Genomic DNA, 288,358 nt, shown 5'->3' on the forward strand with positions numbered 1-288,358 from the left:
ATTGCCCTTTGGAAGGTACTGTAGCCAAAAGTTATTTAAATAATCTGTTCTTTAAATAAAGAACAAATTGATGGCACCAAAGAGGCAGAAGGGATGACTATACTTCTGGCACTGAAGACTGTTCCATCAAGGGGCCCATATGTGAATACCACGATCCAGAATGGGGCTGGCTGGAAGCTTGGGAGCTAGTGCCAGAGCCATACATGGTCAACTGGCATCACAGTGGAAGCTGCTGATGCTGAAGTTCCTGACACCAGGGCACAAGAGATACCCTGAAGGTATCAACCATCGCATACTTAACCCCTTCCATGCTAATGACAAGGTCAGCTTGTTGGAAAGGCGACCCCAGGGGAGACAGAAGGTGTCTGACTGTACGCCCCGAGGCCCACCTCCCTTTTTGGAACAGGCCGAGCGCCGTAGGGAGGCCTCCTTGGCGAGGCTGCTCTCCTACAATCGTAACAGCAGAGCAATCACACTACTTACAGATAGACGCCACACAGGAAGGATATTCACAAGAATCTTTATATAAGTAATCAAAGCAAGTTCTTGGCAGGATAGCGGGCAAGGATCGAGGGATCCGTGAAGTCGTGGTCTCGGGGAAAGGGGGTAGCGGGACAGTCTTGGCACCCACTGGTGCGGGGATAGTTCAAGGGGTCAGGCCGCGACAGCGTCAGCAGGGCCTCGAAGGTGGTTCAGCTTGGTCAGGCCGCGACAGCGTCAGCAGGGCCTCGAAGATAGTTCAGCTTGGTCAGGCCGCGACAGCGTCAGCAGGGCCTCGAAGATAGTTCAGCGTGGTCAGGCCGCGACAGCGTCAGCAGGGCCTCGAAGGTGGTTCAGCTTGGTCAGGCCGCGACAGTGTCAGCAGGGCCTCGAAGGTGGTTCAGCTTGGTCAGGCCGCGACAGCGTCAGCAGGGCCTCGAAGGTTCCAGGTGCAAGAGTTCGGATCAGGATCAGCCGCTACGAGGTCAGCAGGGCTTCGACTCCAGATACAACTGCCGTCCTAATCCAGGGCTGGCCCAGATATAGGACTGGAGGGCTTTGATGTCCGGACCCTCGCGCCTGGGGGTCAGAGGGGCCGGGATGAAGGTGTCCAGACACCCAGCAGGGGGGTGGAGCCAGCACCCAGGGAGGCTGGAGGGCGATTGATACCAGGCGTCCGGGGGCGGCTGGAGGCCCATCGAAACTCTCCTCCTCCGGGATCTTGTCGAGTGGCCACTTTACCACCTAGGAGGATCTTGGTGCCTCAATGTCGGGGCTTTGCTGGGGCCGGGGCCTGGGATGGCCCCGAGATGGAGTCGGCCGGAAAGGGTGGCCTGGTCAGGTTGCCAGGCTGGCAGCGTTGGCGAGCAGGCTCCGCCGGGGTACCAGGGAGGGGTTGTAGGTGGCCGGGGAGGCTGCTCTCGCCGATGGTTTCGTGAATGTGCGTGTCAGGGGGGTCGATAGTAGGTACAGGGAGGGCCGATGTCGTCCTGGGCCCTCCATGCGGAAGGGGTCGGACCACGCCACGAGGCCGTGTCCAACACACGTCCCCTCCAGCTGAAGGCGGGGAGAGTCACCCATCTTCCTGGGGGCTCTCTTCGTCGAGGCGGAAAAACCGGGACAGGCCATCAGCGTTGGCGTGGTCGCTGCCAGGGTGATGCTCCACAGTGAAATCCATGCCTTGGAGGGAGATGGACCATCGCAACAGTTTCGGATTTTCGCCACGCATCTGCATCAGCCACCTTAAGGGCCGGTGGTCAGTCTGCACCCGGAAGTGGGTGCCGAAGAGGTAGGGCCTGAGTTTCTTGAGGGCCCACACGACAGCGAAGGCCTCTCTCTCGATGGTGCTCCATCGCTGTTCTCGGGCCAGCAGCCGCCGGCTGATGAAAGCCACAGGATGGTCAGTTCCCTCGGAGTCAATTTGCGACAGGACCGCCCCGATGCCGTGTTCTGAGGCGTCGGTCTGGACCACAAACTCGGCTGTAGTCGGGGGCCTGGCGCACAGGGGCGGTACACATGGCTGCTTTCAAGGTCTCGAAGGCCTCCTGACACCCGGGTGTCCACTGCACTTTCTGGGGCCGGTTCTTCGAGGTCAGTTCCGTGAGGGGCCCCACAATGCTCCCATAGTTCTTGATAAAACGCCGATAGTACCCAGTGAGCCCCAGGAAGGCTCGGACAGCGGTCTGGTTGACCGGGGGCTCCCAGGCTACGATGGCGTCGATCTTGGGTTGGAGGGGAGCCACTTGGCCGCTCCCCACTTGGTGTCCCAGATAGGTCACGGACCCTTGGCCTATCTGGCATTTGCTGGCCTTCACAGTTAGCCCGGCCCGGCGGAGGGCTGTCAGGACTTCCCAGAGGTGTTTCAGGTGCTCGGCCCAGTGGAGGCTGTAGACCGCAATGTCGTCGAGGTAGGCGGCACTGAAGTCTTCTAGCCCCGCCAGTACTTTGTTTACTAGTCTCTGGAAGGTGGCCGGGGCGTTTTTCATGCCGAAGGGCATCACTTTGATCTGAAAGTGGCCGTCGGGTGTGGAGAAGGCTGATCGCTCCTGGGCGCCAGGGGTGAGGCCGATCTGCCAATACCCGGCGGTGAGGTCGAAGGTACTGAGGTACTTGGCGACCCCCAGGCGGTCGATCAGTTCATCGGCCCGGGGGATGTGATGTGCGTCGGTTCTTGTAACAGCATTCAGTCCCCGGTAGTCGACGCAAAACCGGAGTTCTTGCGGGGTGCCAGGTGCGGCGGCCTTGGGGACCAGGACAACTGGGCTGGCCCAGGGACTGTCGGAGGGTTCGACCACCCCCAGGGCCAGCATCTTGGTAACTTCCGTCTGGATGCAGGCCCGAACTCGGTCGGGGACCCGGTAGGCCCGGTGTCGTACTGGCTGATTGTCCCCGGTGTCGACATCGTGGACACACCATGGTGTAACCCCGGGGGTGAGGGAGAACAGATCTGTGAATTGTCCCAACAGTTCTTGGCAGTCTCGGCGCTGTGCGGGGGTCAGGTCGGGAGAGAGAGAGATCCCTTCGACGGAGCCGTCCTTCTCAGTGCACTTTAGGAGGTCGGGCAAGGGCTCGGAGTCGTCTTCGGTCCCATCGTCGGTAGCTAGCAGCAGGCTCAGTTCTGTGCGGGCGAAATGAGGTTTGAGCCGGTTGGCGTGCAGAACCCGGAGGGGGTTCCGAGGAGACTCCATGTCCACGAGGTAAGTGACGGGGCTCTTGCGCTCGATCACCTTGAAGGGCCCCGACCATTTGTCCTGGAGGGCACAGGGTACGACCGGGGACATGACCCAGACCCGCTGGCCCGGCTCGAACTCGATGGAGGAGGAGTTCTGGTCATACCAGCGTTTCATGTCCTCCTGACTGGCCTCCAGGTTGGCCTCCGCAAGGGCCCGGAACTTCCGAGTCTGGTTTCGGAGGGTCAGGAGGTACCGGTAGACATCAGGTGGTGCGTCTTGGACTGTATTTTCCCAGCCTTCCTTGACCAGGCTGAGCGGACCTCGGACAGGGTGTCCGTACAAGAGTTCAAAGGGGCTGAACCCCAGGGATTTCTGGGGTACCTCCCGATAGGCAAACAGGAGGCAGGGCAGCAGGACATCCCATTTGCGTCGTAGTGGCTCTTCTAGGCCCTGGATCATCCCCTTGAGAGTCCGGTTGAACCGCTCCACAAGTCCATTCCCTTGGGGATGATACGGGGTGGTGAACTTATATGTGACCCCGCACTGTTGCCACAGGGACCGCATATACTTCGATATAAAGTTGGTGCCCCGATCGCTCACGACCTCTCGGGGGAATCCTACTCGGGAGAAGATCCCCATCAGGGCTCGCCCCACCACGGGAGCGGTGATGGTTCTGAGGGGGATGGCCTCAGGATAGCGGGTGGCGTGGTCCACCAGGACAAGTATGAAACGATGCCCTTGCGAGGTTTGAGGGTCCAGGGGCCCCACAATGTCTATTCCCACTCGCTCGAAGGGGGTGGTCACTACTGGAAAAGGTTGGAGCGGGGCCTTCACCTTCCCCCCGCTCTTTCCGCTGGCTTGGCATGTCGGGCAGGTGCGGCAGTGGTTGTGTACATCGTTGCGCATTTTGGGGCAGTAAAAATGGGTCACCAGGCGGCTGTAAGTTTTGTCCTGCCCCAGGTGCCCGGCGAGGGGCACATCGTGCGCAAGGTTCAAAAGGAAGTCTCTGAATCGTAGGGGAACCACTAGCACTCGGCTGGCCCCCAGCTCGGCAATTTTCTGTTCACTGTATAGGAGGTCATGGTCCCAGTAGACCCAGTGGGACCCTGAGGTGTCCCCGGTAGCTTGGGCAGCGGCTTGTTGGCGGGTCCCCTCGAGGGAAGGGCAGGTCTTCTGTTCCTGCCGAAACTGTTCTCGGGTGGGACCACCCTCTTGGCGCCATTGGGCGAGTTCGGGGATGTCGCTGAGCTCATGGTGGTCTCCGGGCTCCGAGGGCCTGGTCTCGGAGTCGCATTCTTCTTGGATGGCAGGGGGTGGTGGCTCGGGCCACTCCGGCTCTTCGGTCGGGGAGGCCTCGGTCGCTGCCGGGGCTCGGGCCGCCATAGATCGGGTCGTCGCACAGACCCACTCGGGTAGTCCCATCATTCCTAGGTGCTCTCTCCGCTCGACTTGGGCCCAGGGAGAGCTCTCGAGGTCGTTCCCAAGGAGGCAGTCCACGGGGGCGTCGTCCCGGACGGTCACCTTGAGGGTGCCCGACACTCCCCCCCCATTCGAAGGGAATTCGGGCCATCTGGCATAGAGTTTCAGAGTTGTCGGCGGCCCTCACGGGGCATCGTACGTTCGGGATGATCTGTTCGGGGGTCACCAAGTGGCAGCGGACGGCCGTCACACTGGCTCCCGTGTCTCGGAGGGCTTCGGTCCGTCGTCCATTGATGTGTACCCACTGACGGTATTTTCGAGTGTTGCTCGGTAGCGGGGTCTGGGGGACCAGGTCTCTATTGCCCAGGCAGGCTAGGGCCATGGCGGCCGGTTCATACTCGGTTTGATCTTCCTCATAGACCTCTACGTCTTCTTCTCCCTCCTCTCCCAGGGCTGCAGCAGCGAACTGGCGGGTCGGAGGCCCAGTGGGGCCGGGGCGCTGGTTCATGGGGCAGAGGGAGTCATTGGCATAGTGACCGGTCCGCTGGCATCTGTGGCAAGTAATGTTCGGGTGGGGCCCCGGCCGTGCTGGGGGGGTCCCTCCTCTGATCAGGGACGGCGAAGTGTTATTCGGGGGGGACCCCTGAGGGGGGCCCCGGCGGGAAGCTTCGGCTCTGGTTCTGTCCTCCTCCGCCTCCATGCTGGCGGGGGTGCCCCCGGCCGCCCGGTCCTGTTTCTCCTATCGGTGTTCGGGGGACCCGGGTGCTTACCCATCGATCCGCCTCGACGGCGAGTTTCCGGGGCTCGGTTAGCTTGCTGTCGAGTAGATGCTGTCTGAGCTCGACAAAGCAGTTGTTGGAGAGGTGCTCCCAAACGATGAGGTCGAACAGCTGCTCGTAGGTGGACACTTTGCTGCCCTTTATCCATCCTTCCAGGGCCCTGCTATAAAAGTTCACGTACTCGACCCACGTGGTACCGGGGATTTTCTTGCAGTCTCTGAATCTCTGCCGGTACATCTCGGGGGTGAGGCCATACCGGACGAGCAGGGCGTCCTTCATGTGGTCATAGGAGGACATTACGTCGTCGGCCAGCTCCAGCAGGGTGTCTCTTCCTTCGCTGACGAATCTCCCCCATAAGCCGGCACCCCAGTCTTTTCGCGGAATGCGGTGCGCGGTCATGGCAACTTCGTACGCCTTGAACCATTGCTGGATATCGTCATTCTTGTAGTACTCCTTGACGATATCCTTCGGGATGTGGACCTTTGGGTCAGTAGGAGGTGGAGGGTTCCGGGCTACCGCGGCGCCAGCCTCTTCGAGTTTGGCTTTGATCTCTAGTTCTTTGAGGCCACGCTCGTGTTCGTATGCGAGTTTTTTTTCTTCCAATTCTCTTTGCCGCCGCCTTTCTTCCAGATCTCCCTCTAATCGCAGTTGTTCAAGGGCCATTTTCTTTTCTGCTAATTGGAGTTCTCCGTCCAGCCGGAGTCGGGCGAGCTCTAGTTCATGGAGCAGACTCCTCTCTCGCTCCCGGGCGTCTTCTTGGGAGAGGCCCGGGTCCCTGTTGGCGGTTCTTTCCTCTATAGGGGCTATGACGGTACTCACGGGTACTTCTCGGACAGTGTCATCGTTCGTTTGGGGTGGGGTCTCTCTGGTCTCCACCCAGGTTTGCAGCGCTTCTTTGAAATCGTCCTTTGTGCTTAGTCCGGTGGTAGCGATACCCAAGTCTTTGCAAAATTGTTTAAGTTCTTTATGGGTATACTCCTCTAACAGGTCTTTCTGGAATTCTGCAGTGGTTCCGGCTTCTTTAGTAGTCATCGTGGCTGTGGGTCTCTGTCAGTAGTGACGTGTTACTCGCTGTACGATTTGCGCGGGCTCGGATCCCACCGCTGCCACCAATGTTGGAAAGGCGACCCCAGGGGAGACAGAAGGTGTCTGACTGTCCGCCCTGAGGCCCACCTCCCTTTTTGGAACAGGCCGAGCGCCGTAGGGAGGCCTCCTTGGCGAGGCTGCTCTCCTACAATCGTAACAGCAGAGCAATCACACTACTTACAGATAGACGCCACACAGGAAGGATATTCACAACAATCTTTATATAAGTAATCAAAGCAAGTTCTTGGCAGGATAGCGGGCAAGGATCGAGGGATCCGTGAAGTCGTGGTCTCGGGGAAAGGGGGTAGCGGGACAGTCTTGGCACCCACTGGTGCGGGGATAGTTCAAGGGGTCAGGCCGCGACAGCGTCAGCAGGGCCTCGAAGGTGGTTCAGCTTGGTCAGGCCGCGACAGCGTCAGTAGGGCCTCGAAGATAGTTCAGCTTGGTCAGGCCGCGACAGCGTCAGCAGGGCCTCGAAGATAGTTCAGCGTGGTCAGGTCGCGACAGCGTCAGCAGGGCCTCGAAGGTGGTTCAGCTTGGTCAGGCCGCGACAGCGTCAGCAGGGCCTCGAAGGTGGTTCAGCTTGGTCAGGCCGCGACAGCGTCAGCAGGGCCTCGAAGGTTCCAGGTGCAAGAGTTCGGATCAGGATCAGCCGCTACGAGGTCAGCAGGGCTTCCACTCCAGATACAACTGCCGTCCTAATCCAGGGCTGGCCCAGATATAGGACTGGAGGGCTTTGATGTCCGGACCCTCGCGCCTGGGGGTCAGAGGGGCCGGGATGAAGGTGTCCAGACACCCAGCAGGGGGGTGGAGCCAGCGCCCAGGGAGGCTGGAGGGCGATTGATACCAGGCGTCCGGGGGCGGCTGGAGGCCCATCGAAACTCTCCTCCTCCGGGATCTTGTTGAGTGGCCACTTTACCACCTAGGAGGATCTTGGTGCCTCAATGTTGGGGGCTTTGCTGGGGCCGGGGCCTGGGATGGCTGCGGCCACGTGTTCGGGTCGTGATGGCCCCGAGATGGAGTCGGCCGGAAAGGGTGGCCTGGTCAGGTTGCCAGGCTGGCAGCGTTGGCGAGCAGGCTCCGCCGGGGTACCAGGGAGGGGTTGTAGGTGGCCGGGGAGGCTGCTCTCGCCGATGGTTTCGTGAATGTGCGTGTCAGGGGGGTCGATAGTAGGTACAGGGAGGGCCGATGTCGTCCTGGGCCCTCCATGCGGAAGGGGTCGGACCACGCCACGAGGCCGTGTCCAACACAGCTCGTCATGGGTGTTACCTGCGCTGTGCTTATGACGAGCTGACCTTGTCATGAACAATGGGAAATGAATAACTCCAGCACCCAGCGGGAATTGCCTTAGCATTGAAGGTGTTAAAGACTGAAATCTGCGAGGCATTGGTGAACAACTCCAGGAATTCCCGATGCAGACTCTCAACAACTGGTTCCAAAACTAAAGTAGATTCCTGACTCGAGGTACGATGTCCCAGACCATCCGCTCTTTCCTGATAACTGGAACGCTTTTCAGATTAAGAGGAAGATCTGTCCTTTCAATACTTGTTACATTTTGTGTGGCAGGAGAAACTCTCAAGAAAGCACACCCAATTAGAAGACTTACCTATGGTCGATAAAGAAAGGCAGCAAAGTGCATCCCGGTGGGCCTTGGACACAACCTGCTTGGCCTTCTGCTGACTAAGTGCCATGAAGTACAATTATTACAAGACGTAGGGTCACGTTTGACCCCACAAACTAATGTCTTACAGAATTTCAACTCTGACACCCAGGGAGAGGATATAATAGCAACAACGATACACTGCTAAAAGAAGAATTTGGTTAGCAGGTCATCAAAACAAAGAAAAGCTCCAGATTCAGATCACACAGGTGCTTTAGTAGAAGAACTGATTGATGGCAATGTGCCATCTTATTAGGGCATTGGTTTATCAGTATAAGCAAGTTTTTCGGAGCCAGGGCACAGACTGCATGTCCCCACCTGGTGGTACTCAAGAGCATTAATGTGAAGTTTTTAGGTCGAGCCTAGCGCAGCGTGCATGCGCTTCTCTAGGAGAGGGCCTCTTGGAATCACTCCAGACTTTCAGTAAGCTTGTGTGTGTGGCTTAAGATTGTCCACACATTGTATTTGCCTCAGCGTGTGGCTTCCAAAAATGAAAGCACGCAATTGCCCAAATGCGGGTGCATGCCCCACCTTTTTCAGTAAATGTTTACTCCCACGGACTCCAGCTGGCGGGAACGAGCAGCGGCGCGCAGGGTGCCATCTGTTGTGGATCATGTTTACATTCAGTGCGGTTGCTTTCACTTTCACGGCCGTGCTGGTTTTAAAAGACTTCTCCTGCTTGCCGTTACAGGCAGGACATGCTCTCCCAATCGATGGTGCCAGTAACGTACAGAACGGCAAATCAAACGCAACCTTTCCCTCCATGCGCAAAAACATGAGAACAATCGCAGTCCGCTACTGAGTCGAGTTTGTAGGCTCCGGAAGCTTCCCGCCGTCCTCATTGCTCACTCGTGAACTTGATATTGGGGTGTCGATATTCTGCGTGTTAGCTGACAGTATCTTAATCAAAACATCAAGCAATTACTGTCAATATTCGGACTGTTTCTGTAATTGGCAACAATTCTGGGGGTTTGCTCTGTGGTGCGCCTTCTCTGTTATCAGCTTCTAGCCGCATCTAATCTACTTACTAACCAAAGAGGACGTCTTAAAGTGATGCACTTAGATTTCTGAAGTGCGAATTAGTGGAGCGGGGGCAGGAGCTAAAGTGGTTTGCCATTACCAAGACTTTTTTTTCCTTTAATTAAAAAGCGTTTAACAATATCCTAATTCAAAACACGCCCCCTGTGTCTTTCACAACCCCCTCACCCCTCCCACAACACTCGCGCCAGCCCCTCCCTCATCCTAAGTGAATGCGTCCAGCTGCTTTGTGTCAACATCTTGTTCTTTTAGATCCCTAGAGTAAATGGTTCGCGCGGAGCTAACTGTGCTCCACACAGCACAAAATACTTTCCTCCTGACTGGCTCTGCCGCAATACTTAAAAAAAAAATTTATTAAACCAGCACGCAGAAACCGCTCGGCACGCCTCCGCTTGATTAAAGTTTGCTTAATGAGTCTTTATTTATTGAGTAAGCTGATGCATATTTATAGACTGCGTCCCTTTCTGTACGGGGGTTCGTTGGGTCAGTGCCCGTGAGTGTGATATGTATATTGAGGTGGGTCAGCTCTGCGTTTCATCCTTTGAAGGTGAATACAAGTGAATTTGATTTAGTTGGGTAGGAAGACAAAAGACAAATCACCTTGTGTCGTACAGTATATAAATATTCATGTTACTATTTGAGTTTTTATTGGTGCAGCATTTTTGCTTATTCCCTTTAGAAAAATATCTTTCATCCCTACACCTTCTTCGGCCTACAGTGCAGAGGTGCCCTCGGTGACAGAGACGCGTTGGAGCACTTCGGTCCATGTGCATTTCCATCAAGACTTGGGGCCAGATGTAGGTAAATATAATTTATCGATTCTAAAATACCGAATTTTACCGATTCAGTATTTTAGAATCTGTAAATGATATGTAGCTAATGATTCGGTTAATTTTACTGAATTCGGTAAAAAACGATTCGGTATTTACCGATTCGGTATTCCCCGTTCAATCCTATGGTCCTGGAGGCCCATAGGAATGAATGAGAATTACCGATTTGGTAAATACCGAATCGGTAAAAGGGGATAGACTTAAAAGGGGGTAGACTTACAAGGGTGGCAGGGTGTCACATTGACACCTTGTTGCACCCCTATATGTGCATGGGTGCACATGTGGCACACATACATGCCCTAACGGCATGTATGTCTGCCACATGGCACAGTTGAAACAAGCACAAAATTGCTTTTTTTAGGGTTTTTGATATTTACCACCAACTTGTAGGTGGTAAATAACGAATCCTTACAAGTGAAAAGCACCCACTTGAGTGCTTCCTACATAAAGGATTCGGTAATTTACCGAATCGGTATTTAAGAATTTGGTAATTCCTTAAATTACCGATTCTGTAAATTACCGAATCCTTAAATTAGGCCCCTACATCTGAAAAGCCTAATACCGGTCGGTAACGGCCGAAATTCGGTAATTTCCTCTGTTACCGACCGGTATTAGGCTTCCTACATCTGGCACATGGTCTGAAAACTTCTGGATAGATCAGGCACGTGATGGCCTTTGAACCCCAAACGACCTTCTCGAACATACGTTAATATAATTACTTAATTGGGCGTTGCTTTGCAGTGATGTATTTGCGGAAAGTCTAATTGCAGGGTGATGCAAATGCGACCATCAATCTTGTTGAAAAATTCTTTAGTCCTTAAGTCGTTGCATCAGGAGGATGCTGAGAAGTTTGAGGTTAGACACCCGTGCATGGATTCTTGAAAACAAGTATTTAAGATCATATTGTGTTTATTCATTTTATTTATTTAAATAACTATGCCTTTAATTTGTCTCATAAGGTCCCAAAAGGCGAGACCTATTGGCTATGCCAATGCTTGTTTAGATTCAGGCTGCCATCTGAAGATAGTCAAAACAGGGGTGGACTGGGGGAAGAAGAAGCCATCAGAAGGCAGACAACTTTCTGCTTCCATCTAGCTCCAGAATCCCTGCAGTGCACTACTCCACATAAGGGCTGACCAGGCACCAGGGGTACGCGGAGGGTCCGGAACATACTGCTGCTTTTCAAAGAAAGTACTACAGACCCACAGGACAGCATCAGCTTTACGATTCTACGTGCAGAAAAAAGAGAGATTGGCCAACAAAGGATTACATGGGGGGAAGGGGATTTGATTTCGCTGCTGCTTCGAACAAGTAATTTCCATTCCAACACAATAATGTGTTGATTTGCATAAAACAAGATCACAGCAAAATGCTTACAGCAATGTGTCGTGAAGCAGGATGCACTGCTACTAGCTATTTAATTTAAGCATCTGACCTACAGCAAGTTTCTGCCAAGCGTTCCTAAAGAGGGTCTCTTACACATACAGTGGAAGTGGGAAAACTCCCCAAATACTCAAAGGGCAGGGTGCTGGTCAGCTCATCCACAAATCAAACAGTCCGAAATGGAATAACTAAAAACATTCAGAGAAGGGTCTGCCCTGAAAAGTGCACACATACAGTCACAAGGTTTTTGGGTAGAAAAGCTAAGCACAATCATACAGGGTTCGGGGGTGGGAGAACTAAGTCACACAGGTAGTTGAGGTGGAAGGGCTACTCACAATCACAGGGTCTGAGTTGGGAAAGCAAATAACAAAAGGTTAGAGGTGAAGAGGTTTCCTGCTTAATCGGACAGTTTGAGGAGGGGGAGCACTGCACTGAACCACATCGGTGCCTTAGGCAGGAAAGCTCTTTGAACAATCAGATGAGGCTGAGATGCAGTAGCCCTCTAAACCATCACTCTAAACCATCACTCATTGTTATAGATGTGAGAACTCTCCATGCAACCGCAATGGGATCAGTCAATGGTGAGAAGAACTGCCAGGTGTGTTACAGCATCTCCCTTTTGGGCAACAAAGCATAAAATCACAACATATGAAAAATAATATTTATTCACAATAAAATTGTACATAAATATATACAGAATTGCCAGACCTCTGCTCTCGTGGCATTAAAATGTCTGATCCCACAGCAGTGTCTCCTTGGTTTTAACTTTGGGAGTCAGGGTCTTTTCATCCACCTACTCACAGGAGATCGGAGCCCTTTTGAAGAATTCAGGGTAGGTGCTGGAACACTTTGTCTACCATCCTCAGAGTAGCGTGTCCTTCCCCGTGCACAATGGGGGTACCTATGGTATAATTACATTCCATGAAGTTTGCAATACAAGGTATGAGAGGCTCCTCACACATACTCGCCACAATCGGAGATGATCACTTTTTGCTTCGGTTTACCATCCTTGCTTCCTAGTGCCTAAAAAGTGGGAAAAGGCTCATCAATCTTTTTGGATTGGAAGAAAAACAACCCAAACTCTGCTAACAGGAGAAAATTAACACAAACTTCTTAGATGGGATAAAACAACGTCAAGTTATCCAATGGGAGAAAACGAACCAAGCATTGTAGATTGTAAAGTAGGACCCCACGTTCTAGAGAAGGTAGAAGACCAATATAAGATATGCGGGTAAAAGAATAGGAACCATATCCACTGACTGCTGAAAAGTAAAGTAGGCTTTGGGGTCCTTCACATTAACCAGACTGCGTGTGAGCACCTTTTTCTACAGGGACAATTCGTAAGAGTGACAATTTCTAAGATCAGTGTGCCACGTCTCAAAAGTGGTTGCTTTAAGCTCAATAGACAAACTACACTGAAAAGCAGTGTGTTACAACTGCATAGAAGAACATTACAATCAGGCAGAAGTGTGCTACGACGAGGAATAAGTTATGCTTTTATCTATATGTAAGCTGCTGCAGTGACGCAAGAGTGGTGCTTGAACTAAAGAGCACTGTTCAGATCGACGGTCGAATTTACTCTAAAATTACCTCCATCTGCTTCACAATGTCCATTCCCTCCATGACCTCTCCGAAGACCACATGTTTGCCATCCAGCCAGTCTGTTTTATCACAGGTAATGAAGAATTGGGAACCATTGGTGTTTGGTCCGGAATTTGCCATTGAAAGCTCCCCTAGGGGAATGGAAACACAATATATTAGAATCTTTCACAACAAAGCAGTGCCATTTAACATAGAAACTAAGGCTCAACTTGCTTCACGTTAGTGAGCTCGCAACAATCAATCATGCCCCAAACCCAGGGCTTACGAGTTGTACAACCCTATGGATGATCTCTTCATACTGGGAAAGACAGATAATCACAGATAATCATGTGTGAGTGTTGGAAAAGACCTCTGTTTTGTGTTATCGCCCCACCGCCCCTCATGTTTTTGACTGATTCTGAAGTTTCTTGCCAACTACAGCACACTGGACCCTGCTGTCCAGGCTCCACTGCATGTTAAGTTAGTAGATTTGTATAGCACGGATTATCAACCGTGAGGGTATCCAGACGCTGTCACAGAGAGATTAGGTGATTTGCCCAGAATCACAGGATGGTGCTCCGACGCCGAGACTTGAACCCAGATCCCCAGCCCCCCGAGTCGGCAGCTCTACCCGCTGCACCACATCCTCTCCCTGCTCTGACCTCCCAAGTACATGTACAAATGGCTGATACTGGATTGGCTAATTTAAGTTAATTTAGGTCCTTAGAATAGAATATGGTACCAGAGGTACCCATGTCTCATAAGTTAAATGTCACCAGTGGACAGCAGCACTTAATTGTGCCACCACTACTGTAACACGATGAAAATGTGACTCAAGGCCTGCCACTGCAGCCTCGTTTGGCAGCCTTAAACCTGCCAACTCGACCTGGTAACATACACCCAGTTGCCAGGTGGAAATCTTCCTTCTTAATTTAATTTAGTATCCACCCATAGGGAAGGCCTCTACAGCCCACCAGGCAGTGTGCTTAATATTAACAAGAAGGGCAGGCTCCCTTTCTGTTTAACATGCAATGATCATGAGAATACAAAGTTGCCATTTTCAAAGCAGCAAGGCTTGTGGAACCATGGGCTAACCTGGAGTTTCACTAGCAACTGTGCTAAATTCCATTTGGGTCCACCGAAGTTACACTCCACTGTATCAAATTAATCGTTAGTTTAAAACAACTTCATTTCTAAGACGAGATTTAAAAAGTCCCCACTTTGTTGCCCAAACCTCTGGGAGCCTTTCCAGACAATATACAGCAGTTGTCATCAGATACATCATGCTGCCTCACCCCCGTTAGGAAGTGTAAAGCACTCCAAGGGAAGGGAGAGGTGTGACCTCCTCCTGCAGGATGACTACGGGTGTAGGCCAAGCTTCAAAGAGGCTATTGCCTCAGAGATGGAAATGGCGATCAAACCTTTGCCTGCCACAGGCCTGTTCAGGCTTGCGCCATCTTGGTTTAGAGTAGAGTAGAGAGGGGTATCGTGGGACTGTTTGGTGGCCAAACTCCCAGGAAATTATGGACAGGGATGCCGTAAGGGAACCACTGTCCCACTGTCTAGCGAGTCCTCTTCTACCACAAAAGAGAAGATGGCTTAAAAGTGACACCCCAGACCCATTGACCTCAGATCACTACTGGACTAGAAGAAACAGAAGCAGGACCGCCCTGCTACTCCCTGGGATGAACAAAGAGATGCTGCACCCAAGGGGCCTGCAAAGACTGCGCCTACTCGATACAAGAGTTCCACTTGTGCCAGGATAGAAGAAGTGGACTACCAAGTCTGGACCTCCCAGAGATGTCCCCTAGCTTGTGGGATCTATAGCCAAAGTGGACACTGGTCCCCCAAAGACAAAGAATTTGCTTACCTATAAGCGATCGCTGAACTTGCTCCAACTGGAAGACCGGCTGACCAGAGGCAACTGAGCATGCACTGGACTCCCATGCTGCAACCTGGACATCGAGTCCTGAGGCCGGAGATGACCCCCCCTAGACTTCGTGGACAGCAGGGTGGCCCCAAGAAAACTCACTGTCTCTTCAGCTATTTTGGCACCTCAGGATCCTTCATCCCCAGCATCAGGACCACTTCTTGGTTGGCCCGCTTTAAAGTAGAAGACTGCTGACTATGACTGTTAAACTGTCCACCTGAACCTGAATGGTCCCTGTAGCTGGCCCCTACCTGCAGTGGCTAGTCCAAGAGGATGAGATAGTCGTTTTAGCCCTTTGGCCATTATCTGCATGCAATCATTTAATGCATCCAATAGATTAAAGTTCAAGTAATTTATTTACCTTTGAAAAACCATTTTGCCGGTTCCCCTCAATAGATTTTTGTAATTTTTTGTGTCTAATTTAAAATAAAAATACACTTTCTATGACGTAGGTTCCAAACAGCACATTGGCTTTAACTAGTGTCCAGATTCCTGGAATCTTATTTATCAAAAGAGCGAAACTCACAGAATGACGAGAGTGGGAGGGACGGTGATGAATCTGTGGTTAGGTAGAGTCTCTATCAGAAAGAGAAATTACCAAAGGTACGTAACTTGTTCTTTCAATAGTGACTTCTAAATGCAGATTCCTCACCTTTTGAACAAATAACTGAGCAGCATCTATTAGGATGGGTCTGGGAATTAGCTCAATCCAAAAAGTCCTATAGGATCGTGCGGGGGCGAAATGCCCCTCTTGGAGAATCTAGCTGTTTAGACAGTCGCAATTCATGAATATATGGAGTGACGCCCATGTAGCTTCCTGTCTGATGTCATGGGCAGGAACTCCATGTGATAGCGCAGTGGTGGCAGACTTGGCTCTGGTGGAATAAGATCACAGTCCTTCTGGAATCCACTTTTTTTGCCAATGCTGAGCAGATCTTGATGCAGAACACGATCTAGACAGGAGATGGTCTGTTTCTGTACAGCCTTGCTTTTTTTTTACTCCAATTGCAGCAAATGTCATAAAGAGTTGATCGTCCACTCAGGTTTTTTTCCCCCCCGGAGTTTTACATCGCGCAAACTCGACCCGAAGGTATCAGAACGCTTTACATGCGCACCAGTTGCGTTAGACAGACACATTAATTTTTGTAAGGCACAGGGAGATTAAGTGATTTGCCCAGAATCACAGGATGTTGAGAGTCGTTGCCGAGACTTGAACCTGGTTCCCAGATTTGAGGTTGACCGCCCTAGCCGTTAGGCCACATCCTCTCCCTGGTTCTCTGGTTTGATCGATGTAAAAGCTCTGCACTGTTATGGGTCCAAGCGATGGAGTCTCTCCTCCTTCTTAGAGGAATGACCAAACAAAACAGATAACGTGGCCTGGAGGGAGTCAATCAGACGTGCTGCACCAAACTACAATTTGTCCTAACAGGCATATACAGTTTTTGTCGAGGGACACATGCCTGCCAAAATGACATCAACCTCCTCCACAAAAAGGTAAAAGATGTTCCGCTATCGCCACTCAATCTCCATGCATGAAGGTGGAGACTGCAAAGGCCTAGGTGAGGACCCTGCCCTATTGCTGTAAGCTTAAGCTATAAGCTTCAATAATATTATTGCTGCAACAACAGGTCCTCCCAGGGGTGCAGCCTGAACGGAGGACAGATGCTCAAGCCCATGAGCTCTGGATACCATACTCTCGGTGCCCAACCCGGGACCACCAGGATGACTTGGGCCCAGCCATTCCTGATCTTTTTCAGAACTCAGGGCAGAAGAGGTATTGATGGAAATGCATACACAAGCCCAGAGTTCCACTCTAGGTGAAAAGGGTCTCCTAGCAAGAGAGACCCTGGAAACTCTAATATGCAGAACTGCTGACATTGTGCATTCTCAGTGTTGGCGAATAGATTGACCCACGGTTTTTGTCAATTCCGAAAGAGACCTTCCACCACACCTCAGGGTTTAACTGCCACTTGTGATTCGTTAGGAGTCACAGGCTCAGTTTGTCTGCCCTGGCATTCAAAGATCCTGACAGATGGTTCACCACCAGGAAAATCCCATGATGGTCAAGACATTTCAGAGGTGCAATGCCTCATGGCACAGGGCCCATAACCCCACTTCACTCTGTTGGATGCAGTCCCACATGGCAGTAGTGTTGTCTGTGAGCACCTGTACCAGCTTCTCCTTAATGGGAAGAAGAAAGGTTTTCAACGCCAAGAGTTCTAGAAAGCCCAGAGCTCTAGAAAGTTTCTATGGTCCTCTGATGTCCACCTCTCCCAGGTGACCACCTCAACCCAGAAGTGAAGCATCGGTCCTCACTATAATCCCTGAGTCAGGTAGGGAGACGGATCCACTGCTGACCCAATTGCGGTCCAATAGCCACTACTGGAGCTCTTTCGCAGTCTCCAACATTAGAGTGTGGTCAGAGAGGCCTACTTGATGTTAGACCCACTGAGGCTTCCCATTACAAAGTCCACATATGACACATGGTGTGCTGGACCAGCAGGATTCAGGAGGCCTTCATTCTCAGACGTCTCAAAGTCGACTAGACTGAGATCCAGGACATTGACTGAAAGAGCTCTTCAAAACCTAAATGTCCTGGACTCTCCTTTCCAAGGGAAAGGCATGAAACAAAACTGTGCTCACTGGGATGGTGCAGTGAGCTAAAAAACGGTGATGGATCAAGCCCTGATCTTTTGACTGGGTATGAGTGTTCTGTTTAACTCAGATGCTCTGTCCATCACCACCCCCTTTTCTGAATCGTTTTGGCCACTATAGGAGTGGCAGGGTATGGGATGCGAGTCCCTTGCTCACTGCACCATCAGGATTCAAGTAAGCCGGGCCGAAGACGGCTGTAATGCCAGAAACCGGTCCCCGGAAGCTTGTTTCCTTTCCAGTAAAGAATTGGCTTGGTAGTTTGGTCTGCCCTGTTCCCATGATGCACTGGGCCAGGGTCAGACTAATTTGCATATAGCCAGGTTCTGAGCTGGGATGGTGCAGTGAGCTAAAAAACGGTGATGGTGATGGATCAAGCCCTGATCTTTTGACTGGGTATGAGTGTTCTGTTTAACTCAGATGCTCTGTCCATCACCACCCCCTTTTCTGAATCCTTTCCAAGGGAAAGGCATGAAACAAAACTGTGCTCAGAAGAGCTCCGATGAAGGGGTGCGTCTGAGAAGGAGTCAGGTGTGACTTTAGCACGTTGATAGTAAACACCAAAAATGACAGTTTTTTTTGTAGTCTGAAAGTGGTTGACAACTATAGCAAAAAGAGAGGAGTTTCACAGCCAAAGGGACAGGAGACCTCAATAGTCTGAAAAGTCAATACATTGCCCCTTGGAGACTTGATATTACACACTACCAAATGCACAAAAAGCAATCATACATCACTAACAGCCAGGACACTGGTATCGTGCCTAGTCAAATATAATGCGGTACTCCAGAAGTATTAGATTGCGAAGAGCTTTAATGTAACATAAAAAAATACATAGAATTCTGTAAGACCATAAGGTTACGTTGCATAACTCATTTTTGTATCCCATTGGTAAATTTAACAATGTTATCAAACACAATTAAAAACATCAGCAGCAAATTTCGGTGCAGGCACTTCAAAACATTTGCTTTAAAAAAATCATGCAAGTTGGTCTTAAAAGAAGTACATAAATGAATCAAACCAAAACAAGGGAGAAACACATAAGACAACCACATATGTGTTTCCTTGCTACTAATCTGTTCATCACATTTAGTTTGTACTATACGTCGACGCATTTCGGTAGATTACAGAAGTTATGACCACCTTCCTCAGGACAAAACAATATCGCCCACCTTTGCATACATGTTAAAACCTGCATAGGAAAAAACCCCAATTACTACAGTGATACTAAAGTATTCCAATAATCAATTAGAGTTTTCAAGACCAACTTAAAGGTCTGTGCAACCCCACACATCAGTGGTATCACGACAACGTTTGTGTCACTCGTCCAATATTTATTCTACACTCCATACTAGCCAAACACAGTCCGTTTTCATGCATTGATTCCTTGGTACAATGCTGGCCCTTGCTCGTCCACCACTAAAGAACCACTTACACATACTTATTCCAAATTCACAGCCACCTTTTCTACTGTGTGCAAACACAAAGAAAACGAGGTATGAAAAAAGCATCTAAGTTCCATATAATTTAATGATTATCAGGAGGATCTTTTTTGAGTGAGGGGTTATTTGTATTGCGAAGAGCTTTAATGTAACATAAAAAAATACATAGAATTCTGTAAGACCATAAGGTTACGTTGCATAACTCATTTTTGTATCCCATTGGTAAATTTAACAATGTTATCAAACACAATTAAAAACATCAGCAGCAAATTTCGGTGCAGGCACTTCAAAACATTTGCTTTAAAAAAATCATGCAAGTTGGTCTTAAAAGAAACACATAAATGAATCAAACCAAAACAAGGGAGAAACACATAAGACAACCACATATGTGTTTCCTTGCTACTAATCTGTTCATCACATTTAGTTTGTACTATACGTCGACGCATTTCGGTAGATAACAGAAGTTATGACCACCTTCCTCAGGACAAAAAAATATCGCCCACCTTTGCATACATGTTAAAACCTGCATAGGAAAAAACCCCAATTACTACAGTGATACTAAAGTTTATTCCAATAATCAATTAGAGTTTTCAAGACCAACTTAAAGGTCTGTGCAACCCCACACATCAGTGGTATCACGACAACGTTTGTGTCACTCGTCCAATATTTATTCTACACTCCATACTAGCCAAACACAGTCCGTTTTCATGCATTGATTCCTTGGTACAATGCTGGCCCTTGCTCGTCCACCACTAAAGAACCACTTACACATACTTATTCCAAATTCACAGCCACCTTTTCTACTGTGTGCAAACACAAAGAAAACGAGGTATGAAAAAAGCATCTAAGTTCCATATAATTTAATGATTATCAGGAGGATCTTTTTTGAGTGAGGGGTTATTTGTAAGTTAATAACTTTTCAGAGTTTCTTCTTTAATAGACAGACAAAGGGGCACTCATTTTTAATTAGTCCAATTTTATGGTTTGCGCCAGAAAAGGGCAATCCGATGGACATATCAAAATATATTCTGAGAACATGTATTTATGAAAAAGTTCAACCTCTTGAAAATACAGATAACATCTTACCAAATACAATATAGAGAACCTTTCTTTGCATTCAGAAATAGTGCATGAAGATAGTCGCTCCCTCTCAAACCAACAACCTCCTATATAATCTGAGCATAGAATAAAAGCAGAGGAAAGATAGAAAAGTAGTGTAAAATAAGATATGCTAGACAAAAAAAGGAGAACTATTCATAATTGTACCTCATACCAAAAACAATTGCTGAGTTTGAGTGTACTATCATGAAAAACATACCTTGTATGCTTTTGCGGATTTACAGTAATTAAGGTACTCCCTATAAATTCAGGATCAAACGTATATTGTCTATCCCTGTAAGGCTCTTAGTGTTGGCCTATCACAATCTGTAATCAAAAGAGAATCTTTTCAGACCACACATTTCCTGAGATTGTCCTTTTATAGCAAAACTTAACTCATATCATGGGAAATATATTTCAACAAAGCTTGGAACTTAAAAGAAAAGAAATAATGGTGATGAGTTAACCTCATATTGGAAAAAACACAGAAAAAGGAAATAGACCAACACCTTTAAGAATTATACACTGGTTAATGGCAATATGTGTTGGGCTGGCCCCTTAACATAACACAGAGCTGTCACAAGAGCCAGATGTCTAGTGCTGAGATGTCTCTTACACAATATTGGATTGGAAAGAGTAATGTAAATTAATTAACCACCAGACTCGTGTTCAGGACAGGTATTAAAGTCTGTGATAAAAAAACACTCAAAAGAGTGTTCAGCCCCCCTATGCGGTCAGTTTGACTAGCATGTCTCACTCCAAACTTACTTGTGTTTAGCATGAAAGTTCTCCCATTGTGCGGTCCATTAGATTTATTTTTGCTGTCAAGCCTCAGCCTTTAAATAGCCCGCATTAGTGAACACATGCATTAAATTATCGCGTAAAGCACGTAATGTGTGCCGTAATTATTGCCGCCATCTTGGAGTGACCGGAATAGCCAATTCCGCACTCCACAATGTAAAGAGAGAGTACGTTGTTTTTATTAAAAACACAATGGAATCAAAATTAAAAGCTGAAAAACCGGTGTTCATATGCATGTAATGGCACTAGGTGTAAAAGTGTTTAAAAACGAGAAAGAAATTACTGTAAGAGAATCCGAACATTTTAAAGAGTATCCAGTCCGTTTTATATGTCCTGTTTTTATGCGTGCTCTTGGAGTGGATTTAGTAAATAATTCCAAGCTACGCAACATATGGAAGGAATATGCTACTTACCAGTATGCATCTGTTCTTGGCATGTAGAGCTGCAGAGTTGTACACTTAGCAATAGATCACCACCTGGTGTTGGGCTCGGATGATTGCAGGTTGTTGTCTTCTTGGAAGAAGTCTTTGTAGTCACGAGATAGGTGACTCCTCCCTTGGACAATACTGCGCATGGTCATCGACTCCGTCCTCAGATTGTTTTTCGCCATGATGGGAAATGATGGAGTTAGTAGAAGTAAAGAGAAAGGATGTCCATGCGTGTGTATCTAAGTAAGATGAGTACTGGAACGGATACGGGGAGGCGGGAGGGCGTGTACAACTTTGCAGCTCTACATGCCAAGAACAGATGCATGCTGGTAAGTAGCATATACCGTTCGAGGCAAATGAGCTGCAGATTGTACACTTATCAACGATTGTGCAGCAGTGTCTCCCCTAGCGGTGCTCGCTTGTATCCGTTGCAGCATACTGAAATAGTGTTTTAAGGACAGCTTGGCCTACTGCAGCTTGCTGCTTGGCTTGCACATCAACACAATAGTGTTTAGTGAAGGTGTGTATTGTAGACCATGTTGCTGCCTTGCATATGTCCTCTAGTGGTAGGTTTCCTAAGAAAGCCATAGAGGCTCCTAGTTTGCGAGTGGAGTGCGCTCTAGGAGGAACCGTTAGTGTACGTTTAGCTTTTTGATAGCATATCTGAATACACTTTACAATCCATCTGGCTATTCCTTCTTTAGAGATGGAATTGTCTTTGTGTGGGGGAGAGAAAGATACAAATAGTTGTTTTGTCTTTCTGAAGGATTTAGTCCTGTCTGTGTAGTATAATAGAGCTCTTCTAACATCTAAGGTGTGTAAATCCCTTTCTGCAACAGAGTCCGGTTTTTGAAAAAACACTGGTAACTCTACTGATTGGTTAAGGTGAAAAGGAGTAATAACTTTAGGCAGGAATTTTGGATTGGGTCTAAGAACCACTTTGTTAGGGTGTATTTGAAAAAATGGTTCTTCTATTGTGAATGCTTGTATTTCACTAACTCCTCTGAGAGAGGTGATGGCAACAAGGAAGGCAGTTTTCCATGTTAAGAATTGCAGTTCACACTTATGTAACGGCTCAAAAGGGGGACCCATAAGTCTTGTAAGGACCACGTTTAGGTTCCATACTGGCGCGGGTGGTAACCTAGGTGGGATTATTTGTTTTAATCCTTCCATAAATGCTTTTATTGCAGGTACTCTAAAGAGAGATAGATGCTGTCTATTTTGTAAATAGGCTACAATTGCTGCTAGATGAAGGCGTATGGAAGAATAAGCCAGATTGGACCTTTGTAGGTTTAGAAGGTAGCAAATAATATTTTGGATGGAAACATCCAGTGGATCAATGTGATTGTTGTTACAGTATATTGCAAATCTTTTCCACTTAGCAGCATAGCATGCTCTGGTAGTGGGTCTTCTAGCTTCTTTAATTATGTTCATACAGTCTGGTGGTAAGTTTAAGTAGCCAAACTCTAAGACCTCAGGAGCCAGATCGCCAAATTCAGTTGGTTTGGTTCTGGGTGCCTTAGTATTAGTTTGAGAGACTGTTGTCTGAGCTTGCGTACTACTAGTGGAATGAGTGGGAGAGGCGGAAAAGCGTACGCAAATCTGCCTGACCAGTTCATCCATATCACATTTCCCTCCGACCGTGGGTGTGGAAACCTGGCGGCGAAGGTTGGGCATTTTGCATTTTCGTGGGTGGCAAACAGATCTATTTGTGGATGCCCCCACTTTTGGAAGAATGGTTGTAGAACTTGTGGATGCAGCTCCCATTCGTGAATCTGTTGTGACTGACGACTCAACAGATCTGCTATCTGATTGTGAATTCCTGGAAGGTGTATGTTTTGAGGGATGGCCCATCTCCAAATGTTCTGTGCAAGCTGGGACAGTTGCAAAGAGTGTGTCCCCCCCTGTTTTTGTATATAATACATGGCTGTCATATTGTCGGTCCGGATTAGAACAGCTTTGTTTTGTACTTGTACTTGAAAAGTTTTGAGTGCTAGGAAAATTGCTAGCAACTCCAAATGGTTGATGTGGAACTGTTTCTGTTGATTGTTCCATTGGCCTTGTGTGGTATAATGCAAGAGATGGGCTCCCCATCCTGTGAGGGATGCATCTGTCGTGAGCACTATTTGTGGAACAGGGTCTAGGAACGGCCGTCCCTTTGTCAAGTTTTTTGTGTTCCACCATTGCAGAGAGCGATATGTACGGCTGTCTACCAACACCAGGTCTGTGAGCTGACCCTGAGTCTGATTCCACTGTTGTGCTAGACATTCTTGTAGTGGGCGCATTTGCAGTCTTGCGTGTGGAACTATGAAGATGCAAGACGCCATCATGCCTATTAGTTTCATGAACACTCTGGCTTGAAGAGAGTGCTGGCATTGAAAAAGGGAGACTAAGTTCTGAATACTTTGAATCCTGGCTTGACTGGGATACGCTAGAGCTGCCGATGTGTCTATGGTAGATCCTAGATATTGATGAGCGTGCGAAGGCTCTAGGTGCGACTTGGTGTAGTTTATTGTAAACCCTAAGTCGTGCAATGTTTCAATTGTTTGTTTTGTGTGTTGTACACACTGGTTGAACGATCTTGCTTTTATGAGCTAGTCGTCGAGGTAAGGGAAGACATGTATCTGTTATCTTCTGAGATGTGCTGCTACTACTGCTAAGCACTTTGTAAACACTCGTGGTGCTGTTGTGACCCTGAATGGAAGGACTTTGAATTGATAGTGTTGTCCTTGTATAACAAACCTTAGATACTTCCTGTGCGCAGGATGTATAGGAACATGAAAATAGGCGTTCTTTAGGTCTAGTGTCGAAAGAAAATCTCCCTGTTGTAGTAATGGGAGTACTTGTTGTAAAGTGATCATGTGAAAATGATCCGATTGTATGTAGTGGTTGAGGGGCCTGAGGTCAAGAATTGGTCTTAATGTCCCGTCCTTTTTGGGGATTAGGAAGTACAGGGAGTAAACTCCTGTCCCATGTTCCTGTAAAGGGACTACATGAATAGCATCTTTTTCTAGAAGTGCTAGAACTTCCTGTTGAAGCAGAGTTATGTGTTCTGCGGACATTGGACGCTGTCTGGGTGGTAAGTTTGGGGGGGTTGCTGTGAGTTCTAGGCAGTAGCCATGTTGGATAATCTGTCTTACCCACCTGTCTGTTGTGATAGAATTCCAGACCGGTAGGAACTGTGATAGTCTGCCCCCCCACAGGAGTGGAATGCTGTAGGGGAGGCAGAGGGAAGTCACTGTTTGGGAGTGGAAGAGGAGCGGTTGTTGTTATTACCTCTACCTCTTCCCTTATTGTTGTTGCCTCTGTATCCTCCTCTAAAGTAGCCTTTATTAGAGGAGGTTTGTGTGTGTGTCTTAAAAGATGATGTGGTATCTGTGCCGGTCTGCTTGGAGCCTCCTCTATAAAAGGAGCGGCGAAAAGAACTTCTAGTCTGGGTGGATTGTAATCCATCCATAGACTTAGCAGTGTCCGTGTCTTTCTTCATCTTCTCTAGTGTGCTGTCTACTTCCGGCCCGAACAAATGGTTCTGATTGAAGGGCTGGTTCAGGATGGTGGTCTGTACTTCTGGTTTGAAACCTGAAATGCGTAACCATGCATGACGTCTGAGAATAACACTAGTATTAACTGCTCTGGATGCTGTGTCAGCTACATCTAGTGCGCATTTAATTGAGGCATTAGATATTAATTTGCCTTCTTGTAAGAGCTCTGCTGCCTGATCCTTGTATTGATCTGGTAGGTGTTCCATTAATTTTTAGGTCTCACCTGTCAATGCGCATGCGCATTGAGCTTGCGAGACTATGGGGGCTTAAACAGACTTTAACCAACTTGCAAGTCGATGGCGATTCCTTGCAGTGCCCGTGAAATTCAAGCTCAATGCGCAAGCGCATTGACATTAAAAGCGCGTGCACATGCCACCAGCCGCCTGCCTTGCACTACACATCAAAGGCAGCCCAGCCTCCCTCCCGCAGCCCCTGCTGCTTCACACCCACATCGCAGCCTGAAATCGCCGCCTGTTCCCTCAGCCGCACTCCTCCCACACCCCCGCTCCCCCCCCTCCCCTGCCTGCCGTGTCGCATTTCTCCTCCCCCCTCCCCACAGCAATGCCCTCCGTCTTGGCTCACTAAACTACTCGCTGTCTCCTCCCGCTCTCCTTAATCCGCTCTCCCTCCTCCCACACCCCCGCTCCGCCCCCTCCCCTGCCCGCCGTGTCGCATTTCTCCTCCCCCCTCCCCTTCTCTGTCTTCCCTCCGTCTTTTTACATAGTTATTCAATCATGCATCAAAGCTGATTTTTACAAAAAAATAACTGAACACGCATGTGCTCTTGGAGTGTCTGTTCTCTTTCAAATCCCAACTTTTAAGTAAAATTATGCTCCCTGTGATGTTTTAATTTAATGAAGGTGAATATTTTTATGTCATTAATTTGCTGAACTCATTCAGAATTGGCGTGACCACGATGTCCTCGATCCGATACAATTACTTATGTGTCTCCTTCCATTGTGACCGGGGTGGCTCTAATAAAATCACCCGTCTGTCTGACCACAGTAACTAGATCAGTGCTGGCCTGCCTTCCCTCCGTCTTGTTTTTTTTACCCGATCCGCCCCCTCCCCTGCCCTAGGTATGGAAAACCAGTGACAGTCACCCGCTCATAAGTAGGGAAGTGAGGGACGCAGCAGGGAGAGCAGCTCGTCCATCCCTCTCGGTCTCAAGGGGTCTGTTAAAAACTTTGTAATGAGCCCTTAATGGTACGAATTTTAGCAATAATTAAAAGCTGCGGGGGGACACCAAGATTCGAGCCAGAGTCTTGCAGGTTGCACACAGACCTTAGAAGCAATGCCCATATATGAAAGCACGTGTGAAGTAGCGTAAATCTAGCTGTAAAGCAAAACAACTCCCTACACAAGCCGCATCAAGTGGATCTGCAATGTCCTCAAATGTCCTGCATTAATGCCGTAATTGCTCCCATTTACAATGATATTAAAAATTCTGACCCGCTCTGAAGTCGCGGTTGATCTATCCCATCTGCTTTTTATTCTCTTTAACTGATGAATATATGAAAGTATTTGATATTAATTTGACTGATTATATTGTTTTACAGACCTTTTGCTCTAACATCGATGATTTGTAAGAGGAGCGCTCGCTGCTCTTATTTGTGCATGACTTGCGCGCCACGACTTTAAATCTTAACAGGACCGACCCAGCCTCTCATCTTTCCGAGGTCTACTAATCGATAATAAGTAACAAGTGCGATTTTCAGCTCTTGGGAACAGCAAAACTGCGGGCACCCCCCCCTTCCACACACCCCACCCCCCCTTCCCCCACCCCCCCTCCCCTCCGCGCACACAAAAGCAGACACACTCTCTCTATACACGCCCAGGCACACAACACACACAATTCCTTGCTCCTTCGTATACCTCAGCTATGTGCCTTTCTTGCACCCCACAGACCCATTCACTACTGTTTTGCATGCCTGTGTTCTATTTGGATGCAATGTAAGGCGCTTCCAACTTCCCCTGAGGGAAGTAAGCGCTATACAGATGCAATTACAATCACAATAGAATCAGCAAGAACCCTTTGTCCCGCCCTCTCTACAGCCAAGGTGGCAACACAGCAAGCAGTCCAAGGGCAACTGCTTGCGTGCTCACAACAGAGGTGAATCCTTCACATGTTAATGGTGCTGTTTTACCATAAGAAAGCCAGGCCCGGGCTAATCTTACCTCTCCTAAGAGGCTTGTAAAGCAATTTAAGAGAGAGGAAATGATACAAGTACTGTTCGATCTTGAGAAAGGGGACATTCATGTTTAAGCTCGTTAGGAATTGCAGAATTGGCTGATATTCCACATTGTCACCAACATGTGGAATAATAAAGCTCATTCGGGTGTAATTTACATTCATCGTGACTGTGACTGCAATTTAGAGGAAAAAAAGCAGGGGGTTGAAACAGAATGCTCTCGTATTCCTGTATATTTTATTCAGAAGCGGTTTCATAGCAGCAAAGTGGCATCATCATATTGTCATTCTTGTCACCTTTAGACAGTTTTCGTTTTTTTAGGCCACAGAAGGCTGCACGTGTAGTAAAAACATTTTAACATTGAAAACGCCAATCTTTCAAGGAGCTGCTAACTAAAAATACAGGGACTAGTTAATGGCAGTTTTCAGTCAAAACGGATTAAACGTTTTGCAGGAACACAAGAAGACATTTTCACTAGGTAAATCATGAAAAAAATGTGTGCGTGGAAAAGCAGCCACGTATTTATGGAACACACTGTGGAAAGTTGTGTGCAGCATCACCGATTGTCGTTCATATCTCAATTGCGAACATTACAAGAAAAAGCGCCTCACCGGTAAATCTTGGCAGATCAAATCTGCCAATAATTTTCGGGTAGAAACTTCCGTTTAAATACAGGGGCATGCGGATTTTGGAGTGGTCAGTGCCAAAAGCTGCATGTTATTTCCAATTTTCAGTGAAACATTTTAATTGGGTGCTATTTATTGCTCCTGATAAATTCCCACTTTGCAGAGTCAGATTGTGTCTGCTGCTATAAAGATCACGCCTTTGCCTCCACGTTCTTCTTCCTGGCTCTAGTCCTTATTACAAGATGTTAGATTTTTACGTTGCTGCACTCTCCTGCTCTCTAGAGATGTGGCCTAACGACCAGAGCTGCCATCTAAGTCACGTAAATACAAAACATGTTGCATTCCAAATGCTATAGGTGTCACATTCACGAAAGTTATAACTATTGCCATTGTAAATGACAAAGCTATCAATTTAGCTATTTTAAAAACCAGCAAATAAATAAAATATTTGTCATTTACAAGACCAATAGCTCCAACTTTTCTAATGCGAGACCTATTGCATTTCCAATGCTTGTTCTAGTTGGTCGTAGTGAGCCCTGTCGTAGCGTGAAAGTAAGGCTTGTGTGTTTGCTATGCGCCATATGTTTCTTGCTTGCGCAGCAATCCGTTTCCCTGACGCATCAATAATTTTAGATTCTTTGTCAGGCGGGGGTGTGTCACCAGAACTTTGGGAATTGACTCTTTTACGTGCATTTGACACTACTAAAGAGTCTAGTGGCAGATGTCCCTTAATGTAAACTGGATCAGCTGGTGCTGGTCTATACTTTTTTTCTATTCTGGGATTTAGCACCCTACATCGTACTGGATCTTTAAAAATGTCTGGAGCATGTTTAATGACTCCTTTGATCATGGGTAATATTTGAGTAGACCTTTGTGACTGCTCAAATGTGTCTAATAAGAAATCCTCCTCAATGGCATCAGAGTGCATTGAAACTCCATAGTAAAGGGCAGCTCTGTTTAATAGATGATTAAACCCAATACTATCCTCTGGAGGGGAAGGTTTTGTTGGGTAGTACTGAGGATCAGGGATGTCTGGCACATTGTTTGGTGGAAAATTATATGCATCGTCATCCTTGGGATATTCTGGATTGACATCCTCATCTAAGGGGTATGTATGTGGCTCTGGTACGTCATCCCCCCCACCTAAATCATACTCCTCGTCAGTGTGGTGTGATGATGCAGGAGATTGAACAGGAGAAGTTATAGGTTCAATGCAAGGAGGGATAGGAGAGGAAGAAGGTGAAGGAGAGGAAGGGTGCATTGGAGAAGTTGCGCAATCCTTCTTTTTGGCAGGAACCACAGGTGGAAGTGGTGTGTCTGCTGGTCTTTTCTTATAAGGAATTGCTTCCACATGTCCAGTTTTTGGATTAATATGCACTTTTTTCTGTCTAGGATCTGGTCTAAAGAGTTCTTCCTCTTCTATAATCTTCTTCGGCGTCGATTTTTTCAGTGCCGATAGGGGTTGCTTACTGTTCTTTGCCTTAGGAGGAGTGATTGAGTCCTGTGGCAATTTTCTCGGTGCCGAAGGTAGTTTAGGCTTGGTAGGCTTGTCAGAGGGTTTAGGCGTGTCTGTATCAGGCCTTGGAGTCTTTGGTACCGATATTGGAGATTTTGGCGTGGAGACAGGTTTCGTTGGGCCTGCAGTGCCGGAATCTAGCTTCCCTTCCTTATTTTTGGAACCGGAGGGTTTCGGAGTCGAAGCTTTCGGGTCCGGTACGGTTCTTGGCTTCGGCACCGATGTGTCTTTTGGTTCGGGTGCCGAAGGGTCTTTGGGCACCGAAGGGCGTTTAGGCTTCGGTGTCAAAGAGTCCTTCGGCGTCGAAGGATGTTTCGGTGCCAATGGAGGAGGTGGAATTGGCAAATGTGTTTTTTTCGGCGCCGAGGCACCGGAAGGTGTAGTCTTTTTCCTCGGAGCCGAGCCCTAAGGCGGGGCGTCGGAGGGTAAATTTCAGTCTCGACTGGGCCCCATGGGCAGAGTGCTGACTGCTGTCTTTGGCTTACTGTATGTTGTGCAGGGGCAGTGGTACTCACGGGCTGCCGAGACGGCATCGAGTCGTCGGAGTCCTCTCCCCCTGATATAATCTGGAGGTCAGGCAAGTCTTCCTCAGCGACAAATGGAGCCTCGTCCTCGGAGATATCTTCGAGTGGATGTTCGTCTTCGGAGACGTCCTCTCCGACGATCTCCTCCTCAAAGATGGCCTCCGGTGCTGGCGCTGATCTCCTCATCTCGTGTCGACTGGCCCTCCGATCCCGAATGGTCTTCTTCGATCGGAAGGAGGCACAGGCTGTGCAGGTCGACTCGTCGTGTTCTGGCGAGAGACAGAGGTTGCAAACCTCGTGATGGTCGCTATGAGGGAATTTTGCTCGACATACCGGGCATCTCTTGAATGGAGTTCTGTCCATGAGGCGTAGGCCGTACGGCGCCGATAGGCTCAACGGCCCGGGTCGACGCACCGGAATGTAGCTGGTGATGTCGAAAAAGTCTATTCGATGTCGAAAAAAGTTTATCTAAAGTTTCACGCTTCGAAAATGCAGAAAAAGTATTTTCTAGCCGGAGCGGAAAACTTTCATCCGAACCCAGTGGCGGAAAAAAACAATCTGAGGATGGAGTCGATGACAATGCGCAGGATTGTCCAAGGGAGGAGTCACCTATCTCGTGACTACAAAGACTTCTTCCAAGAAGACAACAACCTGCAATCATCCGAGCCCAACACCAGGTGGCGATCTATTGTTAAGTGTACAATCTGCAGCTCATTTGCCTCGAACATATGGATTTGAATCCAACAAATGTCAATATAAAAAATTTGAAGAAAACGATACTGGTATTCTTACATAAACATTCTGTATAGAATGAGAAAAAAACTGAAAAATTGTTTAAATAACTAACGGGGATCCCGGAATATCTTTGGCTACATAAAAGTTTCAATTTCAATTTAATACATTTCTAATTCCTATGTTTGCTAATTAACTATGATAAATTAAAAGTACAAAATGGCGTAAATATAATTGTTAGTTTAGAATCAAAGACGAGGTATTATTATTGTGACCTCCCTCTTGGTAAAGGCACTGAAGTATCGTACATCAGCTAAGGTATAGGTATAAATCCAGCCTTCGCTATGTTGAAACAGTCAATCTGCAGTATTTGCGAAGACAATCGAACATTATCACATATTTAAAACATAGACTTCTTATGTAAGACTTTCATGCTTAGAAGGAGCAAGCTACTATAAACATAATCCAAACAATAATCCATAGGATAAACATATTCAATCTTGCTCTTCCATGGAATATTAGTTTCTCAATGGGGATATTAGTACTAGTATAACGGCCGCCATGTTGGAGTGGTTATCTATTCATGGTGAATAGTACTCATCATAAATAGTACTCGTCATAAGACTTGTCAATAACGGGCATGGAATTAATGGTCTGAAAAGTTCTCATTTATAAAAAGTCATTAAATCTAATGTGTATAATCTAAAAAGGATTCCAATTATAGTTTAGACATCTATAGGTCTCATATTTCCATATGTTGCGTAGCATGGAATTATTTACTAAAGCCGCTCCAAGATGGTGCACAAAAACAGGACATATAAAACGGGCTGAGATAGCCTTAAAAATGTTCAGCTTCTCTTACGGTAATTTCTTTCTCATTTTTAAACACTTTTACATCTAGTGCCATTGCATGCATATGAACACCGGTTTTCAGCTTTTAATTTTGATTCCAGTCTGTTTTTAAATTTAAAAAAAACATACTCTTTCTTTGCATTGTCGAGTGCGGAGTTGGATATTCCAGTCACTCCAAGATGGCGGCAATAATGATGGCACGCATTACGTGCTTTACGCAATAATTTAATGAAGGTTTTCACTAACGCAGGCTATTTAAATGCTTGACAGCAAAAATAAATCGAATGGACCGCACAATGGGAGGACTTTCATGCTAAACACAAGTACGTTTGGAGTAAGACATGCTAGTCAAACTGACTGCATAGGGGGGCTGAGCACTTGTTAGGGCGTTTTTTTCATCACCGGACTTTAATACCTGTCCTGAACACGAGTCTGGTGGCTAATTCATTTAAATTGCTCTCTCCAATACAATATTGTGTAAGAGGCATCTCAGCACTAGACATCTGGCTCTTGTGACAGTTCTGTGTTATGTTAAGGGGCAAGCCCAACACATATTGCCATCAACCAGTGTATAATTCTGAAAGGTGCTGGTCTATTTCCTTTTTCTGTGTTTTTTCCAATATGAGGGCAACTCATCACCATTATTTGTTTTCTTTTATCTTCCAAGCTTTGTTAAAATACAGTTACCATGATATGTGTTAAGTTTTGCTATAAAAGGACAATCTCGGGAAATTTGTGGTCTGAAAAGATTCTTTTTTGATTACAGATTGCGAAAGGCCAACACTAAGAGCCTAAAAGGTATAGACAATATACGTTTGATCCTAAACTTATAGGGAGTACATTCATTACTGTAAATTCAAAAAAGCATACAAGGTATGTTTTTCATGATAGTACACTCAAACTCAACAATTGTTTTTGGTATAACATACAATTATCAATAGTTCTTTTTTGCCTAGCATATCTTATTTTACACTACTTTTCTATCATTCCTCTGCTCTTATTCTATGCTCAGATTATACAGGAAGTTGTTCTGAGAGGGAGCGACTATCTTCAAGCACTAATTCTGATGAATACAAAGAAAGGTTCTTTATATTGCATTTGGTAAGATGTTTATCTGTATTTCCAAGAGGGTGACCTTTTTCATAAGGAAAATGCTACTTACCAGTATGCATCTGTTCTTGGCATGTAGAGCTGCTGAGTTACACACTGTGCATAGATCGCTGCCTAGTGTTGGGCCCGTATGTTTACAGTTTGTTGTTGTTCCTGAAAAGTTCTTTGGAAGTCACGAGATAGGGGACTCCTCCTTTGGACCACATTGCGCATGAGCATCGGCTCCATCCTCAGATTGTTTTTCGCCATTAGAGAAATGATGGAGCTTTGCAAGAAAATGAAGGATGTCCATGTAAGCTGTATCTAATTAAGATAATACTGGAACAGACAAGGGTAGCCGGGGAGGCGTGTGTAACTCTGCAGCTCTACATGCCAAGAACAGATGCATACTGGTAAGTAGTATTTTCCGTTCGAGGCATATGAGCTGCAGATTACAAACTGTACATAGATTGTATAGCAGTACCCACTCCTAGCAGCGACCACCCCTATCTGTTGCAGTAGTTTGACATAATGTTTTGAGAACAGCCTGGCCCACATTAGCTTGTTGCTTAGTTTGCACATCTACACAGTAGTGTTTTGTGAATGTGTGGGGTGTAGACCATGTAGCTGCTCTGCAGACGTCATCTAGGGGAATGTTCCCTAAAAATGCCATTGAAGCCCCTAATTTCCTTGCAGAGTGGGCTTTAGGGGGGAACAGATAACGTACGTGTAGCTTTGTGGTAACAAATCTGTATGCATCTAATAATCCATCTAGCTATCCCAGATTTCGAAATGGGATTACCCTTATGTGGTGGTGAGAAAGACACAACAAGTTGTTTGGTCTTATGAAAGGGTTGTGATCTCTTGATGTAGTATAGCAATGTTCTTTTGACATCTAGGGTATGAAGAGCACTTTCTGCTACTGTCTGTGGCTCCGGGAAGAAAACGGGCAGTTCCACAGATTGATTGAGGTAGAAGGGAGAAATGACTTTGGGCAGGAATTTTGGATTAGTACAACCTTATTTTGATGCATTTGCAAGAAGGGTTCTTGAATGGTTAGTGCTTGTAGTTCACTAACTCTCCACAGAGAAGTAATAGCTATAAGAAACGCAACCTTCCATGTTAAAAATTGTAGTTCACATTTATGTAAGGGTTTGAAGGGAGGTCCCATTAGCCGTGTGAGAACAATGTTTAAATTCCACATAGGTGAAGGTGGTACTCTGGGAGGAATTATTCTCTTAAGGCCTTCCATAAAGGCTTTAATAGCAGGCACTCTGAACAGAGATAGATGCTGTCTGTTTTGCAGATATGCTGCTATTGCAGCAAGGTGCAATCTAATAGATGTGTAGGCTAAGTTACATCTTTGGAGGTGCAGTAAGTATCCTATGATGTGTTGAATAGACACGTCTAGAGGATTGATATTGTTGCTGTGACAATATATTACAAAGCGTTTCCACTTAGCTGCATAACATGCTCTAGTGGTTGGACATCTACCTTCTTTTATGACATTCATGCAGTCTGGAGGAAGGTTAAGATATCCAAATTCTAGTATTTCAGGAGCCAGATCGCAAGGTTGAGCTGAGCTGGGTCCGGGTGTCTGATCTCTCCACGGTTCTGTGTTAAAAGGCATGGAACAGGTATAGTTTTTGGTGTGGTACTACAGACAGTTGTAGCAGTGTGGTGTACCACGGTTGTCTGGCCCACGTTTGAGCAACTAGAATGAGGGTCAGAGAATGCTGCTGTAGTTTGCATACAACTAGTGGTATGAGTGGTAGAGGTGGAAAAGAGAACGCAAATTTGTTTAACCAGTTCATCCATATCGCATTGCCTTTGGACAGTGGGTGTGGATATCTGGCAGCAAAGCTTGGGCATTTGGCGTTTTCGTGGGTGGCAAAGAGGTCTATCTGAGATTGTCCCCACATCTGAAAGAATGGTTTAAGAACTTGCGGATGAAGTTCCCACTCGTGGATCTGTTGTGTCTGCCGACTTAACAGATCTGGTATGGTATTTTGTACCCCTGGGACATGCTGGGGTAAGAGGAATATGTTTTGAGGTATAGCCCACCTCCATATGTTTTGTGCTAGATGAGAGAGTTGCAGGGAGTGTGTTCCGCCCTGTTTCTGTGTGTAATACATGGTTGTCATGTTGTCCATGCGGACTAACACAGCTTTGTTTGATACTTGTTGTTGGAAAGCTTTCAGTGCTAGGAATATAGCTAGTAACTCCAGATGATTGATGTGGAGTAACTTTTGTTGCGGTGTCCACCTGCCTTGCATGGTGTGTTGCAGTAGGTGGGCCCCCTAACCGGAGATCGATGCATCTGTTGTCAAGATTATCTGAGGAACTGGCTCTAGGAACGGTTGCCCCTTGGAAAGGTTTTTGGTGTTCTACCACTGCAGAGAGCAATGAGTTTGACCGTCTAACAACACTAGGTCTGTTCATTGACCTTGAGCCTGGTTCCATTGACGTGATAGGCACTCTTGTAGAGGACGCATTTGAAGTCTTGCATGGGGGGGGGGGACTATGAAAATGCAAGACGCCATCATCCCTATGAGCTGCATGAACACTCGTGCTGGAAGGGAGTGTTGTGCAGAAACTTTGTGAGTTTGCATGCTGGCTATCCTTGCTGGAGTTGGATAAGCTAGCGCTGATGAGGTGTTTATTGTAGCACCGAGGTTTTGTACTTTGGATGGTTGCAGATGAGACTTGGCGTGGTTTATTGTGAACCCCAAGTTGTGGAGTAGTTGGATCGTGGTATGAGTGTGTTCTACACACTGGTTGTCTGAGCTGGCTTTTATGAGCCAGTCGTCGAGGTACGGGAAGACGTGGATGTGCTGTCTTCGTAAATGTGCTGCTGCTACTGCTAGGCACTTGGTGAATACTCTTGGTGCTGTTGTGACTCCGAAGGGAAGTACTTTGAATTGATAGTGCTGCCCGTCTATTACAAATCGGAGATACTTCCTGTGAGCTTTGTGAATGGGAATGTGGAAGTATGCGTCCTTGAGATCTAGAGTAGCAAGGAAGTCGTTTTGTAACAGGAGAGGAAGGACTTGTTGCAGTGTGACCACGTGAAAATGCTCTGACTGTATATATATATTTAGCGGTCTGAGGTCTAGAATAGGCCTTAGAGAGCCATCGTTCTTTGGGATAAGAAAGTATAGGGAGTAAACCCCCTTGTTTTGTTGGTGCAGAGGAACTCGTTCTATTGCACTTTTTCTAGCAAAGATATTACTTCTTGCTTTAACAGTGATAGATGCTCTAGTGACATTGAACGCTGTTTGGTTGGTATGTTTGGGGGGTAGATGTTAGTTCTAGACAGTAACCTGACTGAATAATTTGTCGCACCCACCTGTCTAATGTGATGTTGGTCCAGGCAGGAAGGAATTGTTGCAGTCTTCCCCCCACAGGAGTGGAATGTTGGGGGGGAAGGGGAGGAAAGTCATTGGGTAGGGGTGGAGGCAGAGCGGGAGTTGTTGGTTTTGCCTTTGCCTTTGTTGTTATTACCCCTGTAACCCCCTCTCTGGTAGCCCCTAGTGAATGTGGATTGGCTAGGGGTCTTGTAGAAGTGGAAGGGCTTTCGGAGGAGTAGCCTCTTGCGTTGCCTCTATATGATGAGCGATGTTAAGAACGTCTGGGAGCTTGCAGCTGCAAGGCTCCCATAGATTTTGCTGTGTCGGTGTCTTTTTTTTCATTTTCTCTAAACCACCGACATAAGGGCAAATAAATGTTTTTCGTCAACTGTCTGATTAAGGATGGAATTTTGTACCTCAGGTTTAAAAGCTGAAATACGTAGCCATGCATGTCTACGCAAAAGGGTACTGGTATTGATTGCCCTTGAGGCAGTGTCTGCAGCATCTAGGGCACAACAAATTGAAGTATTAGTAATATTTTTACCTTCTTGTATGAGTTCATTGGCCCTATTTTTATACTTGTCTGGTAGATGCTGCATTATGGACTCTTGTTCATCATAATGTGCCCTGTTTTATCTTGCCAACAATGCTTGGGTATTGGCAATGCGCGATATCTTAGCTGCCTGTGACACCGTGCGCTTACCAGAGTAGTCAAGGAGTTTAGATTCCTTATCTGGTGGTGAGGCCTCACCTGATGTCTGTGAAGTAGCACATTTACATGCATTGGATACTACTAAAGAATCTAATGGTGCTGGACCTCTAATGTAAACTGGGTCTGTAGGGGCAGCTTTGTATTTTTTCTCAATGCGAGGGATGAGGACCCGAGCCCTGACAGGATCTTTAAATACCTCTGTTGCGTGCTTAATGACCCCTTTAAGCATTGGCAAAATGGCAGTGGACCTTTGTGTATTATCAAAAGTGTCAAATAGGAATCTTCCTCCACAGTATCGGTGTGCAAGTTAACTCCATGGTACTGGGCAACTCTTTGGACAAGTAGGTTAAAACCTAAAGTGTCCTCTGGTGGGGAAGTCCTGGAAGGATATACATCGTCTTGGGGATGTAAGGCACATCAGGGGTGTTATAATCATCCCATGGGTTAGGTGACTGAGGGGGGCTATTGGTCCCTGCTGGGTCATGTGCACCCCCACCTGTGTCATCAGTCTGTATCTACATCATCATCTGGGTTAGTGGATGGTGTAGGCGAATGATGTGGTGTAGGAGGAGGAACAGTATGGGGAGGTGGTGGAGAGGGGACCCTTAATAGAGAGGTTGCAATGTCTCTCTTCTTTGGGGGAGGAGGAGGTGCAGGCACCTCTAGTGGTCTCTTCTTGGAGCTAAGAGCTAGTTGTCCAGTCTTAGGATCCTTTACATGAGTCTTTTGAGTAGGATCTGGTGTAAAAAGTTCTGGAGTTTTCTTCGGCACCGACTCGGTAGCTGGTCTGGAGTTTTTTGGCTTAGAAGTATGTCCTTTTGAAATGTCTTTTACCGGAACGTGTTTTTTCGGTTCCGGCTGTGTTTTTCGGCTCCGAAGCGTGAGAGTCGGGACCTTTAGGTGTTTTTTTACTCGGCTCTGAGTGCGGTTTCGGCATCGATGAGCCGGTGCCAGTCTTCGGCGCCGAGTGCTTAGGTGTCGGATCAGTGGTCTGCGTGGTTGAGGAAGATGGCTTCTTTTTCGGTGTCGGTATGGGATCGGCAACAGGAATAGGCTGACTTGAGCCCGAGCCACCTGAAGGCTTAATAGGCTTCTTTGCCGAGCCCGAAGGCAGGGCGTGGGAAGCAGTCTCTCGGTGTGCACCCTGGCTAGAAGGTGAGAGTGTGACCGAAGCCTTTTTTGAGGGTCTCGAGGAAGGGTTGGGGTCGACGGTCTTACTTACGACCCATTGAGCTGGAGTGATGTCCTCGATGTCTGAGTCTGCGGCATCAGAGGAGCTGGCACTTTCTACGGCCTGCTGGTGTTCTGGCACGTCAACACCTTCTTCGAATATGTCGTCGGGAATCGACGCTGACGAGCGAGCCATTGTTCTTCGAGCTCGTCGGTACCGAATCGTCTTTTTGGAGCAGAAAGAGGCACAAGCGGAACAGTCTTTGGCCTCGTGCATCGGTGAGAGGAAAAGATTACACACCTCATGTAGATCTGTGTGGGGAAACTTCGACTCACATTGAGGACACTTCTTGAATGGCGCCCTTTCAATGAGCCAGAGAGTAAGGCCTCGGTAGGCCCGAAGGCAGTCGTCAACTACCGGAATTGAAGACTTCGAAGTGGTGAAGAATCGCGTTGATGTGGAGCGGGATCAAAACAATACCGTCGAACTGGGTGAGGATTGCGCGCCGAAGGAAATTCAGTTCCAAACCGGAGCGCAGGAAACACATCTGAGCCCGATGGCGGAAAAAAACAATCTGAGGATGGAGCTGATGCCCATGCGCAATGTGGACCAAAGGAGGAGTCACCTATTTCGTGACTTCCAAAGAACTTTTCAGGACAACAACAAACTGCAAACATACGGGCTCAACACTAGGTGGCGATCTATGCACAGTGTGTAATCTGCAGCTCATATGCCTCGAACATACATGTACTCAGAATATATTTTGATATATGTCTAGCAGATTGCCATTTTCTTGCGCAAACCATAAAATTGGACTTCTTAAAAATGATTGCCCCTTTGTCTGCCTATTAAAGAAGGAACTCTGAAATGTTATTAACTTACGAATAACCCCTCACTCAAAAAGCTCCTCATGATAATCATTAAATTATATGGAACTTAGAAGCTTTTTTCAGCAGGTTTAAATGAAATGGTGTGTGTCTTTCAAACTATTTGATTGTCCATATAACATGGAAGTTTATGGATTCTATATATTTGCTTAAAGAGAGCAATGTACACAGTAGTTTTTATATTGATTTTAGCTTAATCACATTGTGTTTTTTGTGTGGTGTTATCAGAACAATTGTATGTATATTGTTTTAACTGTAAATATTATTGTAAATAGAATGTATGTTATGTACACTTATTTGGAACCCTGCAGAAGTCCTTAGGGACGAAACAAGTTGGCTACTTAAGAAGCCTTAAGAAGAAATTAAATAAAGAAAACTGAAACAAGACCTGCTGAATGGACTTGAAACTTCTTTTCACTTAATATTATATTTGATGGACATTGGTTGGAGTGCTGGATCATAGTGTTTTACCTTTTCTACTGTACTAATAATCTTGAATGTCTGCATCAGTACATCTTATTGTATTGTAATTGCATTTATATAGCGCTTACTACCCATGATGAAGCGTCGAAGCGCTTTTTCGGCGAGTAGCACGCTACTCCGGGACCCATAGGGGATTAGTGTTGAATTTGTATAGTGAAACATGCAAGTACATTTTAAGTGGTGGATAGGTTAGTCAGTTATTTGGAATTGGAATGATAGCAGGAGGATAGAGGAGGAAAAAGGTTTGTATTTATATAGCGCTAGTTACCCCTGATTGGGTGTTGACGCACGCTATTCAGTAAGCTCATAAAGGATTAGTGGTGAATTAATATGGTGAAATATAAAGTAATTTCAGTGGCAGATATTATTCAGTTATTTGGAGTGAGAAGGATAGCGGAGGGATAAAAGGGGAAGAAAGCTTTGTATTCATATAGCACTTGTTACCCCTAATGGGTGTTGAAGCGCTTTTCTGGCGAGTAGCAGGCCACTCTGGAACCCATAAAGGATTAGTGTTGAAAATTAGTATAGTAAAATATGAAGTAATTTGAGTAGTAGATATGTTATTCAGTTATTTGGGTAGTGAAGGGTAGGTGGCAGGATAGAAGAGGGAAAGAGGTTTGTATTTATATAGCACTTGCTACCCTTGATGGGGTTTTCAAGCGCAAGTAGCACGATACTCTGGAACCCATCAGGATTAGTGTTGAATTAGTATGGTGATTGCAAAAACAACAAGTGATGGACTGAATGTGGATCAATGTCACACACTCCCCCAGTCAAAAGATCTGGGCCCAAATCCATCGTTTTTTTGCACTCCACACCACCCTGGGTTAGACAATGGCGATATGCAAATCAGCTCTGACCCTGTTGCCCCATGGGAACAGTCCAGTCCGAACTACAAAAGCCATGTCCTTCCCAGAACGGAATCAAGCATCCGAGGCCCGGACCGGTTTCGAGGTAACACCTCTCTTCAGCCCGGCTAGCTTGACTCCAAGTGGTGTGGAGTGCCTGGGACCCACGTCTGGGCATCCCCAGCGCACTTAGGGCGGCAATTGCAAAAACAACAAGTGATGGACTGAATGTGGATCAATGTCACACACTCCCCCAGTCAAAAGATCTGGGCCCAAATCCATCGTTTTTTTGCACTCCACACCACCCTGGGTTAGACAATGGCGATATGCAAATCAGCTCTGACCCTGTTGCCCCATGGGAACAGTCCAGTCCGAACTACAAAAGCCATGTCCTTCCCAGAACGGAATCAAGCATCCGAGGACCGGACCGGTTTCGAGGTAACACCTCTCTTCAGCCCGGCTAGCTTGACTCCAAGTGGTGTGGAGTGCCTGGGACCCACGTCTGGGCATCCCCAGCGCACTTAGGGCGGCAATTGCAAAAACAACAAGTGATGGACTGAATGTGGATCAATGTCACACACTCCCCCAGTCAAAAGATCTGGGCCCAAATCCATCGTTTTTTTGCACTCCACACCACCCTGGGTTAGACAATGGCGATATGCAAATCAGCTCTGACCCTGTTGCCCCATGGGAACAGTCCAGTCCGAACTACAAAAGCCATGTCCTTCCCAGAACGGAATCAAGCATCCGAGGACCGGACCGGTTTCGAGGTAACACCTCTCTTCAGCCCGGCTAGCTTGACTCCAAGTGGTGTGGAGTGCCTGGGACCCACGTCTGGGCATCCCCAGCGCACTTAGGGCGGCAATTGCAAAAACAACAAGTGATGGACTGAATGTGGATCAATGTCACACACTCCCCCAGTCAAAAGATCTGGGCCCAAATCCATCGTTTTTTTGCACTCCACACCACCCTGGGTTAGACAATGGCGATATGCAAATCAGCTCTGACCCTGTTGCCCCATGGGAACAGTCCAGTCCGAACTACAAAAGCCATGTCCTTCCCAGAACGGAATCAAGCATCCGAGGACCGGACCGGTTTCGAGGTAACACCTCTCTTCAGCCCGGCTAGCTTGACTCCAAGTGGTGTGGAGTGCCTGGGACCCACGTCTGGGCATCCCCAGCGCACTTAGGGCGGCAATTGCAAAAACAACAAGTGATGGACTGAATGTGGATCAATGTCACACACTCCCCCAGTCAAAAGATCTGGGCCCAAATCCATCGTTTTTTTGCACTCCACACCACCCTGGGTTAGACAATGGCGATATGCAAATCAGCTCTGACCCTGTTGCCCCATGGGAACAGTCCAGTCCGAACTACAAAAGCCATGTCCTTCCCAGAACGGAATCAAGCATCCGAGGACCGGACCGGTTTCGAGGTAACACCTCTCTTCAGCCCGGCTAGCTTGACTCCAAGTGGTGTGGAGTGCCTGGGACCCACGTCTGGGCATCCCCAGCGCACTTAGGGCGGCAATTGCAAAAACAACAAGTGATGGACTGAATGTGGATCAATGTCACACACTCCCCCAGTCAAAAGATCTGGGCCCAAATCCATCGTTTTTTTGCACTCCACACCACCCTGGGTTAGACAATGGCGATATGCAAATCAGCTCTGACCCTGTTGCCCCATGGGAACAGTCCAGTCCGAACTACAAAAGCCATGTCCTTCCCAGAACGGAATCAAGCATCCGAGGACCGGACCGGTTTCGAGGTAACACCTCTCTTCAGCCCGGCTAGCTTGACTCCAAGTGGTGTGGAGTGCCTGGGACCCACGTCTGGGCATCCCCAGCGCACTTAGGGCGGCAATTGCAAAAACAACAAGTGATGGACTGAATGTGGATCAATGTCACACACTCCCCCAGTCAAAAGATCTGGGCCCAAATCCATCGTTTTTTTGCACTCCACACCACCCTGGGTTAGACAATGGCGATATGCAAATCAGCTCTGACCCTGTTGCCCCATGGGAACAGTCCAGTCCGAACTACAAAAGCCATGTCCTTCCCAGAACGGAATCAAGCATCCGAGGACCGGACCGGTTTCGAGGTAACACCTCTCTTCAGCCCGGCTAGCTTGACTCCAAGTGGTGTGGAGTGCCTGGGACCCACGTCTGGGCATCCCCAGCGCACTTAGGGCGGCAATTGCAAAAACAACAAGTGATGGACTGAATGTGGATCAATGTCACACACTCCCCCAGTCAAAAGATCTGGGCCCAAATCCATCGTTTTTTTGCACTCCACACCACCCTGGGTTAGACAATGGCGATATGCAAATCAGCTCTGACCCTGTTGCCCCATGGGAACAGTCCAGTCCGAACTACAAAAGCCATGTCCTTCCCAGAACGGAATCAAGCATCCGAGGACCGGACCGGTTTCGAGGTAACACCTCTCTTCAGCCCGGCTAGCTTGACTCCAAGTGGTGTGGAGTGCCTGGGACCCACGTCTGGGCATCCCCAGCGCACTTAGGGCGGCAATTGCAAAAACAACAAGTGATGGACTGAATGTGGATCAATGTCACACACTCCCCCAGTCAAAAGATCTGGGCCCAAATCCATCGTTTTTTTGCACTCCACACCACCCTGGGTTAGACAATGGCGATATGCAAATCAGCTCTGACCCTGTTGCCCCATGGGAACAGTCCAGTCCGAACTACAAAAGCCATGTCCTTCCCAGAACGGAATCAAGCATCCGAGGACCGGACCGGATTCGAGGTAACACCTCTCTTCAGCCCGGCTAGCTTGACTCCAAGTGGTGTGGGCCCAGATCTTTTGACTGGGGGAGTGTGTGACATTGATCCACATTCAGTCCATCACTTGTTGTTTTTGCAATTGCCGCCCTAAGTGCGCTGGGGATGCCCAGACGTGGGTCCCAGGCACTCCGGTCCTCGGATGCTTGATTCCGTTCTGGGAAGGACATGGCTTTTGTAGTTCGGACTGGACTGTTCCCATGGGGCAACAGGGTCAGAGCTGATTTGCATATCGCCATTGTCTAACCCAGGGTGGTGTGGAGTGCAAAAAAACGATGGATTTGGGCCCAGATCTTTTGACTGGGGGAGTGTGTGACATTGATCCACATTCAGTCCATCACTTGTTGTTTTTGCGAATTAGTATGGTGAAACATGAAAGTAATTTTAGTGGTGGATATTTTAGTCAGTTATTTGGATTGAGAAGGGTTGGGAAGGGTAGAAAAGAAGGAAGAGTTTAGAAAGGTTTGTTTTATGGGATCGGTATAGTAAAAGAGGTGTCAGTTGATGCAAGGAGGGGTAGAGTAGGAGAGAGTCTTGAAAGGGTTATTTTGGGCATCATAGTAGTGGTATGGAGTTTGGGATAAACGAGAGAGTGGATATAGAGGATATATTGATAGAGGTATATGATGAGAGATACTGTAGTGCATTGATTGATTGTCGTTTTTTAATAGCTCTTGATTTGCAGTCACCCCTTCCAGTTCCACTGCGTAGATCGGGTGCTATTAAACCCCTCTCCCATGAATTAATACATAGAATTCTGTAATCCCTGTATAAATGCCAGTCAATCATTTCTTTATAATCAGCAACTTGTGATGTACCAAGTCACCAATTATAAAGAAACAAGGTCGGCACTTGACTATTATAAGGGTATTACAGTCATGTTCTTATGTCACAAGGCCTTCTGTCAGAGCCAAAACAACAAGGCGATGGATGGAATGCTTGAATTAATTTCAGTCACTGTCAAATCAGTCGGGCCACATCCCACTCCATCGTTTTTCACCCAACATGCCACCTCTGTTTGGACCCAGCCATATGCAAATCAGTCTTGATCCTATTCCTCATGGAAAAGTCCATCCCCCAATTGTCAGACCAGGTCCTCCCAGAACACAAGCAACCCAGGACCGGTTTCGCCCTAGTTATATGCTCTTCAGCCGGATATAGCTTGGTTTCAGTGGCATAGTGGGCTCAGGGCCACATATGGGTATACATGGCGCAACTTGTTGTTTAGGTCTCGCTGAGCCAGCGCATGCGCTGTTCTGCGAAACATTTAGTAAGCGGCTTTTGAAAGTGCCACCACAGGCTTTTGGTGGCCTCAAGCTTGCGGGCATGCGAGCGTGCACGCGCGCAGCCGCCATTCGATTGCGATCACTTTCACTTTCGCAGCCAATGCTTGTTGTTACTTTCTCCTACTTTTGTCTCTCCAGCTCTCTCCTTTCTCTGTCTGCGTTCATTAACTCCTTTCTGCTTTCCCTTGCTCTGTTATCGTCTATACCTGGCTTTCCTATTCTTTCCAACACTCCTACCTCTACCATGTTTCTTTCATTCTCTCTGTTGCATTTGCTTATTCTCTCTACTTTGTCCGCCCCTTGCCTTTTCTATGTTCTCTCACTATCTCTATGTTTCTGTCTTTCACTGTCTCCTCATGTCTCTGCCTTCCTGATCCTATCTGTCCAATTGACGCTGTCTCCCACTTTCTTCCCCTTTCTTCTTTCCTCCCAAGACTTCTGCTGCCTGCTCCCTCTTTCCCTCGTGCCCCCTTCTCCCACCCACAGCCCCTCTTCTCCCACTCGGCGCACAGTCTGCTTGCAGCCTCCTGAGCAGACCTCACAAGGCCTAGGACGAATGAATCACGCATTGTTTCCAGTATATTTTAATACTTTAAACAGTCAGTTATTTCCTTCCTCACCGTCAACACTTCGCTGACCCAACAGTTTCATCCTTCATCTGAGACTATATATAGAGCGCATATGGTAGCGATCAATGTTCTCTCTGCACCTTAGCACCTCCCTGGCGTTCTCTCTCACGTGTTCGTAGCTCTGAGCCGATTGCCCAATCGCATCTCCTTACCTGCTCACCCCCATCACTTGTGCCAAGCACTTTTCCTCCATCCAGGAGTCCTCATGTTTTTATCTGCCTTCTTTCCTCCCGTCTCTTCCACTTTCTGCCCCTCATTTCTTCCTTTCCCTACATTTTCAACCCCACATGTGTGCTTTTATTTTCTTTCCACCTACTTTCTTCCCGACCTCAGCTCCTCCTTTGCTAACTCGATAAATAAATAGTTTTTCTCGCATGCTTCCCATTCCCTCCTTTCTTTCTGTGGTTTCCCATTTTTCCTGTTTCTTATTTTAATTTTCTGACATTCTGTCTGCCCTTTAACCTTGTTTTCTGTTTCCGATTCTTCGCCCTTTTGTCTCCGACTTCTATTCTCATTCTCTCTCAGTCTCCTGTTCTTGTTTTCTCCCTGTATTCTATGTTCATTTTCTCGGTTATGTTGTGATTTTCTCTATCTCGTGTTGTCATGTTCTCCCCACTTCTATTAGCATAAATGAGATTTCAGTTTTTGTTTGTAGATTTTGGCTAAAAGTCTCACAAGGGCAAGATGTATTGAATTCTAGAAAGGAGAGGGTTGGAGCTTATCCCCAGTTGGCAATAGTGTTCCTATTCTAGTGCATCGCACTGCAGTGCTCACAAGAGAAAGCGTGGTGCAGTGATTCTGTTTTAGGCAAGCCAGTGTTCCATCGTTCTGGAATTGCAACCACCTATTCCCAGGCAAGTGGAGCTGTTGGAATTTTGCAAACTAAGCTTTTTCTGTGTCAAGCTTTAGTTGGAGCTTAGAGAAAATAGGCAGGAGCGGTGTTTTCAGGACCATTGAGAGCATCATTCAGACAAATCGTGTTCGGCTGGACCACCTTTAAAAATCCATGAGGCAGTTTAAGACTTTCCTCCTTTTGAAAGTATGATCCAAATTGACGTGGGATTGAGATATCCTGGGTTCTGGCTCCTGAGTAATCTCAGCTGGAGGAATTGAAGAGAGTTGATGACCGTGCATCACTCTGTGGACCTCTGCAAGAGATGATGGCCAAGCGCATCAGTAGAAATATAGTCTGGCTTGATGAGACCAGTTGGCCAGGAAGGAGGCAAACCATTGGAGGGCATGTACTCTTACACCACAGGCCATTGAGTGACATTGGAGGAGCATAGTATGGTCAGCTTTATTGTTATCTATCAAGAGATAAAGTAAGATGAAGTGCATAGGTGACCGTGACCTAGTGAGCAGAGCAGTTTTTCTATTACATTAATCAGAGCAGTCTCTGTTCTCTGTCGAGGGTGAAATGCTGATTGGAAGTCACTGGAGGAGTTCTGTTTAAGGTGGGCATTTATCACACATGGTATCACCTTCATGGCACAGCAGACCCAGGAGACTGGCACATAGTCGGCAAACATCTCAGGGTCTATATATGGAGTCTGGACTGGATCAGCGGATTCCAGAGTCACTGTCTGATGGATTCAAGGATACATCCAGTGGAAACACTAGGAGGGGAGAGCAAAGAGAATGTTTACTACCATGACATAGTTCTCTAAGGTCTCACACAGTACTACGATTCACTAAATTCATACCTTCTTTATATAGCTAATTCTCCAGGGGATCCATATAATTCCCCAGATATATGCACTGTCACCTACAGTTCATATAAATCCCCCGTAATAGAGGATTTATAATACTAATGAAGCCCCATATGAGGTACGTATGTAAATTGATTTCCTTCATCCTTCTTGTGGTGCTCACAGCACAGCCTAATTCTTATCTCTTGTTCGAGGTTGTAATGGGTGGATCAACTTAGTTAATAAAAAAATCCAGTAGGTTCCTTGTACCCCGTATTTAAGGTTGTGGTTGATTGTGAGTGGGCGTTGGCCTGTATGATAGGTTTGGCAGACTACAGAGTTCATTGTCCCTGCAAAAATTAAGTTCACTGGATAGTCTATTAGTATATCATAGTAGAGATCATCATCCAATACATGTAGAACAACAGATAGGTTCTAAACCCATCTTAACATTACTATCGAAATTAGGAAACAGCTACCATCAATATTAAAGACCAAACCTCATATTTTCCGAGTTCCCACCTATCAGAGATTCTTACATTCAGAGACACAGCAAACTGAGTTTACCCAAGTGCCCTCTTATCCAATAAACCTTTTTTTTTTTTTTTTAAAGGAATGCCTAAGCGCTATTGGAGCGCATTTGGTTTGAGATTAAGAATAGCTTACTTTTCTCAGCTCCCCTAGTCAATAAACAAGTATCCAACATGGGATAGAAGTGGGTATCTCTAAAAAACCTAGCTGACCGTGCAGCTATTTTAACATATTGGTATGACGCAATATATGGCGAGGGAGACGACATGTGCGCCTAACAGCTATATTGTCATATGCCTCCATTAGTTTAACAATAAACCCCATTTAAACTTCAATGTGGCGAATTGCACACACAATATACAGTGCACACCTCATGTTGCCATATGGGTAGGGCATAATATCTACGATATGTCCCAAGCTGTTCAAAATCACAAACAATATCTCCCTACATTCTCACCTTTTTCATTCAGGAACGGTGTGGTTGCCTTGGTCTGAAATTTCAATTAGGTCCGCAAACTACTGTTGGAGGTCCTTAAATACTTCGCATGTGTGTGTTGCCTGCATGCGTATAGACCGCGCTCTAGACCAGTTACTCGCGTTTGTTGAGTTCCGCCATGTTTAGCAGCATCACAATGCAGGGGGTGCAATTAGATGTAATTCTTCAATTTGTTATCGCCCATACATGTTTATCCGAAACCTAACCATCCATCTATGGTGCTAATATCTTATCATAGATGGAACTAGAATGTGAATAATAAATTATAAAAATGATTTCATGTGCCCATGTATAAATTGTTATAAGAACTGCCTGATAACATGGGCGCCATCTTGGAGTGTATTATGTACAGCCATTACCATGGGCTGTATCACATAGCAGACTTCTTACTTCGGTGTCTAACAAAATAAACCCAGGGCTATTGTCTTAACTTTAATGACTCCTTACCGGTTTTCTTAACATGATGGGACCTATATTGATCACTAAGACAACTACGATGACACCTATCTAAGCCAGTAAGTATTCCTTAATCTACTTTGTTGTTTGACCCATCTACCAATCTGAAGGTCATGGGGCCTGAAGTATCTTGTAAAGGGACTGTCTTGCCAATGATGTTATCTAATACATTTCTCCCAGTCTTCTCTGGTATTTAATCCTTTTTAAACTGTGTTCAGTTTGGAGATAAACCACTGTTCTCTATGTTTTCTTTTTAATTCTAGATAACCTCCTCTCCTACTGCTTGTTATTTTTTCAAAGATAAAGCACAGCAAATCCGTGGGGCAGTGCTGTTTTATCATGTAGTTTTCAACAAGGGGAGCATTACTCTTGAGGGTTTTAATGGCTGATTTGTGTTCTTGTATACGTACCCGGAATTCCCGACCAGTTGCCCCAACATACCCCAATCCGCATGGGCATAATAGGAGGCACACTACTACTGCAATTGTTGAGGGTGTTTGTAGTAAGCCTGACCACGTGATATTCAATAGTTTTGCTCACTGGACATTGGTCACAAATGCTGCAATTGCCACATTTATTGTTACCTACAGCCTTGATCATGTTTAGGTTTGCCTGTGCGTCTGGTTTCTCCTCTCACTGTACGTTAGGACCAGAGAGTTTCTTAAATTCCTTTTCTGCCGAAAATCGAAAAATACCCTCCCAAGTTGTAACTCCATTATCGTTGAGTATTTTCCAGTTCCTGTTAATGATGTTTTTTATGCGTTTACTAATCCCGGACAATTGAATAACAAAGACAATTCTATCTGGGTTTTTTTTCATCCTGAGCTGATTTGTTAAACATGCTGTCCTTGTTGTGGAAATCGGGCCATCTTAAAAGAATGGTTAATCAGTTTTTTGGGGTAGCCCCTTGTAGGAAGTTGGCTTTGTACATACTATACCAAAGTGAGGTACAGTGTGCACTGAGTCCAGTGGATCCCCAAAGGTAGGTGTAGGAAGCTGGCTCTGTATATACTATTCCAAAGTGAGGTGTAGTGTCCACAGAGTCCAGTGGAACCCAAAAGGTAGGCAGAGGTAAAGTAGTTAGCACCTCACTCTCTATTTGTGGTTGTATGGTCGATCAGTAAGGCTTTATCAGAGGACAGTGTTAAGCATTTGTTGTACACACTCAGTTAGCAAATGAATTCACACACTCAAAGACTGAACTTCAGACCAATTGTTTTTGTATATAAATATTCCTATAGGTATTTTATTTCCTAGAACTAAGCAAGACTGGCACAGGTAAGTGATTAATACTTGGCAGTAAATATACAGGTGTAACACAGTTTGTATCGTAATTGTATATGCACTTTGTTTTGATTTGCAGTACTGAGACATGCAAAGCTTTCAAATGGGCTTTTTAGTAAAATTACCAGTACATTATTTTCAGATTACTTTTCTTACACAGTGTAGTACACCTGGATACTACATTGGGACATTTCATGTAAACAGGTAAGTAAAAGCGTTTTAATTATTTAGTTACAGTTTTAAAGGATTTCTTTCTTACACAGTGTAGTACACCTGGATACTACATTGGGACATTTCATGTAAACAGGTAAGTAAAAGCGTTTTAATTATTTAGTTACAGTTTTAAAGGATTTCTTAGATTTTCCAACTCCACACTTTGAAACTTTCATAGAAAAACAGTCAATGTTATCCTATGGAGGACAATAGTGTTATCGGTTCAAAGGTAAGTACTTTGTTGTGGGAGTTGGTATTCGGAGGTTAGACTCAGGGGTCCCCTCCGCCCCGGGTCAAGGATGCACTCTTGTTACACCCTCAGCGGCACTAGGGCGGCCGGGTGCAGAGTGCTGAGGCCCAATGTTATCCAAGGGGGGATAGGGGGCCTCCGGTTGGTGGCTCCTGACGAGCAGGACACTGGGTTGTGGAAGAAAAGCTCCTGGACTTAAGCTCAGGGCAAATTGGGGTTTAGGCCAGCACAAAAAATGCACCCTCAGCGGCACTGGGGCGGCTATGGTGTAGAGTGCTGTTTTGGTGTTGGGTGCCCTGTAGCTTTCAATGGGGAGTCTGGGGGTTTGCTAACACACTGCAGGTTAGGGGACGAAGGTCTTCTGAGTGCGACCACCACTTGGAGAGGTAAGTTGAGATGTTGGGGCTTGGTTATGCACAGTCGGTTGGGCCACCCAAGGCCGCAGGGCGTCGAGTGCAGGGGTGCCCTTTAAGATCGGATCTTCTTACTAGCCCCTGGACGCGGTTGGTTGGACCTTTCAATTTGAGGCTGCAGGCGTCAGCTGGAGGCTTGAGGCAGGTCAGGGGGTCACCGGATCTCGGGTCAGGATCGCCAGGGAGACCTCCTCTTGGTGTTGGGCCACTCAAACTTGGGCCGTGGGCGTTGGATGCAGAGTGGTGCAAACCTGCAGAGCCTTGCGGAGCTGGAGTCTATTGTTAAACAAATCCTGTGTTCACAGGAGACAGAGTCTTTGGGATGGAAGACCGGCATGTCCTCCGGGTTTCTCGAGGTTGCTGGCTGCAGGACACACCAGGATATCGCTGGAGCAGGTTCGAGGTGGGGACAGGCCCGTAGGGCTGTGGCCAAGTCAGTGGGCGTCCTCCTCTTTTTAGCTTCGGCATGGCTCTTCGGTCCTTCTTCTTTTCTTCTTCTGGTTTCTTGTCTGAGTTCTAAGTTCAGGGCTGCCCCCTAAATACTGTATTTAGTGGACTTTTTAGGGGTCTCGAGGTCAGGACCCAATGGGCTACTGACCTTAGGGTGACTACACCCTTGGTGGGCTCACCCCACGTGGAGGAGTGAACACAATCCCTAATCCTGATTGGGTAGTGCCTGCCATCTGCAAGATGACGGGCACTGAAGACTGGGCTTCCCCCCGCCTCCCCACATTAGAGGTGGGGTTGGCAGAGGTGGGCACACCTTCTGGGCTGGCTAATTTTTCCCGCCTGTCTTCCTGTCGAAAAGGAGGGGAGACAGGAAGGGGGCCTGCTCCTAATAGCAGGAGAGGCTCGGGGTGGCATTACAAAGGCTTTGAAGCTCTCCTGCCACAGATGGCTCTTCCTGGCCTGGGGGAGGTGTGACCACCTCCTCCCAGGGAAGGCTTTGTTTCTGGGTTCGGGGAGCAAAGGCTCCCACCCCAGGGGTCCAGAAACATGTCTCATGGAGGCAGGCCGGTGAGTACCAGTCAGGGAACCCACCAGAGGCTTGTCGTTTTTCAGGGGGCATTTCCAAGATGCCCTCTGAAGGCATTTTCATTATCTCACACTGGCAGTGGGGGTTTAATGTGCTGAGAAGTTGATACCAAACTTCCCAGTTTTCAGTTAAGCCATTATGGTGCTGTGGAGTTCGTAATGACAACCTCCCAGCACCATATACTCTTAAAGACATTACTGCACTTACAATGTCTAGGAATTGATCTAAGAAAGTAAAACAAGTCCCTAGCCAAAAGTTTGGATCATGTGTTGCTCTGTAGTCATATACAATATCAATAGGGTTAAACCGTATGCGTAAATTTAAAAATGCAATAATTATAAGGTATCACTTTGACATATAGTGATTACAGAAAGATCACAATGACATAAATGTAGTAGAGACATTAAAGCAAAAAAACAAGGTTTTTCTTAAAAAAGTACAAATCAGTTTTTATTAATTATATTTACAATAAACATACATTTAAAAACATATTAAAAACCAATCCATTGTTACAACACACTTGTGTTGATCATAGAAACAAGAAAACTACACAAAAGGCTTATAATTATAGCATTTTTTGAATTTATGCATACAGTTTAACCCCATTGATATTGTATATGACTACAGAGCAACACATGATCCAAACTTTTGGCTAGGGACTTGTTTTACTTTCTTGACTTAATTACCACGTCCATATCTTGAAGAATAGGGTTTCTCCTTTTTTTAGTTCTAGGAATTGATCTAGACACTGTAGGGGTACAGGGCTCATGCACCTGTACCCTCACCACTGGTATAGTGCACCCAACTAGAGGGGTGGCTGACCTATGCAAGTGCAGTGGGTTGTAGGCATGGCACACAGGGATGTGTGCCATGTCGACTCTTCACTTTGCTCTGCACCAAAACACGCAGCCTGCAGTGGCAGTGTGTGTGTGTGTGTTTGTAGAGGTACAGGGCCTCTAAGGGTATCACAATAAATGCTGCAGCCCTTAGAGACCTTCCCTGGCCACAGTACACATGGTACCTTTCAGAAGGGAATGACATGTGGCCAGAGAGGTGCCAATTGGGAGTACAAGGTACAGTTTTGGGGTAAGGACACAGGCCCTGGGAACCTGATTGGCAGGGACCCAGGACACATCAAGTCAAAGTGCATCAGTAGTCGGGCAAAAAGCGTAGGGGGGGAGGGGGTTTACTGCAACATAACCCCAGCTTCCTACAGTAGGCAGAAGTAAAAGTAGATAATACCTTACTCTCTATTTGTGGTAGTGTGGGCGAGCAGAAAGGCTTTATCAGAGGGTGGTGTTAAGCATTTATTGTACACACTCAGACAAGAAATGATATCACACACTCAGACTGAACTCGAACCAATTGTTTGTATCAAAAATATTTCTTTGTTTTAATTTATTTTTAGTACCGAGCCAAACATGGTGCAGGTAAGTAGAAATAGTACTTTTCTGATAATACAGTTAGTTGAATGTAGATACAGGTAGGTCAAATGTTCAGAAACAGTTGAAATTACTTTTCAGTTAGTTTGCAAATCCTATGTGATTAATTTTTTTAATTACTTTCCAGATTACTTTTTCTACTCAGTGTGATATGCGTACATATCACACTGGGACATTTACTGGATAATAGGGGAGTAAAACAGGTTGTGTCAAAACACAGTTTCTTAGGTTTCCATTCAAAACAGAATGTGTGAAAGTGAAAAGAATAAAGTAATAAAAAAAGTGTTTGGGTGTACAATGAATGCCTCTGGAGACACTCTCCACCGACTCCCCGCTACAGTAAAGCGGTTGGATGGGCCTGTGGACCGTACGCTATTAAGCCAGGGACAGATGAGGCATGGAACCTGACTTTTGTAGGTCCTACCGGTGAATCCGTTGGACTGCTAGATCACTGGTTTAGTATCTTTCATTGTACACACCAATGCCTTTTTATCACTTTATTCATTTCACTCACACAAAGAAGAAGCTGTATTAGGAGATCCTGATGAAAGCCATGACACTTTTTTAGGTCTTGAGGCTGAAACATGTTGATCACTATCTAGTTCAACTGCCTCTAATGTCAGCTGCAGCACTATCCGCAATTTATTTTTAATCCTAACATGAGTAGCAATAATAAACTGTCTGGCTAACCTTGTAGCTATTTTTAACCACTTTTCCGATAGCACTGCACTTTTCCCACCACAAGCTTCGCTCACATTGGGATTTATGAATACCCTGCTTACCTGAAAACATCCCGAGCTCCTCCCTCGCAGCGAGGGGATTGTAGCCCGCATCACGGCCAGGTTTGGGATGTGAGGAGGAGTCCTGATGATAAAGCATGACACCTGTGGTGTGTGAGGGAAACCGTCCTTAAAAGGGAAACCCCCCTCTCCAGCATAGTTGTTCCCACTTCTGCACTCTACCAACGCGACCCCGGACCCGAGGGCTCTTTGTGTGATATACTGTTTCTATTATTAACAGCATCCAGTCTCTACTACACTGGTTTGTTATTTGTGCCCAAGTTTCAACTCAATTTTGTGTTCTCAATGATACAACTTGAGAGGCCGCTTTCCGCGGATTAGGAACTTAAGAAACCTGCTGCTTCAAACGTACAGCGAGGAGAAACCAAACACACAGGCAACCCTAAACATTACCAAGGCTGTAGGCAACAATTAATGTGGCAATTAGAGCATTTGTGACCAATGTCTAGTGAGCAAAACTATTGAATATCAAGGGGTTAGGCTTACCACAAACATCCTCAACAATTGCAGGAGTGGTGTACCTCCTAATATGTCCATGTGGATTTGGGTATGTTGGAGAAACTGGTAGGGAGTTGTGATTACATATTCAAGAACCCAAATCAGCCTTTAAACATTTAGTTTCTTACCTTTCGATGTAGTTTTGCAGCTTGAAGACTTTCTGGATTCACTAGAATGTGCATTATTCCGCCATCTAGTGGTTGGATCCGAAATTGTAGTATTTCTTCTCTTCTTTTTTTTTTCGTGGCCCAGGTGGGCATTGACATACCACCATTTAGTGTCCTTCGTGACGTCAACACGCTTCCTCCGGAAGCTCCCACCTTTAGTCGCCATCTACGGATTCTTTTTTAGGTCTTGCCTGTCAATGCGCTTGCGCATTGAGCTTGCGAGAATATAGGGGCTTATCCAGAGTTTAACTATCGGGCGATTCCATGCAGTGCCCATGAAAAGCAAGCTCAATGCGCAAGCGCATTGACCGCAAAGCGCGTGCACATCAAAGCCATCTGCCTCCTCAAAGCCATTTCTCCTCCCCTAATTATTCGGGGAGGAGAAATGGCCGGCCGTACTTTCACTTTCACGGGGCGACCGTATCTCTCGTTTCTTCTCCCCCCTTCCCCCCTCCCCACAGCAATGCATTTCTCCTCCCCTAATTATTCAAGGCCGGCCAGCCGTACTTTCACTTTCCCGGCCGCCAGGCCGTGTCTCTCGTTTCTCCTCCCCCTTCCCACAGCAATGCATTTCTCCTCTCCTAATTATTCACGGTCGGCCGTCCGTACTTTCACTTTCACGGCCGCCAGGCCGTGTCTCTCGTTTCTCCTCCCCCCTTCGCCCCCTCCCCACAGCAATGCCAAGAGCTTGTTTTGTTTATTAATGTAAACAACTACTTTTTAAAATGAAGGTGTACTTACTTGCTAGGTGGTAGCAAGACACATTTGACACCAAGAGCATTTTTCGCGCTCAGGGAATATGCATTGCAACGTGCTTTAGCTTTTATAACACGTTGCAAGCATTGAATGCAGATGCAGGATTATTTTGCGATTACACCGATTAGCAGCAGTTCAGCGGAGAAAGTTTTGTAACTGGAGCAACGTTTTCATCCTTTTAAAAGGAAGATTAGTGTAAATGAAGGCGGGAGGGTCCAGTGAGCAGTCATTATGTTAACCCCGCCAACTCCCGAGACGCTCCTGCTGCGCGCCACTCTCTACTTAGTTTCTCGAGACACAGAGGCACTTCCGGGAGGCTGTTCCCGCCTGCAGCTGCCGACAGGAAAAGTAGTCCGTCTTTCACGGAACACTGACGCACGCCATCACGTGTGCCCGCGACTCTCCCGCCCCCTCTAGTACTTGTTCTAAATGCTGATGACAGAATGAGGCTTTTTAGCGTCATTGAACTTTCGAAAGTAGGTTTTATAGTTACGCAGATATTGCTCATGTTGTCTGTCTGCAAAGTTCACAATAACAGGTCGTACGCTTTGTGCAAAAAAACTGCTCACCGGTATAGATTATCATTTACCTTAGTGTCCAAAATGCTGACTTTGTTATCAGGAACTTAAACGGGGATTCTTAATGGATTTCGGCTATTAGCTTTGGCAATGAATTTAACAATGGTGTATGGCAGCGTAGCTGCTGTGCATCATAACATTTGCTAACTTTATAACTATTGGCTTTTCTAATAACAAAATTAATACTTTTATAATTTGCAAAACAAACAAAAATTAAAAAATATTTACATTTACCACACCTAAGCTCAAACTTTTCTATTGCGAGACCTATTGCATTTTCAATGCTTGTTCTTGCTTGGTGTTACTATTGGCTCTTTCAACCTTGTCAAGTCTTTCTTCCTCTTTTCATCCATTTTTTCCCCTCCTGTCTCATCTTTCTGGCAGAGGAGGGTGGGTTCGCTAGTGAATCCAGAAAGTCTTCTGCAAAATTACACCGATAGGTAAGAAACTATACGTTTTGCAGCGTGAATCTTTCTGGATTCACTACGCTGTGCATAGACTTTGTAGCATTTTTGTCCTTATTGTGGTGGTTGGGTGGAAGACGAGCACTGGTAACTGAAAATGTGTAGCAAGACCATCTGTCCTACTTGCGCTTCTTTGTTCATTTGGATATCCACACAGTATTGCTTAGTGAACATGTGCACTGAAGACCATGTAGCCACTTGGCAAATGTTTTGAATTGGTGTGTTGGCTAGAAACGCAATTGGAGCTCCTTTCTTCAATCAATCAATCAAGAAATTTATATAGCGCGCTACTCACCCGGAGGGTCTCAAGGCGCTTGGGGGAGGGGGGTCTGCTACTGTTCGAACAGCCAGGTCTTGAGTTTCTTCCTGAAGGAGAGGTGGTCTTGGGTCTGACAGAGGTGGATGGGGAGGGAGTTCCATGTCTTGGCTGCCAGGTAGGAGAAGGATCTTCCTCCCATGGTGGCTCTTCGGATGCGTGGAACGGCGGCGAGGGCGTGGCTGGTTGAACGAAGTTGGCGGGCCGGAGTGTAGAAGGTCAGGCAGTTGAGGTACCTGGGGCCCAGGTCGTGGAGGGCCTTGTGTGCGTGGGTGAGGAGTCGGAACGTGATTCTCTTGTTGACGGGGAGCCAGAGCAGGTCTCTCAGGTGTCCGGAGATGTGGCTGTGACGGGGGAAGTCCAGGATGAGTCTTGCGGAGGCGTTCTGGATGCGTTGGAGTCTCTTCTGTAGTTTGGCTGTGGTTCCGGTGTAGAGGGCGTTTCCGTAGTCCAGTCGGCTGGTGACGAGTGCCTGTGTGATCGTCTTGCTGGTTTCGGTGGGGATCCATCGGAAGATCTTCCAGAGCATGCGTAGGATGTTGAAGCACGAGGACGAGACGGCGTTGACTTGTCTGGTCATCGAGAGGAAGGAGTCCAGGATGAAGCCCAGGTTGCGTGCGTGGTCCGTTGGTTTGGGTGCACTGCCCAGGGCAGGGGGCCACCAGGAGTCGTCCCAGGCGGAGGAAGATGGTCCCAGGATGAGGACTTCCGTCTTGTCTGAGTTGAGTTTCAAACGGCTGTTCTTCATCCACTCGGCTACTTCTTTCATCCCTTCGTGAAGGTTGGTTCTGGCGGTGGCTGGGTCGTTGGTGAGGGAGAGGATCAGCTGAGTGTCGTCGGTGTAGGAGATGATGTTGAGGTTGTGTTGGCGTGCGATGGCCGCGAGGGGGCTCATGTAGATGTTGAAGAGGGTGGGGCTGAGTGATGATCCTTGTGGTACGCCGCAGATGACTTCGGTGGCCTCGGATCTGAACGGGGGCAGGCGGACTCTCTGGGTTCTTCCGGCGAGGAACGAGATGATCCACTCCAGTGCCTTCTCTTGGATTCCGATGTTGCTGAGGCGTTGTGCTAGGGTGCGGTGGCAGACAGTGTCGAACGCTGCGGAGAGGTCCAGGAGGATGATGGCCGCTGTTTCCCCGTTGTCGAGCAGGGCTCGGATGTCGTCAGTGGCTGCGATGAGGGCGGTCTCGGTGCTGTGGTTGGCTCGGAAGCCGGACTGCGAGGGGTCGAGGGATCCGTTCGTCTCGTGGAAGGCGGCAAGCTGTCGGTTGACGGTCTTCTCGATGACTTTGGCAGGAAACGGGAGGAGCGAGATGGGGCGGTAGTTCTTGAGGTCGGTGGGGTCTGCTGATGGTTTCTTCAGGAGGGCGCTGAGTTTGGCATGCTTCCAGCTCTCCGGGAAGGTGGCGGTGTTGAAGGAGCAGTTGATGACGTCTCGGAGTTGGGGTGCGATGACGGAGGCGGCCTTGTTGAAGACGTGGTGGGGGCATGGGTCTGTTGGTGATCCGGCGTGGATGGTGCTCATTGTGTGGATGGTGTCTTCGGTGCTGACCGGGGTCCAGGCGCGGAGGGTGGTGGTGGGGGGCGTCGGTTCGGTGGTTGGGTGCGTGGGCTGTGTACCGAAGCTGTTGTGTATGTCGGCGATCTTGCTGTGGAAGAACGAGGCGAGTGAGTCGCAGAGTTCTTGCGAGGGGGTGATGTCGTTGGTTCCGGCGCTGGTGTTCGAGAGCACTTTGACGATGCTGAAGAGTTCTTTGCTGTTGTGTGCGTTGTAGTCTAGTCGCTCCTTGAATGCTGTCTTCTTGGTGGCGTGGATCAGCTGGTGGTGTTTGTGGGTGGCGTGCTTGAGAGCAGTCATGTCGTCTGTAGTCGGGTCTTTGCGCCAGGCTTTCTCGAGGGTGCGGCAGTTCTTCTTGGAGTTCATGAGATCGTAGTTGAACCAGGAAGCCTTCTTGCTGCCGGGTCTGCTGGGATGGTTTTTCAGGGGTGCGAGGTCGTCAGCGCAGTTGGTGATCCACTGTGTGAGGTTGTTGGCTGCCTGGTTGGGGTCCGTTGAGCTGGCGGGAGGATTCAGGTTCTTCCTTGTTGAGTGAGCATGAGCTGCTCCTTGTAATGGTTGAGCTGCTTGTTTGTGGCAGAGTAGTATGGTTTGTGCAATCCATCGTGCAATGGTATTTTTGGTAACTGGTTGTCCCAAAAAACTGCTAGCGAAGGATACAAAGAATTGCTTTGTTTTCCTGCACTCTTTTGTCCTTTCTATATAGTGCATCACTGCCCTCCTGGCGTCCAGTGTGTGTAAGGCCCTTTCTGTGCTAGTGGATGGTTTTTGGAAAAAGCTCGGTATTGGAAATGTCTGATTGATGTGGAACTTCGACACCACCTTTGGCATGAAATGTGGGTCCGTCCTCATGACAATCCTATCACTGCGTATTTGCAGGTAGGGTTTTTGGTGTGTTAGCGCTTGTAATTCACTCACTCTTCGCATTGATGCGATAGCTACTAAGAATGCTGTCTTTAGGGTGAGCATATGAAGTGTAGCTTAGTGAATAGGCTCAAATGGTGCCTTCATCAATTGTGTTAGCACTACATTGAGGTTCCATGCTGGTGCTGGCATTCTGCCTGGAGGTGCTATTCTTCTTGCTCCTTCTAGGAATCTTTTTACTACTTTTGAGGTGAAGAAACTTTTCCCTGTTTCTCCTCTTGTGTAAGCCACAATTGCTGCTAAGTGTACCCTAGAGGATGTGTAGCTTAGCTTATTCTATAGTAGATGCTTTAAGTATTTTAGTACTGTTGATTCCCTAGTAACCCTTCTCTCCCTAATGCACCATTTAGAGAATCTCTTCCACTTTGCTACATAGCACTTTCTTGTGGTAGGTCTTCTTGCCTCTCTGAGTAACACCATTGTGCTCGCCGGTAGTTTGAGGTGTGCAAACTCTAGGTCCTCAGGAGCCATGCTGCTAGGCTGAGGCTTTCTGGCTCTGGGTGTAGTACTCTTCCGTTTTGCATTGTTAACAGGTCCTTTCTTGCGGGGGACCTGTGTGCGTGCGTTCGTGCCATCTCCATGATCTGTGAGTACCAGGTTTGTCTGGCCCACTGAGGTGCTATCAGGATTAGCATCATGTTGCTGAATCTGCATTTGTTCAGTACCCTGTGTAGCAGCGGTATTGACGGAAAAGCGCAGGCAAATGTCCCTGATCAGCTTATACATAACGCATTCCAGAGGGACTGTTTGCACGGTACCCTGGATGCGAAGTTTTGGCATTTTGGTTTGTTGCAAATAGGTCTATTTGCGGAGTCCCCCATTTGTGGAATATTTTCTGGATTTCTTGGCTGGTTGATCTCCCATTTGTGGGATGCGGACGTCTGTCTGCTGAGCCTGTCTGCTTCCACATTGTCCTTCCCTGGTAGATGTATCGCTAACAGGTCTATTTGTCTGGGGATTGCCCATCTCCATATTTCCTGAGCTAGCAGAGATAGTGTCGATGACTGTGTCCCTCCTTGCTTGTTGATGTAGAACATGGTAGTTGTATTGTCTGTTTGTATCAGTACCCTGTGTTCGTACAGCTGTTTCTGAAAGTCTTTTAAGGCTAGGAACACTGTCTTGAGTCCTAGGTAGTTGATGTGCTTTATCGCATCCTGATGTGCCCACAACCCCCTTACTTTGAGGTTGTTTGTGTGCGCTCCCCACCCCATCTGGGAGGCGTCTGTTGTAATGGTTACTGATGGAGTTGGTTGTGTGAATGATCTCCCTTGTGCTATGTTCTTCTTGTTCCACCACGCTATTTCTTGCTGTACTGCCTGCGTGACAACCACTAGATCCTCCCAACTCCCTGTCGCTTGTGACCATTGCTGTTGGATCCATTCTTGGAATGGTCTCATGTGTAGGGCAGATATTTGGTACCAAATTTAAGCATGAGGCCATCAGTCCCATCAGCTTGCTCACAATCCTCACTGTCAGAGCTTGCCCCTTGTGGTAAAGAAGTGTCTCCTTGCATATTGCCAGAGTTCTCTTTGCACTTGGAATCACCTTGCTTTGTATGGTGTTGATCTCCGCCCCCAAGAATATCTTCACTTGTTCTGGTTCTATTGATGATGTCTCCCAAAGGATTGAAAACCTCAGTTAGGCTAGTGTCTGTATCACTATTGCTATGTGCTCCTTGCACTTGCTGTACGAGTTCGCTTTTACCAGCCAGTCGTCGAGGTACGGGTGTACATGTATCCCCTGCCTCCTTAAGTGTGCTGCTACTTCTGCCAGACATTTTGTGAAGACCCTTGGTGCCGATTTGCGTCTGAATGCCAGTACTGTGAACTGGTAGTGAGTTTTGTTGATCATAAACCTGAGGAGGTGTTTGTGTCTGCTGTTGATGGGGATGGGCCTGCTGTTGATGGGGATGTGCAAGTAGATGTCCTTTAAGTCGATAGTTGCCATGTAATCTCCCTCTTGTAGCTGAGGTATGACCTCTTGGAGTGATGTCATCTTGAACCTTTGAGTTTTTATGAACCCGTTTAAGAATATTAGTTCCAGAGTTGGACGTAATGTTCCGTCTACCTTTGGTATGAGAAAGAAGGTGGAGTATACCCCCTTGTTCCGTTGTTTGTGTGGTACTCTTTCTATTGCTTCTTTCTTTAGCAGTTCTCTTGCTTCCTGCACCAAGTGTGCACACTCCTTTGCTGAGAGTACTTGGACCCTAGGCTTTCTGTTTGGAGGTGGCTTTTCCAGGTCTATACGGTACCCGTATTGTATGAGGTTTAATATCCATTTGTTTGATGTTATTTCCCTCCACTCTTGGAGGAAGTGCTTTAATCTGCCTCCTACTGGTGTTGTATGTTGGAGGAACTGTTGAAAGTCTAGATTTGTTTTTGGTCCTTGCCATGAATCTTTCCGCACCCCCCGAGGTCTTGGCCAGGTGTGCGTTGGTTTTACTGGTGAGTCACTTTGATGAGGGAGGCTGACTCCCCCTCTGGCCATTACCCCTTCCTCGGCCGCGCCCTCGAAAGGATTGTCCTCTGGGCTTTTGAGACAGTGGCCTGAGGCGATCACGGTGTGGGGGATAAGATAAGTTTATTGCACAGTTAATTAAAACTTACAATTTAAAGTGCACGTCTTTAAAAGAGATACATGTCAAAGGTAAAAATTAATTATCAGGGGTTAAAATTATGAAGTTCACATTAACAGTTTACATTTTTACTATTGTTCGTTTGTTCGGACTCAGAGTTGTGCTCGGCGGCAGTAACTAAATGTTACTCCGTTTCCTCATTTTGTGTCTCTTTAATTCTCTCCGTCACTGCGTCAAAGTATTTTGTAAGTCTGCAATTTAATTGGGTCTCCTGCCGATTAAAACATATTTTGACTGCTTGTCTGCAGGTTCTAATGCCCTTCTGGTTCCATATTGTGCGTAACAAGGATCTCCTTTTGTCCGTTAAGGTTGGACAGATACATATTATGTGGATAAGATCTTCAGGTCCTGCACTGCAGAGACGGCAAGTTTTGTCTTCCTGGTTCCTTTTCCATGGGGCCAGATGGGGGAGAATTGGTAGTATACCGAATCGTAGCTTTAAAAATTTCTCTTTAGTCTTCTGTTTGAATCCATGATCCATATACACTGGAGTCTTTAGTGTTTTGTAATCGTTTAAGACTGTCCATCCATGTGCCCTTTTTGCTAGTTTCCTTATCCTCTAAAAGCGATGTTATTTTTGTAACCTTTGTTACTAGCTTTTTGAAACTTTTGTGATCTACTGAGGTGTTCCAGAGGTCAGACAGTTCGAGTATTTCTAACGATTCCGTCAGATACTTCCTTGCGTATGAGGATTCTCGTCGCTGCAGCTCAGACCAAAGACAGGCGTTTAGGGTGCCTTGCTCTGCGTTTCTAATCTTGTGCCAGCATTTTATAAAGCTGCCCCTTCTTTCCACTGTCTGTTTTTGGATCCCGAACTCCAGACGGATTTGGGCAGGGGATACATAACTGGGTAGCCAAAAGATTGTTCTGAAGGTTTTGCTGATCACTCTATCGAGGGTAAGAGCATCTTTTCCGAGAGTTGATTCGCTCCCATATGTTAGCATCGGTTGAAGGCGAGCTCTCAATACTTGTAGAAGCGGGTCAAGCGTATAATCTGGCAGTATTTTCTTCAAGGGGATCATCGCAAAGCTGCTCATGGTGCCTTTTCGATGCAGCGTCTCTAGTTGCGGTTTGGGCGAGACTTTGCAGTCTACTAGGACCCCCAGATTTTTGTAGCATGCTACATGGTCCAATTTGTGTCCGTCCAGATACCAGGAATTTTTCCTGGCCTTCTTATAATTCACAGCCATGGTTTTTGTTTTCTTTAGGTTGATTTTTAACCCATTACGCTGTGAAAATGTGCAGGTAGTGTTTAGAAGTTGCTGAAGGCCAATTGGAGTTCGACTAATTAGAACCAGGTCGTCAGCGTAGAGGAGGTTAGACAGCGTGGTGTCCCCCAACCGTGGGGCGTGCGATTTGGTGTTGTCCAGTTCCCCTGGTAGGTCTGCCAGGAAAAGATTAAACAAAGTAGGGGCTAGGACGCACCCTTGTTGGTATTGATTCTCCTGGAGAGGTGCGTCCCGTCTCCCAGCTTAATCTTAACCCAGGTGTTAGTGTGGAGTAAGATTAATTGCTTCAGGAGGGGTTGCGGTATCCCCCATTTGTCAAGCTTTCGCCATAGTTTGCCCCCGGTCCACATGGTCGAAGGCTGAGCTGTAGTCGATAAAACATAAAAACAGGGAGTTCTTTCCTACTTTGGCCGCGTCTGTCAGCAGAGTTAATGCCATGACATTGGAAGTAGTTCCTTGTCCTCTGCAGAACCCTGTTTGATTTGCCGGGATTATGTGTTTTGACGCTGCCCAAGATATCAATTCATCCAATAAGATGGCCGCATAATACTTTGCTTCTATGTCGAGTAGAGCGATCAACCGATAATTGCAAGGGTCACTCCTATCTCCTTGCTTGTAAATTGGGCTTATTATTGATCCTTGCCGGGATTCGGGGCAGGTTTCTAATTCTTGTATGCCCGCAAAGAGAGACGTAGTAGTGTATTGCTCCAGAATTCGACGTCGTGTTTAAATATTATCGGTGGTATTCCGTTTGGGCCTGGTGCTCCTTCCGTTTTCCCCTTTTTTAGTTGAGTTTTTATCCGATCCGCTGTTAAGTTGATTTTGTTCTTTGTGGAACTTAATAGTATGCTGTTGTTCTTTACCCCATCAGTTTTCTTTTTGTCGTATTTTCCCGTTATGCTATCCTTGGGGTTTCTGGACCCACTTTCGGTCTTTCCTGTTTCGTTGTCCTTGTCCTTCTGATTGTTGTCTGTTTCTTGCTTTGTCGAGGTTGTGGAGTTACCATCATTGGTTTGATTAAAATGATTATGCAGGAAGTCGGCCCAAGCTGCCTCTGATATGTATGAGTTTATTCCTTGATGACTTGGCCGCTGCAAGCTGTGAATTGTTTGCCAAAATTTAGCACTGTTTTTTTGTTTCGAATCGTACTTTATTTTTGCCCAGAGCTCGTCGTTCGCCTGTCTTTTGATTTCCCAAGTTGCCTTTCTTAGGCTTGTTTTTAGGCCGCTAAGAGCATCTTGCAAAGGCCCTTTTCCAGGCTGTGTGCGGAGTTGGTTCAGAATTTGCTTTATATTCCGTTTAATTTTTTTTATCTCCAGCATGTTTGTCTTGTTCAATACAGGCTTGGGAGTTTTGCCTTTGACAGGCCTTAGTTTTGTAGCGTATTTGGTCCCCAGAGTCTTTGTGTACCGCTCCCAGGCCTCTATTGGGTTTTTAGCCAAATTGCACTGATGAATAAGCTCCTTTGCGTTTGAAGACAGTTCTTCGATGTTATGTTGTTTGTATCTTATGCTTTTGAAGTCTGATGTATATTCAGATTTGGCGCATACCCTAACTTCTTACGTTACGGTGTGGGGGGGAACTTCAACACATATCTGGATCCATAGTTAGATAAATCAAACCCACTAACCACACGCACACCCAACGTAGCGCGTAGTATTAACCAAGCGAAGGTGGAATTTGGACTGCTGGATGTTTGGAGACAGTGAAAGAGGGAACACATGCTACACCTGCACACAACAGCTGGTCTAAGTTGGATTATTGGCTCTTGAGTGAGGATGCATTGGAATGGATATCCAAAGTGGCTAATTACCTGCGAACACTATTGGATGATAATCCAGTGGTTTTGGACTTGCACCCCCCACTGCGCAGGCCGTTTACATGGCGTTTCCGCTCAGAGGAGCTGTTAGACCCATTGTACACTGAAACAATCCGCACTGCCATAGAGAATTACCTCTCCGAGAACAAGGGCTCGGTGGACAGTGCTGGTACTTTATGGGAGGCATCTAAAGTGACAATCAGGGGAGTATGTATAGGCACTACGGACGGCATTCTGAAGGATCTTAGAACACAGCTTACCAGAATAGAATCTGAGCTCCACATCCTTGAGAGGGAGTATGACAGGGACCCCACCACTGAGACACTGTTGCGCATTCACACACTATTGTAGGATTATGGCGAGGCAGCTGAGAGTGAACTGCGCTATATTTCCCACAGGCATGTGGCCCGGAGTTTTGGTGAGGGAGGCAGACCGAGCCGTAGGCTGGCTGAAAAAATCAAGACTAGAGAAGAACACACACATATTGATAAAATAACAGACGCAGCCGGTGTGGAGCATTATGCCCCTTTGGAAATAGTGGAACAGTTCAAGGCTTTTTATGCAGGCTTATATGCGTCACGTGGGGTGGGCTCCACAGCAGAGATTGAAAAATACCTGGAGGATATCGCATGTGCGTGGATTTCAGATGGTCAACGGCAGTATTTAAGTCTACCCATCAACGAAACGGATATTAAAGCTGCGATCAGTACTCTTTCCAATGCAAAAGCGCCAGGTCCGGACGGATCGACAGTGGAATTCTATAATGCATATGCAGACCTCGTCACTCCACATTTATTGGAAATGTATGCCGAGGCTCACAAAGAGGGCATCCTGCCTCCAACCCTTAGACAAGCTTTAATAATTACCCTCCTAAAAAAAGACAAAGACCCCGAGATGTGTAACTCTTATAGACCGCTGTCTCTGATTAATATAGACGCAAAGATACTCTCTAAGATCCTGGCCACTAGGTTACAGCCACTCATGCCGGCATTGGTATTGCCAGATCAGTCTGGGTTTATCCCAGACCGATCCACATCTCATTATTTACGTACCATCTTTGCGATGATGCACATTCTTGACCCCAATCTCCATGCAGCGCCGGTCATGTTGTACGTGGCACAGGCATTCGACTCTATTGAATGGAAATATATGTTTAATATTTTGAGGCGTATGGGGTTTCCACCACTCTTCATTGGGTGGGTAGGAGCACTGAATGCTGATCCATCGGCCAGAATTCAGGTAGGAGGGCTGACATCTGAGGGTTTTTCTGTACAGCAGGGTACAAGACAGGGATGTCCCTTATCGCCTCTGCTGTTTGCCATTGCTATTGAGCCCCTGGCATGTGTAATACGGCAGAGAAATAGAGAAACCGCTTTAAACTTTAATCATAGGCCTGTGGGCATATCGCTTTATGCTGACGACATGTTGCTCTTTGTGTGTGAACCTGATTGTTACCTCTCACAGTTATTGAGGGAGTATATATTCGATTTGGACTTGTTTCTGGTCTGAATATTAATTGGGTTAAATCGATTATAGTTCCCCTGACAGAAAGAAATCCTGCGTCGCCTCTGGAATATCCGATAATATGGACTACTGACCCTGTAAAATATCTAGGAATAAGGGTTCACTGTGATCCGGAAGTGGTTGTGCACGAAAATTATGGAAGGGCGTGTATGAAGTTAGACCGGCAGGTGGACACCTGGATGGCATTGCCTCTGTCTCCTGCAGATCGCATTGCACTTGTTAAAATAGTGGTATTGCCCAGTTTCCTTTACTTGTTCACTAATATTTCGCTTAAGCTGACGCAGGTTTTTTATGCCACATTGCGGTTTTCACTGAGAAAACTAATTTAGGCAGGTAAGCAGCCGAGAGTAGCATGGGCGACTTTCACTCTGGATAATGACAGAGGGGCTTTGGCGCACCAGATCTGTTGACAACTATCTGAGCGTTCATGCACAGTATGCATATTACTGGTTTCACAGCCATGATTTCATACCGCACTTAGCGGTTGAGGGTGGTGACGCGTCCCCGGTCCCTTAACACGCCGTTCTAACCCATACAAAGCGGAACACTCCTAAAACGGAAATCAACACGATAGATATCACCATCTCAGCGTGGCAGGAGATAGGCAGAATCACTGCTAGACTAACGCTTTATGCAACGGCGTTGCCACTAGAACATCATATTGTGTTCTCTGTAACTCAGGAAGCTATGTATATGCGTCTGCTTAAGGAGGCGGGGTTGAGCACAATGCAGGATATTTACCCTGGCGGTACATTCCTCACACAAGAAGACTTGCAGTATGTTGACAATCCCACGTTATTATTTTAATTTCCCTATTCATAGATTGAGGCAGGCCATTAAGTCACACTATAACACATATCCGGCTGAACCCCCTGTTCTGCGGTCTCTCCAACTTCTGCTTACAATGCCTACGCGCAAAAACTTAATTACAAGACTATACAAGGCTATTCGAGCGGATATATCGAACGTAGAGGAGATGAGTTTGAACAGATGGAACAAGGTGCTTGACCCCCCTATGACCATATAAGAGTGGGAATGTGGACTGACGGGTAAGCCTACCCCTAATGGGAACCTCCGCATTATTCATTTCAAATACCTACATCAGGTTTACCACACCAATGGGCCTATACAGATATGGGTTGAGAGATACTAGTAGATGTAAGAGGTGTGGTCATGTGGAAGCTGATTTTATGCATCTTGCATGGGAATGTGCGGAAGTGGCTAATTACTGGGAGCAGGTGCTGAGAAGCTTTCGGGACATGTCGGGGTGAAGCTACAGGTATTGCCCCAGGTGTGTCTTTTGTGTTATGTACCTCATGTCAGAGGGGTCCTAGGGAAATTTGTACGTATTGCACTTTTGTTAGCAAAACGCAGTCGCTCTGACATGTGAAGCCACACGAACGCCAAAGGTGCTACATTGGCTCAGAGATATGGTGTATTGTAAGGAGAGACTGGAGCTATGTACAGAGGAACTACCAAACTCATCTGAGCCCAGAGACATTTGGGAGCCTTTGCAACAGTTCCTGCAGAGACGAGAATTGTCTGAATCACAGGACTAAAAGTGTCTGAACTCTAAGTAAGAGGTGGCTATTCCCACATGCTCATACAGTGTGCCCTACTATTTCATTTGTTATGCAAATGGTCTAACGATGTTTATTGATCACAGACCGTTGGTGTCTAGCTGTTGCAGCACGTAGATTATGTAACGGAGATGTTGTTTCTTGTTTTTCTTTTTGAAATGCAATAAAAAAAAAAAGATACATTTAAAAGGATTGTCCTCGGGGCTGGTACTGCCAGCTCTGCTGTTGCTGTGCCTGCTGCTGTCCCCGGTTAACCTCCGTGATAACCTTGTTGGAAGGTTTGGTGTGGTGCCACAGGTTGGTGGTTTCCTCTGCCTGTTGGCCTCCTTAATGGTATCCCCCTTCTCATACCTCGGAACTGCAGTGCCCCCATGGACCTTGCTGTTTCGTTATCTTTTTTCAGTTGGTTCAATTTGTCATCAACTGGTGTTCCGAACAGTTGTTCCCCATTGAAGGGTGTGTTGAGGATGTTGTTTTGAACTTCATTCTTGAAGCCTGATATCCTTAGCCAGGCATGCCTCCTTTCCATGATCCCCAGCATCATCTGTCTGCTAGACGTTTCTGCTGCGTCTAGGGCAGACTTCAAACATGTATTTGCCATGTTTTTCCCCTCTTCTACCAGGTGGCTTGCCCTTCTCTGGTTTTGCTCTGGTACGTGCTTGAGGAGTTCACCCACTTCTTACCAGTGCTGGTATGCATGCCTGTTGATGAGTGCATTGGAATTGGCGATGCACCATTGTATAGCCTCACTCCTTTCCATCTTCCTACCCATCAGGTCCATCCGCTTGCTCTCTTTGTCTGGTGGTGGACTAGAGTTTGTGGGTATATTTGTTCTCTTTCGAGCCGTGGACGTGATGATTGAGTCGGCTGGGAATGATCCCCTGATGTACATGTGGTCTTTTGATGAATGTTTATATTTCTTCTCTGCTCGTGGAGTTACTGCTCTACACACAGAAGGCTCCATGAATGCCTCCTCCCCCTGGTCCAGAACACTTGGGAGCATGGGCAGGAACTGGCTTCTAGTCTGGGTTGGTAACAAAGTCTCCAAGAGGAAGCAACACTGGGTTTTTTCTTCTTCTAGCTGCACTCCATATATGTCTGTAGCTCTTTTGATAACTTGGTTGTAGATCCCTATGTCGTCCGGCGGTGAAGGCCTAGACGGATATGATTCTACACCCTCTTCCGGGGATTCGGCGTCGAGATCTTGCCACTGCAAGTCCTGAGCCTCCGAGGATGTCGAAGCCTGGTAAGTTTGCTCGTCTTCCTCCCCTTCGGCGTCGCCGTAGTACAGGTCTTACTCTTCCTGTTGCTCTCCGGGTTCAGGTGTGGTCGGCAGTGGGAAATCCTCGACGCACCTTTCTGATTCGGCCGTGGCTTTCGACGGAATGCTGTAGAAGTCTTTCTTGCGTTGCAAGATGTTTGCCATTTCGGCCTAGAGCCTTTTCTTTTTCTTTTTCATCTCGGCCGCTTGTTCGGCCTCGAGGGTTTCGGCTATCCTTTTCGTGGTTGTCGACGTCGAAACCGCTTTCGGGCCTTCGCTTTTCAACGTCGAGGCCTCTTTTTTGCGGCTGCTATTCGGCGCCTTTCCCTTGTCTTGAGATTTTGTCATCTGGGAGTCCTTCTCAGAGGAACCAATGGTTTGCTTGTCCCTGGATGCAGTAGTCGACGTCGAGTGCTTGGACGGCCCTGCTCCTTTCGAGGACTTTGACTCGCCCCCTGAGAGTAATCAGTGGAGTGTTTAGGGTTCGACCACTCTCTTACCTCCTTTTCTTTTCGACCTCAACGACCATGGAGTCCTCTGGTCCCTCGGCTATGTTGTCATCCTCTCCGCTGGAGAGTCCTAAATCTCAGAGCAATGGGGGTGTCCCCTGCACCTGCATGTAGTATTTTGCTCTTCTCTGTGTCTACCTTACTCTGAGGGTCTTCGGTTGAATGCTGCACAGGCGTTGCAGTCCTCGCTTCAATGTTCTAGCGGCAGGGAGAGATTGCAAACTGGGTGTTGATTCTTTTGCACGTACTTGTGGTTGCAGTTTGAGCAGAAATTAAACAGAGTTTGTACATCACCGTGCCCAGGAAGCCCCCTGTATGCGCATTCTCCATAGGACATCGAAATCTTCAATGTTCTCTCTTCTGCCGTCGACTTCTGTCCTTACTTGATCTCCGGTGCCTTCTCCGGTGATATTTTCTGATGCTTCTTCGATTTTCGTTGATTCTGCTCTCCAAAGTTTTGGAGCTCCTTTACTGTTGATCCAGACCCAACAGCGGAAAAAAGAATCTGAAGATGGCGACCAAAGGTGGTAGCTTCAGGAGGTAGCGCGTCAACGTCATGAAGGACACCAAATGGTAGTTTGTCGACGCCCACCTGGGCCATGAAAAAATAAAAAAGAGAGAAGAAATACTACAATTCCGGACCCAACCACTAGATGGTGGAATAATGCACAGCATAGTGAATCCAGAAAGATTCATGCTGCAAAACCCTCAAGAGTAATGCTACCCTTGTTGAACACTTCATGATAAAACAGCACTGCCCGGTGGATTTGCAGTGGTTTATCCTTGAAAAAATAACATGCAGTAGGAGATGAGGTAATCTAGAAGAAAAAAGAAAACTTAGAGAACAATGGTTTATCTCCAAACTAAACACAGTACTAAAGGTTCCTAGAGAAGACTGGGAGAAATGTATTAAATAACATCATTGGCAAGGCAGTCAGTTTAGAAGGTACATCAGGCCCCATGACTATGAGATTGGTAGACGGGTCAGACAACAAAGTAGATTAAGGGATACTTAACTGAGTCAGATAGATGCCATCGTACTTATCTTAGTGGTTAATATAGGTCCCATCATATTGAGAACTATAGGTAAACCGGTATGGGGTAATTAAAGTCAATACAATAGCCCTGGGTTTATTTTGGATACTAGACACCGACGCAAGAAGTCTGCTATGAGATTCAGCCCACGATAATCGTTATCTATATAATACACTCCTATATGGCGCCCATGTAATCATGCAGTTCTTATAACAATTTATACATGGGCACATGAATCATTTTTATAATTATTTTTTCACAATCTAGCCCTATCTATGAGAAGATATTAACACCATACATGGATGGTTAGGTTTTGGATAAAGATATATGGGCAATAACAATTTTAAAGATTTACATCTAAATGCATCCCCCACATTGCGACCCAGACAAACATGGCGGAAAAAAACCGGACGTGAGTAACTGGTCTTGTGCGCGGTCTAAACGAGTGCGGGCCACGCACACATGGGAAGTATCTAAGCACTTCCGGTAGTAAGGTGCGGACCTAACAGAAATTTGAGACCGAGGCGACTAAATTGTTAAAGATTAAAAAAGGGGAGAATGTAGGGAGATATTATTTATTTGTGATTTTAAATGGCTTGGGACATATCGGAGATATTGTGCACTACCCTTATGGCAACATAGGGGTGGGCACTGTATTTTATGTGTGCAACGCGCCATATTGAAGTTACAATGGGGTTTATTGTTAGTTAACCTAATGGAGTATATAACAAAGCGGCTAGACACGTGTCGCCTCCCTCTCCATATACTGCGTCGTATCAATATGTTAAAATTCGCCACGTTCAGCTAGATTTACAGAGAGACCCACTCCTATCCCATGTTGTATTTTTGGTTATCAAAGAGGGCAGCTTAGAAGAGTAAACTATTCTTAATCTCAAATCAAATGCACTCCAATAGCGCAGAGGCATTCCTTTGAAAAATCTTGTTTATTGGATAAGAGGGCACTTGGGTAAACTCACATTTTGCCCTATTCCTGAATGTGAGACTCTTCGACAGGTGGGAACTCGGAACATATGTGGTTTGGTCTTTAATAGCGATGGTAGCTGTTGCCTCATTTCAATAGTAATGTTGGGATGGGTTTAGAACCTATATATTGTTCTAGAAATATTGGGCGAAGATCACCACTATGATATACTAATAGAACATCCTATTAACATAATTCTTGCAGGGACAAGGAACCCTCAAGCCTGCCAAACCTATCATACAGGCCGATCCCCAGTAACAATCAACCGCAACCTAAAATACAGGGTTACAAGGAGCCAACAGGATTTTTTGATTAACTAAACTGATCCACCCACTACAACTTTGAATAAGGGGTAAGAATTAGGGTCTGCTATAAACACCACAAGAAGGATGAAAGAATCGATTTGCATACATACCCAATATGGGGCTTCATTGATATTCAACGTATAACTTCCCTACATTATAGGGGGTTTATATTAACTGTAGGTGATAGTACATATATTGAAGCACAGAGATCTGGTGAATTATATGGATCCCTTGGAGAATTAACTGTATAAAGAAGGTATGAATTTAGTGAATCATAGCATGGGTACAACTGAGTGAGACCTTAAAGCACTACATCATGGTAGAAAACATTCTCTTTCCTCTCTCATCCTAGTATTTCCACTGGATGAATCCTGGAAATCGTCAGACAGTGACTCTGGGATCAGCTGTTACAGCCCAGAGCCCATCTACTGAGGCGGACATTAAAGATTAATAGCACAGTAGAAAAGGTGGGAGTGAATTTGCAATAAGTGTGTATAAGTGGTTCATAAGTGGTGGCCGAACAATGGCCAAGGAATGATGTATGAGGTTGCGCAGGCCTTTCTGGTTTGGCCTGAAAACTCTAATTGATTATTGGAACGAACTTTTCTATCACTGTAGTAATTATGAGTTTTTCTTATGCAGGTTTTTAATTGGTCTATGTATGTAAAGGTGGGAGATATCATTTTGTCCTGAGGAAGTTGGTCATATCTTCGGTTATCCATCGAAATGTGTTAATGTACAGTACAAACTAAAGCTGATGAACTTTGGGATGCATTAGAGAAATAAGAAAAATCATGCATCGTAACCAATGATTCAAACAGATTAGTAGCAAGAAAAGATATATGGTTGTCTTATGAGTTTCTCCCTTGTTATTGTCCAATTCATTTGTGTGTTTCTTTTCAAACCAACCTGCATGATTTTTAGAAACAAACATTTAAGTGGCCGCACGGAAACTTGCTGCTGGAGATTTTAATTTTGTTAGATAACATTGTTAAATTTACCAACTGGTATAAAGAGGACTTATGCTACGTAACCTTATGGTCTTGCAGAATTATCTGTATTTGTATGCAGCATTATAGCACTTCGTAATCTAATATTTCTGGGGTACCACATTTTCTTTGACCAGGGACAATATCAGTGTGCTGGCTGTAAGCAGTGTATGATTGCTATTTGTGCATCCAGTAGTGTGTAATAAGAAGTTTCCAAAGGGACATTTTTGACTTTTACGGTGGTTGACAACCACCAGGTAGAGGCAGGGGAAGATGGGGACCCCCGAACTCCGAAGATGTGTTGCTACCATCACCATCACTTTCGTGAAACCAGAGGTGCGCTGGTGAGACCAAGTGAGCATAGCAGAATTAAAATCCTCGTGTCCCACCAAGGACTGCAGGTAGCATCGATGGGCTTGCAAGCCGAGGATATGGAAAAAGGCGTCATGCAAGTCTAAAGTCCCCATCCAGTCTCCAAAGTCGACGGCAGACCAGACCTGGGCCAGATGAGCATTTTGGATTTCCCCTTCTGGAGGAAGGAAATGAGGGCACAGGTCTAAAAACATGAAAAGACCCCCTTCCTTCTTTGGCACCAGAAAGTAGCAGGAATAACAACCGTGGCCTACTTCTGGCACAGGCACCATCGCAATAGCCGTTCCGGCCAAAAGGCGAACTTGAGCCTCATCCTTCGGTCATTCTGGGGATGGTGGAAGGTGTAGCAGAAAGGCAATGAAGAGGAAGGTGTACCCCTTTTGGACTATCTGCAGGACCCACTTGTCGGATGTTTTCTGCCAACCTGGCAAGATCGGTTGGATCCAACCTCTAACTAGGTGGCTGTGCTCCACTAAGGTTACACTAAAGGGGTTTGGAAGGTAGTGCCACAGGGGTGGTGTGGGGGTCAGTGAACTGAGTGGCTCCCTGACCTTGACCTGTGGAAGCCGCAAAATTATTGTAGGGCTGATGCGGCTGGTGAGGTGTGGCAGATAAGTCCTGTGAGCGTGCTACGGCTCTGCTCTCTTTGAACCGCTCCAGAACGGAATCGGTCTTGTCACTAAACAGGAGAGTTCCATCAAAGGACATGACCACTAGGGAAATAAAAAAGTGGAGTGCATTATATTGGGTGGTTGGGAGATTAACCGTCTAATACACAATCAACCATTCTAGGACCAGTAAAGTTTTGTTTGTTAAACCTTGGCTCAACCCTGGATAGCTGTGGCTTCGAGTGGCCCGGCTTGAACAAAGGAACAGGTGTAAAGCATTTAAGACAACACAAAAACAACTGAAGAAGAAACACAACTCTCAAGAAATCGGACACCAATTTATAAAACTAGCTTAGATTTTAATGAGTTTACGGATAACAAAATGAAAAAGATCCACCAAAGGGTTCTGGAGATCTAGATTTTACGCAGAACAATATGGCCAGACTTTTCACTCAATCGTGAACAAGCAAAGGGAACTAATTTGACACTTGGAAACCTTTTCAAGAAAACTTTGGTCAAAGTGGAATGCACTTTTTTTTTTTGCAGAGTTTTATATAGCGCGAACTGGAACCGAACCGAATCAGTTATCAGAGCGCTTTACATAGCACCAGTTACGTTACATGAGGACACACTTTCATTTTAGGCACGGGGAGATTAAGTGATTTGCCCAGAATCACAGGGGGTTTTTGGCGTCGTTACCGAGACTCGAACCCAGATCCCCAGGTCCGAGGTCGAGCGCCTTAGCCGTTAGGCCAACCCCTCTCCCCTCAGATTTACATTGGATGACCAACTCTGGCAGGGAACCAGTCAAGGGACCAGCAAGGTCCAAAAAAAGTTACCCCAGCAACAAAAGCAGTCTTCAGTCAAGTTCCAGTGTCAGTGGGCCATTGCCATTGACTTCTATTGAGTGGTCCTGATGCAAGCGATAGAAGATGCTGAAGATGCTCAAAGATGCTGAAGATGCTCATGGATGCTGAAGATTCTGTGCGTTCAATGAGGATCTTCCTAGGGCTACTCCTTGGTCCAGGTGATGAGATTTTGGCCACAGGGGTCGACGTCCCTTGAAGTAATCTTCGGTCAAGCATAAGTCCATTCCCCACTGGACCACTCTGGGACCAGTGTTTTCCTTCTTCTGGTGAGAACTCTCATTCTGGGTGACGCAACTGCATTCTGGCAACTCTCCCAGGCCCAGCACACTCAGCTACAACTTCTGGCAGTCAGGTCTCAGTCTCTCGGGCTGCACTGTGATAAAGAGTGATGATCTGGGCTACCAACTTGCTCAGCTCAGCACTTTTGAGGCCCTGTGCTGCGAACAGGAAGTTACCCAACTGACTCTTGGAGCTCTGCTTCTAGATGGGTTCAATGGGCGACTTCTCCATGAGCAAGGCACAGCAGGCGCAGTCCTTACCTTCGATAGCAGTTGCAGTCCAACTTTAGTGCAGCCTCTTTGTTGCTAGTTCCAGGGTCAGCAGGGCAGTCCTTCTTCGGTCCTCTTCTCTAGTCAAGTTAGATCTGAGTTCTGGGTGCCAGGGTGTAGGCAGCTGGCTCTGTGTATACTATATCAAAATGAGATATAGTGTGCACAGAGTCAGTACGTCCCCAAAGCTATAGCAGAGGTTAAAGTAAATAATACCTTACTCTCAATTTAGTGGTAGCTGGGTAGAGCAATTAGGCTTATCAGAGGGTAGTGTGAATGCATTCGTTGTACACACGCATACAAGGTAGGAACACACACTCAAGGACTAACTTCAGGTCAAAGTTTATAAAAAATATTACTTTAGTTACTTTTATTTTAGGAACCCAGGAGAACTCAGTTACAGGTAAGCAGACTTTTCAGTTATACAATACTTTAAATATACAGTTAACAAATGTTTGCAGAAGCATTAGAAATACTTTATAGGGGTAAGAAATACTTATCGATATCAAGAAGATACTTTGTACTGTTCTCAATATCAACACTTAATGCAAATACAGTGAAAGCCAATATAATGCAATGCAATCCTATGGGAGAAAAGATAGGCCAGTAACTATAGTACACAACTTTCAGGTTCAGTCTCTGGGTTTTAGAACCAACACACGGCACAGTTCAGAAAGACACCAAAGGTGCACCCTCAGCGGCATAGGGGCAGCCAGGTGCAGAGGTCAAGGGAGGTGTTGGTGGTCAAATGCCGGCCTATGGAGACGGGGGAACTCAGCAGAGCACCAGTTGCAGGTAAGGACCCGTGGATTCAGGGCAAGGGCCCTGGGCTCAAATAACAACACAAAAGGGGCCACAATGTGACACCAGGAGTTCACCTTCAGTGTCACACAGACAACTAGGTCCATGGTTCAACCAGGCAACCAAAGTCAATGAGGATCTTTGGTTGAGGAAAAAGGCTTCAGGCTTGGACCAGAAGACTAGCCGAAGTGAACCACTGACTGGAGAGGTAAGTTGGATAGTTGCTGGACACCAGGACAGTGTCGGTCGGGCACCCCAAGGCCTAGTGGCTACGGGTGCAGGGGTGTCTTTCAGCATCTGGTTTCTTTCACCAGATCCAGTTGCAGTCAGGGGGACCTTTCAAGATGAGGTGGCAGGCGTCGTGGGGAAGCTGAGGAAAGGTCGTCCAATGCTGGATTGCAGGTCAGGATCACCAGGGAGACCTAGCTGGCTAGTTGGGCAACTCTGACTCGGCCTGTGGGTGGAGGGTGCAGAGTGGTGAGGACTTGTGGTTCTGGAAAACACAGGAGTCCCTGTTAGAGGTTGCTTTTGCTGGACAAATCAGGTGTCCATGGGAGACAGAGTCTTTATTGAAGGCAACTCAGGTCTCTGGAGTTTCTGAAGAGTTGTTGGCCACGGGACACAACAATTTCTTTTAGCAGTGTCGCTGGAGGAGACAGGCCAGTACGGCTAGGGCCAAGTGAGTCGTCGTAGTCTTCTCAACTGCTGCACAGCTCTTCTGGTCTTTTTTCGTCTTAGGTCGTCAAATCTGAGGAACATGGTTCAGGGGAGCCCTTAACAACTTAATTTAAGGATGTTACTGAGGTTGGAGGGCAGTAGCCAATGGCTACTGTCCCCTAGGTTGACTACACCCTTTAGGTGCCCACTCCCTTTGATGAGAGGGGCACCTCCTTATTCCCATTGTTCCTAATACTCCAAACCAAGATGGAGAATTCTGAAGAGAGGGATTTACCACAGCACCTGGCCACTCTAGGGGTGTGCCAAGCCAAGGTGGCCAATCCTACACTACGTACTAAAGTTCCCGTCTGAACTGGTGCCAAAAAGTGGAGCTAGGGCAGGGGAGGTGGGTGGATCTCCACTTGTTGGAGCTGCTCAAATCAGCATACCACAAGGTGATAGCCTCTAAGGCTATCGGGCTGGACTGTTCCCATGAGGAACAGGGTCAAGACTGATTTGCATATAGCTGGGTCTGAACTGAGGTGGCAAAGTGAGCTAAAGAATGATGATGGAGTCAACCCACATCTGTGTCGGGGGGTGAGTGTCTGAAAAGTTCAGCGCTCCATCCATCATCTCCTTGTGTTTGCTTTGTTTGCCCTACGCTGGCAGGGTTTGCCCAGACGTGGGTCCCTTGCTCACTTTGCCACTGGATCCAAGCTAGCCTGGCTGATGAAGGGTGCTACCCAGAAACCGGTCCCAGGATGCTTGTTTCCGGTTCAGGGAAGACATGGCTTGGCAGTTCGGGCTGGACTGTTACCATGAGGCACAGGGTCATGACTGATTTGCATATACCTGGGTCTGAACATAGGTGGCGAAGTGAGCTAAAGAATGATGATGGATTCAACCCAGATCTGTGACTGGGGGTGAGAGTCTGAAAAGTTTTAGCGCTCCGTCTATCATCTCCTTGCGTTTTCTTCCTAGGTTAGGATAAGTCAGAGATCTTCCAGGACACCTAAGCGGAACTGAGCCACCAAAACCCAAAGAGCATGCGAAAAGCAGCCCAGCAGGCAACTAGCATTCATGGACTGAGGGCAAAGGTGATAGAAGAAAACACCCTCTTCCCAAAGGTCTCCACTCGTTTTGACTCTTTATCAGGGAGAGTAGTCGGAAAGATATTTGGGTTCATCCAAATGGTAGATGCCTGCACTGTCAAACTTTATGCAGAAGGCTGCTGAGACAAAAGTGCAGGATTGCCCAGGACAGGACAGTGGTGTTTTGCAATTTGGCGACTGACTCAGAAGTGGGAGGGCATGAGCAAGGTTTGGCCCAGGCACCTCCTGGGAGGAGGAGCTCTGTAGAGGTGTGTCCTGGATGACGCACTTTACATCAAGACATTGGTTTTGACTTCTAAGGAGGGCAGCTGGTGGTCAAGAAGTTAATATACCTTACGCATGACCTTTGCATAGAAAGCACTCGACTGAGTTGCAGGGCCTTGGGGGGGAACAGAAGTCCCCACTCAGGGGAAGTTTCATGGCCATTGACTTCTTGAAGGTCATCACACCAATTTTCTTCATGGTATTGTTGTCCTATCTCATCACCCGTATCATAATCTTTGTCCAAATCTGTACCAAATAAGAATGCAACATATGTGGTAAGTGGCACTTTAACAGAAAGTGAGCACTGCCTCGGTCGAAGTCGTAGCGGCGCTGAGAGGGCACAATGCACATTTGGAGCTCGAGAACCGGCGTGGAGCTTGGCGCTGGAGACGGAATCTGTGCAGGACCCACAGGAGTCCCAGTGGTGGATTCAGATGGCCCAACTTCTGCTGAGGGTGAGTCCGCTGGCGGTATCCCAGATAAGGGGGCCTCTCAGCTACTTGGGGGCCTGTAGTCATGCCAGATGGAGTGGGGAAGAATCAGAAGAGTCTAAGCATGGCCTTGTGAAACCATTTGATCGGCCTAGGTTTTGCAAAAGGCCCAGGAAACTTTTGTTGTGTTGGGATACGTTGGGAGATGGACTCTGAGGTCAACCAACTTCGGGAGCGAGATTAGGAGGCATGGCCACGCCCTCGCACCTTCTCAGGAGAATTTAAGGGAGTTTTGCTTGGATTTTTTATGTTTTTCTTCAACTCACCTGAAGACTTGGAGCACCACCACGATAGACCTCAGGAACAATTTTTGCAACTTCTGGACTGGGACTGACCCTTTGAAGTTGACTCGTATTGTTGCGATCTTTCGGTGCTTAGCAACAGAGTTTCACTTCACAGTCCCATATGGCCTTCATTCAGGTTCATGGACGTGCAGTCACTGAAGGCCTTAGTCGTGCTTGGCCTCAGGCACCACAGACAAACCTGATGAGGATCTGTCACAGACATTTGTTTGCGGCAATCCTTATATGGCTTAAGCTGTTGTTTTGGGATGTGGCATTTCCCTAGAACAGTGGTTCCCAATCTGTGCGCCGGGGTACCCCATTGCACCCTCAAAACTAGTGTTTCTGATTTTCGATTTTAAATGAAAATCACAGAAATGTGACTTTTTCAGGAAAGTCATACCTTGTTTTCCACTAGATGGCAGCAGAGAATTCTTCAACGATAAAGCGATGGAAACTGCACAGGCATGGTAACCTTGCTGAAGCTTCCAGAGCAGGACTCGGATACTGACTCTCTGGGGGCTCCGTAGGAAAACGTCAGGGAGCACAGAGTGTAGATATGCTTGGGGGAAATATGAGGGGAAAGGGGGTAGAAGTGGAGACAGTGGGAGTAGGGGGACAGCCCAGATATTAATGGAGACATGCCCAACCTAGCACAACGCTGATGATTGGTTATCCTTGCTTAGATTACAAGGAGCACACCGGTGGAGGGGTTTGGGGTTAGGGGGAGGGAGGGATAAGGGTATGCGGGGGGCATCGAGCTTGGAGAACACTATGTTGAGGGGTGGTATCATCTGTATATGCTGAAACTGAAATCGATGGGTGGAGGGGAAGATTAGAACCTAAATGTAGTACTGATTCAGACACAAATGCTAGCCCGAAAGCGGACAGTGACAATTCCAGCAATACAACAAGAAATGTGCCCCCCCTTGAAAATGTGTCATATAAGAGGGGATTTGTTTGGGTGTGTTGAAAACCAATAAAAATACTTTTAAAAAAATGGCAGCAGAGATATTCTTAATTAAGTGTGCAAAAGTGAATGTTACTGTAAGTCTCTCGTGCTGCAGCAGCAGTTCCTGCTCTGACCTGCAATTATGTGTTTCCACATCTGGAATTCGCTACCACAAACCCTGCTAAAGAACGAACTAAAGACACCTCTATAAACAGCAGTACATCACAATGTAGTAACAGTTCACTTCTCCGAGAACCCTCTGTCCCACCAATAAGTCAATGACACAACATGGGGCTCCGCAGTGGATAGGATAGGATGACATCTATGATTATAATACCTTTTTCAGCTTCATTCCAATTACTTTCAGGGAGAAAAATGGAAGTACTTCGGAGACCGGCTTACATCCTTCCACCCGCAAAATAAATGTTACATAATGAGGAACCGCGGCCAATGGCCAATAAGCCAAGGGAGCTGTGGGTTGAAAAAGTTAGGGAACCACTGCCCTAGCACACAGATAACTTTTTTGAGATAAAGTGTCTCAAAGAGCCGAGAGGTAGCTCCCGATCCACATCTGGTGGTGCAGAAAGAAAGAAAGAAACTGACAGTGCGAGGACGTGTCACTTCAGGCTTCGTGCGTCATTTCAGGATCAAAAAGGCATCAGTGCAGAGCCGCAAGGTGCCACATACCCAGAGCCACATGGTGCCACCTACCTAGAACAGAGATTCTGCTGAAAAAACTTTCCTGATACAGTGACATCTGGGGAATATTATAAAAGGTGAGGAATTTGCGGTTATAAGTCTGTATCACAACAGCTGTTACTTGAGGCTGTGCAGTGTCCAGTTCACCTGATATCCAACAGGGAGGTATCTTCACATCACAAGGACCCTGGCTTCTCCAGTCCAGGGCTGTCTTTTTAGGAAGAAACACACCAGACAGAGACGCTGTCTGGTTTGCTAAACTCATCTTGGGAGCATTCAGAATGTTTCCCTGGGAATGCATTCCACCCATTGCCCATCATTGGCTTTGTGGTCTGTAACTCACATTTGCTTGCTTTCTATCTGCTGCCTTTATCTATTTTAGGCTCTTCAGTTTGTGTAAGTCCATTCCTGCCTGTTTACAAGAGCTCCTTGTATTCTTCCACAAAAGCATCCAGGAGTGCTCGGTTTCTGTAAGCAGGCCTTTAAATTTGTTTTATCTTGTCACATTTAATGTGCATTCAGATACAGAGGACAAATGTCAGGCTCTATCTTCTTTCTCTGACTTCAAAGTGAGAAGGTTTATGTGATAATCCTGCTGGCTACCCATGTGAGAGAAAAGCTGTAGGATGTTATTTTTTGCTAGCACACAGCAAAATGTAAATGTCTATAAATGAATTGTGCAAATATTTCAGAATATATCAAAATTACAAAAGAACAAATGAAGCATTTTTTGTAAATTCTGGAGTGTAGTGGAAAGAAATATATTAATACGATCAAAACAAATCAATACAATTGGCGATGCAATGTCCACTAATTTTTTGTGTGCTGTATAGTATTATCAGTAAAACTATATGTCTGTGCAAATGTAATAGTCATTTCAATTTAAAATGTGTTGACTGTAATGGCAGTGCGCAACCAGACCATGCATACTCTGCTCTATACTAGTCGGCTCTACAATACTTTACTTTATGACACTCCACTCACCTGTGCGCCACTCCTCGCCACAACATTATACTCCACTCACTGTAGGCCACTCTAGGACACTCCACGCTGACACACTACGCTGTTCCACGACACTATGACCCTCTAACTCCATGACACTCCAAGACACTGTACTCAACTCTACACCACTCCACTTTATGACACTCTACTCCACTCTGCCACTTTACTCAACAACACTATGACACTTTGCTCCATATTACTCTACACAATCCACCCTACGGCACTCCACTTAACTTCACTCTATGCTACTCCTCTCCACTCTATCCTCCTCCACTCTATGCCATTCAACTAAACGGCAACACTCCACTCTACAACATTATTCTCCACTCCACTGTAGGCCACTCTGTGACACTTCACTGTAGGACACTCTACTCTATTCCACTCCACGATATTCCATGCTGACACACTATGCCACTTTGCGACACTATGACCCTCTAACTCCATGACACTCCACAACACTGTACTCCACTCCATTTTATGAAACGCTACTCCACAACACTCTATGACACACTACTCCACTCTATGCCACTTTACTCAACTACACTCTATGACAATTTGATCCATACTACGCAACTCCACTCTACGGCACTCCACTTTACTCTATTCTACGCCCCTCCACTATATCCTCCTCCATTCTATGCCATTCCACTAAACAACAACACTCCACTCTACTTTGCAACACTCCACTCTACACCATAAACTTTCAGTCATGCTGAACACAGCTAAAACACATTGCAAAAGCTCTTGCATAAGCGAGATATACTTACTTTGCCAGTGCTTGCTTATAATTTACTGCATAGTACTCTGTAGGAAATGCTTTTAATTTTACAGCTTTGATTCCAACAAGATGGATTCAGGTGTATCACTCTTTTGTCATGATTACAGAATGGTAGATAGTTGTTCATTAAAACACTATGGGAGACTACAGTTGATAACTAGGGAGTTAATTCACAGACTCCTGCTTGTGTTGGAAGTACACATTTCACTCTGCATGTCACTAAAACGGATGAGGAAGATATTTGAGAACTCTTAGAAAATGTGTCCACGTTTTAGCTTTCTGGAGCACCAACCATAATTTATGTGACAAAACGAACCACCTAATTTTGGTAATTTCTAAAGTAAATGCTTCAAATATTACAATTTTGATCGCATCACAATGGCTTCAGGTGTGCCACAGTTTTGCCTTGAATATAGAATGCTAGCGCTCTAGTTGTTGATTAGCACACTCGCACACTGTAGGAAGCTGAACTCTTGGGAATCAACTGACAAGTTGCTGCTGCGGTTAGTACATTTTACTCAGAATATCAGACTTTATTCTCACATGGCTGAGAAAGATATTATGAACTTAAAGAAAATGTGCTCTCATTTTAGCTTCTGGAGGACCTTCCATACTAAATAGTCAAATCCCAGCAGAGGGTCAGCATTTTTCACATGCTAAAGTGACCTTAGAACACACCACAAACCCTAAAATTATTAATATAACAACAACAAATGAAGACATGATTTATTTTGTGTGTAAAATCGGTTATCACCGTTTTTGCCCCTTTTTGCAACCCTCAAAACCTGGCATTTACTAAAATGCATTTCAATCGGGAACCAATGTCCCGGAGTCCTGTAAAGGCTTCCACAGCATGTTGCCCATGTTGTGGCCAGCTAATCAAGGAGGGTCCATTTCGGATCTTCCCCCCACATGCCCCTTGTGTACTCACCTTGCCCCCTTTTTTTTTTAAATCCATTTTCATGACGCAGTGACCATGTCCATGAGTCCTGTAATGGCTACCACAACATATTGTTCAGGTTGTGGCCAGCCAATTTGGATTTACTAACCCCCAGTCAGTTGTTAATCCGAGCATATCTGAACACCAACAGTTGGAATATCACTATCTTTTTAACCCCTTCATGACCGCTATGGCACCTCTTTAAAAGCACATTTCTTGAAAATGGTTGAACGGATTTATACTAAGTATCAAACATTACGCTTTCTGATTAAAGTTCTAATCTTTTGCCAAATGACTTAACTCAGTTTAGTCATTTTTTCTGGATCGCTTCACAATATTTCCTACCGTAATTAACAGGGAAAATCAATGTTTGGGAACCACACCCCCCTTTGCTTGGCCCCGACTGATTACCCCAAATCTTTCCAGGAATTTGCAGAGGTAGGTGAAATTAAGATTTGTGAACAAATATATCTATATATATCTCTCTCTCTATATATATATATATATATATATATATATATATATATATATATATATATATCTCTCTCTATATATATATATATATATATATATATATATATATATAGAGAGAGAGAGATATATATAGATATATATATAGATTTATATATATAGATATATATATATATATATATATATATCCAAACGAAAAGGTTGCCCTTGAGGAAACGCCAAGCAGCGGAGCCCACTTGGTTAACGAACGGACTACTACAACCAGCATGCAGCTGGGGTAACGCCCACCAGGGCGGGACTCTAATTTGTAATAAAATATTTGTTCTTGAAAGCCCGCTGTTTTTCCTCATTTGCCGCCAGTGATCAAGAGCTGCAAGAGCTCGAAACGCGTATGGCACCTGGAACGCGAGCAGCCCGCCGACCTAACTGCTGCCTGAGGATTTGTGTGCAAGTACCCCGATGCGTGTAGCATCTCCAAGAGGGCAACTCTGTGGTTCGAAATATATATATATATATATATATATATATATATATATATATATATATATATATATATATATATTCACTGAAAAAACCATAGGTTTTAGTATCAGTATGAGTGTCTGTATGGTTTGGTGGGGGTGTTACTTAGCACATAGATGCATCAATGACCGACTCACTGTTTGTATGTGTTTTGAAGACAGCATATGTGCAGGACTGTATGGGTGGATGAGTGTGTATATGTGTGTGTTAGTGAGTGAATGACTGTCTCACTAGTGTCTTTATCAGTAACTACATATGTTTTAATCTAGTATATGTGAGTATTGATGTATATAAGTGAGTATATGTGAGAGTTAGAGATTGAAAGAGTTCTTGTTTAAATAAGTATGTGTTTCTATAAGTGATTGTTTAAGAGAGTAAGTATGTGTAAGTTTCCTTAGAAGTAAGGTGGTAGTGTGTGTATAGCTGTATATGCAAATAAATGGATGTTCCATAGTTTATTTGCATGTGTGATTATGACTGTCGGTGTGTAACAGGATGTATAGGTGTTTCACTACATATGATGAGTGAATATATGTAGGAGTGACTATATAGAACTGTTGGTGAATGAGTGGATGTTTATATAGATGGTGGTATTACTGAATTGGTTGTTGTAACTGGTATGGGTATCTCTATTTTTTTGAACATTTTAGTTTCTATTTTTGAATATGTGTTTCAAGGGTTACATTACACTGAAAGGAGGTCTGTCACAATGATGGTGTCATCAGTGATGTCATGAGTGATGTCACTGACCATGTCATGAGTGATGTAATATGTGACGTCATCAGCAGTGCATTGCTGGCGCGCAAGTTATAGTGAGTCCAACTAACTATAACGTGGGAATTTCAATGGTTTTATGTCAGTAAAATTTCGAGCTAACTATAACTGGTGTCAAACCTATGTTTTTTTCAGTGAATTTAATAGGTTTTTTAAATGCTAATTCCCAACTATAACTGGTGTGAAACCTATGGTTTTTTAAGTGAATATATATATATATATATATATATATATATATAAAATTTCTATGGCAAACTGAAACCCCTCATTTTGTTCCTTTTCAAATTAAATGTATTAAGTGTTACCACTTTATTCCAATCAAGATGACTTCAGGTGTGCCATACTTTTGTCATAAGTAAGACTGTTACCACTCTAGTTGTTCTTTAGAACACTCTGGGACATTCTGTCATTGGGCTATAGTTGGGCTACATCTGGCTGATATTTGGGCTACATTTGGTTTTTTTTGTTTCTGGTGGCCATCTTTGGGCTACATTGGGCTACATTTGAGCTCTAACATATATATAGCCCAATGCAGCCCAATATATATTTTTTCAAAGTTAATTTTCGTAAAAACCACTGGAGCATATATCTTGAGACATAGCAAAGGCACATCGGGGTACCAGTCCCTACAATTTTGCCAAGTTTGGTGGAAATCCATTCAGCAGTTCGGGCTAAAAGTGAGTCCAACCGCCCTATGGAAATTAACATGGGGAAAACACGTTTTGGGACCCCCCTTTTATCTCGGCCCCCGCTTGACGGATTCCCCCGAAACTTTCAGGGAAGGAGCGGAGCGCAGCGAGGCAAAATTAAGGAAAATTACAGGCAGACCCCTCATTCGGCGCTAAAGTTATTCCCAATAGAATGTTGCGGATTTCCTATAGAAAACGATCCTAACTATAACTACCTACTGGCGACCGCCAGTAGGTAATATATATATATATGTAATATATATATATATATATATATATATATGTAATATATATATATATATATATATATATATATATATATATATATATATATATATATATATATATATATATATATATATATATATATATATATATATGTATATATATATATATATATATATATATATATATATATATAAAAACCAAAGAGTTGCCCCACTGAAGCAGTCACACACGAGGGGGGTAAGCACACAGCTGCCACAGGCGGTTGCAACACAGCGCTCCTGCTGCGCTTCCACTTGTAAAGCCAAACGCGTTTCGAGTTAAAAAACCCTTGATCACTGGCAGGCAATTCAAAACAATAGTGCACGGACTCAGCAGATCGTTTTCAGGAAGTGATTTATTGTAATTGCAAGCCCCGCCCATGTGGGCATTCACAGTTCGCATGGCATTCTGGTTATGATAGTCCTTCCATGTTATGCCGGGCTTGAGTCCCATTAAAAAAAAAAACAGTGGGTCACTGCATTGTCAGTAATGTTCAAGGCACCATTGTTACAATAGTTCAACTAAAATAGGGGTTTGCAATTACAATAAATCACTTCCTGAAAACGATCTGCTGAGTCCGTGCACTATTGTTTTTAACTCGAAACGCGTTTGGCTTTACAAGTGGAAGTGCAGCAGGAGCGCTGTGTTGCAACCGCCTGTGGCAGCTGTGTGCTTACCCCCCTCGTGTGTGACTGCTTCAGTGGGGCAACTCTTTGGTTTTTTGTATAGCGGCTTGTCCAGCCGCGAAGCAGTCCCGCCGCCGTGGATGGCGGATTCTTGAGTCCCGCACTGGTGGACTTGTCAGGAAACGAGAGGGACCGGAGCCACAGGTAGATATTGGCCGCACTGCAGCAAACCTGCCTACCACTTCCTTTACTATTTTTGTTGAACTATTGTAACAATGGTGCCTTGAACATTACGGACAAAGCAGTGACCCACTCATAAGGTGGACAACCTTGGATCGTGAATCTATATGCGGCAGTCCAGCCGCAGAGTATGCACCACCCCGTTAACGTGGGGGTCACGGCAGTGAAGTAGCAGCCGTACATGGGATCGAGGACGGGCCCACTCGTGGAGTCCATACAGGACTTGATTGTGTGCTTTCCGCACTACACTTCCCAGAAGTCTCATTGGAGCCTCCCATTGGCGGGTGAGTTATATGAAATTGGAGAAGTGTAACGGGTGCGCACACCGCTTCCGTTAAAGCCCCTGAAGAGAAGCAGATGGAGCTTCGAAACGCGTCGGGCAGATCCATTACGGAGCGGCGTCTACGAGCGGATCCCCGTCCTCACCTACACATAAATAAAGCTGCTGCTCGCGTGCTACTCATAAGGTGGACAACCTTGGAGCGTGAAAAAAAAAAAAATATATATATATATATATATATATCTCAATTGAAACCCTACCCTAACTCATGAACAGTACTGTCACATGTAATCTGAAATTCACCCATCCTTTGACTACCTTTGGCCCTTTTCTTTAACCTGTGGCTGGAGGTTCGGTGGCCTGTCATCTCCTCTTATGTTTATGGATTACTTTTGGTCTCCTTTTTGGTCAGGTAGTGGACTCCATGTAGGATTTCAATTGTTTTTGCGGACTTGTATGCACCATGCAGCCCCTTACCTGCTTTGGTGTGCTTCAGTATAAAGTTCTCATCGTCAAACTTCCTGCCATAGATGGATTTACCACCAGAGCCATTGTGGTTAGTGAAGTCGCCACCCTGACACATAAACTGAGGAATGATCCGGTGGAAGCTGCTGCCCTTGAAGCCAAACCCCTTTTCATGGGTGCAGAGACAGCGGAAATTCTCTGTACAGAAAACAAGATGGAAACAGGATAAGCACACATTAAATAAAAATAAAAAAACTTCTGAATAATTGCAACCTCTTTAACCAGGGGGAGTGGACAATAAGGGAAGCTTGCCACCGAGTTAGAAATTTGAAAAGTACAGAAGGACATGACAATACCCAGTCACACCAATGATGCACAACCCAAAAGATTTTCCCACTACCAGTCCCACCAAAAGTTATATTGTACAGTCACTGATAAGAAGATACGTGATAGTGAAATTGCTGGCAGTAGGCTTAGAGAGCTGTTCCGTCCAACATACCCTTTCTCTAAGACACAGACTAGAGAAGATCCAGTGACCAGTCTCCAAATATTTCTGCACAGGCATTTCACTCTTGCTCAAACCATAAGAAATTAAAAGACTCATCTGGATAGAATGTTAGTAATAAACTAAGACTATGCACCATTACCATTCCTCATTGAAATGATTTATAAAGCTCAGGAGAGTAAACCACAAATATGTGAACACAAACACAGTGTGATGCTAAAGGATCTTAGGAGCTTATTTTATTAAAAACTTGCTTCCGAATAACTGAATGCAGTTACCAGGGGTGATGAAGTTTCCATGTAGAGCCAATGTAGATCCAGAGCAGGTAAAGAATCAATGGATTTGAAGAGGAGTTACAAGGAGGAGAGGCCTTCAGGGAGAATCATGAACGATCCAGGCCTGGTAAACCCTAAGGAGAGAGTTGCTGCAAATCAAGGAAGCCAGTCTTGGAAGCTACCCAGAAAAAAAAGCATCCAGATTAAGTAAAGAGTTATCGCCTATACCAGGGAGAGTCATTGCCTATACCAAGACTGGAGAAGCAAAGGCAAGCAGAGTGTTGGTAAAGCCTCCAGAGAAAGCCATGACGGATGTAGCATTAAGAAAACATCATGGTAGACCTACATCCTGGGAACTCCAGGAAGAAATTAGGCCCTTATGTATCAACGCATTTCTCCAAAGCCACAGAATTGTCAAAACCCTCTGCTAGATCACATTCTTAGTTACTTACTTGCAAGCCAAATTCGCCAATGTTGATATCTTTCATAGATTCACATGCTCGAATCATAACCCGTCGTAAGGCTGGGAATCACCTACGTTTGTTCCCAAGTTTTTGACTCCTGAGGACCCCCATTGAGTCACTAATGAAACCCCAAGCAATTTGCGCGATTTAAATTGCAAACATTAAAACAGTAATTAAACACACATGTGTGCACACTAAACAAATACTCTATTATAATAATATTTTAGTATTTTATAATCAAAAAAATTGCTAAATCTAAATATTTTAATGGGAAGGTTGGTGCTGCATCTCGGCGACTAACTTTCAATGTTAGGTTTTATTTTGCAGTACGAGGCTCCTGCGAGGGATTGACTGAAAACCCAAAGTCACCCTAAGGTCAGTAGCCAAATGGCTACTGACATTGAGAACCCTAAAAAGCCCCCTAAGTACAGTATTTAGGGGGCAGCTTGACCCCAGAAAGCAGATTCCTGCAACCTATGAAGAAGAGAGGCAGAAGAAGTCGCACAGCAGAGGAGACTGGAGAGAAGAACTGACTTGGCCCCAGCCCTACCAGCCCATCTGCAGTTTCCAGAGACCATGCGTCAAAAGTTGTCTTGTCGTGCAGCCAGCGACCTCCAGAACCCCTGGGAGGACTGACTGTCTTCAACAAAGACCAGATCTCATGTGAAGAGCATCTTTGTTCAAAGGAAACTCCAAAGAAAGACTCTGAGCCTGCTGAGGACGAAGAAACTAGAAGCCTGGAACTACACCCATTACCCAAGGGCCCTAGTCCAAGTGGCCCACCCGTCCCAGCGAGGTTCCCTAGTGCTCCAGAGTCAGGGACCAACGTGGATTGACCCTTCCAGGACTCCCCAGCATCATCTGAAGGCTCTGCATGGAGACCTGTAGTAGAAGACAGAGCATTGAGACGGCAGGTAGATTCAGAGTCCTTTATTGTAAGCGCAGGAGGAGAGACAAGAGTGGACTATTCCAGGCAGGAGCTAACATGTAACTGCCTTAGAACAGAATGCACAGTTAAGTACAAACATGGAACTAGGGTTAGTGGACATTCTAGAGGAATCATAGCATGCAGATAACATTCTGTGAAGAACTAGAACAATAACTTAACACATGTACTACACATCTTTTTCCTTTCCATTAGCAAAAAGAAGGAAAAGAAATGAAGAGAAAAAAACCAAAACAGAAACATGAAGAAAGAAAAAAAAACAGAGTAACTAGCAAACTAAGTCCTGAAGATACTCTGCTGGCCTGCGGCACCTTCGGGAACAAGAGAAACCCGGCCGATCAGGACCAGGGTCTATCGGGTCCAAGGAGGGGCTCTCAGACACAAGGGAGTCACCCCGACCAAGAGCCACAGCAGGTGATGTTGAGGTAGATGCCACCACGGGATTCTGAGCTAAGTTAAAGCCACTACTGCTCAGAGAACTGATGGGTACATTCTGTTTTGAGTTTGCGATGTTTTTTTGGTAAAGAGAAACACGCCTGAAATTCCAACACTCACCATTGTTCAGGATGACACAATGGTCAAGAACCTTTTTTCCAGTTAAGGGCCCCTTGAATTTCGACACACCTCTCCCCACTCTGCCACTCTTGATCTTGACATGGTCACCCACCTTGAAGCGACAGGGAAAGTCTTTTGTTTCCAGTTGGATGAGACACCCCCCTTGCAAACTGACTAGCTGCTTCATCCAAGAAGGGACGAGTTTCGAGCCTGTGGCATGGCCCCTCATCAGCTCGAAAGGGGAGGATTGACCATCAACAGGGGGACTCGTCCGGTAATCCCAGAGTATTTCATTGACCATTTTGCGTACCACTGACCCATTGGCGGAGGCAATTTGGATGATCCCCTTAACCACTTTGTTGGCCCTTTCACATAGGCCATTCCCTTGAGGGTTATAGAGAGAGGTGCGGTGGTGTGAGATCCCGCAAACCTTCAAGAAAGCATAAACATATGAACCTGACAGTGGAGCCTTCTGACTACTAGCACCTAACCTGTTATCTCCTCTAAACTAGCTGGGGTCTGCGTGCACACTGAATTGCACCCACCGTCACCATGCTTGTTCCCTCAGGAACCTAACAATTCAAAACACAAGCACAGGTGCACCACACAACAGAGCTTAAACAAGAAGAACAGTTATAAAGTCCATATTCAGTAAAGATATTCTTCAGTTTCTTTCTTTTTATTCCATTTGCAGTAGATAAAAAGTGGAGTCAAACTTATATGACCCTACACACAGTACAATCGACGTGTTTCGTCTTCTTCAGGGCACTAAATGTTGGGTGGGTCTAACACATCCAAAAGCTGATGAATCATAGGCTTCCTTGCTTAAAGGCTGTTCCCAGTCTGGTGATTATATTGTATCCAAAGTTAAAGACGTCTGTATCTAGACCACGATCAGAATGCTGGCTACAAGGCGTATCCCACAGTAAGCATGTCAAGCACCACCACGTTGTATTGCGGAGAGGTTCAGACACAGGTTCAGACTCAAATCTTGCAAAAGTTAATCTATAATATGTCCGAACAGAGGGAACGTCCCATAATAGATATCTGTCATCTGTCATGGTTCCAAACTTGCATTTAATAGACATTTCCCTAAGCCTGGAGATAAATTCATCAATGGACTCGCCAGTCTTTGAATTTATTCATAACGAAGTTTGCCTCTTTTGCATACCTCCCATCAAGTCTGCAGATGGCCTCCTTATATTCATCAGGTAATGCTTGGCCGTTGGCTTGAAGTGCCTGAGGGAAGTAGTGAATTACACGCTGACCCTCCTTGCCTAGCGTGCTTAGGAGAAGAGCTTTCTCTCTCTTTGCCGAAAACTCCTGGCCGGCTAATGTCTCCAAGTAGTTCTCAAACATGAGGATCCAATCCTCCCAGGGAATGCTTGGTTGGCCAGGTTCTGCTAAAAAATTTGGTGGTGGAACAACAGACACATGAGAGGAGGCCATGCTGTGACGAGCGAAGAGTGGTAAAAAGTTGTGGCAAAACAAAATAGGACGGTATTGCAGCAAAAAGAACCATATAATGCTGTGAGTAAAACAAGGGAAAAGTGGTAGGTACAGTACGATATACACAGCGTGTATATCGCCGAAGTGAAGAACGAGAAGCAAGGACAGTGCTGAGACGTATATATCGCTGGGGAAAATGAAGAGGTGGAACCAGCTGAGCAAAGCGATATACAGGAGTGTATCTCGCCGTGGCAAGATTAAGATAAAAAAATTGCTTAAAAGTACCTGAGACAGGGGTGGGTGCAAATACATGGTGGGCGTGTGTATCGCCGAGAAGATCCTCTGTTCTACGAACCTTGCAGCCTCCAAATTGATTCTGCCGCGATGGGTTACCGCGGTAACCGAGAGAAGCTCAGAAAAATGGCCGCCGACGTGGGGACGCTTGCATGATGCATGCTGACGATTTAGGTGAAAGGCGTCAATGAAGTGGCGTCTTTAGGTTGCCAGGAAACAGCTCGATGACGTTGCTGAAGAAGACGTGGAGCACTGACGTTTCACGTCACAGTGAAGTACGTCAGTGAAGCTGCGTCCTGGCATTGCTGGGAAACAGCCCGTGGTGATGACGTGGCTAGGGAGGTGTGTCACTGGCAACAGTTGGGCCAGTACGTCATTGATGTGCCGATATGCCCAAACTGAGGTCCTCCTGGATGTGGGCCCAGCGCGGTCTAGGAAAGAGGCTGGGATGCTGAAGAGACCATCCGCTCGTTACCAAGCTAGATGAATTGCTCTGACTCCTCTGCTCTATGCAGGTTCGCTCTGGAGTGAGGAAGAAAATCATCAAAAAGGACAGCAGGAAGCTGCTCTGCACACGGTGTTAGTCTTAGATCGTCGCCAAGTTGTATTAGAAGATTGAGCATAGAGACGGCAGGTAAGTTCAGAGTCCTTTATTGTAAGCGCAGGAGGAGAGACAAAAGTGGACACTTCCAGGCAGGAGCTAACAAGTAACTGCCTTAGAACGGAACGCACAGTTAAGTACAAACATGGAACTAGGGTAAGTGGACATTTTAGAGGAATCATAGCATGCAGATGACATTATAAGAAGAACTAGAACAATAACTTAAGTAACACATGTACTGCAAGACCCTCCCCAAACGCAAGTGGCCCAGTAAGGTGAAACATGACCTCAAAAGGCACCCCTGCATCCAACCGCCCTCTGCCCTGGAGGAGAGGACCCGAGCCCTCCAACTTACTGCCCAACTGCTGGTGCCTCCCGGAAGACTTCATGGACTGAGCCTGCAGCCAAATCCAAAACCAGCAACCTCTATAGGATCATATTGGGCTCTCAACACTTCCTAAGCACCCTGCACCTGGCCGCCCTTGCACCGCTGGTGGTATGGACTTGGTGCTAACCTTGGACCCCCATTTGCCCTGACCGTAACCCTAGGAGCTAGGCTCCCAAGACCAAGTGGCCTGCCCGTGAGCAGCTCCCCACCGAGGTGCCCCTGCTTACTAATGTCCTGGATTGCTTATACTGTATTAGGAGTCTGTTTCATGCTAAACTAGAGAAGTAATCGCAAAGGAACCCATAAGTAATCTAACAGTAATTTCAAGTGCTTTTTAACAGTTAGTCAATGGTTTTCTCAATAGTAATGGTAATCTAAATGTTCCTGCCAAACAAGAGTACACTGTATTCTGAACAGCAGCATTGTATCAGAAGTATCACTTACCTGCTATTAAGTATACCTTGGTTGTAGAAATAAAATAACGATATAACAACTTTTTATACACCTAATTACCAATGACATCGAGGGATCTGTGCTTAGCAAGCACAGGAACCTGGAAAAACATAGGTAATTACTAGAGCGTCACTATGCATGTGTCTACATGCTTACATATTGTGGTCCACAGCATCCCACTACATAGAAAGGTATCCAACAAATACACACACACACACTGCATACATGTGCATGTTTCAGTATCAAGAATATATTAACATACTGTGGTGTCCTGCACACAGTTACATAAAATACTTGCATGTACTCACCAACAGTCATAGGCACGATGTCCGAGCGCAGAAGAAAACGAATCCTGCCTGCAGGTTTGTTCCCAATCTTAATGTCCATATAGACCTGTGGGTTTGCCCGCGCCTTCTTAGCAGGAGGTTCCCCCTATGAGAGATAAGAGCAGGCTTCACCAATAGACAAGTGCCAAAGTCAGCAGCCTATGAAATGGCACCAATTAACTTACTACAGGGACACCAGTTATCCCACTCCTTGGTACCCTTCTTTCGGATTCCTGCATGCAACATGAAAGGCACCACATTACTTTTGCACAGAAAAAAAAGGTTCAAAAGGGAAGCCTTTGGACATTCATGGTTCCCTCTGGGTATTACGCTCTGCACTTCAAGTACTGTATTCTTTTTCTCTGTATCTATACCCTATGAATAGTGTACTTGGTTGGTGGATGGATCATCTCGAGGCATTTGGACCTAGAAATGAACAACATACTTGTGCTATTTTTGGTAAATACAATACCCAACTGCAGATTCTTCACCTTTTGAATATTCCCGGGTCCCAGATTGGATAAGGAAATCTAGTACAGCAGTGCTTTGCATGCCAGCAGGTGGCATTGTGTGGCTCCACGTTTACCCTGTACGGCCCCAGCAGGGACGGTGCAGAGCTGCATATAATAACCACCCCTGTGCCCCAACTTCAGTTTCTTGCCTCTTTCCCTTTCCACACCTTCGGACACATAGTACAGCACAACTGTTGCAAAACTGTGGTGATCTCTAACTTGGGACCTTTTTTAGATGTTTAAGAAGCCACTCCATAAAATGGGAAGATAGGTCGGTAGTGAGGAATTAGCAGCTAGATAGATTATCCACCAGATAGAGTATTACTAAAAGTAACTTGTTCTTCCCAATACTTAATTTTTTGATAAGTGCTCGGTACCGGCACTTATTTGTAAACACTGACATGTTCTTATGAGAGTCCACCACATTGTGAATATTTTTAAGCATAGTCCATTAATGGAGAATTTATCTACTTAACATATCTTAAACAATTATAAAACTCTGACTTAAACCTGCAGCTTAAAGTGACATGTGGGCTAAAGGGCTGTGCCACCTGCAGTGGACCAGTGTAAAATACGGGTTGCTCTGGCATTTTTTTTTTGTTACAGATTAAGCCCAGGTTTTCCAATGAATCCTTCTAACAGCAGATTACTCAATTTTAGTATACATACCATAACAGTACCCACCAAATGTGGAGGGTCTGTGGAGTGGACTCAAATCAAAAAGTCCTGCAGAATCAAGGGAGCAAAGCATTCTTCCTGCTAGAACGGGCTGGCAAGGGAGAAGTGCCCTGTAAACTTATATAATAATGATAATGATAATTACGCACTTGTATAGCGCACGACTACCCGTAGGCATCTCAGCGCTTGTACGAATACCGCTGAGGAACCCTTCCTGGCTTTTCCCTGTGAGGTGACCCACTTCTGGGCACCCCCAAGGTGAAGTCAGGCATCCTCAGCGTTGTTGGGGACGTTGTGATGCCCACATCACAGCTGTCAAGAACAGGCACCACTTCTATCAACAGCATTGATGGAATGAGCTCTCAGAAATCCAGGAGGGTGGCCAGTGCACCAGATCTTGATGCAAAGGACTATCCACTTCTTGACAGGTTCCTCTTTTGCAGCGCCTTGCCTTTCTTTGAGCCTAAAAACGCAATGAAGTACTGAGTGTCTATAAGATTGTCTTTCACGCAGTTGATAGAATAGCTTAATTCCCTTTTTAGATCAAGGCGATGGATCCTCTTTCGATGGGTTGGGAGAGCTAAAATGGTGGCAAAGTGATCAATTGGCCTACATAGAAGGATATCATGACTATAGGCAGCAAGTGTTTTCTATTTCTTAGCACCAACTAGTCTAGAAATGTGGTAGGGTAATTAAATTTACAGCGTCTGCCTTTAGTTCGCTCATGCAGTGTGCCGACATGATGGCAATAAGGAACATTGTTTTCAATGAAGAACGGAGTGTCTATCCGGTAGTCTTTCAAGCAGTCGATTGAATCGCTTAATTCCTTTTCTGGATCAAGAAGATGGAATTTCTTTCTATGATTAAGCTGGAGCAAAAAATACTGGCAAAGTAATTGAGTGGCCTGCACAGAAGAATAGCCTGAGCTTAGGCAAGGATGGCAGCCCTAGTTCTGATCATCAACTTTTCTGGAAAGGCAGTGGTGTAGGGTATTTGAATTGACAGCACCTATCTGCAGTTCACTCATGCGGTGAGCTGACAAGATGGCAATAAGGAACATTGTTTTCTCTCGCATGGAGTGTAGGTTGTGGAAATATGGGTGCAGGATGCAGCCCAGTTGCTGATATAGGTGCCACACTCTTCTGGTCAAGTCTGTTGAAATCAAGATGACTTGGCTCTGGTCCTACCTGATCTTCTTCAGTACCCAAGGCAGTAGAGGTGGGAATGTGTAGGAGTCCTTCATCCCATTCCAGCTGATATGCATTTCATAGGAAACTCCAGTGCTGAAAACTGCTGACGTGTGTTCTAAGCAGTGGGGAATAGCTCTAGCTAAGCATCTGCCTGCTGACCAAAGACACTCTGCATCTCCTCTGGGTTGATGCTCCATTTGTCATCTGGCAGATGAAGCTTGCGCAGTTTGTCAGCTCTAGCATTCAGAGACCCTGCGAGGTGGTTGATGACCAGAAAAATGGCCTGTTGTTCCAGCCACTTTAAGAGGTGAAGAGCCTCCTAGCACAGGGCCCAGGACCTCCACAATGCAGGACCGGGGGCGTGGCCTACCATCATGCCCCAGCTGTTGCAGCACCACATGGCACAGTGTTGTTGATGAGCACTTGTATCAGCTTTTATGGGCAAGCGGATCACCCCCAGATGCAGCAGGTAGATATGGAGTTCGCTTCCCAGGGAGACCAGAGGTCAAAGATCTAAAATTCCATTAGGTGTCTCCACAATCCAATAGTGATGCATTTGTCACTACCATGAGCTCTGATAGAGGGAGGAAAAAGAGCGATAGAGGGAGGGAGGAGAGAGAGAGAGAGAGAAAGAGAGAGGGAGAGAAAGTGAGAGAGGGAAAGAGATATAGGGAGAGAGAGAGAGAGAGCGAGAGCGAGAGAGAGAGCGAGAGCGAGAGCGAACGATAGAGTGTGTGTGTCTGCCTGTCTGTCTGAAGGAGTTCAGTGATCTTCAGTAGGTCATCCACCACTGAAGATCTTCAGTCATCTCCTGTGGGATCAATGTGGTGTCAGAGCTTCAACCCTGATGTTAAGCCCACTGACACCAGAGGTTCCTTGTACACAACCATTTCTAGTACTGTCCCAATTAATGGAATCCTCTGAGAGGGGTTCTACTGTAATGGATCTCCAGCTGGGACGAAATATTGAATCCTGCTACCCACCGGACTGGCATGAGGATAAACGTGAGCAGCCTGGTAGTCACTGTAGCAGGAGAAAACTGTTATCCCTGCTACCCGTGCTGTGTCTGCATGTGCCATGTTCTTGGCCTAAAAGGACTAGACGGACAGCTGTACCTCTGATTGGGAAGGCTGACATCACCCAAAGGCTAGCACCCTGCAATAGCCTCTGAATTTTCAGGATTGATGAGGAAATTGTTTTGGTGGCATTAATAACCCCAAAGAGCATGCAGTTCCACGGTTGTCTTTAAATCTTTCCAGTCCAGAGTTTTACTTGTCCCCAAAGAGTTTGGACTGATCAAAGAGCATATCCATTAAGGATACATGTACATCGCCAGCCAAATCTCGCCAACCTTATGCATACGTGCCTTCTAAGCACAAACTGACGCCAATGGTAGGAGCCCCAAATTTGTTGTCAGGATTATTAAAAGATAAATTCCTATTCGCAATCTGAGATCGGCCCACTTGCATCTCCTGACTCCTCCATCATTCAGGTTGAAGCGTACCGGCGGAACTAGGTTCGCCGTGTTAGGCCCTAGATATTGGCACTCCTTGCCCTTAGAAATTAGCTCCTGCTCCTGAGATTTAAGAGACTCTTAAAAACATGGCTGTTCAGACAGGCATATGACTAATGTTCAGGATTATGGCATCTTAAAAGCAGCGCCATGAAACCAACCTGGTGTACGTGCGCTTTATAAGTGATATATAACATAACATAACAAACGTCCTGCCATATCCAGGCCTGAATGGATTACCCACTTCATGGCATCCAATCTATCACGTATATGCGAGTCAGAGAAGCTCTGGGGTCCTCAAGAGAACACCGGCAACACCTCACTGGCCATGTCCTACAACTCATGTGTAATGAACAGTAAACAAACTGCATTTATGGACCTTACGCCAAATTACAGAAGAATACATTCTTTTAACAAATGATTTAATCCTCTTGGAGTCCTTTTCTGCAGGAATGTTTGAGAACGAATAAGGATTGACCTTGATAGTGGAGGCTTGCCGAATGAGCCTCTAAGATGTAGGCTGCTTGGTTAGGAAGTACGGATCACTAGGCGCAGGTCTATGTTGCCATGCTACTGCTGGCTGACTTTTGGGCAAGAACAAGGCATGGATCATAAGTCCATGAAAGAATCAGTGAGGGCATCTTTAAATGGTAGTCAGGGCTCGAATGACATTGATTCTGGTAGAAGAATTTCTGTCAGAATTTTTTTGCCTCAATGGAGGGCAACTGCAGATCTAGCACTTTAGCTACTCTCTAGACCACTCCTGCAAATACGCCACTTGTTTCCATTGGTGGCCCAGGTGGTGAGTCAAGCTCCATTTCAGGGAGGCCTCTAGCCCATTGGCATTTTATGAATCCTAGTATCGTGCATCAATAGAGTATTGGGGGGTAAAAGCCCATGACTCTTCAGAGGGAGCCTGTAAGGGGCTGGCTTCTCGTTGCAGTACCCCCTCCCCCACTTTTTATATGGTAACTTTAACTGAGGAGTACCGAGTTCCTGCTAATCAGGTCACCAGTACCAGTGTTCTTTCCCCAAAGTGTACAATTGTATCCCCCAATTGGCAAAACTTTTAGCACCCTCTTCAAGTCCCTATTAATGGTACCCCCTGGCACACCAGTGAAACCGAGTTCCCCAGCCACATGGTGGCCTGACTGAAAATAATGAAGTTTGGTATGATAAACCCACACTGATTCCAGTCTTGTATTTACCAATACATGCACCTAGAGAGCACCGTAAAGGTGCCCCATGAAAACCTACCAGCCTCTGGTGTGCTCGCTGACTGGTTTTTGCCAGCCTGCCACCAAGACACTGTTCTAACCTCCTAATGTGAGACCCTTTTGCTCTTAGGAGACCCAGAACAAAAACCTGTCTGAGAAGAGGGTGTCACACTCCCTCCCACAGGATGACCTGCTGATTAGCCTTCCTAGGCTGACAAGTTTCAAAGAGCTTGGACGCCGGGTGCAGAGACTTTCCGCCCCAAGGCTTACACACCGATAAAATAGATATTCTTCCATAGAAACACGGACACATTGGACTATAGAGAGACAAATACATTTTACTCCCATGGCCATGTAAGGGGGTGAAACACGTGTTGGCTATCACTTTGGGCTAGTCTCCTAAATAGGAGTTCTGGTAACTGTACATAAAAGAACACTGCATAAAAAATTGCTTCTGGAAATTATTCCCACTATTGGACTACCAAACTTTTAATTTGTCCTGATAAACCTTGGATATTCTCAGTTCACTAGTGGGATGGGGGTCACCCACTGTCCAGGACAAATTACTCATGCATATTGCACTCAATAATATGGCTAGTACGGGATTGGGACCATTTTATTCCCCCTTCTCACTTTGAAAGTTTCAAAGAGCTGCCACCTCGAAATGGCATCTGGCTCCCCTCACAGGAGAGTAAGCTGATCTCCTTTGTTCAGAGCCCTCTTGGCACCTGGACAGGCGGGAAATTTAGCTAGTCAGGTAGGCGTGCCACCCTCAGGCTAGCACCACCCCTAAGGTGGGCTAAACAGAGGTGGACACGATTTTTCAGAAGCAGCCATCTTTGCGATGGTATACTTAAGAATTCTGGGACAGTGTTATGCCTACTTCCAAAAGGAAGTAGTCAAGTAGGGGGTGTAGTGACCCCAAAAGTCAGTAGCCCAGTGGCTGCTACCCTACACTCCCCCAAAGCCCCTAAATTAAGTATTTAGGTGAGTCGCTGGCACCAGAAGAGCAGATCCTGATGACCTGAAGAAAGAACATGGATAAGAAGAGTCACACAGCAAGAAAAGAAGACCCAGCGACTAACTTGGCGCCAACCCAGCCGGCTTGCCTGCAGACTTCACCCATTGCACCAAAAGTTGACTTGTCCTGCAGCTGTGGAGTCCCCCAAACCCAGAAAAACAATACCTCCCGCGGGACAGTGGAACTGTCCCCTGCATCCACCAGACAGCAAATGAAGGACCACGAGGACTCCAGATCCCCAAAATATGATGTCACCAAGTACCACTGCATCTGAGCCCCCCAGCATGTGTCATAGTGGGGCAATTGTGTCAGCGTGGTTCCCTCCCAAGCCCTGCAAGGTACTGAGTCCATTGTGGAGGGACTCCTTGTGAACGACCAGACGGTGCCTGCAGAGTCTGTTGGCCCCCCTCAACCACAAGAGTTGTCAGACGGAGAAATCAGACACCCTAAGGGCCCTCTGCACCCGGACGCCCGTCCCATGGAGAAGAGGACCAAAGGTGTCCCCATGTCCTCCATTGCAAGAATCGAAGCCACTCGTTGGTTTCATTAGACAGGCCTCTCAGTCCCCTCCTGCAGCCTCTTTGTGAATGGACCGATCCCTATTGGTTTGTATTGAGCACCCAACGCTACTAGCACGACTGCACCCGGCTGCCCTAGAGGCTTTGGGAGTGACCTGTTGGTGCTGCCTTCGACCTTGCTCTGTACTCCCCTTTTTACCCAAGAGAATGAAGTAAGTCGTAAGTCGCTGACGAGCTGGTTAACCGCATATGATTTTCCTTCCATAGGTTAACATTGCATAACTGTGCACTGTGTCGACTTTTTGAGATGAAATGTATTTCTCTTTAAAACATACTTACCTGAATGATTTCCTTTTGATGCCTAAACATATGTAAAGATACTTGCTATTTTTATAAATTGGTGTGGATCTCCTGGAGTTGTGTATCTCATTTATTGACCATTGTGTGCATTTTCAGATGTCTTGCACTCTTCTGTGATAAGCACAAGGCTGCTGGACCACACTACCCCCTAGCATAGCACCTTGGGATTCCAATAATAAGCCCTCTGTCTGCTTACAAGGGAACTCCTGGACGCTTTGCATGATATATCTCATTTTGATATATCCTGGAAAGAGCCAGCTTCCTACAGAGCCTATGTGCCTCTTGTATGAGGTCAGAATCTGAGCCAAAAAAAGAATGGAGCCTCTCATTATAATTGTGTCGTTGTAAAGGCGTGAGGTGCGAGTCGGGCGCTATGACAATCATTTGCCATTTTGTGTTTTCATAGCACGACATCAGTAAAGCTTGGGCTAAGACTGATTTGGGGTCTGAAATGAGCACAGTTTTGTATCAGCGCCGAAAGGGTCAAGATCAGCATCAGTGCAACAGGAACTAGCATTGATCTTGGGGCCAGTGTGTGCGTGTGTACTGGGGCAGTATGGACCTGGTAAAGGGTCCCAAGGAGACAGGGGGGGAGGACCCAACAGCAGTAATCTGGCTTGAGGCCCCTGTAGCTTTTAAGGCACACCAGAGAGAGTCTGATTCGCATCAAAGCTTTGCAGCATGGCCTCCTTGAAAATCACTATTCGCTCCAAGATGGATGACGGCCTGGGGAACTGGAGACATTCAGGGACTAGGTGAGGAATCTTTTCTGGAACCTGGTATTTCGAAGGGATGGGATGTTCACCTTCAAACCCTTGCTTCTCTTTTGAGCTAGAGTTGCTGAATAGTATCGTGTTCTGCTTCGTCTTTTTGTATTTATGCTTTGACTTCGATTTACCTGAAGATTCCAAGCCGTAAGTAGATCATTCTTAGTAACGCATTGTGACCAAGACAGAGATCGAGACTGTGCCCACAACTTGGAGCGAGACATGTGCTTCTACTACAACCTGTGTTGGTGTTTGACCATGTAAAGCTTTGCCTCCTAGTCCTGGATTGCTTTTGGGTGCATGAAGGTACACGTTTCACTGTTTTCAAGAGTTGTGACTGAATCTCAGGTATCAGAGACACCCCTTGTGTGGGTTCGGCTTCCTGCAGTTTTTGCAGCCTGTAGGATTTAGACGGACATTATTCCCAGCACACTGTCCAACCCTCGTGGAAAGCTTACTAGATCAACTAAAGCGGAGTACGGAGCTTTAGATTCTCGCCAAGCAGAGAAAAAGGAACTGACATCAGAGCTCAGGGATGGAGATTAACTGCAAAACGCCACATGCCAGATTAAACAGCAAATTGCCACATTCCAGATCGAATTTGGTGCCTGGGGGATATTCAAAGGTGAAGCATCTGCAGTTAGAAACAAGAAATTAGAATATTAAGTAACTTTATTTAATTGCTAGATCCAGATTCTGATTATTCAGAGTTATAGCAAGATTTCAAGGCATTTGAAAATCCTGTATGCTAGGCCACTGACCAAACACTTAAAATCTGACAAACTGCTTAGCCAAAAGGAGCATCTGATCAGGAACGGATAACTGAAAGTAGTCTTTAAGATCCATACAGAGAGTAACTTAATTGGCTGCAACCACCTAGCCATTAGGTAATGAAGGCACTTCACTCCAAATTAAAGCCTGAATGTGAAGGACTTCCGGAAGAATGCTTCCACATACGGCATAACAACCCAAAGTACAGCAGTCTACCCAGCATTAGGTGGGGGCTTTAGTTGCCCTTTTTCTCACAAAAGGCGAGGGCTAATGAACTGTGCACAATACAGGAAGATGATGCAATCTCTCCTAAAGTGTAGGTTGTTGAAATTCTTTGATCCTCTGAGGAACAATCTGGGAAAAGAAAAGGGATAGGGGAAATATCCTGCATAAGCCCTCTTTGTAGGACTAACAGGAACTGAATCAAAGGAACCATCTTGAAAGATTATTTGAGGACGAACCATGAAAGTCAATACGGGCTCATCGATCTTTGAGGTAGTGAACACCTGAAATGGTTTAGAAGGAGGCAAAGATTTGGCTGGTAGAGAGCTGTACTTGATCAAATGATCATTAATAAACCCTGTAGAAAGCTCATTCCTGTTACTGGAAGATCCTGCACTTTCTTCTGTGCCTTAGTGTAACAATAAGAGTAGAGTTACCAGGCTCTCTACCACCAGTAATGGGTAAATTCCCCTAATGTCTATGCAAATATGACGGAGTGCTGAACTTACCAAGAACAAGGAATATTGTTTTGCCTCGGTAAGATAAAGAGAGGTTGCTGGGACTGTAGTACTCTGTATTGCTTTGGTTAAGCTGTGCTATCCCGCGTGCGTGTGGTTATAGGTAACCCGGTGTAGTTTGCCCTTGATGAGCTTGACAATCATACAGGCCCAGAAGAGATTCTTCCCTTCATCAACATTCATTTTTATCTGCGTCAGAGCAGGTCTAATGCCAGAGAGCACCTAAATTGAATGCTTTCTGTGTGGGAGTAGTTACTGCTCTCTTACTCGGGTTGGCAAGGTGACTGCTGGAAAGGAAGTATGTTTATAATTAGCAGAATAGGCCTTTTTACCCCTACCTCTCTGCGCAGACTGCCTACCTGTTCTCCCTGGGGAAAGCCTCTGCCCATGACTAGAGGTGGGCTGGGGCTTTTAAAACTGCAGCCACTCTAATTGGTTCTGGAAGTGCATGCTTAGCCATCAGAGTGATATAGGTAAGAGTTTTCCCAGGCTGTTCTTGGTTCATCTTTATCGACTGGACCCAGAAGAGTCTTATTCAGGGAAGGATGAAAGTTAGACCAGAACTGGAACATCTGTGTAGTTACTGATCTCTCTGCAACTGGGCCAGAGACGATGGACTTGCCTTGCTGACTGTTATGAAAGAGAAGAAGATGTACATGCCTGTACCAGCAGCTGGACTGCACTGGTCAGGAGAGACCAAATTATGGAACATAGCGAACGGCCCAGCCGACTGGAGAGACACTGTGAGAGCAGTTCACGGAGCAGACATCCCAGGAAGCACAACATCGAACAGCCCAGCTTCCCAGCAGAGGTCTACAGAGTGACCAGAGGGCCAACATCATTCCTTTCATGATCCAGAAGTGGGAGCCTGCCCTACACACTGGCACTCCCCATACACCTGGGAGGCCTGTACTTAATTCTTTTGCAAGCACAGTGGAACCAAGGGGCAGTCCGTTATCATTCAATAGTATGGGTTCCATTCCATCACTAAGAGGAAGACGTCCAGAATGCAGGACCGGGGGCGTGGCCTACCATCATGGCTGTGTGGATGCGTTCCAGGTAGGCTCAGTGTATAACCCTGCGAATTGGAGCTTTTCCGCACACATCCACCGATCAAGTTTACTAAAATGTAGAGCGGTGGGCGAGCAGAATAGAATAGTAACCTTTCCGCCACTCCTCGACCACTGGGGAGAGCAGAGAGACCGAGAAACAGTGTGGAGAGCGGTGCGACCCAACAGGGAAAATGGCCGCCGCAACTTGAGCCCTGAGCCCAACCCAGACGGGGACAGCTGCCTGGAGCTGCAGTGGAGGCCGCAGTGCTCCAGCGCAACAAGACGCACTGACCTGGACCTGCTCTCGGTCAGGAGCTCTGCGGAGTGCGCCAACGCCCCCGACTTATTCGCGGTTCCATTGAGGTAAACGGCACACATAATGGCAGTGGGAGGATGCGTCATCCTGGGACTCTTTGGCAGGGATTGAGGTAATATGCACGACATGCGCGGGTCTGAACCTACAACTATGAAGGAGAGATACGTTTTTTTCCCTTTTGTATGGAAAGCTTTGGATTTGAATGCCTGACCCCTTGATGGCATATAAGTAGCCGGGAGCTGTGATATGTGGGACAATCGACATATGAGCAACGAATTGGAGGGACATGGGAGGAGATTAATAATTGAGTGCTCCTTTCTCAAGATTGTTGCCTTTGGGCCCTGCACGTTGAATTTGGACGATTCTGGGAGCTATACGATTGATCGTGCCCCCTGGGAGCAGTAGTCCTCCACAATGCCTCTGCAACATCTCTACTCATTACTCGACTGCGGAGTGAAGAGGACTCCACACCCACGAAAGGTGAATGTTCTGAGGTTGCCGTGGGAGAAATTTTCAGGAAGATTTGAGGAGATTATTGGAAAGTCCCCAGGGGTATACTTGGCAGTCTTCGATTGGACCTTGCTATATGAACTCAGATTAATACGGTCTACCCAGTGAGCGTTTTTGAGCTGGATGTGAGATATTATTGCCCTGGAATCCATGGTATACATCCAGCAGCGATACGCCGACCTACCCCCAAGCTTCTATGAAACCGAAAAGAGTGCAGGTCAATAAAGGTTCGAGCTATTTCACCCTGACGGAGCCCAGAGCAGGGGAAATAATGCCACCTCTGGAAGTAAACATAGCACTAACTAGAGGCGACCTCCTAGCCTTATTTCGAGACTTTAAGAAAGAGCTAAGAGAGGAAATTAAAACAGACATTAATGCTTCCTTTGAAACGTTTAAGGCACCTGGTCTCCCTCCAGTCTACTGCAGGCTCTGTGGGTACCCGTACCCTGAATCTAGAAAAAAATATCAAGAAACTGAACAACGTCTGGCTTCGGTAGAGGAGTGGGCAGCCGCTTTAAGGGCCCAACTGCAATCTACCCTACTCAAATGGGAAGGTTTAGAGAACCGCTCCCACTGGGGCAACATCAGAGTGCGGGGCCTAGAGGAAGACAGCGAAGACCTGGAGGCCTTCATGGTGGGTCTCTTTTCGAACCAACTAGGAGATGACCACCTGGCGGTGAGGTTGGAGTATGTTCATAGAGTGGGTTACCGGCTTCCTGGAGAGGGCAGGCAAACCAGAGCTATCCTTGTACAATTTAGCTCCTTCACATTTCCTAGCTCTCTGGAGAACCAATTCTTTAAGAATTGGTTCTCCAGAGAGCTAGGAAATATCATACTATTGAATTCCAAGTTGACACCAGCTCACTCTTCTAAGATGTTGCCCTGGCCGCTTTAGCTCGAAGTTTGTAGTTTCGTCCAATCACTGCAGCTTTGAAAGTTCGCCAGATCAAACATAGGTGGACCTATCCTTTTGGTATAGCCTTTGAATATAATAACAAACAATGCAATTTCACCTAGATGGCGTAAAAAGCGGTCCTCCTGGGTCGTGAGGGCGTAGCTTCACCAAGCTGGGCTAGATAAGCGGAAGAAGTGACGAAGAAGACCCGAAAGCAGCGCCCACCAAGGACCTGGCACATATAAAAGAAAGGAGGTAAAACCCCTAGGAAATGAGAAAGGAAGGGCCCCTCCCCCAAATGGGGTAAACAACTAGTATTGCTGAAAAACTGTACATTAGATCTGGTTTACCCCCAATAGATACAATAAGGTATACTTTTTTTGTTGTTGTTGCTATATAAAGAATGCACTTGGTGGCTCATAGACAATGGATCCGCTGGACTTAGAGGTTTGCACTGTTCCATTTTCTCTATACCAATTATATATATCCTTTCTAACAGCGGAAGGTAATCATTTACTTGTACTTGTGGGGTGACAGAACTGGTTTGTGTCCACCCCCTGAAGTTTCCTAAGTTGATGACTCAACAAAACGTTAGGGAATCTTCAATTTCCTGTTCTTCTAGATTAATAGTTTTTAGACTTGTCTGGCTTTTTGCGTAGTCCCTCCAATTTATTATTTATTTTGTCCCCTTTTTGCCCCTCAAACCTTTATTAATTTTTGTGTCCACTAGCTTTTTCAAGGTGTTGGTCAAGGGGATAGGTGTTCTTCCCCCTCTCATAGTTTTTCACCTCAGGCCTAGAGGCCTTTTCTGACAGGGAAATAGTTGGAGTCACAAAATGGTGGCTACCAACTGTCCTAACTGCCAAACCTAGAACCTGTCCCATAGAGTAGAATGGGGCGTTCCAGAACCTTCTGGTCCCTTCTGGACCTCTGAGGGTCAGCCTATAAAAGGCGGAATGCTGGACAGCCATTTTGTCTGTCAGTGAGGAGCAGCCAGATTGAAGGCTGAGGACTGGTAGGGGTAGGATCCTGAAGGGTGGATTGCTCTACAAGGGTAGCCCTCTGTCAAGGCTTTTCTACCTCCCATTCCTGTTGTCCTAGCCAAGTTAGTTCATCCTGCTGACCCTGGACAGTTAGGTGAGGGGGTTAATTCCAGTAGTCTGTGGAGCTGAGAAGGACCCTGCACTGGGAACTGAACTAAGAGATCCCTTGTGCCCCTAAGTCTGTCCAGTAAGGAAGGTTAGAGGATTAGTGCTATAGAAGAGCTCTGTGGCTCTATCCTGGAGGAGCCCCCCTTTTATCCCCCTCCTCTCTCTAGTGTGAGAAGGAAGCACCTCCTCTAAATGACATTGAGGTTTCCTTACTAGTGACTGGTCCTGTGGCGTGTGGCAAGCCTCTCATCCTATGAGGTAGAAGAGTGAGGAGTTAGGATCTAGTTCTCTTTGTTTAAACTGAGAGCGGGACCCCTGGGGCATCGATCGCGCTCCGTGTCAGCGCCTCCAAAGGAGAGAGAAAAGCTAGCAAGCTGACCAACTCTCTCTAGCGCTACTGCGCATGACTTCAGCTGAGCCAGTGGTTAGCACAGGAGGGGCCTAGGGTCGAGCAGGCCCACGGTGAAGACGCTACTTGGTGGCAGGACGCCGGAGCAGTCTCTGAGGCCGAGACGCCTCTCTTCCGCGCATGCGCGATTGCGCCCTGGTGGGAGAACCGTCGGCAGGCCCTGCGAGAGAGTGCCAAGGAAGGAGCGGCTCCGCCGAGCGGCTGGTGTTTGACAAAGTGCCTCAAGTTTCCCTGACAAGGGCCTCCGCTCCTCCGTGAGGGAGCGAAGAGGCCCGATTTCTGCCCAGAAATAACCCTACCTCGAGGGGGTGTTACCGTGGAACGCACCTTCCGGCCCACTGACAAGTAAGCGGGGAAGCCCTAGGGGGTGGCATAGGAGAGCTGACTGTGCCCTGGGTCGTTCAACTCCCTACTAACTAAGGTGGTGCAGCGCTAACTGATTCCTGCGCTTGGAAAGGGGTAGAGGAACTGGTATAACCGCACATCTGCCAAGACTACAGTCTCAGGAAACTTAAGATATTCATGAGGGGCAGAAGGAGACTGAGGCTTATTTAGTCTTCTGTGTCATTCTCTTCTAGCCTCTGGTGCTTGACAATTTGTGGCAGCTTGTCCTCAGAAGGAGTGGAGTTGGTGGGAAGTGTAATTCTGCATCTGAAAATGGAGCAGTAAGGGGATTGTGCTGTGAACCTGAGAAAGTCTTTTAATATTCCTGACTAAATGAAATGTACTGTTGATGCTGATTAATGAGATAAGTTGATACTTCTGAAAGTGCTATCACTAAATTTCATGACAACTGTATGTGCTGAGTTGTAATTTCCAAAGGTATAAAGCAGAGTATATTATTTTTATAAACAAGCACGTATTTTTCCAACAATGGTGTGTGTCATTTTTAGGTGTTATTGCGTTGATTTACTGCTGGGTGGTTTGCAACCTTCGCACATGTGCCTCTAGTATTTGTGTCTTACCCTAGGCCAGGCTACCCTAGGTGACCGGACATCCCAGGTTCCAACAAGTTGGTGTCTAGCGGTGGGATCCTGACTGTGGTTGCAACTACTCAGTAGTAATTGAGCGTAATTCACTAGACTACACCAGGAGTTTTCTCCTAGCGGCCCTCCTAATTTGTGCTTTTGTTTTTCCAAATTTGTTCCTGGTGGTGGGGTGGAGGTAGCTTCAGGTTGCCCTTGCAACTCAAATTTCCTTGTGTGTATAACTTGGTATTGCCTATTGTAAAATGGAGTTTGCACTAGAAAACCTAGACACCTATTCTGTGGCTCAGCTGAAAGATTTCTGCCAGAAAATGGGGGTATTTTTTAAGCATGGTGCCAAGAAGGGGGAACTCCAGACCAGTCTAAGGGCTTGGGTGGAGGCACACAAAGAAGGGAAGGAGGAGGATGAAGGGACAGACCGGGACCCGGTTGTGGAGATAGATGGATTATTCCACTCTGAGGGGGAAAACCTACTCCCAGGACCAGGGTCCTACTCCAGGAAAGGCAGTAGTGTTTCCGGGGGAGGCTTAACCGAAGCAGAGCTCGCTGACAGGAGGGAAAAGAGGCAATTAAAATGGGAGTTGGCTAAGCTGGAGCAGGAGAAGGAAGAGAAGAGGATGGTTCATGAGTTCAGGTTGAAAGAGTTGGAACTCCAGGCCCTGCAAAGGGGGCCCTCTCCTGTAATAAATGGTGGCAGCGAATCCAAAGAAACAGCTAGGGAGTCCAGACCCTATTTGCCAAAAGACCTTATTGCTAGCTTTAGTCAGGGAGATGACATAGCCAAGTGGTTGGCTGCCTATGAGGTCTCCTTAAGAGCCCATGGGGTGCAGGAGAAGCACTGGGGGGGTGGTTTGTATAAATACATGCCTCCTGCTGGCCGGGACACCTTGCTGGCCCTGGAACCAGAGGAGCAAACCAACTACCCCACCATGAAGCTAGCATTAGTAAGGAAGTTTGGGCTTACCCCAGAAAGGTACCGTCAGAAGTTCCGGGGGAGCCACAAGGTAAGCACTCAGAACTAGGTGGACTTCCTTGATTATGCAAGAAAGGCATTAGAGGGCTGGGTAAAGGGCAGTGAGGTGAAGGACTATGAGGGGTTGTATGATCTATTTTAGAAAGAGCACCTCCTTGAGAAATGCTTTCCCGAGCTGCGCCAACACCTAGTGGACAGCAAGCTGATCAATACCCGGAAGCTTGCAGAGGAGGCGGACATCTGGGCAAGTACCCGGGTGTCCTCAAAGGGGACTGGAGGGGATTCCCAAAAGGCCGGACAGGGCGCCCCCCAGAAGAAGGAGGGGGGGAGATAAAAAGAGGGAGTTCTCTAAAGGTCCCCTAAAGAATTTCCAAGGAAAGGGAACAGGTTTCACCCCTAAGGTAAACCCGCCCAGAAACCCTAATCCTGGCCAAAGCCAGCAGCCAAGGGTTCTCCACTGTTTTGAGTGTGGTGGTGTTGGACATTATAAGGGAGATGTCAAATGCCCAAAGAGACCACCCCCTCCCACCGGAGGAAAACCACCGGGAGTAGCTAGTGTAGCGCTCGGGGAGGAGTTGCCCTTAGATAAGGGGGGTGAGTGGACGGGTGTCACCTTAGTGTCCCTGGGAGAACGGGAGATGGTTCCTAAGATCCAGGTGCCCCCAAATACTGCAAAGTATGGGCAATGGGTCACCATCAATGGCCAGAGAGGGGAGGCTCTGAGAGATACAGGAGCCAGTATGACTATGGTGAGAAGTCAACTGGTATCTCCAGAGCAGGTGGTTCCCCATGTACTCCACCCCGCCGCGATGGCTGACGGCAGAATGGGCCACTATCCAGTGGCTGAGGTTCCCTTTGAGTGGGAAGGGGTTGCAGGTTCACTTCGAGTTGCCGTAAGCCCTGCCGTGCCAGTTGATTGTCTGCTGGGGAATGACATGGAGCACAACACTTGGAGAGAGGTGGAATACCGGACGCACTCTGCGATGCTGGGTACACCTGACTGGGCCTGTGTGAGCACACGGTCTGCGGCTGCCCGGAGAGGGAGTTCGCCTGGGTTGGAGCCTGGAACAATGGCCCAACCCGCTGCCAAAAAGGGACAGATCCGAAGACAGGAAGAGACTGCTTCGGCTTCCGCACCCCATGTGACGGATCGGCCACCTGCAGTGGTGGACCAGGAGTCTGTGGAGGGGGAAGTAGACTCTCTGGAGGATTTACCCATCCCTGCTGAGTGGCATGTGGAGGGAGGACCTACCAGAGAGGAATTCTGTAAGGGGCAGAGGGAGTGCCCTACCCTTGAGGGACTGAGGCGTCAGGCTGAAGCCCAGGCAGCAGGTGATGTTACGGGATACTACCATATTTACTGGGAGGATGGACTCCTCTACAGTGAACCCAAGGTACCCTTACCTGGCTCATCAAGGGCCTTGGTAGTCCCGCAACAATACCGAGCCTTTCTGCTGGAATTGGCTCATGCTATACCCTTGGCAGGACACTTAGGTCAGGACAAGACCTTTGCTCGGCTTGTCCTCCACTTTTATTGGCCTCAAATGAAAGTGGCGTCCAACACTTACTGTCGGACATGTGTATCCTGCCAGGCAAGTGGGAAAACAGGGGTGAAGCTGAAAGCTCCCCTGGAACCACTTCCAGTCGTTAGCACCCCCTTTGAAAGGGTGGGCATCGACATTGTAGGGCCATTGGATCCACCAACAACAGCTGGTCACAGGTTTATCCTGGTTCTGGTGGATCATGCCACACGGTATCCAGAGGCCATTCCTCTGAGGACTGTCACTGCACCTGTGGTGGCTAGGGCCCTGGTGGGGATCTTTACCCGAGTGGGATTCCCCAAGGAAGTTGTGTCCGACAGGGGGACCAACTTTATGTCAGCTTACATGCGGGCGATGTGGAAGGAGTGTGGAGTGACTTACCGGTTCACCACTCCTTATCACCCCCAGTCCAATGGACTGGTAGAGAGGTTCAATAAGACCCTGAAGGGCATGATAAGAAGTCTGCCTGAGAGCCTACGGAGGAAATGGGACGTCCTCCTGCCCTGTTTGCTGTTCTCCTACCGAGAAGTGCCTGCAGAAGGGAGTGGGCTTCAGCCCTTTTGAACTGTTGTACGGGCACCCTGTGCGTGGACCTCTTAGCCTGGTGAAGGATGGATGGGAAAAGTCTCCCAGAAAGCCTCCTCAGGATGTGGTGAGCTACATGCTGGCCTTCCGGAGCCAAATGGCAAAGTTGTGGAAGCAAGCTTCTGACAACTTGGAGGCCAGCCAGGCAGTAATGAAGGAATGGTACGACCACAATGCTCACCCGGTGGAGTTGGAGCCTGGCCAGAAAGTGTGGGTGATGGAACCTGGAGAGCTAAGTGCCCTTCAAGATCGTTGGACAGGCCCATTTGAGGTGTTGGAAAAGAAGGGTAAGGCCACTTACTTGGTGGATCTTAAGACCCCTCGACAGCCCCTACGGGTGCTGCATGCCAATCGCCTCAAACCCCACCATGAGAGGCCAGAGGTCATCCTGATGATGGTGACTGATGGGGAAGAGGAAGCGGAAAGCGAACCTCTCCCAGACTTGTTCTCGTCTCAAGAGAAGGATGGGTCAGTGGAGGGAGTAATTCTCTCTCCCACTCTAACTCCTGAGCAGCGGGAGGACTGCCACCAGATACTGGAGCAGTACTCTACGTTGTTCTCCCTTGTCCCGGGAAGGACTCACCTGTGTACCCATGATGTGGACACAGGGGACAGCCCACCAGTGAAGTCGAAGACCTACCGGCTGTCCGGCAAGGTGAAGGCTAGCATCCATGGAGAGGTTGCCAAGATGCTAGAGCTGGGAGTCATAGAACCTTCCAACAGCCCTTGGTCTAGTCCGATGGTGCTAGTGCCAAAAGCCGCTCCACCAGGCACCACACCAGAACTGAGGTTCTGTGTGGATTACCGGGGACTGAACTCAGTTAAAAAGACTGATGCTCATCCGATCCCTAGGGCGGATGAATTAATTGACCGGCTAGGAGCTGCCCAATATCTAAGTACCTTTGACCTCACTTCAGGGTACTGGCAGATCTCCTTGACAGATGGAGCAAAGGAAAGGTCAGCCTTCTCCACGCCTGAGGGACACTTCCAATTTAGCGTGATGCCCTTTGGGCTCAAAAATGCCCCTGCCACATTTCAGCGGCTGGTGAACCAGGTCCTCTCTGGAATGGAGAGTTTCTCTGCTGCTTACCTGGATGACATTGCTGTCTTCAGTAGCAGTTGGGAGGACCATTTGCAACATTTGCAAGCAGTTCTCCAGGCCCTGAAACAAGCTGGATTGACCATCAAAGCCAGCAAATGCCAGATTGGGCAGGGGTCGGTTGTGTACCTTGGACACTTGGTAGGTAGGGGGTCAGTGCAGCCCCTGCAGGCAAAGATTGAGGCAATCATGGCCTGGGAACCCCCCAAGACACAGACTGAGGTCCGAGCTTTCCTGGGCCTCACAGGCTACTACCGTCGCTTTGTGAAGGGATATGGCACTATTGTAGCGCCCCTCACAGAGCTCACCTCAAAGAAACAACCTCGACGGGTAGTTTGGACGAAAGCTTGTCAGCAAGCTTTTGAGAAACTGAAGCAGGCAATGTGTGCAGCACCGGTCCTGAGGGCCCCAGACTTCTCCAAGGAGTTCATTGTCCAGACAGATGCATCAGAACATGGCATTGGGGCAGTGTTATCGCAACTAAATGAAGAGGGCCTGGATCAGCCTGTGGTCTTCTTAGCCAGGAGACTGCTTCCCCGGGAACAGAAGTGGAGTGCAATTGGGAGGGAAGCTTTTGCGGTGGTGTGGGCTCTGAAGAAGCTGCGGCCATACCTGTTTGGCTCGCACTTCCTGGTTCAGACTGACCATCGCCCCCTTTGTTGGCTAATGCAGATGAAGGGGGAGAATCCCAAGCTGTTGAGGTGGTCCATCTCCCTACAGGGAATGGACTTCCGGGTGGAACATCGGCCTGGAATGGACCACGCCAACGCAGACGGTCTCTCCAGGTATTTCCGCCTTAGTGATGAGGACTCCCAAGGGGTTGAGTAGCTCTCCCCACTTTCAGCTGGGGGGGACGCGTGTTAGACTTGTCTGGCTTTTTGCGTAGTCCCTCCAATTTATTATTTATTTTGTCCCCTTTTTGCCCCTCAAACCTTTATTAATTGTTGTGTCCACTAGCTTTTTCAAGGTGTTGGTCAAGGGGATAGGTGTTCTTCCCCCTCTCATAGTTTTTCACCTCAGGCCTAGAGGCCTTTCCTGACAAGGAAATAGTTGGAGTCACAAAATGGTGGCTACCAACTGTCCTAACTGCCAAACCTAGAACCTGTCCCATAGAGTAGAATAGGGCGTTCCAGAACCTTCTGGTCCCTTCTGGACCTCTGAGGGTCAGCCTATAAAAGGCGGAATGCTGGACAGCCATTTTGTCTGTCAGTGAGGAGCAGCTAGAGTGAAGGCTGAGGACTGGTAGGGGTAGGATCCTGAAGGGTGGATTGCTCTACAAGGGTAGCCCTCTGTCAAGGCTTTTCTACCTCCCATTCCTGTTGTCCTAGCCAAGTTAGTTCATCCTGCTGACCCTGGACAGTTAGGTGAGGGGGTTAATTCCAGTAGTCTGTGGAGCTGAGAAGGACCCTGCACTGGGAACTGAACTAAGAGATCCCTTGTGCCCCTAAGTCTGTCCAGTAAGGAGGGTTAGAGGATTAGTGCTATAGAAGAGCTCTGTGGCTCTATCCTGGAGGAGCCCCCCTTTTATCCCCCTCCTCTCTCTAGTGTGAGAAGGAAGCACCTCCTCTAAATGACATTGAGGTTTCCTTACTAGTGACTGGTCCTGTGGCGTGTGGCAAGCCTCTCATCCTATGAGGTAGAAGAGTGAGGAGTTAGGATCTAGTTCTCTTTGTTTAAACTGAGAGCGGGACCCCTGGGGCATCGATCGCGCTCCGTGTCAGCGCCTCCAAAGGAGAGAGAAAAGCTAGCAAGCTGACCAACTCTCTCTAGCGCTACTGCGCATGATTTCAGCTGAGCCAGTGGTTAGCACAGGAGGGGCCTAGGGTCGAGCAGGCCCGCGGTGAAGACGCTACTTGGTGGCAGGACGCCGGAGCAGTCTCTGAGGCCGAGACGCCTCTCTTCCGCGCATGCGCGATTGCGCCCTGGTGGGAGAACCGTCGGCAGGCCCTGCGAGAGAGCGCCAAGGAAGGAGCGGCTCCGCCGAGCGGCTGGTGTTTGACGAAGTGCCTCAAGTTTCCCTGACAAGGGCCTCCGCTCCTCCGTGAGGGAGCGAAGAGGCCCGATTTCTGCCCAGAAATAACCCTACCTCGAGGGGGTGTTACCGTGGAACGCACCTTCCGGCCCACTGACAAGTAAGCGGGGAAGCCCAAGGGGGTGGCATAGGAGAGCTGACTGTGCCCTGGGTCGTTCAACTCCCTACTAACTAAGGTGGTGCAGCGCTAACTGATTCCTGCGCTTGGAAAGGGGTAGAGGAACTGGTATAACCGCACATCTGCCAAGACTACAGTCTCAGGAAACTTAAGATATTCATGAGGGGCAGAAGGAGACTGAGGCTTATTTAGTCTTCTGTGTCATTCTCTTCTAGCCTCTGGTGCTTGACAATTTGTGGCAGCTTGTCCTCAGAAGGAGTGGAGTTGGTGGGAAGTGTAATTCTGCATCTGAAAATGGAGCAGTAAGGGGATTGTGCTGTGAACCTGAGAAAGTCTTTTAATATTCCTGACTAAATGAAATGTACTGTTTTTTTTTTTTGTTTTTTTTTAAACCTTTATTGTACAGAAAGCGCTCACAGATACGGGCCTACAACCCATCGGGCCGGCCACCACAATGAAAAAGGCATATCAGGCAGTACAGAAGCACCAAGAGGATATCACAGCAATTCATACAAGAAGCAAAGGCAAAAAGCCACTGAGCAAACATCACGAACAGGATGAGAGAAGGTTGATTTTATAATAGAAGAAAGGGTGTCGCAGAATAATGATAATCCGTAAAGTCCAGAGGGCCGTGGTGGGCCGCGAGCAAGCAGAAGTATCAAACACAGGAAAATTCAAAAAGAACAGTTACATTTTGGTAAAGACAGAACGTGAGTCCCACAATAATAAGCAATTGCAACCGCTGCCCAGCGCCCTCCCACCACTACGAAAACACACAATAATACACAAAACTAAAATTAGACTTGCAAAAACAAAGAGCCCTCTGTTGCAACAACCCTGGGAAGGAAATAAAAAAGGGGGAGAGGAGAAAAAAAGGGGGGGGGGGGGAAGACATAGGAAAAAAAGGGGAGAGAAGTAAGAACGCAGCATCACTGTACGCGCCCCACGGCTAACAAAGCACTCGAGAATAGACCGGTACATGGAACTAATGGTAACAGGAGGAATGAATGCGCAGTAAACAGTGACGGCAGGGATACCAGAAGGCCCATGCTAGCAAACACACCCCAGGGGGCCACACGCCGACACCGCGTCTCGAAAAAAGGGGGGATACATAAGAGCCATAGAACCAAAAAGAATGAGGGGAAAACACAACACAACAGACCCCCCCCCCACCCCGCACATCCCACCCTGCACCCCTGCAGAAGGCTATGGCCTACCCCCCGGCAGCGTGCCTGTCGCCCTAATCAGAACCCGAAATATAGAAGAAATAAGTAAGAAAGAACCACAAAGACAAAAAGAAGAAGGGAAAACAGGGAAGGAACAACGGGAGAGGAGCCATATTATCAAAACCCCATCAGCTCCCTCCCCCCCGTCCGAAAATACTCAGAGCCCACGGGAAGATAGTAAGCACAAGGATAAACTCCAGGAACATGAAGGAGAATCGAACATAGTCATACAATCACAAACGGATCATCCAACCATACCGCAAGATAATAGTCCACCGAGGCAAGTTCATCTCATCCCTGTCCTTGTTTATCACAAGCTGTAGTCGTCCAACACACAAGGAACCAAATCATGCGAAACAGGAGGTGAATAACAGGGAGTCCGATCGGCAAGCCACACAAGCCATATCGAGTGCGACCCGGATGAACAGGAAGGGACGGCAACCACATCAGGCAAAGCAGGCACAGTTCCGGCGACAAGATGAGGAAAGCCGATCCGGCGGAGCAATCACAGGATCTTCGTTCGGCCATTCGAGGCAAAAAAGGAAAGGGAGATCCAACGAGGACGGTCCGGACGGGACCCGGCCGGCGGACCCCCGGCACAGGGGGGAGCTCAGGATGAAGGCGGGCAGCAGAGATCCGTACACCCACTCCGACGGCGGCCGCCGGGCCCACGACCTCCAGGAAAGTTCCAGCAGCACACAACAGAGATGAAGCCGCACCAACCAAGGGGGGCCCCGCAGGCCCGGCAAAATTATCCTCCTCCAGGTCAATGATAGGTGCGGCCATGGGAGCGCCCCAGGAGCGCAAGGCGGCGAGGATGTCGCCAAGCGTAGGATCACCTTTACAGTATTCAGCAAACGTGCCATGCGGCGGACCAGCATCGCCAGTCTCGGCCAGGCCGAGAGACATGGGGCCGGCCGCCATCTTAGAAGCCCGGCGGGGCCGCGGCAAACTCCGACCCCCGTCCGGGCACCAGCAGGGCAAACAGGATACAGCCGACCACCAGCAGAGGCACCACCAGAGCAGGAAGGGGGGCCACCAGAAGAAGGCGAGTCGCCGGCTCCCCACACGCCACCGGCTCCGTTCTCCGAGTCCGGGCGGAGGGACTCAAAATGGCCGGACCGGAGAACAAAGGGGAGACGAGCCACATATACGGTCAACCCCGTCCATGGAAGGCAGCGCCCCAACACCAGGCCGCAGGACCGCCGGACCAGGCCCGGATAGCCGTTACCGGTCTAATTGCACATCGGCCTCTCCGACCGAGCCCACACCGCCACCAAGTGCCGGCCACAGCGCTCCGTCCCGCCCGGGCGCCGCCAAGGAGTGTCAGGCCTGCTCGCTCCGGAGGCCCCGAAGCAGACAAGGGCGCAGCTCGGGATCCGCGGCACCCAGGAACAAACGGATCAAACGGTAAGTGCCTGTGAAATGTTGTAGTTCCATAGTCTATCAAAGAATACTTCCCGGGGCAGGATAAAACACAGGATAGACGTTCCAGACAGGAAAGCGAACGGAGCCGAGCTAAAACGCGGCCATCTCGGACGCGAGCTTGGCTCCTCCCCATGAAATGTACTGTTGATGCTGATTAATGAGATAAGTTGATACTTCTGAAAGTGCTATCACTAAATTTCATGACAACTGTATGTGCTGAGTTGTAATTTCCAAAGGTATAAAGCAGAGTATATTATTTTTATAAACAAGCACGTATTTTTCCAACAATGGTGTGTGTCATTTTTAGGTGTTATTGCGTTGATTTACTGCTGGGTGGTTTGCAACCTTCGCACATGTGCCTCTAGTATTTGTGTCTTACCCTAGGCCAGGCTACCCTAGGTGACCTGACATCCCAGGTTCCAACAATAGTGTTATATTTTTTTATGTTCTTTGCATGACAGAGTGACAACCCCTTTTGGAGAAATGGGAGTGAGGGGTTGGGGGCAGGGGAGAAACTAGACATGGGGGCCCCTGCGGAAAAGGCTCCACACGAAGGAGAAGGAAATTAGGGATTCTACGAGCCCTTCTAGTCTAGATTCATAGCATTTACTTATTTGACATGGAATGTTAGGGGCTTGAATTCCCCCAGTAAGTGGAAGCAACAATGGAAATATCTTGGAAATGCCCATTTTGACCTAGTAGCCCTACAGGAAAAGCACTTAAGTAGAATGATGACCACCGCTTAAGACATACAATATACCACCTTATTTATAAATCGTCTGCCACAACAAAACCTAATGGGGTAGCCTTACTGATTTGCACCTCAGCCCATTTCCAAGTGCAGGACACCAAGGCCGGTAAAGAGGGGAGGTTTCTAATGGTTAGGGGCCTCCTAAAGGCTCATGCTTGTATCATAGCCACGGTGTATGCTCCCAACTCCGGGCAGTAGGAGTTTTCTTCTCTCATTGCTCTCTATGCTGGTTGGAATTGCTACCAGGGACATAATATAGGACTTTAACTTGATATAGGCTTCCTTAATAAATACAACTCACCCCCACAGGTCCCCTAACGGGTTTTCACAAAAGGGGTAAAATCAGCTCTTAAATGCCTGGGATTACTTTATTTATGGAAGACCCTCAATGCCAATAGACATGGTTATACCCTTTTTTACACTCCCACAGGACGTATTCTAGAATAGATCACATTTTACTAAGTCAACAATTACACCACAATGTCCTAACGGAGAAGATATATCCGATTACTTTTTCAGATCATGCACCATTAGAGACCGTTTTTAATTCACCCACTCCACGTTCCGGGTACCGAAGATGGTATTACCAAAACATATTCAGTTGAGATAGTCTCTTTCGGGATGAATTCCAGAAGATGATACAGAAATTCTTTCAGATGAATGTAGTCGCGTACGGGATGAATTCCAGAAGATGCTATGGGAATTCTTTCAGATGAATGATTCTGAGGAGACCTCATATTTGAATACTTGGGATGCATTCAAAGCGGTTATACATGCCAATGTATTTCAGTGGCCACTTGGAGGAAAAGCTCTTGCATGCTGAGAGGGCTCACAAGTCTTCTCCCTCCCGTACCCTACAGAGAAAAGTTGTGGAGTTGAAAGGGAAACTGCATGCAATCTATACTATTAAACCAGAGAGTACCCTCTTGCGCATCAAATAATTTGGATACGAAAGCAGTAACAAAATTGGCTCCTTACTGGCAAAACCATTAAGAGCTAAACAGGAGAAAGACTATATTGGGCTGATCAGATCAGAGACAATAGAGGGTAGAGGCAATAGAGGGCAAATTAATTACTGTGAGGAATGGAAGGCCAGTGCATTCTGGGAGTATTATAAACAATTGTATACTACTGATTCATTAGATCCAAGTGCACACCTTAGATACCTAAATGAGCTTTGCGTGCCGCAGGTCTCCCCTGAAACTAAAGAGACACTCAATGGCCCCATTGATAAAGAAGAAGTACAAAAAGCCATAGACTCTCTCAAACCTAATAAAGCTCACGGCCCAGATGGTTTTAATGCTCAATTCTTTAGAACATTCACTCCGGACCTTGTTCCCTATGTGACAGATCTCTTCAACTCTATAGTTTCATCCGATCGATGAGTAAAGCACTGATCACAGTCATCTCCAAACCAGGGAAGAACCCCCAACAATGTGCCTCTTCTAGGCCAATAGCATTACTTAATTTGGATGCTAAAATGTATACTAAGATATTAGCTAATAGGTTGGAAGAGATATTACCTTAACTGATCCAACCTGACCAGTCTGGGTTAATTAAATCTCGCCAGACTCATGATAACTTACTTCGGGTTATCCGGCTCATAGAAAAAGTACATAAGAAGCGAATCCCGTTGTTCGAGTTAGCACTTGATGCTGAGAAGGCCTCTGACCTAGTAGACTGGTCATTTTTAATGAATACATTGCGTCATTTTGGGTTTGTTGACCAATTTCTGGAAATGATAAAGGCCAATTATCATAGACCCAGATCCCAGTCATTGGTTAATAGTACAGCTTCAGATTTCTTCAAAATTAACGATGGGGACAAGGCAGGGATGTTCCCTTTCCCCCATGCTTTTCGACATCTGCATAGAACCCCTGTTGGCGTGGACAAGGGCCAACCATGAGATTCAGGGTATACAGTTTGGTTTAGAGCAGAGGTCTTTAAACTGTGGGGCGCGCACCCCTGGGGGGCGTGGATGTGTTCCCAGGGGGGCGCAAATGGGCCTGCAATTACATGTAAATGAAGCTAGCCTGGAAACGGGAAAGGCGCGTTTCCAGGCTGTCTTCACTTACATGAAGCAGTTACAGTGCAAAGTGAGGGCAGTGTGGTGTTCATACAGTCATTTATAGATGTCTGTTTCAATGGTGACGAGTTATTGTTGTTTTCTGTTTTACGAAGAGGGTTGTTTCCTGTAAAATAGAGGCAAAGATGGAGAATTGCAGAGTTTTCATCTTACTTGAGGAGCACATCATTAATTAGGACATGCCTAGTATATGCCTGGAAAGCGTTAGTTGCTTTGGCGCAGCATTTTTAAATTGACTGCATGACGCTCTAAGGTAAACATCGAAAGCAATTGAATTAAATGATGGAAGATTGCTTTTCTCTCAGGTTCTAGGACCAGTATTTAAAAATCTGATTGCACCCATATGAGAGTGTTTTCTCCTCCTTTGTGCCTGCCCATTGATAAAAATCTTTAAACTGCGCTAAGGAATTATTAATTTCTCTTTTAAGGGTTGGATTGTTCTCCTCTGTATTCCAGTGAAGGAAGTGTGTGTTTTTTTCTTCGAATTTTACTTGCACTTTACTGTTGAAAGTTATGTATTCTGGTTCTGTTTCATTGTGTTTGCAGGTGTTGGTGTGTATGAAAGAGAGCTATGTTTTAGCAGGGTTATTTAAAATCTGTGCCTGCTTGTGCGTGTCTCGGAGAAAGCTACATAATTGTAAGTGTTATTTACTGTGTGCGAGGGGCGGTGCTTGTGTGTGTGCATGCATGTATGTGTAAGAGAGTGCTGTATATGTAGAAGGTTAATTACAAATATGTGTCTGGCTGTCAGACTTTTTATTTAATCGTATCAAATGCAAGGACAGTCGAGAACTAGCAAAGCTGTGAGTACCAGTGGCGTAAACAAGCCCCTGCAACCTTGTCGGTGCGGGGGGCCTGAGCTTCGAGGTCCCCCTCCGGCACTTGGCAGGCCCCTGGCCTGAGAGCTCCGGACTGGGTCTGGTGCGTTGTGGGGGGGGGGGGGCTGCTTGTAGTTTGCAGAGGGGACCCCTCAAGTTTTGTTACTCCACTGGTGCTAGCTGGGAGTACTGGTGTTGGCTTTCTGGGTGGATGTGGACAAGAAGCCAAGGTCTAGTTGAAAAGTGGCTTAGAGCTGAGGCTAGATACAGTACAACAATTACTGCAAGACCGTACAGTAATATACAAAAGCAACACCTACAAATGATATATACTGATTGTGTTCAATAACTGATCACAAACACCGAACACTTTGAAAACAAGAAAATGAAACATGAAACTAATGAGTATTACAGAATTAAATCCTCATTGGTGTTGTGAGAAATAGTGACTTGTTTACAGTGCTACAAGGTCCGAAATTGGGACAAAGCACTGTGAAAGCCATTATTTTAAATTTGTATTACACTATATAAAATAAGTGCTTTAAGAATACACCTTTTAGCAATAAGCATTCAGATTATACCTAGTGAAAATATTTTAATAAGTGTCCATTTAAAGAGTGCACTCCTTTTAACAGACACATATATTACATCTCAGAATAAATATTTGCCACCACTAAGCTGAGTGACTGCATTAAAAGCTACACTGACTCCAAAGCAGCCTTTAAATGTGGTGGTTAACTGTTGCACACATTTCTTTCAGGTAGCAGGCACCTTGGTGAGAAGGCATGTTTCGTCTTTAGTTCTCTATTACATGTTTCTTAGCACGGGAGCCCTCCACACCACCTGTGAGTGGGCACCGGACACCAGTCATGGCAGTCTTCCTATGAAAAAGAACATGGGTGCATGTTCCTTGCTAGCATTAGGGCCCAAGTCACCAGTGTTGTGCACGCACGGAACAGGGCCTAAGCAACAGGGGGACAGAGGGAGCCAAATGTGCTTATTTTCATTGTTTTTATCACACAAGGAAGCAGAAAGCCTGCGTTGGGCATCTGGCCTAAAAGTAAAAGCCCCGATTATTAGGCAGAGAAGATGGCCTGCTTCAGAGAGCTGTGGGTATCATTGGTGCTGCAGTTGCAGGGAGTACTTGCTGGGCCAGTCTTTTTTTGAGCCGTAACATAATGGCCCAAGGGAGGGGAAAATTAAGCAGAGGAGACACCTTGATTTGGGCATCAGAGAGGGAGATGGATGATGAGACATGGGAGGGAGAGGGATGGTGTGAGATGGGAGCTCATGTTAGTAAACATAAGAGGCATCAGTAAGGCAGTACCTGTAATTAGTGAAACAGGCACAGTGACACTTTTACACAGGGGCCCACTCAATCATAATTATGAATGTTTTGCAATACTAAGTGGGCATGGGGGTTTATTTTCATAGCATTAGGGCAGATGGCGCCCTTGGCACAAAAAAATGGGTGGGGGAGCAGTGTGCAGCAGCTCATTTTTGTCCAGAAACAAACCATCCTTGTTTGAAGATTGAAATGATGGTCACACATGGTGGGGAAGGAGTGAAAGAAGAGGAGATAGCCTGCTTCTCAGCACCCCACCATCATTAGTGCAGCAGGTGGAGTACATTGGGCCCCACAGCACGGCAATTATGGGCAGTAGTGTTTTTGGTCAATACTTTTCTTGTTTGATGTTGTTGCTTTTTTATAAGCTTACGTCTAGTGTGGATTACAAACTGCAGATGAGCACCCCAAAAATGATCTCATGATCGCTGCCATCTACGATCATCCCTCCTCCTACAATCCAAATCTTTGCAATGTAGTTTTGGAGGGGGGCCTCACTTCAAAAGATTTTGCTAAGGGGGGGCTCAGAGCAAAAAAAGTTTGAAGCCCTCTGGTTTAGAGGAACACAAAATATCATTGTTCGCGGATGATGTCCTTTTGCCTGTTACCTCTCCACATATCTTCCTACCAGCCTCACAATAGGAGCTCCATTATTTAGAATTAGTGGCAAACTTTAAGGTTAACCTCTCAAAATCCTTTCATCTTAATTTGTCAATCCTCCCCGAATGAGATGGAAGAGATAGCGGCTACTTCGCCATTTAATGGGTCAAGAAAGATTCCATATTTGGGTATTACGATTACGCCAAATCTGGCAGAGCTATACAAAGCTAATTTCCCTCCCATACTACAACTTAAATCAGATTTTAAAGGATGGGCAGCCGTCTACCATACTTGGAATGGCCGTATAAACGTGATTAAGTGGATGCTGCTCCCTTGGGAACTGTACCTGTTCCAGGGCCTTCCTATCGGACCGAACAGGGAGTTTTTCTCTGAGATTCGTACAATAATTACATCATTTATTTGGCAAAGTCATAGAGCCGGACTTTCCCATCAATTACTAACACGATCAAGAACTACCGGGGTCCTGACTCTACCCGACTTCTTACTTTATTATAGAGTGGCCCAGCTTAGAGTTATATCTGAATGGTCTCTTACAGCTTCAGATGAACGTTGGCTCCACCTGAATAGAGTGGTGGCGGGCCGGACAATAAGGGATCTTCTGTGGAAGCCTAGAAAAGACCAACCAAGGAATGCTTATTTAAGTACACCTACGGCCACCAAACTTAAAGTGTGGGACACTGTTATTAAATTGCACAGACTAACAACGTTTCCATCTCCATATACACCCATCCACTATAATACAGCATTTCCTCCAGCGCTCTTCGTAGGCCATTTTTGATAGATGGCGAGAAGGTGGTTGCATAACAATTTAGGATTTATTTCATGGGGAGACATCTTAACTTTTGAAAATTGCTGTTGCAATTTTAATCTGCAGTCATCCGAGAGATTCCACTATATTCAATTAAAACATTGGGTGTTGCAGCCACATATGAGATTGGCAGCTACCAGGGACCTTCTCCCAATTCAGAATTTTGGACGAAGTGGTGGTACTTTCAGGGGCTGCATTTCCTTTTTCTACACTCTTTTACACTCCACCAGACCCCTGCCTGCCCCCATGCATATACTTTTGGTTCACCACATTGGGCATTACCATACAAGGGAAACAGTGGTATACACTTTATAGCAATATCTACAAGTATAATCGCTCTATGACTTCGAGGGAGACCCACTACGAGATTCTATATGATTGGTACCTTTACCCTGAGAAGTTGCACACATTATTTCCGAACACCTCAGATAGATGTTGGAGAGGTTGTGGAATGATGGAAGATTTTCGCCACATCTTGTGGTAGTGCCCCTCCATTCAACCTTTCTAGAAAGAAATTCTGACCCGGATTAGGGAGATCTTAGGCTATCTGATATCAGAGAGCCTGGAATATATCCTGCTGGGCCTACGGGACCCTATCATGAAGCGTCAAATAATGGGAGATCACACCATCATGTAGCCTTGTTTGGGGGCGCGCAAAGTGGCTTAGGCTGCATCATGGAAGAAACCGGAGGCCCCTACCCTCTCCCAATGGCACTCTCGGCTTTGGCAGGCCTTAGCTCTGGAACACACGACGAACATATTAGCGGACACACAGAAGAGTTTTTATTCCATATGGGGCCCCTTAGTACGGTTGCTCCCGGAGGGACTTCTCCCTATTCTCCTCCCAGCCCTGATTACGGGCACTGCTCTTTTTCCCTATTTAGTCTGGCCTTTCCTCCAGACTAAATAGTCTAAATAGTCTGGAGGAACTATTTATCCTCTGGTGGATAAATATGGTATTTCTTGGGGGAGTCCCAGAGGATAAATATGGTATTTCTTGGGTAAGTCCCTTCATGTGGGGGTCTCCTATGCTCCACCATTCCTCACCCTTCTAAGAATAAGTCAGCCTTTACTCTGCAATTAACACCCGTCATGCAAGATACGTTGTAACGTTTTTGCCCAACAGGATGTTTTCTTTGTGACATTATCGCTTCCTTTTAAGAAGGGTACTTCACAGTATACGCTTGGGATTTTGATGAATTTTAATGATCTTTAAATGCTATGTATTCTTACGCCGATTTATGCCAAGCTTTCTTTTTTGAAATGCTGGAACGGTCTGTAGCACACCGTTGCAACCGGCTTAATGAATCGTCTTGGGTACAGCAGTGAGCCGGTACCCTTGAAGAATTTTCAATAAAAATATTTTTACATAGAATACAGGACTGTTTTAACTATTTTTCTATCCCGTACAGTTCTAGAACAAATGCTCTGGAAGAGTGATCACTGCTAATTTTTTAAAACAAAATAAAATAACAGTAAAATAAAATAACAGTTGGCTTTAGTTGGTCTCCGTATTCCAGTGCATATCTGCAACCACTGGAAAAATTCAGAAAATCACTAAAAACCTGGTTATTTGCCAACTAAATTCCACTTTTATTATCCAGATACCGGTTGACTATCCGTTGAACGCCTAGACGCCCCTGGGCAATCGTGCGCTGTATAATTCCTACAATCAAATCAAAATTTGGACTGTACCTTGTAGGATTGATATACAGCCTCTACATTCAAAAGGAATCCACAAGACATGAAGATGGTACTCGTACATTATTCAACCAATGCCCCCAAAGATATAGTCTAGTAACACCCTGAATTTGACCATGGGTTCTGGTAAAAAACATTGTACTATTCATTAACCATGAGTGTCTGGACACAGGATTACCCAGGGCACAACCATAAGCACCCAAAACTATTTCTTGATGCTGGGTGACGTGGTGCTTGTGTGTGGTTTAATGGGTTTAAGCATTTTGTGATTTCTAAGGCTCACGTTTCAATCCAGTATGTAACCAATTTTTATGAATGACAATATGCATCCTTGAGTACCACAGGAGACTACTTTCAAGTAAAGCCTAGGTAGCAGAATCCCTGCCTGCCATCAATCGCCTCCATATTCTATTAACAAAGGCATTCAAACTCTTCGATAAAGACCCAAGTTAACCCAAAACATCTCCCACAGTACAATATTAGCTACAGGCATGTTAACCAGAATTCAATCGCTTAGTGCCAGGGAGCCACAAAACAGAGGTTAGAACTTGGCCTTTCTGTATGCTATATTTCTTTTTTATAATAACGTGTTTTATTATATAGCAAACAAAATCTGCAGGTACATTCATTACAAAGGATATGACAGTTTGTATGCCATATTTTTAAGTGTCCTATTTACACTACCGATTATTAAAGTCTCCCCTTGCCAGGTAGAGTTCTTCACTATTTTCGGTGGCTGGCTCCCAGTGTACAAAAAGTGATGGATGGACTGCTTGAATTAATCTCAGCCACTGGTAATTACTTGGGGCTGCATCCTGGTCCATCGTTATTTTGCACTCCATGCCACCTCAGTTTGGACCAACCTATATGCAAATCAGTCTTGACACTGCTCCAATGGGAACAGTCCAGCCCAAGTAGCCAGGTATAGATTGGTTCCAGTGACCGCAGGGTTAAGACTGATTTGCCTCTAGGTGTGTCCAAACTGAGGTGGCGTGGTGTGTAAATGAAAACGATGAACTGGGATGGGGCTTTGAGTAATTGCCAGAAACTGTGATTAATTCAAGCATTCGATCCGTCACTTTTTGTATACTTTTGTATGCTGCCCTAAGTGGGGCAGGAATGCCCAGACACTGGTCCCTTGCACACTGTCACTGGAATCAAGCTATAGCTGGCTCATGAACCCATACCAAGGGTGAAACCAGTCACAGGTTGCTTGTGTTCCAGTTCAGGAAGGAGCTGGCTTTTGAGTTTGGACCAGACTGTTTCCATTGAAGCAGGGTCCAGACTAAATTGCATATACCTGGTCCAAACTAAGGTGGCATGGTTTGCAAAATAATGAAGGCCTGGGATGCAGCCCGAGTAAATTACTAGCGGCTGAGAATAATTCAAGCATTCCATTTATCACTTTTTGTATACTTTAGTATATCGCTTTCAGTGTTAAGCACATGTTTCTTCTGTCCATACAGGGAGGCTCCTCCAGGCTATATACATCTTTCATCTAGCCTCAAAGATGGACACTTGACTGCAATATGGGCCCTTCTCTGTCCCCATGTACTAGACTTTCGATACATTCACACATTTATCTACAGTGTGAAGGACTCAGACCTTTATAACCGATTACATTTATTTGCAACTTTATGGGTTAGATTCTTAGAACCACAAATGAACTTGAGTGTGTGGTAGAAAGGGACACCAACCTCAGCGTTCATTGAAGCATCAATGCCTGGCCATAAAGCATTTTAGAATCATACCAAGAATCTCTGCCTACCTCTTGTGTCTCTGGCTTCGGTGGTGCTGCGCCTTCTTCCTGTGCATTCTCCTCCAAGGTCTTACCAGAGAACTTTTTCAACCAATCATCATCAGACCAAACTACAAAAAAAAAAAAGACGGAAGAGTGCAAGTGAGGATAAAGTCAGGAGTAGACAGAGACCAAAATGCTGTCTGGCAGTCACTGTTGCATGGCCATTCCCAATGATCCCCACCAAATCTACCTGCCCTCCCTTCCATGGCCTACTCAGGCACATTCCAATAACACATACAGTACTCACTTCTATGTTCTACCAAGTCTCATACTATTCCTTCCTACACATAAAATCAAATATGTTACCCCCTCTCTCCAACAAAATCTAATTGTTGCAAGGATAGAAATGAGACTTCACTGGAATAAACACATACTTTTGCCAATCATTGACTAGCCACCCCTCTAGATAAAGAAGTGAAAACCCAGAGGAATGTCACTTGAAAATTTGAGGTTGATAAAAATATTTGATCATGCATTTTTGTCAATAGTTGGCCATCTTCAACGTTTTTTGGGAAAATGTAACTGAAGACATAATTGAGAAACTGATGAACACAAGGTAGGTTGCAGAGGACTCAAAAGTTTGGGAAACCCCATCATCTAGTGTGACAGAGGGCGGTAATTGATGCTTAGGGCCAATCCTCATATTGGAGGAGACAATAAGCAATGCTTTTAGTTCAACTGTCATTCAAATCTCCATAAATATAGAAGAAGCGGTCACAGTAGTCAACCGACAATTCCTCTAGATAAAAATAGTGTCACAAGCATATTGGTGAAAAGATACCCTAGTTAGTTAACATTCACTTCCCCTACATGTTGAAGATATGATTGAGCCCCGAAGCAAACTATCACATGGAAAAAGAAGGATGCCATAAAAAAAAATAATAATAAAATCGATCCGGGAGAATTTTATTTCTTCTGTTACAAAATTATGCATGTTTCCGTACAACTTACACCCAGGTAATTTCGTAAGAGGAAATCAGATTCCATGGTTGACTGAGTTACAAGTTTCTAATGGGTCAAGCAGAAGAAACAATAAAGCACAGCTTCTGGTTTGTGTCCTCTCAAACTCATCTCCAAGCAAGTGTCATAGCATTCCATGCACAGAGCATGGAATCTTCCGATCCTCTAATTTCCCCTTCTGCACATTCGCTTCTCAGACTCGCCATCCTGCAACTATTCTGATCCACTGGCTTACTGATGCTCATTTTAATATCATGTTTGAACCATCCCCCACAGAATACTCCTAGAACTCCACCTCCTGTACATACTCACCAATTCAATTCAATTCCATTTGTAAAGCGCGCTACATACCCGTGAGGGTCTCAAGGCGCCGGGGGGTGGGGGGCTGCTACTGATCACATGTATTCTCCCAACTGCCTTTCCTAGCCAACTATCCTACATTCCCGCCTACCTATTTTCCAATCCTGTACATCATTTCATGACTTCTTCCACTCACTCCCCAATCACATCCACTAACAGACTTCACATGATCCTATATTTCCTACATAAGGTTTTCCACTGCACGATGAACCCTGGAGCTCATCTCCCACAAAGTCACATATCACAGAGTTTACTACATATGATTTCCACAAGCATTTGCAATGCAATAGGTCTTGCATTAACGCAAATTTAAGCTATTGGCATTGGAAATGACAATGCCTTTTATTTAGGTTTTAAAAACGAAAAAATAAATAAAAGGCATTGTCATTTACAATGCCAATAGTTCAAAATCGCGTAAATGCAAGACCTATTGCATTGCAAATGCTTGTTACGAATACTTCCACCTCTGATCTGATTGATAGTTACACAGTTGATCTGTTATAAGTCATGTTTACCCTCTCTTTACAAAGATAGCATTTTTCACAAGGGCCTGACGTTTCCCTCCTACGTTTTCCAGCTACACAGTTACTTACGTAGGGTGACTGATGCTTCTAACAAGCTCTATTGCCATTTGTGCATACATGAGCGATATTTAAACTGGGTGGTGAGCTCCACTCTTTACAAAAGTACACCAGTGATCAACAGTGCCATCTGCTGGCAAGTGGTTAAACATTTATGTGGGGTGGTGTCACATTTCTACCACCAGCCTTGATTACCAAATTAGTATTACAAAGCCGGTGTTAGAATAGCGCTCACTATCTAAATGTAGGCCAGTGTTCAGCCTTGGGGGCCAGGATATGGGAGGAGAGAGGTGGGGTGTGAAGAGTGGGTTACATAGGATTCCTTCTGCTCTTTGGGTAGCAACCCACAGAGGTGAGGTGAGCATACCAAAGTTCTCCTCTGTTGGGCGGACACATTTTTTGGAAAGGAATCCACAGGCATAAGAATTCGCGAATGGGTTGACTGTGGTGTACCGGCCTCTTGGAATATTTTATGCCTCCCTAAACAGAGAGGATTTCATTTTGTAATCTATCTCTACCTTTGAGGTTCTGACCAGGAGTAAACTTGACTGCCAAACAAGCGAGCAATGGCATTTAGGTAAGAGCACCTTGATTTGGGACACGGTTTGAGCAGGAGAGTTGGGTTACGAGACCAATTGTATCCATGTGAATCTATGTTAATCCATGTGACTAAGAACACCAGGTTTCAGTCCTGTGCTATCCCTTCACAAATAAGTTTCAGATGTGCTAGTCCAATTGATTCAGTTAAACGGAACCAATGCTACAGGATCTGGAATTCATGAGGTTGTTAAAGGAATGTCGAGGACTGGAAATGGTGTCCCAGATGGCATGGAATCATTTAGTAACATAATGTATGCCTGGCCCTCCCTGAAGCAAGAAATATACCTGCTATTTATCCTCTGATCATATTTTGATTTTAACTCTTTGTTGTGAACTTTCCAACCATATTTTGTTTGCCTAACCAGGCCTACTAGATTGACCACTTCTCTCTGCCACTTATGTCCAATCAGCCTAGGCGTTTCTTTCTGTGGCTCTGCTGTTTCTGACACAGGATTGGATGGCTGGTTGCTCAAATGAAATCTGTGCACCTCTCCTTTCCCTAGTACAGTACCAGCGTTATTCCAGCTACCTTTCACTCCGATACAATGCATACTGCATACATCAATACTAAATCTACCCCTTACCCACCCTCAGTGCGTACCCTACTTAGTGGTTTACACAAGAGTTAACATTGCTAATGAACAGATTTTTTTTTCATTTATAGTGGAACGCAGTGCTATAAAATGAGTGATTTCATTTTTTCCTACTTTTGAAAAAAAATAATACGTATTTTAAACTTTCCTTTTCGCTTGGGCGAGATTAAATGAGCATAGTATGGGAAAATAGTAAACACAAAGCAACATATATTGCATGGTAATGCAAGCGGCTTCCACCCTAGCCAGCTAAAGAAGAGACTCGTGACAGGGAAATTTCGCACAATGACACGGAATTTCACCAAAATGCCCTATTTTTCGCGACAGAGTGATACGTTTAGAGCTAACATTTTACCAAAATCAAGTAATTTTATTTATGTAGCGCTTAACACTGTGGCTGAACTCGATGTAAAATGCAAAATAGTTAGAATTGTGAAAATGTTTTCAAATGTAAAGTTTTCGTAAAGAAGAACACGTAAAACCACACATTACATAAAGGAAAACAGAAGAAAAGAAAACAAGCTGGCTCCGTGGAGCCGACGGAGGGAAGGAAACTGTAATGTCGGGCACAACAGCTGGGCTGGTAGAGGAATGGAATGTCCGTGTTCTTGAAGGGGAGGGAGGGAAAGTGAAAGTGCGCGCTGTGCCGCCGGTTCCTCAGCTGAAGGGGGACATGAGGTGGCACGCGCGGACAGGAGATGTGCACACGTGTGGAGTGCACATCTCCTGTCCGCGCGTGGCACCTCCTGTCTCCCTTCGCGCACCAAAGCCACAGCAATAGAGTCTTCGCTAGCGAAGCAGCTGTGCTGCATTCGTAGCGAGACCTAATGTCAACTCCCATGTCCTGTAAAGCTCTCAGTATAATCACATTCCTCCCCCTTCATCTGCTACAATGCCTTGTTTCTCTCACTTACATCCAGTACCTAAAGTCACGCCAACCCCTACCTCCCAATCCCAAACCAATGCCCACCATTTTAGAGCTTCTATTTATTTTACATATTCTCTCTAAATATTTTGGTTCTTCAATCATTAGAGAATCCCATCTTTGTTACAGACTTCCCTAAACTGCCTTCAATATCAACGCCCCCTTCCCATTTATCTGTGGCCGATATTGTGGAGTAGTTAACCTAATCTTGCTCATCAAGCTGCTGTTTTCAAAGACTCCCTTGACTTTACTTTTTAGCATCAGATGAGATACACTTCTCAAGGCTTCTACCACCACATACAGCTCTCAGCATCTTGGATACAGACAGCGTGTAAACACATGTTGCAACAAAGTCCATCCCCACATCTCACAAGAGTCTTTGCGGACCCATTCAATACCCCGACCCTGCTCAAAATCACTCACCTGCTCTGGATGATCCCTCTTTAATCCTCATCGGCTTGGCCATGTTGACACGGATTGTCCTCCCAAACAGCTCAGACTCATTCTGTCAACAAGCACCAAGAGGGCATTGAGAAAGAAAGAGAATGAATGTCGAAGGGTTCAATGCACAGTTCTCAATATGGTTCTATATGTCATAAGAAAATTCTAGTGAAATTTGTGAGAACAGCAGATAAATGTCTAGAAATAGATATGTAAATGACACTAAAGAGGAACAAGCCCTGGAAAATTCCTCACATAAAAAATTAAATGGACATACTAACCTGCTGACCAATATTTGGAGGTGGTTCTGAGATCAATATGCATAGCCGTCTCACAAACAAACTTAATGGAGAGAGTAAAATATATTCGTCAGCAGGAACACATTGCATCTAGTGGTTCTACCTTAAGATTAAAAGGTGGAGGGGGCGCGGAGCTGGCTCGGAAGCGCGTCGGCCGCCTGAGCCCGGTGCTCCGCCGAGTCACCGAGTGATTCAGCAATTTCCTGCGGCATGGGTGTTCTGGTGCCCCCCCAGATTGACACAGACGCGTCTGGAGAGGCGCGGCACCCTTCATTGGTGCTTGTCCAGGATTTTGCTGTCTGCGGTGAGTGAAATTGGCAGGGCGAGCGCCCGCAACAGCTGGGCCGCTGATCTCCGGCCTATATTGTGGATTGGAGCCAGGTTGCGTCGTGCGACGTGCGGCAGCGCCAGGCATTGGCGGCAGCGGTAGGCGGAAAGCTGCCGACTCGCGTCCAGAGGGGGCACGGATTGCCCAGACGATGGCTGGAGAGGCGCCCTGAAGAACGCGGCTGCAATGTGGGGTAGACCGGAGGTTTGTGGAGCGCTCCGGGGGAGTTGCGGAGGCTGTGGAGCACGGAGGGACCTTGCCATGTGTTAATTTCGGTGGCGTTATTGGAGCGCGACCGAGAGGTGGGGAGGCTGTTGATGCTGCAGCTGGCGGCCTCCTCCAGCTTGCTACATACCCAGACGTAGTGGGCAGGGGCTCATTCCTAGGACCCCCATTTGAACTGTTGCAGTGGAAGAGTTCTGTAGCACATGCAAGGCAAGTGGTGCTATTGAAGTGGAACGCTGGGCGGGGGCACTCCAGCTGCCACTGGGGCATTGGCTCCTATTGGGTCAGGCAGTGAATTGAGAGGTCTGGCTTGGAGGAGAGGCTGGTAGTAGTGCCACCCCCCACCCCCCCCGGGGAGCGGCTTGCTAGGACGACTGTGGCTGGACTTGATCTTGACCATGTGGTGCGGAGTACGTTAAAGCGCGGCCTGATTGGTAATCTTCTGAATGCTGCCGGAACACAAGTGCGGCTCAGCAAGATTGTTGCCCCCCCAGTACACTTCGGGGTTTTGGCTGTCAGAGTGTCCAGCTGCCCATGGCGCCCTGACAACAACTCGGGACACCACTGTGGGTTAACTCTGCACTCCTAAGAGTGAGAGACAAAGCGTTGTAAGTGGAGATAGGAGAGAGCTTGCCTGAACAACTCAGTTTTGGATCTTAATCTATCATCGGACTGGGGACTGAGAGAGTCGGTGGGTGGTCGGTGGGAGAGGACACTCCTAGCGAATATGGGTAAGAGAGACAAGACCCAAACGAAGCTGGCCTTTGACCAGAAGCGATCTAAATCACAAGATCGTGCTTCGGATGGGGGCGCCAAAGGGTCAGCACCAGCACGAGAGGACAACGACGAGGACATACATACCATCCTAAGCTCTACGGAGAAGCAACTCTGGGCACGAAAATGGACGCGCTAACGTATAGAATGGATAGAATGGTAGAGCCCATAGATAAGCATGCTGAAAGGCTGGACATGTCAAAGGCGCTTAACGGAGGTTGAGGAGGCACACACCACACTCGATGCGGAACATAAACAACTGGGAAAGGTCATGCGTGTCCTGCAGGACAAGACTGAAGACATTGAAGCGCGTTCCCGGCGTTGCAACCTGCGCCTAGTTGGCCCTCCGGAGACAACGGTCACAGGGAACATGGAACAGTTCGTTGAGAAGTTGCTGGTGGCGCTACTGGGAGACTGTGTCTTTTCGCCAATGTTTGTTGTGGATAGAGCACACAGGGCTCTGGGGCCACGGCCTCCGCCAGGTGCTGCCCCGCGTCTGATAATAGCGAAGTTACTCAACTATCGGGATCGCGATGCGGCCCTCCGGGTTGCCAGAGAGAAGAAAACTTTGCGATATGAGGGGTCGGAACGGTCCCTATATCCTGACTTCACTGCTCGAGTGAAGGAGCCTCGCAGGCACTTTGTACCGCTCAAGAGGCAGCGCCGGGAAATGGGTGTGGACTACGCCATGCTGTACCCTGCAAAACTACGAGTAAATAGACAAGGGAAATCGCATATTTTCACAGACCCTAAGGTTTTGCAGCAAGCCATCAAAAGCTGGATGAAAGAACAGAAGGGTGTCCCGGAACGGCAGCAGCTGGAGGAGTCGGAGGGGGCTACATTGGAAGAGCAGGACTGAGCAGTTTACGTGGTAGCTATAGGGGTAATGGGGGGTACCGGGTATTGCGTATTGGGGTGGCTCTTTAACATGGATATGCAATATTATTTTGCAGGTCTCGGAGTGGTCTCGTTCAAGTGGGTGTACTGCTGAGCTTATCCTGGTTTGGGTGGGGGGGTTTAGAGGATGGGTACTTGTTGCTGTGTCATATATGGAAATGCCTTATAACAATGGTGCACATAAAGTGCGGTTTGGATCGGAGACATTGTGACCTCCCCCCCTCCTATCTTCAGAGACTAGGCTGTGCCTTTGGGCTTGCGGGGTGATAACGGGACCTGCTCTACCTATTGTGTGATGTAAGAAGATTACAGGTCTATGCTGCAAATCTGTGTGCGATGACTCACTGGGGCCTGGACTGGCCTTATTTGCTGTTGGTGTGAGTAGTTGTTAGGCGCGTGGGGCTACCTCCGCTCACGTGTGCCTGGCACGGTTACTGTAATCCTCCTTCAGGTGGTTATAGGTTGTTGGGGAATGGGGAGAAGGGGTCAGGGGATTGTTTTTCATGCGGCCATGTTGGGGGAGGTCTACTTTGGGGGGTGGAGGCAGGAGGGAGAGGGTGGTTCTTTAAGGTGGGTTATTGCGCAGGTTGGCTGTTCTTTAAGCGGAGGATGCATTGCATGATGGTACACAAATATACTTGTCTTACACTATGCACTGGTTCTGCAGCTCATGACACGTGAAGGGCAGGGGACTGGGGAGCGGATGGGGACATGAGGGTGTTGTCATGGAACGTCAGGGGACTCAACGATCATCGTAAACTCCGAAAGGTTCTGAATTACCTTAATAGGCAGAATGTCGATTTGGCTTTCCTACAAGAGACGCACTTGTCGCCAACGAGCTGCATACTTAGGTCCAGAGGGCTGGAGGGCAATATCAACTCTGCGGGGTTCACTACACATGCTAGGGGGGTGCTGATTTGCGTTAATCCCAGGTCGTCTCTTACCCTTACACTACTACGAGGGGATCCAGGTGGTAGATATGTAATATCTAAGTGTAGGGGTTTATTCGCCACTGCTGTTGGTCTTGGAACCCCCTAGAAAGTGTTTGCCTCTGTTCACGTGGCGGTTCTCTCCATACTCTTTGCTAGATCCAGTATTTAAGGAGGAGTTAGCGGACGCCATTGAAATCTTCTTTGACACTAATGATGGCTCGGTAGATAGTTTTCAGACTTTCTGGGAAACGTTTAAAGTGTATATCCGGGGCGTTGCAATGGCTAAGCATTCGGGTGTTCTTAGGGCTATTCGTAGGACTCTGGCTGAAATCGAAGGTAAACTTAAACACCTAGAGAGACAGCGGCTGGCTGGGGGCGATGAGACTATAGATAGGGATATTAAGGTATTGCTGGAGGAGCATCACGCTGCGGCTGATAGAGAAGTGAAACACCTCAGCAAGTATGCCACGGCACGCTCATACGGCGAGGGGGAAAGGCCGGGATCAGTTCCGGCTCTTCTGATGAAGGCTCGGCATGGTAGGACTCAGATAACGGAAATTAAGGCGGAGAGCGGTATACTGTTGACTGAGGAGGCGGAGGTGGCTGAACGCTTCTGACAGTATTATGCTGATCTGTACATGTCTACGTCTGCTGGGACGGAAGAGCAGATGGCGGAATATCTGGAGCATATACGACTCCCTTTTATCCCGGACTCGCACAGGGTGCTCCTTACCAGATAGAGAGGGACGAGATTATTGAGGCTTTCGGTGGTATGAAGACTAGTAGCGCCCCTGGCACGGATGGCTTGATAGTGGCATTCTACAAAACGTTTTTGAAACAACTACTTCCTCACCTTGTGGCCTTGTTTGAGGACATGTGTGTAACGGGCACCGCGCCTCCATCTATGAGAGAGGCCCTGCTGCTTGCCATTCCTAAACCGGGTAAGGCATTAGATGAATGTAGCTCGTTTCGCCCGCTCTCCCTCCTTAATGTGGACACGAAAATATTCGCCAAAGTATTGGCTACCAGACTTGCCCTGATGTCTCAGATCCTAGTTGCTCCGGAGCAGGCGAGATTCATGCCATCCAGAAACTTAACTTATAATATTCGCACTGTGTTTGGCACAATGCAACATGTTCGCTAGGAAAATAAGGTGGTAGCTGTTTTTCTAGCGATGGAAAAGGCATTCGATTCGGTGGAGTGGGCGTTTCTAAGGCAGGTGCTGACTAGAATGGGGCTTGGGGTGGTATTTTTGCAGTTGCTTGGAATCTTATATTACATGCCAATGGCTCGTGTTCGAATTGGTGACCTAGTTACTGGCCCCTTTAATATCACTAGAGCACCAGGGAGGGCTGCCCTCTGTCTCCGCTGCTTTATGCTTTGGTGGCAGAACCTCTGGCTTGTGCCTTGCGGGAATATCATGAGAATGAGGGTATTGGCTTTCCTACCTATAAAATAGTAGTATCGACATATGCTGATGACCCGCTCCTATATGTGAGAGACCCAGAGAATAACTTAACCTCGGTTATTAGGGAGGTTGTGCGCTTTGGGGCGCTTTCGGGGCTTAAGGTGAATTGGGAGAAGTCGCTGGTGTTTCCCCTTACGCCATCCACGACTGAATTCGCAATGGAATATCCGTTGCAATGGACTGAGGACTCAGTGCGATACCTGGGCATTAGATTACATACTGATGCAGACATCGTATTCAGAGAAAATTATGGCGTGGCCATCTCCCGATTGGAAGATGATGTTGAGCTGTGGAGCCACCTTCCTTTGTCCTTAATGGGGCGTATCTCCATTATGAAGAGGGTTGTCCTACCTAGATTCCTATTCTTATTCACGAACATTTCTTTGGTGCTCCCGCGCTCTTTTTTTCTTCGGCTTAGGCAATCCATGTTAAAACTGGCTTGGGCGGGTTAACAAGCTAGAGTACAATGGGGAGTGCTTACGCTTCCGTTCCACCTGGGAGGTCTGGGTGCTCCGGACTTCGAACTGTATTACAGGGCGGCACAGGCTGCCCACTTACATGCCTGGATACATGGTGGGGCTGACGTTCCATTTCTTCGGATGGAGAGGCTTTTTGCTGATCCTATCCCTCTGCCGGCAATAATTATGGAACCGGTGGATCGCAGGACTGGCATAGTTGACTCCCTGAACACTGTTAGGCATGCTTGTCACTGGCTTCTACAGAATCAGGCAGGTGCTTTATTGTACTCTCCCGCCATGCCGATTGAGTGGATGAGATGGCTGGAACCATGTACAGAAAAGGGGGTTATACTAGCACTGCACGACCTGAACTTGGTTGTTGCTGGGGACCTCTTCCATGAGGGGACGGCTTGCACCCCTGATCAAGTGACTGCGGTAGCGGAAAGTGCTACACTCCTTAATAGATTCCAATTACACAGGGTGAGGAGGGCTCTCCGGGCATTGCTGGGTGAAGGTATGGAAGAACCTCCAGAGGTATTTGAATTAACACACGTCATCAAGAGTGCGTCTCCACGAAAAATGATTACTGCTATTTATAAGACAGCGATGTCACACAGGGCGCATAAGTACACTACGGCTAGGCTTGCGTGGCAGCGGGATTTGAATGTTCTGTTGGAAGAAGATAAGTGGTTATACTGTTGTACGAATATGAGAAAAATATCATTACATGGTAGGCACAGGTTGGTCCATTTTAAATATCTTCATAGGACGTATTACACCCCTGAAAGGCTCTGTCGATATGGTTTGCGGGAGGATGATAAGTGTGAGAGATGCCATGCCTCTTCTGCAGATTTTTTCCACCTGGCATGGCTGTGTCCGGGAGTTTATCACTTTTGGGAAGGTATCTTTAAAGAGCTGGGACGGGTGGTTGAGATGGAACTTACTCCAGACCCATTGATGGCCCTGCAAGGGTATACTAAGGTGCTACCAAAAGCAGTCCGCAGATTGGTTGATATGGGGCTACTTAAGGCCAAAAGAAGGGTAGCTCTATGCTGGATGAGGGGGCCCGTCCCGACGCTGCGGCAGTGGTCTAGTGACATGCTATACTGTGCCACACAATCTGAGACCTATAGCGAATTGCTGCCGCCTAGGAGCCGACCGAAAATTTTTGGGGGACTATACACTGAGTATGTGCAGGGTGCAGGGAAGGAGAGTGGTGAAGAGACAACGAATGTGCATGGTGCTGGTGTTGCGAGTGTCAATGAGCCTGCGGGAATAGGTTGAGGATTGGACAGGATTCCATTGACTCTGATGTGGGGGGGCGCTCATGTTTGGGGTATTGCTGGCAGTGTTGGTGCCCGAGCCGGCATTTCCTGTATGGGAAATATGGGGTAGGATGCTTGTTTACAAAACTAGGCCTGTGGAAGGCTTCCACGAACACAACTGGACGGCTTTCCAACCAATCTCTCTCTTCATCTTACCCCCTCACAGGAAAATTGTAATAAGCTTAATGACTTTTTCTGCGAAAAAATTGATACCATCTATGCCTCCTTTCCAAATCACCGAACCGAAATCTATGAACAGGATGTACCAACCGTTGCACACACCAGCTGCCTTGGTTTCGGCCCGTTTTCAGAAGAGGAGGTAGAAAAGGTCATGCTTGAGGTCAAGTCGGGTTCCCCACTTGACCCTTGTCCACATCACATTTTTTCCCAGTTAACTCCTGTAATATGTCCAGCAGTTACTAGAGTACTCAATCTCTCCCTTAGTTCTGCTGATTTTCCTGATTCATGGAAACAGGCCCTAGTCACCCCTTTAGTAAAGAAGGCTGGAGCAGACGTAAACAATCCGGCCAATTACAGACCAATATCCCAGCTACCTTACTTATCAAAGGTTCTGGAGAAGTTGGTCAACAGAAGTCTGTCCACATTTCTGGAAGCAAATGGCCTGCTGGATGATTCACAGACAGGGTTCCGGACAAACAACTGCACCGAAACTACACTCTTAGCGGTGACAGACTGTATCAGAACCAAGGTAGATCAGGGTAGAACAGTCGCACTGATACTTCTTGATCTATCAGCGGCTTTTGATACTGTACCCCACAATCAACTGTTGAACATCCTGGCAGAGAAAGGAATACTGGGCAAAGCATTGGGATGGCTACAATCGTTCCTAGCGGATCGAACCCAATCAGTACGTCTGGGTGACTACACATCCCCTCCACGATTCATAAAATACGGAGTTCCCCAGGGGGCGTCGTTGAGCCCAACTTTGTTTAATGTATTCGTCTCCTCGCTGGCAACCATTGGCAAAAAGTGGGGCGTAGAAATGTGCTCTTATGCTGATGACACTCAGCTGATGGTCACCATTGATGGAAATGATGACTCCAAAACTAGACTCACGAACTGTTTGACCGAATTGGCAACTTGGATGCAGGACCACTGTCTTAGATTAAACGCCGACAAATCCGAAATCTTACTGTTCGGCAGAGGCACACAGGCCTGGGACAACAGCTGGTGGCCAAGTGACTTGGGTTTGCCTCCCAACCCCACTGCCAAAGCAAAAAACTTAGGTATTACACTGGATAGGGATTTATCCATGAAATCCCATGTTTCTATAACTTGTGGAAGGAGCTTTGGACTTTTGAAGTTGCTTAGACGTGTCTTCCCCTGGGTGCCAACGGACTGCAGGAAAACCTTAGTCCAAGCACTACTGATGAGTAGGCTGGACTACGGTAACTCTCTGTTTGTAGGAATGGCGGATTATCTCTTTTCTAAATTACAGCTGGTTCAGAATGCCGCTGCCAAAGCCATCTGCAATAAAAGAAAATATGATTCAGCTAAAAGCTGCATTCGTGAGCTTCATTGGCTCCCAATGCGGCAACGAGCCATCTTTAAGCTGTTGTGCATTTCTCATAAGGTACTCCACGGCACAGGCCCCACCATCCTACACGACAGGGTCAGATTTCATAAACCCTCCAGACACCTACGATCTATGACGTTAGGAAGAGCAGTCATCACCCGAGCTCGTACTGTCAGGATGGGAGAGCGGGCCTTCTCTCACATTGCGGCAACAAAGTGGAACGAGCTACCCCTTAAAATTAGAACAGATGACTGCTTTGTCTCATTTAAGAAGCAATTGAAAACATTCCTCTTTCCCAGGCCAGATCAATAATTTTCAATCAGAGCTGATGTCAAATCACTTGCAACTTCTTCAGCGCCGTGATGTCCTTTCAGGATGAATGTTAGCGCTTTACAAATAAATAAATACAAATACAAAATACAAAAATATGAGACCTATGGGTTCCTAACGACGCATCCAATATTGTTATGTTTTTTCATGCGTTATCGTTTCTCGCCGCCTGCCCAGGTTGGGATGTTGGCATAATGGCTGTGTAAGAAATGCAACAATTGTATTCAATGTAATATGTACAGTTTTGCAGAGTGTACTGTACCATGCTATGTAAATAACTCTTTAATATAATCCTTTCTTGTAAAAAACAAAACATAACACAAAAAAAACTAGGGGTTGAGAAATGTGTGAATTTTGCTTTTGTATAATATGGACATTTTCAGGTAAACAATGTGAAAGTGAAATGCAAATCTGTTATTTAGCATTGCATTTTACAGCGAAATGTGCCATTTCACCAATTTGAAGGTGCATGTAATGCTAAACAGAAAACATATTGTTTAAAACACAAATGGTGTGACCAACAGCTGCTTTCATTATGGCTGCTTGTGTCGTTCCCACGCTCCCGTGTTAAAATTCTGTAGCATCAGTGACGTAATTATAAAGTGGTGTGACTGCATCATTTCTGGGATTTTGCGTAACAAACATAACTTGAAATTACACAAATTACACCAGCTTAAGGGGGCGCTAGGTGGCGCACTGGTGAATGGACGCCTGCATGTGAGGCTCCCACGACCTAGCGTTATAAATCCTGCATTTATCCTTTAATCGGCTACCGAGTGGGCTGAAACTGCTCCCATCAGCTCGGGGGATTCCCCGACGGCTCCGGTTCGAGTTTGAAGGATATTGCTACTACCCATCGGTCGTGAGGAGCTCCTCTATCTCCAGCAGTGTCTACTGTCGGAAGAGGCGGCGCGGCTGGACAGCCTGGTGGATAACGCGAGACCGAGGAGTCAGGGCTCGCGACTGGGCCGTAAGTGGCGCGAAAAGCTATTCCCGACCGAGTGAAGACGAACGGTGGGCACGGCCTCTGACCTCCAGGCGTATAAGTGATATATGCCACGACGATTGCTGTGGGAACGACCCCCTACGAGATCTTACTCCCATGTGCATTCTTCACCGGAGGTGCCGGACTGCTACTAGGGAACGCATAGAGCGCTGACGGAGCCTTGAGGAGTACTTGCTGCCTGCCGAGGCTGCCACCGGAGCGGGACTGCTGCCATATGCGGTGAGACCTGGGGATCGACTTCACGCCTGGGTTGAAGCGAGTGGAGGAGTGAGGCTGGGCGCGCTCTACATCGGTGCGCTCTACATCGCGCTGTCCCGTGAAGCGGTGGGAACTGCGGTGTGCTGTGTGGCAGGCTAGGGGGCTCCCTGGGTGAAATTCGTGCGCAGCGTCTGCTGGATGCGGGGGCCACCTGACGGAGACCCATATCGAGCACCTCGCTGGGACTCAGAGCTGGACCCTCAATACCCCACTGCTTACACGTCTATACCGCCACATAACATTTGAGGAGGACTGAGCGGTGCATTGGTTAGACTGTACGAAGCAGGCAGCGCTATAGCCTGGACCACGTGATAGAGAACTAGGATAACATCGGGCAGCTCTGCCCACGGATATCCCTCGCTGCGCTGTTCTGGAATACGTGCAGGCTTGAGTCAGTCTCGCAAAGTGGTGGGGTCTACTGATTGCTGCCGTTACCCCCTGAATTTAAATATATACAGCTGCCTGTGAGTGTCCTGTCTAGATTGGTTGCATTTCGCACGATACTGGAGCTGCGGACCAGCGTGCGCAGGAGGCGGGGCTCTGCAGTCCCCCACAGATACTTTCATCAAGTCGAAACCGAGAGCTCCTGGCACATGGTGACCTGGGATACAGTTGTGCATATGGTCAACGAGCTCTCTGCAGCCAGGAACTGATACAGAAGATTGCCATAACTACCCATAAGTGATCTACACTGGTTTTGGTCTCTAGATCTGGCTGCTTGACAGAGGGGACATTGCGATCTATCTAGCCTGTATAACCGGGATTGCCGGGAAGTACGTTGACACTTGAGGTACCGCAGAACGTGACGCATTGCCCTGACCTGTGGCGAAGATGGGCAGGCCAGACGCAAGACAACCGAAAATCACGTTTGATGCCGGCAAAAAAACAACTCGAACAAGCCTGGAGCAACAACAACAGCTAGCGGGTCCACGGATGGTCCGGCGTCCGCTTCCCCGGATCTCCAGGAAATCCTCCGAGAAATGCGCCAGGGGTTTGCGACCATCGCGGACAAAGTAGACAGGATGTCATCTCGGATGGATGCCGTTGTACACAAATTAGATGTCCACGAGGGGAGGCTGAAGGAGGCGGAACAGCGGGTCTCGGATGTGGAGGATACCTCGACGCAACACACGACGCAACTCACCAGGATGGAAAATCTGCTACGCACTATAGCGGCCAAGAATGAGGATTTGGAGGCGAGAAGTCGGTGTAATAACATACGCATAGTGGGTGTTCCGGAGTCCACAAATGTGGGAAGAATGGAGGAGTACGTGGAGAAACTCCTGCTAGCAGCTGTCGGCCCGGAAGCCTTTTCATCCCAGTTTATAGTGGAGAGAGCGCATAGATCCTTGGGACCGGTACCAAAACCGAGCACGACTCCAAGACCTATCATTGACCGCTTGCTGAACTATAGGGATCGGGATACTGCCTTGCGAGCGGCCCGGAACGCCAAAATACTCTCATTTGACGGCAACAACTTCACCATCTATCCTGATTTCACGCCTATGGTACAGGAGGAACGTCGCAAATTTCTGGATGTCAAGACCAAACTTCGCAATCTTCAAGTGGATTATGCATTGCTGTATCCAGCTCGCCTGCAGGTCACATGTCAGGGGCGACAGAGGTTCTTCACGAAACCGCAACAGGTGGAAGAATTCATCAAGCATTATAAACGTGCAGCACACCCAAGGGGGGATGAAGACAACGATCCGGACCAACGGCGAGACGGTATGGAAGATGATGAACATTGATACCCCGGACACTGAGAATCTCTTGCCGTGATGAGTCCTATTTGTGAGTACTGCTCTATGGTCGATACTGCAAATGTAATTATAAATGTTCAATCCCCCTTCCTCCTTCAGTTAAGATGGGATGGGATGGGATGTTCTGGCCCTAGGGAGGCTGATGTAGATCCGGTACGCTGGGTACCCCCTTCTCTCCAACTGGCTGGGTGGGTTCCATCGTATGGAGCTGGTGGAGTGAAGGGGTGATTGTGTTGCCACCTGGAATGCTACCCGACGGGTATTACCCACACAGTTCCTATTGGGATAGGGTATGTTTTTACCCTAGTTTTCTGAGGGCGTTGGGGCGGGGTGGGTGGTGAAACTGGCAAGTTGGGGGTGCTTCAGTGGGAGGATGGGAGGGAATGGGAGTGTGAATGGGAGTTGAATGAGTTGATTGAGTGCGATGTACACGAGCAAGCAGTGAAGTCTACTGACCTACCTGGGAGGGCACTGGACTATACCCTTCTGCGTGGTGTCATGTTCGGAGAGATCTGCAGGCGGGTTAAGCTATGCAAAAGATTATCGGACAATGATTGTCAGACTGGGACGTGATGCTACAATTGCTGATGAATAGACTGATTTACAGGCTAGTCACTGATAATGTCGATGGGCGCAGGGGATGTTAACAAATTTACTTTTCTGTCATGGAATGTGCGGGGACTTAAAGATGCACGTAAATGCAGGCAGCTGATGGCGTACTGGGATAGACTTCAGGTACATGTGGTTATGCTGCAGGAAACTCATATCCCCCCGCATACCATGTCCGCTTTCTGTAGCAGATGGGCAGGGGTGCGGGTTTTTTCGAATTATTCCTCATATGCCAGGGGTACGGCTATCCTTCTACATCGTGCCCTCCCCACACTCCCCTTTACACTGCAAGGCCAACGTGTAGATAAGGAGGGAAGATATGTGGTGTTGTGGTGTTGTGGGGGAGGTTGGGTGGGGAAATGATCACCATTGCCAACTGTTATGCACCTAATATTGATGACCCAGATTTTTTTGCTGCGCTCTTGGGAATTGTGATAGATATTGGATCGACCCATCTCGTCTGGGGAGGAGACTTCAATGTGGCCTTAGTCCCAGGGATGGATAGAGCGGATGCTGGCACGACATGCCATCCTAGAGCGCGGGATGCTCTCAGGGGAATGGTGGATGAGGGTGGGTTAGTCGATGGCTGGAGACATATTCATCCGAACCTGCTGGATGGTACACACTACACCTCATACACCGGTACATGGGCTAGAATTGATTATATCTTTGTGTCACGGAATCTAGCACCACATATACTTGATGCGCAGCACCTGCCCAGAACCCATTCCGATCACTGCCCGGTCTCGCCGACTATAGATATGCCTGGGTATACCAAACCACGACCGCCCTGGCGGTTGCAACCTAACATTCTAGTGGATGCAGTCTTCCGAGAGGAACTCAGGGAGGATATAGCTGACTTTTTTCCCCGGAACAAAGACACTGTGGATAGTGTGGAAACAGTTTGGGAGGCCTTTAAGGTTACAGTAAGTGGGTGGTGCATAGCTAAGAGCTCAGGGGTTTTGAGGGACATACAGCGCACTCTCAGCAGGTTGGAAGGGGACTTACGGGTACTGGAAAGACGCATGGTGCAGGGGGATGTAGGGCATATACAGCGGGAGTTCAGGGCTAAATTGTCGGAATACGAGGCTGAAGCGCAAAGAGAGGTACATTTCAGAGGTAAATATTGGAAGGCTCGAGCATACAATGAAGGTGGCAGGCGCGTGACGCTAACACTATATTAGAATTAACAGCAGCTGATGGCAAGGTATGCAAGGATTCAGATAGCATACTGACCACCCTCCAGGAACATTACAGTCAACTATACACATCGCAGGCAACTGGAAGCTTTGACCTGGAGAGCTTTCTGGGGGATCTTGCGCTGTGCTGGATAAGCGACGCCCATAGACAGTTTTTGGGGGCGCGATTTGAATTGGATGAGGTACGAGATGCCATAATGTCCTTGAGCAACGGGAAGGCCCCTGGTCTCGATGGGCTTCCCGCAGAATTTTATAAGTGCTATGTGGACATCATGGCACCGGTACTACGAGAGGTGTTTGAGGATGCTTTGGAGGTGGGTGTCCTGCCGAGGTCCATGAGAGAGGTTGTAATTACATCTCTACTTAAGCCGGGTAAGGATGCCATACAGTGCGACTCATATCGTCCCTTATCGCTATTGAATTGTGACGCCAAGATTCTTGCCAAGATCCTAGCCACTAGACTCTCATTACTCATGACCCAGCTCATATTGCCTGATCAATCAGGATTTGTCCCCACAAGATCTACATCACACAACCTCCGTACTGTCTTCTCCCTGATCCAAACTGTGAGCCCTACAATACCGATAGCAGCCGTATTCCTAGATGCGTCGAAGGCTTTCGATTCTGTGGAGTGGGGATATCTGTTTACGGTATTGCGGAAAATGGGTTTCCCTCCAATCTTCATGAACTGGATACGCTTACTGTACACAGATCCAAAAGCAAGAGTGCTTGCGAATGGGCGCTTGTCAGATACCTTTGAGATAACAAGGGGTACTCGCCAGGGGTGCCCTCTATCCCCCTTGCTTTTCGCTATAGCGATAGAACCACTGGCCTGCCGCATCCGACAGCTACACAAGGATAGCGCCTTTAATTGCTTTCAGCGACAACTTTCTATATCGTTATACGCTGACGATGTCACGCTTTATGTCAAGGAACCCCGGTCTAATCTGAATGGGTTATTGCGAGAGTTTGTCTCCTTTGGTGGCCTGTCTGGAGTCTCGATTAACTGGGGTAAATCTCAGCTGTTCCCACTAACACCTGCCGTCTCTGAGTTCCCGCTAGACTATCCATTGGAGTGGTGTTCTTCGGATTTGCGCTACCTGGGGATACAAATCTCGAGAGACAAGAGGGACACACTACGAATGAATTATGGCACGGCCATAACCAAACTGGTGGACTCGGTGAATCGCTGGATTAAATTACCCCTGTCCATGGCGGCTCGAGTTTCCCTCATCAAAATGGTGGTCTTACCTCGTTTCTTGTATCTGTTTCTCAACGTGCCCTATTACCCGGGTGCCTTCTTCTTCAAGACACTGCGGTCTGAACTTATTCGACTGGTATGGGGGGGCAGGCAGGCGCGCCTTCGATGGGCGGTTATGACGCAGCCTTACAATGTAGGGGGATTTGACATCCCAGATTTTGAAGTTTATTATTTGAGCGCGCAGGCGCACTACCTGTATTATTGGATGAAACCATCCGCTTTCATGCCGCAGGTTGCGGCGGAAGACTGGATTGCGCACCCACTACCGCTGAATGGAGTGGTACATGCCCCTATATCGGCGCTGGAAATGCAGGCTAACACGGTGACATGTACCATAGATGCATGGCAAAGAATAGGGAAACGATTGCAAGCCTCGCTATTATACACGGCCAGGATGCCACTGTCATACCATCCGCAGATGGCGCTCTTCCGTGAAACGGGCTTCCGTACCATGTGTCACCGGTTACATATTCAGACGTGGGGCGATCTATTCCATGATGGTGTTTTTCGCTCTCGAGACCAGTTCTTTGGGGAACATGCACCTACTCCCTTGGAAGTGTTCTACTTTCTACGGCTGCGGGAAGGCTTAAAGGCCTTGCTGCCTGACTACCCTCGGGAACCCCCCAGTATTGCCCCGCTAACTGTTGTGATGAACAGCGTGGATGGTGCACACCTAGTTTCCACCATATATAAGTGCCTCCGGAGAGAGCTGCCAACTGTGGAGAGTACGGCTAAAGCACACTGGTCGCAGGATCTTGGCAAGGAGATCTCGGAGGAACAATGGGAGTATTGTTGTGACCTCTCAGGCACAGTGATATCTAGTTGTCGCTTTAAAATCATACATTACAAGTTACTCCATAGACTGTATTACACACCAGTCAGAAAGGTCAGGTTCAAATTAGCAGATTCAGATAGGTGCGAGCGATGTGGTCAGGGAGGGGCTGATTTCCTCCATTTGGCACGGGGATGCCCACAAGTGACGGAATACTGGACATTGGTCTGCGAGGCCATCTCCCTCATGATAGGGACTCCATTAGCCCTGGATCCGCTGTTATTCTTGCTGGTTTATACTGCACAGATAGCGAGATCTGTTCGGAAATACACTAACGTGGCGCTGTTGTTGGCAAAGAGACGACTGGCCTGTAGGTGGGGGAGGGGCCGCGCCCCCAAATTCAAAGACTGGCTACAAGATATGCTGCACTGTCAGGAGCAATATGGGATATTCTCAGAACTACTGCCTCTGGCTTCTAGACCGGCTGATATTTGGGGTCCACTGCAGACATATCTTATACAAACTGCAACACAGGGGACAGATGATACTAGGATTGATGAGGAGGGAGATGTGCCCCCCGTGGCAGGCTCGAATTAGGCACTTGTGCTATACTTCAGGAAAGGGTGGAGAGGATGGGATTCTGGTTGGCCCTTGTGGCATAGAGCTCCCAGATGTGAAGGCTGTTTTCAGACTCGTGGTCGGCGGTACTCTGGACCTATGTTGACATGGCTGCACTGCAGGGCTATACTGCACAGGTATGATAAGATGTTGTAAGGATCTGATGTGATATCCAACTGACAGCTACGTATGCTGCTAAATGTTGCCACAGGTGTGAGGGGGCACAGAAGCGCTCTGTACTAGAAAGCCCCCCTTGATCCTCCCTCCGGCTGTAGAACCGGCTACGCCTATGATTTTACTAGTCGATGACTTCTGTTCCCATAGCAACCAAGTACTGAGGAGTCGGCCTGATATGCGCCCTGTTACGAATGGGCCAAATATGTACTATGGTGGTATTTTATAAGACCCTGCTGATAGACTGTGTTTCTCTATTGACAATGACACTGCTTTATTGATGAATGTGTATCGCTGCCGGCCTGATATGGTTGTAGGCACACTGCTGTGTATGTGAGCACGATGGACAATAAAAGTTTATAATAACAAAAAACAAAAAAAAATTACACCAGCCTAATTTAAAATATTGCCCAGGCCTAAAAAACATGTGCTGCCTCAGTTGTGATTATTCGGTGGACATTTTGAAGATGTAACGTGAAACATATGACGGAAATAAACAGTAAATCCAAAAAAGACGGATTTGTGTTTACAATGATCATTGTAGTACCCAGCAGTAATTCACTCTGAAGCTTTGTATGCAGTTACACTGTTGAAATTCTATCTTAGAGTTCCTTATGAAGTCCTAAAAATGCATCTGTGAGCATCAGTGTCCGGGTTTGAAGTAATATGGTATGACCGAAGGGTGATATTTCCAACATAGGCACTGGATGTATACCACTGCTCTCGCTTTTTCCTGCCTAAGACATAGGGACACGAAGGTATAAGGACAATAGATATCCATAGAGTAGTTCACATAGGATAAAATAAATACGGACACTTGTGCACACAGTCATCATCCAATGAATATCGATCCACAAAGACAAGCAGACAGAGACTCCTGCAACACTCAAATAGATAGAGACACAAAGACAAGCAACACCCATCTACATAGACACAAATACAAGCAGAGACTCCTGCAACACCCACCTACATAGACAAATACGAGCAGAGACTCCTGCAACACCCACCTACATAGAGACACACATATAAGCAGACTCCTGCAACACCCACCTCCATAGAGACACAAAGACAAGCAACACCCACCTAAATAGACACAAATAGAAGCATAGACTCCTGCAACACCCACCTACATAGAGACACAAAGACAAGCAGACGTACTCCTGTAACACCCTTCTACATAGAGAGACAAATACAAGCAGACATAGAGACTCCTGAAACACCCACCTACATATACACACAAAGACAAGCAGAGACTCCTGCAACACCTTCCTACATAGAGACACAAATACAAGCAGTCAGAGATGGAGACAAAGACAAGCAGACAGACTTCTGCAACACCCACCTACATGGAGACACAGACATGAAGGCATAGAGACTCTTGCAAAACCCACCTACATGGAGACACAAAGACAAGCAGACTCATACAACACCCACCTACATAGAGACACAAAGACAAGCAGACAGACTACCGCAACACCTACCTACATAGACACATAAAGACAAGCAGACAGACTCCTGCAACAACAACCTACATAGACAAGCAGACAGACTCCTGCAACACCCACCTACATAGACACAAATACAAGCAGATATAGACTCCTGCAACACCCACCTACATGGAGACACAAAGACAAGCAGACAGAGACTCTTGCAACACCCACCTACATGGAGACACAAAGACAAGTCCAATGGGCAGATCCTCTGTCCCAAGCTATAACAACTAATCTCGAAGCCAGGGGCATGTGTAATCAGACTACTGGGCAGTGAGAAACTCACACTCCCATTTTAGCGCTCTGAAACTCTTCTGCGGACACACCCTTTGCTCCATACCATACAATACAAAACCAAAACTGGCAGCGTCTGATGTACCTGGTGAGATGGGATTCGGAAAACTCCATTTGAGGTGACATATCTCACTTCTAGACGAAGGTCACCATGCCCAGCTAATGAAGACTGCTCAGGCCGAACAGATCGATTTGCACAAGACTGTTCCATGGTGCCACAGAATCCATTTAGAACCAGACATTCGATTTTAGGCAGCATTACCACTTTTAAGAACGGAGGGCCAGATACACGGTGGGTGGTAATAATAGACAGTATCCGACAAACACTTTCATAATAAAACAACCCATGAGTAAGATAAAGAAAAAAAAATCGATTCATACCATGTTATCAATTGCAGCAACAGCATCCTGCAGAGAGTTGGAAAAAGGAAACTATTAATGTCACCATCAGAAAGGAGCAACAAGCAAGTATCAGCTGAGTCTCTCGACCCAGACCACTCCCAAGGACTAGTGTACTGGGTCCCATTGTTCTGTATTTATGATTCTTTAATGGCAGCTCTCCAAAGAGATGCCTTCGACCCTAGGACAACCTGTGTAAGCTCCCACCTATGGACAACACTGAGGACACACAAAGTGGGATGTTAAAGGATAACTTGCAGCAAGGTCCTGATGGTTTAGTTCTGCTGCATTAGATTATGGTTCACCTTTTGGAGGTACAATGGTAAAGGATTTACTAAAACCAGGTGTGGAGAGGGCTGCAAGATGGCTGAACCAGGCTTATAGAACATTCCTGCTCTGAGGGAGCAATGATACAATGGGTAGTAAAAACAGCCCCCTTACTGTTACTTGACGGAACAGACGTCATCTTGCAACTGGTTCTCTCAGAACACAGAGCAAGGACGATTCCCCAGATACAAAAGATTAAGGAGCAGAAGGATCTCCCTTCCTAGTCAAACACAGACTTGAAGGGATACAACACACCTGACTCCCATTATTACGCAGGTATACCATTCTGGCGATTAGAAGATGGTTGATGAGTCTTACCTCTGCCAGTTCAAACTCAATGAAAGCGAATCCGCGGTGCTTTTCTGTTGGAGACAAAAAAATGTTCCATGAGTGCTGAGACATCAAGTGGCAAGAATTGCCAAACCCACGCAAATTCCAGGAGCCCTCCCAGTGTAGCCAATGGTTTCATAAAGGCAATTGTCTGTGGAAGGCAGCACAATTCACACACACCCAGGGGACAGGCCTAGGTCTGACAAGCAGCATCAGTTACAGAGGTGGCGTGTGAGTAGGGTAATGATCCTGGCAAAGCTGTACGTAAGCACAACAACTTACTTACTTTGTACAGCCACCTCATAGTCTAAGTAGCTCTCTACAGCAGATATATTCTCACCCAGGACAACCTTCTCCAAAGATAGATCACACCCCAGTCACCTCTCTGGGCAGCCATTTCATGGTCTCCACATTGCATCTACAGTCTATGAAACCAGATCATGTCCCACACAGGAGTACCATACACTGCTCTGTGTGCCAGATCACATCCCGCACAGAAGATGGCTTTCTTTATCCAAATGAATCATGTCTCAGACAGCACTCTGTACAGCTGGATCAACTCCCACACACTGCTTTATGGCAACGGATCACATTCCAGAGAGCTCTTTGTAGTGGGTTTGCATCTCACATAGCCCCCTGTGCAACCTGTCACTTAGCGCAGTGCTACACGCAGATGGCTTGACGTCCCAGTGCATTTTAAGCATGCCCTATACAGATCAGAACCATAGCAAGTGCTGCAGATACTACAGACACCACATAAGGTCAATAACCCAAAGCATCAAGTGTATTGAGCTCCAAGCTCACCCCCTTTAGTGATCTTCAAAGAAGGTTTACATCACGATTCTTCGCAGCAAGATCACTCCCAACACAGATGAACACTACAGTAGGTTCACATCTCAGATAGTGAAGTACTTTTTACAGCAGGTTCATACCCCACGGAGGCTTTTGTGCATGAGGTCAACATCCCACATCTGTCCAATTGATTTATGCATTTGGAAGTGAGACTAGATGGAATCTAGAATCATCCCTAACGGGCACACACTTCGTTGTCTTCTGAATGAGGAAGACTTCCACTCCTGTTCATTGTTTGAAGTTCATGAAATAAAATGAACTTCAAACAATGAACAGGAGTGGAAGTCTTCCTCATTCAGAAGACAACGAAGTGTGTGCCCGTTAGGGATGATTCTAGATTCCATCTAGTCTCACTTCCAAATTCAATTATCGACGTCGTAGGACCCTCGACGCCTCCTTCCGGTGCACCAGAAACTTTAATAACGTATTTATCATCATACAAATTTTTCGAGCTGTGCATCTATCCAACATTTATTCAATTGATTTATGCCTCATATGGAATTCTATACAGCAGTTTCATGTCACACCAACCCACACAACAAAAGTCCAGTGCAACAAGTTCAGAACCCACACGGTTCTCTGTGCATCAGGTTTAGGGTTTACACAACACTCTGTGCACCAGGCTTAAGTTCCACAAAGCAAAGCACTGTCAGTAGGTTAACAACCCAGATAAGTACGAACAACTTTTGTAGTTATGCAATCCTAGAACATATTGTAGGAAGCTGGCTCCGTATATTCTATACCAAAGTGAGGTATAGTGTGCGCAGAGTCCAGTGGAACTCCAAAGGTAGGCAGAGGTAAAATTAGATAGAACCTTTCTCTCTATTTGTGGTAGTGTGGGCGAGCAAAAAGGCAGTATCAGAGGACAGTATTAAGCATTTGTTGTACACACTCAGTCAGGAAATGAATTCACACACTCAAAGACTGAACTGCAGACCAATTGTTTTTGCAAAAAATATTATTTTAGTTATTTTATTTCTAGAACCAAGCAAGCCTGGCACAGGTAATCAATAAATACTTTACAGTAATACATGCTGATTGTAAAACAGTTCAATTGCAATTGTAAATGTACTATGGTTTGACTTACAGTATTATTTCAGAGAAATTCAATCACTTGTAAATACAGTACATGGACTTGAATAGGATTTTCAGTAAAAATAGCAGGTAAGTCACTTTTGGATTACTTTTCTTACTCAGTGGTGTACGCCTGGATGCAGCACTGGGTCATTTTTGTTAAATCGTACAGTTTTAAAGAATTTCTTTAGGTTTCAAAACTCCAAACGTAGAAACTGTTTCAGGAAAACGTGTCAATGTTATCCTACGGAGGAAAATATGGTTATTGTTTTTTAGGTATGTATTGGGTAGTGGGAGTTGAGGATCTGGGGATGGACTCTTGGGTCCCCCAGGGTCAGTGATGCACTCTTGTTACACCCTTAGCGGCACTAGGGCGGCCGTGTGCAGAGTGTTGAGGCCCAATGTTATCCAATGGGGGATATGGGGCCTCCGGTTGGTGGCTGCTGGCAAGCAGGCCACTGGGCTGTGGGAGCAAAGATCCTGGACTTTAGCTCAGGGTAAATGGGGGAACAAATTAGCACCAAAAGGTGCACCCTCAGTGGCACTAGGGCGGCCGGGTGCAGGGTGCAGTTTTGAGGTCCAATGCCCTGTTGTTTCCAATGGAAAACCTCCGGTTTGCAAAAGCACTGCAGGCAGGGAGACGAAGGACTTCTGGGTGCGACCACCACTTGAGAGGTAAGTTGGGAAGTTAGGGGTTGGTTAGGCACTGTTGGTTGCGGCACACAAGTTTGTTGGGCGTCAGGTGTAGGGGTGCCTTTTGGGGTCAGATCTTCTTGCCAGCTACTAGTCGCGGTTTGGGGGGCCTTCTGGATTTAGGCTGCAGATGTCGACTGGAGGCTTGAAGCAGGTCAGGGGTCACTGAATCTCAGGTCAGGATCGCCGGGGTGACCTCTTCGTAGGGTTTGCACACTCGAGCTTGGGCTGTGGACGGCGGATGCAGAGTGGGGCGGATTCGCGGTTTCTGGCTACCGCCAGAGGTTGCAGTTGAACAAATCCGGTGTTCACGGGAGAAGCAGTCTTTGGAAGTGAAGGCAGGCAGGTCCTTCGGGGTTTTTGAGGTTGCTGGCTGCAGGACACACCGGGAGCAGGTTCGAGGGGGAGACAGGCTGGTAGGGCTGGGGCCAAGTCAGTGGGTGTCTTCCTCTTGTTAGCTACTGCATGGCTGTTCGGTCCTTCTTCTTTTCTTCTTGTTTCTTGGGTGGATCTGCATGAGCAAAGTTCAGGGGTGCCCCTAAATACTAGATTTAGGGGTGTTACAGATAGGTAAAAGGCAGGGACCAATGGGTCTCTTCCCTGGGGTGGGTACACCCCCTATTATGCCACCCTCCAGTGGGAGGAGGGCATGTGCATGTCCCTCGTTGGCTGACTCACCCCATCTTTAAGATGGCGTGTACTGAGAGTTGTGCTTCACCTCGCCTCCCCCACCTGAGGGGTGGAGTTGGCAGAGGTGGTCACACCTCTCTTCCTCACTAGTATTTCCCGCCGGTTCTCCCGCCCAAGGTGGGGTAAGAACCAGTGGGGACCAGTTGCTGAAAGCAGCAATTGGCCTGGGGAAGCTCCCAAAGGCGGCAATCCTTTGAAGCTTCCCCTTCGTGAACCCTGCCAATCCTGGGGGAGGAGGCTTGGCACCTCATCCCAGGATGTGCATTGTTTCAGGCCGCAGAGAGCAGCAGGCTTTCGACCCAGGGGTCCAGAAACATGTCTGTCGGTGGCAGCTGAAAGCAGCCACTAAGCCTGGACACTAGTGGTGGGTTAGTTTTCAGGGGGTATCTCTAAGATGCCCTCGGTGTGCATTTTTCATTCAATCCCACACTGACATCAGTGTGGGTTTAATGTGCTGGGAAGTTTGATACCAAACTTCTCAGTTTTCAGTGTAGCCATTATGGTGATGTGAAGTATGTAATGACAAACCCCCAGCACCATATACTCTTAATTGCAGCACTGCACTTACAATGTCTAAGAATGGACTTAGACAATGTATGGGGTAGAGGGCTCATGCATTTGTACCCTCACCACAGGTTTAGTGCACCCAGCTAGAGGGGTGACTGGCCTATGCCAGGACAGTGGGTTGTAGGCAGGGCACACAGAGATGTGTGCCATGTTGACTCTTCACTTTGTTTTGCACCAAAACACGCAGCCTGCAAAGGCAGTGTGTGAGTGTAATGGTACAGGACCACTAAGGGTGGCACACTAAGTGCTGCAGCCCTTTGAGGCTTCTCTGGCTTCAGTGCCCTTTACCAGGGACTGGCCTGTGGCCAGAGATGTCAAATGGGTTAGTTTTGGGGAAAGAACACAGGCCCTGGGATCCCGATTGGCAGGGACCCAGGGCACACCAAGTAAAAGTGCATCAGTAGTCTATCAAAAAGTGGGGGGGTTACTGCAACAGAAACCCCCTTTCCTACACATATTTAATTGCAGTTGTTCCAAAGATCAGCTTTGCCACTGCTATATTTATTTATACCACTTGTAATTACTCCTGGGAGCTCCCACTATGTCATCATATCTGGTAAAAGGGATATCTTCTCAAGGATAAGCACAGACTACATTTGCTGCAACTATGTTTAAATGAATTGTAGGAAGGCACCCAAAACAAGTGCCTTCCTCAAATGTATTAAATGTAAATGTAATTATCTGCTGGTGCACTACACTATAAGATTTTAGAGCACCAAAAGCACCCAACAAACAGGTTCCAAACAAACTCTCCATTTTGCGTACTGTTTTATTTGTTGCAGGTTGGATTGTCCGGAGTTAGTGAACAACTCAAATCAGAACTTTAAATTGCAACAATTGAATGAAAGTTATTAATGAGAACAGGAAGTAGGCAGGGAATAATTTCAAATAAAGCAATAAGTAAAACGAAAAAAACTCATCGAAAAGAGATGGCAATGGGGTAGAAATTAGAATGGAACATGCTTTGGTGCAGGATTAAAAATTCACCTTCCATCCCGCTCTGTGCAAGAGCAGCAAGAGGGGGAAATGGCATGGAAGGGAGAGAAAAGAGGACAGGAGAGGTGGGGGATAATAAAGTAAGGTGGAAGAAGATAAAGTGGATATTAAAGTTAAACTTTTTAAAAAGTAAGACTGAAAAAACTTAAAGTTCGAACCAATTACTGGCAACCAATTACAATGCAACTGGGTACTTTCAATGAATCATGTGTTTAAAAAAAGCAGCTCCTCAAACCCAAACTCGTGAACTACTGTCATAGATTTGGCTTCTCCATCTCACAAAGTTCAGGTCTAATACCATGTCCATTTCCACAAAGAAAGTCTCTGGGGTGTCCGACCTGCCTTTTGAACACTAGCACATATTCATGATATGATCTAAGATTACGACATTGGGGTAATTTAAAATAAACCCCAGTTTAGGGGTGCACACGTACCACAGAAAAGCTAGCATACAAGGGGATTTCCTACTTGTGCCACATAATTTACCATATGTGCATAATGTCTGCAGATTTCAGTAGAACGGTTTGGGGCAGAAACTAAAGCACACCTCTCATTGGCTGCTTGTTGTATTAAGACAATCATCCCTTCTGAATGGTTAGCAGTCAGAAAGTGCTCCTGAGGGATTGGAGGAGGTGCTTGTGTTTAATTTTCAACACGAACAATATTCTACAAGCTTAAATTCACTTGCAACAGGAATTCGATAAAGTACTTTAGTTTAGCAGGATTGTCAATTATAATTCAACAAGATGTATAAGTGAGCGGACAGATAAAATACTACTCGATTAGGATCCATGTCATACATACTATTTCTTTATGTTTTATTGAATTAGTTTATAAATTTGTATGTCAATTCATGTGTTAATCATTTTTTTAAAAGCTGAAGTTTTCTCAAGAATTCTGTTAGACTAACCCTAAATATTTTACAACCGTTTATTGTCTGTTGCCTGAATCTTAAAGTGACTCTGTATAAGACACTCACATAATAAACCAGGAATAGCGGAGGCTGTTTGTTGGAAATGGCAGTTTTCAGCAGCTCCATGCTGTGACCATAAAGAATAAAACAAAATCGGACGTGTTTCGAGAGAAGGGATTTTAAACATAAGTAGGATGTGCAACATTAATGAGATGCACCTGGAGTACAAAAAACATGTATGTTTCTGTTTCACTAACTTCAATATTACACACCTACTAATTAAATTAACTTACTCAGAATCAGAATGGACTTGCACAAATGCTGATCCGGTATTTAAATGCAAGACAATATTATTCATCATTAAGACGACTAATGTTTTTTGTAACATTCTTATAATAGCTATAGTTGTCTTTCTTTAGTAAAGTGAGACCAGGGCCTTACCCGTCTCATAGTCCAATGGGATCTGGATGTCGGTGATGTCACCGAAGGGAATAAAGGCGGCGTGCAGAACCTTCTCGTCCACTTCTTCTGCTAGTCCACCTGCACGGAAAAGAGCATGTAAGTATGTTACACTGTCAGAGGCCACACAGAGCAAGGCTAGGGAAACAACCAGGGCCCATTAAAATGACATGAACGAAAATAATGAATAACTAGTCACAAACACTGCTAACTGGCGCAGCAGTAAGAGTAGGAGCATTACAATCATTTGCAATGTGTTTTGAAAACCTGCAAGCGGAGCGTAAACATGCACTTTGTACTTACAGTAACTGCGCCTCTTTTACTGACATCCTTGCTTCTCAGAAGCAAAGACTGTAAGGACTAAGTGCGTGCTTACGCACCGCTTGCACATAAATAAAAGGCACTGTCATTTACAATGCCAATTGATCAAACCCTCGCAAATGTGAGACCTTTTGCATTGTGAATACTTTTTTTGAAAGGGTTTGAGGGGTTTGGAGGGGGTGGGGGGAGTTTTATATAGCGTGAACTAGATCCGACGGTATCAGAGCGCTTTACATGAGCACCAGTTGCGTTACAGACGGACACGTTTATTTTGTTAGGCACTGGGAGATTAACTGCTTTGCCCAGAATCAGAGAATGTCGAGCGTTCCGGCCAAGACTCAAACCCAGTTCCCCAGCTTCGAGGTCGACCGCTCTATCCGTTAGACCTTAGTAGTTGAAAGAGTTGATTCATAAGCGTGAGGTGCAAGGGAGTCTGTCCCAGAGTACACGTCCTCCATGCCATCACAATGATGACTCGAGGTCCGAGAACAACGATATTCTTGAACATCTGCAAGAGGTAAATAATAAATGGGTTAATGCATTTAATAAGAGGAGGGCAGCTGAAAGTTGCTGGCTTTTAAGTGCTCAATGCACTATTGAGGCAGCAGAAGCGGACAACATTTAGTGATCAGCTTTTCTTATTGAAAATACAGTCCATTACCGAAGTGTTCCGATACCACAGTCAGTGGTGCATTGAAAAACAGATGTCACGTGTATTGCAATTCATGGTCACTAAGGCAACCAAGAAAGACAAAACCGTACTTGCAAATGGATATGGGTGGGAGAATGAACAAGCATTGGAAATGCAATAGGTCTCGCATTAGAAAAGTTGGAGTTATTGGTCTTGTAAATGACATATTTTATTTATTTGTTGGTTTTTAAAATTGCTAAATTGATGGCTTTGTCATTTACAATGCCAATAGTTATAACTTTCGCGAATGTGACACCTATAGCATTTGGAATGCAACATGTTTTGTATTTACGTGACTTAGATGGCAGCTCTGGTCGTTAGGCCACATCTCTAGAGAGCAGGAGAGTGCAGCAGGGGAGAGAAGCACAGCAATGCAATAGGTCTCGCATTAGGAAAGTTTGAGCTATTGGTATTGTAAAGGACACATTTTTTATTTATGTGCTTGTTTTGAAAATAGCGAAATTAATAGCTTTGTTATTTACAATGCCAATAGTTTTATCTTTCGCAAATGTGACACCTATTGTAACACAATATGTGTTGTGAGGGTGAGTGAGGGTGAGGGGTTGAGGGTGAGGGGTTGAGGGTGGGTGAGGGGTTGAGGGTGAGTGGTTGAGGGTGAGTGAGGGTGAGGGGTTGAGGGGGAGTGAGGGTGAGGGGTTGAGGGTGAGTGAGGGTGAGGGTGAGTGAGGGTGAGTGAGGGTGAGTGAGGGTGAGTGAGGGTGAGTGAGGGTGAGTGAGGGTGAGTGAGGGTGAGTGAGGGTGAGTGAGGGTGAGGGGTTGAGGGTGAATGAGGGTGAGTGAGGGTGAGGGGTTGAGGGTGAGTGAGGGTGAGGGTGAGTGAGGGTGAGGGTGAGTGAGGGTGAGGGGTTGAGGGTGAGTGAGGGTGAGTGAGGGTGAGGGTGAGTGAGTGAGGGGTTGAGGGTGAGGGTGAGTGAGGGTGAGGGTGAGTGAGTGAGGGGTTGAGGGTGAGGGTGGGTGAGGGTGAGTGAGGGTGAGGGTGAGTGAGGGGTTGAGGGTGAGTGAGGGTGAGGGTGAATGAGGGTGAGTGAGGGTGAGGGTGAGTGAGGGTGAGGGGTTGAGGGTGAGTGAGGGTGAGGGTGAGTGAGGGTGAGGGAGAGTGAGGGTGAGTGAGGGTGAGGGTGGGTGAGGGGGTGATGAGGGTGAGTGAGGGTGAGGGGTTGAGGGTGAGTGAGGGTGAGGGTGAGGGGTTGAGGGTGAGTGAGGGTGAGTGAGGGTGAGTGTGAGGGTGAGGGGTTGAGGGTGGGTGAGGGTGAGGGGTTGAGGGTGGGTGAGGGTGAGTGAGGGAGGGGTTGAGGGTGAGGGGTTGAGGGTGGGTGAGGGTGAGGGGTTGAGGGTGGGTGAGGGTGAGGGGTTGAGGGTGGGTGAGGGTGAGGGGTTGAGGGTGGGTGAGGGTGAGGGGTTGAGGGTGAGTGAGGGTGAGGGGTTGAGGGTGAGTGAGGGTGAGGGGTTGAGGGTGAGTGTGAGGGTGAGGGGTTGAGGGTGAGTGAGGGTGAGGGTGTGAGGGTGAGGGGGTGAGGGGTTGAGGGTGAGTGCAGAGGGGGGTTGAGGGTGAGGGGTGAGGGTGAGGGGGTGAGGGTGAGGGGGTGAGGGTGAGTGAGGGGTTGAGGGTGAGGGGGTGAGGGTGAGGGGTTGAGGGTGAGGGTGAGGGTGAGTGAGGGGGTTGAGGTGAGGGTGGTTGAGGGTGAGGGGTTGAGGGTGCGGGGTTGAGGGTGCGGGGTTGAGGGTGCGGGGTTGAGGGTGAGGGGGTGAGGGTGAGGGGGTGAGGGTGAGGGGGTGAGGGGTTGAGGGTGCGGGGTTGAGGGTGCGGGGTTGAGGGTGAGGGTGAGGGTTGAGGGTGGGTGAGGGGTTGAGGGTGAGTGAGGGTGAGGGGTTGAGGGTGAGTGAGGGTGAGTGAGGGTGAGTGAGGGTGGGTGAGGGTGGGTGAGGGGTTGAGGGTGGGTGAGGGTGAGTGAGGGTGAGGGGTTGAGGGTGAGGGTGAGAGGTTGAGGGTGGGTGAGGGGTTGAGGGTGAGGGGTTGAGGGTGGGTGAGGGTGAGGGGTTGAGGGTGGGTGAGGGTGAGGGGTTGAGGGTGGGTGAGGGGTTGAGGGGTGAGTGAGGGTGAGGGGTTGAGGGTGAGTGTGAGGGTGAGTGAGGGTGAGGGGGTGAGGGGGTGAGGGTGAGGGGGTGAGGGTGAGAGGGGGGGAGGGGTTGAGGGTGAGGGGGTGAGGGTGAGTGAGGGGTTGAGGGTGAGGGGTTGAGGGTGAGGGGTTGAGGGTGAGGGTGTGAGGGTGAGGGTGAGGGGTTGAGGGTGAGGGTGTGAGGGTGAGGGGTTGAGGGTGAGTGAGGGGTTGAGGGTGAGGGGGTGAGGGTGAGGGTGAGGGGGTGAGGGGGTGAGGGGGTGAGGGGGTAGGGTGAGGGTGAGGGTGAGGGGGTTGAGGGTGAGGGGTGAGGGGGTGAGGGGTTGAGGGTGAGGGGGTGAGGGTGAGGGGGTGAGGGGGTGAGGGTGAGGGTGAGGGGTTGAGGGTGAGGGGTTGGGGGTGAGGGGTTGGGGGTGAGGGGTTGAGGGTGAGGGTTGAGGGTGAGTGAGGGTGAGGGGTTGAGGGTGAGGGGTTGAGGGTGAGGGGTTGAGGGTGAGTGAGGGTGAGTGAGGGTGAGTGAGGGTGAGGGTGAGTGAGGGTGAGGGTGAGGGGTTGAGGGTGGGTGAGGGTTGAGGGTGGGTGAGGGTGAGTGAGGGTGAGGGGTTGAGGGTGAGTGAGGGTTTGAGGGTGAGTGAGGGTGAGTGAGGGTGAGTGAGTGTGAGGGTGAGGGGTTGAGGGTGGGTGAGGGTGAGGGGTTGAGGGTGGGTGAGGGTGAGGGGTTGAGGGTGGGTGAGGGTGACGGGTTGAGGGTGAGGGGTTGAGGGTGCGGGGTTGAGGGTGAGGGTGCGGGGTGAGGGTGAGGGGGTGAGGGGTTGAGGGTGCGGGGTTGAGGGTGAGGGGGTGAGGGTGAGGGGTTGAGGGTGAGGGGTTGAGGGTGAGGGGTTGAGGGTGAGTGGGTGAGGGGTTGAGGGTGAGGGGTTGAGGGTGGGTGAGGGTGAGGGTGAGGGGTTGAGGGTGGGTGAGGGGTTGAGGGTGGGTGAGGGGTTGAGGGTGAGGGGTTGAGGGTGGGTGAGGGGTTGAGGGTGGGTGAGGGGTTGAGGGTGAGGGGTTGCGGGTGAGGGGTTGAGGGTGAGGGGTTGAGGTGAGTGAGGGTGAGGGGTTGAGGGTGAGTGAGTGTGAGGGTGAGGGGTTGAGGGTGAGGGTGAGTGAGGGGGTGAGGGTGAGGGGTTGAGGGTGAGGGGGTGAGGGTGAGTGAGGGGTTGAGGGTGAGGGGGTGAGGGTGAGTGAGGGGTTGAGGGTGAGTGAGGGGTTGAGGGTGAGGGGTTGAGGGTGAGGGGTTGAGGGTGAGGGGGTGAGGGGGTGAGGGGTTGAGGGTGAGGGGTTGAGGGTGAGGGGTTGAGGGTGAGTGAGTGTGAGGGTGAGGGGGTGAGGGTGAGTGAGGGGGTGAGGGGTTGAGGGTGAGGGGGTGAGGGTGAGTGAGGGGTTGAGGGTGAGGGGTTGAGGGTGAGGGGTTGAGGGTGAGGGGTTGAGGGTGTGAGGGTGTGAGGGTGAGGGGTTGAGGGTGAGGGGTTGAGGGTGTGAGGGTGAGGGTGAGGGTGAGGGTGAGGGGTTGAGGGTGAGGGGTTGAGGGTGAGGGGTTGAGGGTGAGGGGTTGAGGGTGAGTGAGGGTGAGGGGTTGAGGGTGAGAGGGTGAGGGTGAGTGAGGGTGAGTGAGGGTGAGTGAGTGTGAGGGTGAGGGGTTGAGGGTGGGTGAGGGTGAGGGGTTGAGGGTGAGTGTGAGGGTGAGGGGTTGAGGGTGGGTGAGGGGTTGAGGGTGAGGGGTTGAGGGTGGGTGAGGGTGAGGGGTTGAGGGTGGGTGAGGGTGAGGGGTTGAGGGTGGGTGAGGGTGAGGGGTTGAGGGGTGGGGAGGGTGAGGGCTTGACGGTGAGTGAGGGTGAGGGGTTGAGGGTGAGTGAGGGTGAGGGGTTGAGGGTGAGTGTGAGGGGTTGAGGGTGAGTGAGTGTGAGGGTGAGGGTGTGAGGGTGAGGGGTTGAGGGTGAGGGTGAGTGAGGGGTGAGGGGTTGAGGGTGAGGGGGTGAGGGTGAGTGAGGGGTTGAGGGTGAGGGGGTGAGGGTGAGGGGTGAGGGTGAGGGGGTGAGGGTGAGGGGTTGAGGGTGAGGGGTTGAGGGTGAGGGTGAGGGTGAGTGAGGGGTGAGGGGTTGAGGGTGAGGGGGTGAGGGTGAGTGAGGGGTTGAGGGTGAGGGGGTGAGGGGTTGAGGGTGAGGGGGTGAGGGTGAGAGAGGGGTTGAGGGTGAGGAGGTGAGGGGGTGAGGGGTGAGGGGGTGAGGGGGTGAGGGGTAGAGGGTGAGGGGTTGAGGGTGAGGGGTGAGGGTGAGGGGTTGAGGGTGAGGGGTTGGGGGTGAGGGTTGGGGGTGAGGGGTGGGGGTGAGTGAGGGGTTGAGGGGGTGAGGGGGTGAGGGGTTGAGGGTGAGGGGTTGAGGGGTGAGGGGTTGAGGGTGAGGGGTTGAGGGTGAGGGGTGAGGGTGAGTGAGGGTGAGGGGTTAAGGGTGAGTGAGGGTGAGGGGTTAAGGGTGAGTGAGGGTGAGTGAGGGTGAGTGAGGGTGAGTGAGGGTGAGGGTGAGTGAGGGTGAGTGAGGGTGGGTGAGGGTGAGTGAGGGTGAGTGAGGGTGAGTGAGGGTGAGTGAGGGTGAGTGAGGGTGAGTGAGGGTGAGTGAGGGTGAGGTGAGTGAGGGTGAGTGAGGGTGAGGGTGAGAGGGTGAGGGTGAGTGAGGGTGAGGGTGAGTGAGGGTGAGGGTGAGTGAGGGTGAGAGTGAGGGTGAGGGTGAGTGAGGGGAGGGTGAGTGAGGGTGAGGGGTTGAGGGTGAGGGGTTGAGGGTGAGGGGTTGAGGGGTTGAGGGTGCGGGGTTGCGGGTGCGGGGTTGAGGGTGCGGGGTTGAGGGTGGGGGGTGAGGGGTTGAGGGTGCGGGGTGAGGGTGAGGGGGTGAGGGGGTGAGGGTGAGGGGTTGAGGGTGAGGGGTGAGGGTGAGGGGTTGAGGGTGAGGGGTTGAGGGTGGGGGTGAGGGGTTGAGGGTGAGGGGTTGAGGGTGGGGGTGAGGGTGAGGGGTGAGGGGTGAGGGGTTGGGGGTGAGGGGTTGAGGGTGAGGGGTTGAGGGTGAGGGGTTGAGGGTGAGGGGTTGGGGGTGAGGGGTTGAGGGTGAGGGGGTGAGGGGTTGAGGGTGAGGGGTTGAGGGTGAGGGGGTTGAGGGTGAGGGGTTGAGGGTGAGGGGTTGAGGGTGAGTGAGGGGTTGAGGGTGAGGGGGTGAGGGTGAGGGGGTGAGGGTGAGGGGGTGAGGGTGAGGGGTTGAGGGGGTGAGGGGTTGAGGGTGAGGGGGAGAGGGTGAGTGAGGGTTGAGGGTGAGTGAGGGGTTGAGGGTGAGTGAGGGGTTGAGGGGTTGAGGGTGAGGGTGAGGGGTTGAGGGTGAGGGGTGAGGGTGAGTGAGGGGGTGAGGGTGAGTGAGGGGGTGAGGGTGAGGGGGTTGAGGGTGAGGGGTGAGGGAGGGAGGGTGAGGGGGTTGAGGGTGAGGGGTTGAGGGTGAGGGGTTGAGGGGTTGAGGGGAGGGTGAGGGGTTGAGGGGGAGGGGTTGAGGGTGAGGGGGTGAGGGGTTGAGGGTGAGGGGTTGAGGGTGAGGGTTGAGGGTGAGGGGTTGATGGTCAGGGGTTGAGGGTGAGGGGTTGAGGGTGAGGGGTTGAGGGTGAGTGTGGGGTTGAGGGTGAGGGGGTGAGGGTGAGGGGGTGAGGGTGAGGGGGTGAGGGTGAGGGGGTGAGGGTGAGGGGGTGAGGGTGAGGGGTTGAGGGGGTGAGGGGTGAGTGAGGGGTTGAGGGTGGTTGAGGGGTTGAGGGTGGTTGAGGGGTTGAGGGTGAGGGTGTGAGGGTGAGGGGTTGAGGGTGAGGGGTTGAGGGTGAGGGGGTGAGGGTGAGTGAGGGGGTGAGGGTGAGTGAGGGGGTGAGGGTGAGTGAGGGGGTGAGGGGTTGAGGGTGAGGGGTAGAGGGTGAGGGGGTGAGGGGTTGAGGGTGAGGGGTGAGGGTGAGGGGTTAGGGTTGAGGGGTTGGGGTGAGGGTGAGTGAGGGGTTGAGGGTGAGGGGTTGAGGGTGAGGGGTTGAGGGTGAGTGAGGGTGAGTGAGGGAGGAGTGAGGGGTTGAGGGTGAGTGAGGGTGAGGGGTTGAGGGTGAGTGAGGGTGAGGGTGAGTGAGGGTGAGTGAGGGTGAGTGAGGGTGAGGGTTGAGGGTGGTGAGGGTGAGGGTGAGTGAGGGTGAGGGGTTGAGGGTGAGTGAGGGTGAGGGTGAGGGGTTGAGGGTGAGGGTGGGTGAGGGTGAGTGGTGTGAGGGGTTGAGGGTGGGTGAGGGTGAGGGGTTGAGGGTGGGTGAGGGGTTGAGGGTGAGTGTGAGGGTGAGGGGTTGAGGGTGGGTGAGGGGTGAGGGTGAGGGGGAGAGGGTGAGGGTGCGGGTGGGTGAGGGGTTGAGGGTGGGTGAGGGGTTGAGGGTGGGTGAGGGTGAGGGGTTGAGGGTGAGTGAGGGGTTGAGGGTGGTTGAGGGGTTGAGGGTGAGGGGTTGAGGGTGAGGGGGTGAGGGTGAGTGAGGGGGTGAAGGTGAGTGAGGGGGTGAGGGGTTGGGGTGAGGGGGTGAGGGTGAGGGGTTGAGGGTGAGGGGGTGAGGGTGAGGGGTTGAGGGTGAGGGGGTGAGGGGTGAGGGTGAGGGGTTGAGGGTGAGTGAGGGTGAGGGTGAGGGGATGAGGGTGAGTGAGTGTGAGGGTGAGGGGGTGAGGGTGAGTGAGGGGTTGAGGGTGAGGGGTGAGGGTGAGTGAGGGGTTGAGGGGTTGAGGGTGAGGGGTTGAGGGTGAGAGGTTGAGGGTGAGGGGTTGAGGGTGAGGGTGAGGGGTTGAGGGAGAGGGTGAGGGGGTGAGGTGTGAGGGTGAGGGGGTGAGGGGTTGAGGGGTTGAGGGATTGAGGGTGAGGGGTTGAGGGTGAGGGGTTGAGGGTGAGGGGTTGAGGGTGAGGGGTTGAGGGTGAGGGGTTGAGGGTGAGGGGTTGAGGGTGAGGGGTTGAGGGTGAGTGAGGGTGAGGGGTTAAGGGTGAGTGAGGGTGAGGGGTTAAGGGTGAGTGAGGGTGAGTGAGGGTGAGTGAGGGTGAGTGAGGGTGAGGGTGAGTGAGGGTGAGTGAGGGTGAGTGAGGGTGAGGGTGAGGGTGAGTGAGGGTGAGGGTGAGTGAGGGTGAGGGTGGGTGAGGGTGAGTGAGGGTGAGTGAGGGTGAGGGTGAGTGAGGGTGAGGGTGAGTGAGGGTGAGGGTGAGTGAGGGTGAGGGTGAGTGAGGGTGAGGGTGAGTGAGGGTGAGAGTGAGGGTGAGGGTGGGTGAGGGTGAGGGGTTGAGGGTGAGGGGTTGAGGGTGAGGGGTGAGGGTGCGGGGTTGAGGGTGCGGGGTTGAGGGTGCGGGGTGAGGGTGCGGGGTTGAGGGTGAGGGGGTGAGGGGTTGAGGGTGCGGGGTTGAGGGTGAGGGGGTGAGGGGGTGAGGGTGAGGGGTTGAGGGTGCGGGGTGAGGGTGAGGGGTTGAGGGTGAGGGGTTGAGGGTGAGGGGTTGAGGGTGAGGGGTTGAGGGTGGGGGTGAGGGGTTGAGGGAGGGTGAGGGTGGGGGTGAGGGGGTGAGGGTGAGGGGGTGAGGGGTGAGGGGTTGGGGGTGAGGGGTTGAGGGTGAGGGGTTGAGGGTGAGGGGTTGAGGGTGAGGGGTTGAGGGTGAGGGGTTGAGGGTGAGGGTGTGAGGGGGTGAGGGGTTGAGGGTGAGGGGGTGAGGGGTTGAGGGTGAGGGGTTGAGGGTGAGGGGTTGAGGGTGAGGGGTTGAGGGTGAGGGGTTGAGGGTGAGGGGTTGAGGGTGAGTGAGGGGTTGAGGGTGAGGGGGTGAGGGTGAGGGGTGAGGGTGAGGGGGTGAGGGTGAGGGGTTGAGGGGTTGAGGGGGTGAGGGGTTGAGGGTGAGGGGGTGAGGGTGAGTGAGGGGTTGAGGGTGAGTGAGGGGTTGAGGGTGAGTGAGGGGTTGAGGGGTTGAGGGTGAGGGTGTGAGGGTGAGGGGTTGAGGGTGAGGGGTGAGGGTGAGTGAGGGTGAGTGAGGGGGTGAGGGTGAGGGGTTGAGGGTGAGGGGTGAGGGGGTGAGGGTGAGGGGTTGAGGGTGAGGGGTGAGGGTGAGGGGTTGAGGGGTTGAGGGTGAGGGGTTGAGGGGTTGAGGGGTTGAGGGGGAGGGGTTGAGGGTGAGGGGTGAGGGTTGAGGGTGAGGGGTTGAGGGTGAGGGGTAGAGGGTGAGGGGTGAGGGTGAGGGGGTTGAGGGTGAGGGGTTGAGGGTGAGTGTGGGGTTGAGGGTGAGGGGGTGAGGGGGTGAGGGTGAGGGGGTGAGGGTGAGGGGAGGGGGTGAGGGTGAGGGGTGAGGGTGAGGGGTGAGGGTGAGGGGTTGAGGGGGTGAGGGGGTGAGGGTGAGTGAGGGGTTGAGGGTGGTTGAGGGGTTGAGGGTGAGGGTGTGAGGGTGAGGGGTTGAGGGTGAGGGGTTGAGGGTGAGGGGTTGAGGGTGAGTGAGGGGGTGAGGGTGAGTGAGGGGGTGAGGGGTTGAGGGTGAGGGGGTGAGGGTGAGGGGTTGAGGGTGAGGGGGTGAGGGGTTGAGGGTGAGGGGTTGAGGGTGAGGGGTTAGGGTTGAGGGGTTGGGGTGAGGGTGAGTGAGGGGTTGAGGGTGAGGGGTTGAGGGTGAGGGGTTGAGGGTGAGTGAGGGTGAGTGAGGGGTTGAGGGTGAGTGAGGGTGAGGGGTTGAGGGTGAGTGAGGGTGAGGGGAGTGAGGGTGAGTGAGGGTGAGTGAGGGTGAGGGGTTGAGGGTGAGTGAGGGTGAGGGTGAGTGAGGGTGAGGGGTTGAGGGTGAGTGAGGTGAGGGTGAGGGGTTGAGGGTGAGGGTGGGTGAGGGTGAGTGAGTGTGAGGGGTTGAGGGTGGGTGAGGGTGAGGGGTTGAGGGTGGGTGAGGGGTTGAGGGTGAGTGTGAGGGTGAGGGGTTGAGGGTGGGTGAGGGGTGAGGGTGAGGGGGTGAGGGTGAGGGGTTGAGGGTGGGTGAGGGGTTGAGGGTGGGTGAGGGGTTGAGGGTGGGTGAGGGTGAGGGTTGCGGGGAGTGAGGGGTTGAGGGTGGTTGAGGGGTTGAGGGTGAGGGTGTGAGGGTGAGGGGTTGAGGGTGAGGGGTTGAGGGGTGAGGGGGTGAGGGTGAGTGAGGGGGTGAGGGTGAGTGAGGGGGTGAGGGGTTGAGGGTGAGGGGGTGAGGGTGAGGGGTTGAGGGTGAGGGGGTGAGGGGTTGAGGGTGAGGGGTTGAGGGTGAGTGAGGGTGAGGGTGAGGGGTGAGGGTGAGTGAGGGGGTTGAGGGTGAGGGGTTGAGGGTGAGTGAGGGGTTGAGGGTGAGGGTTGAGGGTGAGAGGTTGAGGGTGAGGGGTGAGGGGTTGAGGGTGAGGGTGAGGGGGGTGAGGTGTTGAGGGTGAGGGGGTGAGGGGTTGAGGATTGAGGGTGAGGGGTTGAGGGTGAGGGGTTGAGGGTGAGGGGTTGAGGGTGAGGGGTTGAGGGTGAGGGGTTGAGGGTGAGGGGTTGAGGGTGAGGGGTTGAGGGTGAGGGGTTGAGGTGAGTTAGGGTGAGGGGGTGAGGGGTTGAGGGTGAGTGTGAGTGAGGGGTTGAGGGTGAGTGAGTGTGGGGGTGAGGGTGAGTGAGTGTGAGGGGGTGAGGGTGAGGGGTTGAGAGTGATGGTGCGGGGTTGAGGGTGAGGGGGTGAGGGGTTGAGGGTGCGGGGTTGAGGGTGAGGGGGTGAGGGGTTGAGGGTGAGGGGTTGAGGGTGAGGGGTTGAGGGTGAGAGGGTGAGGGGTTGAGGGTGAGGGGTTGAGGGTGAGGGGTTGAGGGTGAGGGTGCGGGGTTGAGGGTGAGGGGGTGAGGGGTTGAGGGTGCGGGGTTGAGGGTGAGGGGGTGAGGGGTTGAGGGTGAGGGGTGAGGGGTTGAGGGTGAGGGGTTGAGGGTGAGGGGTTGAGGGTGAGGGGTTGAGGGTGAGGGGTTGAGGGGTGAGGGTGAGGGGGTTGAGGGTGAGGGGTTGAGGTTGAGGGGTTGAGGGGAGGGTGAGGGGTTGGGGGTGAGGGGTTGAGGGTGAGGGGTTGAGGGTGAGGGGTTGAGGGTGAGGGGTTGAGGGTGAGGGGTTGAGGGTGAGGGGTTGAGGGTGAGGGGTTGAGGGTGAGGGGTTGAGGGTGAGGGGTTGGGGGTGAGGGGGTGAGGGGGTGAGGGGTTGAGGGGGTGAGGGGTTGGGGGTGAGGGGTTGAGGGTGAGGGGTTGAGGGTGAGGGGTTGAGGGTGAGGGGTTGAGGGTGAGGGGTTGAGGGTGAGGGGTTGAGGGTGAGTGAGGGGTTGAGGGTGAGGGGGTGAGGGGGTGAGGGTGAGGGGTTGAGGGTGAGGGGTTGAGGGGGTGAGGGGTTGAGGGTGAGGGGGTGAGGGTGAGTGAGGGGTTGAGGGTGAGTGAGGGGTTGAGGGTGAGGGTGTGAGGGTGAGGGGGTGAGGGTGAGTGAGGGGGTGAGGGTGAGTGAGGGGTTGAGGGTGAGGGGTTGAGGGTGAGGGGTGAGGGGGTGAGGGTGAGGGGTTGAGGGTGAGGGGTTGAGGGTGAGGGGTTGAGGGTGAGGGGGAGGGGTTGAGGGTGAGGGGTTGAGGGTGAGGGGTTGAGGGTGAGGGGTTGGGGGTGAGTGAGGGGTTGAGGGTGAGGGGTTGAGGGTGAGGGGTTGAGGGTGAGTGAGGGTGAGTGAGGGGTTGAGGGTGAGTGAGGGTGAGGGGTTGAGGGTGGGTGAGGGTGAGTGAGGGTGAGGGTGAGTGAGGGTGAGTGAGGGTGAGGGGTTGAGGGTGAGTGAGGGTGAGGGTGAGTGAGGGTGAGGGGTTGAGGGTGAGTGAGGGTGAGGGTGAGGGGGTGAGGGTGGGTGAGGGTGAGTGAGTGTGAGGGTGAGGGGTTGAGGGTGGGTGAGGGGTTGAGGGTGAGTGTGAGGGTGAGGGGTTGAGGGTGGGTGAGGGGTTGAGGGTGAGGGGGTGAGGGTGAGGGGTTGAGGGTGGGTGAGGGTGAGGGGTTGAGGGTGGGTGAGGGTGAGGGGTTGAGGGTGGGTGAGGGGTTGAGGGTGAGGGGTTGAGGGTGAGTGAGGGTGAGGGTGAGGGGTTGAGGGTGAGTGAGTGTGAGGGTGAGGGGGTGAGGGTGAGTGAGGGGTTGAGGGTGAGGGGTTGAGGGTGAGTGAGGGGTTGAGGGTGAGGGGTTGAGGGTGAGGGGTTGAGGGTGAGGGGTTGAGGGTGAGGGGGAGGGGTTGAGGGTGAGGGGGAGGGGTTGAGGGTGAGGGGTTGAGGGTGAGGGGTTGAGGGTGAGGGGTTGGGGGTGAGTGAGGGGTTGAGGGTGAGGGTTGAGGGTGAGGGGTTGAGGGTGAGTGAGGGTGAGTGAGGGTGAGTGAGGGGTTGAGGGTGAGTGAGGGTGAGGGGTTGAGGGTGGGTGAGGGTGAGTGAGGGTGAGGGTGAGTGAGGGTGAGTGAGGGTGAGGGGTTGAGGGTGAGTGAGGGTGAGGGTGAGTGAGGGTGAGGGGTTGAGGGTGAGTGAGGGTGAGGGGGTGAGGGTGGTGAGGGTGAGTGAGTGTGAGGGTGAGGGGTTGAGGGTGGGTGAGGGTGAGGGGTTGAGGGTGGGTGAGGGGTTGAGGGTGAGTGTGAGGGTGCGGGGTTGAGGGTGGGTGAGGGGTTGAGGGTGAGGGGGTGAGGGTGAGGGGGTGAGGGTGAGGGGTAGGGTGAGGGTGGGTGAGGGTGAGGGTTGAGGGTGGGTGAGGGTGAGGGGTTGAGGGTGGGTGAGGGGTTGAGGGTGAGGGGTTGAGGGTTGAGTGAGGGTGAGGGTGAGGGGTTGAGGGTGAGTGAGTGTGAGGGTGAGGGGGTGAGGGTGAGTGAGGGGTTGAGGGTGAGGGGTTGAGGGTGAGTGAGGGGTTGAGGGTGAGGGGTGTGAGGGTGAGGGGTGGGTGAGGGGTGAGGGTGAGGGGTTGAGGGTGAGGGGGAGGGGTGTGAGGGTGAGGGGTGTGAGGGTGAGGGGGTGAGGGGAGGGGTTGAGGGTGAGGGGTTGAGGGTGAGGGGGAGGGGATGAGGGTGAGGGGAGGGGGTGAGGGTGAGGGGTGGGGGGTGGGGGGTTGAGGGTGAGGGGTTGAGGGTGAGGGGTGGGGTGAGGGGGTGAGGGGTTGAGGGGTGAGGGGTAGAGGGTGAGGGGTTGAGGGTGAGGGGTTGAGGGTGAGGGGGTGAGGGGTTGAGGGTGAGGGGTTGAGGGGTTGAGGGTGAGGGTTGAGGGGGTGAGGGGTTGAGGGTGAGGGTGAGTGAGGGGTTGAGGGTGAGTGAGTGTGAGGGTGAGTGAGTGTGAGGGTGAGGGGGTGAGGGTGGGTGAGTGTGAGGGGTTGAGGGTGAGGAGTTGAGGGTGAGGGGTTGAGGGTGAGGGGTTGAGGGTGAGGGGTTGAGGGTGAGGGTTGAGGGTGAGGGGTTGAGGGTGAGGGTGTGAGGGTGAGGGGTTGAGGGTGAGGGGTTGAGGTTGAGGGTGAGGGTGGGTGAGGGGTTGAGGGTGAGAGGGTGAGGGTGAGGGGTTGAGGGTGAGTGAGGGTGTGAGGGTGAGGTGAGTGAGTGTGAGGGTGAGGGGTTGAGGGTGGGTGAGGGTGAGGGGTTGAGGGTGGGTGAGGGGTTGAGGGTGAGGGTGAGGGGTTGAGGGTGAGTGAGTGTGAGGGTGAGTGAGTGTGAGGGTGAGGGGGTGAGGGGGGCACACGTCCTAACAAGGAAGCAAAGCAAAACAGCCGGATAAGAGAGAAAACGGCAGGAATCGAAGTAAAGAGGAGGATGCAAGGAGAGGTACAGAGGGAGTTAGCATAAAAGGAGACACGGCCGGCGGCCGTGAAACTGAAAGTACGGCCGGCCGGCCGTGAATAATTAGGGGATGAGCGCACGCTGAGAAGCTGCCTTTGATGTGGTAATGCGAGGCAGGCAGGCAGGCGGCTGGTGGCATTGTGCACGCGCTTTTTAGGGCTTGCGCTTGCGCAATGACCTAAAAAGCACATGCACTTCAAGAAATCGCCAGTGGAATCGTGCTTGGGTAAACGCTGTTTAAGCCCCTATAGAGCTTCGCCAGCTATGCGCATGCGCACAGCAGGCGAGCCCTAAAAATGAAGGAATTTATGACAATCCTGTAAACTCTGAAAAGGCCTCTATGAAATACTAGGCGGGAAGGCACAGAGGCCTCGGAGTTCCCACAAAAGGCGGCAATGGACAGGTGAGAGAGATTCTGAAATACAGGTCCCAGACCGCTCAGGAATACAAAGGCATATCAACAGGAATGTCAGACCACTTCAGGACAACCATGTAACCTCTGGGGAGCGCCAGCTGGCGCACGAGCAGTATAGCCACACTGGTGTGAGGCTCCTGCAGCTCGGCATAATTATCCGTTAATTTATCCTGCACCAGTGATCCTACTAAGCATTTTACCACATCGCTGTGATGACTTTGTCCCAGAGACCCGAGTTTGAGGAGGATGGCGCGTTGCTGACTGTCTCCACGGCGCCTCCATGGGGACACCACAGGAGGAGAATGCCTCGCCTAGAGCCTCAGACAGGCAGAGCTCGGCACGCGAGGGCCGCGGTGCCCACGTGGCATCTGGGCCCCAGTCTTGATCCGGCAGGAACCCCCGTTGCCTTTCCATAACAGGAATGAGTGCGTCCTGCTCTGCCATTAGTGAGCGCTCGGAGATCCCTTTCCCTGTCTGCCCAGGGGGCTCCAAACATCGGAACGCGGCGAGCCGCACGCCGCCACTGACATCTGCTGCGGGTTCGCTGGCATGCCGTCCCCTTTGCCACAGCTCAGACGATCAGTGCAGCAAAGCAGGCCCCAAGCGGACTTAACGCATAACTAACCCTACTGCCATTAGAAGACTTTGCAGCCTATTCTTGCTGCGCCACCAATGCAATCATGGGGGCGCCGGTGGGGGCGTGGAGCTGCCCTCTGATACGTAGGCGCTCTTACATCGACCCACGCCACTCACCTCTGAGTGGATACTTGCTGAGACCTGGCCAGACCGGCTGCACCAGTTGTTCCTTGCTTTGCCTACAGTGCTGGGGATCCACTCAAGGCGCGCACCCGCGCACGCCTGTATGCTTGACTCCTGGGGATGCTCTCCCTCCACCACTTCTGTTGCGCTCCCTCCCGCCCCGGGCACTAATAACTGCATTGGTTTTGGACTTGTTCTGCCTGTGCCTCTGCGGGATTGGTTGGGCAGCGGATGCTCGAAAGTAGGAAATCCTATCTTTCATTAGCTTGCCGTATTGCGCAGGGGTAGTGACCGTCAACCGCGGCCTACCTGACACACTTGCGCCACTTCACATCAACTCTGACGTGGGGGTTTCCTACGCAACCCTGAAACTGCTCCAGTCACATCGTGGATGACCTCGCCGCTAATTTTGGTGCCCACCTCTCGGATGCCGCCATAACTTAAATCATCTGTGTCCAGCACCACAGGGAGACTGCACCACATCGCTGCCTGCCTTCCTCACACTGCTTCTCAGCTGTGGCACACTCATCTGTGGTCGTCGTCAGGCTCTACACTCCCTCCTGCTGCCATTGCTGGGAACCGCCGAGTTGGTCGCTGTCGCTTCTCGTACTCCCCACTAGGCGATCCACAGCCACTTGTGCATAGACTGGCTTCGTTGTCACCGTATCCTCAACATGGGGAAAACAGACGTTAAACAAACTCAGCTGACCTTCGAAACCAAGAAAAGCGGCCACTTACAACAGGTGGGTTCAGAGGAGGCTAGAGAGGAAACGCCGTGCGACCCCCCCACAGGCGGATGCCATGAAACCCCTCCTTCTAGAGATGCGGCAAAGCCTAACTGATATCGCAGATAAAATGGACACTATGACCAACCGGATGGACGCCATTGTCCACAAGTTAGATGGGCATGACGAATGTATCAAGGAAACAGAATGCTGCATTTCGGACGTTGAAGTCAACATGTTTAGCATCCAGACATGTGGCACAAATGGACAAATTGCTTAAAATCATCGCTGCAAAAAAGAAGATCTTGAAGCGTGCAGTAGGAGGAACAACATACGTGTTCTTGGCATTCCCGAAAGCACCAACACTGGCAGGATGGAAGAATATATAGAAAGACTCTTACAGAACACACTTGGCGCTGCATCTTTTTCTTCCCAATTCATAGTCGAGAGGGCGCACCGGTCGCTCAGACACAGGCCGCCACCAGGAAGCACGCCGTGCCCTTTCATTGCTCGGCTCCTAAATTACCAGGACTGGCAGGTTGCTCTCAAGATGGCTTGGGAGAAACGCCAGCTCACGTTCAAGGGAAACAAGTTCACTCTCTATCCTGATTTCACAGCAGCTGTACAGGAGGAGCAGCTCAAGTTCATCCATGCAAAGCAGAAGCTACGTCTTGCTCAAATTTACTATGCTCTTCTATACCCCGTCCGCCTGCGGGTTACCCATCAGGGCAAGCAGTCCTTCTTTACCAATCCGCTACAGGTGGAAGACTTCCTGAAACGCCTTAAACGCCACAACAACTCCTCTGCCTCTCCCGATGCATCGCCAAGGTCGACTTCTCCAAACGCAGATTAATTGATACCCGCAATATGCCGTTGAAGCCCATGGTGCATTTGAAGTGCCACGTCGTCATGACACCACATGAACTTTATGAATGGATCCGTTGGACTGGGACACCTGTCACTCTGAACCAGATAAATCGAACACTGGGGTTAACTGACACTTGGTACCGAGCGCCCTCGCTGAGTGTGGTCTTTCCATCGTTTCGATACTCTGAGGGCAGGGATTGACCGTGCATGAGCCTAGGAGTTCCCCCCTTCCCGAGGGTGTACCCACCTTGTTCATAGCTGCAGACCTGTATGCAGACTGTTCTTGGGATAGTTGGGTTTGCTGGGAGGGCAATTTTTTTTTCTGTCATGTTTGGGATGCTTCAGTGGGTGGGGGCAGGAATGGGATTGTTTACGAAGTTTCACTCACCACATGCAACGCAACATAAAAGACAGACAAATTGTGGGTTTTCTACCCTCTTTACAGCAGTAGCAAGACCAAAGTGCTACGCAGTTGATACCACCATACCACATGGCTAGTCCATCACCTCAACAGAATCTACACATCCTTACCTGGAATGTTAGGGGATTAGGAGATACGAGAAAGAGACGTCAGGTCTTAGCATACTTAGATCGTCACCAAGTACATATTGCAAGGCTCCAAGAGACCCACCTTAGTCCCAACCACAACAACACTTTCGCGCAAAAATAAGCGGACCACAGAACACTTTCCTCCTACTCCTCATACTCTAGAGGAACGGCTATACTCATTAAAAAAAACACCCTTTGCCGTAGCTGCTTCAGTACAATACCAGCACAGACGATACTGCATTATGTGGGGCAGGCTGGGCACAGAGTCGGTCACTCTAGCTAGCTGTTATGTCCCCAACGTTGACTCCCCAGAATTCTTTGCCGAGCTGTTGGAAATGGCCCTTTTTGCAGGGTTATTCCCAAACTTTTTGCTTCTTCCTCCTATTTTTTCCTGACTTGTTTGTGTTGGTTTTAGGACTCTGGGCACTTTTACCATGGCTAATCAGTGCTAACGTGCATATGCTCTCTGTGTAAAATGTGTTATGGATTGGTGTTTCCATGATTGGATATTTGATTTACTTGTTAGTCCCTAGTAAAGTGCACTGGTGTGCCAGGGCCTGTTAATCAAAGGCTACTAGTGGGCCTGCAGCACTTACTGTGCCACCCACGTAAGTAGCCTTAAAAAGGTAACTCAGACATGCCATTGCAGAGTCTGCGCGCAGTTGGTAACTGCCATGTCGACATGGCCAGTGCACACACTATTGTGTTTCGGTTTAGATGTCCGTATATAGGTTTTCTCGATGCATGTTCTTATATAGACACAATTCGCATTGCCCTTATATAGGCACAAGATCCCAGCCCTTATTTAGGCAATAGCCATGCTCTCCAAATATTCTCACTTTGCCACTGGATTCAAGCAAGCCGGGCCTAAGACGGCTGGAATGCCAGAAACCGGTCCTCGGAAGCTTGTTTCCGGTCCAGGGAAGACATGGCTTGGCAGTTCGGGCTGGACTGTTCCCATGAGGCACAGGGTCAGACTGATTTGCATATAGCCATGTCTGAACTGGGGTGGTAGAGTGGGCTAAAGAACGGTGATGGATTAAACCCTGATCTTTTGACTGGGTGTGAGTGTTTGATTGATTCAGATGCTCCGTCCATCACCACCCCCTTTTTGTACCACTTTTGCCCGCCATAAGTGTGGCAGGGTATGCTCAGACGTGAGTCCCTTGCTCACTTTGCCACTGGATTCAAGCAAGCCGGGCTGAAGACGGCTGGAATGCCAGAAACCGGTCCTCTGAAGCTTGTTTTCGGTCCAGGGAAGACATGGCTTGGCAGTTCGGGCTGGACTGTTCCCATGAGGCACAGGGTCAGACTGATTTGCATATAGCCATGTCTGAACTGGGGTGGCAGAGTGGACTGAAGAACGGTGATGGATTAAACCCTGATCTTTTGACTGGGTGTGAGTGTTTGATTGATTCAGATGCTCCGTCCATCACCACCCCCTTTTGTACCGCTTTTGGCCGCCATAAGTGTGGCAGGGTATGCTCAGACGCGAGTCCCTTGCTCACTTTGCCACTGGATTCAAGCAAGCCGGGCTGAAGACGGCTGGAATGCCAGAAACCAGTCCTCGGAGGCTGGTTTCCGGTCCAGGGAAGACATGGCTTGGCAGTTCGGGCTGGACTGTTCCCATGAGGCACAGGGTCAGACTGATTTGCATATAGCCATGTCTGAACTGGGGTGGCAGAGTGGGCTAAAGAACGGTGATGGATTAAACCCTGATCTTTTGACTGGGTGTGAGTGTTTGATTGATTCAGATGCTCCGTCCATCACCACCCCCTTTTTGTACCGCTTTTGGCCGCCATAAGTGTGGCAGGGTATGCTCAGACGTGAGTCCCTTGCTCACTTTGCCACTGGATTCAAGCAAGCCGGGCTGAAGACGGCTGGAATGCCAGAAACCGGTCCTCGGAAGCTTGTTTCCGGTCCAGGGAAGACATGGCTTGGCAGTTCGGGCTGGACTGTTCCCATGAGGCACAGGGTCAGACTGATTTGCATATAGCCATGTCTGAACTTGGGTGGCAGAGTGGGCTAAAGAACGGTGATGGATTAAACCCTGATCTTTTGACTGGGTGTGAGTGTTTGATTGATTCAGATGATCCGTCCATCACCACCCCCTTTTTGTAATGCTCTCCAAATATGGCATGGTCACCTACATCCGTCCACCCAGTCGCAACGAGTTCTTAGAAACCAGACCCTTAAGCCATGGGGACTTTCCCTAGCCTAGGACTGTCAATTTCTCCAAGAACTCATCTAGAACTCATCTATAATGCATGAACCGCTACGCCTTAAGGGTTCATTCATGATGTCTTCCTCTGCCCGACTTTACATCAATGCTAACATTCCTAGCCACCTATCAGGTATAAATATACCTTCCCTTACCATGGCAAACCACGGCTCGGCTGCACAGCTCGATACGACTCGCCGCGGCAAGTTCAGAAGAGATCACGACTTAGAGGGATTCGTGTCCCAGCCTGATGCACTGACCAGACGCGGTCATCCATGCTTGCAGAGAATCCAGCTTCCAGTGTTCTGACCCTTCGCGTGGTGTTATAGTTTGAGACCCGGAAGGAGAGTCCCACCTCTCTCATTCTAAGGTATGGAACCGACTAGAACCTAGAGGGACTCTTGGTATTCAAAACTATAGCTTACCATACTATAGAATACTTACAACAAGGGGTGGTGAGGGACAGAGTCTCTGAATTAAGCAGAATACTCTCACCCAGTCAAAAGATCAGGGCTAGATCCAACACCGTTTTTTAGCTCATTGCACCATCCCAGTTTCAGAACCTGGCTGTATGCAAATTAGTCCGTTCCTGTCCCAGTGCATGATGGGAACAGGGCAAACCAAACTACAAAAGCCAATTCTTACACTGGGAAGGAAACAAGCTTCCGGGGACCGGTTTCTGGCATTACAGCCGTCTTCGGCCCGGCTTGCTTGAATCCTGATGGTGCAATGAGCAAGGGACTCATGTCTGAGTATACCCTTCCACGCTTAGGGTGGACAAAAATATTTACAACAAGGGGTGGTGAGGGACAGAGTCTCTGAATTAAGCAGAATACTCTCACCCAGTCAAAAGATCAGGGCTAGATCCAACACCGTTTTTTAGCTCATTGCACCATCCCAGTTTCAGAACCTGGCTGTATGCAAATTAGTCCGTTCCTGTCCCAGTGCATGATGGGAACAGGGCAAACCAAACTACAAAAGCCAATTCTTACACTGGGAAGGAAACAAGCTTCCGGGGACCGATTTCTGGCATTACAGCCGTCTTCGGCCCGGCTTGCTTGAATCCTGATAGTGCAATGAGCAAGGGACTCATGTCTGAGTATACCCTTCCACGCTTAGGGTGGACAAAAATATTTACAACAAGGGGTGGTGAGGGACAGAGTCTCTGAATTAAGCAGAATACTCTCACCCAGTCAAAAGATCAGGGCTAGATCCAACACCGTTTTTTAGCTCATTGCACCATCCCAGTTTCAGAACCTGGCTGTATGCAAATTAGTCCGTTCCTGTCCCAGTGCATGATGGGAACAGGGCAAACCAAACTACAAAAGCCAATTCTTACACTGGGAAGGAAACAAGCTTCCGGGGACCGGTTTCTGGCATTACAGTCGTCTTCGGCCCGGCTTGCTTGAATCCTGATGGTGCAATGAGCAAGGGACTCATGTCTGAGTATACCCTTCCACGCTTAGGGTGGACAAAAATATTTACAACAAGGGGTGGTGAGGGACAGAGTCTCTGAATTAAGCAGAATACTCTCACCCAGTCAAAAGATCAGGGCTAGATCCAACACCGTTTTTTAGCTCATTGCACCATCCCAGTTTCAGAACCTGGCTGTATGCAAATTAGTCCGTTCCTGTCCCAGTGCATGATGGGAACAGGGCAAACCAAACTACAAAAGCCAATTCTTACACTGGGAAGGAAACAAGCTTCCGGGGACCGGTTTCTGGCATTACAGCCGTCTTCGGCCCGGCTTGCTTGAATCCTGATGGTGCAATGAGCAAGGGACTCATGTCTGAGTATACCCTTCCACGCTTAGGGTGGACAAAAATATTTACAACAAGGGGTGGTGAGGGACAGAGTCTCTGAATTAAGCAGAATACTCTCACCCAGTCAAAAGATCAGGGCTAGATCCAACACCGTTTTTTAGCTCATTGCACCATCCCAGTTTCAGAACCTGGCTGTATGCAAATTAGTCCGTTCCTGTCCCAGTGCATGATGGGAACAGGGCAAACCAAACTACAAAAGCCAATTCTTACACTGGGAAGGAAACAAGCTTCCGGGGACCGGTTTCTGGCATTACAGCCGTCTTCGGCCCGGCTTGCTTGAATCCTGATGGTGCAATGAGCAAGGGACTCATGTCTGAGTATACCCTTCCACGCTTAGGGTGGACAAAAATATTTACAACAAGGGGTGGTGAGGGACAGAGTCTCTGAATTAAGCAGAATACTCTCACCCAGTCAAAAGATCAGGGCTAGATCCAACACCGTTTTTTAGCTCATTGCACCATCCCAGTTTCAGAACCTGGCTGTATGCAAATTAGTCCGTTCCTGTCCCAGTGCATGATGGGAACAGGGCAAACCAAACTACAAAAGCCAATTCTTACACTGGGAAGGAAACAAGCTTCCGGGGACCGGTTTCTGGCATTACAGCCGTCTTCGGCCCGGCTTGCTTGAATCCTGATGGTGCAATGAGCAAGGGACTCATGTCTGAGTATACCCTTCCACGCTTAGGGTGGACAAAAATATTTACAACAAGGGGTGGTGAGGGACAGAGTCTCTGAATTAAGCAGAATACTCTCACCCAGTCAAAAGATCAGGGCTAGATCCAACACCGTTTTTTAGCTCATTGCACCATCCCAGTTTCAGAACCTGGCTGTATGCAAATTAGTCCGTTCCTGTCCCAGTGCATGATGGGAACAGGGCAAACCAAACTACAAAAGCCAATTCTTACACTGGGAAGGAAACAAGCTTCCGGGGACCGGTTTCTGGCATTACAGCCGTCTTCGGCCCGGCTTGCTTGAATCCTGATGGTGCAATGAGCAAGGGACTCATGTCTGAGTATACCCTTCCACGCTTAGGGTGGACAAAAATATTTACAACAAGGGGTGGTGAGGGACAGAGTCTCTGAATTAAGCAGAATACTCTCACCCAGTCAAAAGATCAGGGCTAGATCCAACACCGTTTTTTAGCTCATTGCACCATCCCAGTTTCAGAACCTGGCTGTATGCAAATTAGTCCGTTCCTGTCCCAGTGCATGATGGGAACAGGGCAAACCAAACTACAAAAGCCAATTCTTACACTGGGAAGGAAACAAGCTTCCGGGGACCGGTTTCTGGCATTACAGCCGTCTTCGGCCCGGCTTGCTTGAATCCTGATGGTGCAATGAGCAAGGGACTCATGTCTGAGTATACCCTTCCACGCTTAGGGTGGACAAAAATATTTACAACAAGGGGTGGTGAGGGACAGAGTCTCTGAATTAAGCAGAATACTCTCACCCAGTCAAAAGATCAGGGCTAGATCCAACACCGTTTTTTAGCTCATTGCACCATCCCAGTTTCAGAACCTGGCTGTATGCAAATTAGTCCGTTCCTGTCCCAGTGCATGATGGGAACAGGGCAAACCAAACTACAAAAGCCAATTCTTACACTGGGAAGGAAACAAGCTTCCGGGGACCGGTTTCTGGCATTACAGCCGTCTTCGGCCCGGCTTGCTTGAATCCTGATGGTGCAATGAGCAAGGGACTCATGTCTGAGTATACCCTTCCACGCTTAGGGTGGACAAAAATATTTACAACAAGGGGTGGTGAGGGACAGAGTCTCTGAATTAAGCAGAATACTCTCACCCAGTCAAAAGATCAGGGCTAGATCCAACACCGTTTTTTAGCTCATTGCACCATCCCAGTTTCAGAACCTGGCTGTATGCAAATTAGTCCGTTCCTGTCCCAGTGCATGATGGGAACAGGGCAAACCAAACTACAAAAGCCAATTCTTACACTGGGAAGGAAACAAGCTTCCGGGGACCGGTTTCTGGCATTACAGCCGTCTTCGGCCCGGCTTGCTTGAATCCTGATGGTGCAATGAGCAAGGGACTCATGTCTGAGTATACCCTTCCACGCTTAGGGTGGACAAAAATATTTACAACAAGGGGTGGTGAGGGACAGAGTCTCTGAATTAAGCAGAATACTCTCACCCAGTCAAAAGATCAGGGCTAGATCCAACACCGTTTTTTAGCTCATTGCACCATCCCAGTTTCAGAACCTGGCTGTATGCAAATTAGTCCGTTCCTGTCCCAGTGCATGATGGGAACAGGGCAAACCAAACTACAAAAGCCAATTCTTACACTGGGAAGGAAACAAGCTTCCGGGGACCGGTTTCTGGCATTACAGCCGTCTTCGGCCCGGCTTGCTTGAATCCTGATCCACCCCCCTTTTTGAATCGTTTTGGCCACCATAAGCGTGGAAGGGTATGCTCAGATGTGAGTCCCTTGCTCACTGCACCATCAGGATTCAAGGAAGCAGGGCCGAAGACGGCTGTAATGCCAGAAACCGGTCCCCGGAAGCTTGTTTCCTTTCCAGTAAAGAATTGGCTTGGTAGTTTGGTCTGCCCTGTTCCCATGATGCACTGGGCCAGGGACAGACTAATTTGCATATAGCCAGGTTCTGAACTGGGATGGTGCAGTGAGCTAAAAAACGGTGATGGATCAAGCCCTGATCTGTTGACTGGGTAGGAGTGTTCTGATTAACTCAGATACTCTGTCCATCACCACCCCCCTTTTTGAATACTATAGAATACAGCACCTGCTTCTTACCTTGTACTACACTTAGGTTAGGTACACAGGGGTAGAACTAGTTAGAAGCATCAGACGGGTATCTACTTTTTAGCCTGTGTTATTTATGTATATGAATATGTGTCATAGCTAAAAGACAATGCTATTACAGTATTATTTCTTTTTACTCCTTACGCTGTACGTAATATATCTTGCATGCTGTCTTGCGATTGTAACAGCTCATATCTCTTACACAAGAAACAAGACTGTTCAATAAATCCTTTTATTGAAACGTCCGTCTATCTCTTTTTGTGTAACTCTGAAGAAACTAAGCATGCACGATTGAATGAGTGAGACTGTTATCTATTGTTTCCATGATTCTGAGACATGTTTCCGATTCTAAAGGGATGTTTATGCGGTTGCCAGAAAAGACTGCCTTCTTGTTTTTCAAGGAGTTTCTAGTGGCCTCTGAGTTAGCTGGCACACAAAGTAATTAAGTTTAATGTACTCGATAGAGCCATACTGGCCTCAGTCCTATTCCAAAACTATAGTGTATATTATTCCAATGCGCAGAGCCTATTAGGGAAATAGGAACTATACAACAACACTGGCCAGGCCCTAAACCTTCCCTTTTCTACATGTCAGTCACCCCTAAGGAAGGCCCAAGGTACCCCTGTGGGCAGGGTGCAGTGTATGTGAAAGGTAGAACATGCCCTGGTGTGTGTGGCATGTCCTGATAGTGAATTACAGCCAATTTCGTTTTTCACTATTGCAAGGCTATCTGTTCTCATTGGCCAGAATGGGCAGTTTGATTATACCAAGTGCTCAAGGCCTGCTCTATTACCAAACGGATAACTTGTTTACTCCCTACCCCATATTTATTGTACCATTTGGTAACAGAGCAGGCCTTGAGCACATGATCTTCTTACAATTTGCCTTATAAAGTAAGGAAAAGGGAATCTTGTTTTTGTTGTTGCAAACCCATCCCTTTTCCTAACAAGCATTTACAATGCAATGGTTTTGCCTTTGTTAAAGTTAGAGCTATTGGCATTGCTCTTGACATTATTTTTATTTATGTTTTTTTTTAACATAAATAAATGGCATTGTCATTTACAATCCCACTAGCTTTATCTCTCGCAAATGACACACACAAACACACACAGAGCCCCCCACACACACAGCCACACAGAGCCCTCCACACAACCACACAGAGCCTTCCACACACACCCACACAGCACAAGCAGGCAACAGGGGCACACGGAGGCACCCTGCATAAAAATGTAAACTTGGCTGAAAACCTTCAACCACCCCCTTTTGGGGACTATATCCTGCACTCTTACAGTGCATAATCATCTCCATCCTATCTACTCATCCCACCAACCATATTCATGACCTTACACAACCCCCACTATTGATCACACCCAACGCCTATTAATCTAATCTACCACTAGGAAACAGGACCAAATGCATAAAAGTAATTCCTTGGGAGCACAATACTAATGCCAGTAACCAAAAATAAACACACCAAAGATGATGGGAGGAATGCTTGCATCCCAATCTATCGTTCCTTCTTTGCTCATCATGCCATTTCATTTTGGACTCAGCTATATGTAAATCAGTAAGAACAGTCCAGCCTGAACTGCCAGGACGGGTACTCCCCGAACTGGAAAAGAAGCAACGCAAGACCAGCTGTGCCCTGATTCGATCTGAAAAGGGACTCACTTCTTGTACAACAATGGTGGTGCAGCATCTCCTGTCTTTATACAATTAAATTCTCAATAGCCGCCTACGTGTTTACTAGTTGAAAGAGACTATGGCTCATGGTGGCAAACAAGCAGTGAAGGAGTACTAGGTGTTGTAAGACACCCTTGGTTGATCGGGTCTTGCGATTTGGGTATAACTTGGAGGATGCTGCAAATTGCTAATGAGACAAGTTGCTATTTTATGGCTCATCATCAAACATTGACCATCTTGTAAAAATATAATCATGAGAAGTTATTTCATGTTCTCTGCTCTGAATGGCCCACTCTGTCGAAGCAACATGATTGTACCTGGTACCCACTGGGATTGATTCCAGTTCGTGAAACTGAGGGTTCTGGGGTGGCTTTCAAGTATGCAAACTAGATGAGTAGGTTGTGTGACAGGAGATAGAATATGTGCAATTTATTCTTTTTAGATGCCCAACGATCAAAGTTAATGTGACCAAGCAGGAGAGAGGGATTTGCAGACACAGGAGAAAATACATAGTGTGATTACGAGGGTTGTTGACGACTAGATCTGTTATCGATTATTTTAAAATTTAAATATTATTGTAGGTTTTCAAGTGTATATTTATGAAGAAATGTACAGTATGTTAACTAAAATAAAGAAGTAAATAAAGCACTCCCTGTACAAGAAACCTAAATCTTGAACTATGAGTCAACTTGATTCTGTTTCATCCATATATAGATCAAATCCCTTAAGCAGACCGACCGATTTCTCCACGCTCTTCTCATCTTGGTACATTTACCAGCAGAGCACTGATGCATCGGTGAAGAGTGCTGCAGGCTGGAGTGCAGAATGTCATTAAAACCTACCACAGAACCAAGCAGCCTTCAGCAAAATACAAATGCTTGTTGGGAGATTTCCAACTTCCTTCTTGCTCCTTTTCCTTGTCTTGTTCTCTGTGTCTATCTCTGTCTATTTTGCTCTCACTCTTTCTCTCTGAATTTTCCGCATTATCTATCTATCTATCTATCTATCTTCCTATCTATCTATCTATCTATCGACCTATCTATTGATCGATCTAGCTACCTGACATTCATTCTTTCTCTTTTTCAGTCCGTCTCAGTCTGTCTCTCTTCCCCCTCCTTCTACCTGTCCCACCCATTCGCGTTTTCTTTTTGTTCCTTATACCTCTCTCTCTCTCTCTCTCCTTCTCATTCTTCTTCTCCCTTTCTCTCTCCTCCCTCTTTCTACCTCTCTCTGTGTTTCTCTTTAACAGGACCCTCTCTTGATCTGTATCTATCATTCTTCCTTTCTTTTTTCTCTCTGACATTCTTTCTTTAACCCTGCTCTTACACTCCCTCACTCACCTACTCACCTCTTTGTCCCCTTCTCTCTTTTTTTGTTGCAGTTTTATATAGTGCGAACTCGACCAGAAGGTATTGGAGAGCTTTACATGAGCACCAGTTACCTTACACAAGGACGCATTCATTTTAGGTAGGCAAGTTGAGATTAAGTGATGTGCCCAGAATCACTGGAGGTTGAGCCGAAGCCGAGACACGAATCTGGTTTACCGGCGCCAAAATCGCCAGGTCTGGCCATTAGGCCACATCCTCTCGATATTTATTTTCCCTTTCTGTCTCGTTTCTCTCCGCTCTCTTTCTTTCCCTCATTATTTCTCTCACATGCACCACTTATCTTGATCCCTCCTCTTGCTTCTTTTCTGTCCTCTCACTTACACACCCCTCCCTTTCACTTTATGTCTCGCCATCTTTGTCTTTCTTGTCTCTCACTCAATCTCTATCTCTCTCTCTCTCTGCCTTTCTCCTGCTGTCCCTCTTTTTTCTCTCTCCCTCCCTCGCCCTCTCTCTCGTTGTGACGTGTCAGATACACTGCTCCCCAGGCGGGACCTCAGACACCCGTCTAAGGCTGTCAGATGCCACAGCTGTTATTCCTGACAGTGGCTTTTAGCAAACACAGCCAGGGACCTCAGCCCAGTCAGCGGAAAACAAGACAAACATTGTAAAGAAAACAATAATGACAACAATAGGGAATGCCATGTCACATTGTCATGGTAACTGTTTGCATTCATTCTGCTGCTTAGCTCCTCGTGCACAGCCGGTGCATTGCTAATTGTGAGGAACGAGCCTAGGTCATTTGAGAGGAAATATGGCATTCCTTCGCCTTATCCCACTAATAGATTGTGCTAGATACACCAGGTGCTCTAATTCATGACAGACCACCAGGCCCTCTCACGTGTATGCTTATAAAGAGCCTAGTTTATAATAGGACGCCTCGCAGCGCTGTACATTGTATGCCTGGATCTAACTTGGCCTTCTTCACTGGATACAGAATGATTTAGGGGTTCTTTCTGTTATGCACTATGTAAAGCGTTTAGGATGACACCCGTGATTTACACCTGCCTCTCCCCTATCAGGCGTAGGCCCTACTAAGAGCCTCGTTAGATCTGCTTCGGTATTTGGTGCGGTAATACCGCACCTGGTAAATACAGATATTATGGGTGTCCTATTACCCAGGGGTGGGTTTAACGTATTCTGGTTTCTGCGCCTCCTATTTAGGAATACTGCGGGAATACACTGTACTCCGCTTCTCCCGGGGCTCCCTCCAGGCCACTGGAGCCCCGCGTGGACCGCCATACTTCTTCTCCTGGGCCGCCGTCCTGGCGGGGGCTCCTTGCGATGGCGGCAATCTCCTGGGCACTTCTCCGGTCTCCCTCTTCAGCATGGGAGACCGGCAACGTCCTCCGCTTCTCCCGGGGCTCCCTCCAGGCCACGGGAGCCCCGCGTGGGCCGCCATACTTCTTCTCCTCCTGGGCTGCCGTCTTCCTTTTTCCCCCGGGCTGGGGGGGAGGGGGGGCGGGCACTTCCGGCTGGCCGCGCTAGGATTGGCCGGCCGGCTAGTCACTTCCGGGTCGCCGCGGGCAGCGCGGCGGCCCGTCTCTAGCTCAGGCAGGCGGGCGGCGAAGTTTCCCGATGGATGCGCCGCTCTCAGGGCGAGCCTCCGATGGTGGCGAAGCTGCGGCCAATCGCAGCGCGGCTCCAGCGATGACGTGGCGGCTCAATAACCACTCCTAGCGCGGCAGCACTGAGGGGGCTCGACCGCCTCCTTCGTTCTTGCTCTCCACGGCCCCGGCGAGATCCTAAAGTTATTCTCGGCCCCGGGCAGCGGCGGCAATCAGGGAGGCAGCGTTTGCACCGTAGTAGGAGGCGGCCGAGCGCTCGGGGTGCCACTAGTGCCTTACCAGATTCGGGGGCGTTCCCGAGAATCGGCTTTCGGCTGACGTAGCGTGATGTCGGCAAAAGCCAAAGAATCTCGGGAACGCCCCCGAATCTGGTCCGGCATTGACGGACAGGCCCCTCGTCCAATGGCTAGGCTCCATTTATGGAGCCAGCCAATGAATGACGAGGGCCGACCCAAACCCACACTACAGTTCTCATTAGGTTTTCGCCTGCGCGAAAAAGATGCGCAGAGCGCATCTTTTCGCCAGGCAAAACCTAAAAAGGGTATCTACCATAATACTTGGACTTCAGTTTAATTATGACATCTTATAATCCTAAACTGACCCAGGGAACAAGGTAGAAGTTTAGTATGCCTGAACTCAGAATGTTAAAATACATCTTTTAGTTTAGGTAATTTTTACATTCTGTGTTTGAAAACAACACTTTTAGAAAATAGGTATTTTCTTGCTCAGTCATCCTGTGTGCCTCTGCAGGAAAGTGGATTGCCTGTCTGGGGTTTGGACGACAGATGGCTAGGAAGCAAGGGTGACTCTCGATAGTCTAGGTAGGTCAGGAAAGGGCGGAATAGACCTGGGCTGCGAAGGGGGAAGAGGGAGGAGATTTCCTTGCACCTCATAGGGCCTGGTCTGCCTCTGACAATGCCGTCTCCACCCCCTGCCGGGAAATTACACAAGAGAAGGCAGAAGTGGCCCTGGCTGGGCACAGACACCCTCTGCCTAGAGGATCAAAGGATTTTTGGATACAAATACTGGGGCCCAGAACCCTGAACTTTAGAACTCTTTTGGACCAAGAAGACTGCCAAGACGACGTACTGAAGAAGATGTGAGGAGGGACTACCACTTTGCTGTGTGCATTGCTGTGTTGGCCCGCAGTGGCTACTTCTGTCTTGGGCAGTGAAAGAACTGGACTGAACTTTCTGCAATCTACTTTTGTGAGTTTCTCCAAGGATTGAGGGAGAGCTTGCCCCCTGTTCAAGAAGTCTCAGGAATAGCAAGGTCTTCAAGCACTACTGCCCTCAGCACTGGGGACTGTGTGTTTTGTGCTGCAACAGAAGAAAAGCAACTCGACGTCTACGAGGCCGCTGCCGACTCAGTGTCCTGAAGGCAGCGCAGAGGGCACCGCCGCAACGCGACCCTGGTCTAACCGACGATGCCTGCCGGCACCTTGACGAGCACCGCCTTCATCTCGCACAGCGACCCTGGTCTCACTGACGACACCATCTGACGCTGCCACAGAGCTGCTGCTCGAACTGTGACCTGAGGGCACCGCACGCCGCACCACTGCACCGCAGCACACAACGCCTGCCGACGCCAGTGCTCCTGACTCCAACAGAGAGGCGATCGACCTGCAACGTGTGCGACTTCGAGGGCCCCAACGACTCCTGCACCAGTCTCCAGAACTGATGCCTGCGGTCGCTGTATTTTCGGAAGCTCAACGAGAGGTCGCCGACGCCCTGCATTTCTAAAAGTATAGAGTGTAACTCCCTTATCCTGGTTAGAGTGGTGGTTTCTGCCTGGCTTTGGCACATGCCCTAGCCTGACAAAAATCCAATTTTTGCTTCGGGATTATCCGAATGCTGAGAAAGATCCTGCCGTTTTTACCCTTTGAAGCTAAGCAGGTTGTTATTCAGGGCCTCATCCAGTCCAGGCTCGACTTCAACAACGCCCTCTACCTGGGAGCCCCTGAATATGTGCTGGAGAAACTTCAGCGCACGCAGAACTGTGCAGCTCGTACCCTTCTCCAGATCCCTCGCAGGGAATCAGTTAAGGCAGGGATCAGGTCACTCCACTGGCTTCCCGTCAGAGACAGAATAAAGTTCAAGGGATGTATGACATTACAACGCATGCTTTTACCACGCATGCCTTTGCAGCGCGGTATTTGCAACGAGTACCTTTACAACGCATGGTGCTTTGGGGCGCTGGGTGGTGAATAGTTTAATTTACTATTCCAACTCCAGTCCCCGTGGATAGTAGGGAAGGTGTTGGATAGTGAATTAAATCTGTTCCCTATCCTAGAGCGCCCCCCAGCGCAATGCGTTGTAGTGGTTTGCGTTGTGAAGGTTGCGTCGTGAAGGCACTGCGTGGTAAAAGTTGTGTTGTAAAGGATGTTTCCCAAGTTCAAGACCCTGTGCATAGCGCACCAAGCCTTTCATAGAGCCAGCCCTGAGATCAACCACTCACTTCTCTCTCCTTACTGTCCTGGTAAATCTCTTCGATCCACAAACGCATTCCTCGCCGTAGTTCCCAGAGTCAAAAGGTCCAGAGCGGGAGGCAGGTCCTTCACGCTCAACGCTGCCAGACTATGGAACTCTCTTCCCTTTTCACTAAGGTCCAATCCTACTCTCTCGTCCTTCCGCAAACAGCTGAAAACATTCCTCTTTAGAAATTAGCTCACCCCCTGGTTTTCCTTTCCTTTTTTTCCCCTCAGAGTCTTCATTTCCTCTAGCCAGCGCTTGGACGCCCTCGGGCAGCAGCCGCGCTCTACAAAACCCCTTTCATTTCATTTCACATTGGTAGTCAGCGGTGAGGATAGGATTTGTCTTTGCACTAGACTTACAGACATTGGTGTGCACTACTACCATATCGCAGACCATTACGTGACATATCCTGGTTCTTTTTCTTTTTGGCCAACTTTTTTTGATCTTGCCAGTTTAAACTTGCAACTTCATCATGCCTGAATCAATTCCATCATCTGTTGCATCCTTGGAAGTGGCCTTTGAGGAGGAGAGGTTAGAAACCTACAATGTGAAGGAATTGAAGGCAATCTGCAAAAATCTCAAAATCCAAATCAGGGGCCTCACCAGAAAAGAGGAGCTACAAAAGGCGCGGAGGGCCTGGGTAGCAGCCAGACATGCTAGTGAGCCGCCTGGAGATCTTGGCATGGAGGCAGAGGAACCTATTCCAAGGGTGGATGTGCTTTTGGAAGGGGGGGCACCCTCTAAACCAGGCAGCAGCAGTCTGTCCGCAGAGGAGTTGGCGGACAGGCAGGAATCGAGGACGTTCGAGTTGAAGAAACTCAGGATGCAAAGTGAGAGGGAAGACAAAAGAATAGCCATAGAGAAAAGGAGGATGATGTTAGACCATGAGTTTAATATGAGAGAACTGGACTGGGAAGCTAGTAGGGCTAGTCCCAGCCCAGATGGTGGCAGCAAAAGTGTTAGGTCCAGTACGGAGGTTGAGGTACACATATAAACAGGTTTGGGGCCCTGCTTCAAGGAGAGGGTACATATACATACACCAGGGGGTTCAGGATTGTGAGGTTACTCCAGTGGTGCGCAGTGTCCCTGAGGTGGATTGGGAACTGGCACAGGGGATCATTTTCATGGTAGTGGGAGGGGCACTCTACTGACTCTAGATGAGAGGTGCAGGGAGAGGGGTTCCCCCATGATAGAAGCCCTGGTAGTGAGTATGGAGACCAGACAGAAGAGTATGGGTTAGGAGACAGCAACAGCCAGACACTGTCTCACCATCTTGTGAGAATTATGTGGGGTACTTTTCCGAGGCACTGGATGATTGGGTGAAGGGTAGTTTGGTTAACACCTGTGTGGGGCTGTGTGATTCAATTGTTGGAGAGCATATTTTAAGTCCCTGCTTTCCAGAGCTAAGCCAACACCCGGTGGATTGTGAGTTCTCTGAACCCAGGGAGCACTGGAGGCAAACATTTTGTTGGATTCCAGAGGGTCTGGAGAAGCATCTGGGGGTGACCCGGAAGGAAGTGGCTTAGGTATTTCCCAACCGAGGGTGGTGGGAAAGGTTTGTGGTAGCCCAGATAGGTCCCGGTGTCGTTGGAAGGGTGTAGAGACTCACGTCCTGTCTCCGCAGAGGAGTGGGAATGGGCTGCGGCCCAAGGTGCCCAAAACCCGGTCCCAGAACCTGGGTGGTTCCAGGAGGGAACACCAGGTGGGGAGCCTAGGCTGTACTGGTAGGCCGTCCATTGAGGGGGATCCCCTAGTGTCAGGAGAACGTGGGGTGTCTGTAAACAGAGCTCCAGTGGTTCTGGTGTCTGGCGGTGCTGCTCCTAAGCGGAGGGTGCAGAAGTCCAGATGGAGGGGTGAGAGGGGGATGCTTTCCCCAGTGGGAGAACCAGTGGGTCAGTGGCCAGCCAGAAGGGCTGAGCCTCCTAGGAGTGACCATGGTGACACCACTTCTGTCCTGGGGATCTTCGCGCATTGTCAGATTGACAGGGGTCGGGAGATCTGCGCCAGGCAGACTGTCACACAACACAGGAGTCATGTGTTACCCTCAGGGAGAGCATGCGTGCTTCCAGGGAAGTCCTGGTGCGCCGGGCAGGTGCTCAGCCGCAGGGTTAAGTCCCTGGGTTGGGAGACCAGGTTCAGGTCCTGCCTAACCTGGAGGGAAGGACAACTGTAAGCAGTATCCTGACTGGTTTATCTTCGAGGGGTACCACTCCAGATGGGAGGGTGCAGAACTCTGGAAGGGGGTGCAGAGGGAGGGAGTCCTAGTTTCTGACACCGGTTCAACCCGAGGGTTTAGATCCTAGGGTGGTGGATCAGTTGCAGGGTCAAGGCCCTGAATTGGAAGAATTGTGTAGGCGGTCTGGTTCCAGCGTCCTGACAGTTTTTGGTTCTGAGGGTGCTTCTCCCAGGAGAGGAGTGCGGAACCCTGGAAGGAGAGGTGCGGGGAGGAGAGCCCCGTCCGAGACCTCTGTTCAGCCTGAGGGTACAGACCCTGGGTTGGAGGACCAGGTTCAGGCTGACCCCCCTGACCTGGGGGTAGGGGCGACTGCTAACAGTGCCCCTACCAGTTTATCTTCTGGGGGTGCCGCTCCAGGTGGGTGGGTACAGAGCCCCAGGGGGGAGGACCGGTTGTAGGAGAGCCCACCCGAGTCCCTGGTTCAGCCCTGGGGTACAGACCCTGGGCTGGGGTACCAGTTGCAAGATAGCATCCCTGAACTGGTGGGCCACCTACCACAGGTGCACTGACAATTCTGGAAGGTGGTACCGCTCCAGGTGGGAGGGTACAGAGCCCCAGGGAAAAGGAGAGGGTGTGGGAGAGCCTACAGAGTCTCCTGTCCAGCCGCAGGATACAGACCCTGGGCTGGTGGGCCAGTGTCAGGAAGAGAGTTTAGGTGCTGCACAGATGTGAACCACAGGTGAGGAGAAGGGTTCCCCATGGGTCAGCTTAGTGGGCCCTGAGTGTATGGATAGAGGATCCAATTAGGTTCAGGAAGGCATAGAAAGGGACAAAAACCCTGCTGTTACGGGCCAGGTCCCATGTTCTATCGCCCCAAGCAGGGAAGTCCATTGAGGTATGGATTGGTCTACCCTGGCTTTAGGCTGGAAGGGGGTTGTGTTGGAAATGGCCTTTTTTGCAGGGTTATCCCCAAACTTTTTGCTTCTTCCTCCTATTTTTTCCTGACTTGTTTGTGATGGTTTTAGGACTCTGGGCCCTTTACCACTGCTAATCAGTGCTAAAGTGCATATGCTCTCTGTCTCTGTGTAGATTGTGTTATGGATTCGAGTTTCCATGATTGGATATTTGATTTACTTGTTAGTCCCTAGTAAAGTGCACTGAGTGTGCCAGGGCCTGTAAATCAAAGGCCACTAGAGGGCCTGCAGCACTGATTGTGCCACACACGTGAGTAGTCTTAAAAAGGTAACTCATATCTGCCATTGCAGAGTCTGCGTGCAGTTGGTAACTGCCATGTCGACTTGGCCAGTGCACACACTGGCCAGGCCCTAAACCTTCCCTTTTCTACATGTCAGTCACCCCTAAGGAAGGCCCAAGGTACCCTTGTGGGCAAGGTGCAGTGTATGTGAAAGGTAGGACATGCCCTAGTGTGTGTGGCATGTCCTGATAGTGAACTACAGCCAATTTCGGTTTTCACTATTGCAAGGCTATCTGTTCTCATAGGCCAGAATGGGGAGTTTGATTGTAACATCTTATATTCCTAAACTGACCCAGGGAACAAGTTAAAAATTCGAGTTTAGTATGCCTGAACTCAAAATGTTAAAATACATCTTTTAGTGTAGGTAATTTTTACATTTTGTGTTTGAAAACAACACTTTTAGTAAGTAGGTATTTTCTTGCTCAGTCATCCTGTGTGCCTCTGCTGGAATGTGGATTGCCTGTCTGGGGTTTGGACGACAGATGGCTAGGAAGCAAGGGTGGCTCCTGATAGTCTAGGTAGGTCAGGAGAGGGATGAATAGACCTGGGCTGCGATGGGGGAAGAGGGAGGAGATTTCCTTGCACCTCAAAGGGCCTGGTCTGCCTCTGACAATGAAGTCTCCACCCCCCTGTCGAGAAATCACACCAGAGAAGGCAGAACTTTTTCTGGCTGGTCACAGACACCCCTCTGCCTAGAGGATCAAAGGATTTTTGGATACAAATACTGGGGCCCAGACCCCTGAATTTTAGAACTCTTTTGGACCAAGAAGACTGCCAAGAAGAAGAGCTGGAGAAGCTGTGAGGAGGGACTACCACTTTGCTGTGTGCTTTGCTGGGTTGGCCTGCAGTGTCTGCTTCTGTCTTGGGCAGTGAAAGGACTGGACTGAACTTTCTGCAATCTACTTTTGTGAGTTTCTCCAAGGGCTTGAGGTAGAGCTTGCCCCCTGTTCAAGAAGTTTGAGGAACAGCAAAGACTTCAAGCTCTTCAGCCCTCAGCACTGAAGACTGTGTGTTTTGTGCTGCAAGATAGGAAAAGCAACTTGACGACGTCTACAACGCCGCTGGCGACTCTATGTCCTGAAAGCACCGCCGCAACGCGACCCTGGTCTCACCGACGACGCCTGCTGACACCGAGCCGTTGCTTGCACCGCGACCTGTGGGCACTGCCTCGCTTCAAAACGACACCTTGGTATCCCCGACGCCGCCGCTCCACGCCGAAATAGACGGCGCTGCCTGCACGGTGGTTCGAGGGCACCGCTCCTAAATTTACACCACGCACCGCCCTCATCCCGCACCGCAGCCTTGGCCTACCAACACTGGCGTCATCGACTCCAGTTCGTCAGCCGATGACAGCGCTTCAGCAAGGACGACTTCGCTGCTTGCACCGTGACCTGCCAGCACCGTGACGAGCACCACCTTCATCTCGCACCGCAAACCTGGTCTCATCGAAGACGCCATCTGATGCCGCCACCGCACCGCTGCTCGCACCGTGACCGGAGGGCACCGCACAGCGCAACGCTGCACTTAGCACCGCAGCACATGACGCCTGCCGACGCCAGCGCTCCTGACTCCAACAGACAAGATTTCAATATTGCCATTAATCCCGCTGAGGATAGGTCCAATCCCACGCCGCACCACTACAATAGATCACAAAAAATGCTTTACGATATAGTGAATGACAACGAATTGTTGGACACATGGCGCCATGTTCATCCTCACGCCACTGAAGGCACACACTTCACTGCACAGTTCGCATCCTGGGCTCACCTCGATTACAGCCTTCTCTCCCGCAGTCTGGGTCCGTCAATAATCGCTGTCACACATTGAGCACGAACATATTCTGACCACTCTCCTGTAAACGTAATGCTCCCCCCCCCCCCGGGACATGGTGTCTCACGCAGCATCTGGAGAATGTCGCCTCTTATACTGCTTGATGAAGTTTTCCGTATTGAACTGGGACAGGAAATTACAGATTTCTTCCAGCGGAACAGGAGTTCTGTAGATAGCGTTGAAACAATCTGGGAGGCCTTTAAGGTCACGATCCGAGGGTTTTGCATCTCTAAACATTTTCGAGTCCTACGAGACATCCAGTGGACACTGCAGAAACTGGAGGCAGAGCTCAAGGAGCTAGAGACTAAACTCTCTAGAGGCGCTGATGAACAAAACCGACAACAGTTTCGTGACAAACTCTCAGATTACATCAACACAGCAGACCAGGAGACAAAGTTCAGGGGCAAATATTGGGTGGCCTGAAGGTATGGCGAGGGCGGGCGAACTGGGAAGGTTCTTGTAGAATTGATACAAAAGCCCTGCTCCTCTCATTAAAACCTGGAGATTGAGAGTCCTGGGGAAATGCTATATAGAGAAAAGCTGACATACTTAACACATTCGCTATGCACTACTCCTTATTATATACCTCAGGCAGGTGGGACTCTCTCGACTTTGACGGCTACCTTGACGATGTGGCTTAGGGATGGTTGGGCGACTCGCAGAGGGAGTTCCTATGTGCCCCCTTCGAATTGGACAAGATACGGGAAGCCATTATGCATACGAAGACTGGCAAAGCCCCCGGCCTAGATAGACTTCCCATCGAATTTTACAAGGCATACATAGATCAGCTAGCGCCCATTCTAAAAGGTGTCCGAGGATGCTCTGGAGACAGGCACACTGCCGCCCACCATGAGAGAAGCCCTTATCACCTCTCTATTAAAACCTGGGAAATCAGTAGTGTAATGCAACTCGTGTAGACCAATGTCACTCATCAATTGCAACACAAAAATTCTGGCTAAAGTTCTGGCCAATAGACTGAACCTGCAAATGTAGAAGCTTGTCTTTCCCGATCAAGCGGGCTTCATTCTTGGGCGTGCGACCGCGCACAATCTGTGCACATTCTTCTCCATATTACACAACATGGATCCTGATCTGGCGCTGGCGGTGGTCTTTTTAGATGCCACAAAGGCGTTTGATTCGGTTGAATGGGATTACCTATTAGGGATATTAAAGCGCATGGGCTTCCCTTCACTGTTTCTCTCATGGATAGGTCTGCTATATCAACTCCCTACAGTCCTGATTAATGGCCGGCTGTCTTCAGCCGTCTCTACAACTAGGGGCACTAGACAGGGGTGCCCCCCTCCCCTCTGCTCTTTGCCCTGGGGATCGAGCCTTAGCGGCTAAGATACGGCATCACCCGGACAAAGCATTATGCTGCAACTTGCAACAGATACTTATATCCCTCTACGCAGACGATATTACCCTATATATTAGGGACCCACAAAATAATATTAACCCGATCATGCGAGAATGTATTGTCTTCGGGAAGTTATCTGGGATTCGCATCAATTGGGGGAAATCGCAGGTATTCCCTCTTACCCCCGCAGCCACACAGTTCCCTATGGATTTCCCACCGGAGTGGTGCGGCTCAGATATGCGCTACTAAGGCATACGCATCTCCAGAGTTCGGAAGGAATTAATGTGCCTCAATTATGGCACACCTCTCGACCGCATTGCAAGTTGTGTTACTTGTTGGATATCTCTGCCGCTCTCTCGGGCGGGACGGGCCTCTCGAATTAAAACAGTGGTGCTCCCACAACTGTTGTACTTATCCCTTAACATTCCTTATCACTCTGGTAGACACTTCTTCAAGGCACTGCGTTCAGAAATGATCAGATTAATTTGGGGGGGGGCAAACAACTGCGACTACAATGGAATATACTCACTAGGCCTTATTCTCTGGGGGGATTCGATGTCCCGAACTTTGAACTGTACTACACAAGTGCCCAAGCGCTTTACGCTTATTATTGGTTTCACCCACCCACATAGATGCCACAAGTTGCAGTTTAACAATGGCTTGTAGACCCCGTCCCACTTGCTGGCAGAATTTGTGCTACCGCTCAGCCGAGAGACAAAATTCTCACTTGCACGGTTGATGCCTGGAACCGCATACTTACCCTACTAAGAGGCACACTGCTTCACTCACCAATACTCCCGCTGTCATACCATCCCCACATGCAATTACTACAGGAGGCAGGGTTTCATAGGCTTCTTGAGCGGACGAAAATCATAACCTGGGGTGCCCTTTATCATAACGGGACGTTCAGATCGCTAGAACAAATATTTGTAGAGGTTCGGCCCTCTCTATTGGATGTGTTCCTTTAGGTACGCTGGACAAGGTATGCGGTGCATTACCCCAGAGTTCCCTCAGGAACCCCCGACCTTGTCTCCCTTGCATCTGATTTTACAAGCTGCCTCCCCAGGACATGTTATTTCCAGACTCTATCACACAATCCACATGCAGAAGGAGGTGGCTCCATGCCCCGTTCGCACACACTGGAGTACAGAGCAAGGTTATGAACTCACAGACAAACACTGGGCATATTGCTGTCTCCAAACAGAATCAATCTAGCAGCAGACTATGCATTACACACTTTAAATTTTTGCACCGTCTATATTACACTCCTGTCAAAATGTACAAGTATAAGCTGAAAGACTCGGACCGCTGTGATCGATGTGGCTTTATTGGGTCAGACTTTCTCCATCTAGCCTGGGACTGCCCTGGTCTGTATGAGTATTGGGGGCAGGTCTTTGATGCTTTAGAACAGATGACAACAATTCCCCTGGAGCGCACCCCCTTAGTGGCTTTATTGGGCTACACTGAATTGATTATTGGGACCAGCGGCCGCTTTCTTGCAATTGCTCTGCTATTGGCCAAACGCTGCATTGATTGCAGGTAGGGCAGAGGCAGAGAGACGAAATTTAAAGATTAGCTTTCTAACCTAGAATACTGTCAGGAACAACTGAATACTTATGCAGAATTACTCCCCTTGCCATCAAGACCCAAAGATATCTGGGGCCCTCTGAAATACTACCTCACAGCACATCCCTTACCAGCTCCTGCCGCCACTGAGGAGGTACAGGCACCATAGATATCTACACGTACGGAGTACATAGGATGATTGCCTCACACATTCCAGGCCACCGTTTCACCACCCCTCTTCCCACTATACCCAAAATAGGTTGCACTATCGATGTAGGGATGCTAGATTGTGGATCTTTCATTAGTTAGTTTAACTTTTCCCCTCAAATGCTCATGTGGTTGTAACCACACATGGTGATTTTCGGCCGCATAGCTTGATGCATGGGTCGAGGATAAGAGACTATATTATTGAGGAGGTGGATATCTCTTTATATCATGAAATGCTGCTGTATGTAAGGCTACCGTGTGTAAACATGTATAAATGCTTTTTCTGCTGGATCTTATTGTTGCTGAATTATATCACTGAAAATCAATAAACACAATAAAAAAAATGTTTTTAATCATGTTCCCTCTGCGAAGAGAGAGAGAGAGCAAAGCGTTTTGAAAGAACTGGAGACCTGGTTTACTGTGGTCAATGCCCTCTATAGAAATGCCCCCTGGCAGTCATGGACCCCAGCAGAATGTAAAGGTGCCTTGTTCCATACATTGTTGTAAGAGTAAGATGCTGTTCACTCACTGAGCGCATTACCACGCCTGTGTGGACCCCTGCTGGACTCACTTGGTCCACTCATATCCTGGGGCAGGGACACAGCGCAAAGATTAATCTTAATCAATCTGCACAATGAAGCCATGTTAGGTCTTTATGGGGAGGGTAGGAGCTTGCGCCTGTACAGGCCTCTATAAACTGGGAGCTGAAAGGGAATACGGGCTGCGAACGACGGGTGCGCGCCCGTATTGTGAAAAGTAAAATCCGGCACCATGCTGAAACATTAAGCGCGGGGGGGAGAGACAGGGATGAAAGACTGCGATGTGTGCACCTAGGTGGTGAAAGTAAACGTAGGCGACGCGCTGAAACATTAAAGGTGGGGCTCAATAGGTTCCACAGATCGGTGAGAAATGACGATCTACCCCTACCGTAAAAACATTATCCACTAACCTAAATATTATTAAGAATTTAACGCCTAACTGCTATAAACCACTGTGGAGTCATCTCAACCTGCAAAGGTTTGGGGACCTTCTGACTTTCTTTGTTGTTCCGAAATTATAATCTCACTATATTTCCTGAAAGTAAATAAGGCCTTAATGTTTTCCGAAGTATTAGCAATGAGTGGACATTAAAGCAATATTGTATTATTACAATGTCATACCATATGAGTTATAAAGCTATTTCCACTCCCAGAAGAAAAGATTGACAGCTTTAGAGATTCAAAAATATAAGTTAGGCTACTCGGTAATCCAACCGAAGATAGATAGTACTTGAGGCAATCCCACATCAGTGGAAAATGACAATACCAACCATGGATAGTGCCAGTAACCACCCAGCAAACTGATGAAACACTTCAGAATACTTCTTGCTGCATTTCCGGAAATAAAACATGTCCTTCTATCTAATGGTTAATATGTGTAGTTGCGACTGTAGTAAATGAAATTCAGCAGTGCTCAGTATTTAAACTCTATGGCATCGGGAGAAGATGACCTGTAATGCTCCCCTCATTGCTAAAGAAAGTGTTACGATGATGACACACAACAAAGAGTTCATATTAACTCTCTTTAATTCATCTATCAGGTGTAAGCACAGCCACAGCACAACCCCTTTATTTATTTATTTGATTTGTAATCTATATCACCTCAACCGGGGTATCTCCGCGCTGTGACTGCCAGTACCAACCAAGGGGAAGATGAATCAGAACAGCGTTGTTTTCAGCATCTTTCTGAAGACCAGGAAGTTTGTGCATTGACGGAAGAGGATAGGAAGTTGGTTCCAATAAAGTGGGGCCAGGTGGGAGAAAGCTTTACCACCCATGTGACCTAGCTTGAAGTGTGGGATAAGGAGAGCTTTGGAACGGGATTGGAGGGGCCTAGACGGTACATATCTGACCAGCGCATCTGCTAGGGGCCCAAGTTGTTCAGGGATTTGTAAACCAAACAACAGATCTTGAATTTAGTTCTCTTTTGCACCGGAAGCCAGTGTAATTTTTGGAATAAAGGGAGGGAAGCAGTTCTGGGAGGGGCATTGATCACCAAGTGGGCCGCCGTGTTCGGGACTACTTGCAATTTGTTTCAGGAGGTTTCCTTGGCTGAAATCAGCAAAGCATTGCAGTAGTCCAGGTGGCTTAGGATCAAGGCCTGGATCAAGGTTTTCCGTGTAGAGAGTGGAAGGAGGGGAAAGACCCTTCGAAGGAGGCAGACTGTGTGATAGCAGGCCCCGGCAGTAGTGATAGCATGCTTCTCCAGAGTTAGTTTGTGGTCTATTCGCCCTCCTAGGTTCTTCATCACCAGTTATGGGGATGGGCCAGCTCCTAATTCCTCTGGCCACCAAATAGGGGACCATCTCGCTGCAGCTTCTCCAAACAGCATTATTTCAAATTTTTCTGCGTTTAGCTGCAGGAAGTTCTCTCATCCAGAGCGCAATGACTTTCCATACCCTCCGAGAAGGTGGTCTGAATATTGGGGTTGGATTGATCAAAGGAGAGAAGACGTTGGGTGTCATCGGCATAGGAGATCGGAATAAAAACCTAATTTAGCCCAGCCAAGGGGGTAACATAGATGTTGAATAAAGTAGGACTCAACCAGGAGCCCTGAGGTACCCCCTTAGTAACTTTTGTGGTATGTGAGCGAAAAGGGCCCAGATTGATAGTCTGGGTTCTATCGGTTAGGAAATTGGCCATCCATTTTAAGGCATTTCACTTGGATACCTATGTCCATGAGTCTCCTGAGTAGGATCTGGTGGGAGTTGGTATTGAATGCTGCAGACAGGTCAAGCAGCACCAAGAGTTCTGCCTCACCACTGTCCGCTAGCATTCGGATGTTGTCAGTAACTGCCACCAACGCTGACTCAGTACTATGTCTGGGTCGAAATCCAGATTTTACCAACGAGTCTCCCGTTGCCAGACATCGCATTCCAGATAATGCTCATACAATTCGAAAGGTTCCAGCACCTTTAAAGGAGCATGTGCACATACCAATTTAAATAGGCCACAATTCAAAGTCCTCCTATAGTAAATGCTTCAACACAGTATCGATTAGTTCACTTCCAGCTCTAACTGAGTCCCGGTGTCATTACAACATGGTCTGCTCCTGGCACTGCCAATTTCACCAATCATCATTTAACATTCTAGTCCCCCATTATGTACACATTCCAACCTACCATCGCTAGTAACATTCTATATAGAATACATCAACATGTCTCAACACAATGTATCTCCCCTTTTTACAACGACAAAAAAAAAAACATTCAAAATTTGCAAGGAAATACTATGACTGCATTGCAATATAATTCAAGGAAAATAATAAATAACAATGTTAAATCTTACACTAAAAGTATACATGCATAATAATACAATTCCTAAAGAGAGAATAAATAATGTCACTAAATAAATTATGAAAAACAATCCCTAAGGTAATTCGTCGTATAACTCTTAAGACCACTTCTACTCACACTACATCCTCCGCTCTCCAGCCTTCTTCAACACCTACGTCATGCCATCCATTCACTTCTTCTCCCTCACAAACACCCCTGTTCTCACTTCATTGAGAAACATCCTCTTCCAACCAAAAGTAACTCCTTCCTTGAACATCTTCCTCCTGATCATTGATCCACATTTGGATTTCCATATTCTACCCATATGCCACACCCTGCCTTCAGAAAATGATTCCACTGCCCACCTAAAGAAATCATTCAACAAATAACGGTAAATTGCCCATAAATCCAATGGAGGATCCCATGATTTGATCATGCTCCTGTTTATATGGATTTCAATGGTACCAGCAAGAAAAGATGCTCTGTAGCGAGGATTAGCAGTACAAAATTAGATTTTATTATGCACATTCAAACTTCATCTTCTCTGCCAGCGTATGCACATAAGTAAGATGTGAAAAAAATATATAAACCCTAACTAAATGCAAGAAAGAGGGGTGGAGCTTTGTTGAAAACATTGACATGAAGTAGTTAGTCCCTTTGAATGGCACACAACGATGACCCTAAGCTTTATTTATTTATACGGTTTTATATCGCGCTGGCTGGACCCGAGGGTATCAGAGCGCTTTACAAGGGTTTAGGGAGGAAAAATTGCAATATAACATTTATACAATGAAGTAGCTTTCATTGTGGTTTTCTCCCTACTTTTTGTGGCCCTACAAAATGTAGTAAAATCAGATGGAGCTTGAAGCACCATTCACTTGAGTTGCTTACAAGCACTCTTTTGCTCACAGACTTCGATGGAGGGTAGAAAAACGGAGGAGAATTACCACGACGATGAGCTGGTTTTCTGCGGTATTAATTTCCATTCATTTTGGTCGGGTGGAAGCAATTAGAATTTAAATATACATGCCATTTAGGGTGAGCAATGCGTCTCAAATGTGCAGTGTCCGCCGCACAACCAGCAATGAGTTATTGAAGGTTGCAGAGTCTCTAATCTACTGACATCCTTAATGCAGGCTATTTAATTTTCATGAGGGGCTTTAGGAAAGTGCCCCTTTTTGGCATTCTCACCCCCACTATTTGCCTGGAACATGATGTGATTTCAACTAGAATTGCTAACCTGGAGCCTTTTACCAAAACTGAACAATTGTGTCCCCAATTGACAACACCTTTAGCACTCTCTGCAAGCCCCAAGTAGATGGTACTCCTGGTACCTAGGGGCTGGACGGTACTAAAGGGGGGTCCCCCAAGGGATGCAGCACAAATTGTGCCACCCTAAGTAACCCCTCCCTAAACTCATGTGTGACCGTTTTCCTGGAGTCTGTGGGGATCCACTTGAAGATCTTACGAAGGAGGCGAATTGGTGGAAGCAGAAGAACAAGACGTGTTGATTTGGCGGTTCATTGACAGCAAGGAGTTCAGGATGATGCAGAGGTTTAGTGCGTGGTCCATGGGTGTGGGAGGAATTCAGAGCGCTGCAGGCCACCAATAGTCGTCCCAGGTCAAGGAGAAGCCCAGGATGAGAACTTCGGTCTTGTCTGAGTGAAGCTTGAGGCAGCTGTGCTTCATCCAGGTGGCTACTGCCTTCATTCTGCTGTGGAAGTTGCTCTTGGTGGCTGTGGTTGTCTGTGAGGGAGAGAATCAGTTGGGTGATGTTGGCGTAGGAGACTATAGTGAGTCTGTGGCTTAGTCGATGGCTGCAAGCGGGGCCATGTAGATGTTGAGGAGGGTGGGGCTCGGGGAAGATCCTTAGAGGTGCCACCTGAAACCCTACCAACCTCTGGTGTGTTGGCTGACTGGGCTCTGCCAGCCTGCTACCCAAGAAAGATCTCTGACCTCCCAGGGTGAGGGCCTCTGCTCTCCGGAGGTGAGAAACAGAGGATCGCCTGCTGATTAGCATTCCCATGCAGGGGAGCTTCAAAGAAGCCATCGTCTTTGAAATGCGAATCTGGCTGCACCTACACGAGTGGAAGCCTCTCCCCTATGTCCAGAGCCCATTGAAACCTGGACAGGCGGGAAAATTAGCCGGTCAGATAGGTATGCCCACTCAAAGGCTCTACCGTGACTGCTCCGAGTTACGACAACCAGGTGCCTAAACAGACTTGCCACCTGTCACCCCTGGGCCGTGTAGACGAGGACCAAAAGTGTCCCTGCATCCCCAAGCCTCATGAGGCTGAGCCCCCTTGTTGGTTCAGTCCGACTATCCCCCCAGTCACAGCCTGCAGCCTCTTTACGCAAAGACTGACCCCCATCGAGTAATATTGGGCACCGACTGTGTTTTGCACCACTGTACCTGGCCACCCTAGTGTTCTGGCAGTGCTGCATTGGACTTTGCCCACTACTCACCTTAACTCCTTGAGACTGGTCCCATAAGTCGCTGAACTGTACCTGGATGCCACACTTGCTTTTCCTCCCATAAGATGACGTTGCAGCTACTGAAAATTGCACTGTCGACTTTTTAAATACACAAGTATGTATTTTGGAAAACGTACTTACCTGAACAATTTACTACTGGATCCTAAATATATATAAAGATATGTGTTCTTTTCATAAATTGGTGTGGATCTCCTTATTTAGTTGAGTGTCTCACTTACTGACTATTGTGTGCATTATTAATGTCTAACACTCCCCTTCTGATAAGCCTAAGGCTGCTCAACCACAGTACCCCTTCGAAGAGCACCTTGGGATTGCTTGAGCAAGCCTATTTGCACTTATAAGGGAACCCCTGGACTCATTGCACAATATATCTCACTATGATATATCACAAAAAGAGCCAGCTTCCTACAGGGGCATAATCTGCATGCATGCTCGGCAGTTTCAACAGTAACTTATCACTATTTATTTGCAGGAACATCTTACATTTGCTTGAACACCGTTGTGACGTCACAGTAGTTGGAATCAACTTCCCAAATCTTCAGTTTTGTCTAATCGTAGTGACATATAGAATAATTATCACGATCGCTTGTGCAGACGACAATGACGTGTGAGAGCCACATTGCCATAAACTAAAGCAGAATACAGACAGGCAAAATGAAGGCTCCAAAGCAGGCCATGTCGGTGCTATTAGCCTGAGACATGTAAACTTGAAAATACTTATTCTGAAGGAAAGTAATACAAACGGGGGGGGGAAATGTAAGAACCTCCCTAGAAGATGACGAAAGAATCATTGGAAGGGAGCGGAGTTTGAGGACAAAGTGACAGGAGGGTATAAGTCTAAAGAGTAACTATGCCAATAGACAGGAAGGGACAAAGGGGGTTGTGTGTGAAAGGTGGGGTAAAGCTAGAGACCAGCCAGGGCCTACTTGAAGTGACTTACTGTCCTGGCCTGTCATGGTGAAGAACACTCCTAGTGACTTTGCCTCCAGGCGTGAATGGAACTTGAGGCCCCCAGCTCAGACTTCAGTTCAACCGCTGTGACTCTTGAGCAAATCTAGACACTGCTACATTGCTGTTTATCGTAGGAAACAGAATGAGAGCAGCGTGCGGACTGGCTCGGTCAGGTGCTGCCAGCGTTCCTTAGAAGACTTGGGGGCTGCTAATTCTTTTTCTTTAGTAATGCCTGAACAAATATTATAGAAAATCTAAAATATTTTTTCTAGTTTGCCTTTATGCTTATAAAAGATTTCAAATTGCTTTCAGATATTTTTATACCTAAATTGGCTGTTCTTTGTGATCTTTCTTGGTAACTACCTCACTATACCTCCATTAGCCTTAATTGCCAAATATTGGATAACATTGTCAACTCTCAGGTGAAGCATTGTTAAAATGTAAAATCTGATTCTTTTGTTTTCTAATTCAGCTGTGCTTCATCTATGCTCACCTTTGACCTGTTTTCAGCTTGACTCTATCCTTGACAACATACCCGCATTAACATTTGGTAACAAATCTAAAATTGAGACATTGAAGGCTGCGTAAACATGCAAAGTCAGCACAAAAGAACAGCGGATGTCTGCACTGTGGGTTTCATGTGTGTTTTAAACAATAGTAAAGCCTTAGACAAAGTTTGTTCAGATAAGCCTATCTTGTTGTGCAGCCTCAAAGACACGACAGTTACACAAGGCACTGAGACTGTCGATTCTTGTCTTAGCTCATTTGTGTGTTCTTTCCAAAGTTCTATTTACCTCTTTGCATTCCTTGTTTGTGATCTTCCCTATAAAAACCCATGTAACCATCGATTAAGTGTGCTCCGTCCTTGAGTAACTCCATGGTGCTCGTTGGATGGAGACCCATTTATGAATGATTAATAAATGAGTTTGTACGTCGCTCCACTGTTGATTCCTCCTTACTTGATAGGGACCCGTGGCAAGAGTGGTGACCCTGCACCAAGCAGATTAAAATTAATCTACTCCACAAATTTGCGCCCAAACTTGGATCCCCATCAAAGGCTTGCAGTCGGACCAGGGGAGGAGATCAGGTCGGTAAGACGAACTTTGCTGAGGGGTGCACCACTTAAAGAGATTAGAGTTGCTCATGGTCCAAGGTGATTTTTCAGCTCTCCGACTCTGATCTTCCTGGCAGCTGCTGGCCTTGACGGGGACCTTCAGACGGTCGTTTTTGTGGATCAGGGAGGATCGACAGGTGGGAGTTGAAGACTACACATGAGGTAAATATGTATTGAACTGGTTCATTTGGTTAGGATTTGTTTTGTATCTGCCTTGTCCTTTGTTTGGTATCTGTTGGAATCTGCTTGGGAAATTTGAAACTTAGACTCTGTTTTTGGACCTGCTATTTGTTTTGATTAACATTTTTTCATATAGGTAAATATGAGAATATTTTTTATTTCTCTCAGTTTACAAGTTTTTTATCTTAACTAACATGCCTGTGATTAGCACTCGTTGGAAGTTTTGTTGTTGCTGCTGCAATAAGCAGAGCATTTTGGAAGCAAGTCAGCCAGCGCCACCATAAGGTACGCCGAATTTTGAAATGTACATCAAATATAGTATTTGTCCCATCATGTATAGTACATTATGGAACAAATATACAAAAGGGGATCCCCAGTTAACAATGCCCATTAGAGGGAACCATGGATCCTGACAAACTCAAGTATTTAGAGAAACAATTGTTTATAAAAAAAAAAAAAAAAAAGGAATAAGGTTAAGCCAGCTATGTTTGACAGTTTGCGTATATGGAGGAAAGAAGTGAAGGAGCGGCAGCTCAAGGCAAAGAAGGTACAAAGGAAGCAGGAAAGGAAAACAGAGTATCAGAAGTATAAGGAATTAAAGGATAAGGAAGTTTAGGAGAAAAAGGAATGTTTAAATAGAGAGCATAGATGACATACATCTAAAGAATATATAGTTAGACCAACCGTAGCAGTTCAGGTCCACCAAAAAGATGTGGACTCAGATATTGATGGTTTGTTGACAGAACGAACCCAGCCCCCGTATGTACCCTTAACACCTCTTCCCCCTGGACCCCTAAATGTCACTCCCCTTGTACCTCCGGCTCCCCCTCCTTTGCCTGCGGTTGCCCAGCTCCTTAGTTTCCAACCAGTACCGGTACATTCCTTACACCCTCCATCCCAAGCCACTGCACCCCATCCCAGGCCACTGCCCCTGAAATTATTGATGATTCCGTACTTCCTGTATCTGTCTCGACCCCTTGAATTGTTCATTCTACTGTACCTTAGTTTCATCAGAACGCAATAAGGTTGACAGTACTGAAGTGGTTAAGTGACTTAGAAATGGAAGTAGAAGAAAGGATTGATCAGATACGGGATTTTTCTGAAGGCGAGCTCCTTTGTCTCATAAATAAGCTCTCTCATCAATTCATGGTTCAGTGGGAGATAACTACAGGACAGAATGGACCAGATGATGTTAGAGCTATTAATCAACAATGTCAGATAGGGGCCTTCCCTGTAAGTAAAGTTAATACTGCCAGATCAACAATAATGGGATATCATAATGAACTCTCTTCCTCTCCCCGAATAAGACCCATGAGGGAAGCTGCGCCACAGGTCATTCCTGAAAGAGGGAATGCAGATAATGATGACCCTAATAGTCCCAATGCTAGAGCCCATTTTTTGTATAATTGGATATACACGCCTTGGAAAAGGACGGATGTACTCACTTTAAAAGCCTCCTTACCAGACATACGGAAAAATCCTAGAGGATTTTGATGAGGATGTACAGGAAGCCATCGATTCCTGTATCATGCTCTTAGCAGATATTGATATGCTTTTTGGTATGATCCTGCCACCAGGTATGCGGTGACTTACCCGGAAACAGGATCATGCCGTTGATTTGGGAGGAGATTGGGCTGCCATAATAGTAGCTGAAAGGGATAGGAAACCTGGTCAGAAACCTAGTCAGCTTATATCTGCCTGGTAACATACTTACTTATATAAAAAATAATGGTTCCAGCAAGGAAAATAGATTGGACGCTCCTTACTGCTTGTAAGCAAAGACAGGGAGAGGCCATCCCTGATTTCTTTACTCATATAGAGGACGTTTCCTCTAATGTATGTAATAGCCCTATTCTTCCTGTCCTTAAAAGAGGGGATGGAATACAGGATAAAAGTTTATCAATTTGTGATTGATTTGAGAGAAAGTAATAAGATAGTAGTCCCTCAATACCTTGTTGTTTCTCAGGAAAAGTTAATACACCTATGGGATTTTCTGCCATCCCCGTTCAAAGCCCTATTTCACAACAACCGAATGTTAGTACATGGGTCTCCAACATTTTCTGTAACAAAACTCAGTAGTGATGGAAAAGTGGCCACCCCATCCAAGAGTATCAGTAGTGATCACATTGGTGCATTAGCCAGGGTTTTCAGCAGTTATGAAAAAAGACAATTTGAACAGAAATATTACATGGGTACTAGATACAAACAATAGCTGCAATACTCCCTTGCACCAAAATCTAATTATGAGTAATAAAATATCGCCAACTGAAATAATAGTTGTAAGTACATTTTTAAAATGTCAATTATTTTTCTGTATACATCAGTTTATGTGATGTGAAAATACAAAAGATATGTTGTCTTGAATGCATGAGTTTTGTTTTTTAAAATACAGGTTGGACTGCACACAGGAGAACTACTCACAGGTACCTAGTGATCTACTGGTAGCTCAGGAGCCACTCATTGGAGAGATAGAAATGCAGCAGAAGGTTGCCAACAGACTACGGTGAAATTATTGCATCACTTAGCCTCCTTGGGACAAAGTATCTCTTTTCGAATTACAGTATTGTCAACAGAACATTACCTTTTTAGGTCTCCTCCTGTCGAAGGGGGTAAGACGGTACACCATCATAGGATATACTTGGTGCTGAATTTGCAGAAACCACTGACTCAATCTAATATCTGTGTGTTTATTACCAAATTTTTCACTAACTACAAATCCCCTGCTTGCTTTAACATTAAAGCAGGTATGCTGCTTCCTTGGACTAATCATTGTGAAGCTGTCTTTTTGTAATTGAAAAACATGCTTTATGTAATACTCCTGCTATAGGTAAAAGCCTGATTATTACAAATTTGTGCATGTGAAAAATGGTTGCAGCTTGGCACGGTCCCATGTAGGAAGGAATAGGTCATGTGCATATTTCTCCTCCACATTGGACCCCACTGCGGTAAAGCAATTTAAAATGTATATTTAAGGTCACAATTTGACAGTTATGGTACCACATTTAGTGGATATGTAAACAAATAATTCAGACCCAGCACCTGACCAGTGCGATATTAAAAGGGTATGAGTTGACAATTTTTGCTCCAAACATCACTCTGAAATGCTGTAACATTTTGAATCCAGCCACTGTACAGCTCCTTTCTGAGTCCCAACAAGATGAGAAGCATAATTGCATATTTAATAGTGAGAAGGAGACTAAGGGACGGGTAGACCTGACAGATACCACTATATCTGACCCACCAGGGGAACTGTCCGTGGATGGTGCATGTTACAAACTACCTGATGGCTCTAGTACAGTGGCCTATACAATTACTCCCTTGAAATCTGTGGTTGAGTTATGTAAAATACAACAAATGTCAGAGCAATCTATGGAGCTGACAGCTTTGACTAGAGCCTGTAAATTAAGTAAAGATTTGACTGTAAATATCAATATATATACACCTTTGGAGTTGCCCACTCATTTGGACGACTCTAAAAACAGAAGGGGGCTTTTTTGACTTTGCATGGTAATAAGATACAGTATGGGGAATGAATAGTAAAGATACTGGATATCTTGATGTTACCAAAAAGAGTTGCTATTGTTAAATGTTTTGGCCACAAGAAAATTATAAGATGAGGTACTACAGGGAAATACTTTTGCCAATGAAACAGCTAAATGATCAGCCTATTTACAGTATAGTTTAATGTATATTGTAGGGACAGTTAGATGGACACCAGAAGTGACTATGTTTAATCAGACTCTAGATTGCATTAGGGAAGTACAGGAAGAAGCTACGGAGGAAGAGAAGGAACAGTGTAAAAGATATGGGTGTCAGGATGCAACAGGATGTTGGATAGATCTGTCAGGAAAGCAATGATGAATGCTTCCAAAATTATTATGTGAATGCTATTGTTACCATGGCCCACAGTTCAGTCCACATCAGGGTGGCAGATTTCTATGTCAAGAGGTGCATGATGTGCCATACTTATAGCACAGGAAAGTGTACCCCGTTTCAACAGGATATTTTGCACCCCCAGATCTGACCTTTGAAGGTCTTGCAACCAGTTGAGATGGTTATGGGGAGGCCAGCAAATGTATGGGGTGTACCAAGATTAAGGACAATCTGACATTGACTTTACCATTCTTGCTGATTACTGTGTTGACTAAAGATTTGCATTTTGGTACATTTACAGGCGAAGGCCAGTCTCTCTCCCAGTCTTAAATGTCCAGGTCACAAGCTGAGGCCCCAGAGACGGTGTCTTTACCAAACAGTTTCAGAGGCCAGTGCAAGTTCTCTTCACCACCCAGACTGCTGTTAAGTGCACAGGGCACAGACACTGGATCCATGCTAGTGATGTGGAGAAAGCAAGCACCACTTCCTTTGCCATATGATCAGTGGATAACAAGAGGAATGATTTTGAATATGATCAGATCTCTCACCAAGTGCCTTTTGGAGATGGTGATCTTTTGAAACATGGTGAAGTGGTGTCATTGGAACAATAACTTGCTACCATCATGCCTGACCCAGATGAACAGATTCTGTTTGAACATCCTGACAATGTTCAACCTTGATACAAAATGGGGCCAAGGGCCAAAAGAACTATAGTCTTTGATTGAAGAAAGTATCTCTGGAGAGGTAGCAACCCATGCGTCCAGAACGGTACATCAGCTTGCTAGTGAGGCTTTGAAGTAAAATACACTGGGGACTTAATGCTCTCTGATAGTGTGATGAGGGATTTTGGGAGAATTGAGATTACATTACTCTGTTTCTGGCTGATCCTTACGCTACTCTTTGTTACCTTGGCAATCAAACAACAAATACTACAGTAAGAGGAAGGAAGGTTAAGAAACATACAGGTTGAATATAAAAGATCAGTATAGGGAATAGTGTTAGGTGTTCTTCTGAAATAGGTAGTTGTTTATAGATTAGGTTGAAATGGGTAGAGTTGTCGATCTGCCATTAAGGCCCTTTGAGAAGGTGTTTTTTGACCTATTCGAAGGAATAAAAGTACTTGCCCCGAATGCCCCCGCTAAAAGCTGACAGTTTTGTATTAGAAAGAGAACAAGCACTGGCATAGCCAATTGGTCTCGCCTTTGGGGCCTTATAAGAGTTTAGCCAGAGCTATTGACTTTGCCAATGTCTTTAAGCTGTGTTGTAGAGAAGTGTAGCTGCTGGGCAGCATGCTGAAAAGTTTTAATAAAAAAGTGTCCGAAGCATTTTTGTTACCTTATATATGACCAAGAAGGCATTATGTACAACTGAACGACCATATTAAACAAGCATTGGCATAGCCAATTGGTCTCGCCTTTGGGGCCTTATAAGAGTTTAGCCAGAGCTATTGACTTTGCCAATGTCTTTAAGCTGTGTTGTAGAGAAGTGTAGCTGCTGGGCAGCATGCTGTAAGTTTTAATAAAAAAGTGTCAGAAGCATCTTTGTTACCTTATATATGACCAAGAAGGCATTATGTACAACTGAACGACCATATTAAACAAGCATTGGCATAGCCTATAGGTCTCGCCTTTGGGACCTTATAAGTGTTTAGCCATGCAACAGTTGATGTTGTTGCACCAAGGATATTGTACTGCATAACTAAATACTTATATGGTTCCAAAGGCAAGACCTATTGGCTATGCCAATGCTTGTTTTTTTTTGTAACGTAACAAATGATCTTACAAGTGACAGCTCATGTGCTGTCTCAGACAAGACCAAAAAAATAGACAATCAGGGAACAAGAGAGGACTTTGCAGCAAAACCACTCAAGAGTTTAAAAAAAAAATAGCTTGCTGCAACACACCAAGGAAAATAAATACAATTCAAAACATCAAATAACTTAATAGCAGAACAAGATTTCTTTACATTAATACAATTGCTGATTATATCAAGAATCGGTTGGAGAAAAGCCTCAACCATGTGACTTTCAAACGCCAGCTCACCTCCACTGAAAGATGTGCTAAAATTAAGCAACAATTCAATCACTATCACCTAACGGTTAGACCATATCACAGTGGTGCTCGAATCCTTGAGCGGGCTGACTGCTGATTTTAAGGCTGGCAAAAAAACAAACGGAACAAAAAGGGGGTGGTAATGGAAGGAGCATCTGAACCAATCAAACACTCACACCCAGTCAAAAGATCTGGGTTTAATCCATGACCGTTCTTTAGCCCACTCTGCCACCCCAGTTCAGACATGGCTATATGAAAATCAGTCTGACCCTGTGCCTCATGGGAACAGTCCAGCCCGAACTGTCAAGCCTTGCCTTCCCTGGACCGGAAACAAGCTTCCGAGGACCGGTTTCTGGCATTACAGCCGTCTTCAGCCCGGCTTGCTTGAATCCAGTGGCAAAGTGAGCAAGGGACTCACGTCTGAGCATACCCTGCCACACTTATGGCGGCCAAAAGCGGTACAAAAAGGGGGTGGCAATGGACGGAGCATCTGAACCAATCAAACACTCACACCCAGTCAAAAGATCTGGGTTTTATCCATCACCGTTCTTTAGCCCACTCTGCCACCCCAGTTCAGACATGGCTATATGCAAATCAGTCTGACCCTGTGCCTCATGGGAACAGTCCAGCCCGAACTGCCAAGCCAAGCCATGCCTTCCCTGGACCGGAAACAAGCTTCCGGGGACCGGTTTCTGGCATTACAGTCATCTTCAGCCCGGCTTGCTTGAATTCAGTGGCAAAGTGAGCAAGGGACTCACGTCTGAGCATACCCTGCCACACTTATGGCGGCCAAAACCTAAAATATTGAACTGAGTTGGCATGACTTCAGTAAAGGGCATGGAAGTTTTAAGGTCTCAAAGGCGAGAACTATTGGCTATGCCAATGCTTGTTGATATATTGAAAGAGTCACGTGGGCGGGATAACTCAGTCCGTTGGAGTAAACTTATACTAAATTACTTCAGTTCTGTTCCCAAGCACTTTAAGTAGCCCCTAGACATTGTTGTTTTTCTATAAAGTTCAACAATTAGGCTGGGAAAATGAGGCAGCCTGCTACGTGTTTTATTAAGTGAGGCTGCAGGCCCACGTGTTTAATAAAGAGAAAACCAGTAGAAGACAGTTTCCACTTGTAGGTGGGTACTTACAGGCGGGCAACTAGAGCCAAATTTCGGGGGGGCTGGAAAATATTTCGGGGGTGGGCTAATTCTTCCAACCACGGACAGAGTGCCTGTAAGAAGGGATGAACACACAACAAAAGCCTCATTTACAATTAAATGGTCTTTTAAAGACCTGTTAAGTACTCAGGTGCGGCTGCAATTTGATGCTCGCCAGCCCGTGAAACTGTCTCCCCCTGGGCTGACACACACAACAGGGGAGGGCTGAAGCCCGTGAGCCCAATGGGTGTTGCGCGCCTACTACTTAGTGAGCCACTTGACTCAGTCCTGTCAAGTATCATGCAATCGGTGTGACGTTCACGCATTTCAGTGCGGTGATCCGCATCACCGCACTGAAATGCATTGTCACGCATTCTGGCAATTGATTACCGAGACCCGGGAGCCTGCCCTCAAGTCGTGCCTACTGGCTGTGTGGCACCTGGCACCCATGACCTCAGAGTTTTTTAACAAGCTATAGGGCGGCTGGCTAGTTTGAGGCAGTGCTGCGTAGAAGTGCTGCAAAATTATCATGGAGCCGGCTGCAGTGCTCTGAACGCTGCCTGATGCAGCTAAGTTAGGCACACTCTCGGCCGACGCACATGGCGCAAAACATAAATTTATGTCAGTGCCAAATGGTGAAGTAGACAGTGAGATGCAATGGGGGACCTTGAGTCAGGGTCCGTCCTCCTGCTGCCACCTGCGCTTTTTGAAATTTAAATGCACAGCTCCTGTTCCTGACCTCGCTCGGGGTGCGGGGACGAGGTGATGGATCTCCGCCGTGGACGGTCAGTGCAGCAGGGCAAGTCAGACTGAAAGCTGCAGACACCGCCGTCTGTGGCTCATGGCTTCAATTTGGAATCGATCCCACATGCACCATTCCGGTCCCAGACAGGGCCAGAGCAGCTGACCCACGAGCGAGTATCACTGAGACAGCGCCGGGGGCAAGTTGTAGTGAGAGTGGGTGCAGCAAGCTGCTGTGCTCACAGGGTGCAGCATGATTAATGGCACAGCGGCGGTCGTAATATCTCACATGACCAGGACCCAGAAAACCGGGCCTCAGCACCACCAGCCTGGCTCAGCTGCCCAGTGACGATCATAAATAATCAGCAAGTGACTGGGAGAGCAGGTAATCTATTATCTGTAATTATCAATCACGTCTTTTTAAAAACACTTTTCCGTAACTGCCATATATAAATTGCTGAAAGTACAGTACTGAGCTATGTGACTAGGTAAGTGTAGCGTAATATTGTGCTTACATTTCTAGTGCTTTGCGATGTTTATTTCCTCCCTTATACTGTGCCTCAGCCCGGGCCCCCAGAAATTCTTGCTGTCGCCTGGCAACACTAGAACACCTCACGAACACTGCTCTGAGTCTGGGAGAGGGTGAGCAGGTCGTGTTTAGGGCAGACACGCCTAGCATGGAACTACAAATCTAATGAAAGCAATTTTTTAACAGAAACAAACCAAGCATTGGTAATTCAGAGAAAAACTTTCCATTAATGCAAAAAATACAAATATGCATTCCAGTGACCAGTTTTGCATTCGTGACTGGGGACAGACTGACTTCGATACTGTGCAGCACGTGAGAGAGTATGCAGCTGACTGAGCAGACAGAGATACTTCTCAAGGACTTCTGCAGATGCATTATTATTAATATTTTTTCTCCACCTAGGTGCAGCACTGTAGTGTTGTCACTACTAGAGAAAAGGTATTATAAAACTAACACTACCACAGTTATTTTGCAGAGGGGTTAAATATCCCTGTTGAAAGCTCTTGATTGTACCAATGATGCATTGCATATTCCCAAAACTACGATCAGTTTAAAGGGCACTAGGTTAGTGCCCTTCTATTTCTATGATTTGCTCCAGTTTTAAGATTTTCTTAGTTTCTTGTTGCTCAAATGGGTGTAATTTCTGATATTTGTATGTTACCCTTGTCTTCATTGCTTGATTGTGCTCCCGAGCAAGTGTCACTCCCTGTGGTTGAAATGTCACTCATAATTACACTGAAATTACAAAAATGTCACACATAGCAATCTGAAACCTTGGCAGCTATGTTGACTTCCTTGATGGAAGGTGACCAATCTGCCCACACCTCTAGAATAGGTAGTGCGTCGCAGAGAAGCAGCTATTCTTCCTAACACATAACCTCCGGGTTGTGACTTGAATAAATAAGAGCCGCTACAGGATCACATTAGATGGAGTGATGTGCTTCGGACACCGCACGTCAAACGAAATTCCAAAAAAGCTGTGCATCCTGCCTAAGTGGTTGAGACCGACTTTAATGGTACTTCGTTTTAACTTGGTAAGAATGCATATGCTCTCTGCTCAAGGGCAGACTCGGTACTCTCAGCTCCTCGCCTTGCTATAAAGCCCGTTCCCCCACGCCCCGTCTTCTCTTCTCCGGTTACCGGCTCCCCCACTCACCCACGTACAGCACTCGCTTGGTGGTCGCCATCTTTGCCCGTGACCTCACACTTCGGCAGCGATACTGAAGACGGACTCTCAACCTCCGACGATTCAAGGCGACCAACCCCGGCCCCGGAAAGAATGACATTCCCCATCAGTCACGCTTTCACGGAGAAGGAGGGCGTTGTAAGGAGAGGCAGCTGAAAAAAAGCTGTTTTTGGTGTACAAACATCGGTATTATTCCGACAAAATCTGAAGCTTTTGACATGTAAAGCCCAAGTCAAATATATGATTTCTTATTAATCTTTCTCAATTACTTTAATCCGTTCTTTTAGTACTACCGGGTTGTATGACAGCCCATCCAATGTGTGCACTCGTGCCGAAAACATCATAGACCGCGAGGGACTTTGTGATCAAGGACTGGAGAGACATTGGTGGCGTCTTGGCCAATTCTAATGCGGTGCGTAGAATTCCGAAGCGCTCATTGGCTGTCGAGTCCGCTACAGTTAGTGTGGGCTCTCTACCCTTGTCGGAGTTGTTCTGAGACATGTAGGTACCGTACAGTTCGGAGCGTGTACACAGTTGCTAGAGTGCTCGCCATCATGACATGAGAGTGTGCTGGTCGAGCTTTTGCTTAACTGTGGACTGTAGTTCAAGGAGTGAGTATTGATCCTGTGGTATTTGGGGTTTCCAATCATTCCTTGTTTGTGCCCCTGCTTTGCCTCCGTGTTCCATCGTGTTTGCTGTTACCTGCGATATTGCTTTGTCCCTGGACATCATTTTGGCATATGTTTTACATTTTGGCACCAACGGCACCTCTTCTGCTCGAGCGCGTTTGGCGTTGTTGAGGTTTGCGCGTCTCATGTTGTCAAGGCATGTACTGTTGCCAAGGCAACCAACGCTACATTTGTGCCTGCAACCTTTTCGAGCGCTGAAATATCCTTCCTGCTGTGTCAACGTGTATTGCTCCTTGCCATAAAGAGCAAGAACATATTTCCTGTTTTGCTTTCACCTCAGCGCCTCGCTAGGAAGTCCACAGTGCTGCATGCTTTCCAGGAACTCCACAGTTCTGCATGCTTTCTTTTAAGTATTTTATCAGCGATCAACACGCTTTATTTTTTTTATTTTTTTTTTAATTTCCGAAATTCTTTATTGTATATAAAAAAAATATATATTTACATACATGGACAAGGCTTATACATGAGTGGAAGAAGAAAGAAGAAAGTAGGCGAAGGAGGAAAAAGGAGGAAGGAAGGAAGTGGGGGGGAGGGCGGGGGGGGGGAGCGGTAATCCGTATTCTTGAGATTACTCGCTAGTCCGTTATTCCATAGTTCGTATTCCGTCGTTTTGATGTTCCATGACATTTGTACGTCTCTGTGATCGCTCATCTTATGCCCCGCGCCCCGGGCCCGAGGGGAACAGTAGAGAGAGATAGATATAGATATAGTAGGAGATGTGCACGGTGTTCCGTTATCACAAAGGTTTCAGCATGCGCCCTCAGTTGTATCTTGTTCACGCCTATGGTGGCTTGTGTGATGAAAGGTAGTGGTCTAAGGACCCCCACATGGTCGACTGCTTGTGCGTTTTCGGTGAGTGTTTTGCTGTGATGTTGTCCGCCCCCCTTAGGAACGTGACCCAGTTGAGCCATGCCTGTGGTGCCGCCTTTGATGTGTCCTTCCAGTTAGTTAGGACTATTTTGACCGCGGCTGTTAGCAGAAGATCAATGAGGTCACGATCCTCTGTATTTGTGATTGCCTGGGATGTGAAACCTAGGGCCAGGCTTGTGAGGTCTGTTTGTATGTCTATGCCTGTGATTTCGTGGATAAGTATTCTGATCTTCCCCCAGAAGTCCTGTATTTTTGGGCATTTTAGTAGGAGGTGTTCTAAGTCTCCCCTCTCTTTATCGCAGTTCCAGCATACGTCGCTGTCTCTAATGCCTAGGGTGGCTAATCGGGCTGGTGTCCAGTATGCCTTGTGTACCAGCCAGAATTTCGTCTGGTTCAGTGTGGCCGTTACCTTTTTCCTAGTCGTGGATCTCCATAGCTCGGCTTTCACGTCCTCACTTAGTGCTTGCCCTGCTGCTTCCCCCCAGAAGTTTATGACCTTGTCATTAAGTTTGGTGTTTTTGGGGCACAGGACCTTATAGAGGTGTGCTACCTGGTGTCCTAGTGTGTTCAGGCTAGTCGCGAGCTGTACTATCGATGGTGTCTGGGTGTTGAGGTTTGCCTTCCTTATCGCGACTTTTATCTTCAGGAAGTTGTATAGTTCTATGCTGTTTAGGCTGTATTCCCCCTTTAGGGTGTCGAACGTTACGTCAGCGCCCTTGTTCTTAAAGTCCTTGGCTATGGATATCCCTTGGCTATACCAGTCGTGCATGTCTAGGACCTTACCCCTGTATTTTAGGGTGGGGTTATGCCAGATGGATTCAAAGGGCCCCCCTCTGAGGCTCGTGTTTAGAAGTTTGTCAACTTTCAGGAGAGCTCGTTTTGTGATTCTGAGGACTGGATTGTCTTTGATCGCTGGGTGTTTGGTGGCCGTGAGGAGAGTGATGGGTTTCATGCCTTTTAGCAACCCTTGTTCGAGTGTTAGCCACGCTGGGGTGTAGTCCTGTCTTGGGTCTAGCCAATGCAGTCCCTGTCTGGCTATGCACGCTTCGTGGAAGCGTTTGAAGTTTGTTATGTTTAGTCCCCCCTGTTCTTTTGATAATCTGAGTTTTTGCATGCTTATTCTGGCCTTCTTCCCTCTCCATAAGAAATCGTTCAGTATCTTGTCTACCTTTTTGTGGAAGTCGTCTGTGTTGGTTAGTGGTAGCATGGTTAGCATATAGTTCACCATTGGTGTGAGCATCATTTTTATTGTTTCTACCCTTCCCCACCATGTTGTGAATTTGGGGGACCACCCGTCTACTTTGTCCTTGATCTTCTGGATTGTTGCTTGCTCGTTATGTTCTAGTGTCGTTCTCAGGTCCCTCTCAAAGAGGATGCCTAGATACTTAATAGTTTTTTTTTGCCACGATAGGCCTGACGTTCCTAGTACTGTGCTTGTTGTGTGGATGTTTAGAGGTTTGCACTCTGATTTGTCCTTGTTAAGTTTGTACCCTGAGACCTGGGCGTACCTCTCGATTGTGTCTGTCAGTGCCTTGATGGATCTTTCTGGGTCTTCTGTCATTATTAAAACATCATCCGCATATGCTGCTAGCTTAAATTTTTCCCCTCCTATCGGCACCCCAGCTATGTCATCGTTCGTTCTTATCATTGTTAGGAGCGGTTCTATTGCCAGTAGGAAGAGGCCAGGTGAGAGTGGACAGCCTTGTCGTGTTCCTCTGCCCAGGTTTAGTATGTTTGAGGTGCCGCCGTTCACTACCACCCGCGCCTTGGGGCTGTTGTATAGCGCCATCACCATCCTCCTGTAGTTAGGTCCTAGCCCGAATTTCCCCAAGCATCGATCTAAAAAGGGCCATGAGACTCTGTCAAACGCTTTTTCGGCGTCTAGGGCTATCATTACGGCAGCTTTGCTACTCCGGGCCGAGTGGTTAATTATATGGCATAGTAGTCTGGTGTTGTCGTGGGACATGCGGTTTTTGAGGTATCCTACCTGGGAGTTGTGTATGAGCTTAGGTAGGTAAGCGTTAAGTCTGTTGGCCAGTATCTTCGCGTATATCTTGCAGTCTACATTTGTGAGTGAATCGGCCTAAAGTTCTTCGCCTCTGTCATGTCTTTCCCTTCCTTTGGTATGACTATTATGTTTGCCTCAGCCATTGATGGGGTCATGCGTCCTTTGTGGACGCACTCCTCAAATACTTGTTTCAATGTGGGTTGGAGCGTGGTAAGGTATTGTTTGTAAAACCCTGCTGAGAAACCGTCTGGCCCCGGTGCTTTGTTTTCCTTGAGGCTGGCCGTAGCTTTCCTTATCTCTTCCTCCGTTACTGTTAGCTCTAGAGTGTCTCGTTCTCGTTCTGTTAGTGTGGGTGTGGCTATGTTTTTAAGGAGTTCCTCGCCCCCGTCCTCTTTTAGCGCGTCATCTCTTGTGTATAGGCCTTCATAGAAGTCCCTGAAGACCTCCAAGATGTCCTTGTTGGCAGTCTGGGCCTTGTTGTGTTTGTCTTTGATTGCCCCTATTGTGTGCTGCTTTTGTTTCCCTTTTAGATAGGTTGCTAGGTTTTTCCCCGCTTTGTTCGCAGTGCATAAGTTAACCGATTTGTATTTGTTGATCCAGGTCCCTGCTCTTTCGCTTAGTATTCTGTTGAGCTCGTACTTCCGTTTAGTTAGGTTTGTGAGTGTGTTGTTGTCTTCTAGTCTAGCGATGTGGCTGTTCTCTAGTGTTTTAATCTCTTTCTCTAGGTCGGCTATTCTTTTGTTCCTTGCTTTGTTCATTTTGCCCTTTATTGACATTACCGTCCCCCGTATGGTAGCTTTTAGAGCATCCCATAGTACCTCTCTGGGTGTCTCTGGTGTATCGTTGATTGTCAGGTACTCTTTAATCGCTGTCTCTATCTCTGCCTTCGCTGATGTGTGTTGAAGAAGGCCGTCGTCGAATCGCCACCTGCGGGTTGGCTTTTCATTGTGTCTGCCCGATAGGGATAGACTTATGTGTGCGTGATCTGATATTGTTCTGGGTCCTATTTCTGTGTGGTCTATGAGGTGGGTGTGTGTTTCTGACATTAGTATATAGTCTATTCGACTGTAGGAGTTGTGAGGGTTGGAGTAGAATGTATACTCTCTGGCGTCTGGGTTGCTTAGGCGCCATGGGTCCTTAATTCTCAGTTTGGAGCATAGGTTTTTAAGGATGTTAGGGCTAGTTGCTGGGTAGCTTTTACTGGGGTGTTTGTCAATCGCTGGGTCGAGAACTTGATTCATGTCTCCGGCGACGATCAACAGGTCGTCCAGTGGTAGGGTGTGTAACTGCGCTCCTATCCCCTCCCAAAATTGTTTATCCTCACTGTTGGGGCCGTATATGTTCGCGACATGGTAGGTCTCTCCTGCTCTCTTGAGACTGGTCACCAGTGTTCTGCCCTGGGTGTCTGCTTGGTAGCTTGTAAGGGATAGGTTCGAGTTTTTGCTGATTATTGTTACTACCCCGTTCTTTTTGTTCTGAGCTGGAGATCCCACCACCTCCCCTATCCAGTTGGCTCTTAATCGCGGGATGTCTGCCTCTTCTAGTCTCGTCTCTTGGAGCACGTAAATGTCGCTTTTAAGTTTCTTTAGATGTTCGAGCACTTTCCTTCTTTTCACCGGGCTATTTAGCCCCTTGACATTTAGGGAGACTATTTTGATATCTGACACTATGCTATTCTGGCTGTTGTGTGTCATTAATGCTGCTTTGTGTTCGCTGTACTGGTGGACTTCCTTTGGGCGCTTTTGCCCTTAGCGCCATGTGCCTGTTCATGTCTTCATGCATGCCTTTGCTCCTACTAGATGTGAGTGTGATGAAGGAGAAGTAAGAGATGCAAAAGTTGCAGAGAAAGGAAAGATAGTCAGTAAGCCCATGTATAGAACCTCCACCCCTTTTTTCCCCCCGCCCCACTCCCCCACTCCCGCCTTCCCGCCCCCCTCCCTCCCTTACTTGCTATGTGGGTGTGCGACGACAAAGTTCCTCTGCTCGCATCATCCCTGAGGTAGAGTTGGTTCCTTCTTTGGCTGTTGGTGTGTCTCTTTGCCCGGGTCTCTTTTGCGACCTCCAGTCTCTCTCTTGCCGGGGCATTTCCTTGAGTTTGACATTGTGAGGTAGATACGCTGTTCTGTGTTTCTTTGCTGGAGTTCGACGTGTGCCTTTTACTCCGATTGTTCGCTCAGCGGCGACGCGCTCCTCTTTGCTGCTCCTGGGCTTTTGTTTTCCTCCATGTCCTCCACTGGTGGACCTTGCAGGTATCGTTTTAGATCCTCTGGGCATTCGAAAAACATCGTCTTCCATTTGTCTGTTACTTTGAACTTGGTTGGGCTGATGAAGCTGAAAGTGGCTCCCCTTCTACGCAAGGTGTCTCTCTGTGCCAGGAAGCCTTTCCTTAACTCCACTGTCGGCTTTGAGTAGTCTTGGGTCAGTACTATTTTGTTACCGGCCCACGTCAGATTCAGATTTTTCCTGGCGAAGGCGAATATGGCTTCCGTCTGATTTAGTCTCAGTGGGTTGCAGATTATCGCTCTCGGGCCTCTGCCTGTGGTTGGTTTTCCTGCTGGTACCCTATATGCCTTTTGTACCTCGAAGCCTCTTTGGAAAGTGATGCCTGTGAGTTGTGGGATCATCTCCTCCAGCATGGCGGCACAGGAGCCTGCTTTATCCTCTGCCCCTTCCGGCACTCCTAGTATTCTTACATTGCCTCTTCTTGCCCTGTCGTCCTTCTCCGCTAGCTGCTTTTGTACAGCATTTGTGGCTGTTCTCAACTCTGCTATGGCCTTGGTGTGCTTGCTTGTTTCGTCTTCCACCGAGCTTATTCGGCTTTCTGCGGCTTCTATTCTCGTATTTGTTTTGTGAAGATCCGCTCTTATGGCCGCCATCTCAAGTTGCATGTTCTCCAGCTTGAGTTTTGTCTCTCTCCCCACCTCATTGCCTTCGTTTACTTTCCGCAGGATGGTCTCCAGAGTGACAGGCTCGCCTCTTGCTTTGGCCGGGGACCCTTGGTTGTCAAATTTTGGTTTCTTCTGCTGCTCGCCTGTTAGCTTCCCATCACTGCCTGCCATTGTTTGGATGCCCCTTCTTGACAGGATGTTGACCAGCCTCCCTCCTGCTTGTGCCACCTTTGGTGTGCTCGTTACTTTTGAGGCAGGTGGTTGGGCAGCTTGTCTGTATCTGCTCGGCTCTCTGATGTGTCTTGTTCTTGTTTTTGCCTTAGGTCCTGCCAGCGTGCAGGCTACCCTGTTCGTGGCTTGCAGGACCACTGGCTCTTTTAACGTCTCGGCCTTCGTTGAGGGGAAATGTACAGGGTTGCGCCCGTGGGCTGTTTGGCACAGCGGAGGTGTTTAACACCCACTTTGGCACAGCGGAGATGTCTAACACCCACTTCGCTCTGTGCAGTCTCTGTGTTGCATGCTTGCTGCAGGGGCAGGTGTTTATGGCTGCTCGGGCTTGGGATGTTTAGGGGGGAGTGCTTGCTCTGCCCCTTCCGACCCCGCTGCCTGTTGTCTCACAGGGGTGGTGAGTCTTGCCACAACTCAGCAAATCAGTGCCTCGTGCCTCTGCTAGGGGTGCTGTCCCCCTCTCAGACCTGGGTGCGTCTAGCGCGTGCTTGGGGTGTCAGAGCGCCACATATCACGTTGTCCCCCGCTGCTTTCCTAGTGCAGCTTCTCTTGTTCAAGTGTCAGTGCTTTGTGCTTTGTGCCAATTTTGTTGTCCGCGCTAGTTCACCGCCCTTCTTGGCCCTGTCGGCATAACCGACGTGTTCCCTTGCTGTGGGCGGTTGTGTGTCTCACCGTTTTGCACTCGCTAGGCTCTCGGCTAAGATTCTCAGCGCGCCTCTCCTCTCAGTCGGTGACCTCGCTGCTCATGCCTCCGGCCTCCCTGATGCGTGTGTGGCTTTTAGCTCCTAGCGTCAGTCACTTGCCGCTCTCTCTTCCCCTCTCCTGCCTCTCCGTTAGGCTCTGCTGATGATCGCGCTTCTCCGTCTCCCTGTCCGCTACTACTTCCGGCTGCCTGGTTCCTTCCCTTCCGCTTCCGGGTCGCTTGGCTGCATACCTTCCGCCTGAAATCGGGGAAGACTTCCGGCAATGGCGCCTTTGCAGCCACTTACTTCCGGTTCGCTTGATGCCGGTCCTCCGGGCTTGGGATGGTTCGGCTTCAGGGAGGTTTGGGTCGCTTGCTCTCAGCTCCTTTCCTTTTGCGCCGCGATCTTCCTCTTCTTTTTTGTTGTTGTTGTGGGCAGCCGTCCGCTTTGGGGCTCTTCTGTCTTGCCTTATTTGCAGCTGATCCGTGCTTTAGATTGTGCTGACAGGTCTCTAGGCACCGCTGTCATGCTTCAGAAGTGGAGGCTCCTTTTCTGTCTCTTGCTCCGTAGCCTCCGTAGCCTTCCCCTTCTCGCCTCACACCGCCATCTTGCTTCTTCGTGCTGTTGTTGATTACCCGGTGGGTTCAGGAGCTCATTTCTCTCTCCGTGGTTGCGCTTCTTCACCTCTCGCTCATCGATCAGTTGCGCAGACCTTTCCCACACCTTGTGCTTCTCTTTTGTTTGGTTTTGTCCCGTATGGCTGGTTGTTTGCCCCTCAGGGATGCGGAGCTGACGAACCTAGACGACCGTCTCCATTGCCGTCCAAGCCACGCCCCCCCTTTATTTTTTTTTATTTTTTTTTTATTTATTTTTTTTATTTTTTTTTTATTTATTTTTTTTATTTTTATTTTTTTATTTTTTTTCGTGTTGAACTTCAATATTGGTTTCAATAGTTTTCACCATTGTAACTTATTTTTTTTTCTTCTTTCTTCTCCTTTTTAGGTCTCGCCTGCCAATGCGCTTGCGCATTGCTGGCGAGAGATATAGAGGGGCACCAGAAAATCCTACCAAGAGGGATTTGGAATGCGGATTATGGCCAGTGCATGTGCGCCGGGCGCGCGCTCGCCATTTGCTGCCCGCCCCCTCCATCAGAATTGAAAGGAAGCCGCTCGCACACCACCATTTGTCTGAGCCTCGGCATCAGAATTCAAAGGCTGCCGTTCCCCCGCCCACCTCACCCCCCGCCACAGCAATGCAGAGAGCTTGTTTTTTTAATGAGGCAACACAACAAAGATCCCGTGCACCAGTGCAGTCGCTCTCCGTTAAGTGCCGTCGTCCACATTCTTCAGTTGGTAGCTGCGCGGGATGGCATCTCGCATACGGCCGGTGCAACTCTCCAGCCGCTGGTACTCTGAGCTCTTTTCTCCTGCCCAGGGACGAAGTACTGCTGTACACATCTCTTACTCGTGTGTGTGTGCGCGGCAGTACTGCGACTCACCTCTGTGCAATTCTGCTGTCGCTCTGTGCAAGTGCCTCAATACCCATAACTGATACTTTCACCCTGTTAATCAACCCCTCTACATCCTAGTTTTGTTTACATTATTAAAGTGCACCTACGTGCTCGTGCTTTCGGTTACAAAGTATGACCGATTAAAGGTTTTGCACATGACCTGGTGCCACTTGAGAGCTATGAAGTCCTACGTAAGCATCGGACTAGACGGTAATAGGACATCTCTCCAGAGGGTCAGTTCATGCCGTGTACATCGCTCCAACACGCATATACGCACACAGTATTTCTTAGACACTGCGCGTCCTACTCCAGCCTTGGATGTTAACTAAAGATGTATTGGCGGTAGTGGTCCACTTATGCTTTGCGTGAGGCATGTAGAACATTTAATTCACCAACAGTTTTTTATTAGATAGCTGCTCTTTTATAGGACATTGCTAACTTTTCTTAAAATTTAAAGAACAGGTGAATGACCAGGGAAGACCATGCACCCATAAGACCATGCACCCATTATGGAAGTGCTCTAAATGCGGGCACAACTTCACATAGACTGTCTGTTGTGTAGGAGTAAAGGGCTTACATTTCGTTTTACTTGCAGATCAAGCACTTTTTTAAATGGACAAGAGGATTCTCCGTCCTGTTGTATCCCCCGATGCCCTTTGCAGACCCACGTGCTTGCCATAAACTGCGTACAGAAATCGTGGCACACCACTGATTAAGCTTCCTCATGTTAGACGCGTTTTTTATTTTTTGTTTTACTGAATGCAACTCCACCCTGCAACTCCACCCTCCAACTCCACCCTCCAACTCCAACTCCACCCTCCAACTCCAACTCCACCCTGCAACTCCACCCTCCAACTTCACCCTCCAACTCCACCTTCCAACTCCACCCTCCAACTCCACTCTCCAACTCCACCCTCCAACTCCACCCTCAACTCCACCCTCCAACTCCAACTCCACCCTCCAACTCCAACCCCACCCTCCAACTCCAACTCCACCCTCCAACTCCACCCTCCAACTCCACCCTCCAACTCCACCCTCCAACTCCACCCTCCAAATCCACCCTCCAACTCCACTCTCCAACTACAACTCCACCCTCCATCACTCAGGGACACCACCACATCACTCAGGGGCACCACAACATCACTCAGGGGCACCACCATGTGGAGAAGCGTGGCTCAGTGGTTAGAGGCGGCAGACCCGGAAGCTGAGATCGGCCGTGGACCAGGGTTCGATTCCCCACCTCGGCGGGTCTCGGGCTCAAAAATTCCACGGACTCGACAATTCTCGCTCCGGTGCCTACTCGACTCACGGGGTCACACTCTGCGACTCTGGGCAATAGCTTGCTTAATCTCCACTACGGCCCCTCGCGGCGGGATGCCTGGCTTTCACCTTGTGGATACCCTGCCGGGGTATCTCACAGGGGAATACCAGGACGGGTTCCCTAAGCAAGCGCCTTGATACCTTCGGGTGATACGTGCGCTATATAAGTCGCAATACACATACACCACATCACGCAGGGGCACCACCACATCACTCGGGAACACCACCACATCACTCGGGGACACCACCACATCACTCGGGGGTATCACCACATCACTCGGGGACACCACCACATCACTCGGGGACACCACCACATCACTCGGGGACACCACCACATCACTCGGGGACACCACCACATCAGTCTGGGAACACCACCACATCACTCTGGGAGCACCACCACATCACTCTGGGAACACCACCACATCACTCTGGGAACACCACCACATCACTCGGATACCCCACCACATCACTCGGAGACCCCACCACATCACTCGGGGACACCACCACATCACTCTGAGACACCACCACATCACTCTGGGACACCACCACATCACTCTGGGACACCACCACATCACTCTGGGACACCACCACATTACTCAGTCCAACCACATCATCACTCAGCACCACAACAGCACTGTCCTTGTTCTTTTTTCTTTCTCATTTTCTTTCTCTTATTCTCACTCTAGTTCTTCACTCATTTTACCTCTTACCGCAAGCATTATGCAATCCGTCACACCTCCTGCACATTTTCTACAAGAACCTGGAGAACCTCCTCTTAAATGGCACCTTTGGTTTATATCTTTTGAGGCTTACCTAGGTGCCAGTGATGGGTCAAAGTTCAAACTTGAAAGAAGCCATGTCTTCCCTGGACCGGAATCAAGCATCCTCGGACCGGGATCTGGCTATCAGCCGTCATCAGCCAGGATAGCTTGACTCCAGTGGCGTAGTGAGCACGGGACCCACGTGTGGGCATACCCTTCCCACATAGGGTGTACAGCAAAACACACAAGATGATGGACGTAATATTGCACATTGGCAAAACATTCACCCCCATCACAGATCTGGGTTCAATCCATTGTTATTTTGCTCACCATGCCTCCCCAGTTCAGACATGGTCATGTGCAAATCAGTCTTGACCCTGTGTTTCATGGGAACAATCCAGCCCAAACTGCCAAGCCATGTCTTCCCTGGACCGGAATCAAGCATCCTAGGACCAGTTTCTAGCTATCAGCCGTCATCAGCCAGGATAGCTTGACTCAGAGGGGTAGTGAGTATGGGACCCACGTCTGGGAATACCCTTCCCACATAGGGTGAACAGCAAAACACACAAGATGATAGACGGAATGTTGCACATTGGCAAAACATTCACCCCCAGTCACAGATCTGGGTTTAATCCATCGTTATTTTGCTCGCCACGCCACCCCTGTTCAGACATGGCCATATGCAAATCAGTCTTGACCCTGTGCCTCATGGGAACAGTCCAGCCCGAACTGCCAAGCCATGTCTTTCCTGGACCGGAATCAAGCATCCTAGGACCAGTTTCTGGCTATCAGCCGTTATCAGCCAGGATAGCTTGACTCCAGGGGCGTAGTGAGCACGGGACAGTAACCTTGAATGGACCATAATTGAAAAAGTGAAAGAAGGACCCAACATCTCTAGGAGACTATTAGAAAAGGAGCAACGATGGGTCTACAAACTTGGAACTGATAATCAAGGTTTGAATGACACCACTCCATGGAATGCTTTGAGTAGAAACCTTTGAAATAACTGGTATTACACCTACTACCTGTGTACACGAGAGAATATCTAAGTACATCTCAGTGACCTGTATAAATAATACCACGGTAGCAAAAAATTAACATGCATCTAATGTCCTGAATACACAATGAGTGGGTAGTGTATTTCAAAAAATGCCCCTAAAAATCTGTATAGATTACGACCTGATAAGAAGGCAGAGATAGGTTTTAATTTGTGAGCGACACAGGGTCGTGCGGTATCTTAATTCCTACTAACACTACAAGCCTAATTTAGTTTAATACTTAACTACTCTTTGGCATATGTTAGTATCATCTAGTATGGACTTTCATTTTTCATATCAGTGGAGTGCTGTAAGATCAACACATATTAAAAGGAAGTCTCAAGTCTTAAATATTAAGATATTAAAAGGAAGTATTCAGTCCCCATGAATCCAATGGGATATGTAGTCCTAGTGAGTAAGACGCATAGATAGTGCTGCCAAATACGGTACTGGTAACTACATTTTCCATGAGCATGTTTGGGATCTGTAGTTCTGTAGTAGCACATGCACAGGAAAAGACGCCAAATAGACATGTCAGTGCAGTAACCACACAACCCCTCGAGTACTTGGCCACAGATAAGCTGTGTTATTTAAAGTCTACTCACAAAAGGGCAACCCAATATTCCCCAAGGGACTGGGTATAATTAATCACAAAGAAGAGGTACCTTGAGGAATTATTTCATCAGAACTTTCTCAATCATTATCTGTCACAAATGTGAACTCATAAATTGACCCGACATGAAGGCATACATTTTTATATCAAATAAATTTCATTTTTCATTTTACATTTTTCATTTTTAGGTCTCGTGACCTACAATGCGCGCAAGCGCATTGAGGGATCGAGAATTCAAGTGCTCGATCGTCTAGTGAAACCACTGCGGTTTCTTCACAGTGCATGTGAGGTCACGTGGCCACAAAAGCGGGTCACGTGACCACACAAGCACGCGCCTAATCTGCCTGCCTCCCCTCGCTCGCATTCACGCCCCAGGCTCTCCCACCCCCATCCGGCTTCCCTCCTCGCTCGCATTCACGCCCCAGGCTCTCCCACCCCCATCCGGCTTCCCTCCTCGCTCGCATTCACGCCCCAGGCTCTCCCACCCCCATCCGCCTTCCCTCCTCGCTCGCATTCACGCCCCAGGCTCTCCCACCCCCATCCGGCTTCCCTCCGCGCACATAAAACATCTCGCGCGATGGCTGTAAAATGCTGGTCAGCATTACTACAGAGCTGCGGTCACAGGGCATTGTGCGCCTTGTTTTTTTTTTTTTACACCATCTCTAGTTCTAAAGTGCGCATGTGTGCTTGCGTCCAGCTAGCAGCGGAAGTGCCAGAGTCCCCTGCATCCTCTATCTCGGGCGGGAGGCGCTCGCTGTCTGTGCAGGGTGGCAGCCGGAGATAATACTTTTTTTCTTTAAAATACACGGGACTTGGACTGCCCCACCTTCCCCCTAACAACGAGCCTTCCGATGCCGCCTTGAGGTGGTATGGCTTTGCCCCCACTTGCATTCTAAACTCTGCTCTCAGCCTCACAGATTGTCCGTGTTGACTTTGCTCCAGCCCCCCACCCCTCTCCCCGCCCCTGTGAGCTGTGTTGCCGACCTCCTACGTCATTCCTCCTCTCCCTTTTCTGTGCACGTAGTATTTTGTTTGAATTATTTTTAATAAATGTAACTTTTTTATTGGAAAACACGGGTCTCTCGCCACCCCACCTTCCCCCAGCCTGTTTTATTTATTAATAGATAACAGTTTAAACCAGAGCTGAGTCACTGCTCTAATAAGCACACTGCATAGTCATAAACTGCCAAGATGACATCAGACGGCAACGCCTCCTCCAGCCGAGAACTGAAGTGTTGGGAGTAGTAAAATCATCCACTTCTGCTGCTCTATTCCAATGTAACCTGCACACTCTGAAGGGGTGCTCCTAAGGCGGAGGAGAGACACTTGTGCAACCTATGCAGAGCTCACTGCTGGATACCCCAATGGCCACAGTCCAGGAGAAAGCAGCGGTTCTAAGTTTATGCCCCTGGCATTGCTTTCCATGCTTTTTTACTGCAGCTAAAGTGCGTGCTAAATTAAAAATAGAGAGTGTTGCTGATCCTCGCTTGTTTTTAATAGGTATCCATTCTGAGCACAGATTTCAGGGCAGCAATACTTTAGTATTCCAGTCTACAAACACCAGCAATAGCCTAGTTTCTTTAAATTATCACTGCACTTAAAAAACATACCTGAAAAATATTGCCATTTACAATGTCAATAGCTCCAACTCCAAAAATGTGAGACCTATTGCATTGCAAATGCTTGTTCATAAATACAGCATATCAGCAATCCTGCTGGAGACCGCAGTCTTCTATAGCAACACAAAGACTACTACTGTTACGAGTCTACAAATTCTTCAGTAGTCAACATACACCGTTTGTGTGTGTATATATATATATATATATATATCTCCTATATATATAGAAATTGTCATCTATAGTTCAAGCTGTTGGACAAAAAGTTCATATTCCTTATGTTGGGGTCTTGTAACAAAACGGTGCAGTAGCGTCGACGTTTCGGTCTCATCCAGTTAATTCACCCAGACCATCCTCAGGACAATTTATTGTTGCATATATAATCTAGTAAAACATATAATGAACAACATTCCTTAAATTTCAACTCCTTCAACATATTCCTACACTTAGATCGTCTGCTCACAGTAACCTATCATCAATAACACCAAAAATACCAAATTTAACATAGGGCACCCGGTGCAACACCATGTAAACCAAATACACCCTAAAAAATCACCACTAATCCAAAGTGCATAAAGTCACTATACAATTGTCTACTTCACTCACTTCATTATTCGATGTACAGCTTCAACATCGTTTTAATCCTACAAAGAAACAACCTCTCATATGCTTATCAGGATATGACCTGTTCACAGTCATCTATCAAGAAGTTCGTAGCCCCTAGCCGAAGCCACAGGCTTACCTTCGGATGGGCACATACGTTCTCACTTAACGCTCGGTGCTCTTTTTTTCTTCTCTCTTTTTTTCTTTCAAAGTTGTCCTTTATTTTCTGCAGAGTACAAACACACACCCACATTCTATGTTAACTAAGGTCGTCCAAGACTCAGACCTCTTATACGAGAGACACGTAAATTTCGCCTATAAATTCTACCTAGTACTTACTTAGGACACGGCAGTAGGCGCTTATATCCACCCTCCGTATCGGACGATTACGGCGTCTGCACTCGTGTGTCCTCTGGGTGAAGTCTTTGAACTCTCAACTCCTGTCTTGCAGCGTTCTCGCACATGCGCAGTGTAGCTCGCCTCAAAATGCGGAACTGTGTCGGCCATCTTAGACTAGTATTTTCGATCTTAATCCTACTAGATTATTAAATAAATAGTCACCCTGATGCCTCCTCGGTAATTTCAAGAATCAAGTAAGGAGCTTCCCATCCACAGCCATGGGATATTCTCTTCTCACTACGAAATAACTATCCAAACAATCTAGCCCGCTACTATATTGAACATGTAGTCAACCCTACATCTGTAATGCGGACAAAGTGTATCTACATATTTGAGGAGCCAGTTCTGCACCCTCAACCTGCTCCATATAACGGGGCATATTAACGCATATCAGGGTCTCAATGTAGTATAAAAATAAAAAGTATGGATACTACATTATAATTTCATAAGGTCGCTAGACTTTGCCATTCCACATACAGATTCAATCCATTCTCCATTGTCTTGCCTGCCCATATCCATCTGTTTTCTTTTAATGTGAGCAGACGATCCACATTGATTCTGCGTCTAGAACTTTTTACCACATCCAGCACAAACCATTTCATATCTTTTGGGCCATGTGATTTGTGTACATAATGGTCAACAAGAGTTGCTGTTAGAACATTGCATCTAATGCGCGACTGGTGTGGCATAATCCTTTTCTTTACTTCCTGGGTAGTTTTACCTATGTAAAACAATCCACAGGGGCATTGTATACAATATATGACATTGCGGGTCAAACAATTTGAATGATGTTGAAACACCCATTCCTTTCCGTTTATGACACATGATTTCGTTACTGTAGTAGTTTCACAAGCACTACATTGTCCACATGGATAATGGCCCACCACTGGTGTCATTCCCCATTGTCTCTGTAATGAATTGGTAATAGGTTCTTTATATGCTTTGACTAGATGATCTCTCAAGTTTCTAGCCCTCCTGAAAGCAAAACGTGGAAGACTCAACTGGGGTTCTACTTTTGCCATCAGATGCCAATTCCTAGTTATAATCTTTTTAATCTGATTTGATTCAGTGCCAAATGTTGTTACACATGTAATTGTATTACAATCATTCTCTTTTTGTTGTTTTTCCTCCAGTAGTGCTGTCCTAACGTAGTACCATGCACGTTTCAGTGCTCGTTTTACAAGCCTGTATGGGTATTGTCTAGACACTAGTTTACTCTGCAGGATTTTAGCCTCTCTGAAATAATCCTCCCTTTTGGTACAATCAGAATCAATGTGGATCGTCTGCTCACATTAAAAGAAAACAGATGGATATGGGCAGGCAAGACAATGGAGAATGGATTGAATCTGTATGTGGAATGGCAAAGTCTAGCGACCATATGAAATTATAATGTAGTATCCATACTTTTTATTTTTATACTACATTGAGACCCTGATATGCGTTAATATGCCCCGTTACATGGAGCAGGTTGAGGGTGCAGAACTGGCTCCTCAAATATGTAGATACACTTTGTCCGCATTACAGATGTAGGGTTGACTACATGTTCAATATAGTAGCGGGCTAGATTGTTTGGATAGTTATTTCGTAGTGAGAAGTGAATATCCCGTGGATGCGGATGGGAAGTTCCATACTTGATTCTTGAAATTACTGAGGAGGCATCAAGGTGACTATTTATTTAAGAATCTAGTAGGATTAAGATAAAAAATACTAGTCTAAGATGGCCGACACAGATCCGCATTTTGAGGCGAGCTACACTGCGCATGTGCGAGAACGCGGCAAGACGGGAGTTGAGAGTTCAAAGACTTCACCCAGAGGACACACGAGTGCAGACGCCGTAATCGTCCGATACGGAGGGTGGATATAAGCGCCTACTGCCGTGTCCTAAGTAAGTACTAGGTAGAATTTATAGGCGAAATTTACGTGTCTTATGTATAAGAGGTCTGAATCTTGGACGACCTTAGTTAACATAGAATGTGGGTGTGTGTTTGTACTCTGCAGAAAATAAAGGACAACTTTGAAAGAAAAAAAGAGAGAAGAAAAAAGAGCACAGAGCGTTAAGTGAGAACGTATGTGCCCATACGAAGGTAAGCCTGTGGCTTCGGCTAGGGGCTACGAACTTCTTGATAGATGACTGTGAACAGGTCATATCCTGATAACCAGTAGTAATGAGAGGTTGTTTCTTTGTAGGATTAAAATGATGTTGAAGCTGCACATCGAATAATGAAGTGAGTGAAGTAGACAATTGTATAGTGACTTTATGCACTTTGTATTAGTGGTGATTTTTTAGGGTGTATTTGGTTTACATGGTGTTGCACCGGGTGCCTTATGTTAAATTTGGTATTTTTGGTGTTATTGATGATAGGTTAATGTGAGCAGACGATTTAAGTGTAGGAATATGTTGAAGGAGTTGAAATTTAAGGAATATTGTTCATTATATGTTTTACTAGATTATATATGCAACAACAAATTGTCCTGAGGATGGTCTCGGTGAATTAACTGGATGAGACCGAAACGTCGACGCTACTGCACCGTTTTGTTACCAGACCCCAACATAAGGAATATGAACTTTTTGTCAAACAGCTTGAACTATAGATGACAATTTCTACATATTTAGGAGATATATATATACAAATGGTGTATGTTGACTACTGAAGAATTTGTAGACTTGTAACAGTAGTAGTCTTTGTGTTGCTATAGAAGACTGCGGTCTCCAGCAGGATTGCTGATATGCTGAATTTATGAAAAATGTCAAATGAAATTTATTTGATATAAAAATGTATGCCTTCATGTCCGGTCAATTCATGAGTTCACATTTGTGACAGATAATGATTGAGAAAGTTGTGATGAAATAATTCCTCAAGGTACCTCTTCTTGGTGATTGATGGTGTTATTTAAAGTGGCACTCTGAGCAGGAAAAATGCCAATGCCGGGATACGCGGGAGCCGAACAGGTTGCAAGTGGGGCAGGACTTTTGGAGTAATAAGTCCAGATGGAGCGCGCTCCTACAAGACCGACGTAATGTTTTCGTGATTATGGCGGAGGCAGGGAGCCCTAATGCTGTAGCCTTTTACTTTCCAACAGCATTTGACTACAAGGCTACCCCTTTCAGTCATCCGTGAGAAACGATTATTCCCCTCGAATTGGATAAGGGCACACTCTGACATATTGCTAAATAATGGATGTTGAAAACAAGTATATAGTGTGACTTACGGAGTGTGTAAATAGTTGTGAGTTTGTGCTTCCACTGAAGCAAAGTGACAGTGGATTTTAACTGGTGGAGTGTGTGTATGGTTCACATGGGTTAAGGTGTTCACGACTTACGATTGAAAGCGGAGTGCGAAAAATGGACGCATACTGCCAAAAAGGCAAGGTGGGGTCTAAGAGATCCAAGATAAATTTTTCTACATGATCACAGATCACGGACTGATGGGAATATGAGCACACCGAGCATGTTGGGAGTGCTGTACACAAGGACATTATTTACTGTTGTTCTTAAATTATAGGTCTTTTGTTTCCTGTCACTTTATCTTGCAGGCGGAATTTTTACGTACATCTAAGATGGAGAGATAAGTATACTCTCCATTCTTTCACGAAGGGACAGCTTTCTGTTCCTTCAATTAAAAATACACATAGGAAAATCCTTTTTAAAATCCAGGGAGGGAATCTTTATTGTTCGCTGAAAAAAGCCCAGGACCGAGCAGGCCATTTTCAAAGGGCTGAACATGTTGGCAGATTCTTAGTTTATAGGAGCATCACCTCCAAAAAGACGCGCTATTTTAAATTTTTTGATATCCGCTATGTCCCTGTAAATAAAGGGATACCTGGGGAACGGAGTAGGATTTTTATCTTTAAACCCCTTGGCCTACATCTCCTAAGCACTCACTGAAATATGGTCGAGCCCACCCTCGCCTTTAGGAGTCAGGGTGAACACGATAATGAAGCATGACAACAATAGGGTGTGTGAGGGTTAAATAACAAAAAGGAGTTGCCTCCTTTCCGCTTCCAGCAGTGTACTCCACCTACGTTTTATTTTTCGAGCTAGATGGTGCTGAATACTTTACGGTAATTATGGCTATGGTATGCACCTCAGGCAGAGTCCACCACTTTAGTCAGGATAAGGGGATTGCACGTCTAACATAACCCCTGCCCACCCCCTTGATAGCTGGGCATGAGCAGTCAGGTTTATCTCAGAGGCAATGTGTAAAGCATTTACACATAACAAATAGCAATGCGGTGAAAAAACTACAAATGGACACCACACGAATTTTAGAAAAATATCCAATATTTATCTATGTAAAACGACCAAAAATGGGACAAATCCAACATACAGTTATAAAAATACGAATAATGCAAAAATAGGCTTTATATACAGTGTCTTGAAGCCGATAGCTCCGTCCCTGGCTATCACGACGTTGTAAACAAACAAATCTAACAGTTTTTTCTAGTCGCGGCATCACGGGCCAGTTACTGTGTCACGGAGACCCATAAAACAGTACCTTTGGGGGTGCTGGGCATGCGATGAGCTCCGGAGGAGCGACGTCGGCAAGCGCCGGTTCCAAAAGATGGTGCAGGAGTCGTGTTCGTAAAGTCACATGTGTTGCTGGTTGAACTCCGTTAGTTTGAAGTCAGGAGCACCAGAGTTGGCAGGCGTCGAGGCTGCGGTTTTAAAGAAGAGTGGTGCAACGTGCGGTGTCGTTAGGTCGCAGTACAGGCGGTGGCTCTGTGACTTTTATCCAGCGGCATCAGTGAGACCAGGATTGCGATGCGAAGCAGGGCAGTGCTCGTTGCGGTGCTGCCCGGTCACAGTGCAGGCAGTAGTGTCATCATTGCTAAGGCGCTGTTGTCGGTAGACCCAAGGCTGCAATTCAAGAAGGGGCAATGGGATGCTCGGGGCTCAAAGGTCACGGTGCAGGCAGCAGGGTCGATTGACGAACTGGAGTCGATGGCGCTGGCGTCGGTGGGCCAAGGCTGCGGTGTGGGACAGGGTTGTGTAACTTACAAGCTGTACCCCCAAACCAAGGTGCTGGCAGCGACATCGATGTCAGCTTGGTGTGGCAGCGTCAGTAAGACTAGGGCATGCGGTAGAATGCGGAATGGTGCTGCCATGTTCTCCACAAGAGGTGCCCACAGATCGTAGAAGCCAGTACCCAGAAGATGTTGCGGTCTTTGATTTCCCTGAGACTTCCAACAGTAGGCAAGCTTTACATCAAGCCCTTGGAGATACTTAGTGTGCAGAAAGAACAGCCCAGACATTTTCCTGCCCAGGAAAGAAGCAGCAACTGCGGGCCAACACAACAAAGCAACATCAGCAGTGGCACTACTCCTCCAGGCAGTTGTTCCCTTTTCTACCTAGCAGGTTCCTTAGTCCAGCAGTAATATAAGGTTCTGTGGTCAGGGTCCTAATATTTATGCCACATTTTCCTTTGAAGTTGATGCAAACAAAGTTCCTCTGTCACACATAAGCCAGTCCTGGCCTGGTTCACTACAGGAGGTGGAGACAGCTTTGTGGGAAGCAGCCACAGTCCATTCAGGTGCAAGCAACAACTCCACCCACTACTCTAAATGCAGCCAGGTCTTTTCAACCTGGCTATGAGTCACCCAGGAAAGGCAGGACGCACCTCCACCTCCCCATGTGTCTGTCTATTGTGAATGCACATTCCCAGCTGCTGTCACTCCTAACCCCGATAGTGAATACACAAATGGCAGAGGCACACAGGTTGGTTAAGCAAGAAAATGTCCACTTTCTACAAGTGGCATTTTCAAACACATAATATAAAAATCATCTTTACTAAAAGATGTGTTCTTAAATTCTGAGTTCAGAAAGCCTAAACTCCATTTCTCTATCTTGTCCCAATGGAAAGTTATGCTTCTACAATGTTACAGTGCAGCTCCCATGATAGCCTATGGGACAGACAGCTTATCTATAGTGAAAAACCAAATACACAGTATTTCACTATCAGGACATGTAAAACACACCAGTACATGTCCTACCTTTCACATACACTGCACCATGCCAATGGGAGTACTTTGGGCCTACCTGAGGAGTGCCTTTCATGTAAGAAAAGGGATGGTTTGGCCCTGGCAAGTGGATGCACTTATACTCACAAAAAGAGAAAGTATGTACTTTGTACCATTGGAAAGCCCTAAGGGTTTTTAATACTACCCTCGCCCACTAAATGGTGGCATGCTTCATCATCGGGCCACTGACATACCCAGATGCAGACCAACATACAGGGTGGAGCACAGACTTTTTAGGATTAAGCTAGGGATCCACTTTGCAGACAAATACTAAGTTAAAACTATCTAGGAGGGTGCCCTCGCCATTTTTGTTATTCCTGGGTCCTCCTGACAGGATTAAACTCTACGGGTGTAGTTAGGGAATTTAAGTCCCTGTTACCCTCTCTGCTCTTATCAACATGTTTCAGCCAATTATATATGCCCAACCAAGGGTCGATGGCCTTCCTCAGGATATATAGATCACTTCCACCCGCCTCCCAAAATATTTCATGCATGGAGGTTTTTTCAGTTACTATACTTACCAGTTGTAGTAACACTTCAGGAAATTCCTGATTTTCATATGTTTCATTCTTAACTCGGGGTGAGAGTGGGAAATCGTCCTATTGTAACACTTTCATCAAAGTACGATGGTAGCCTAGTCGGTCCACTCCTCACCCTCTGGTGCAAAGTGGATCCCTAGCATGATAAATGAAAGATTTGTGCTCCATCCTGTATGCTGGCTTGCATCAGGGTGTGTCAGCGGCCCTATGATGGAGCATGCCACAATCTAGTGGGTGAGGTCAGTATTAAAAACCCTTCGGGCTTTTCAATTTTGTGATTTCTACTAATACATACAAGTGGTACAAAGTACATATTTTCTCTTTTTAGTGAGTATTAATATGAATATGGAGTACTAGGTAATGTATAAATCTCTCATCCCTTTGTTTGTTGGTGTGAAGGAAGTGGGTGCACTTGCTAGATCGGCATGACGGTAAAAAACTGCACGCAGACACTGCAGTGGCAGGTTTGAGACACCTTTGAAAGGCTACTGGTGTGGGTGGCACACCAGTGCTGCAAACCCACTAGTAGCATTTGATTTACAGGCCCTGGGCGCACACATTGCACTGTACTAGGGACATACTAGTAAATCAAATATCTCATTCATGGAAAACCAATCATAACACAATTTACATGGAGAGCATATGCACTTTAGCACTGAATAGCAGTGGTAAAGTGCCCTGAGTCCTAACACCAATGAAAAATAGTCCAAAAACAGGAGGTCATAAAAGCAAAAAGTCTGGGGAAAAACCCCTGAAAAAAACAAGTCTAACATAGTGTCATTTAATTAGCGCTGCGCACCTTAGGGGCCTGATTCCATGCCCACTGTGGCACTAGCTCTTGCTAGCTCAGCTGATCCTGCTTCCGTTTTTTTTAGCGTTGTGATTCGGCAGTTAGCATGGCTCCCCTAGCCAGCATAAGAATTCAGTGTGCTCCCATCTGAAGTCTTATTCCACCATGCAGAGAACCCTGCAACAAACAACAACAGCTGCTGAGTTTGCGGGATCAGTCGCCTCTGAGCAGATCACAGCTGCACAAGCAATGGCCCGAGTGTCTATTAAAGTAAAATATGCACTCCTCCACGTAAACTTGTCAGTCATGTCGTGTCCTGTCGTGGAAATATCCAAATTGAAATGTTTCATAAAAATGCTGTATTTTCCACCACAGTTGTAAGGCACTACGTCTTCGGATGCTTCTGCTGTCAAAAGATAAAAGGTTTCCCTTTGCCACTACGGTTTTAATTTTTCTAATAGAATCCCCGGATAAAAAATTTGCAACATAAACCCTTCCCTGACTTTAAGAGATCAGGTACTGTTCACGGCATCCAACTGACTGCTATGCAGGAACAAATGGAAAATAATCATAGATTTGTATTCCTATCAACTTAACAGCTATCAGGTTGTGAAATTCCTTGGAGCTTGCTCAATGTTAGAAGGTCCACCTCCAGGCACCACCACGTCTGAATGCCATTCTCTAGCCCCTTAATTGTAGTTTCCAAAGGTCACAAACAAGATATGGTTCATTTTTCTTTTTATTCACATTTGGCTCTTGTACTTTTAACAAAAGGCAACCACTGCTGGGAGGAATAGTGATAACTGTTAAAGACAGCAATGAACGTGGCTCTACTTTATTGATAAGCATGTGTTGAGCATGAATGTTGTGTACACCTGTTTTGCAAGGTTGTGTGTGGTTGTAACATTGTGTCAGAGACGTGGCAGTGCTGTGTCTGACATTATTTATAGCAGGGGTTGTGTCTAACCTAGACAGTGCAGGGCAACAATTCCTTTTTTTCGAAATCTATTGCATTACATGTAGATATCTGGGATAAAGTGTCACCCAAAGTGTCACACATATATTGAAATATCACAAATGCATGCAGTAATATGATGAAAATGTCACTTATCGGCAAACTGAAAACTTGGCAGCTATGGATGAAATTAAACTATTTCAAACAAACCTGTTTCCTTCTGCTGCGTTAAAAGTACCAACACGTGCGCCAGGGTTCTTAATATTCATGCGCCACTAGGAATATTCTGACATTAGCATGTTATCCATCGATATATAAACCATTGTTTGGGTTCTGTGATGCCTGACAACTAAGAACAGCGCTGGTGGCGACCAATCAGTCAGGCACATACATGTACCAAGTCAGCCCTGCCAAGTACCACGCATCAGGTGCTAGACTAACGCATTTGAGGTTGGTGGTCCGCATCACCACACTGAAATGCAAAGTCATGCATAATAGCACCTACTGAGCTGTCAAGCAGGCGCACTAGTAATCATGCCATAGTCACTGAAACTAAAGTGGCAGAATGCCATGTGCACCACTCCTGGCAGGCTTGGGAGCAGGCTCAGAGTCCGCAGCTCTACTAGCTGCTAGTCTGGTAAAATGTGACATTACTAGTATCCAAATGTCACTGCTGAGCTGCATGGTATATTTGGTAACTTTATGAGACTGATGTGAGTTAGGATGACCAACTGGCCTAGGTGCAAATTCAGGACGGTGAGTGTAAAAATTCAGAATAAAGGAACAAAATTCAGGACAAAAATTCAGGACAAAAGGTCAAAATTCAGGACAAAATTTCGGGACAAAAGGTAAGTTTTACAGACACGTCAGAGGTGGTCTCGCAATAGTATATAAGTAAGTAAATAGACAACCACCTAAGTACAAGTCAAAATAAGCTTATATTAGGTTGAGACAATCATGCACGTCACGGTTTTTCAGTATGGCCGCAGCTTGCTACCTTAGACAATTAAAATTTGCATCTCGCTCCAGCAGGTACATTAGTCACCAGACAATGGTGAACCACACCTGAATATAAGTGAGGCCGCTTTTATTGTTGATTGAAAACTACTGGATATATAAGGAGTTTTGCAGTGCCAGCCCCAGTAACAAAACCGCTCCCCCCCTTTCCAGCCTCCCAGTGAAACACCCGATGCCCAGTCCGGCCTTGCTACCACCCTCCATTGGTGCCCCTCATCTTCACTTAGACCGTCTCTCATGTGTATTTAATTTCTTTTATAGTGTTACTCATCCCAAGTATGTAGGGCAGGGTGTCGGAGTACGTTACATCACGCACACATTATATAGAGACAATGACTCATATTAACGTGAAAGTCAATGTATAGGAATGTTACTTAAGATAATGGGTGCTACAAGGTGTAATCATTCTTTCATCCATCATTCAGTCTTTCACCATTCATTCTGTCCTTCCATCTGTGTGCCCATCTATATGCAAACATATTTAACCATTTGCAAACCTATTCACCATATATCCTTCCATCCATCATTTCACTCATCCATCCCTTCATCCAACCTTTCACTCATTCATCATTCATCTACCCACCCTTTCACCCCATCCATCCGCACAGTCATCCATCTATTCACTCACCCATCCAGCCATTTACCCATCCAGCCATCCATTCACTTACTCAATCATACACCCATTCACTCGCCCATCATCTACCCTTCCACCCATACATCCATCTATTTACTTTTTCTCTCATCCATACTTCCACTCATCCATCCATCCTTTCATTATCTATCCATTCACCCTTTCATTCATCCATTCATCCTTTCAGTAATCCATCCAGCCATTCACACATTCCTATACTTATTTACTTTCCTTTTCACATTATGAGCTGAGCCTTTGTCTGCAGAGTCGCTGACAGAAGAAGCCCATCAAGAACTACACCTCGCTGTAGTTCCTAAAGCAAGGGGTGGCGTGGGGTTCACTATACCCCTGCACATAGGCAATCTGAAAACATAGAAGTCATTAGTCATGCATGATGCACAGTGCCAGGATGTGAGGTGACTGTGACATGGCGTTGTTTCCACGGCTTTAACCCGTTCCGTGCTAGTGACGGAACCACTCCGTCACGAGCCACAGGCGCGCTGTGCTCATGACGGAGTGGTTCCGTCACGCCGCGGCCGCCCCGCCTACGCGGGTAAATTGATGAGCGGACGGGGCCGTGACAGAACCACTCCGTCATGAGCACAGCACGCTCGTGACGGAGTGGTTCCGTCACAAGCATGGCAGCGCCGCTCAACCCCCAACCCCCCCAGCGCCGCAGAGGAATTACCGCCGTGGCCAAGGGGTTAAGTGGTGTAAAAAACGTGGGGGTCTCTTCAAAGTGTGTGTTCGATGTAATTAAGGGCGTGGTTTAAAACACCTAGGCAAAAAAATCTGCACTTAGCATAGTGTTCCGCCCGACTGGTATTATGTTGTTTCTGTCATTGCATCCAGATGTATAATACAGCAAGTATCATTACACCAACAAGAAGGCAGGACTATTGGCTTTGTCAATGGGTGTTAGTTGCTTAAAATAAAAAAAAGCAGCAACCATGGCTTTGTTGAACATATTATTTAAAATACTTCAGTACTAGAATGATGGGACAGTAAAAGAACGATAACCTGTTCTTTTTGACTTGTTTTTCAGGCTTCTTTAAATAAACTTTTTTCACGTTGCAGCATGGGAGTTTTACCTTTTTTCTAACAGATTGCCCTGCTGTACATGGTACACGGAGGTAGGAGGAGGTCGCCACATGCATTAACACCCCCAGACTGCCCCATTGACATTCTGTATGTGGCAATTACCTAGCATACAGAATGACAATGGACGGGTGGGGCTGCTCTTGTGCTCCAGGAGGAGTGGGAGGTGCACCCATAAGGAGGGGGTGAGGCCTCTCACAGGGGAGCAGTGCTGCTCCCTGTGATGGCCAAAATTACGGACAAAAGGCATCCGTAAAAGGGATCCTCACGGACGTGAGGTCCCAATTACGAACGGTCCGTGAAATTTACGGACGGTTGGTCACCCTAATGTGAGTCTGCGCCTAATGCCTACTACTGAGCTATCAGCCTGGGTGAGGTAAACTCAATAGTTTTGTGGCACACACTTTAATAGGGCCGTCTTGCTGGCGCCAGACTGAGGTGAGTTAGTGCCCAATGGCTACCAACAAGATGTCACCCTGGGTGAGGTGGTCTTCGTTGTTTTGTGACACACTTTAATAGGAATGTCTTACTGGCGCCCGTATGCCCGGCGCAAGTGTGGGCGCCTGCCGTTCAGTTTTGTCATGCTGCATTGGCAATGGCAGCGCTGCTCACACCGCAGTAAATTAAATTAGCTCACGATAGGAGCCGACCCAGTGGCTGAGTGAAACCCATCACGCAATAAACAGACCACGCTAATGTCTTAAGAGTAAAAGGCCATTTTTTAGGACCAGGCTGCACAACACTAAACAATAACCAATTAACATCAACATCAATAACAAAACCCCCAAAATCAACTCTACATCCCTTCACTCTTCTCACCCACTCTGAACTCACATCTCTTACCACTCCATGCCCACTCCGTTCCTCAGCCATTTCCATAAATCTCCTAGCATCCTCTCCAGTAACACCTGGCATTCCACCCATGCCTCCAGCTCCCCACATCATTCAATCTTCCCCCCTGAGGAATGGGTCGCTTGTGACTCCCCCACCCCTCCAAAGTATCGCCTACCCTGCAGCCTGTCCTAAACTGGCACGCTATGCCAACCCTACCTCCGAACCCTAGTAACTTCAGGGTGGGTGGGTGGCCTTTCAAAAACTGACCCTCCCAATGGTGCTGAGCGCAGTAAGAGGAAGTTGCCTTCCTCCCCTGCGCTCTTATACCCACCACCTAACTCCACCCCTTGACCCTGCCTGGTACTACCCCTGCGCGAAAGACCCCAGGGGAAGACTAGTCTGCGACTTTGCTTCTCCGGGGGCCCAGCTTCGCGCAATAAACAGACCACACTGATGTCTTAAGTGTAAAAAGTCATTTATTAGGTCTAGACTGCACAAAATTATACAATAATCAATTAACATCAACATCAACAACAAAACCCCCAACATCAACTTTACGTCCCGTCACTCTTCTCACTCACATCTCTTACCACTCCATGCCCACTCCGTTCCTCATACATTTCCACAAATCTCCTAGCATCCTCTCCGGTAACACCTGGCATTCCACTCATGCCTCCAGCTTCCCACATCATTCACACTCCCCCTCGAGGGATGGGTGCTCCCGCTATGGCCCCCCCCCCCATCCCTCCCGGGGCCCAGACAGCACATCTTTCATCCACACCTATTCAAGCATTCCTGTGACACCAAATTGCCTCATTCCATAACTTGCTAACCACATCTCTCATCTCCATCATATAATAAGCATTCCCCAATCTCGAAAGATGCACTCCGTAATCCCAAAACTGTAAAGGTTTCTCCAGTCGCAGTCCAGCGTGAGCAATGACCTTAATGTCCTTGTCCCCACAGAAAAGTTGCATCGCTCTGTAGAGCTTCCGCCGTGCTTTTTCAACAGCCCCGTGCTTGATACCATACTTTCCTAGGAACAAACTCAGTCCAGGCAATGCAAGCCCCTGCCAGCCTGTGTTACAGCACCTCCAAGTCCCTCTGCATCAGCTGTAAGAGCGCCAAACCCGACAGCCAAACCAATTTGTTCTCCCCCAAGTGTATGATCAACAAATCAGGGCATCCCTTCTGTGGGACCATCTTCGCGAGCCAGGGCAATAGTGCCCCCCATCGCATTCCCCCTTTACCCCACCAATGCACCTCATGACGTCATTTGAGTCCCAGGTTACGGCCGTACACCTGTTGCTCTGCATACTTGGAGGCCCAATGAACGAAGGAATGCCCCATGATCCAAGTGACCGTCTTAGCCCCCGGTCCACCCACGCAACCTACGGGAGAAAAACATGTTAAAAACACGGCCTGAAACCAAGCATACCAATTTCCCCCAATGCCCCAACACCGATGCCCCAAAAACTAATCACATACAAACATACCGCTCACAGCACCTAGACTTCCACCTCCCAATCTGCCGAATCCTGTCCCAAGACCACCCCAGCCGGGCCTGCGCTGTCGCCGCCCCAATACGGAAGGAGTGAGTCCCGAAACCTGCCGGCTCCAAGCCCAGGCGCCTCAAAGCCATACGCAGCACTACCATCAACTGCCCTGCCGTCACCTTCCCCCAGACTTGACAAAAAATTACCACTCGCCACCCGCTCGGAAAGCAAAAAAGCCCTCCAGTCAGCCACCGGGCACACGCCTCCACAACCATTCTCGCACCACCAAACCCACTTGCCCCGCCCCAACTGATCCGTTTTGGACTGGCCCAACCAAATCCCCAGTCGTCCTTCATCCAGCCTTATCTCCTCATACAGTCTTCCACACTCTGACCGCGTACCCAGTAATTCAGACACCCGAAAAGCCCCAAAGAACATCCAGATCGTACACAAACAAAAAATGCCCACCTCAAAAGAGTCATAACAACAACTCAGCAACCCCTCAACCAACCTGAACAAACGTGATTGCCTCCCGCAACACCCCAACCCCGTCTTTCCCTGCACCAACCTCTGAGGACCCTCCTTATAATCACATCTTTCGTAGGATCAAACCAAAAAACAAGCAACAGTAGATTGACACTCCAGACAATTTTCCTGATATAGTCACAGCCATCAGCCCTTTGTCAATGCAATACAAACTGTAACACTCCTTGCTCCACCGCTGAGCGATCTTCAAAAGCAGAATTCCCACGCCATCCCATAAAGGCTTCAAACTTCGCCCACGCCAGCCTGTATGTTTGTCTTGTGGTATCAGCAATAGATTGTTCAACCAGGCCTATCACCCTCACTCCCCCAAGGCCCAGATGCCATGCGGCAGCTTTGTCTGGCACTGATCCACTTCTGGTGCCAAATGCCGGAACCGCTGCCACTGCGAACTAGACAAAGCATCCGCAATGTCATTATTAGCTCCAGGGACATGCTTGGCTCTAAAAACCACATTCAGTGTCAAACATGTCAAACATCTCAACATGAAACTTCTCAAGCGCAGCACTCTCAAAACCCTTGCCCTCTGATGGTTAACCAGCTACACCTCCGTCTTCTTGTCCACATGGAACAACACAGACCTGTTCTGAAACTCAAGACCCCGCCACCAACAAGGGAAAAAATTCCAGAAACGCTATGCTTCTTTCCTGCTTCACCCAGTGAGCCGGCCAGTCCTCCGCGCACCACCCGCCATCCCCAAAAATCCCAAAACCAGCTGCCCCGGCGGCATCAGAGTAAATTTGAAACCATCCTTTCATCCTCAAAGTCCAGGGAGACCCTGTTGAAATCAGTCAAGAAAGTCAGCATGTCCTCAAGTCCGCCCGGACCCTGTGGTGCAGAAGAACTGCCCCGACATGGCCAAGCCGAGCCACCTGCAGAACGTCTGTCCCGTCCTGACCACCCTGCACGCAAGGTTCAAGAAACCCAACAGCGGTTGAACTGCCCTCAACGCGATCCTCTTCTCTCCGATCGCCCACAAGAGGCACGCCAGAATCTCCTTCACCTTCGCGGCAGGGAGCTGTGCTATCCATTGAACGGAATCCAGCTCAGTGCCCAAGAATGTCAGACTGCAGCACGGCTCCTCCGTCTTTTCTGGAGCCAAGGGGACACCAAATTCCTGCAACATCTCCTGGAATTGTGACAGGGCCCTGCCACAATCCCCAGAGCGTGCTTTCCCCACAAAGAGGAAATCATCCAGATAATGAGTAAAGTCCCGATGACCGCAAATCTGTGTAAAGGCCCACTGCAAGAATGTGCTAAACTGCTCGAAAAGCACGCATGAAATCGTGCATCCCATGGGCAAAACCTTGTCCACGTAGATGGCCCCTGCGAACTGCATCCCCAGCAGAGAGAAATCTGCGGGGTATATGGACAGCAGGTGTAAGGCAGACTTCACATCGCACTTTGGCAACTCTGCCCCCGGCCCACACACCCTCACGAGGCGGATCGCATCCTCCACCGATGCGTAAAGCACCCTTGAGTCTGCCTCCGCGATGAAGTCATTCACAGACTGTCCTTCTGGCCACGAGAGGTGATGTATCATGCAAAACTCACCCTCCTCCTTCTTGGGCACCACCCCCAGTGGAGAGATGATTAGGTCATCAGCTGGCCAATCGCTAAACGGGCCAGCTATCCACCTCCTTCTGCAAGTTGGCCGCCAACACTCCCGGCAATTCTTTCAGATTGTCCGCCCATCTCCTCACTCGGGGACCCTGATAGCCCACCAGAAAGCCCTCTGTGAAACTCCACCAGATCTTCAAAGCCGCCTCCCTGTCAGGGTAACACACGAGCCACGGAGCCATCGCCTCCACCTTAACCAGTGTAGGTGCCCTTCTGTCCAACCTCTCCCCTCCCCTTCGCGTTTTGCGACTGCTCAGAGGGCATGACCAGTGTAAGGCATTGGGTAAGGGCGTGTTTCCCTCCATCTTGGAGCATTCATGTTTGAACTTGCACAGATACCGCGAGCAATAGCCCCGTTTGTAGCTCCAACAGGCCCCGATGTTGTAACTGCCTGACTTATTGGTCAGACCTGTGCTAACGGTACCGGTGGCATTCCCCCCGCCCCGGACATGATGTGGCAAAAAAGAGCGATAATTGACTGGCAAACCGCTGGCTGTGTTGGTAGACGCCGAGGAGTGCGTGGATGTCATCCACAATTCCTGATCAACCTCTCCCCAATGCTTGTCAGAGTTAGCACTAACCCTGGCCCTAAACTCCTCAACGTAGCTCAGCCAAACGAACCCCCCCAAATTGCATTTGGGCCTTCCTGATGATGTCCATATACTTCAGTAGCGCTGTAGCCCTATCCAGGTGTTTCTCACAGTAAATACCAGCGTAAATGAGAAACGCAGAAGTCCAATTTTCTATGTTGACTGGGACCTGGGCTGTCTAGTCAGCTCCCATTCCTCCTCCTTGGTGCCCTCCTTGGCCTGTACCTCCCTGTGCAATAATTTAAACACGTCAACATACTCGTGTTTCCAGATTCTACTCTTAATCTTATCCGACAGATGAGATCCCAGGGGCATGGCCAATCCCATATAGGGCAACTTTTTCTAGTGTTTATCCTCCGCTTTGTCCCCCTTATCATCCTTCCCTTCCACCTTGTCATTCTGCACCCCCACTGTAGATACCGATTTACCTCCCACCGCCTTGTCAACCAGTGGTGCCTTGTCTTTCAGTGACCCCCAACCTCCCGCACCGACCCCACACCCACTGACCTACACGCCTTCTTCCTACCCCTTTACGACCCTCCATCCCACGCTGTCCACCAAGACCCCTCACGTGACAGTGATGAGGGAATCTCTCCGAGCCGTCCTCTGGAGGTAGAAGCCTTGGCTGTCTCCGCCTTCACCTTGCCTTTTGGTTGCCTCGGGACCTGCAAAACAACAAGTCCACTGTTGTCCTTCGCTCCCCCGTCCTGTCCTCGTCATCCCTCACCTCCCCGTCCTCAAGCTCCTCACTCTCTTCATCATAGTTAAACTCCACTTCCGGCTCCATATCCACAGACACCCACAACACCTCTCTCACCGCTCTCTTGACTCCTTTACTCTTCGTAGGACTCACTCCCCGGTCACCTGACACACACGACGCTGTTGCCCACTCCCGCGCCGGAAGGATGGCCGCTGCTGCTTCAAGCCGGCGTCCCGGGGCCGTCTTGCGCCCCGCCGGGCCACCCCGCACTCTACCGACCTCCGCTGGCTTGGATCCCCCTACCCCCAGGTCGCTCCAACCCGAGTGGGCCCCGGCACCATCGGGCCTCAAAGCCGACCTGGCCGTCCCTACCTGCAACTGCGGCCCCTTGAGACTCTCCACTGAACCCTTCGCAGCCCTGTCTGCCTCTTCCTGCTCTGCCCACCTCTCCTCCTCAGATGTGGGAGTAGGGGCCCCTCAACATCATCCTCCCTAACCTCTCCCACCCTGAAAGCAGTCTGTTCCGCCCACCGCGCCTCGTTCAGCTGCACCAGTAGGCGCTGCTCCCTGATCCTATCCTCCCACGCCAGTGCCTCCCAACTCAGAAGAGGAGGGGGTGGGCAGTAGCCCTGATACCCGCCTCCAGGCTGCCACATCCAAGGCAGAGGAGCCGCCACCAGGCAGGCGCCCCCACCGCTGCCCCCGCAGGGACTGGACCCACCTGTGCCCCACTCCACTCTCCACTGGAAACGGGGTACTCACCCTGGACCCCCTTGAGAGGTCAATGGGAGCGTCCTCCCACTGCCCCAAGTCATCCCCTACAACCTTGGTGCTCAAACCGGGCACCAGAACCTCTGAGCAGCGCCCCCCACCCCCCTGCACCACCCTCCACCATGCAGCTCCCCAGTGGCCTCCTGCATCGCCGCAGGCCCTCCCGCCTCCTGCCCATAGAACTCAAGCTGCGGGAAATGGTGCGCGGGAAGCAGACTCTTCCACCGGGCTCCTTCCTGGCCGCGCCCCTCCGCCTCCCGGGCGCTCTTGAACTAGGTGGCGGTGGCGGGTCCTCCTGGCATGCAATGATGGCCACCGCCACCCTCACTGAAGCAGCCCGCGGGGCCCTTGCGAAACCCATACTGCAAGGAAACAGTCCACCCACGCGGATCAAACAATGGCTCATAAAGAGTCCAATATTCTCAATGCACAACATGGAACTCACCAAGGGGCGAAAAATGGGTCACGGGGTGAAAAGAATATCACATAAATGTACAAAATCTTTATTTTCTTTTTTTCATATTTTTGTTTGCACACATTTTATCAAAAACATTAGATAACATGATACATCAATTGATAGATAAAACATACATAAATAAATACACATAATATGAAAAACCCACATCAACCTCTCAACATACATATACTCTCTTCTCATTCAGTCCCACACAAACATCCACTAATACACATTCCTCTACGTAATCCCCAGAGTGACACAAGAATTGGATCCTGCAGAGTCTTCGTAGCACACTGCCAGAGAGTCCAGATCAATGGGGCAGGATCCAAGAAGCACGTAACGCCAACGCGCGTTTCGGTGCAAGGCCCCGATCTACGGGCGCACCTTCATCAGGGCTTTCACGCCGAGGGAGTGGGGAAGACACAGCACATAAGTGATACACCCGTGGCCAATCTGTTAAAGACAAAAGCTGAGTTTAGATTCCATAACCTGATAGACAATTCACCAGTTTTCTAATTTGTACTCATACATATGATCTAAGATCAAGCCTCATACTTTTCATAAGGTCCACAATTTCCGATAACATTTACGCAAGTTTCATTAAATTAAATAGACATGTACAGTTCCAAATTTTAAGAACTCAATATGTAACTTTTTGTTTAGAAACATCGCCCCACCCATGGTGAGCTCCAATATTGCTAAAAAGGAAATGGAAAGATGGGCAAGAAAGAAAGCACAATCAATGTGCGCATAGGAATCCCTAGATGCAAGACACATCATACATCACATTCATAACAGTTACTAAAACCACCCTACTGTTCATCCATCTTCGAGTGATCAAGTGGCAACCCTTAATGAAATTAAGGCATTACTTCACAGTAGAGCACAGAATTTTAATTTTTTTGGGACAGGAAAGACCAATTCCTCTAAAGGACACGCTATTTGAAACTAGCCGGGCCCGACCCTAGTTGACCTATTAATGTAGTCATTTTACCTCTGACACCGGTTCAAGGATCGAAAAAACGCAGCTGGATTGTCACAGCTGAGCCAAGATGACGTAGACACCACACTAATCTGGTGGAAACCGGTTTAAAGTTTGGCAAGAGTAGAGTCATTTCCACAGGATTCGAAAAGGGAGAGAAAACACAGTTCATTCAACAAGCCGCTCATAAACAGCATCTCCTCAAGGCTTACCCAATAAGGAGGTTTATTACACCAGGAGTCTTTCGTAGATTTTCACAAAGATCGAGACCTCATGTTTCAAACGGCCCGTGTACGTATGCCTAAACAAAATTAAACATCGGTAAGTAATGCATAATAGTCTGCAATTCGCCAGATGGAAAAGAATTATTTAACGCGATGGTAAATAAACCATGCTCGAGTAACACAAGCTGCGAGGTAACCTGATTCTTTGATGTTTTTTAGCAAAACAAAAGAATGTGAATCATAATCAGGTCACTGATAGTTACTAATTCAGATACGTTCTCGATAGCAGACTAAAAAAGAATATATCAAATTACGCATACCGTAGGTTGATCAACACGGAGGATAGCCGCAATTTCAGGCCCACGATAAAGAGAGTCACCAGGGACTTCCGCATACAGCTCTAAATGTCCCGTATTCTGCAAAGTTGTAAAGAACACGAGAAACCGATAAGGGTCATGGGACAGGATATGAATTCCAAAGACACTAGGTAGACAGGGGTATTTAAATAGAACACACTCTGTCTCAATATAGCCCATTACAAGAGAATTAGATCGAGGAAAGGAAAATCTACTCGTGCACAAAGTTTAATCAAAACCGAGATTTCTGCAAAGGCCAAAGGTTAATGGGCTAGTCGCACACACACCTGCAGGCCAGGATGTTCACCAAAGACTAGCGCGCCCTTCTTACCTAAAATGAAATTATTAAAGTGGAGCTCTCCTCGTCATTGGGTCCTCACGGCAGGTCAGCGGATTTCAACAGCCTCTGCTCGCATCTTCCCGCCGTTTAAAAAGGCATAAGGCCCGCCTCTAATTTCTAAATTGAGACACCTGGCCACCCCTCCATGGTTCATACAGTCCGCGGCAAGATCCGGCATGGATCCGACTGCCAGCAGGCAGGGAGCACGCATCAACAGTCGGCCTGCAAAGAGGCACCAATCCAGAAGTAAACAGAGGGAAGGAGTATACTAATCCCTCGATCATATAAGGGCAGCGCCTACAGATGGAGATTAATCCTACCGTCGGTGCAACCTCGAGTACAAGGGGCCAGAATGTTTTATAAGACCCACAGAAGTCATAGGAGCCCCTAAATCCAATCAGGGTCACATCTCATTCCCCCTAGGGTTCTCATCATAATAAATATGAACTAGCGACATTTCCTCTCCCAGGTATAATCATGCTCTAGCCCCTAAGCTTCATAAGCTGATTATACGGTGAACTCCGTTTTACAACACATCCCAAGATTTAAGATACAGATGTTTAACCAGGGACAATCGCCGTATGAAAAATATACCATAAAGTGGAACACTTTCGGTTCCTCCGGGTTGGATAGTAAAGTACAATAAAGGCTGAAAAAATGGGTAAAGGGGAGAAACGTCAGCAGAGACCGGAAAGAGAGGGTCCGAGAGGGGTTCAAATAAGTGACGACGATCGTCTATCTCAGCAATCAATCAGGAGAAAATAGAGAGTCACTTAGTCGTTTCAAGATCTGCCCAAAAGGACGATGGTTATAGCCGCAGAGGAGACTGAGATAGTCTGATAGATTTCAGACAGTATGGAATAAGATCCATAATCGATTCATTGGATGGCATTTTCCCAGGGACAACATTCATTGAGGCCGGTCTTTACCGCATCCAAGAGGAAAATCCAGAAAACTTCTCTTTTCTTCCTTGTGTTAGTAACATCTTTACCTGGAATGATACGAATCTTTTCAAGTATGGACCATCTAAGGTCAGAGTCACGATGGTTGGCAGTGCTCCAGCGGGCTACGAGCGGAGCCCCGCTCTTGCGATTTCGAATACTGGGCTTGTGCTCACCAATCCTGGTTCTGCACTCACGCCCAGTCTCTCCTACATAAGGAAGCCCGCAGGGGCAGACAATAACATAAATAATGTTAGAGGTCCGGCAATTACTCATGTTGTTTAGTTTAATGGTCCGGTTGCCTATCTGCAGTGTACTGCCCGTCAAGGCTTGCGGGCATGCATGGCAATTCCCACAGCGATGGTTCCCGACCACAGGGGGAAGATCAAACACTCCAACTTGCTTGGATACCATCGTGGTTCCTACAGTCCCTCTGACCAGAAGGTTGCGCAGATTTTTATTGCGCCGAAATGCGAAGATCGGTTTAGGTAGCTGTTTTTCCGAATCATTTGCATTCAGGATGTGCCACAGTGATTTGACAACTTGTCGGACTTTGTTGTTCATCGCCGAGTGTTTCGTAATGCACACAAGGCAGTCAGGGTTGGTGCGGTCTCGTTCAAGGAACATACTGTCCCTGTTAAAGTATCTTGCTCTTTTGAACGATTCTTTGATCAAACGGCGAGGGTATCCCCTCCGGAATAACTTCTCCTTCAAGATGTCAGACTGATGGAGAAAGTCGCTCAAAAGCGAGCAGTTTCTCCTCATTCTGAGGAATTGACTGAAGGGAATGGAGTCGCGCTGACTACGCGGGTGGAAACTTCCATACTCAAGGAGCGTGTTCCTCGCCGTCAGTTTTGTGTAGAGGGAGACATAAAGAGATCCCTCCGCATGTCTCACCCATACATCAAGAAACTCCACTTGAACGCAGCTGGCCTTGGCCGTGAAGTGCAGGTTAGAATCCGCAGCATTAACCCACGCCACAAATTCATTTAACGAAGCCTGGTCGCCGCTCCAGATGAAAAAAATATCATCAATGAAGCGCGACCAGGCTCGAATGTTCTCAAAGAAGGGGGCCATCTCGTTGTAGATGTTAATTACTTCGAAACGGCCCATATATAGGCACGCTACACTGGGGGCACAAGAGGCCCCCATGCTTACTCCTTTGACTTGATGGAAGTACTGTCCGTTGAATACGAACTAATTTTCTCCGAGAACAATTCTGAGGAAGTTAGTTATAGTGGCTGCATTGGGGAGGTCTGCCACGCCGGTAACAATCTACTCCACGACAGCCAGTGCTCCCTCCTGAGGTATATTGGAATATAAGGACTCAAGGTCCCTAGTTACCAACAACTCAGTGTTGGGATCAAATGGAAGGTTTTCAACTTTCGAAATAAAGTGGCCAGTATCTCTCACCAATGACCGCAGTTCACTTACCAAAGTCTTGAGGAATTTATCAATATATTTTGATAAGGGTTCTGTGGCAGCCCCAATTGTGGAAACAATGGGGCGCATAGGGGGATCCTCACTGTCTTTGTGGACTTTCGGCAGCCCATATATGATGGGCATTCTAGTGAAGGATGGAGTCAGATATTCTGCTTCTTTGGTACAAACGTGCCCCACATCGACAGCCTCAGTAACCAGACGAAGAATACGTTGTTTTAATGCTTCTTCAGGATTCTTGGAGATTCGGCGATAGTGGGCATCTGAGGAAAGAAGGGAATTCATTTTATCAATGTATGTGGAGGTCTTAAATAGCACAATCCCCCCGCGGCGCCCCAAGCACACAGGGCCGAATGAGGTCCTGCCGCCCAGACCGTCCGAGTAACCGAAGTGCCTCCCTCACCTCATCCGCCGACTCGTCTGCCATAATGACACCGGAGCAACCTCTCCACGAACTCCCTGATCCACCGACCAGTGGCTCCCGCAAGGCACGTCCAAAGCTCCAAAAACACCGGACTCCAGCAAATCGCCCCGCCTACAAACTCACTAAACAGTACTTTCAAAAACTCCCTTTCAAAAACTGACCCTCCCAATGGTGCCGAGCATAGGAAGCGGAAGTTGCCTTCCTCCACTGCACTCTTATACCCACCCCCTAACTCCACCCCTTGACCCTGCCCGGTCCTACCCCTGCACAAAAGACCCAGGGGGGCAAGAATAGTCTGCAACTTTGCTTCCCCCAGGGCCCAGCATGCTGCGTGGTTGCTCAGCAACCCAGAGAGCACACCAGTCCACAATGTGGTGTGCAGCTGCTGCTCTGAACCTCAGAATCATCATGATGCCCGGGCCTCCGGCGTTTGCCATGGGCGTCGTTACAGCCCCAGTGAGGTGCTACCTGGAATCACCTGTGGCCTAATTTAGCTAAGTGAGTGTCAGTGCCGCTCGAAGTCGTTTGCTGCCAAAGCGGGACGTGCCCTTGAATCCTGTGTCCCTGATTGCTGTGTGGAACTGTGGGCGTCAGCGGGAGCCGGCGTGCTCCATTCCGGGTTTTCCTGACTCCAGTGTCAGCCAGAGGACTACCTCAGCGCGAGCGGGACTGCGAGGCCCACAGGTGATTGCGCCGGACCAGCGCGCACACCTGCTGCCTCTTCCCGCTCGCTCCTCCCTGAAGTCCTCAGGTCCTTAAATACGACTCGCGGCCCCCGCTCCTCGGGTGCCGCTCGAAGTTGTTTGCTGCCAAAGCGGGACGTGCCCTTGAATCCTGTGTCCCTGATTGCTGTGTGGAACTGTGGGCATCAGCGGGAGCCGGCGTGCTCCATTCCGGGTTTTCCTGACTCCAGTGTCAGCCAGAGGACTACCTCAGCGCGAGCGGGACTGCGAGGCCCACAGGTGATTGCGCCGGACCAGCGCGCTCACCTGCTGCCTCTTCCCGCTCGCTCCTCCCTGAAGTCCTCAGGTCCTTAAATACGACTTGCGGCCCCCGCTCCGCGGGTGCCGCTCGAAGTCGTTTGCTGCCAAAGCGGGACGTGCCCTTGAATCCTGTGTCCCTGATTGCTGTGTGGAACTGTGGGCATCAGCGGGAGCCGGCGTGCTCCATTCCGGGTTTTCCTGACTCCAGTGTCAGCCAGAGGACTACCTCAGCGCGAGCGGGACTGCGAGGCCCACAGGTGATTGCGCCGGACCAGCGCGCTCACCTGCTGCCTCTTCCCGCTCGCTCCTCCCTGAAGTCCTCAGGTCCTTAAATACGACTCGCGGCCCCCGCTCGAAGTCGTTTGCTGCCAAAGCGGGACGTGCCCTTGAATCCTGTGTCCCTGATTGCTGTGTGGAACTGTGGGCATCAGCGGGAGCCGGCGTGCTCCATTCCGGGTTTTCCTGACTCCAGTGTCAGCCAGAGGACTACCTCAGCGCGAGCGGGACTGCGAGGCCCACAGGTGATTGCGCCGGACCAGCGCGCACACCTGCTGCCTCTTCCCGCTCACCCCTCCTCCTACAAAACCCCGCCCATCAGCGCAAACGCGGGACGCGCGCGGGTGAAGCGCGGGCGAAGAGCGGGCAAAGAGCGGGCCCTCTGAGGCCCTCCGAGAACCGCAGAGACCGGTCCGGACATATCCCTTGGTATTTTGTTGTTTCCAATTCCTTCATCAGATTGGCCTGTTGGTCAACCTTGAACTGTTGTCTTGTAATCCTGTACATTGCTTAGCTTGAGTTCATCATGACCGACAAACAGGGAGGTTTACTAGGCAAAATGCTCGATAACTATTTTACCAAAGCCTCCCCCGATATCCCTTTGGAAATTGCTTTGGCAGAGCGGCGAGCAGAACGCCGTCGCTCTGTGGAAAGCATGAAAAATCAGGGAATATCGCCATTACTCTTACCTACTGCCTCCACCAGCGAGAATACCCAGATCGTCAATGTAATAGTTCATACACTGGATACTCAGTCCCCAGAAGTGAACAATATTACAGCCACATTAACCACTCCCTCCGAGCTGGCCATGATAGGTACTTCTCCAATTATTCATAAGTGTACTTCTAACTTGACAAAGGCACTTGTCCATACATTACCCAAAACAACGCGAAATAGGGTAAAACATCCCTTGTCTGTATCCAGGGTTCGTGGCCCTCCTCCTTGTAAGAAACGGCGAAGAAGGGGGGATTCGCAACAACCGAAGTTAATGCATTCTGACTTTGGGAAAAAGACGAAGACTCTTGTTAACAACCCTGTCAATCCATTAGTAAATATAGAAGGGTCTAATATTATACCATTGGTTTCACCCAAAATGCATATAGACGAAGAGGGCAGTATGGATAATATTATGGTTGATAAAGTACCCCAGGTAAATCGAGACCTTGCTACACTAGACACCCTAGAAGGCTTGTTTAAAACCTACTCGGTGCCAATTCTAGAGAGGCTGATCGAAGTGGAACTTAGACTAAGCAAAATTGAGCATGCATTAGGAAGTAAGGGTGTTGATTCCATCTTAACCCCTAGCAATGTACCGCACAACACCACGATACAACCGGGATCCATCCCAGTTGTACCAGTCCCTGCCTCAATTTCCACTCCATTGACGATTCCCTCTACTTCCAAGCATACAGGGAACAAAACGACTTCCCAGTCCATTCCACCACCAAAGCAACTACAAAATAAACTAGATCCAATACCAGCTATGTTAGTTAGCAAATCTTCCAATGCTACGGAAAACACATCCCAGGAGAGACCATCAATAGAGGCGGGGGGCCCTAAGTCCAGCTGGGGGAGACCCAAACAGGCCCCTCTACCTGAACTACCACCAGAGGCAGTGCCCTTTGTGGTAATTCTAACAGGGGTCCCCGTGTTGCAACCAAACAAGCGGGAGAGTTTTGTCCAATTAAAGAATAAGACTATGCACTGGCTAAGACTATATAGGCCAATAGCAAATCATATCAATGGCGAAATTGTTCACGTTCGCCGTCTTCAATGGCTGGGGGGAAGACCCAAAGACATCGAGGGTGATGTGGTGGTTGTGAACTTCAGGGATCCTAACGCTGTCCAATTTATATTAAATTGGTCGTCAGACACTACTAACAACTGTATAAATCCAAGACCACTGACGTATTTTTATCCTAGGTCAGTGGCATTTCCCTCCCATCATCAACCACCCCAGCAGATAACATCTCTAACCCACCCTAATTGCCATCCATCGATTATACAGAATGCTGGGAACAACCAATATACTCTGTTCCCGCCAACCAGACAGAACGTAAGGGACTTGCATAACCTACCCCATCTGGCGCCAGCATCTGATTCCTATGGGTGGAATCATATGCCAGCCAGACCCTTTAATGATATCAACAGAAGAATGAACCACTTAATTCCATTCACACCCCTAGAGACCACTAATAGATTCGATATATTTAGTGGAATAGATGATTGTGACTGATGCCATAAGACATTGGGGGGGGAGGGAAAAGGAACAAGAACTGTCAACGTTGGGGGGGCGGGGGATGTGGAAAGTGGACCAAGTATTCTGCGTGTTGGAGATAATGCTAATGAAACTATGAAAAGTGGAATAAGTAACTTGAGTGCGGGGGGTATTGTTACTGTAATTATGGAAAGTGGAACAAACGTTTTGAGCGCTGGGGGTATAGCCAATGAACCTGATAACCAGGAGAATGCAGTGCTCCTACCTGTGGCAGTATTAACAACTAGGGACAGATTTACATTAGATGAGAGTGACATACACTTAAATGTCTTGGTGTCACCTCAGGACAATCTGAGTTGCACAGAAGGTTCTTCGATTGTTCAACTTGAGGTGCTGCCTAGTCGCAGGGAGGTGGAAGAGGTACTCCTGGAATCGACAGCTGTATCAAGGCAGCCACTTAAACTGGTCTCCTGGAACATAGCCGGAGTCACAAAAAACCTGAGGGACCCAGACTGGGCTAACTATATCGATTCCTTCGACCTCTGCATGTTACAGGAGACCTGGACAGTTGGCATTCCTCATAGATTGGCCCTCGGGTGGTTTAATAACCTGGGTGAAAGTATATCTAAGGGCGAAAGTCGAGGTGGTGGATGTGAATTCCCCAGATATATTAGTATTAAAAATCTCTGTACGAGAAGGGAAAAACCTATTTTTAATAAACATATATAATAGGCCATCACCCGCAACAAGAGAATCACCAATACTATCTAAATTAGATTACTTACTAAGTCATCTGGATGTCAGGGAGGATTTTATTATCGTGGCCGGCGATATAAATTGTAACTATGAGCCAGTTATGGGTCTTGGTGATATCTTTGAAGAAGAAGACCAGGCGAATAGAATCCCCGCCATGGATAATGTTAAATCAGTTAAATGTACAACTTTGGCTCTCCAAATGACTAAAATATGTACAGAATACTGCCTTAGGGCTTGTAATGGACGGTTACCGTCTGACAGCGTGAAGAAGCCTACCTTTTGTAGGAAGGAGTACAAAAGTAATATAGAATTTGTTATTGCTTCCATACCAACTTGGGCATACCTCCTTGATATTGAGGTAATAGAGAGACTAGAAAGTGACCATTTTCCCTTAGAACTTAAAATGGAAGCCTCATTGCTGGAGGCTATAGCCTTTTCTATGCCCTTAGAAGGAAGCAATGGTGATACCAACGAGATCCATATTAGCAATAACAGGCGATCACTAAAATGGCCATTTATATTGGACCACGGCGAAATTGTTGCAGAAATATATACACTTTTCGCATGCATATTTGATCCATATCTAGACTGTATAGCAGATGAGGAAAACAACACCCACTTTAAGACCTTACATCAAAAAAAAATGTGATACTCTCAAACTTTTAGTTACCAAATTGCCTAAAAAAAGTCAACAAAAGATACACAATTTATCCCACAGCAAACCCTGGTATGACAGAGCTTGCAGGGAGTCTAAAAGGGATCTTTTAACAGGGATCAAATCTAAGGTACCCTTAGATATCAAAACAGCTAGGAGCAATTATAAATTAGTACAAAAGGCTTCAAAAATAGTTTGGGAAGAAGAAAAATGGGCTGATATGCTGCTGGCCGCCAAATCTCGCGATAACGTAGCTTTCTGGAGGCTAGTAGCTAATGGAAACCACGTAGGGAGAGTGGTCAAGGACGTCTATTTGGACGAACAAACTTGGGTCATCCATTTTTCTAACTTGTATAAAAAATATGATGAGCTTCCCACTGATATGAATGCCTCAACTGTCGTACTGTCGTACTTCGAACAGATTTTCTGGATTTCACTTTAGGTGAAACCGAGCTGGCAATAACCCAAATAAAATCTGGTTAAGCAACAGGGCTAGACAAGATTCCCGGAGACTTATATAAACATGATCTAAAAGTATGGGTACCTTATATTAACCACCTGTGCAATAAGTTTTCCCGTAACCCAGACTTTCCAGAAAGTTGGAAGGGAGCCGAAATAGTCCTAATTTTTAAAAAAGGAGACAGGATGGACCCCTCTAACTATCGTCCAATTAGTTTAATGGACACACTCCAGAAAATCTATGCACAACATATTCTACTTCGTGTTAATGATTGGCTGGATGAAAATGCAATTTTAACTAGATATCAAGCTGGATTTAGATCCAAAGTCAGTACAATAGATCAAATCTTCCGATTTTGTTGCCTTTACTGGAAATATGTTAAGATCAAAAAGGGTCAACTATATGTCGCATTTGTTGACTTACGGGCAGCATTCGATTTAGTGCCTCGCAAGTTATTATGGGACGTTTTGAGTGCAGTAGGGATGCCCAACAACTTAATAGTTCAAATCAAGGAGCTTCATAGAGGCAACTTTGCGAGAATCCGTTGGGGCCCTAACGGAGAACTAACCCCAAAAATTCCTATTGAGCGTGGTGTTCGCCAAGGGTGCGTTTTGGCACCTACACTCTTTTCCCTTTTCGTGAATGATATCCCCTCATATCTTGAGGGATGTGAAAATGATTCTCCTAAACTGAATGGCGAAAAGGTAACTTCCCTATTATTTGCAGACGACACTATTTTGATTTCCCAAACCAAAAGAGGTCTCCAGGCTCTACTGAACTCTTTCAGTGAATATTGCACCAAGAAGGGACTGGAGATAAATGGGAAAAAGACTAAATGTATGGCCCTAAACCCTACTAAATCAGACAAAGGCTGCTTAACTCTTAAAGGAGTAAAACTAGAATCAGTTCCCCACTTTGCATATTTAGGGGTGACACTGGACTCCAAATTTTCCTGGAAGGCCCAGTTGCAAAGAAGTAAAATGACATTTTCCCAGAACGTTAAACCCATTCTCAGGGAACAAAGTCTGAGTACTAGTAAAGCCGTGTCACCGGCAGTTGAACTTTTCAAATTTAAAGTACAGCCAGCAGTGCTCTATGGTGCAGAAATTTGGGGCCCTGGGTCTAAGGGCACTTTTAGTGTCCTGGACAATAATTTTATGAGAAGTTTGGTAAGGGTTCCGAGAGGCACACCCCTTGTGCCCCTTCAATTAGACCTAAACCTAAAAAGAACAGACCACCACACTATAATACGCCCATTGTTCCTGTGGGTTAGGCTCTGGCAGGTACCCGAATTACAAGATTACAGGGATGGGCTAAAAGAAATTATGGAGCTTGATAACCTTAAAGTTATCCCGTGGTTTAAACATGTCAAAACTTGGTTTACTAACTTAGGTTTGAAACACTTTTGGGAGAACCCAGATCAATTACCAGCTGACCCGAAACAAATATTAAAAAGGGCCTTCTGGACCTTTATTGCAAACATGATCAAGAGTGCTCCAACTGGCGGTACCCTAGTGACAAAGTTTCTTACTTTCAAGGACGAATCATTATTTGAGACGTTTTTGGATGAAATAGAGCCTCCATTTGCTAAAACTTTGTTCTTAAAATTCAGATATGGTAATCTTAAAATAAGTTCAACCTTGGCAAGATGGGCCAGCGGCCCTAATGGTTCAAATTCAATGACAGATGAATTTTGCCCTATGTGTGGTAGCCACCAGAAAGAAAATGAGCAACATATCCTCTTTTTCTGCCCTGTATATGCAAAGGCGAGGAAAAGATGGATAAAACCAATTTGCCTAGCGCTAGGCGTGAGATCATGCATACAGGCCTTGAGAATTTTTTCAACCAATACATCACAACCTATAGTATTCAGTGTTAGCAAATTTCTACATTGTATCTATTTCCAAAGGAAAAAACTGGGATATCAATTGTAAACTGGATCAACTCCAGAGATAGAACTGATAAACTTTTTTAGCTATTAGTGGGGGGCCCACTGCTGAACTCTATGGCTGTTTCGGTATCGATTGTTTCTAATATGAAATGTTTTGTTTTTAGTGAATGGTTTTTTTGTTCTATGCTGAACAGTTTTATCTTGTTCTTTTTATTGTATGCATATGTATTGTTCTTTTATGGCAACAAAGCCGAAATAAAGAATTTGTGAGTGTCAGTGCCAGCTGGAGTGAGCTTTAAGAGCGCTAGTGCGTGGTCACACTGGTGCCGGTCATGCCCAGCGGCGTCACTTAAGTCAACAGAGCCTGGTAGTGTCTTTTCATTTCTGGTGCTTTGCAGAAGTTTTAAGATCTTCTCACAGTTTCTCATTGCTCAAATGGGTGTAATTATTTTATATTTATAGGTTTCCCTCATCTTCATTGCTTGATTTTGCTCACGAGAAAGTGTCACTCATAGTTGTTGATTGAATGTCACTCATAATCGCACTGAAATTATGAAAATGTCTCACATAAGCAATCTGAAACCTTTGCAGTAATGGCACTTGCAAACATCTTGAGCGACTCCTGCATGGCCTGCTGTGACCACCAGCCATTGCCCATTCAAGAGTTGCATGTACTGCGCCACTTGTTATGACGGGCGCAGCACAGTGTGGCACAGAAATAATCACAGACACTGGTGCTGCCACCTGAAGCAATGATCTGCAGCACGTGCCTCACATGTGTCTCCCAGAGAGATCAGGCCGTCAGAGCACAGATTTGATTTTTGCTGTGCTGCAACGATGTATCGAAGACCTCGTATGATATTGCTGATCACCATACCAACAAGTCCATTCCCCAGGCTGGCAGGCTAAGCTGTAATTGCCTGAGACAGGCACAGTGGCAGTGCACAGCAAGTGCAAAAGCGACTTTGGTTTTAATTAATGATTATTCCTCTAGAGTGGAATGCTTCATCATCCCCAAAGTGTTAAGGAACTCAATAAATGCATAACCAATGCATTTTAAGCGGTGTTGCGGACACCAGCACTAAAATGTGTTAGTCTAACCGCTGATGTGTGATACTTGGCATGGCTGGGGTGGGCCAAACTCGCGGAGTTTCACTGTGTGGCATTCCACAGAGTTACATAAAAACTGTGCAAGATTCCGCGGATTTCCACAACCTGGCGGAATCACACTTCACACTGATTTGTAGCCCTGTGAGCTTGTCCTGCGATGCAAAATCAGCGCAAATGTTACCACGTGGTGCGCCAGATGGCGCTGCTTCTTTGCTGCTGCTCGAGTAGGTTTTCTCCTCAAACACAGCTTTCTTACCGTGAGCGGCGGCTTTCTCATCCTGTGACTGCCGGCGTTGAGAAAATGTTGCCAGGTGCCGTCCTAGCTTCGGAAAATCGCACTAGAGGATGCCAATTCTCGCCTGCTCCAACTTAATAGTGGCAAATCGCATGCGGAAAAAAAAGCCAAAAATCGTTTGTGGAGTTTTGCTTGAACTCCGCGTTACACTTGGCCAGTCCTAGTCTTCACCTCTCTTATGAAATATACATTCTCGTAGTGAGTTCAAGAGCTCGGTGGATCATTCTGATTAAGCCGTGACTCCAATGGATTTCCTATGGTAAGGCAGCATGATGATCTGTGTGCAAACCTGCAGAGCAGTGTCCTATTTTGTTTGTTTCACTTGAATTTAATTTGTGGGTACATTGGTCGTTTTCTTTAGGAGGCTCTGTGGGCAATGCAGAATGCCTTGAACATTACTCATATAGGTGCAGATAGCCAGAGGAGTGCTTAAAGGGCTGGTGTCATATCTTCAGTGAGGTGGAGGCAGAAAGAGAGTTTTATAGCAGCGTTTCGGCTTAGTTGTGCTTTGCATATAATGAAAATAGGGTCTCCAAGGTATAGCATTTTGGCATAGTTGTTGTAGCAGGAAAGGTACCCCAAAATTTAAAGACCGCCATATTTACTCCAATCATTTCTCCCACAGGATATTGGATCAGACACAGTGTTAAAAACTCAATTTCATGAGGCAATGTGTGCCTGCATTAAGGCACCTTATAAAACATCAAATCAGCAGAGAAATTCAAATCATTAAAAATGGAGTCCACTTAGAAAATGAGTTGTAGATGAATGGAAAGTTAAAGGGTTTTATTACAAAAATGTGAAATTAAGCAATCCAAATTAAATGCCAAGAAGACTCCTAGATGCAGATTATACAGAGTATGCAAAAGTCAGAAAATATTCTAAGTCTCAATGAGCAGCTGAATCATTTGATAAACACAATCCCTAGCAGCATCAAATAAACTTTAAAAAATCTGGCTCACCTCCAGAATAAAGATGTTTATACACTGTTCTTGCATAGAATTTTAGCAATTCTATAGTTTCATTATGGTGTGAGCAAATGTATAATTTCCTTGGCAGATCAGAACACACTATAAAAAAATCATCATTACCTTAACACATAACCACTATCCTATTTTCTTGAATAATTATTCTACACCCTCTATGCTAATGTCATCATGAAATGTTCAAACAAATATGAAACATTTGACAATAAGACTTTCTATAATATTACATCCTCACCAATGAAGATGCATAGTGAGGACAACAACTAGCAGCTGAAATAAACTATTATAACTTCAGCTTGACTGTGTACTGCTTAGCATGTGGGGAGAGGAAGAGTGACAGAAATGTCTTCCATTTTGTTCGCAATGGTGTTTTTCACAGAAATGTGGCCTAACTAAAACAAATTAATAACTTCACTTCTTGTGCATCATTAGAAGCTTGTTTCAAATGCAATTATGTTAATTCAGTCTATAAATATAAAATCATGTGTGAAAATACATACTACACATTGTTAATGATGCACAAAAATATAAATCCACAATACTTTTATACATAGTTGAATTTGATGAATATGAGTGTGAGGGTAGATTTTAGCTTTGATTGGTATCCAAGCTATGGGAAGACACATTGCAGTGTTTTCATTGCATTAAAAGTGCTCTTTGTGACCTTATTGACGTGGTATGAAGGATAGGTCTGAATCCATGGTTACCCCTAAGTTTCTTACCTCTCTTTGTGTAGTTGAAGGGACATAGAGGTTCTTGGGTGGAATGGCATTAGTCTGGCTTTTGCGCCATTGACCACTGGTAATGACCTCTGTCTTTCCGATGTTCAGGTTTATGTGCTCGAGTAGGTTTTTTACATATAGATTCTGTATCGGTGGTGTTGCAGGGTGTTCTATATAGGAACTGCTCTCCACCTAAATTTGGGACTTACCACGAGTTCTCTGCTCCCTATTTTGCATAATTTATTCTGCACTCTAAGCCTGAAATGGTATTGTTTTGACTTATACTGAGTGCTCCCTTTTGTCTGGACAAAGCTATACCTTCTTGAGGAGCTCTAATGAGAGTGAAACACGTGTCAGGGGTTGCTTTTATGCATTCCAGGTTGGATTTGATGGTATTTTACCAATCCAAAGCCATAATACTGTGCCTGGAGTGGCAAAATGCTTTTGTCATTTTACAGCTCTGCATGGATAGCACTTTGCTAATCCTATGCTTAACGATTTTACAGTATAAATAGCAAAATGCTTTGTCCCATTCTAGCTCGGCATGGATGGCACTGTGCTAATCCTACGCTTAAAAACATTTCTAGAAAAACAGACATTTGAGGTAAGCAAATTCAGAGTGTCGCTGGTGTTGCAGGGTGCTCTATACAGGGGCTCCTATATATATATATATATATATATATATATATATGTATATATTTATGGAAACAAATGTTTTAAAGTGAATTATGGTTCTGGCTCAGACACAACAAACTACTGAATTTTCTCAGTTATGAAATCAATCACATGTAGCACTTTTCTAATGTTATCACCTACTTGTATTCCTTCAATGACGCCTACTTGGTCTGGGTGACTCATGCATGATCCCCTCCATTTCACCTGAAGGTAAAAATTCTTACAGAGTTTATAGTTCGAGCTAAAGAAGGGGATTGGCTTATAGCGGAGCAACATAGTGGATTTTTTCCCTGGTTTCAGTTTTAAGGCTGCTCTTATTAGTATAGGAGGTTTAGCTCATTGAGCGTGTATTCTCCCCATTCTTTATTTTGATCTGACTCCTTACCATGATGATCTTTTGCCATATCTCCCGGGACTGGCTTCCCTTGTATTAACCTTTCTGGGGTGGTAAGGTCATTCTCAGTTTAGCTATGTGTGCTTCCTTCTCCTTTTCAACCTCAGTCCTTCTATGAAGTGTTAGATTTGGGGGTCTCTAGTTGGCACAGGTAGGTACTTGTGACAAATAGGGACCCTTGCCTCTAGTCGGAGTAAGGGGGTACACTCCTAAAATAACCCCTGCTCACCCCCTTGGTAGCTTGGCACGAGCAGACAGGCTTATCTCATATGCAGTGTGTAAAGCATTTGTGAACATATACAGTAATCAAGTGACAACACTACAGATGGACACCACACCACTTTCATATCAAAAATAAGTATTCTTTATATAGATTTACTGTACTTAAAATGGTAGGATTTGCTTAGTTCTCTTGAGATCTTAAAATGCGACACTTTGAGTCAATGTACCTTAAAATACGACACACAGGGCAACAAAAGTGTTGCAAAGATGGTGATGCCTTGATTCCTTACTGCGTTTCTGGGGCAATGCGCCGAGCAACGCCGTGATGTGATTATTTTGGTGCAAAAAAATAAAGACGTTGTTTTCTTCTTGATGCGGCACGCTTCTCCGATATTGCGAGAAGTCTCGACTCAATGCGTTAGCTGCAGTGGCGACACCCTTGTTCCGTGATGCGACAACAGCAGCTTTGGCGGCAACACTCTTCTCCGACGATGCGAGATGCTTCCGCTCGAGGCGACCGCTGCAGCGGCGACACCCTTGTTCCGTGATGCGACGACAGTGGCTCCGACGGTGGCACGCTTCTCCGTGGATGCGAGGCGCTTCTCTTGATGTGGTGCAATGCGACAGCTACAGAGGCGACATCCACGATGTGACGGCAGCGGCTGCGACGGCGACACGCTTCTTCCTCATTGTGAGATGCTTCTCTTGATTCGGTGCAATGCGACAGCTACAGCGGCGAAATCCATGATGCGATGGCAGCGGCTGCGACGGCGACACGCTTCATCTTCGTTGCGAGACGCGTCTCTTGATACGGTGAAATGCGACAGCTACAGCGGCAACATCCACGATGCGACGCAGCGGCTGCGACAGGCATCTTCTTTGTTGCGAGACGCTTCCAGCTCCTTGTGACACGCAGTGCCTCAGAAGGCCCAAAACAGCATCAGGCACTTCCAAAGAACTCTTGGGGAGCTGGTGGTTGGAGTCTGTTGTCCCTGAGACTTCAGCAGGAGGCAAGCTCTTTTCTCAAGCCCTTGGAGATCCTTTACAAATTGAATAAAGTACACAAAGTTCCTTTCTCCTTTCTTTGGCAGTCAGGCAACCACTGCAAGCCAATCCCCCAGCAGCACTTCAGATTGGGATAGTCTCTCCTCAGTCTCTCTGGTTCCACTCCTCAGAAAAGGTTTCTTCTTGTTGTCCAAAAGTGATCTAAATTCTTGGGATCAGGATCCCAAAACTTATACCCCAAAATCCTTTGTCCTCTGAGGTCAGAGGGGCCTTTACCTAGTCCAAACCAGTTCTGGTCAGTCCTGGAGCACTCTATTTACATGACTCCTTCTTTCTTTTCGCAGGGCAGAGACATCAGACGCACCACAGGAGGTGGAGCCAGCATTGTGGAGGGAAGGTACAGTCCTATTCAGGTCCCAGGTGCAACTCCTCCCTCCCATCTAGATGCAGATCTCTCTATTCACCTCTGGGCTGACTCACTCTGTCTCCTGGAATCCACCAGCCCTGTCACTCAAACTCCAGACAAGGAATACACAACCTAGCAGAGGCAGGCTTGGATAGTTAGACAAGAAAATACCTACTTTCTAAAAGTGGTATTTTCAAACACAGAATGTTAAAACCAACTTCACTAAAAGATGCATTTTATCATTCTGAGTTCAGGCATACTAAACTCGAATTTCTACTGTGTTCCTTGAGTCAGTTAGGATTATAAGATGTAATAATCAAACTGTGTTCCTTGAGTCAGTTAGGATTATAAGTGGAGAAGTGTGGCTCACCGGTTAGAAGCGGCAGACCCTGAAGCAGAGGTCGGCCCGGGACCAGGGTTCAATTCCCGACGCGGTAGGGTCTTGGGTCAATGTCCGCGGACTCGATAATTCTCGCTTAGGTGCCTACGCTAACCATGGGTCCCACTCTGCAACTCTGGGCAGTAGCTTGCTTAATCTCCACAACGGCCCCAGCAACGCCGGGGATGCCTGGCTTCACCTTGGGGTGCCCTCTCACAGGGAAAGCCAGGACGGGTTCCCCAGCGGTATACAGCGCCAGGACACCACGTAACGAGGTAACAGTGCGCTTTACAAGTATACATACATTACATTACATAAGATGTAATAATCAAACTGCCCATTCTGGCCTATGGAGAACAGGTAGCCTTGCAATAGTGAAAAACAAAAATGGCTGTAATTCACTATTAGGATATGCCACACACACCAGGGCATGTCCTACCTTAAACTTACAATGCACCCAGCCCTTGGGCCTACCATAGAGGGGTGTCTGTTATGAAGAAAAGGGAAGGTTTAGGGAGTTGCCCAGTCAGCATGGCAGTACCAGACTGCGCACAGGCTCTGCAATGGCAGACCTTAGACACACTTTTACAGGCCGCTTCTGTGGTTGGCACAACTAGTGCTGCAAGCCCACCAGCAGCATTTGGTTTACAAGCCCTGGGCGCTAATGGTGCACTGTGCTAGGGTCTGACAAGTAAACCAAACCAGCCAATCATGGAATCACTAATTGATACATTAATTTACAACAGGGAGCACTCACACTGTGGCACTGGCCAGCAGTGGCACAGTGCCCAAAGCATATAACACCAGCAAAAACACATGAGGCAACAACAAAAATGGAAGGGAGATTCACGCCAAGGTGCCAGGTCTAACATGACGCATTCTCTAATTACTGCTTTCTGTGCATCCCACCTCTTTCCAGTTGAGGTATATATAGTGTCGTATATGTTTCCTAATCGTATTCACCACCATTGTGCCAATACGCATTTGTTCATTACGTTTCCACCCTGTGGACGTGCATTTTCGTTGCTCTCCCCCTTTCCCTGGAAGGTGCCCAATAGTGGTCCAACAAGGTGTATTGGTCTGTTGCTCTATTTCCCTAACTGTCCCTAGCATACACTTCTCTATCAGGGTGTAGTCAATGCATTCATATGATGTGAGTGTGTGGGAGTAGTGCAAATAATCTGTTTCAGGGGTGTCTGTTTCCAAACATGCATCTGAACTAGCACTTCTAACATCCTTCAGCCCTTAGCTAGGATACAGGTCTCACCAAATGTCCTGTACTTTCTATCTCTTTCTGTGACCATGACTAAATTAAAGTGTCCTCCTATCACAAGTGGACCCCTGGCCCTTTTTGGCTCTTTTCCTCATTGTTGTAGCAATGAACTGTCCTGGACTGTATTAGGGTACTATATAGAGAGACTTAGGGGTCCATTATGATATCGGGTGGATTGCCTCTTCCAGGCAATCCACCCGATATCATAACCAGATTTCCCCTCCGCCATATTAGGATGGCGGAGGGGACCACGGCGGACGGAAAGACCGTCCGCCGCTTTTCCGCCTCGGTCGCCTTGCGGCCGGGGCGGAAAAGGAATAATATGGTGGCGGTGTCTAACAGACACCGCCAGCCATATTATGATATCTTGTCAGTGCCTTTCCGCGGCCGTGATGCCGCCACGGAAAGGCATGCGGTCTTCACTCTGGGGGCCCCCTGCAGGCCCCCAGAGTGAAGAACAGGTGGGGGTGCACATGGGGGTACCTGTGGAACCGCCCTTCATTGTCATTGACAAAGCAGCAGGCACCGCGCGGTGCCTGCCGCTTTGTAAATGACAATGTGAAAGTGCATTTTCAGTATTGTGGCAGGCGATGCAGACAGCACGCCCGCCACAATGCTGAAAATATAGGATGTGCAAGCCACTGTGGCGGGCACATCCTAATAGCACCCCCGGGACCCCCGCCCTTATGGCGGGCGGTCCCGATTAACGATGGGATGACGGGCGGGCAAAGTCCGCCCGTCATCCTAATGAGGCCCTTGGTATAGTTGCGATCTATGTTTCAACCCCTTTAATGAGATCCACTGTCCTGTGGGTTCCCTAAGACAATCTAGTATTAAATATGGACATTGCTGTGCTATGAGGGTACTCAAACTCTGCTTTTGCACATTCTGAAGCTGAATATTGCATGGAGAAATGGCTAGATCAGAGTCTTCCATGAACTTTTGCTAGCAGGTGCATCTCTTGCAGACACTCTACATTTCTATTCTCCCGTTGATTTTCCTGTAAAATTTCTAGTCTCGTGGCAGAGTTATTCAGCCTCCTGACATAGGTTGTAAGCTTAATGGTGGCCATACTATCTGTCCGGTATACTGCGGTTGCTAACATTGAAAGGATATATCATATCAGTTCTAGCCTCAGATTCTCCTTTTATATAAAACACATTCTTTTACACCTATCCAAGGCTAAAAACTGTCGGGGAGACAGTGGAGAACTAAGGAAAATTAGCCTCCAGGAACGTCAGTCAGGGAAAAGGTAACCTTCTAAAAGTTACTTTTATTTAATATTTATAAAAATAATACAACTTCACCCCTAAATTGTATTTTAGATAACTTTTGAAAATAGTTGTTTAAGTATTTTTATAGCTGGTCCCATACCCAAAATACAGAATTACTATTTTAATCTGCACTCTGGTGTTCTACATAGGACAGCTTGGACTTCCACAGAGAAAATAGCTTTAGGGTGCTGTAAGGACATGTAAACATTACATTTCTACTTGTCCTACTGTTAAATACCTTGCACCATGCCTTGGGGGCAACAAGGCCTACATATAGTGACTTATTAATATTAAAAGGGACGTCTTCACCTGACAAAAAAGTTAATTTTGGCAAGTCGAATTGCAGTTTTTACACTTCTACAGTCAGGCTACAATGGTAAAGAAAGATTCTTGACTCCGGAGGATCCTCTGCCATGATCCTCTGCCATAATCCTCCTCAGCCTAAACGCAGCCTTCGACACGGTGAACCATCGCACTCTGATTCACTGTCTCAAGACGGTGGGAGTGACAGGAAGGCCCTATCCTGGCTCCAATCCTTCCTTGAAGAACGATACTTCCAGGTATCCAAGCCCTTCCCACTGCAATGCTGAGTCCCCCAGGTCTCGTCCCTGAGCCCCACTTGTTTTAATGAATATATGGCCCCTCTGGCGAATATTGTTTCCTCCTTTGGAATCCATATAGATACATATGCTGATGACACCCAACTGGTCGAGGCACTGAATCAGGCCGAACACTCGGCCCCCCATCTCCACTCCTGTCTCAAGGAATTTGCTAATTGGATGATCCTATCCCACCAAAAGCTCAATGGTGACAAAACTGAGCTTATGCTGCTTAGCAACCAGTTAAGTTTTAAATCTAACACCATGTGGCCAGTCTGCATGTGTCCAGCACCAGTCCCAAAAACTAAGATAAAGAGCCTGGGAATTTGGCTAGATCAAGACCTTACCTTCAAAGCACAAGCCAGGAAGATGGCCGCCGCATGCTATGGCCTACTCAGAATGACCCGAAAAATACTACCCCTACACCTTTGCCAAGCGAAAAAGTTGCTTATCCAGGCCTTGATCTTATCTAGGTTGGACTATGGCAGCGCTCCCTACCAAGGGGCCCCCAACTCAGTAATTACAAAGCAGCAAATCGTTCAAAATTCGGCAGCTAGATTGCTTACAAACACAAACAATCGCTGCTCAGCAAAGCCCACTCTACGCTCCCTTCACTGGCCTCCGGTACAGGAGACAATTCATTTTAAATCTCTCTGCGTCACCCAAAAGTCCTTAGTGGAAATGGGCCACCCATTATCAAATCCTTGGTCAAACCCTACTAGGCCACCAGGAGCCTTCGCTCTGACGACCTCTATCTAGCAGAAGTGCCCAGAATCAAGGGGTCCAGAGCGGGTGGTCGTCTCTTTAATGAATCCTGGCATGTTCGGTATCAAACATCTTAGAATAATAAATCTGCACTGATTCCAGAGTCAATTCTTGCACTCAGGGGTCCGTTTTAGAAGAGATCCCTAAACCAAACCAGCCTCTGGTGGGTTCCCTGACTGGTAAACACCAACCTGCCACCATGAGACAGGTTTCTGGGCCCCTGAGGTGAGAACTCTCACTCTCTGGGTCCAGAAACAAAGCCTTTCCTGGACAGAGGTCCTAACACCTTTCCCAGGTCAGAAAGGGTTGAGCAGCTTCAAAGGCACTGCCGCCTTTGCACTGTGACCCCTGCCCCTGCCCCTCCTGCTAGCAGGAGGAGCACCCTTTCCTGCCTTCTCCTCACATTTTGGCGGGAAGACAGGTGGAAAAAGTTAGCAAGCCCGGGAGGTGTCCCCACTTTTTCCAACCCCACCCCTCAGGTGGGGGAGGCAAGGTGAAACCCACTTCTCAGTGCCCACATCTTACTGATGGAGGGCATCCCCTAATCAGAGTTAGTGAATTTGATCACTCCCCCCTGGGGTGAGCACATTTACGGTGTAGTTATCTTAAGGTAAGTAGCCCACTGACTACTAACTCAAGACTCCTAAAACGTCCCCTAAATACAGTATTTAGGGGGCAGCCATGAACCCTGGACTCTAGATTCCTGCAACCTACGGAGCAGAAGGACGGAAGGAGTCGCACAGCAGAGGAAACTGTAGAGAAGACCTGACTTGACCCCAGCCCTACCAGCCTGTCTGCAGTTTCCTGAGATCCTGCTCCAAAAGTTGACTTGTCCTGACGTCAGCGACCTCCAGAAGCCCTGTGGGGACTGACTGCCTTTAACAAAGATCAGATCTCCTGCGAACAGCAACTCTGTTAAAAAGAAACTCCAAAGAAAGACTCTGAAACTACTGAGAACGAAGAAACTTGACGTCTAGAACAACCACTGCACCCGTCACCAACGGCTCGAGTCCAAGTGACCCACGGGTCCCAGCGAGGTTCCCCAACGCTCCAGAGTTCAAGTTCACCCTGGGTTGACCCCTCCAGGAATCCCTGATGTCGCCTGCAGCCTCGGCACGGAGACCACCCCAGCCGCGAGTGGCCCAGTAAGGTGAAACCCGACCTCAAAAGACACCCCTGCATCCAGCGCCCTGCGCCCTTGAGAAGAGTACCTGAGGTGCACCTACATCCCCAAGCCCACCCAACTTACCTGCCCAGCTATCGGTTCCTCCCAGTAGACTTCCTGGATCGAGCCTGCAGCCAAAATACAAGACCGGCAACATCCCTTCTCCTGACACGTCCTAAGCACCCTGCACCCGGCTGCCCCTGCGTCGCTGGTGGTGTGGACTTGTTGCTGACCTGGGGCCCCCTTTGCCCTAACCTTAACCCTAGGAGGTTGGCTCTCAAGACCGAGTGGCCTGCCCGTGAGCAGCCCCCGAACGAGGTGTCCACTAGCCCCATTTGCTAACATTGGCACCATGCAATCTGCACCCAACCTCCCTGATGCCGCTGATGGTGCACTTTGAGTGCCAATCTGAACCTTGGAGAAACTTGGTTCTACTCCCCAAAACTCCCTTCTCAAAACCGTTTACCTACCTGCAAACATAACACTTAATTTTTCTCCATAAGACTACATGGTGGGTTTTATCTGAAAAATCGTCTAAGTGTTGAACTGTCTTGTACTGCAACAAAAGTAACTTAGTGCCTTTCTAACATCTATCGTATCATACTTGGTGGGCTTGGATGTCATACCTTTTAGGTGCCCACACGATACATTCGGAAAGGCAATCTACAACACCAATTTCTAGCATTATTTGGCGATCCTTGGACAGATACATCAAATTACGTTCTCAGGGTCTTGTGGCTCATCCCACTATTGGTCCTGTTCCTTAAGACTTAATACTAAGTTCATGAAGCAGATATCCCACCATACCCATCCCTGACCGCTTCTCCTCCCCCTCTTCTCTTGTTTGGGGATTCTTTAAATACAGGCGATACAAATGATGCCACACTTTTGGTACAAGTCCACCAGTCAAATTCAGCTCATATAAGTTACGGTCTCTTTTTGAGCCGTTAGTTTGTATACCCTGGATGCCTTAACTGTTCTTAGATACTCAATCATAACAACTGATGTATGTAATGCATTGCTTTGTCAGGAGTATCCTTTATCTCGTTACTTTAGTCTGCATCTCTCCGTCACCTGCTTGTATTCCTTTTTTCTCAAACTAATAAAATAATTTGTATACAAAAAAAGTAACTTAGTGCCTGTTCATGAGTTAACCTGCTTACTAATGTCCTGTTTTGCTTAGACTATGTTAGGAGTATGTTTCATTCTAAACTAGAGAAGTGATTTGAAGTAATCCAAAAGTAATCTAACAGTAACTTTAAGTGTTTGAACAGTTGAGCAATTGTTTTTTTCTTTGCAGAAGTAATCTAAATGTTTCTACCAAACGAGCAGTCACTGACTTGTGAACAGTAACATTGTATGAAGAGTTTAACTTACCTGCTACTAAGTAAATCTTGGTTGTAGAAATAAAGCAACAATATAACAACTTTTTAAACAAACAATTGGTCTTGATTTAGTCTTTGAGTGTGTGACATAATTTTTTGACTGCGTTTGGACAACAAATGCTTACACTACCCTCCTGATAAGCCTGACTGCTCAACCACACTACCACAAAAGAGAGTAAGGTATTATCTACTTTAGCCTCTAATATAACTCTGGATGTCCACTGGACTCTTTGCACACCATACCTTACTTTGGTATAGCATATACAGAGCCAGCTTCTTACACCCACAAGCGGTGAGCATGGATTTTGACAGCAGTTGATTTATTTCCTGATGGGATCACAGTTTGCCGGGCGCAAAGCACCATGGGTGTTAGACCTTGGAATAAACTTCTTCTTATAGGCATTATGGAGTACCACTCTTCATTAGATATTGATGACAAGGATGGTAACTAGACCCACATGTGCATAGCATAATGGATCAGCAGTCGTATATGTTCAAGTGCTACACATGCTCTGCGAGTGGTGAGCATGTATTCTGACAGCAGTTGATCACTCAGTGTTGGGATCAAAGCTTGCCAGTTGCAAAGCGCTGTGGGTGTTAGACCTTATAATAAACTTCTTATATGGATTACGGAGTACGGCTCTTCATTAAAATATGCTTAGCAGGTCTATCATGAGTACATTTGAGCGCATTACAATATTAAACAATTTAGGGTTTGCTTCGGGGTTGTGCCAAAAAAGTGACACAACTCTGACGCAAAATTTGAGCCCCAACTTCTTTAGGGGCTTATTTATGAAAGGGTTGTGTCACGTTTGCACCACGCTACATGGTACATGCATGACGCAAACCTCTCAATTAAATTTTTAAAGCCTCAAAAAGGAACTTTGCATGGCTCTGAGAGGCTTCAAAAATCTGGAGTAACGCAACCCAGTGCAAATCACTGAGTTGCGTTACGCTGCTCTTGGTAGGTGTTCAATGGACGTTGCGTACGTGTTCCCACGCAACTCCCATGGATTTTGACGCAACCCCAGATTTACAAGAACTTGCAAAACTGGGGATGTGCCAAATCTTACACCTTCTCAAGGGAGGCGCAACAAGGAGAACTACCTCTATTTCCCCTCGTTTCTTCCTCTTTCTATGTGCGCTGCAATGTGCAGCACACATAGAAAGAGGAACATGCCCCCCAGGGTTGTTTTTGTACAGGAAGGTGCCCATTCCTGCATATAAACACTCCTGCATGCAATGGATCGTTGACACTAGGCTGCCAAAAAGGCGTTAGCACAAAGCAAAGGACATGAATGCGTTATATTCCTGAAATACGGCACATTCCTGCCTTTTCCCTGTCTTGCAGTACAGCGCAGCAAGGTCTCTTGCTGCGCTCACTACATGACTTTCACATAAATGAGGCCCACAGGTTTTTAAACCTTGCCACAAAGAAATTGGCAAAAAGGAGAAATATGACAGTAAATCTGTTCTGCTTGATTGGTTGCAAAGTTTGTATTTAAATATCTTCTGGGGTTAAAGCACCTGCTGGAGAGATCTTTGTGTGCCCTGTAAATCTCATGGCTTAATAATAATGGTAAGATTACTGGAGGTTAACATATTTGCTGTAGAGATCTGTGTTTTGTCTAGTCCCAGTTTTGAATCTAATTAACATAGAGGGTTAACATGTCTCCTGCAAAGCACATTATGCAACATGTTGATGGCAGATTATTATTTTATGTAAATGGGTTACTGCTTTTAACTCAGAGAACCTTTTGTGACTTGTAGTTCATAAATTGTAGTCCTTCTGATGTCAAGCACTTTGACACCCTGCAATTGGATGAATTGCATTATAGGGCTATAAAATAAATTTAAAAAAATTGTGGTGTTTAAATTGTTTTTTGTGTAAATACTGGAACAGACCATGACATCTGACATTCTTAGAGTTCATGCATATCGATTAACACGCAGGGACTGAACACACTCAAAAGAAAGCATCTTTTAAGTACCAGTGAAGTGATAAGCTGTGTGCTTTGGTTTCCCCATTAGATCCCTACATTTAGATGTGAGGCTTCTGTTAGCTCCCATAAATAATACCCCCAAAAAAGGAGGCCTGATGCCCTCTTAACTTCGGTCTGTGTTTTGGGCCAACTGGACTCTGATAAGCCTCCGCAATCACCTGCACGTTGCCACTCCGAATGAAAGCAATGTGCAGGCGCTGCTGAATGTATCCCGGTGACCGAAAATTACACCGGGACAAGTTTAGTATATTTCTGTGGGGCCCAACCTCTTGGCAGAGAGGACGGTATTCACTTGTGAAAAGAGTAGGTAGATGCCATCTACCCGCATGTACTCTCAACTCGTGCCCTGGTCTTAAGGAGCCACTGGATTCACAGCAATTCGGCCAACTTGTATCTGGCCACTCACCACCCCCTTGTCGTTTACGGAGAGGTGTTGTTTTTCCTGGCATTTTACTTGTTCTTACCTTTCTATGGGTATTTTTCAATTTTCTCCTTGGCTCATTTTGGATTTGTTACTGTTTGCTCCCTTCTTAGTTAGTAACCATTTTTAGCAGTTACTATATAGTTCCAGGGCAGTCTGAAGTTATTGGGCATTAATTGTAACAGTGATTGCTGTCCTATGGTGACCTGGTGCCATATAATACTGTTGCACTTGTGCTCGATGACCAAGTACTAGCTTTTGGCTTTAGGACGAAAAAGATTTACTTAAGAGAATGTATGAGCTCCTCTGTTCTTTGGATGGTGAGTTCACTGGGCCTCTTACTGAGCATTTTCGTAGCTTTCGTACCAGGTGTAGCGAGCTCAATACTGAACATTTTCCAGGCTGCCAGTTACACTAAATCAGTGCATGCCAGCATCCCATAAACCAATGATTTTTCCTCAGAAGTAAATCCAGTAAAGACTCTGAAGGTACAAGAGTATATTTTTGGTCCGAAGCATACAGTGATACTTTAGGGCAACAATAACAGTTGCTTCAAAGGATAGTATTAAAGTAGATAGAACCGTCTAGTGCTCAGGAGCTATACATATGCTTTTGGGGTTCTAACTATCCCAGACAGTTCTAGGTACTTTTGGTTTTCAATGATCATTTCTGATTGTAGTGTTGAACATTTTACTTAATTGAAAACAGAGTTGTGAACTGTGTTTACATAACAGTTATTACCTGATAATTGTTCAATACATTGTTTCTGGGTGTCTAACCTCCTTAAATCAGATTTGACTGCTCAACCTTGCTACTCCGTGAGACTCAAGTGCTAAACACGAGTACTTGGTCATCCAAATGAAGAGCAACACCCGGTCATTAGTAGTAAATAACATTAATTGGCACAATTTATATCCAATTACCTCCGACTTCCCTGAGATCCCTAGACCAGCCATAAAGAACAGACAGTACACATATATGATGATGCTCTGGTCTCATTGACTACCCCTGTTCCTCAAGAAACAATCTCACAGTGAATACAAAAACTTGTTGTGATTCGCTGAAAGGTTGGGTTGAAACACCAGAGACAAGACATGTTGAAGTGCATGCATTCAAGTTGACCACAAGGTAGAAGTGATCACCAAGCAACATTCTAAGGAGAAGGACATGTGCACTCTGAACCGATGTAATTTGGCGGCCACCACTGCCATCACCTTGGTGACGATGTGGGGAACGAGCACTTGTTTTAGGAGGGAATCCCTCTGCCCAGCCCAAGCCACGCAGGGCCAGTCACCTAGCCACTGGGTCGAGAGGAAGTATGCCAGTTATCGCTCTGAAAGACAAATGAGCCTTCAGATTTGTTTGCAGAACAATGAACTTGCAGTAAACCCCAAAGTTTGTTCCATCCTGGGACAGGATTACATGCACTCGGAGAACTAGCAGTTTCTTTATGCACTTGAGGAAATGGTTCGCTGAAGGAAGGCCAGGGGAGACCTAGAGGATGGAACCTATGATCCACATCTGAAATGGGCCAGAGATCTTGGATTCTCCTGGCCGGCAAATTCAGCTGATTTGAATCCTCCCCGCTGGGTGGTCTGATCTGGGTGGAATGGTGTAATATCCGTATAGCGGATTCAGAACTCCCGCTGTTGCTCACTAGAAGAGATGGGGTTGTCTGATGTGTTTTGTGTTTTTCTCCTCCGGACATGGGAAAGTGGGCCTAGCAGTTTCTAAAGTTGGAAAAGCAGTCAGAGCTTCACAGTGGAGGGAGATCTATCGTTCAACTAAGAAGAAACCAGGCCTTGCAAAACATTACGATTTCTTAGATGCGATCATTGCCAAGAACTTAGCTGTGAAAACCCCTAGGTTTTACTTTGTAATCTGCTTATCAGTTAAGTCGGCAAAAGCTCTTTTTCATGGAAAGGGGGATAGGAGCGCAAAATTTCTCTTCTGCTTCCTTTTAAGTTAAGCAACCGGGCGTTGCGCATCTCAAGACTCATACCACGTTAAACGATGTAAATTTTCTCTGCTCCACAACCTACAGGGAGGACAGGCAAATATTATGCCAAACATCTTAACTTTTTGCAGTTGTCATCCCACATGGTGGCATCTCAGCTGACCTGGCACTGGTGTAATAAAGCATTCCAATACACCTAGATGCCCATGTAGTTCAAATGTGTGGTATCTTTATCCTAAGGCACGCAGGCCGAAAATGCAGGGCTCTTACGCTTGCTAAGAGCTTCAACCACCACAAATGAGGGTGCCACAGATTGATGGCCTGACAACTAGGTTCATCCTGTACCGGGTTTGCTTCAGGTCCTGCCGTCTGTTGACAACCAGGAAATTACCAGCTCGCCCAGAGTGGGTTTCACTGCCAGAAATCTTGAAATGTAAGGAGGTTGGCAGGGGGTAGGAGGAAGACTTCCACTGGAACCACTCAGAGCTCTCCAGATGGACAGAACACTAAAAGGCTCTCTAGTGAGGGCAGTCTCTGGAACTGAGAAAGACTGCCTCTTTTGCTCCTTTTGAGCAGACATTCCATTTGACATATGTCCCTGAACCAGCTACATCAAATTTGAGATGCACCTCGCTGATACCCTTGGTATTGTTGCCCATAATTGCTCCATGTCCCAAAGGACTCCTGTCACGAGACATTGTCCTGGAAGAACAAGACGTCTGCCCATTTGGGAGAGGGCGGTGAAAACAAATATCCACTTAGCTGTGGTATCTGGACCTTCCTCTGCTTCCTGGTAACGAAATATTAGAGGTTTTGCACTGTTTTTACTCTTAAATTAAAAGGCTACTGGTAAAGCTTGTTCGAAAGGACCCTGTGGCAGAGTCACTCTGAGTATGAAATCATGCCATGGATGCTTGGCAGCACAGAATGAGCGAGTCAGCTGTGGAGTTGTGGCTTTGGCACACATGCTATGCATGAGAAGGGAGCCAGAGGAGGTGTGTTCCACCGACAATAAAATATATACATTTTTATTGCATGGTTAATAAAATCCGTTTCAAATTACATACATATCAAGAAATTCAAAACCATTATAAATGAATAACCTTGTTACGATACTGTTCATTGTTAAAAATCATGGTGATGTGCAATTTTATGTAAAAGGACACATTTAAATGCTAATTCATGGCTAAGGAGTTGCAAATGTTTGCTAATTTGGCCAAGAATGTATTACAATTTTTAATAAAACCACTGGCCAGCTGCATATCAAGCAGGTGTCCAACCGACTTGCGAAAACACTTTAGTGGCAGGAATGCGTTATATTACCCAAGATGGAAGAAAACTTCTTGTTGTGTATGGTGGAGAAGCCTGCAGGAAGCATGTTCAAAACTCACAAACAATTGTTGTACTAGCTGACTCAGAGCACAGAACAGTTATGAGCCTGGAAGGACAGAGTGCAAGATTCTGCCTGGGATTGCTTGTAGCCGAAAAGAAGCATCTCTGCAAGAATCCACAGTAACCAAAAGTCACTTTTATGCATCCTCGTTTTTACTTGTCCTTCAAGCAAGATTCTACATAAGGCCTATTATTTCTTGTTACTTCTCTTTTCTAGCTGCTTTCGTAGCTTGCTAATTTATGCATAGGTTTTATGTTAATAAGAACAATTTATTTACCTTTAGTAATGCATTATCTGGTAATGATTCTATATAGCAGCAGATTCCTTACCTTAGAATTATCCCTAGGCATCAGACTGGATCCTGAAATGTTTTGTTAGCAGTACCCCTGTGTACCGGCGTAGTCCATGCCAGATGTGACGTGTGCCATGCCTATATTGGCACCACCACAGCGCGCTGATGTCAGTTTCTTTTTGCAACTTTCCAAGCCAGAAGGGCAGAGCCACAAGAAACACAAACCACTGATGTGTAGAACTAGGGTCCTGAAAAGGATAGCAGCCCTTAACTCTAAAATCTGCAGCGAGATAGAGTCTCTACCAGATAAGGCGTTACCAAAGTTAAGTAACTTGTTCATCTGATAGAAACTTCAAGCTGTAGATTACTTACCTCAGAATAGATACCCAAGCAATACCTTTCCACAGGTGGGTTTGCGAACATTATTTAAACCATAACATCCTGCAGTACCGATCGGGCAAAGTGCCCATCCATACAGACCTGACTGTCCATGCAGCAGTGTTTGGTGAACATGTACAGAGAGGCACACGTTGCTGCCTGGCAGATTTCCAGGACCGGAACTCTGCATGCTAACACAGCGGTTGCAGCCTTTCCTCTGGTGGAATGAGCACGCAAGCCCTCCAGGGGCTGCTTCTTGGCCATCATGAAGCAGATCTTAATGCAGGGTATGATCCATCGGGAGATGGTTTGTTTCTGCATGACCTTCCCTTTCATGGCCCGACATATCCTACGAAGAGTTGATCGTCCACCCGGAAACGTTTTTTGGGTCCAACCAGTGCAGTATCTCCTCTTCTTTAGAGGGATGAGGCGGAGCATAAAAGGTAGGCAAAGTGATGGACTGGCCTACGTGGAACGGGGTGACCACTTTTCGGCAAGAAGGATATTCAAGTCAACAGGACCAGCTTGTCTGGAATGAAAGACACATATGGAAGCTGAGATGACAGTGCCTGCAGTTCACTGGTCCTCTGGGTAGATGTAATTGCCACCAGAAAAGCCGTCTTGATGGTGATGTTGTTTCCACTTTTCAGGAAGAACTGTTTGTTTGTTCGATAACATAAACATTGGGATGGTGCCTGGCTGATTCCATGCACGCCCTAAGGATATGTTGGCCTATAGACCTGCTAGCTCACAGTGCCACCAAAGGTACCTCTAAACATGGCAAGGCAACACATGGTTTGGGCAACCTCAGAACATGATAAAACTGACTCACCAGGGAATTGCAATAACAGACTTAGAACCTTTTCAATCAGTCGCTCTCAGAGATACACAAGAAATACACAAAGGGGAGTTTTCAATATGTATTGAACCATTGTGATTCTTGTATAAAATATATGTGCTGAAATGATTAATAGACAGAAGCAGACAAAAGTGATTAGCAATATAAGGACAGTGAAAAGGATGAATGATTCCGCCATCGTGGTAAAACAGTCTATATATGCTGGCATATAAACACTGGGTATAGTGTACTTCTACTATGTGCTCCCTTACCTAGTTGTCTAAGAACCCCCTACTGGATGATCTGAATCCCCATTACCCAAGGCAAGGTAAGTATGCCCCCATTTTGGTCACAAGTTGGACATCCCTCCTCACAGAAGGTAAACAGGAATCAGCTGGGCTGAGACACCAACGTAGCGACCTTGAAATGATAGCAGAATGCTTCTATAATTTGAGCACAGAAGTGCATGTGTATTTATAACAGCATCCAAGCTTCATTGTCATGGTTTCCACCATGCTGACATTGTTTATTTTCTCTATGATAACGGCGAAGCTTTATGAACGAATGATAAAAAACAACATTTGCACAATGTGTGTCAGGCCTTGTACTGGATGGTCAAGGTGTCATGCTAGTGTACTTACGAAGTGGAATTGTTCGCAATGTGGTTTCAGAGAAACTAATCCTGCACTGTCACGCAAGCAAATATGTGTCAAAAGTCATTGTGTGGAAAAGAAGGCAACTTAAGAATCATGTTCATGGAAAATGGCAGCGTTTCTTCCCAGGCCTAACCTAGCCATTTGACAATGAGAAGCCTATGAGGATAGGTATAAAACAGCTCAAAGTGTAGTGTAGTTCCTATATTCCCAATAGGCTCTGCGCATTTGAATAATATATCCTATAGATTAGACGTAGGACTGAGGTCCACTAGGTCTCTATCGAATATATTAAACTTAAAAGTGAGTGCCAGCTAGCTCAGAGGTCACTAGAAACTTTCTTGAATTCACAAGAAGGGATTCGTTTCTGACAACCGCATAAACATTCCCAAGAATAAGAAATATATGTCTAGAGTCGCGGAAACAATAGATAAGTATTTCACTCATCAATCGTGCATGCTTAGTTTCAACAGAGTTGCAGAGAAATAGTAAGACGGGTGTTTTCAATAAAAAGATTTATTGAACATTCTTCTTTCTCATGCAAGAGAAGTGAACTCCTACAATCGTAAGGCAGACTGCAAAGTATAATGTGTAAAGCGAGAACAATATTATAAAATAATACTGTAAAAGCATTGTCTGGTTTCTAAGCCATATAAAAATACATACATAAATAACAATGACTAAAATACTCAACTGGTGCTTCTAAAATACGCCTACCCCTGTGTACCTAACCTAAGTCTAGTACGAGGGAAGAAGTAAGTTTTGTGTAGCATAGGTTTAGTTTTCTTTGCCAAGAATCTATCCAAGATTTCTCTAGGTTCTAATCAGCTCCAGACCTTAGTTAGAATGAAGGAGGTCTGGTATCTCTGTAGCGGGACTCGATTTCCCAACACCCCGCAAGGGGAGCTTGGAAACACTGGAGCTGGATTATCAGCAGGAGAAGGAACAGCTTCCTGATCAGTGCGTCAGCTGGAGAGTCGACTTCCTTCAGCAGTTGCTGTAGCGAGCTGCGTCGGGCAAGTAGATAATCGAACTGCTCCGAACCACCGTGTCTTGCTAGAGCAAGTGAACGTATATTTATACCTTGAAGGTGTCTAGGAATGCCATAGCTTGAAGTAAAGTCTGGCATAATAACGTCAGGAAAGAACCCCTAGGGAATAGTTGTTCTTTGCAAAGTACATGAGTGCTTGGACAAATCAATATTCAAGCAAGGGGAAGTTCCCTAACTGCTTAAGCCGATTTTCCAAGAAATCGTTGTGACGTTTGGTACGGGTGGAAGTAGCCATGGCTGTATTTGGTCTGCATGGGCTATGTCTAAATAAGGGCTCGATTTCTATGCCTATATAAGGGCAATGAGAATTGTACCTATATAAAGGCATGAATCGGGAAAATTCACTCTGAGCCTAAAACGCCACACAACAAAAGGGAGAGCGCACATCAGAAAAGTAAGAGCCAAATTAAGGTCCCATCGAGGTATAACAAATGGAGGTGGTGCAAATAGGTGCTGGAGACCTTTAAGGAACCTATTTAAAATAAGGAACTTGAAGAGGGAAGGGTGATCTGACAACCGTAGGAAAATAGAGATGGCAAATAAGTAACCCCTTATGGTTCCCAATGCAGCGCCCTGCTGGGCGAGGGTAAGGATAAACAACAAGACTTATAAAAGGGGGGCAGTTAAGGGGTCGGCCTATTTGGCTGTGCACCATGCCACAAACTAGTGCCAACGGCCGGTGTATATTGTCTTGGCAGAGGGACGCCAAGCTGCCAACATAACATCATAGACTTCGGGTGGAAAGTTTGAAAGCTGTCAAATGTCGCAGCTCAATCTCCACGCATGAAGGCAGAGCATTGACAGATTCGGGTGTAGAACCTTCATCGGCTGCTATAACAGAAGATCCTCCCATAGGGGCAGGCTGATCAGAGGACTGGTGGACATGCTCAACAGCTTGGGATACCAGACTCTCCAAGCCCAGTCCGGAGCCACAAGGATGACTTGGGTCCAGTCAATGATCTTCTAGAGAAATCCAGTTTAAGTTTCAGTTTATTCATGCATAGTTCATTAAAACCATTACATGTACATAAAAACATATTAAAATATTAGCTTGATGATACAATACATCCACTAAAATATCTTGGTTAAGAAAAACAGCAAGTCAGTGCATGTTATCATATTGGACTTTGAACAATTGAAGCTCACACAATAACTTAATACAATTGATTAAAATGCTGCACCCAATATAATAAAAATTGACCAAGGCCTGCTTCAAGGAAAACCCCTCACCTATTAATAATAAAGTGCAGACATGCTGTGCAAGCATTTGCCATAAGGTGGATCTGTTCTGCTTTTATAATATATTAAATAAAATGGTGTTTCCCTGACGAAAGGGTTGGAGGAAATCAAGGGGTTTGCTATTTTAAGGTATACTACAGTCCCTGGCCTAGTAATGTAGATATGCTAAAAGGTTTAATATACTGATCAGTCCCAAAATACACAAGTGCTGTGTGCCTACTACCAATGTGGAGAGCCATTGATCTACCCTCGACTAGGAAAACAAGTTTTGAGAACTCTGGGCAGGAGTGATATGGGTGGAAAGGCGTACATCACGCCGGAGATACACTTGAGACGAAAAGAGTCTCCTAGCGACAGCCGCCTTGGAAACTCTGGTACGCAGAGGTGCTGACATTGTGCGTTCTCTGTAGTGGTGAACAGATCTAACCAAGGTTATCCCCACTGCTGAAAGAGACCTTGCCCCACCTTCGGATAGAGGTGCCACTCATTATCTGCTAGGGATCGTCAGCTGAGTTTGTCCGCCCGTACGTTTACAGAGCCCACCAGGTGGTGAACCACCAGGGAAATGCCTAGACATTCAGCCAAGTCCAGAGATACCGGGTCCACAAACCCACCCCACCCTGATTATTGCCGTACCACATGGCGCAGGTGTTGTCTGTGAACACCTGCACTAGTCTTCCCTTGATGGATGGTAGAAAGGTTTTCAATGACACGTTCCTGGGGGTGAACTACTGATAAACACTGTGATTATTCGAATGTAATGCCATCTTCATATTATATTTTTAGGTAGCAGACGTTCCTGTGTTATCTTTTTCAGTAGACCCATTTTGTGGTGATTCTCTTCGGCAATAGGATCACAACCAGTTGAACATATATCCTAAGAGTAATAAAAAAAACACATACTACTGCAACTGTCGGGTAGCCTTATTGCCTGTTAGCATGCAGAAGCTGCCTGGCAAATTTCTATATATCTTTTTTGTTGAATTTTATATATTGTGGACTAGACCTGAATGTATCACAGCGCTTTACATGAGCGCCAGTTACTTTACAGACTAACAAATTCATATACATATATATTTTTCGTTAGGCACTGTGAGATTAAGTGATTTGCCTAGAATCATAGGATGTTGACCGTCCCTGCTGAGACTCGAACCTGGTTCCCCAGCTTCGAGGTTTGACCATTCTAGCCGTTAGGCAACATCACTCTCTTGTTTGGCTTTCCAATTGGATTAGTATGTCACTGTGATCCCTCCCAGCACTTTTCTTGTTTTTCCCTTCTTCTCTTTCCCCTTGTATTTAGCTTGGTTAGGCAGGGTTATTCCCATTTCCTTGTTCATGTACCTCACCTCTTACAGTTGCCAACTCTCCCAGCATCCTGGGTTCTAGACCTGTATGCTGTTCGGTGTGGGTTCATTATGGAGCATTCAGCCAACGAGTTCGGTAAGCATTGCTCCAGGTTTTTTTGTGTGGCTATTTTGGCTATTGACCCCTTGTTTTTATTGTGTTCGGACTGGAATGCATGGTGTACAGTTGTGTTCCCTTACCCTGTGGGCTCAACTTCCCCGCCTGTTCTTGTTGACACAATGGAGTTGAAGTTGTTTTCCCAAACACAGGAAGTGTCATTCCTGAAAAGCGGTGAAGACACATTGGAGGGGGGACAGGTGAGATGAGGTGACATCACCTGAAGTCTTACCTGAATGTGACGCTGTTCCTCTTACCGGGAGCCAGTCTGCCAGCTGAGACTCAGAATGAGCCTGCCAACCTTGCAGGAGGTGTGACTGTCAAGGGAAAGCCAGAAGCCGCTTGGCTTGCGGTAGTGTGAGGGTCCACAAACATAAGAAGTCAAAGGCCTTGATTCTGCGTTTATCACAGAGGATAAATAACAATACCACAGGATATGTTATTTATCAGGTGTGATAAATAACACCTATTACGAGTTGGTGGTAAATGACATGCAGATTTTAGTGTTTAACAAACCAAAATCCACATGATATGGTAAATAGGGATGCTTTTCCCCTGTTAAATTTACCGAAATTTAACAAAGGTTGAGGTATTTAACGCATCCAACAATTATCGCAAGTGTTAAATACCTAACTTCTTGTAATTCCGACCAGGGTGTAAATGGGTTTAAACACGGGTCGGAACCTACAGACCGACTCGTAATCAGGGCCCTAGGAGAGTGATCTGTGTGCTCTGGGAAGTGTGGGAGCAATCTCTCTGTACAAACGGTTCCAAGTGGGACCTATGACCAGAATCTATGCATGAATGGACTACGCCTCTGCATTGAAGAATTGTGCCCAAGCCAATGGTGTTGCTGCATCGAAGAATTGTGCCCAAACAGCTATGCCACTGCATGGAAGAACTGCACTAAGCAGACCATGTTCCTGCTTCAGAGAAACATAGCCCAAATCGGATTGTACCACATCAGACTGTGGAGAAGTGTGGCTCAATGGTTAGAGCGGCAGACCCTGATGCAGAGGTCTGGCCCGGGACCAGGGTTCAATTCCCTGCCTCGGCGGGTCTTGGGCTCAAAAAATTCCACGGACCTGATAATTCTCGCCTCGGTGCCTATTCCAATCATGGAGTCCCACTCTGCAACTCTGGGCAATAGCTTGCTTAGTCTCCACAACAGCCCCCACAACGCTAAGGATGCCTGGCCTCCACCTTGGGGGTGCCCAGGAGTGGACACCTCACAGGGAAAGCCAGGATGGGTTCCACAGCGGTATTCGTACAAGCGCCTTGAGACCCTTGCGGGTGAGTAGTGCGCTATACAAGTATCAATTTACAATTTATTTACCCAAAGCAGACCAATCTGATGTGACCTCTGATCCCTGCAGCCCAATCCCTGTACCACACCAGAGCCCAGTGTTTGTCAATAGCTGGAGACCTGAAGCCTAACTGGAGCCCTGCATGGACACCAAGCAGAACTCAGGAAGAACCTCAAGACTGCACATCTCCTCCCTGAAGAAGAAGCAAGAAGGATGTGTGCTACAGCTGCCCGCCAGCTGCCTGTTGAGGACTGAAAGAACACCACTGTGGTGAGAACTTTAACATTAGGAATGTTTAAGATAATAGCACACAAACTATCCAAAGGAAGTACTTTTCTTTACCAAAGTAAAGCACTGTGTTGGACACTCAGTTATTCACTCCTGGGTAATTTTTTAGTTCGGAGCTTGCGCACCCCCACACTATCCCTCCCACCCCTGAAAAGCCTGTAATTGCTCGCCATCACTACCACTTAGAATCAAGCAATGTAGGGTTTCTTATTGTTCTAGTTTTGCATAGCCACAGTAGGACAGACCCCGGCATATCAAAGGCAAATAAGATCAGACCCCATGGCTGAGGCCCAGTAGCTCTTCTTGCCCAGGGCCCCTCCCAACAGAGTCAGACAACTTGGCTATGATATTGGTGTACATCTATGTCTTTCTCACTCTAAATTCTTACCTCCAGTATGGAGCCTGCTGCCTCATTGCTGAATCCAAGAAGCAGAAGTTTGATACATGATTCTCTCGCTTGTTCCCTTCCCCATTTGACCTCACAATATCTCCTTGATCTGCATACATTTTACCTGTCAACAGAGAGGGAGTGGAAGCAGACATGACTTTCGTACTTCATAGCCAAGGTTTAAGGAAATTACTGTTTTTGTATTGTCACCCCCAAAGATTTGGACAGATGCTGCTGGTTTTTCGACTCAGAGTGCTTGAGGCCTGCTAACCAGATCTCACTCAGTACCAGTGCCCTGTCTGTTAAACATGTATGTAGTCTAGGTTCAAGTTCCACTGGGGCAAGACGAAGGGTTTTGGAGGGAACATATGTTGTAGACCTTTTAGAAAACGGTTCACAGCAGGTAACTGAAACAGGGAAAGCTGATCTGGCAACTGCAAGATTGCCAATATGGCTGAAAGATACCCTTTAATTGTGGCAAAGCCCTGCCAGGGTGCAAGAGAAGAAAAAACAAAACCTCAGACAAAGGAGCAGAAAGGAGATCAACAGTTTTGGAAGCACACCAACCCACAAATTTGTCCTAATGGCAGGCGTATGTTGTCTTGGTTGAGGAATGCATAGCTGCCAGAATAACATCATAGACTTCTGTATGGAGATCAAAAACTGTCAACTACGATGCAAATGTCCTGTGTCATAATCGAGGATTCCATCAACAAGGGGCTTGCAGTGTGAAGTCCTGTGTCGAAGATGCGTTGCACACCGGCAGTTCCGAAGAAGCTGCAGCGCTGCAATGTTGGGTCCTGTGTCATCATTGAGGATATAGTTGAACAACAGGAGAGAGAGGGTATCCAAGACACTCTTAGTCCCCAAGAAACATTATGAAATAAACAACAAAAGAACGCAACTAACAAATAAAGAGCCAGCAGCAGAAAGTCACTTGAAATCATAAAAAGAACCCTCACTCACCAACCTAGTTGGTGACATGCTTCATCATTGGGTTCCCACCAGAGAGGCCGAGTGCCTCCCTGGTGTGCTATGACGCCTGTTTACAACGGAGCAGGTTATTTTGTGTGTAATGGGAGTGTGCAAATGTAGCGAGTGCAAAAAATGATGTGATTTAAAAATGCCCAGAATTTATCCCAAAAACTTTATTGGCGGAAAAACCAGGCATACGTAAAAAGGATATGTAAATACCGGTAAATTATACCAGTTATATCCTAAAGTGAAATAAAACAATGGTGGTGAACACGTTTCTGCCTCTCTGGGATATTCACGAGGCATTCGTCAGGACTGAACCACCCCGGCGGTGTGCACACGCTAAGGCGCACCTTAACCGTTGGTGGAGAAAAAGGACTGCAAAAACTCACGGTTTTCTGAACATGTCTTCAGGATTTCTGAAAACTTGGTGTTTCTGACTCTTTGTTTGTTAGTTGCTCTCTTTTGTTGTATATTCATCATCGAGGATGCCATTAATGAGGGGCTAGCAATGCGAAGGCCTGCACCCAGGACGCATCGAACAGTGGTGGTCCTGAGAAGACTGAGGGCTGCAATGGAAATTCCTGCATTGGAGATGAGTCATGCAGCAATGGTTCCGAATTGGTTGTGATGAGATGCGTTGGTTCTGCTCACAGGACCATAGCTGGCCTGGAGGAGCACCTTCAGGCCCACCTCCAAGGGTCCACGGCTGGGGTGGCACCACTTGGGGGAGTATGACTCACAGCAGAGTCCCGGTGATGGGTTCAAGAGGTTTGAAACTTTTTCTTTCCCTGAGGATCTGATCAGAAGGCCAGCCAACTAGCTCTTAGAGTTACTCTGGTGGTCCAGGGTTCAAGATGCAGGTCCAATCCTTTACTCAAGCAGCAGGCAAACAGAGTAGAAGTCCTTCTTGCAGAGCAACACAGCAGTCCTTCCGAGTCTTCCACAGGTCCAGAGGTGTACTGAAGAGTTGAGTCTGAGGGTCCAATATTTATATTGGATGCCCACTTTGAAGTAGGATGAGGTTCTGGAGGTTTCCACCCCCCAGAGATGCTTGGAATTTCCTACCTTCCTGCCCAGCTGGTCTGAGGTCACAACAGAACATTGTCAAACTCTTTGTGAGTTTGCTCATGCAGAGTCTATGTGATGTGCAATTCTGGTAGGTGACAACTCCTCACCCCTCATCAAGTCAGAGATAGCCCATCCTGCCAACACCTGTGCTCCTGTTTCTCATTGTCCAGGAGCAATATACAAAGACCAACTTCCAACTGCACCAAGTCATACGACCCAGCAAACAGGCTGCATGCATCAAATGGCTAGGAGAACAAAATGCCAATCTGCTCCAAATTGAAAGTTACCACTTTTTAAATTTAATAACGGAACCAAATGGTTATCCTATTGGAGAGGCAAGCCTTGCAGTGGTGAAACATGATTTTGAGAGTTTTTTACTACCAGTACATGTGAAATTTAAAAAGTACATGTCCGTCGTTTTAAAGACACTGCACCCTGCCCTATGGCTGTCTAAGGCCTGCTCTAGTAGTGACTTATATGGATTAAAAAGGAAGGTTTAGGCCTGGCAAGTGGTCTATTTTGCAAGTTTAAATTTGCACACACCTGCTGCAATGGTAGGCCTGAAACATGTTAAAAGGGCTATCTAAGTGGGTAGCACAATAAGTGCTGCAGGCCCACTCGTAACATTTCATTTACAGGCCTCGAGTACATGCAGTGCCTCTTTACAAGGGACTTAGAAGTAAATAAAATATGCAAATTATGGGTAAGCCATTGCTACCATGTTTAAAGGAGAGAGCACAAGTACTTTAGCACTGGTTAGCAGTGGTAACATGTGCAGAATCTTAAAGGCAGCAAAACAGGAGGATTCAAAGCAAAATGTTGGGGGAAACCCACGCCAAAGATGTCAACTCCAATAGGTAGGGAATAAGCCAGGTTTAACTTTGGAGGCAGACGCATGGTCAATCAGACTCTCCGGGGTTGGGTGCTGGGTGTGGAAAGCTGGGTCCCCAGAAGAGGGGTGATGGCTGGGGGAATTGTCTTCTGCACAAGAGCCCCTAAGCAGAGCTTGGC

At 47.5% G+C, this 288,358-nt stretch overlaps 1 protein-coding gene across 2 annotated transcripts; it reads right to left on the bottom strand.

Moving 5' to 3' along the window:
• Positions 1–11,996: 11,996 nt before the first annotated feature.
• PPIE (peptidylprolyl isomerase E) lies at positions 11,997–213,848 on the bottom strand. 2 transcript variants are annotated; one of them, XM_078680768.1, is made up of 10 exons: positions 213,718–213,848; positions 156,513–156,611; positions 150,275–150,318; positions 149,612–149,638; positions 131,196–131,277; positions 126,721–126,821; positions 93,197–93,320; positions 86,971–87,156; positions 12,938–13,080; positions 11,997–12,370 (listed from the first exon to the last, which is right to left on the bottom strand). In XM_078680768.1, exons 1-10 carry the CDS (start codon positions 213,845–213,847, stop codon positions 12,302–12,304), a joined length of 1,005 nt encoding a protein of 334 aa, XP_078536894.1. In that variant the 5' UTR covers position 213,848; the 3' UTR covers positions 11,997–12,301. The 2 variants fall into 2 exon arrangements, with proteins under 2 accessions (XP_078536894.1, XP_078536895.1); XM_078680769.1 differs by lacking the exons at positions 11,997–12,370; positions 12,938–13,080 and adding an exon at positions 45,964–46,128.
• Positions 213,849–288,358: the final 74,510 nt, after the last annotated feature.

Source organism: Lissotriton helveticus, chromosome 3_1 (assembly GCF_964261635.1).
Source record: "Lissotriton helveticus chromosome 3_1, aLisHel1.1, whole genome shotgun sequence".
Classification (NCBI taxonomy): Eukaryota; Metazoa; Chordata; class Amphibia; order Caudata; family Salamandridae; genus Lissotriton; species Lissotriton helveticus.

What these genes read in the sequence shown, in the direction of transcription:
- PPIE (XM_078680768.1), bottom strand. Translation starts at nt 213,847, where the DNA reads ATGTCATTCTTTCCGGGGCCGGGGTTGGTCGCCTTGAATCGTCGGAGG. An exon ending in AGAGGGATCATCCAGAGCAG is followed by an intron (nt 126,822 to 131,195) that starts GTGAGTGATTTT and finishes TTTTTTTTGTAG; the next exon opens with TTTGGTCTGATGATGATTGG. An exon ending in CGAAGCCAGAGACACAAGAG is followed by an intron (nt 93,321 to 126,720) that starts GTAGGCAGAGAT and finishes TATCTCTCATAG; the next exon opens with GGGGAACCTCCTGCTAAGAA.